The following is a 288,358-nucleotide window of genomic DNA, read 5'->3' on the forward strand; positions in this document are numbered from 1 at the left end:
ATAAATTTAGGATAAAATATAAAAGAATAGGTTGCACCAAATAAATAGGTACACAAACAATTTCAAGCCTTAAAGTGGTTCTAAAGGCATTAAGATAAAAAACCTTCTGTGTACAGCAGCCCTCCTAATACTTATCTGAGCCCCAACTTGATCTGGTGATGTTGCATGAGCAACTCAGCTGTCCAGAAAAAGGACACACAGAGCAGCGGCTCGGCTCAGGTGCCTCAACAGCAAGCTTCTTACTGTGGGGACACTCAGCAGAAGGGAGGGGCCAAGAGCGCTAGCGAGGCACCCAAGAAGAGAAGGATGTGGACTGCTCTGTGAAAAACCACTACACAGAGAAGGTAAGTATAACATGTTTGTTTTTTTTAAACAAAAAAACTAAGACTTTAGTATCACTTTATAATTGTGTTTACCCAAAAAATGGCTATGAACTTCGATACCCAATATTTTCCTCTCACTCATGTTACATGCATAACATTTTGTAACATGAGTAGCAAAATCAATGTTTTTGTACGTAACCACTACTGACATGACCATTTACATATGTGTGTGTGTGCATGGGGATAGGCTCAAAATTCTTGTTGGGAAATGTCAAATATATATTTTTTTCACTTAACTTTATTGCTATTAAACTGGGGACCAATAGCCCCCTATAAGACAGTATTTTTAAAGCAGAGATCCACCCAAAAGTGTAACTTCCGCTCATCTGCCCCTCCTCTGGTGCCACATTTGGCATCTTTCAGGGGGTAGGGGGGAATGGGTACCTGTTTTTGACAAGTAGACTTCTCTTCTTCCGGGAGACTGCGCCGTGGTGCCGTCCCTCGGAAGTTTGGCCCTCCTCCTCATTTCCCTGTCACCAGGCCAATTAGAAAAAGCAGTGTGCTTCACCCAAGCGCAGTAAGGAATGGACTGTAAATCTGAAAGGCTTCACTGCTGGTTTCCCTAAGAACGAATGGTGGCGGCAGCACCCAGCAGCTGATCCGAAAATCAGTTGAATTGCTGACATTATGGGCTCCCTGGACAGGCAAATGTCTATATATTTAAAGTCAGCAGCTACAGTATTTGTAGTTGCTGACTTTTAGTTTTTTTCCAGCTGAAACACCTCTTTAATGTGACATATTTTCTTTAATGAGACATTAGGAGTAGGGTTGAGCGAACAGTTTTAAATTAGAGGGGCAAAGGTTTAAAAGTAATATGAGGAAGTATTACTTTACTGAGAGAGTAGTGGATGCATGGAATAACCTTCCTGCAGAAGTGGTAGCTGCAAATACAGTGAAGGAGTTTAAAAATGCATGGGATAGGCATAAGGCTATCCTTCATATAAGATAGGGCCAGGGACTATTCATAGGATTCAGATATATTGGGCAGACTAGATGGGCCAAATGGTTCTTATCTGCCGACACATTCTATGTTTCTATGTTTCTATAACGTGCAGTCTAGAGATCTAGAAAGCTCACAATTAGGGTTGAGTGAACACGGACTGTATTATTCGTGTTCGTACCGAATAATTGGATTTTTGTTACCCGAACACGGACCCGAAAACTTTACTGTATGTTCGGGTAAAAATCCGTGTTCGGTCATTTTATTTCCGGGTTTTGCATGCATTGGCGCGCTTTTCATGGCGGGCTTTCAACAGATAATCAACAAGCATTTAACTGGTGTGCCTAAGCCATCCCAGCCATGCCTACAAATGTATTAGTAGCTGTGATTGGCCGTCTGAAGCATGTGACCAAGTCTTTAAAAGTTCGAGGCAGCGCCGCTGCGGCGTCATTCTTCTGTTTAGTTCAGGGAAAGAGCACACATCAACGTGCTGGCTGCTGATTAGGGACAGACAGGAAAAAAAAACATTTGTGTCCGGATAGAATTGTAGGCATTTTAGGGGGAGAGTCTGCTGATTTTTAGGGTCAGTTTTCTACGATCGATTTTGCTGTGTGGGAGGGGTTTGCAGTGACCGATCTACGATCTTATCAATCCTTTTAGGGAGAGAGTCTGCTGATTTTTAGGGTCAGTGTGTTCTACAAACTACAATCGATATTGCTGTGTGGGGTGGGGTTTGCAGTAACCGATCTACGATCTTATCAATCCTTTTAGGGAGAGAGTCTGCTGATTTTTAGGGTCAGTGTGTTCTACAAACTACAATCGATATTGCTGTGTGGGGTGGGGTTTGCAGTGACCGATCTACAATCTTATCAATCCTTTTAGGGAGAGAGTCTGCTGATTTTTAGGGTCAGTGTGTTCTACAAACTACAATCGATATTGCTGTGTGGGGTGGGGTTTGCAGTGACCGATCTACGATCTTATCAATCCTTTTAGGGAGAGAGTCTGCTGATTTTTAGGGTCAGTGTGTTCTACAAACTACAATCGATATTGCTGTGTGGGGTGGGGTTTGCAGTGACCGATCTACGATCTTATCAATCCTTTTAGGGAGAGAGTCTGCTGATTTTTAGGGTCAGTGTGTTCTACAAACTACAATCGATATTGCTGTGTGGGGTGGGATAGGAGATAGGCAGGTGTCAGTGGTCCACATCCATTTTGCTGTGTGTGGGGTGCAGTGAACACAATCTTTTTAGGGTGCAGTGAACACAAGCATTTTGGGGCGCAGTGAACACAATTTTTTTGGGGTGCAGTGAACACAATCTTTTTTGCCCACTGAGGAGGAGGGAGAAAAGTATTTTTCTATCAGGCACTGTGTGCAGCGTTTTTCCTTCAGCTGTGCTTTGCTGACTGATCATACACTGCTGTGTTCAGTTCACATGTGCTATTGAGTGGTTTCAAAAATCATACACTTTTTTTCTATTCCACTATTCAATATACAGCCTTGGGTTAAAAAAAATAAATTGTGGCCTGCAGCAGAGCTGAATGATATTTGGGGTTTTTGGGGTTCATCTCATACTTCTGAAGATTTGAGGGTGCTGCCTGTTCCAAACTCCTCCTACTCCTCATCCAGCCTTTTAGGGGTACAAACAATAGTAATTGGGGCCTAGTGTGCTTCTGTACGTGTGAGATACATACACTTTTTTTGATCATATTTTCTATTCCGCTATTCAATAAAAACCTTTGGGGATCAGATAAATTACGGGATAGTCTGTGTTGGTACGTGTGAGATCCACCTTTCCAAGTTTTTGGGGTTCATCTCATACTTCTGAAGATTTGAGGGTGCTGCCTGTTCCAAACTCCTCCTACTCCTCATCCTGCCTTTAGGGGTACAAACAATAGTAATTGGGGCCTAGTGTGCTTCTGTACGTGTGAGATACATACACTTTTTTTGATCATATTTCCTATTCCGCTATTCAATAAAAACCTTTGGGGATCAATTAAATTGAGGGATAGTCTGTGTTGGTACATGTGAGATTCACCTTTCCAAGTTTTTGGGGTTCATCTCATACTTCTGAAGATTTGAGGGTGCTGCCTGTTCCAAACTCCTCCTACTCCTCATCCTGCCTTTAGGGGTACAAACAATAGTAATTGGGGCCTAGTGTGCTTCTGTACGTGTGAGATACATACACTTTTTTTGATCATATTTCCTATTCCGCTATTCAATAAAAACCTTTGGGGATCAATTAAATTGCAGGATAGTCTGTGTTGGTACATGTGAGATCCACCTTTCCAAGTTTTTGGGGTTCATCTCATACTTCTGAAGATTTGAGGGTGCTGCCTGTTCCAAACTCCTCCTACTCCTCATCTGGCCTTTAGGGGTACAAACAATAGTAATTGGGGCCTAGTGTGCTTCTGTACGTGTGAGATACATACACTTTTTTTGATCATATTTCCTATTCCGCTATTCAATAAAAACATTTGGGGATCAATTAAATTGCGGGATAGTCTGTGTTGGTACGTGTGAAATCCACCTTTCCAAGTTTTTGGGGTTCATCTCATACTTCTGAAGATTTGAGGGTGCTGCCTGTTCCATACTCCTCCTACTCCTCATCCTGCCTTTAGGGGTACAAACAATAGTAATTGGGGCCTAGTGTGGTTCTGTATGTGTGAGATACATACACTTTTTTTGATCATATTTCCTATTCCGCTATTCAATAAAAACCTTTGGGGATCAATTAAATTGCGGGATAGTCTGTGTTGGTACGTGTGAGATTCACCTTTCCAAGTTTTTGGGGTTCATCTCATACTTCTGAAGATTTGAGGGTGCTGCCTGTTCCATACTCCTCCTACTCCTCATCCAGCCTTTTAGGGGTACAAACAATAGTAATTGGGGCCTAGTGTACTTCTGTACGTGTGAGATACATACACTTTTTTTGATCATATTTTCTATTCCGCTATTCAATAAAAACCTTTGGGGATCAGTTAAATTGCGGGATAGTCTGCGTTGGTACGTGTGAGATCCACCTTTTCAAGTTTTTGGGGTTCATCTCATACTTCCGAAGATTTGAGGGTGCTGCCTGTTCCAAACTCCTCCTACTCCTCATCCTGCCTTTAGGGGTACAAACAATAGTAATTGGGGCCTAGTGTGCTTCTGTACGTGTGAGATACATACACTTTTTTTGATCATATTTCCTATTCCGCTATTCAATAAAAACCTTTGGGGATCAATTAAATTGCGGGATAGTCTGTGTTGGTATGTGTGAGATCCACCTTTCCAAGTTTTTGGGGTTCATCTCATACTTCTGAAGATTTGAGGGTGCTGCCTGTTCCATACTCCTCCTACTCCTCATCCAGCCTTTTAGGGGTACAAACAATAGTAATTGGGGCCTAGTGTGCTTCTGTACGTGTGAGATACATACACTTTTTTGATCATATTTCCTATTCCTCTATTCAATAAAAACCTTTGGGGATCAGTTAAATTGCGGGATAGTCTGTGTTGGTACGTGTGAGATACACCTTTCCAATTTTTGGGGCGCATCTCATACTGCCGAGGATTTGAGGGTGCTTCAGTGTGCCTCCTGCCTGTTCCGAACTCCTCCTACTCCTCATCCTGCCTTTAGGGTACAAAAAATTGTAATCGGGGCCTAGATTGTGTTTGTACGTGTGAGATACACCGTTTTGTAAAATTTCTCCTATTCCGCTATTCAATATACACCCTGTTTGAGTGTAAAAAATTAAATTGCGGGATAGTCTGTACCGGTACATGTGAGATACACCCTTTTAAATTTGTTTGGCGCATCTCCTTCTACCGCGAGGATTGCAGGGCGCTTCAGTTTTTGCTCCTGTTCCCAACTCCTCCTACTCCTCTTCCTCATCCTGCCTTTAGGGTACAAAAAATTGTAATCGGGGCCTAGTCTGTGTTTGTACGTGTGAGATACACCGTATTATAACATTTTTCCTATTCCGCTATTCAATATACACCCTTTTGGAGTGTAAGAAAATTAAATTACGGCATAGTCTGTATCGGTACGTGTGAGATACACCTTTTAAATTTGTTTGGCGCATCTCCTTCCACCGCCAAGGATTGCAGGGCGCTTCAGTTTGCCTCCTGTTCCCAACTCCTCCTACTCCTCTTCCTCATCCTCCCTTTAGGGTACAAAAAATTTTAGTCGGGGGCCTAGTCTGTGTTTGTACGTGTGAGATACACCGTTTTTTTATCCTTTTTCCAATCCTGCTATTCAATACACACCCTTTTGGGGTAAAAAACATTAAATTGCGGCATAGTTTGCATATTTGACTGTCAGATACACCCGTGTGATACTGTTGTTGTTTTGTTCCGCTATTCAATAAACACCTTTCTAGGGCAAGATCATAAATTACAGAAATATGAGGAGACCGCCAAATAGGGGCCATGGCCTGGGTCGTGGTGCTGCTGGTAGAGCTCCTGTTGCAAGGAGAGGACATGGTCGATCTGTGCCAGCTACACGCACAAGTGAAACACCTTCCACAAGTGTGAGTAGGCGACAGAACCTGCAGCAGTATTTGGTAGGGCATAATGCGCCTCTAGACGTGATGAGGCCTGAAGAAGTACAGGCGATAGTAGATTGGGTTGCTGACAGTGCCTCCAGTTCCTTCACATTGTCTCCCACCCAGTCTACTGCAGAAAGGTCAGAGTTGGCACCTGCAGCCAATGTCCAACCGTCTTTCACCTCACCCCCTTGGAAATCAGGCAAGCAGTCTGAGCCCCAATCCATAGAGCAGTCTCTTGTTCTTTTTGAGGACTCTGTCAGCAGGGTTTCCCAGGGCCATCCACCTAGCCCTGCTCCAGAAGTGGAAGAGATTGAGTGCAGCGATGCCCAACCACTTATTTCTCAAGATGAGTACATGCAAGGACCATCGCAGCACGTCTCCGATGATGACGAAATGCAGGTGCCAACTGCTGCGGCGTTCAGCATTGTGGAGACCGACAAGGAGGGCAGGGGTGAAGACTGGGTGGAAGATGATGTGGAGGACGATGAGGTCCTCGACCCCACATGGAATGAACGTCATGCAGGTGACCTGAGTAGTTTGGAGGAAGAGGCGGTGGTCGCACAGAGCCACCAGCACAGCAGAAGAGGGAGCAGGGTGCAGAAGCGGAGCGGCCGTGCCCTAGACACTACGCCCGCTACTGCCCAATGCAGTCAGCTCAAAGGAGTTCTCTAGCGTGGAAGTTCTTTAGAAAATGTGCTGATGATAGGACACGAGTGGTTTGCACCCTGTGCAATCAGAGCCTGAAGCGAGGCATAAACCTTCTCAACCTGAGCACAACCTGCATGTAGACACCTTCAAAACCAAGAAACGTCTCTGGCTCATCCTGCTTCCTCTTCTGCTGCAGTCTCGGCCGCTCCAGCCACATCTGTAGTGATACCGGCACCTGCCACCCCGCAAACAGAGGATCTGTCAGCAAAACCACCACCTGGGTCACCAACCGTCTCCACAATGTCTCGTTGAAGCGTTCAGCTTTCCATCTCCCAAACACTTGAGAGGAAGAGGAAGTACCCCCCTACCCATCCGCGATCCCTGGCCCTGAATGCCAGCATTTCAAAATTCTTGGCCTTTGAAATGCTGTCATTCCGTCTGGTGGAGACGCACAGTTTTAAAAACCTTATGTCGGTGGCTGTCCCACAGTAAGTCTTGCCCAGCCGCCACTACTTTTCCAGGCAAGCCATCCCTTCCCTGCACAACCAAGTGGAGGAAAAATCAGGTGTGCACTGCGCAACGCCATCTGTGGCAAGGTCTACCTAACTACCGATACGTGGACCAGTAAGCGCGGTTAGGGGCGTTATATCTCCCTAACGGCACACTGGGTAAATGCAGTGGCGGATGAGCCTGAGGCAGATAGCAATTTGGCGCATGTCCTTCCACCACCGAGGATTGCAGGGCGCTTCAGTTTGCCTCCTGTTCCTAACTCCTCCTACTCCGCTTCCTCATCCTCTACCGCCTCCTCATCCGGACAGCGTAACACCTTCACCACCAACTTCAGCACGGCCAGGGGTAAATGACAGCAGGCAGTTTTACAACTTGCCTGTTTGGGGGACAAATCACACACCGCGCAGGAGTTGTGGAGGAGCATGGAACAGCAGACAAATGAGTGGTTGCTGCCAGCGAGCCTCAAGCCCGGCCTGGTGGTGTGCAATAACGGGCAAAATCTCATAGCAGCTCTGGGCCTAGCCGGTTTGACGCACATCCCTTGCCTGGCGCATGTGCTGAATTTGGTGGTGCAGAGGTTCCTTAAAAACTACCCCGATATGTCAGAGCTGCTGCAGAAAGTGCAGGCCGTCTGTGCGCACTTTCGGCGTTCTCACCCTGCTGCTGCTCGCCTGTCAGCACTGCAGCGTAACTTCGGCCTTCCCGCTCACCGCCTCATATGTGACGTGCCCACAAGGTGGAACTCCACCTTGCACATGCTGCAAAGGCTGTGCGAGCAGCAGCAGGCCATAGTGGAGTTTCAGCTGCAGCACGCACGCGTGAGTCGCTCTGCGGAACAGCACCACTTCACCACCAATAACTGGGCCTCCATGCGAGACCTGTGTGCCTTGTTGCGCTTTTTTGAGTACTCCACCAACATGGCCAGTGCCGATGACGCCGTTCTCAGCTTAACTATCCCACTTCTATGCCTCCTTGAAAAAACAATTCGGGCGATGATGGAAGAGGATGTGGCACAGGATGAGGAGGAGGAGGAGGAGGATGAAGAGGTAACATTTCCAAGGCTTTCAGGGCAGTCATTCGCAAGGGGCTCCGAGGGTGGGTTCCTGCACACACAAATGCCAGGGACACAATTGTCCAGCAGGGGCACAGTTCTGGAGGATGAGGAGGAGGAGCTGGAGGAGGAGATGGAACCATGTTCACAGCAGGGTGGCACCCAGGCCAGCTCATGGCCATCACTGGTGCATGGCTGGGGGGATACAGAGGACACGGACGATACACCTCCCACAGAGGACAGCCTTTCGTTGCCTCTGGGCAGCCTGGCACACATGAGCGATTACATGCTGCAGTGTCTCCACAATGACCGCCGAGTTGCCCACATTCTAACTTGTGCTGATTACTGGGTGGCCACGCTGGTAGACGCGATGCTGCTGGCATTCCCACCTGACAGCGGGGCCACAGTGGAAGCACAAGGCAGAGGAGGAGGAGGAGGAGGAGGAGGAGGAGGAAGAGGTCGCCAACGCAACCAGGGCACCGCCAGCACCTCAGAAGGCAGGGTTAGCATGGCCGAAATGTGGAAAAGCTTTGTCAGCACGCCACAACAAACAGCAGCACCAGCAGCTCATATGGAATGTCTTAGCAGGAGGCAGAATTTCATCAACATGGTGGAACAGTATGTGTGCACACGCCTAGACGTACTGAATGAGGGGTCTGCCCCCTTCAACTTCTGGGTCTCCAAGTTGGGCACATGGCCTGAGCTTGCCCTTTACGCCTTGGAGGTGCTGGCGTGCCCTGCAGCCAGTGTATTATCTGAACGGGTATTTAGCACGGCTGGGGGCGTTATCACAGACTAGTGCAGCCGCCTGTCCAGAGACAATGTGGACAAGCTCACGTTCATTAAAATGAACCAGGCATGGATCCCACGGGACTTTTCCGTACCTTGTGAAGAATAGCGATGGATACCGACCTTACCCAGCCATTGTTCCATTTTTGCTCTTTCTCACTCTTTTGGGGTGTACCCTCATTTAAAATTTGTGAAAAGAAGCAGTGTTGGCTACCTTGTCCTCCTCAGGGCCAGATTAATGTAGGGGCTATTGGAGCTGCAGCTCCAGGCCCCTACCTTTATATAGGCCCCGGGTTGGCCATATTCACTGTTACCAGTGCACAAAGCAAGGTCCTTATCTCAACCGACAGATGAATTAGAGCGGAGACTGCAAGCCAGGCCTTCTTGTCCATATCAGTGCCTGACCTCACAAATGTGCCTCTGGCAGAATGGTCAGACATTCCCATAGACACACTACTAAACCTTGTGGACAGCCTTCCCAGAAGAGTTGGGGCTTTTATAGCTGCAAAGGGTGGGCCAACACAATATTGAACCCTATGGACTAAGACTGGGATGCTAATAAAGTTCATGTGTGTGTAAAGGCAGGCGTCCAAATAATTTTGACAATATAGAGTATGACATATGACAGTAAAAGGCAGTTAAAGCTTATAGAGGTGACGATACTTAAAGGCAAAAAGTCTAAATACTACTGTTGAAAATGAAGATTAAACAATAGTCCTCATTGTATTAACCAGTTCTAGATCGGGAGGATTTGCCCCCTTAATGACCAGGCCATTTTTTGCGATTCGGCACTGTGTTACTTTAAAAGAAAATTGCGTGGTTGCGCGACGCTGTATCGAAATAAAATGTATGTCCTTTTTTCCCCACAAATTGAAAAAAATATATTTTGGTGGTATTTGATCACCCGTGCGATTTTTATTTTTTGCGCTATAAACAAAAAAAGAGCAACAATTCTGAAAAAAAAAAATATATTTTTCACATTCTGCAATATAACATTCCCCCCCCCCCCAAAAAAAAAAATGTCATCCTTTTAGGCCAATTTGTATTCTGCTACATTATTTTGGGTCAAAAAAATTGCAATAAGCGTATTATGATTGATTTGCACAAAAGTTATTGCGTCTACAAACTAGGGGACAGATTTATGCCATTTTTATTTATTTATTAATTTTTTACTAGTAATGGCGGCGATCTGCGATTTTTAGCGGGACTGTGACATTGCGGCGGACAAATCGGACCTCTGACATTTTTGACACTTTTGGGAGGACCAGTGACATTACTACAGTAATCAAAGCTAAAAATATGCAGGGAAGGGGTTAACCTAGTTGGTGACCAAGGGATTAAATGTAAGCCTAGGGGCATGCTTACTAACTGTGGGGGGATCAGTGCTAAAAATAGGCAGGGAAGGGTTAACCACTTTACCACCGGAGGATTTTGCTGTCTTACGTCCAGGCCACTTTTTGCGATTCGGCGCTGTGTGACTTCAACTGACAATTGCGCGGTCGTGCGACGCCGTACTCAAACTAAATTTATGTCCTTTTTTTCCCCACAAACAGAGCTTTCTTTTAGTGGTATTTTATCACCTGTGCGATTTTTAATTTTTGCGCTATAAACAAAAAAAGAGCATTTATTTTGAGAAAATAACAATATTTTTAACATTTTTTATATGAAATTCCCCCCAAAAAATGTAAAAATCTAAATTTTTTTAAATTTTTGGCCAATTTGTTTTCTGTTACCTATATTTGGTAAAAAAAAATCACAATAAGCGTATTTTGATTGGTTTGCGCAAAAGTTATTGCGTTTACTAACTAAGGGAAAGATTTCTGTCATTTTTGGTGTTTTTCTTTTTTAATGAGTAATGGCAGCGATCTGCGATTTTTTTTGCGGGACTGCGACATTGCGGCGGACAGATCGGACCCTTAACTGACATTTTTGGGGGTACCAGTGACATTTCTACAGTAATCAGTGCTATAAATATGCACTGTTACTGTAAAAATGACACTGGCAGGGAAGGGGTTAATTTTATTGGAGAGGGAGGGGTTAATGTATGCCTGGTGCTTACTAACGTGTGTGGGGGGGAGGTGACTGAGTGACACAGGGACAGATCGCATGTTCAGCTGTGCTGAACCCTGCAATCTGTCACTGTTTGTCACTTAGGAGATCCGCCCGCTCTGTTTACACAAGCGGGCGGATCTCCAAACTCGATTCCCCGACGATTGGGGAAGAGCAGCGGCGATCGCCGCCGCTCCTCCCCTGGCCCGACTCCCGCTGTGACTGAAAACAGCGGGAGCGCGCCTCAGGTGGCGTGCGAGCGCCGCCTACAAGAGGAGGAGTCCAGCGACGTAGACCTACTACCTACCGGGATCGAGCCACTTTGCCACAGTACAGTCCCAGTGACTGGTCGGCAAGTGGTTAATCTAGTTGGTGATCAAGGGATTAAATGTAAGCCTAGGGGCATGCTTACTAACTGTGGGGGGTTGGGCTTTTGAAATAATCACAGAGACCTGTGATCCTATATAGAAAGATCACAGGCGCTCTGTGATCATTTTAGAGAGAAGAACGGTCAGCTGTGTTTACAACAGCTGCCCGTCCTTTTCTCTCAGTGGAGAGTGATCGCCGATGGCCGAAGGAAATCAAGGCCGCCGGCCCCATGCATAGGCATCTCTGCTGCTGAGTGGGGTCAGGAGCGCACCGCCGGCGGGTAGCGTTTACCCCACTGCCCCAGGCACGTGACCGACGTACCCATACGTAGGTTCACGCAGGGGGGCTGCCTGCCGCAGTATATATGCGGCAGGCGGGCCTTAAGTGGTTAACCTACAACCCTTCTACAGTTTAGGAGCTATGGGATACAGGTCTGTAATTCATATATGCCAAACGTCTCTGTAAATAGTAACTTGCTTCTCTTTTCTTCTCCCCTTTCATTCACAAGAACTCTCTCTACTAACTGAAATATCAATCTGGTGGTACTTCCTTGGTGATATTGTATCAAGCACGTGAAGACATTTGAAGGATTTTAAATTTAGGAAACTGTGGGATTGATTTACTAAAGGCAGATGCATTGTTTACTTTACAATGGAAGTTGCACAGTGCAGGAGAGTTTTTCCCCAGACCTTTGTAAATGTGGCGAAATTTGACTTTGCAAAGATTAGCCATCATCATCATCATGTGCAAGGAAAAAAAAAACAGCATTTTTGCTTGAACATGATTGGATGATGGGTGTCAGCAGAGCTTCACCTCATTTACTAAGCTCTGGAGAAAAATCTCTTGTACTACACAATTTGCCTTGCAAAATGAACAACCTATTTGACTTTAGCAAATCATCTCCTATGGCAATAGGAGATGAGCTGTTTATTTTTGTATTTGTTTGTGCTTTACTGTTATTACTTGTTCCCTCTACCACCAATATATTATAAATTTGCTGAGAAGGGGAGAAAAATTAATTAAAGGTACCACATCCCAATATGAACATGAAAAAGAGACAAAAACATTGGGGCATAGGGCGGGATTTTTAAGGTACCATCAGTGACCAATAATTAATAGTATTCAAGAGTACAAAGAAGTATATTAGGAAATATAAATTTTATTAGATAATCTTTAAAAAAAAAAAAAAACATACACACAGAAAAACTGTAGATATAGGACTTGGCCTGTCCTATATCTACAGTTTTTCTGTGTGTATGTTTTTTTTTTTTTTTTTTTTTTAAGATTATGTAATAAAATGTATATTTCTTAATATACTTCTTTGTACTCTTGAATACTATTAATTATTGGTCACTGATGGTACCTTAAAAATCCCGCCCTATGCCCCAATGTTTTTGTCTGTTTTTCAATACCACCAATATATGCTATTATTTAATAACTTGTTAATCCTAGAGCAATTTGAATATGGAGGGATTTATTGTACAGTGGGGAACAGCTCTATTAGAGGCTGCATTTGAGATGTGGTATCTTTCTGTAGCAAACAAAAAAAAGTTGGAAACAAACATTTTTTTTTCTTTTTAATTATTATTACAAGACCTTTTAGCAGATGAAGTAAGGCGATGGTGGATCATGACAGGCTTGCAAAATTACTTAGCCAATCAAATGATCCCTGAGGGTCTGTATATTAGAAAATTCCCATAACTGAGTTTTCTGCAGAATTTGTAACAAAGTGGAATGAGATTCTTTCTAACTGATCAATAAAATTACTGGAATTTATTGTATCATGGGAACAGTAGAAATAAGATAAACTGAGGAAAAAGAGGCCACACATCTTTTGTCTAAGGAACTATCTTTTCCCACAGTATGTTACTTAGATGTATTCAGAACTATTTTGGATGTTGAAGTTTGTCTGAAATAAAACCCTACAAAATCACTTTGATACAGTATAGAACAGACTAATTATCTTTAAAGTATAGATGATAAGGATATCACGGAAGTTTCCTGTAGTGACTTTTTATTTCCAGATAAATAAGCATTAGTTATCCTATCGTCTTGTCTGGTGATATTATATCTAAAGTGTCTGATCCTGATTAGTGTTGAGCGAACACGGACTGTATTATTCGTGTTCGTACCGAATAATTGGATTTTTTTTACCCGAACACGGACACGGACACTTTACTGTATGTTCGGGTAAAAATCCGTGTTCGGTCGTTTTATTTCCGGGTTTTGCATGCTTTGGCGCTCTTTTCATGGCGGGCTTTCAACAGCCAATCAACAATCGTTTAACTGGTGTGCCTTAAGCCATCCCAGCCATGCCTGCAAATGTCTTAGTAGCTGTGATTGGCCGTCTGAAGCATGTGACCAAGTCTTTATAAGTTCGAGGCAGCCGCCGCAGCAGCGTCATTCTGCTGCTTAGCTAAGGGACAGAGCACACATCAATGTGCTGGCTGCTGATTAGGGAAAGATAGGCAGGAAAAAACCATTTGTGTCCGGATAGAATTGAGGGACAGGTCGGAGTGTTTAGGCAGGGCGAGTTGTAGGCATTTTAGGGATAGAGTCTGCTGAATTATAGGGTCAGTGTCTTCTACAAACTACAATCGATATTGCTGTGTGGGGGGTGGGGTGAATCTGCACTCAATCCTGATCTACGATCTCTTCTCAATCCTGTTAGGGACAGAGTCTGCTGAATTTTAGGGAAACTGTGTTCTACAAACTACAATCGATATTGCTGTGTGGTGTGGGATTGGAGATAGGCAGGTGTCAGTGATCCACATCCATTTTTCTGTGTGTGAGCTGCAGTGAACACAATCTTTTTGGGCTGCAGTGAACACAATCTTTTTGGGCTGCAGTGAACACAATCTTTTTGGGCTGCAGTGAACACAATCTTTTTGGGGTGCAGTGAACAAAATCTTTTTGGGGTGCAGTGAACACAATCCTTTTTGGTGTGCAGTGAACACAATCTTTGTGGGGTGCAGTGAACAAAATCCTTTGTGGGGTGCAGTGAACACAATCTTTTTGGGGTGCAGTGAACAAAATCCTTTTTGGGGTGCAGTGAACAACATCCTTTTTGGGGTGCAGTGAACACAATCTTTTTGGGGTGCAGTGAACAAAATCCTTTGTGGGGTGCAGTGAACACAATCTTTTTGGGGTGCAGTGAACACAATCTTTTTGGGGTGGAGTGAACAACATTCTTTTTGGGGTGCAGTGAACAAAATCCTTTTTGGGGTGCAGTGAACAAAATCCTTTTTGGGGTGCAGTGAACACAATCTTTTTGGGGTGCAGTGAACACAATCTTTGTGGGGTGCAGTGAACACAATCTTTTTGGGGTGGAGTGAACAACATCCTTTTTGGGGTGCAGTGAACAACATCCTTTTTGGGGTGCAGTGAACACAATCTTTTTGGGGTGCAGTGAACACAATCTTTGTGGGGTACAGTGAACAGAATCTTTGTGGGGTGCAGTGAACACAATCTTTGGGGGGTACAGTGAACACAATCTTTTTGGGGTGCAGTGAACACAATCTTTGTGGGGTGCAGTGAACACAATCTTTTTGGGGTGGAGTGAACAAAATCATTTTTGGGGTGCAGTGAACAACATCCTTTTTGGGGTGCAGTGATCAAAATCCTTTTTGGGGTGCAGTGAACACAATCTTTTTGGGGTGCAGTGAACAAAATCCTTTGTGGGGTGCAGTGAACAGAATCTTTGTGGGGTGCAGTGAACACAATCTTTGGGGGGGTACAGTGAACACAATCTTTTTGGGGTGCAGTGAACACAATCTTTGTGGGGTACAGTGAACAGAATCTTTGTGGGGTGCAGTGAACACAATCTTTGGGGGGTACAGTGAACACAATCTTTTTGGGGTGCAGTGAACACAATCTTTGGGGGGTACAGTGAACACAATCTTTTTGGGGTGCAGTGAACACAATCTTTGTGGGGTGCAGTGAACACAATCTTTGGGGGGGTACAGTGAACACAATCTTTTTGGGGTGCAGTGAACAACATCCTTTTAGGGTGCAGTGAACACAATCTTTGTGGGGTGCAGTGAACAACATCCTTTTAGGGTGCAGTGAACACAATCTTTGTGGGGTACAGTGAACAGAATCTTTGTGGGGTGCAGTGAACACAATCTTTGGGGGGTACAGTGAACACAATCTTTGTGAGGTGCAGTGAACACAATCTTTGTGGGGTGCAGTGAACACAATCATTGTGGGGTGCAGTGAACTCAATCTTTGTGGGGTACAGTGAACACAATCTCATACTTCTGAAGATTTGAGGGTGCTGCCTGTTCCATACTCCCCCTACTCCTCATCTAGCCTTTTAGGGGTACAAACAATAGTAATTGGGGCCTAGTGTGGTTGTGTACGTGTGATATACATACACTTTTTTTGGATCATATTTTCTATTCCGCTATTTAATCAAAAACCTTTGGGGATCAGTTAAATTGGGGGATAGTCTGTGTTGGTACGTGTGAGAGAGATCCACCTTTCCAAGTTGTTGGGGTTCATCTCATACTTCTGAAGGTTTGAGGGTGCTGCCTGTTCCATACTCCCCCTACTCCTCATCTAGCCTTTTAGGGGTACAAACAATAGTAATTGGGGCCCAGTGTGGTTGTGTACGTGTGATATACATACACTTTTTTTGGATCATATTTTCTATTCCGCTATTTAATCAAAAACCTTTGGGGATCAGTTAAATTGGGGGATAGTCTGTGTTGGTACGTGTGAGAGAGATCCACCTTTCCAAGTTGTTGGGGTTCATCTCATACTTCTGAAGGTTTGAGGGTGCTGCCTGTTCCATACTCCCCCTACTCCTAGCCTTTTAGGGGTACAAACAATAGTAATTGGGGCCTAGTGTGGTTGTGTACGTGTGATATACATACACTTTTTTTGGATCATATTTTCTATTCCGCTATTTAATCAAAAACCTTTGGGGATTAGTTAAATTGGGGGATAGTCTGTGTTGGTACGTGTGAGAGAGATCCACCTTTCCAAGTTGTTGGGGTTCATCTCATACTTCTGAAGGTTTGAGGGTGCTGCCTGTTCCATACCCCCCCTACTCCTCATCTAGCCTTTTAGGGGTACAAACAATAGTAATTGGGGCCTAGTGTGGTTGTGTACGTGTGATATACATACACTTTTTTTGGATCATATTTTCTATTCCGCTATTTAATCAAAAACCTTTGGGGATCAGTTAAATTGGGGGATAGTCTGTGTTGGTACGTGTGAGAGAGATCCACCTTTCCAAGTTGTTGGGGTTCATCTCATACTTCTGAAGGTTTGAGGGTGCTGCCTGTTCCATACTCCCCCTACTCCTCATCTAGCCTTTTAGGGGTACAAACAATAGTAATTGGGGCCCAGTGTGGTTGTGTACGTGTGATATACATACACTTTTTTTGGATCATATTTTCTATTCCGCTATTTAATCAAAAACCTTTGGGGATCAGTTAAATTGGGGGATAGTCTGTGTTGGTACGTGTGAGAGAGATCCACCTTTCCAAGTTGTTGGGGTTCATCTCATACTTCTGAAGGTTTGAGGGTGCTGCCTGTTCCATACTCCCCCTACTCCTCATCTAGCCTTTTAGGGGTACAAACAATAGTAATTGGGGCCCAGTGTGGTTGTGTACGTGTGATATACATACACTTTTTTTGGATCATATTTTCTATTCCGCTATTTAATCAAAAACCTTTGGGGATCAGTTAAATTGGGGGATAGTCTGTGTTGGTACGTGTGAGAGAGATCCACCTTTCCAAGTTGTTGGGGTTCATCTCATACTTCTGAAGGTTTGAGGGTGCTGCCTGTTCCATACCCCCCCTACTCCTCATCTAGCCTTTTAGGGGTACAAACAATAGTAATTGGGGCCTAGTGTGGTTGTGTACGTGTGATATACATACACTTTTTTTGGATCATATTTTCTATTCCGCTATTTAATCAAAAACCTTTGGGGATCAGTTAAATTGGGGGATAGTCTGTGTTGGTACGTGTGAGAGAGATCCACCTTTCCAAGTTGTTGGGGTTCATCTCATACTTCTGAAGGTTTGAGGGTGCTGCCTGTTCCATACCCCCCCTACTCCTCATCTAGCCTTTTAGGGGTACAAACAATAGTAATTGGGGCCTAGTGTGGTTGTGTACGTGTGATATACATACACTTTTTTTGGATCATATTTTCTATTCCGCTATTTAATCAAAAACCTTTGGGGATCAGTTAAATTGGGGGATAGTCTGTGTTGGTACGTGTGAGAGAGATCCACCTTTCCAAGTTGTTGGGGTTCATCTCATACTTCTGAAGGTTTGAGGGTGCTGCCTGTTCCATACTCCCCCTACTCCTCATCTAGCCTTTTAGGGGTACAAACAATAGTAATTGGGGCCCAGTGTGGTTGTGTACGTGTGATATACATACACTTTTTTTGGATCATATTTTCTATTCCGCTATTTAATCAAAAACCTTTGGGGATCAGTTAAATTGGGGGATAGTCTGTGTTGGTACGTGTGAGAGAGATCCACCTTTCCAAGTTGTTGGGGTTCATCTCATACTTCTGAAGGTTTGAGGGTGCTGCCTGTTCCATACCCCCCCTACTCCTCATCTAGCCTTTTAGGGGTACAAACAATAGTAATTGGGGCCTAGTGTGGTTGTGTACGTGTGATATACATACACTTTTTTTGGATCATATTTTCTATTCCGCTATTTAATCAAAAACCTTTGGGGATCAGTTAAATTGGGGGATAGTCTGTGTTGGTACGTGTGAGAGAGATCCACCTTTCCAAGTTGTTGGGGTTCATCTCATACTTCTGAAGGTTTGAGGGTGCTGCCTGTTCCATACTCCCCCTACTCCTCATCTAGCCTTTTAGGGGTACAAACAATAGTAATTGGGGCCTAGTGTGGTTGTGTACGTGTGATATACATACACTTTTTTTGGATCATATTTTCTATTCCGCTATTTAATCAAAAACCTTTGGGGATCAGTTAAATTGGGGGATAGTCTGTGTTGGTACGTGTGAGAGAGATCCACCTTTCCAAGTTTTTGGGGTTCATCTCATACTTCTGAAGATTTGAGGGTGCTGCCTGTTCCATACCCCCCCTACTCCTCATCTAGCCTTTTAGGGGTACAAACAATAGTAATTGGGGCCTAGTGTGGTTGTGTACGTGTGATATACATACACTTTTTTTGGATCATATTTTCTATTCCGCTATTTAATCAAAAACCTTTGGGGATCAGTTAAATTGGGGGATAGTCTGTGTTGGTACGTGTGAGAGAGATCCACCTTTCCAAGTTGTTGGGGTTCATCTCATACTTCTGAAGGTTTGAGGGTGCTGCCTGTTCCATACTCCCCCTACTCCTCATCTAGCCTTTTAGGGGTACAAACAATAGTAATTGGGGCCCAGTGTGGTTGTGTACGTGTGATATACATACACTTTTTTTGGATCATATTTTCTATTCCGCTATTTAATCAAAAACCTTTGGGGATCAGTTAAATTGGGGGATAGTCTGTGTTGGTACGTGTGAGAGAGATCCACCTTTCCAAGTTGTTGGGGTTCATCTCATACTTCTGAAGGTTTGAGGGTGCTGCCTGTTCCATACCCCCCCTACTCCTCATCTAGCCTTTTAGGGGTACAAACAATAGTAATTGGGGCCTAGTGTGGTTGTGTACGTGTGATATACATACACTTTTTTTGGATCATATTTTCTATTCCGCTATTTAATCAAAAACCTTTGGGGATCAGTTAAATTGGGGGATAGTCTGTGTTGGTACGTGTGAGAGAGATCCACCTTTCCAAGTTGTTGGGGTTCATCTCATACTTCTGAAGGTTTGAGGGTGCTGCCTGTTCCATACTCCCCCTACTCCTCATCTAGCCTTTTAGGGGTACAAACAATAGTAATTGGGGCCCAGTGTGGTTGTGTACGTGTGATATACATACACTTTTTTTGGATCATATTTTCTATTCCGCTATTTAATCAAAAACCTTTGGGGATCAGTTAAATTGGGGGATAGTCTGTGTTGGTACGTGTGAGAGAGATCCACCTTTCCAAGTTGTTGGGGTTCATCTCATACTTCTGAAGGTTTGAGGGTGCTGCCTGTTCCATACCCCCCCTACTCCTCATCTAGCCTTTTAGGGGTACAAACAATAGTAATTGGGGCCTAGTGTGGTTGTGTACGTGTGATATACATACACTTTTTTTGGATCATATTTTCTATTCCGCTATTTAATCAAAAACCTTTGGGGATCAGTTAAATTGGGGGATAGTCTGTGTTGGTACGTGTGAGAGAGATACACCTTTCCAAGTTGTTGGGGTTCATCTCATACTTCTGAAGGTTTGAGGGTGCTGCCTGTTCCATACCCCCCCTACTCCTCATCTAGCCTTTTAGGGGTACAAACAATAGTAATTGGGGCCTAGTGTGGTTGTGTACGTGTGATATACATACACTTTTTTTGGATCATATTTTCTATTCCGCTATTTAATCAAAAACCTTTGGGGATCAGTTAAATTGGGGGATAGTCTGTGTTGGTACGTGTGAGAGAGATCCACCTTTCCAAGTTTTTGGGGTTCATCTCATACTTCTGAAGATTTGAGGGTGCTGCCTGTTCCATACTCCTCCTCCTACTGCTCAACCATCCTTTTAGGGGTACAAACAATAGTAGTTGGGGCCTAGTGTGGTGGTGTACGTGCGAGATACATACACTTTCTTTTTGATCATATTTTCTATTCCGCTATTCAATTAAAACCTTTGGGGATCAATTCAATTGCGAGATAGTCTGTGTCGGTACGTGTGAGATCCACCTTTCCAAGTTGTTGGGGTTCATCTCATACTTCTGAAGATTTGAGGGTGCTGCCTGTTCCATACTCCTGCTCCTACTGCTCAACCATCCTTTTAGGGGTACAAACAATAGTAATTGGGGCCTAGTGTGGTTGTGTACGTGCGAGATACATACACTTTTTTTGATCATATTTCCTATTCCGCTATTCAATAAAAACCTTTGAGGATCAATTGAATTGCGGGATAGTCTGTGTCGGTACGTGTGAGATCCACCTTTCCAAGTTTTTGGGGTTCATCTCATACTTCTGAAGATTTGAGGGTGCTGTCTGTTCCATACTCCTCCTACTCCTCATCCATCCTTTTAGGGGTAGAAACAATAGTAATTGGGGCCTAGTGTGGTTTTGTACGTGCGAGATACATACACTTTTTTGGATCATATTTCCTATTCCGCTATTCAATAAAAACCTTTCTAGGGCAAGATCTTAAATTACAGAAATATGAGGAGACCGTCAAATAAGGGCCGTGGCCTGGGTCGTGGTGCTGCTGGTAGAGCTCCTGTTGCAAGGAGAGGACGTGGTCGATCTGTGCCAGCTACACGCACAAGTGAAACACCTTCCTCAAGTGTGAGTAGGCGACAGAACCTGCATCAGTATTTGGTAGGGCATCAAACGCCCCTAGAAGTGATGAGGCCAGAACAAGTTGAGGCGATAGTAGATTGGTTTGCTGCTGACAGTGCCTCCAGTTCCTTCACATTGTCTCCCACCCAGTCTACTGCAGAAAGGTCAGAGTTGGCACCTGCAGCCAATGTCCAACCGTCTTTCACCTCACCCCCTTGCAAATCAGGCCAGCAGTCTGAGCCCCAAGCCATACAGCAGTCTCTTATTCTTTTTGAGGACTCTGTCAGCAGGGTTTCCCAGGGCCATCCACCTAGCCCTGCCCCAGAAGTGGAAGAGATTGAGTGCAGCGATGCCCAACCACTTATTTCTCAAGATGAGTACATGCAAGGATCATCGCAGCACGTCTCCGATGATGACGAAACGCAGGTGCCAACTGCTGCGGCGTTCAGCATTGTGGAGACCGACAAGGAGGGCAGGGGTGAAGACTGGGTGGAAGATGATGTGGAGGACGATGAGGTCCTCGACCCCACATGGAATGAACGTCATGCAGGTGACCTGAGTAGTTTGGAGGAAGAGGCGGTGGTCGCACAGAGCCACCAGCACAGCAGAAGAGGGAGCAGGGTGCAGAAGCGGAGCGGCCGTGCCCTAGACACTACGCCCGCTACTGCCCAACGCAGCAAGGGAACGAGCGCACCAAAGTCAGCTCAAAGGAGTTCTCTAGCGTGGAAGTTCTTTAGAAAATGTGCTGATGACAGGACACGAGTGGTTTGCACCCTGTGCAATCAGAGCTTGAAGCGAGGCATAAACCTTCTCAACCTGAGCACAACCTGCATGATCAGGCATCTAAGTGCAAAGCACGAGCTGCAGTGGAGTACACACCTTCAAAACCAAGAAACGTCTCTGGCTCATCCTGCTTCCTCTTCTGCTGCAGTCTCGGCCGCTCCAGCCACATCTGTAGTGATACCGGCACCTGCCACCCCGCAAACAGACGATCTGTCAGCAACACCACCACCTGGGTCACCAACAACCATCTCCACAATGTCCCGTGGAAGCGTTCAGCTTTCCATCTCCCAAACACTTGAGAGGAAGAGGAAGTACCCCCCTACCCACCCGCGATCCCTGGCCCTGAATGCCAGCATTTCAAAATTATTGGCCTTTGAAATGCTGTCATTCCGTCTGGTGGAGACGCACAGTTTTAAAAACCTTATGTCGGTGGCTGTCCCACAGTACGTCGTGCCCAGCCGCCACTACTTTTCCAGGCAAGCCATCCCTTCCCTGCACAACCAAGTGGGGGAAAATATCAGGTGTGCACTGCGCAACGCCATCTGTGCCAAGGTCCACCTAACTACGGATACGTGGACCAGTAAGCACGGTCAGGGGCGTTATATCTCCCTAACGGCACACTGGGTAAATGCAGTGGCGGATGGGCCTGAGGCGGATAGCAATTTGGCGCATGTCCTTCCACCACCGAGGATTGCAGGGCGCTTCAGTTTGCCTCCTGTTCCTAACTCCTCCTACTCCGCTTCCTCATCCTCTACCGCCTCCTCATCCGGACAGCGTAACACCTTCACCACCAACTTCAGCACGGCCAGGGGTAAACGACAGCAGGCAGTTTTACAACTTGCCTGTTTGGGGGACAAACCACACACCGCGCAGGAGTTGTGGAGGAGCATGGAACAGCAGACAAATGAGTGGTTGCTGCCAGCGAGCCTCAAGCCCGGCCTGGTGGTGTGCGATAACGGGCGAAATCTCATAGCAGCTCTGGGCCTAGCCGGTTTGACGCACATCCCTTGCCTGGCGCATGTGCTGAATTTGGTGGTGCAGAGGTTCCTTAAAAACTACCCCGATATGTCAGAGCTGCTGCAGAAAGTGCGGGCCGTTTGTGCGCACTTTCGGCGTTCTCACCCTGCTGCTGCTCGCCTGGCAGCGCTGCAGCGTAACTTCGGCCTTCCCGCTCACCGCCTCATATGTGACGTGCCCACAAGGTGGAACTCCACCTTGCACATGCTGGAAAGACTGTGCGAGCAGCAGCAGGCCATAGTGGAGTTTCAGCTGCAGCACGCACGCGTGAGTCGCTCTGCGGAACAGCACCACTTCACCACCAATAACTGGGCCTCCATGCGAGACCTGTGTGCCTTGTTGCGCTGTTTTGAGTACTCCACCAACATGGCCAGTGGCAATGACGCCGTTCTCAGCTTAACTATCCCACTTCTATGCCTCCTTGAAAAAACAATTCAGGGGATGATGGAAGAGGATGTGGCACAGGATGAGGAGGAGGAGGAGGATGAAGAGGTAACATTTCCAAGGCTTTCAGGGCAGTCATTCGCAAGGGGCTCCGAGGGTGGGTTCCTGCACACGCAAACGCCAGGGACGCAATTGTCCAGCAGGGGCACAGTTCTGGAGGATGAGGAGGATGAGGAGGAGGAGGAGCTGGAGGAGGAGATGGAACCATGTTCACAGCAGGGTGGCACCCAGGCCAGCTCATGGCCATCACTGGTGCGTGGCTGGGGGGATACAGAGGACACGGACGATACACCTCCCACAGAGGACAGCCTTTCGTTGCCTCTGGGCAGCCTGGCACACATGAGCGATTACATGCTGCAGTGTCTCCACAACGACCGCCGAGTTGCCCACATTCTAACTTGTGCTGATTACTGGGTGGCCACGCTGCTGGATCCCCGTTACAAGGACAACGTACCGTCCTTAATTCACTCACTGGAGCGCGATCGCAAGATGCGCGAGTACAAGCGCACGCTGGTAGACGCCATGCTGCTGGCATTCCCATCTGACAGCGGGGCCACAGTGGAAGCACAAGGCAGAGGAGGAGGAGGAGGAGGTCGCCAACGCAACCAGGGCACCGCCAGCACCTCAGAAGGCAGGGTTAGCATGGCCGAAATGTGGAAAAGCTTTGTCAGCACGCCACAACAAACAGCAGCACCAGCAGCTCAGATGGAACGTCTTAGCAGGAGGCAGCATTTTACCAACATGGTGGAGCAGTATGTGTGCACACGCCTACATGTAGTGAATGACGGGTCTGCCCCCTTCAACTTCTGGGTCTCCAAATTGGGCACATGGCCTGAGCTTGCCCTTTACGCCTTGGAGGTGCTGGCGTGCCCTGCAGCCAGTGTATTATCTGAACGGGTATTTAGCACGGCTGGGGGCGTTATAACAGACAAGCGCAGCCGCCTGTCCAGAGACAATGTGGACAAGCTCACGTTCATTAAAATGAACCAGGCATGGATCCCACGGGACTTTTCCGTACCTTATGCAGAATAGCAATGGATACCGACCTTACCCACCCATTGTTCCATTTTTGCTCTTTCTCACTCTTTTGGGGTGTACCCTCATTTAAAATTTTTGAAAAGAAGCAGTGTTGGCTACCTCGTCCTCCTCCTCAGGGCCAGATTAATGTAGGGGCTATTGGAGCTGCAGCTCCAGGCCCCTACCTTTTATATAGGCCCCGGGTTGGCCATATTCACTGTTACCGCTCTTCTGTCACTTGTAAACACAGAAGTCTGGCTTCTATGCTCGCTTCCCCAGGCAGCACCCTCAGAACCTCCCCACACAGCGTGAAGGCCGGACAAGGAGGGACAGTTGGCGATGCATGGATGTGTTTATGGGCTTCAGAGACAGCATCCCATGTTGAATTAGGCATGCATGGCTGCACCCTTCCTCCTCTGGGTGCATGGCAAGGCACGGCCCTTAAGGCCCTTCAAAATCCTCAGCACCAAGCCCATGATGCTGTTAATCCGGCCCTGGTCCTCCTCCACCGCCGCTTCCACCTACACCGCCCATAGGTGTGCGCAGCCTATTGCATTAAGGTGTGCACCCCAAAGTTGAAATACACATGCATGTGTTTGCCAGCAGGGAGAGTAATGTATCGGGGCCATGTACCTGTAGGCAAGGAGAAATAGAGCAGAGCAGGTCCCAGGGAGATCTTTCCCATCTCCTCACTGGCAATGCTATGTGCCCTAGGTGATTAGGGTGTGCCCAGGCACACCCAGCACACCCTGTGCGCACGCCTATGTCACCGCCACATCCACCACCACCTCAACCTCCCTCCTACTCCATATGGGCCTCGTCCTTCAGAGATGAAGAAGAACATTGTTTTATTTTTCTGTTTTTTTTTGTTGTTTTAAGTTATTTCCCTATCCACATTTGTTTGCAGAGCACTTGCCATGCTCTTAATTACGTTTTGCTGCCATTTGCAGCACTCTAGCCCTTTCCTTTGGTGTTTTAGAGCCATTTTAGTGCCTTAAAGTTCGGGTCCCCATTGACTTCAATGGGGTTCGGTGTCCGGGAAAAGTTCGGTAAAAGTCCGGGACACGGACCCGGACTTTTTTTTAAAGTTCGGCCGAACCCGTCGAACACGGACATCTAGGTGTCCGCTCAACCCTAATCCTGATAGGTTTGATATTACTAATATCCCATTCATGCAAGAGTAGACACAACTGATAGATTTAACCACTTTAAGACCGGAAGGATTTGCCCCCTTAATGACCAGGCCCTATTTTGTGATTCGGCACTGCGTTAATTTAACGGACAATTGCGCGGTCGTGCGATGCCGTACCCAAACAAAATTTACGTCCCACAAATAGAGCTTTCTTTTAGGGGTATTTGATCACCTGAGCGATTTTTATTTTTTGCGCTATAAACGAAAAAAGAGCATCAATTTTGAAAAAAAAAACAATATTTTTTCACATTCTGCTATATGACATTCCCAAAAATAAAAATAAAAAATCAAAATTCTTTAACATTTGAGGCCAACTTGTTTTCTGCTACATATTTTTGGTAAAAAAAAATTGCAATAAGCATATTTTGATTGGTTTATCCCATCTACTAACTACGGGAAAGATTTATGTAATTTTTACTGTTCTTTTTTTTTTACTAGTAATGGCAGCGATCTGCGATTTTTTGCGGGAATGCGGCATTACGGCGGACAGATCGGACCCCTGACTGACATTTTTTTACACTTTTGGGGGGGACCAGTGACATTACTACAGTAATCAGTGCGAAAAATATGCACTGTTACTGTAATAATGGCACTGGCAGGGAAGGGGATAACAGTATAGGTGATCAAGGGGTTAAATGTGACCCTAGGGGAGTGATTCTAACTGTGGTGGGCGTGGTTTCTGAGATGACCATAGAGACATGTGATCCTATATAGCAGGATCCCATGGGCTCTATGATCATCCCAGGGAGAAGGATAGTCGGCTCTATTTACAACAGCCGACCGTCCTTCTCTCTCAGCGGGAAGCGATCGCGGGTGTCAGGCGGCTTCCCGCTGCTGAGTGGGGGCGGGAGCGTGCCGCCGGCAGCGCGCGCTCGCCCCTAGCTTCCCGCGCTCGACCGACGTAGATCTACTTCGGTTTGCGCAGGAGAGCCACCCTGCCGCAGTAAAAAGGCGGCGGGTGGTCGGAAAGTGGTTAAGTATTGAGTAGAAATGCATCCTGTATTTTCTAGTTATTTAGGTTCTTTTTTTTCTGTTGTCTACTTTTTTGTTTTTCATCTTTATTTTATTGCTCGTTATAACTTTGTTTACCTTGTACAGAAGTGAGTTTCTCACTTCTGATATAAAGTGTCTCCATGAGACATCAAGCAACTCAGAAAAGACACAGTCAGTATAACATGCGTAGCTCTTCTCACTAGCAGCAGTCACAAGGTGGTTTTCCTCAATGGCTATCAATGAGCTATTTTTCTTTATGCTGTATACAGACTGAAGGTCTATATCCAGATAAGTCACAACACATTTATATATTAGTGAAGTGGCACTGAATATGCCTGTCTTTGATAAAAGAATATAAACTAGCAGCTTAAAATATAGAGGATGGATTTGTTGAACCTCTTTAGGGATGGGCGAACTTATGCTCGGGCCGAACATTTGCCTATTCGGCCATTCGCTGAACACCTGAATTTGCAGGGTGTTCGCCCCGATTTACACCCTGCAATGCACTGGGTGCTTCAGGGTTGCAGGGCTGCCAAAGCTATGGCGCAACGTCCTCAACCACTTGCTGACTGCCCACCGCAGTTTTTACTGCGGCAGGCAGGCTCGGCTGCGCAAATCGATGTATATTTCCATATTTTTAGTACTGATTACTGTAGTAATGTTACTGGTCCCCTCAAAACTGTCAAAAATGTCAGTTTTGCCAAAAATATGTAGCAGAATACAAATTGGCCTAAAAGGATAAAAAAATTAGATTTTTATTTTTTATTTTTTTTTTGGGAATGTTATATAGCAGAATGTGAAAAATATACGTTTTTTTTTCAGAATTTCTGCTCTTTTTTTGTTTATAGCGTAAAAAATAAAAATCGCACAGGTGAAAAAATACCACCAAAAGAAAGCTCTATTTGCGGGAAAAAAAGGACATCAATTGTATTTCTGTCCAATCTGTAGTAGAGGGAAGCGCATGCAGACCTCGGGCAATATTGCTTTATTATAGGACAATTAAACAGTACAGTTAAAATGCACTCACATATTTATCCTTGTTGCAGAAGCATATCGGCATTAAAACAGCAGCTCCTCGCTCCTCCCGTCCCTCCAAGTACTAACACTCCGGATTCTTCTGTCATTAAGGGGGTAAATCCTTCCGGTCCAGAACTGGTTAATAACCAATGAGTCATCAGATGTCAATGGGTGACAGCTGAATAAAAAAAAAGTGTCAGTAAAAAAATAAAGAAAAAATGGCAAAATTAAAAAAAAAAAAAAAACGTGGAGTCCCCCCCATAATCTATACCAGACCCTTGTCCGAGCATGCACTGGATTATCTTACCCTAAACTGCTTGCTATGTATTCTAAAGCTTATGATCAAAATGTCTTACCTGCTCCCTTACCTGAGGCCTTTATTGTTTTGATACGAATTTGGTGAGTCCTATCGACCAATATCTTTGATCAACCTTGATATTAAAATTTTAATTAAAACTAAAAGTTTTGGTTAGATAGATAAATGTGGTAATTGCAAAGATCATACATCCGGTTAAGACAGGTTTTATACTGGGCCGGTCCATGGCTATAAATCTTTTATGCATCTTTACTAATTTACAGATCTCATCGGACCCTGCAGATACAAGAATTGTGGTGTCATTAGACACACATTAGAGGTTCAATTCTATTGAGTGGCCTTACTTGTGGTACTTAAGCGGATTGATTTTTAATTGGGTCAAGTTGTTATATACCCACCCAGTTCGCCGTGTCACCCGGCAGGGGTTGTTGGTTGTCACCCCTGCTGTTTGCCTGGCAATAGACCCATTGGCTGCATTGATGAGACAACATACATCTATCCATGGTTGTAGAATTGGTACTTTGGAGGAGAAAATGTCCTTATACGCGGACGATATGCTTTTATATCTAGCGGATGCTGATACATCCCTATCCACAGTCTTGGAGACAATTGCTCATTTTGGACAATTCTCCAGTTTTAAAGTCATAGTTCTATGCTCATATTTTATATGCTTATTGTATACAAAGTGTTCCATCATGTTAAGGGAGAGTATTTTAATCATCTTTAAAAGGGATATTGAATTGCCATCAAACGTTACCAAAAATGTCAGCGTTCTTATGTTATTTATTTGATTACCTTTCCATGTGGTCTCTAATATTTTGGGAAGAGCACACAGAAACATATAATTAGATGCCACAAGTATTCCATAAGAGACAGAAGGATGGAATTATCACTGGCAAGTGATCTTACTATTGCACAATTGCAGTTCATAGTAACTGAGTTTATTCCAAAGTTAATGAGAGGATAGAGAATTCATATTAAGCCTAGTACACATGATGAGAATGATTGTCCATTTTTTTTTTCTTGCATGCTAGACTCCGTATCGAAAATGAAGAGGTCACTAGTACAAAAATTCTCATACGACAGAATAAAAATTCAGAAGTGATGTAATGTATTGTATTGTACTTGTATTGTATTTTTTTAGACAAAAACTATACTGATTTAATCAAAATTGTACAATCTGGTATCGTACAAGGGAATTTTTCATGTTTGCCCCTTCTGATAATTTTGGAAAAAAGATGTGTACTAATGATCAGATTATTGCATGATCGATTTGAATGCATACTTTTTGTGTGATTTGTGGACCAACATTCCACAGGCCACAATCAACAACCTGATCAACTCTATGCGAAGGAGATGTGCTGCACTGCGTGAGGCAAATGGTGGTCACACCAGATACTGACTGGTTTTCAGACCCCCCAATACAGTATAAATGTACATTTTAGAGTGGCCTTTTATTGTGGCCTGCCTAAGGCACACCTGTGCAAAAATCATGCTCTCTAATCAGCATCTTGATATGCCTCACCTCTGAGGGGGATGGATTATCTCGGCAAAGGAGAAGTGCCCACTAACACAGATTTAGCCAGATTTGTGAACAATATTTGAGAGAAATAGGCCTGTTGTGTACATACAACACAACAGGCCTAGGTCTTAGGTCTTTGAGTTCAGCTCATGAATAGGGATGATCGAACGGTTCGGGTCCACCATCGGTTCGGCCCGAACATTGGGTGTTCGAGGTTCGGCCGAATTTAGAACTTTTTGCCCAAAAAGTTTGGAATTCGGCAACCAGAACCGACCAAAATGCAATGCTTCAGGAAATGGGCTTTAAAAGCCCGTGATTAGACCAGAACCATTAGCAAAAGCCAATTAAGGGGGCAGGAGAATGCTAGGAATGTGATTGGAGTGACTAGGGGGTCCCTAGACCAATCATTAGTGAATACGCCCCCCAGTATATAAGATCGCCCCCACCATATTCCTAGCATTGTCATACTGGACATGGAAGAGAGTGGAAGCAGTTCTGTTAATTTTACTTTAAAAGTGTCATTTAGCTATTTTTAGTGTGAGGAAAGGGATATCTAGTGTAGTTAGAGTGCTCCTTTACACTTAAGTTAGCTTCAAAAATTTAGTTTCTGTAGGGAAAGTGTTAAGTGTAAGGGGAACGTAGTGTAGTGTAGGGTTAACTGACAGTGACTGCTATGGAAGGGTGACAAAACCCTTCCATAGCAGGGTGACCGCTATAGAGAAATGATCATTTCTCTGAGATGCTTCGGGACAGGAATATGGCTTCTCACCAGTAGGGATGATCGAATTTTTGAAAAGTTAGGTTCGGCCAGAACATCCGAACTTCCCGAAAGTTCGGCCCGGATTTCAGAACCCCATTGAAATCAATGGGACCCGAACTTCGGTAATCAAAAAACACCATTTTTAAGCCCTAAAACCCAATAAATGCCCCTAAAAAGTCCCTAGGGTTCTGGGTCATGCCCCATTAACTATTAATCACACAAAAAAAGTTCTTAAAAATTGTCATTTTTGATAAAAAAGCCAATTATTGAAAAAAAAAGAGAGATTTTTTGATTTTGACTTTGGATTTGGTATCTGGGGGGTCTAAAAAGTGTACATGTGAAGTTTCAGCTCTGTAGCATGTCCAGAACCATGAAAAAAAAAGATAATTTTTCAGTAGAACAGGGATGTGGGACCCTCCTTTTACACCTATATGATCTTTTTTTTCTGGTTCTGGACATGCTACAGAGCTGAAACTTCACAGGTACACTATTTAGACCCCCCAAAATCACACAAAAAAAGTTCTTAAAAATTGTCATTTTTGATAAAAAAAAAGCTAATTATTGAAAAATTAAAAAAAAAAGAGAGATTTTTTGATTTTTACTTTGGATTTCGTATCTGGGGGGGTCTAAAAAGTGTACATGTGAAGTTTCAGCTCTGTAGCATGTCCAGAACCATAAAAAAAAAGATTGTTTGTATTAGAACACTTTCAGCTCAGGGGGTTGGCTTCTCTTCTCGGTTTTCACACCTTGCCGGTTTAATAGCACTCATTTTTTTGGGTTCTTTGCAGTCAGGAAAAACATCTGAACTTGTGTATAGTGGTACTGTGCACAAGTTCTGATGTTTTGCCTGCCTCCAAAAATCCCCAAAAAATGCCAGCAAAAACACACCTGGACATTTTTATTTTGACGCTAGTGTTTTTTTTGGCATTTTTTGGGGTTCTTTTGAGGCAGGCAAAACATCTGAACTTGTGTATAGTGGTGTATATACACACATACATATATTTATATACACACCTAGACATATATAGGTGTGATAGTAGCAGAAATATATGCTTGCGCTAATGAAATCATTTACAGTAATATATTTCTGCTACTATCACACCTATATATGGCTAGGTGTCTATATACATATAATTATGTGTGTATATATACCACTATACACAAGTTCAGATGTTTTGCCTGCCTCAAAAGAACTCCAAAAAATGCCAAAAAAACGTTAGCGTCAAAAAAAAAATGCCCAGGTGTGTTTTTGCTGGCATTTTTTGGGGGTTTTTGGAGGCAGGCAAAACATCTGAACTTTTGCACAGTACCACTATACACAAGTTCAGATGTTTTTCCTGACTGCAAAGAACCCCAAAAAATGCCTGCTATTAAACCGGCAAGGTGTGAAAACCGAGAAGAGAAGCCAACCCCCTGTGCTGAAAGTGTTCTAATACAAACAATCCTTTTTTTTATGGTTCTGGACATGCTACAGAGCTGAAACTTCACAGGTACACCTTTTAGACCCCCCAGTACATTATCCAGTGATAATTATTATCCAGCACACACGTGAATTTAGGCAATAGCAGACTCATCACAAAATTACCAAATTACCAACTATTTACCCAATCTATTCATATCATCATATACCAAAAGGAAATGTAAACATGCTACCAAGCAATATTCAAAAATCATAATTATTATAATCCTATTCACAAGAGTAAATAGAGATCATAATCTCTATTTACCCATTAGGGTATAAAGAATTTAGCTGTTTAATCCACCAAACCTCCCTCTGTCTCAGTCTTAAAATTGTGTATACTTCCCTCCTGTCTTTTTTTAATTCTTCCAAAATCATGAATTGTATTTCAGTGTCCTTATGATTATGCTGCATACAATGTTTAGGTACCAGTAACCCCGGCTGTTTACTCCTAATTGAATTGTTGTGACATTTTTTCATCATGCATAAGATTGTTAGGTATATGATCACGGTAGTCCAAATGAGAGACACGTTCATGTACGTCTCTCATTACCTCCTTTACAAAGGTTTCCACTGGTGCATATGTAGTGAGTGGTACCGTTTTAGATTTTTTTAAAAAACACATTTTTTTTACAATCAAGTGTGTCCCCAGGAATTTCTATACAAGTACTTAGTTTATGTTTAAAATGTACCTTCCATCTAATGCTCCTAAATAGTATGTACAGACCTTGATCAAGCATAAACTTATCCAAATAACTTTTTGGACAAAAAGATATTCCTTTATTAAGCACCCTTACTTCCTCCGGAGAGAGTGCTGTCATGGAGATATTATGTACTAAGTTCTCTGATATCAGTTTTGATTGCTCCGTGTATTGCGACGTGGCAGATACATAGCTGTGGATTCTTCTCTGGTGTTGTAAGATCTGGTCTGCATACGAGACCTGCCTTCCCACTGTGTTTGATCCAAAAAACCAGTGGGGGAAGAATCTGTGTCATTAGAGACCACCAGTGAAGAATCTGATGCACCCTCTCTTCTCATAGTGCCTGATGTAATCCTTCCACGTCATACATATAAAACGGGGCCATCTATAAACTTGATTCCTTTGATAATCTTCTCTATCTCAGTCAAACTCATTCTGTTTTTTCATCTGTACGATATTTAATCATTTTTGCATACAAACTTTCATTTAGCGTTGTAAATTCCTCAGAGGTTACTGTGGATTTTAACTAATTTTCCACTTTTAACAATTGTTCCGATACCACCTCCATTTCCTTCTGTATATGTGAGATCGTTAAAGTCACTAGATCGAATGAACATTTATTGAGAATCTGCATAAATGTAGCCTTATACTCTTCTTTATTACTAAATAAAGTGGGTGTCAATCTTACTCTTAATCCTCTGGGGATCCGCTGTACCCGATGGTATTCCGGCAAAGTTAGTCCATGTAATTCTAAAGATGTATGTCTCTTTTGCAGCTTTTCCCATGACCGGGTATTATGTACTGGAATGTTGCCAGTTAGAAAATCCCTGGATCCAACCACCTGAGACACAATTTGTGTGGCCTCCTCATTAGAGTTGAGCGAACACCTGGATGTCCGGGTTCGGCGGGTTCGTGACCTGGACTTAACCCGAACTTGATCCCGAACCCCATTGAAGTCAATGGTGACCCGAACTTTTGAGCACTAAAATGGCTCTAAAACAAACATGGAAAGGGCTAGAGGGCTGCAAATGGCAGCAACATCTTTTTAAGAGCATGGCAAGTGTTCTGCAAATAAATGTGGATAGGGAAATAACTTAAAGTAACATTTAATAATAAAATTAATAATCAATAATAAAAAAACGAAAAATAAAAAAGAATCATCTTCTTGATCTAGGAGGACGAGGCCCATATGGAGTAGGAGGTTGAGGTGGCGGTGGATGTGGCAGTGTAGGTGGAAGCAGCGGTGGAGGTGGATGAGGTAGCCAACACTGGTTTTTGTTTTTAATTTTATTTCTTTTTAAATTAGGGTACACCCCAAAAGAGTGAGAAATATCAAAAATACAACATTGGCTGGGTAAGGCCGGTGTTCCGTGAAAAAACCATACCCGTGAGAAAACCATACCCTCGTCACTTCCGGTTCCGCTACGGAGGGTATGGATTTCTCACGGTAGTTAAACTTGCGGCGGGTACATTAAAACACTTCGGGTGCAACATAAATCATGTCCTCTCCTATTGCTGTAACATCCCTCATCTCCGGTAATAAATGTAAAAGCGGATCACGGAGCCGCGATCGCCGTCACATTTACGTCTCATACACCCGCCGCCGCTTTTATATTTATTACCGGAGATGAGGGAAGTTACAGCGATACGAGAGGACATGATTTATGTTGCACCCGAAGTGTTTTAATGTTCCCGCCGCAAGTATAACATTTGAGACAGTGCCGGGATAATTTCATGCCCACTGAGCATGCGCACTTCTCAAATTCTTTCTTCTTCAATCACGTATCCGGTGCTCTGAGCATGCGCACTACTGCGCTGCTCAGCTGTTTCAGACCGGAAGTGACGAGGGTATGGTTTCTTCACGGGGTATGGTTTTTTAACGTTACACTGGTATACATGTCTATTCTGCACAAGGTACGGACAAGTCCTGTGGGATCCATGCCTGATTCATTTTAATGAACATGAGCTTGTCCACATTGGCTCTGGACAGGCAGCTGCACTTGTCTGTGATAACGCCCCCAGCCGTGCTAAATACACACGTTCAGATAATACACTGGCTGCAGGGCAGGCCAGCACCTCCAAGGCATAAAGGGCAAGCTCAGGCCATGTGCCCAATTTGGAGACCCAGAAGTTGAAGGGGGCAGACCCGTCATTCAGTACGTGTATAGTACGTAAGGAGCGGTAAGGAACTGTATATGGTATATGGTATATGGTAAAGAATGGTGATGGCGGCGGGGGGGGCTTTTTCCACCTTCTGGGTTGAGTTTGGCCTTGGAAAAGGTATGTGTCCCTGGTTGTGGGCCGGGCTCTCCCAAAACTGTCTAAGTTCTGAGGCCTTCTGGTAGGGACGGGGCTGCACTTGTCTTGCCAGGGACCGGGATTCTGAAAAGCCTGTGGTGTATTTGCCCCTGGAGTGGCAGTCCAGGGGTGCCATAATTCACGGTGGATGGCAACACTATGAGTATGGCACTAAGGACACTGCACTTCCTACACACGTTTTGCACACCTACCTCTAGTGCCGGGCCTTTTGGTCAGGAGTCAGGACCAGAGGAATTTTTTATTCCTGGCCGAAGGGCCTGCCATAGTATTGCAACGTGGCACTAACCTTGCACTTCTCCACTATCCCTTTCCCCACTTTTATGTGTTGTGTGTCTCACGTTTTGTGTTTTTTATTGTGGCGGTACACTTTATTTTGCACAGCGTGATTAGTATGGTGTAGGTCCTTGGGCCTGTCCCTGAAAGTCTTGGGAGGGGGTGTATATGGCCTTCTGGCATGGTTCGCCCTCTCTCATTGGGTCTCTCTTCGGGAGAGCCCTACCTAGTACTTGGGGTGGTCTGTTTCAGCAGACCTCTTAAAGAACGGGGCTGCCTGGTTTCAGCCAGGTTAGCCAGTGTAAGTATCCCAGACCCCATCAGGAGCCTTGCGTCCCGGGGGATCAGGGTCAGGGACCATGTGTACACCCTGTGCACTTTTTGTGTTTCACTTTTTTGGTGTGCACTTTTTTTATGCACCCACCGGGTGATAGTCTGAGTGTGTTCACACACCGCTGGCTTAAAAAAAAAACAGCTGGTGGTCCTGGTTGTTGTGGCGTGCCGACAAAGCTTTTCCACATTTCATACATGCTAACCCTGCCTTCTGAGGTGCTAGCTGTGCCCTGGCTGCGTTGGCGACCTCCTCCTCTGCCTTCGCCTTGTGCTTCCACTGTCAGGTGGGAATGCCACCAGCATCGCTTCTCGACCTTTTGGCTAAGATCAAGTATAGTATCTGTTGTTATCAGTTATCCAGTGGGGGCGCTGTGCTGTCATCCGGCCTGACCAAGGTTGGGTGGCGGCTATGCAAACCTGCTGGAGTGATGGGGGCTTAGAAGGAACCCACCCTCGGAGCCACTTGTAAATGACTGCCCTGAAAGCCTTGGAAATGATCACTGCTCCGGATGTGGAGACGGTAGAGGATGAGGATGAGGAAGCGGAGTAGGAGGAGTTAGCAACAGGAGGCAAACTGAAGCGTCCTGCAATCCTCGGTGGTGGAAGGAGATGCACCAAACTAATTTAAAGGGTGTATCTCACAGTAACATAATCAGCAAACACTGCAAAATTATTAATTTTCCCCTAAATGGGTGTTTATTGAATAGCAGAATAGAACAACAGTATCTAAAAGGGTGTATCTCACACGTACAGATACAGACTAAGCCGCAATTTAATATCTTACTTTCCCCTAAATGGGTGTTTATTGAATAGCAGAATAGAACAACAGTATCTAAAAGGGTGTATCTCACACGTACAGATACAGACTAAGCCGAAATGTAATATCTTTCTTTCCCCTAAATGGGTGTTTATTGAATAGCAGAATAGAACAACAGTATCTAAAAGGGTGTATCTCACACGTACAGATACAGATAAGCCGCAATTTATTATCTTTCTTTCCCCTAAATGGGTGTTTATTGAATAGCAGAATCAGAGATGTATAGTAACTAAGTAGAACTACTTCACTACTGTACTTAAGTACCGAAAGGCGGTATCTGTACTTTCCTAGAGTAGAATTTTTTTTCTCCTACTTCCACTTTTACTTCACTACATTTTTTCGATGATTTCAATACTTCTACTCCATTATTTTTTTTTGTGCTGCATAGTTACTCGTTACAATTATAAAAATTACCACTGCCAGAACAGTAGATGGCAGGTTTCATGAAGCTCAAAACATGTGTATTATCAGCGCATACGAAAATAAATGCTACTGTATGTATAAATAATAAGAAACAATATGATGTTCAAACTTTTGACTTCTTTCTTTAATAACTACATAGCACTGTACTTGTACTTTTACTTTCAGTACTTGAGTAGCAATTTTTTTTTCAAAACTACTGGTACTTTTACTTTCAGTACTTGAGTAGCAAAATTTTTTAAAAAACTACTTGCAATACTTAACCACTTCCATACCGAGTCATGTAAAATGACGTCGGCAAAGTGGTTGTCTAGATCCGGGCCGCCGTCATATGACGTCGGCCCGTTCTAGCTGCTACTGCGCGCCCCCGGCGGCATGCAGCGGCGCGATCAGGGATGAGGCTCGTCCCTCGGACATAGCCCATCCCTGATCAAGGTAAACAGCCAATAGAAATTGGCTGTTTACCACGTGATCGGCTGTGTCAATCACAGCCGATCACATGAGCGGCTCCAGCACGAGCCGCTCGTTCTCTCTGCAATGCGCGCCCCCGGGGGCGCGCAGAGCAGCGATCGGGGACGAGGCTCATCCCTCGGACAGAGTCAATCCCCGATCTAGGTAAAGAGCCAATGAAATTGTCTCTTTACCACGTGACCGGCTGTGTCCAGTCACAGCCGGTCACAAATGTCAACAGAGAACACGGTAACTAGCTGTCACAGTGTTCTCCTCCTCACACACTGATCCTGTGTGAGGAGGAGATTGTGGTAACAGCTAGTTACCAACTACAGTGCACCCTAAACACACTGATTGCCCCCCCCCCCCAATAAAGAGCACCTGTCACTAGCCCATCAAAGTACCCGAGTACCTGTCACTAGCCCATCAGGTACTCAGATGACAGGTACTTGGGTACTCTGATGGGCTGGTGACAGGTATTCGGGTACTCTGATGACAGGTACTCAGGTACTCTGATGACGGATACTCTGATGACAGGTACTCGGGTACTCTGATGACGGGTACTCGGGTACTCTGATGACGGGTACTCGGGTACTCTGATGACGGGTACTCGGGTACTCTGATGACGGGTACTCGGGTACTCTGATGATGGGTACTCGGGTACTCTTATGACAGGTACTCGGGTACTCTGATGACAGGTACTCAGGTACTCTGATGACGGGTACTCGGGTACTCTGATGACAGGTACTCGAGTACTCTGATGACGGGTACTCGGGTACTCTGACAGGTACTCGGGTACTCTGACAGGTACTCGGGTACTCTGATGACAGGTACTCGGGTACTCTGATGACAGGTACTCGGGTACTTTGAGTACCTGTCAACGGAGTACCCGTCATCAGAGTACCTGAGTACCTGTCACCTACCCATCAGAGTACCCGAGTACCTTCCACCTGCTCATCAGAGTACCTGACGCCTGAAGTACCCAAGTACTTGCCGCCTGCTCATCAGTACCCATCACTACTCATCAGTACTCATCAGTACCTATCACGTATCAGTACTGATCATCAGTACCCATCAGTACAGTATCACCTATCAGTCAGTGAGTACTACTCATCAGTACCTATCACCTGCCTGTCACCTGCCCATCAGAGTACCCGAGTACCTGTCACCTGCCTATCGGAGTACCCGAGTACCTGCCACCTGCTCATCAGTACCAGAGTACCTGTCACCTGCCCAACAAAGTACCCGAGTACCTGTCACCCTTCATACAGCCACCATGTCCAAGTCCAAAAAGGTTTATATACGTCCTCCATTTAAACCTAAATACCGGTGTTATGGCAGCAGATAGCTGCCATAACCCTGGTATTTTTTTAAACGGTGGACGGTTGGCTTTCCGATAAGGGTGGTCCCAGCGGCGGATTCGCCGTGGGATCACCCTTCCGGGATGGCGGAAGAGGCGCCCCCCCCCTCCCGACGCGTTCCGGTCCTTTTCCCCGCTTACCGGACCCGCCGGCAGCGGGGAAAACGATCCGGTCCCGAATCCTCACAGACAGGATGTCGAGTGAGGGCAAGCTTGCCCTCACTTGACTCTATGGTCTTGGAGGACCGGAGCTACGGAAAATGTTGTTGCCTAGCAACCGGTTTAAAGGTCCTTTTTTTTTTTTTTCATTTTATATTATAATTATTTTTTTTTTTTTTATCTTTTAGTGTACTTGTGAGATCTGAGGACTTTTTGACCCCAGATCTCACAAAAAAGAGGTCCTGTCGTGCCTATTTCTATTACGAGGAATATTTACATTTCTTTTAATAGAAATAAAAATGATCAATTTTTTTTTCTTAAACGGTGTAAAAATAAAAAATAATAAATAAAATAAATAGTAAAAAAAAAAAAAAATTAAAGCGCCCTGTCCCCGTTAGCTCGCGCGCAGAAGCGAATGCATACAGAAACCCCGCCCACATATGTAAACGGTGTTCAAACCACACATGTGAGGTATCGCCGCGATCGTTAGAGCAAGGGGAATAATTTTCGCCTATTTTTTTAAAATCCAGATTAAGCAGACACATATGCACTGAGCTTGCATTACTTGGCTGCTACACGCTGCACGCCTAACAGGTTGGATACTGTTGTTGTTCTATTCCGCTATTGAATAAAAAAAAACCCATTTGAATGAAAAACTAAAAAAAATGTATTTTTTCCCCTTAAATTGTTGATTTTAGAATAGCAGATTAGAACAGCAGTGTCTAAACACTGTATGCCCCAGTAAAATATGAAGGAAAAAAGTTTTTTTTTTTAAAATCCAGATTAAGCAGACACATATGCACTGAGCTTGCATTACATACACTCTGCACGCCACCCACCTAACAGACTGATAAAAGTTTTTTGTTTTTCTCCCTCCTCCTCACTGGGCTCAGGTCAGGGCAAAAAGATCGTGCACTGCACCCCCACACAATAAAATCGATGTACATTGCTGTCTGATTAAAGATTCTCCTATTCTTTTCCTGAAAGCAATCTCCAGCCTGCCCCTACAATAATCTCCTATCTCTCCCTCATATCCACAGCAGCAGGAACCTGACGCTACAGTAGTTAGAGCATAGTGACGTGCGGCGCTACATGACTCCAGCTTATAGAGATGCTGGGTCACATGCTGCACTGGCCAATCACAGCCATGCCATTAGTAGGCATGGCTGTGATGGCTTCTAAGGGCACACTAGTTAAACGCTTGTTGATTGGCTGCCCTGCAGCTGTTGAAACCGCACCATTAAAACCGTGCCAAAACATTAAAACAGCACCAAAACATGAAATAAAATTACAGAACAACGGACTGTATCCCGAATATACAGTAAAATGTTCGGGTCCTTGTCCGGGTGCCGAACACCCAAAATTCATTGTTTCCTCAACCCTATTCCTCATTAGAGAATGAAAACGAAGTTCCAGAATTTGATTCCATTGTAGAGAAGTGTAGAATCCCAAACTGAGTATTAATACAATTTCATGGTGGGAAAGCTCTGCTGTGTAGATCTCTTTGCACAAAGATTACATCTATTGTGGCACTCCCTTCTTACCAAGAAGTATACATCAAATAATAAAGAATGCAATCCAATTGTTGTTGCAAATATCCTTTACTTCTGATCTTCATGCATTAATAAGTAAACATAAATTTACAAGCAACTGCACAGTTTCGGACATGCATATGTCCTTCATCTAGCTGCATGTGTAGCACTAATCCTCAGTACAATCTTTTATCCCTATTCCCTCAGTGAGTCCAGCCTCACACTACACAGGTGTATCCCCTTAATCACAATTTTCTAATCAAATCCACTTTAACCCATTATTTTCCAACAACCTCAAAACGATCGTCAAATTTCCACATCTCCACATAATATCCCCCATAGCTAACTGCAAACATTCATTACTAATCTTCTATATCAAAATCACATCATTGTTTCATATTTATTTCATTAGACGTGTAGATTGGGCACCCCAAAAAACCAAGAGTACCCAGCCCACGTCAGCAATAGCAGACTCATCACAAAATTACCAAATTCACAACTATTTACCCAATCTATTCAAATTCTCATACTGTATATATATATATATATATATATATATATATATATATATATAATATTATATATAAACACACACACTATATTACAAAAAGTATTGGGACACCTGCCTTTACATGAACATGAACTTTAATGGCATCCCGGTCTTAGTCCGTAGGGTTCAATATCAATATTGAGTTGGCCCACCCTTTGCAGCTATAACTAGCTTCAATTCCTCTGGGAAGGCTGTCCACAAGGTGTAGGAGTGTGTCTATGGGAAACTCGCTCATCCACTAGTCCAAATCATTTTGTGGAGGGGGGATTATGGTGTGAGGCTGCTTTTCAGGGGTTGAGCTTTGCCCCTTAGTTCCAGTGAAGGGCTGAAGTCTGAAAAGAAGAAGCAGCACAAGGAGCTAATGAGTTCATGTACTGACAGGAAGCATGCTGATAAGAATAGAAAGCAGGGGGACAGAGAGATGAGCTCATTAATGAGCTTATTCTACTTTCACTGTCCTGACTTCAATCTGATAGAATACCTTTGGGATGAATTAGAGAGGAGACTGCGAGCCAGGCCTTCTCACATCAGTGCCTGACCTTACAAATGTGCTTCTGGAAGAATGTTTATACATTCCTATTGACACACTCCTAAACCTTGTGGACAGCCTTTCCATAAGAGTTGAAGCTGTAATAGCTGCAAAGGGTGGGCCCACTCAATATTGAACCCTATGGACTAAGATTGGGATGCCATTAAATTCCATGTGCAGGGATCGCATGCACGGAGGACTCCAAGATAGTTGCTTAGCCTTGGAGCTCCACACTGCTCCGTTCTTCTGATCTCCGCCACAGCGTTCAGAGCATTTGTTCCTGTCTTGCTTCACCAGCGATCGACCTGGGAACACCCAGGTAATAATCTGAGGTCCAGAGGCTCTGCTAGGAGGAACCTATCTAGTCATCTGGACCATATCCTGTTGCAGGCCAGTCTATCCAAGATGGCGGCCCCTACTACATGATACAGAGGAATCCATAGCTGACCAAGACGCCTCGAGCCCTACAATATCTCTCCTATAGTACATGTCACAGTGAGAAATCAGCCCCACGCTTCACCTTTCCCAGCATCTACTGAATCACTGATTGGGAGGACATGTGAAGACCTTAGCCTGGCACCCATGAGTGACTTTCTGGCCACCCCAGATGCATGTGAGATGGGGCCCACAATCCCCATATCACCCCTACTGATTTTCCTTCCATGATAGCCTCTTTTTCCACAATGCAGTCCAGAGGTCTGGCCCAAACAGCTGCAAAGATCACCTACTCCATCCATGCTGAGCTGCAGCATTTGGGATCACAGATGGAAGTCATCCGAAAAGAAGGCTGATAAATCTGTCGCCAGAATTAACCAAAACACTTCCAGAATACAGGATATCCAGGATCAGTTGGAAGCTGCATTGTCCAAAATAGATGACCTTGAAAACCTTTCAAGACGATACAACTTCAGAGTCAGAGGACTCCCTGAATCAGTGAAAGCAGTTAACCATGCAATGGTTCACCAGAGCTTCCCTCAATGTAACCTAGCTAATGCCACAAGACGTGGAGGAGCAGTTTTCTTTTCCAAATGTTTAAATTTATCCCATTTTATCCTATTACACCCCAAATAAAGGCCAAGCAGGATTTTTCGAAACACAAACACTGTAGCCCTATTTCAGGGCACCATAATTTTTGGAGGCTACTCCAATATAGCATTTGATCTCTCATTGGATAAATCAAGTAAGGATCCTGAAATCAGACAAAGCCTAAAAATAGTGAAGGTTCTTCACTCCCTTGGCATGATAGATATCTGGAGGGAATTAAACCCCCATGTCAGGGACTACACACACTTCTCGGCCCCACATCACACGTACGCTAGGATAGACCATATTTTTATTAGATCTTCCTCTATTCCCCTAGCAATAATGTCCAAAATTCGAGACACACCCCTAGACCACTCCATGCTGACACTTTCCCTCCGGCGCTCTTTACGGGACGAAGGCCCATTCAAAGGGCATCTCAATGAGGCCCTCCTGAGTGACCCTATACAATGTACAATCCTAGAAAAAGCCCTTAAGGAATATTTTACAGACAATGACAATAACAGCATTTAGCCAGCAACACTTTGGGCAGCCCACAAAGCAGTGCTGACAGGGAAACTCATTCAAAATTCTTCCCAACCGAAACATGAATGCAGAGCTGAAATCCAGAAACTGAATGAGGAATTTCTTGATCTGAGCAAATGTCATAAAGGTAACCCTACCCCTACCACCCTGGCTCAGCTAGAATTTGCCAAGGCAAAATTACATTTTGCTCTGACTACAGCAGCAGAAAAGCACATTAGATGGACTGGTGCTAAATTCTACTCACAGAAGGACAAAATAGGTTCTAAATTGGCAACCAAACTATGCCCTAGACCACGAACCTTATCTTTCCCCAAAATTTCATCAGGGGACTTAACCCAAAACCCTATCCGTATCATGGAAACCTTTCAGACTTTCTATTCTAATTTGTATGACTCGCAATCTTCTCTTGCCCCACATAAATAGGAGACTTTCCTTAGGGATCTCCCCCTACCCAAAATCACACAAACCCATTGGGAACTTCTCAATAAACCTTTCACACCAGAGGAGACATTGAAGGCCAATAAATCTCTTAGACCAGGCTCAGCGCCTGGGCCTGATAGTTTTTTGGTCGCCTATTATCCTATTATAAGAAATTTGGCTCCTCCTTGTCCCCCTATGTGGCTCGATTTTTTAACTCCCTTCGAGATGGAAACCCCCTGGACAGTGATTTAAACTTAGCATCTATCTCTGTTATTCCCAATCCTGGGAAAGATGTAAGTGATGTTAACGACCTCAAAAGGGTTTTATCCCTGGGAGGCAGGGCCCAGACCAAGTTAGAAGAGCCATAGATATCATTTCATTGCTACACTCTCATTGGGAAGGACGCTTTCTTTTATCCATTGACCTCCAGAAGGCCATTGATTTCTTCTCTTGGCCCTACCTTTTTGAAATATTAGGAAGATGGGGTTTCGGCTCTAAATTCTTGGGAATCATTCATTCTCTTTACTCTGATCAGAAAGCACAGGTCCATTTGATGGGTCATTATTCTAACTCTTTTGACATTAAAAAAAGGGACCAGACAGGGCTAATTTTCGCAATACCTATTGAAACCTTAGCAATGGCCATTAGATCGCACCCTGATATTAAGGGAGTCTATCAACTATGGTGTTCCAAAATTATGGATCAGAGGGGAGGCATCTCTACTATCTATTCTGCCCTGGCTGACAAGGCAGATAAACAATCCTATGCTCAGTCCTGGGAATCTGATTTGGATATACAGTGGGACCTAGGCGAGTGGTTCCAGTCACTCCAACGTTCCTACATAGGTATCATGAATGTTAAAATACTCACTAGATGGTATTATGTCCCCGTAAGATTAGCCAGGATTCACCCAGATGCTTCTCCCCTGTGCTTCAGAGGGTGTAATCTAGTTGGCTCCATGTTTTACACAAGGTGGTCTTGCCTTCGTATTAGAGGCTATTGGAACAAATATCTCCACCTAATAGCGAAATTTACTGAGGTTGTTGTTCCTCAGAATCCCACTATAGCCCTCTTGAACCACAGGGTAGATAAAACCCCTAAACATACTCAGACCTTAATCTTCTTTATGTTTTTGGGAGCTAAAATTAGGATAGTCGGAGCTTGGAAGAAGCCCTTGATCTCAATATCAGCAACAAAGCAGAAAGTCTCCTGAATCATGTCTCAGGAACAGCTTGTTGCTAAACTTCAGGATAGAGTGTGAAGATTTGAAGCAGTCTGGGAACCTTGGGCATTTTATGTTGGAGTACCCTTGTACCCGGGCATGGCATTCCCCAAAAAGGACCATCCCGGCAGACCTACTTCCCCTCCCCTTGCTCTTTGACTTTTCTTTCTCTAAAAGCCACTTGGCTTCTACCCCCTTTCATCACTCTCTTCACTCTTCATCTATTCTTTTTCCTCCAATTGTGAAATCCTTTTTCTGCTCCTCATGCTACCATATTGAGTGCTCAGAAGGCTGAACGCTTGTTTCCAAAGGGGACATGTTTTCCTCTCACTTTCTTATATTTTGATAGCCAAACACAAGTTTTTTTTTAGACATGAGAGTGGTTCTTTGAATTCTCTTTTCCCTCTATGTACGATAAAAGCGGCCCTGGCTTTGACATTAGCTAGACCGGTGGCTCTAGATGAGGGCCGGAGGGGGGGAAGCGTTCTGGGTCTCCAGACACCCTTGATGGGGTCTCCACATCCACAATTTGATCTCATAGAGGTGGCGTGCCTGACTCCCACCGGGTTGGAGGAACCCTGATTCTCCCTTCCCCTAGCCCCAGATCTCCTGGGCCTTCTACGACTTACATATAATTACACAAACCACTCTAAAGGGTTTTTATTATTTGTATTGCACTTGTTTATTTATATCTTTGGACCTTGCAGGCTAATTTATTATTTATCTGTATGCCCTTTTTATTACGATATTCAATAAACATATTGAAAAGAAAAAAAAAAAAGTCAATGTGCGGGTAAAGGCAGACATCCCAATACTTTTGGTAATATAGTATATAGTTCCTCAGAATGTGAGAATAAATACAGCCAAGAGAAATGATTAATGAATACTTATGATCATAGATTGAAAATGTATTTATAGCTTTAGAAGAAAGCACATGAATATAAACTGACTATAAATTATTACAAATATTAATTTGGCTTGTGGGTGTCAAACTCATTTAGTTTGTAGGCACAAATTAATAATTTACTGATTTTTATTAACCTATTTGAATATGTTATTTTACTATTTGTTTAGGGTGATGGAGTCTATATATTTGCAGTGTTTGAAGGAAGAGTGTTAAGTGCAACTACCTAAGATATGTTTGTGTTAATTCTTTCAAAGAAATGCCTTTTAATAACAAACGGATGCTTTAGTGTGATCAGATGCAGCCTGATAATTTCAAGAAAAACAGTTAAATCTAATATTGTTTGCAGTAATTCAAATACTGGCAAATAGAAGTGTAAATGGATACCAATTATTCTCTTTTTGTAAAGACAAAATAACAAAGTGTTGTTGTCTAAGTTAGAGGACAAAACAGGATTTGTAACCAGTGGCAAACCTATTGTATTCTACATCTGGGGACTCACTGGTCAGTAAAAATGCTTTCTTACAATGGTGGTCAGTAGAATATGGATTTACTCATGAAAGTGGTCAATGTATTGCCCTCCTATCAATAAGGTCAGTGTAATTTTCTATTTTCCTGAAGAATAGAAAGAGAAGGCCCATTTGTGTTGTCAATTGTCATTGGTGGTCAGTGTAAATGCCCCATTTCACTGGTGATTAGTCTACTCTATTTTGTATGTATTTTATCTGTGTATTTAACTGTTTGCCTAAAGAAGAGCTTGAACTGAACACAGTCCACACTGTCAATATTAAAAACTTTTATTGTCACAGCTTCTTTCACAATCCCTGATGCTTTGCATATAAAAACATTGCTGTAACCAAGTAGGTGAATCTTGATGTGACGAATCTGGATGTGACAAATTTGTTTAATGTGCAAACACTTGTTTAGCTTTTTTTGAAAATCCGTTTTCTATGCACCATAAAATGAACCCTATTATACTATCTATCTAATTATAACATGAGTCAGAAGACTATAATTTTAACCCTATTGCCATTTGATTATATATTATACATGATTGTATAGCACATAACTGAGTATTTACTATGTTCAGTAATACATTTTGCTATAATGACAGTTTATATAAACAAATTATAAAAGAATATTGGAAAATGTATATTCACAGAAGAGCAAAGATTCATTTTTTGCTTACATAATTCTCTTGTTGATGCACATGTCAATGCACTCAATATCCTTTAAAAGCCTCTTCATTATCTAGGCAGTAAAACCACAAACCCAGATGCCAACACATTTCAGCTGTTAAGTGTTCAAAGTAAAGGTATAATTTTAAAATAATACACTAATCAATTTACCAAACACTTGTAAATATAATCATTAACCACATCCCAGCTGCAGTGAAAATCACAAGTGCCAGGATGGATATACAACAACGGATAAAAAAACTAAAAATTCAGTACTTGATTCTATTTTTTAACAGTGTAACATAAACTCACATCTAGAAAGTAATGAGAAAGAGGAACAGCAGGCATCGTAAATAATATTCAATAAATGCTAAGATGTGACAATAACACACAACATATGATGAATACATTGCATGTTACTAACCAGTTTACTTAGCAAAGGTAAATAAGACTATAAATAAAATTAAGATCCAAAAGAGTTATAGAGATTAGGCAAAACAAAACCAGTTAAACTTCATTGAAAGGGTTCAGATCCTTCTTTAGTATAGCCTTTTCAAAATCCTAGTATTTAATATACTAGTATTTGACATGAAGTATTCAATATAAATAGGTATTCCTTCCTTAGAAAGAACCTCTTCAGCAAGTTACTTGATTGCTGTGCAAAATAAACTCTCTCTATTCTCTGAAAAAAAAAAAAAAAAGACATTAGAGGTGTATTTTGCGTTTTATATTGTTCTTTTGCTTCAGTGCTGTCATAAAGTTCTGCAGTGAAGTTTATGGAAATAATAGCCATTTAAAAATATCTATGTTTTTTGGTTTTAAAATAAAAAGTGCTCATTACAAAAAGCTAATAAAATGAAAAACTGTAAAGAAAACAAATAACAATGATTTATCTGCACACATGTACTTGGACAGAAATATTTACCTATCCTATGCATATGTAAGGCACCAATAAGGGTGGGCCTTAACACCCGTGTGCTGCATATACAGTATGTGCCCATCACGGCTAAGGTACTCATGCAAGGAGTAGTGTGTTTACTGCATGCTCCCAGTACAGTGACCGATCTCTCAAAGACAGCACCTGGTCTCTGTTTATGATTGGGAGCTGGCAGGATGGGTTGCTGATCATGTGACCACTGTGACAGCCAATAAAAGGGCAGTGTACATATTTGCCAGCACACCACAAATCTTAAAATATTATTATTATATAGGATTTATGTAGCACCGACAGTTTACGCAGCGCTTTACAACTTGAGGGTAGACAGTACAAATAAAATACACTTTAATACAGTAGGAATCAGAGGGCCCTGCTCATTAGAGCTTACAATCTAAGAGGGAGGGTCAAGCGATACAAGAGGTAATAACTGTGGTGGATGGGCTGATGGAGATCCCTGATGGAGGGGGATTTTCTGATGGAGAAAATAAAAGTACAGTTGTTAGGTGGATGCCAGATAGGTTTCTCTGAAGAGATGTGTTTTCAGGGATCGTCTGAAAGTAGACAAAGTAGGAGATAGTTGGACAGATGGGGGTAGAGCGATCCAGAGGAGGGGAGAAGCTTGGGAGAAGTCCTGGAGGCGAGCATGGGAAGTGGTTACAAGGGAGCTAGAGAGCAGGAGGTCCTGGGAGGAATGAAGAGAACAAATTGGTTGGTATTTTGAGACCAGATTAGTGATGTAGCTGGGCGCCAAGTTATGGATGGCTTTGTAAGTTATGGTTAGTAACTTGAATTTACTTTGTTGGTTGAGTGGCAGCCAATGGAGGGATTTGGCAAAGAGGGGTAGCAGACACAGAGCGGTTTGCAAGGTGGATGAGCCTGGCAGCAGCATTTGTGATGGACCGGACGGGGGATAGTCTTTATAAAAGTAAGCCAATGAGAAGGGAGTTGCAGTAATCGAGACAAGAAATGACCAGGGAGTGGATTAGAAGCTTTGTGGTATCATTGGTTAGGAAGGGACGTATCTTTGAGATGGTGCGGAGGTTGAGGCAGCAAGCTTTGGACAGTGACTGGATGTGGCCGAAAGGATAGTGCAGAGTCCAGGATTATACCTAGGACCTTGGCATGGGTGGACGGGTTGATAGTTGTGCCGTTGATGTTGACAGAGAAATCAGGGGAAGAGGACCGTGGGGGAGGAAACATCATGAGCTCAGTTTTGGATAGGTTGAGTTTTTTTTATCCAAAGGTTTTTATTGAAAAAAGATCATATTACAGTGTAAAAGTACAACATTTTGGAGCCACAAAGGACTCACATGGCTGATAAAGGGGTCCCGCATAGCTCCAAAAACCCTGAAGTGTTTTTTCTTCAATACAAATCTTTGGATGGTATTTGAGGATCCATGGTGTGCTAGTAAATATGTACACTGATCTGTGATGCTTCCAGTCCCCAGCTGATTGTTGCTGAAACACTCACTACTTCTAAGCTCTTTCCAGGAATGTGTGTGAAGGGAATTTAAAATTTGCCAATTTAGAATATTTGCTAATTACAGTAATCACATTATTGGGGAGTCTGTCCCACCTCCTAGCGTTAAGATGCAGTTAAGGGCTTCCGGGAAGGGGTGAGAAGAGTTTACGATCCAATAAAGAAATACATCCATCTACCCACTTAAAGAAAGTATACTTTAATTCAGGTGTAACTCCATCCAAAAGGTCGTATTCGTTTTTTAGAGTGGAAAAGCTTTAAAATGTCTCTTCTAAAACAAGTGCCATTAAACTCTGAATGAGGTCTCAAATCACGTCTGGGCAAACACTGCTTTCAAATTAAGTTAGTGCTATATTTTTCAAAATGGTTGTATTCTCAGAGATTGCTGAAAGGTCACACTTTGAGGAAAACCTTAACTTGTACATTGTAAACTGCTTTTACCCATATGTGTGCAAAAGTAACTTTGAAATTTGCTTTTATCATAATGGCTCCATTTTGCTTGATAGTAGGAATGATCATAATTTAGAGTTTTCATTTAGTTGAAATTCCCCTGAAGAGATTTTAGTAAACGCTTTGGGGTCAATGGGGAAGGCAAATATTAAGAGGTTTTCATATCATTTTAAGGGTGCAACGGGTTTTAAATGGCCCCTGGATTTTAAATAAACTTCTTTCAGCTATCCTGGACCATGTGCCATAAAATGGATTCCCATTAGTTTCATAATTGTCTGTTTTTTTTTTTCAACAGAAAAAAAACATACAGTGAAAGAAGCAAAGAAATAAAGCAACAGCCTACATGTCTCAATCACACTACACAACCTGATGCAATTGGCCATGCCCACTTGGGCTTAGTCATAGCTGCTTGGAACTTTCTTACTAGTTACACAGATATTGACAGATGCACTTATAGTTAGCTTAAGCAGGGTATACACAGAACGAAAATTGGCCGGTTTATCAGGAACTGGCCAACGTTTGGTCCGTGTGAACTTCTGTCTCTTTAACAGAAACTGATCTAATGACCAGCTTCAGCCGAATGCTCATGCTGGAAAACCAGCATTCGATCATTGATCATTCGATGACATGGCAGTGACCCAAGAAAATATCCAGTGAGCGGCAGTTGTGTGGGCGAAAATGCCTTGTTGATGTCAGAGGCCAGAGGAGAATAGGCAGACTGGTTTGAGATGATGGAAAGGCAACAATAACTCAAATACCGACTCATTACAACCAAGGTATACAGAATACAATCTCTGAACACATAACACATTGAACCTTGAAGTAGATGGGCTACAGCAGCAGGAGAACACACCTGGTGCCACTCCTCTCAGCTAAGAACATGAAACTTAGGCTACAATTTGCGCAGTCTCACCAAAATTGGACAGTAGAAGATTGGAAAAACGTTGCCTGGTCTGATTAGTCTCAATTTCAGCTGCGACATTCAGATGGTAGGGTCTTAATTTGGCGTAAACAACATGAAAGCATGGATCCATCCTGCCTTGTATCATTGGTTCAAGCTGGTGGTGGTGGTGTAATGGTGTGGAGATATTTTTTTGGCACAATTTGGGCTCCTTAGTACCAATTGAGAATTGCTTAAACTCCACAGCCTACATTGTTGCTGACCATGTCCATTTCTTTATGACTACAGTGTATCCATCTTCTGATGGCTACTTCCAGCAGTATAATGCACCATGTCACAAAATGTAAATCATCTTAAACTAGTTTCTTTAACATGACAATGAGTTCACTGTACTCCAATGGCCTCTACAGTCACCAGGTCTCAATCCAATAGAGCACCTTTGTGGTGGAATGGGAGATTGGCATCATGGATGTGCAGCCGATAAATCTGCAGCAACTGTGTGATGCTATCATGTCAATATGGACTAAAATTTCTAATGACTGTTTCCAACATCTTGTTGAATCTATGCCATGAAGAATTAAGGCAGCTCTGAAGGCAAAAGGGGGTTCAACCCATACTAGCAAGGTGTACCTAATAAAGTGGCCAGTGAGTGTATATTGTACATACATACCATTTCATACCAATAAAATGTAAACAATAACCCATGCAAATAATATACATGTATTTACAGTAATACAAATATTACAAAAAAAAAAAAAGAAAAAAGATGCAAAAATAACACAATATTTGCGTATAAAAAATAAAATTCCAAGGTGCATTATGGAGTAATGGATAGTACAGCTCTGAGAAAGAAACTATACTTTGATCTATATGTGTGTGAGTCTTGATTGTTCCGATTGACATGGAATAAACACATTTTATCTTGGGTGTACTGGATCTTCAATTATACTGAATTCAGGTTTGGTATTTCAATATCTATAAGCTGGTGAGATGTTGTTAGAACTTGGGATGGGTTTTGACCTGTTCAACGCTAGGTATACATAGACCAAAAATTGGCTGAGAACATTCGATTTAGCAGATACCAGCGGACTTTCGGCCCATGTGTACAGCTGCTCGCCAAACAGAAGGCGGCTTCTGACTAACAAGCATGCTGGAAAACCAGCATTCGATCAATGTTAAGCGGGGAGATTGCCACACTAACATCGGATGTGTTAGTAAGGCAATCTGTACATTTTTTATTTTTTCATTCAGCTTGCTGGGTTGAATGAAAAAACTTCCTGTGTGTAAACACAATTTGTTTTCTAAGAAAGAGCAGCCTCTGTTGAGCCTTCTTTAGTAGATAGGAGGTGTTGAGGGACCATGACAATTTCTCTATTTAATAAACTTGCTTGTCACAATGACAGATTAAAAATGTTGGTAACTAAATTTTGGGAAGCTATATTTTCAGCCTATACCCTTAATGTACAGCCTGACACTCCATCTGGTCCTACTGCCTTGCAGTGGATTTCACCTTAGGTGGCTGTAATAAGATTCTCTGTTCCTCCACAGGTTCTTTAATGAGGGTTTCATCAAAATAGTCAAACTATTGCTTAGAGCAGTGGTCCTCAACTCCAGTCCTCGGGGGCCACTAACATGCAAGGTTTGCAAGATAACTAAATTACATCACAGATGATCTCATTTGCTGCTCAGTGATTGCAGTATTCTAGTCTGCATCTCCCCAAGGTAATACTTAAAATCTGGCCTGTTAGTGGGCCCGAGGACCGGAGTTGAGGACTAGAGATGTCCCGAACTATTCGCCGGCGAACATCGCTTGTTCGCGTTCGCCTCAGCGGGCGAATATATGCAATTTCAGTCCGCCCCCTATACATCATCATTGAGCAAACTTTGACCCTGTACCTCACAGTCAGCAGACACATTCCAGCCAATCAGCATACCCTCCCTCCCAGACCCTCCCACCTCCTATAAAAAAGCAAGGACAGCATCCATCTAAGATTCATTCTGAAGCTGCAGAGTTAGTTAGACAGGGAGAGTGCTGCTGCTGCTGCTGAATTAATAGGGAAATCATTAGCTAGGCCAGTGTTCTGTGTCGACTCCTGCTGTAAGGACAGCGTCCTGACAGCACCCCAAAAAGCCCTTTTTAGGGCTGGTATATCAGTCTGCTTTTATTTATTTTTTCTATATATACAGACTGTACTGTGTGCAACCGAGATCTCCAGTCCCTCCTACAAGCCTCGACTACAGGCTCACTCCCGCATATGCCCAATTTTCCATCCATCCAGGTATCATTGGAAGCCTGAGGAGCAATTTTGAGCACAAAACCCCTCAGTTCAGACCGTCTTAAGATCCCCTTATCCCTTATGACATATGAACACCTTATTCCCTCTTTGAATGTGACCCACTGGTTAAACTTAGGATTTAGAGAGTTGTCTGAGATTCCAGATAACTTTTGGGAAAGTTCCTTCACAAAAAATCAAATCCACTACTTTCATACCAAATTCCCAACTAAATTTGTAATACTAGACCCATCAATATGGGAATATTTAAGCACTAAACAAAAGACAAAAGGTGGAATCTCTTGGTTTTATAACATATTTCAATACCTTGAATCGAAACAAAAAAACTCAACTTTTCTCAGTTTGGAGAAGGAATTGGGTGCATCTTTCTCTATAGAGAACTGGACATTAGCAGATAACCAAAACTTCACTGCCACTAGATGCATGGATCATTGGGATAACTACCTAAAGATTCTGCATAAGGGATACTTCACTTCATGTAAACTGTTGAAAATGTACGCAGATTTTTCACCCCTCTGTTGGCGTCACTGTTGGGATATCGGATAGCTTTTGGAATGCAGTATTTACACTAATATCACAACTCACAGGCATCCTGACTAAACCCTCACCAGGCTTAGCACTACTAAACCTTCATATTTCTAAATTCCCACCACAATTTTGCACTGTTGTATCTCATTTACTAATAGCTGCTCAGCTAGTGATTACAAAAAAATGGAAGACCAATTCGATATGATGCAAATTTTCTCTCCCTGCTTCTGGAAATCAAATTCGAACTGACCCATATCACCACTTATGAACTTTCTTGGATTGTCGGAAAGCAGCATTCAAAATACAAATCCTTCCTATACTTTTGTACTTTTTCCAGACAATCCCCATTCCTCTACCTAACTCCTTTTTTGTCACCCTCGACAAGGTGCTGCGACAATATATATGGAGAGGTAAAAAGACCAGAATCCCTTACAACACCTTAATAAAGCACAAGCATATGGGGGGAGTGGGACTCCCTGTATTGCGCACATACCATAAAGCAGTCATTTTGGACCAGCTAAAGGAATGGTTCATTCCTGACTCTGGAAAACTGGGGATCCAGATTGAAGGGGCAGACTTAGGTAAAAAAGATTTTCTGCCACTACTATGTGCTAGCACAACTAAATTCCCCATTCCAAATCTATATTTACCTTTGGTTCAAGAATCGGTGACATCCTGTAATTACATACTCCAGTTCACCAGCACTGCTAAGCCTATCAAAACCATGCCCATTCCATTGATGGCATACGAGTTCCTTACCCCTTCCTTACGATTCCAGTAATGGATACAAGAAGGTTACAACTCAATAGCTGATCTCCTACGGGACCCATGGGTGCCACAAACCTACCAATTACATCAACTTTTATCTTTCTATAAAGCTTACCCCGCTTCATCCATTAATTTGAATACTGATCTAAGGAATTATATGACCACTAAATATCATACGAAAGGGTGTATCTCGTGGTTTTATAATTTTCTTCAGTACCCAAAAACCTGAAGTAGCGACAAAACCCCTTTTCATTCTTAACTTGGAAAAGGACTTAGGTGAACAATTTCCATTATCATCCTTGTATAAAACTATACGGTGCAACTTCTCTCCCACACATTGGGACACGGTATTAAAAATAATACATAAGGGCTACTTTACCCCAACCAAGCTTTCAAAATTCTACCCTGGCACGTCTCTGCTTTGTTGGCGGAATTGTGGCCCAGTTGGCACTCTATATCACCTACTCTGGAAATGTAAATGTTTTACTAGCTTCTGGAGAGGGATATTCATCCTTATATACTCTACAACGGGGATCCTGACACAACCCTCCCCACACCTGGCAATACTAGCTCTAGGCATCGATAAATTCCCACCCCAATATAGGACCATAGTGTTTCCCTTATTGACTGTATCCCGCACAACGCTGACGGCAAAGTGGAAAACTAACTTAGCATCCAATGTATCAGAAGTAATTACCGAGTTAATATCCAATATCATTATGAAAGGGTAATTGCTTGCAACTTCCATTCCCTGAAAACATTTGATCCCAAAAGGGCAGCGTGGACCCCTCATAATTCATGTTTATAGTACAGCACCACTCTGTTACAAGTTATATTGGTATTAATGTATCATTTCTCGATCGCTTGACAATTGCCATGCAGCAGTTTGACTGAACTCCCCTTACCCCCATTACTTTTGTCCCTCTATTCTCTCTCTTTTTAGTTCTCCTTATTTTTTCTTTATTATAAGTTTTCCTTCTATGCACAAAGGTATTCCTAGGCATGTCTATGATTCAGATGTCCTGGGCAACAACTGTGATCTACTGTGTATGTTCATGCAGTTACATTTGTTTGCTTGTGTTGGTGGTCCTTCTGGGGGTCTGGAGTGCCGTGGTGGGGGGGGGGGGCGTGGCGGGGCTGGGGCATGGGGCGTGCCCCGACCTTGGGCACAGGATGATCCCAGTTGGGGTGTCCGGGAGCAGCGGCCTCACCCTGGTGTCCAGGGGCTCCTGGCTGCGGGCCGTGGCTACCTGGGGTGACGGCCAGGACAGTACTCTAAGCTGGTCCTCTAAATGTTATGTTGGAGGATACCTGTCTTATGTGATTTTACACATCAAGGAATACCAGTGTTGTTGTTATTATTAATGTCATTGCTGATTACAACCTACTATAGTGTTTTTTTCTTTCTGTAAATGAAAATTCAATAAAAACTATTGAAACATAAAAGACAAGGAGCTCTAGGAGTTATTGCATACTCCTTTATTTTCAAGGTGAAGGTGCCTGGTTTATTTACATATATAGATATAGAGTAACCCTATATGGATTATAGACACCTGCTGCCCTTTTTATTTTTATGGTAAAATACCAAAAAAATGCAACTTAGTATCAATATAAAAAATGGGCGCTGGCAATAATATGGGTTTATAGAATAGTTTTATATGGCTATAGTGGTATAGATGGAATTCCAGGGGATTATCTTCTGTATGGATAATCCTGGTACTTGTGTTAGTGTTATTTAACCAATTAAAGTGCAACCAGTGTATAAATATGAGTAAAAATAAAAATAAAATCTTTGTACCATTAACCACTTAAGCCCCGAAAGATTTTACCCCCTTCCTGACCAGGGGGTATTTTGCGATTCGGCACTGAATGACTTTAACGGACAATTGCGCGGTCGTGCGACGCTGTACCTAAACGAATTTGACGTCCTTTTTTTCCCACAAACAGAGCTTTCTTTTGGTGGTATTTGATCACCTGTGCGATTTTTTGATCACGCGCTATAAACAAAAAAAGAGCGTCAATTTTGCAAAAATAACAATATTTTTCACTTTTTTTTATATGAAATTCCCCAAAAAAAAAAAGTAAAAATCAAAATTTTTTAACATTTTCGGCCAATTTGTTTTATGCTACCTATGTTTGGTAAAAAAAATCACAAAAAGCGTATTTTGATTGGTTTGTGCAAAAGTTATTGCGTTTACTAACAAAGGGAAAGATTTTTGTCATTTTTGTTGTTTTTTTTTTAACGCGTAATGGCGGCGATTTGGATTTTTTTTGCGGTACTGCGACATTGCGGCGGACAGATCGTACCCTTGACTGACATTTTTGACACTTTTGGGGTTACCAGTGACATTTCTACAGTAATCAGTGCTATATATATGCACTGTTACTGTAAAAATACACTGGCAGTGAAGGGGTTAACCTTATTTGAGAGGGAGGGGCTGTGTGTGTCCCTAGGGGCGTGATTCTAACTGTGATTGGCTGTCTGTTGAGCTGTAGTTACACTGATCAACGGTCCTACATAGTAGAACCATATGATCGGTGTCTCTACACAGGGGAGAATGACAGGCAGCTTGTTTACACAAGCTGCCTGACTTTCTCCCTCTCCTGCGCCGATCGCAGAGTGAGCGGCGGACATCGGGTCCGCCGGTCACACGCGCGGGGGGGCCCGTGACAGTGCGGGAGCGGCAGCGCGCCGGCGGCGGCGCGCGCTCGCTCCCCAGAGCCTCACAGTCACTTTGCCTGTGAGGGGCTGACCGCCGCAGTAAATCTACTTGCGGCGGTCGGCAAGTGGTTAAATAAATATATTGGTAAAACACAAATATTTTGTCACAAACAATGTGCGTTTATGCGTGACTTTTTGTGAGAACAAATAATTAAATGAGTGACACTGGTGATATTGGTGTGAAAATTATAAAAAATATATAATAAAATATTATATCAACATAATATTAAACTTATTAATATTAAACAATAAAAATGTGTATCCACAAAATTATTGTGCAGCAAGTGAAGTAGTCCGTAAAAAATAAATGAGTTCTTCAAAGTGATTTTTGTGCTCCAATGTGCTCTTGATAAAATAAGCAATTTCTGCCTCTTACCAGATGGCTTAAGGTCACCAGTACCTAAATCGATTTTGATCCCTTTTTAGGATGGATCAGTCCTACACCGAACTCCTCCTCTCCACTCTCTGGATCTCACTAAGGTATATGTAGGAAAAATGGTAGGGAAGCCAAAATATAGTGTAATACTGATTTTTATTTTTAAAATAAATATAAAAGATAAGAAATGGCTGCTTACAAAGGATAGTGCCTTTCCTGGCACCGGGTGAAACCGCTGTGTGTGTATTAGAGGGTTTGTTTTCTGGTGCTCTGTAAAATGTTTAGAGTCTCCTCCACAGCCCTGGTAGCGTGGCAGTGGCGGCGTGCACTCCAAGCAGCAAGGAACTTACGTCGCTGGCTCTCTCTGTTTCCAGGTATTACGAGGGACCGCAATGCATTTTGCGTCTAATCTCGCATCATCAGGTAGCCTTATTAGCGATATAGGTCCTGGCGACCTTAAGCCATCTGGTAAGAGGCAGAAATTGCTTATTTTATCAAGAGCACATTGGAGCACAAAAATCACTTTGAAGAACTCATTTATTTTTACGGACTACTTCACTTGCTGCACAATAATTTTGTGGATACACATTTTTATTGTTTAATATTATGTTGCTATAATATTTTATTATATATTGTTTATAATTTTCACACCAATATCACCAGTGTCACTAATTTAATTATTTGTTCTCACAAAAAGTCACGCATAAACGCACATTGTTTGTGACAAAATATTTTGGAAATATTCATGTTTTACCAATATGTTTATTTAATGGTACAACAATTTTATTTTTATTTTTACTCATATTTATACACTGGTTTTACTTTAAATGGTTAAATAACACTAACACAAGTACCAGGATTATCCATACTGAAGATAATCACCTGGAATTCCATCAATACCACTATAGCCATATAAAACGATTCCATAAACCCATATTATTGCCAGCGCCCATTTTTTATATTGCATACTCCTACCTATTAAAATGCACATTCAGACGGTACATTACTATAGATCCAAGTCTACCTAGTTACTTGAATACAGGATCTGACTCTACATAGATCTTACCCTCCCGTTCCCTGTTCCCTTCCCTGTCTTCCTCTTTTTCTCTTTTTGGTTTTTGTTTGGTTAAACTGCATGTCGATGCCGTGTCGATGTTACATTTGTTCACATATTGATTGTTGATAACAAACAATGGAAACATATACATAGAACATAATTGTAGTGTCCCTCTGTATATTAGATGAAAATGTTAATTGGTTAACTTGCTTATCATCTTTTGTCAACAATGCAAAACTCACGTGATGACTTTTCATTTTATTACAAAGTATGTAACCGATCTTGTTCATTGATTACCTTGGATTAACTTCATAACAAAAATCATTGAAACATAAATATGCTCTATAACCCATGTAATAAGACTTTGTCCTTTGGACAAAAACATTTACAAGGTCCATTTTACCTTCCTTTCTCAGCACAGCTTAGGTACCAGCTTAGAACCAGGAGATAAAAAGAGCTGCAATAGTTTTAAATAACTTACTCTGCTATGGTCTGCTATGATCTGTTAATATTAAGCAGTGGGGGTAGCATAGTTTGTAACATTTGTAGCCAATTGGTTTGGACATTAGGGGCTCTTGGCGCAGTACAAAACAACAATTTAGAAAAGTGAAAAATATTTGAACTCTACGGCATGCTAAATATGGACAAAATCATGGCTGCAATAGGTGCTTGGTGGATGCTTAGAGAACAAAAAGGACGCATGCAGACACAGACAAAAAATGTTTGCTGTAGTTTTTTTTTGTTAAGTAATAGACTTGAGTTGAACTGTTTGATTTTCTGGACACACTGCTTAAAGTGATTGTAGCTATTTTAGTGCAACTGCAACAAAAACAACTCATACTAGTAAAGAGTAAAAGAACACCCCAAAAGCTTGTCTTAAAAATTTGACTGCAAATAAACAAGTATCATGGACAGTACATAGTTTTTTTCTGAACACATTAAAAACAGTTACCTACTTTTTATTTATTATAATTACATAGTGTTAAAATGCTATGTGATTTGCACTTCAGTAAGAAGTATTTGTCGGCACTAATTTCCAGATTTGAAATCAGTATGTACTACATATAACAGTTATTTTATTTAATTATTTTTAAATGGCTTTCCCCAGTGATGATATGCCTGGGGATTTTCTACTTGTGACTTGTAGGCAACTCATTCTTCCTTGACAATGTAGAAAGAGCTTACAAAATGCCTGAAGATCAAAAAAGCACTCGTGATAATAAGATAGATGAAAATAGCAGCAGTGATTAATTAGGAAAAGCACATTGGTACAGCAATTTTGCCAACCGCATAAGCTAATAATAATTTAGCACAAAATATTTGCATTTAGTCTTGGGGCTTCTACTTATTAAGTATTATAATGACAAAGATGAAAAAATGCTCTGCTGTGCATGACACAAGTAAACTTCTCTCTTGTATTTTATCATCTTGCATAAACAGTAATCAGAAAAATTTGGTAGAGCATCTATTACTAAAAAAGATCAAAATTTTATCTGTGTCGTTTGCCCTATTTGATTATAATGGGAATGGGGAGGTTGTTATTTATAAACTACGGTAGTTTTTTTTTTTAATGCAGGATCATATTACTTTCTTGCTAAGGAAACTTAAAAAAATTCCATATTAGTATTCATACATACATTTCCAGTCGGCAGGTGGTGTTCACATGTCTTCCAGGCCAAGTTTAGCTATTTACTGGAAAATAAAAAACATTCTGTTTACTTTCTTTGTTCAGATGGCTTCATAAAGGAATTCATGAATTGCAGGAACTGTTGAAATACAGTCTGATAAAGCACAGCTTCTGCTGTGCTCTTATCAATGTCCTGGGTACATCCTTTTTTGGCCCATTTACACCAGACAGAGCCAGTGCTTTAATTGAGCCATGATGATGTGGGGTTTCCAATTTTTCTGCACTGTTGTTTGCTGCAAAGTAGATGCCATCAGGAGCCCTACATACTGGCTCCTGATTGTCAAAAGTTGACTGTAAGCTGTCTCTGACAGCTTGGTCACAATTCCATCAGTGCTCTAGGACAAGATAACGATACATATGTGCAGTGGCGGACATTAAGCCTCACTCATCCTGGTGCCAAATACACCCTATTATCAAAAGTATCTGGATGCTTGCCTTTACACGCACATGAACTTTAATGTCATCCCAGTCTTAGCCTGTAGGGTTCAATATTGAGTTGGCTCACCCTTTGTAGCTATAACAGCTTCAACTCTATTGGGAAGTCTATCCAAAAGGTTTAGGAGTGTGTCTATGGGAATAAATCACAAAGCAAGAGTAAAGAACAGCCACAGAAATTTCACAGTGCAGTCCAATAAATCACCACCAGAGGGAGGGGGAGAGACAGCCTTTCCCCCTCTGACAGGTGCCGCTTGTCAGGAGCTGTCATCCATGAGCCATCGCTTCATTCTAGACAGGGTAAATGTTGGACTTGGAAATAATACTAAATGTCTAATACTGAGGTACTGATTTAAAAGCCTTATCAGTAGAGTTGAGCGAACACCTGGATGTTCGGGTTTGGCGGGTTCGACCAAACTTGAAAAAAAAGTCCAGGTTCGTGACTTAACCCGAACTTTGTCCCGATCCCGAACCCCATTGAAGTCAATGGAGACCCGAACTTTTGAGCACTAAAATGGCTCCAAAAACAAACATGGAAAGGGCTAGAGGGCTGCAAATGGCAGCAAAATCATCTTAAGAGCATGGCATGTGCTCTGCAAACAAATGTGGATAGGGAAATAACTTAAAATAACATAAAAAACAGAAAAGTAAAAAAGAATCATCTTGAATGATGTAGAAGGAGGACAAGGCCCATATGGAGTAGGAGGTTGAGGTGGCGGTGGATATGGCGGTGGATATGGCGGTGTAGGTGGAAGCGGCATCGGCAGAGGAGGAGGAGGACGAGGTAGCCAACACTGGTTTTGGTTTTTAATAAAACACATTTTTTAAATTTGAGTACACCCCAAAAGAGTAAGAAAGATCAAATCCAGCAAAGGCTGGGTAAGGCCGGTATACATGTCTATTCTGCACAAGGTACGGACAAGTCCTGTGGGTTCCATGCCTGGTTCATTTTAATGAACGTGAGCTTGTCCATATTGGCTCTGGACAGGCGGCTGCGCTTGTCTGTGATAACGCCCCCATGCTAAATACCCGTTCAGATAATACACTGGCTGTAGGGCAGGCCAGCACCTCCAAGGCGTAAAGGGCAAGCTCAGGCCATGTGCCCAACTTGGAGACCCAGAAGTTGAAGGGGGCAGACCCGTCATTCAGTACGTCTAGGCGTGTGCACACATACTGCTCCACCATGTTAGTGAAATGCTACCTCCTGCTAAGACGTTCCATATCAGCTGCTGGTGCTGCTGCTTGTTGTGGCGAGCTGACAAAGCTTTTACACATTTCGGCCATGCTAACCCTGCCTTCTGTTCTGAGGTGCTGGCGGTGCCCTGGCTGCACTGACGACCTCTTCCTTCTCCTCCCCTGCCTTGGCCTTGTGCTTCCACTGTGCCCCCGCTGTCAGGTGGGAATGCCACCAGCAGCGCGTCTTCCAGCATGCACTTGTACTCGCGCATCTTCTGATCACGCTCCAGTGAGGGATTTAAGGATGATATGTTGTCCTTGTAACGGGGATCCAGCAGGGTGGCCACCCAGTAATCAGCACAAGTTACTATGTGGGAAACTCGGCGGTCGTTGCAGAGACACTGCAGCATGTAATCGCTCATGTGTGCCAGGCTGCCCAGAGTCAACGAAAAGCTGTCCTCTGTGGGAGGTGTATCCTTTGTGTCCTCCGTATCCCCCCAGCCACGCACCCGTGATGGCTATGAGCTGGCCTGGGTGCCACCCTGCTGTGAACATGGTTCTATATCCTCCTCCATCTCCTCCTCCTCCTCATCCTCATCATCCTCCAGAACTGTGCGCCTGCTGGACAAATGTGTCCCTGGCGTTTGTGGGTGCAGGAACCCACCCTCGGAGCCACTTGCGAATGACTGCCCTGAAAGCCTTGGAAATGTTACCTCTTCATCTTCCTCCTCCTCCTCATCCTGTGCCACATCCTCTTCCATCATCGCCCAAAGTGTTTTTTCAAGAAGGCATAGAAGTGGGATAGTTAAGCTGAGAGCGGCGTCATCGGCACTGGCCATGTTGGTGGAGTACTCGAAACAGCGCAACAAGGCACACAGGTCTCGCATGGTGGCCCAGTTATTGGTGGTGAAGTGGTGCTGTTCCGCAGAGCGACTCACGTGTGCGTGCTGCAGCTGAAACTCCACTATGGCCTGCTGCTGCTAGCACAGTCTGGCCAGCATGTGCAAGGTGGAGTTCCACCTTGTGGGAACGTCACAAATGAGACGGTGAGCGTGAAGGCCGAAGTTACGCTGCAGGGCTGACAGGCGAGCAGCAGCAGGGTGAGAATGCCGAAAGTGCGCACAGATGGCCCACACTTTATGCAGCAGCTCTGACATATCGGGGTAATTTCTAAGAAACCTCTGCACCACCAAATTAAGCACATGCACCAGGCAAGGGATGTGTGTCAAACTGGCTAGGCCCAGAGCTGCTATGAGATTTTGCCCGTTATCGCACACCACCAGGCGGGGCTTGAGGCTCATTGGCAGCAGCCACTCATCGGTCTGCTGTTCAATGTCCCTCCACAACTCCTGGGCGGTGTGTGTTTTTTCACCCAAACAGGCAAGTTTTAAAACTGCCTGCTGTCGTTTACCCCTGGCTGTGCTGAAGTTGGTGGTGAAGGCGTTACGCTGACTGGAAGAGGAGGCGGTAGAGGATGAGGAAGCGGAGTAGGAGTAGTTAGGAACAGGAGGCAAACTGAAGCGCCCTGCAATCCTCGGTGGTGGAAGGACATGCGCCAAACTGCTATCCGCCTCAGGCCCAGCCGCCACTGCATTTAACCAGTGTGCTGTTAGGGAGATATAACGTCCCTGACCGTGCTTACTGGTCCACGTATCCGTAGTTAGGTGGACCTTGCCACAGATGGCGTTGCACAGTGCACACCTGATTTTGTCACCCACTTGGTTGTGCAGGGAAGGGATGGCTTTCCTGGAAAAGTAGTGGCGGCTGGGCATGACGTACTGTGGGACAGCCACCGCCATAAGGCTTTTAAAACTCTGCGTCTCCACCAGCCGGAATGACAGCTTTTCAAAGGCCAGGAATTTTGAAATGCTGTCATTCAGGGCCAGGGATCGCAGGTGGGTAGGGGGGTACTTCCTCTTCCGCTCCAGTGTTTGGAATATAGATGGCTGAACGCTTCTACGGGACATTGTGGAGATGGTTGTTGGAGACCCAGGTGGTGGCGTTGCTGGTGGATCCTCTGTTTGCGGGGTGGCAGGTGCCTTTGGCACTACAGAGGTGGATGAAGAGGCCGAGACTGCAGCAGCAGAACAGGAAGCAGGAGGAGCCAGAGACCTTTCTGTCACGGAACCATGAACCAGACGTACAACAACAGATAAGTGAAAATAAGAAGGCTTTATTGAAAATCAAGCTGTAAAGCAAAAGTCCAAACGGATGGCAAAACCGAAGCAGAGTCTTTGCGAAGCCAGAGGTCAGGAGCCAGGAGGGTAGTCGACGAAGCCGAGATCAGGAACCAGCGGGGTAGTCAGACGAAGCCAGGATCAGGAACCAGCAGGGTAATCAGACGAAGCCAGGATCAGGAACCAGAAGCAGCAGCAGTCTTAGAAGCATGTGAACACAGGAGGACCAAGCAAGGAACTGAAGCCACAGACCTCCTATATATATGAGCTAGGCATCCAGCTCCTCCCAGTGGGAAGGAGGAGCCGCAGAGTGGGAGGCTACAAGAAACCCAGAAACCAAGATGGCCGCCAGCACATGTCAAACGAAGGAGAACAGCAAGAAGGTAAGACCATGACAGTACCTCCCCCTTAAGGGCCCCTCCTCCGCGGAGTAAAGAACGGTTTCTGAGGGAAGCATGCGTGGAAGGCACGGAGCAAGGCAGGAGCATGGACATCTGCGGAGGGAACCCAGGAACGCTCCTCTGGACCATAACCACGCCAATGAACCAAAAACTGCACCCGACCGCGGACCAGGCGTGAGTCCAGGATATTGCTCACCTCATACTCCTCACGATTGCCCACTTGGACCGGACGAGGCCGAGGAACCGAGGAAGTGAAACGATTACACACCAGTGGCTTCAACAGGGAGACATGAAACACGTTGGAGATCCGCATGCCAGGAGGAAGCGCAAGGGCATAGGCTACCGGGTTTACCCTGCAAAGTACTCGGAAGGGACCAACAAAGCGAGGCGCCAGCTTGGGAGTGGGCACTCGAAGGTTGAGGTTGCGGGTGGACAACCATACACGGTCACCGGCCTGGTAGGAAGGAGCAGGCGCTCGTCTGCGATCAGCCTGGAGTCTCTGGCGCTGCGCAGAGACCTCAAGGGACTTCTGGGTCTGTACCCAAGAAGCACGTAGAACGGAAAGGTGATCCTCCACAGCCGGAATATCCTGGGGAGAGAATACCTCCGGTAACACGGCAGGCTGGAACCCATAATTGGCCATGAAGGGAGACGTCCCAGAGGAAGAGTTCACCGCCGTGTTCCTGGCAAACTCAGCCCAAGGCAGGAGGTCAACCCAATTGTCTTGGTGATCGGAGACATAGCAACGAAGGAATTGCTCCAAGGCCTGATTGGATCGTTCTGCGGCCCCATTGGACTGAGGGTGGTAGGCCGAGGAGAAGGAGAGATGAATCCCCAACTGAGAGCAAAAGGCGCGCCAGAACCTGGACACAAACTGACTCCCCCGATCCGACACAATCTCCTTGGGCAAACCGTGCAACCGGAAAACCTCCCTGGCAAAAATCGTGGCCAACTCCTGTGCAGAGGGTAACTTCTTGAGAGGAACACAGTGGCACATTTTGGAAAACCGATCCACAATCATGAGAATGACCGTATGGCCTCGGGATGCAGGGAGGTCCACAATGAAATCCATCCCCAGGTGTGACCATGGGCGCTCCCCGGTGGCTATGGGTTGCAGAAGGCCCAACGGAAGGTGCCGAGGGGACTTACTCTGGGCACAAACGGAGCATGCCGCTACATATGCGGCGATGTCGGAACGTAGGGAAGGCCACCAGAACAGACGTGAAACAGCCCAGGACAGCTGATTCTTTCCAGGATGCCCCGCGGTCTTGGAGTTATGGTAGGTTCGCAACAACCGAGTGCGCAACTCCTCAGGCACAAAACATCTGCCGTTGGGTCTCCCAGAGGGAGCACCAGATTGAGCCGCCAAAATCTGCTCACCCAGGGGAGAGGTCAGGCTGGTGCGAATGGCGGCCAGGATCTGATTCGGAGGTATGACCGAAGTCGGAATCGACTCCTCCCTGGACAGGTCGGAGTACTGCCGTGATAAGGCATCCGCCCTGATGTTCTTGGAACCGGGTAGGTAGGAGACCACGTAATTAAAATGTGACAAGAACAGAGCCCATCTGGCCTGACGTGGTGTCAATCTCTTGGCCTCAGAAAGGTAGGTCAGATTCTTGTGGTCCGTCAGGATGAGGACCGGAACCACCGAACCCTCGAGCAAGTGCCTCCATTCTTTAAGGGCCTGCACGATGGCCAATAACTCCCTGTCACCAATCTGATAGTTGCACTCCGCGGAAGACAGTTTCCGGGAATAAAACCCACAAGGAAGCAGAGGACCCTCTGGTGTTCTACGCTGAGACAGAAGGGCGCCTACTCCCGTCTCAGACGCGTCCACCTCGAGGACAAAGGGCAGCCCAGGGTTGGGATGCGACAGAATCGGAGCCGACACAAAGGCGGACTTTAGAGCCTCAAAAGCTCGGATGGCCTCGAGCGGCCAGACCTGGGAATTACTGCCCTTCCTGGTCAGATCCGTGAGAGGCTTGGCTAGCATGGAAAAGTCCCTGATGAACTTCCGATAATAATTGGCGAAGCCCAAAAAGCGCTGCAGGGAGCGAAGACCACTGGGCTGGGGCCACTGTAAGACAGCCGAAACCTTCTCAGGATCCATGGAGAACCCCTCAGCGGAAATGATGTAACCTAAGAAGGTTACCTGGGATCGGTGAAATTCGCATTTCTCAAGCTTACCGAACAGCTTGTTCTCTCGTAACCGTTGCAACACTCGTCTGACATCCAGAATGTGGGTCTCCATGGATTCAGAATATACCAAGATGTCATCCAAATAGACCACCACACACTGCTGCAACAGGTCACGGAAAACATCGTTGATGAATTCCTGAAAGACTGCGGGCGCATTGCACAACCCAAAGGGCATAACCAAGGATTCATAATGACCGGTCCTGGTGTTAAACGCGGTCTTCCACTCATCGCCCGCCTTGATCCTTACGAGGTTATATGCCGCCCTCAGGTCGAGTTTGGTAAAGACCGTGGCCCCTTTAAGGCGATCGAACAGCTCGGAAATCAAGGGTATCGGGTAAGCGTTCTTGATCGTGATGCGATTGAGACCCCTGTAATCGATGCAAGGCCTCAATCACCGAATTGGCGGCAGCGAACACACTATCAATGAACAAACCACCAGCGCCAGAGTCCACCAACGCCTGGGTCGTCACTGAGCCCCCGACCCAGGAGAGGACAACAGTGATCAGTGGTTTGTCAACACGGGAAACCGGGGACGAGGAGACTCCACCCAAGATCTGCCCCCGACAGGATCTCAGGTGCGAGCGTTTCCCGGACGGTTCGGACATGCCAACCGAAAATGCCCACCGAGACCACAGTACATGCATCGGCCCTCGCGTCTCCGGAGTACCCTCTCCCCCTCGGACAGGCGAGCAAAGCCCAGCTGCATGGGTTCATCCCCAGCCAAGTCATCCCCAGGAGGCGTGGGAGGAGAGGGAGGCACGGGTGGGACAGCAAAGGTAGGCGCCAATCTGTTAGGAGGCCTCCGCAGACTCTCCTTAAAGGAAGGTCTCTCCCTGAGTCTGGTGTCAATCAAAATCAGGAAAGAAATAAGAGACTCGAGCTCCACTGGTAGGTCCTTAGCTGCAACCTCATCCTTCAAGGCATCCGAGAGACCATGAGAGAAAGCAGCGACCAGAGCCTCATTATTCCAGCCCACCTCTGCTGCCAGGGTACGAAACTCAATGGCGTATTCAGCTACGGATCGTGAACCCTGTCTGATGGACATAAGGAGCTTCGCAGCAGAGGCAGCACGAGCCGGCACATCGAATACCCTCCGAAGAGAAGCAACAAAACCGGAAAACTCGGCAACCACCGGATTGTTGTTCTCCCATAAAGGGCTGGCCCAGGCCAAGGCCTTCTCTGAGAGCAGCGAAATTAAGAAGCCCACCTTTGATCTCTCAGTAGGAAAGGCATGTGGCAGCAACTCGAAATAAATGCCCACCTGGTTAAGGAAACCTCGGCACTGAGTTGGCTCTCCCCCAAAGCGCTGTGGAAGGGGGGCAGAACCGGTCATACCCCGAAACACCGCAGGCGCAACAACAGGTGTCGGGGTAGACTCTGAAGCGAAATGAGCCGTGCGTTCAAGCAGGATTTGCAACGCCACGGCGAACTGACCCAACGGGTGATCCTGCTGATCAAGTCTGGCAACCAGCGTGGGTAGCGAGGATGGCCCCTGTACCGTCAGAATTCATGGCTTGGTCCTAATGTCACGGAACCATGAACCAGACGTACAACAACAGATAAGTGAAAATAAGAAGGCTTTATTGAAAATCAAGCTGTAAAGCAAAAGTCCAAACGGATGGCAAAACCGAAGCAGAGTCTTTGCGAAGCCAGAGGTCAGGAGCCAGGAGGGTAGTCGACGAAGCCGAGATCAGGAACCAGCGGGGTAGTCAGACGAAGCCAGGATCAGGAACCAGCAGGGTAATCAGACGAAGCCAGGATCAGGAACCAGAAGCAGCAGCAGTCTTAGAAGCATGTGAACACAGGAGGACCAAGCAAGGAACTGAAGCCACAGACCTCCTATATATATGAGCTAGGCATCCAGCTCCTCCCAGTGGGAAGGAGGAGCCGCAGAGTGGGAGGCTACAAGAAACCCAGAAACCAAGATGGCCGCCAGCACATGTCAAACGAAGGAGAACAGCAAGAAGGTAAGACCATGACACTTTCTTGGTTTTTGAGGTGTGCACTCCACTGTAGCTCGTGCTTTGCACTTAGATGCCTGGTCATGCAGGTTGTGCTCAGGTTGAGAACGTTTATGCCTCGCTTCAGTCTCTGATTGCACAGCGTGCAAACCACTCGTGTCCTGTCATCATCACATTGTCTGAAGAACTTCCACGCTAGGGACCTCCTGTGAGCTGGCTTTGGTGTGCTTGGTTCCTTGCTGCGTTGGGCAGTAGAAGGCATAGTGTCTAGGGCACAGCCGCTCCGCTTTTGCACCCTGCTCCCTCTTCTGCTGTGCTGGTGGCTCTGTGTGACCACCGCCTCTTCCTCCAAACCACTCAGGTCACCTGCATGACGTTCATTCCATGTGGGGTCGAGGACCTCATCGTCCTCCACATCATCTTCTACCCAGTTTTCACCCCTGCCCTCCTTGTCGGTCTCCACAATTCGGAATTCCGCAGCATTTGGCACCTGTGTTTCGTCATCATCTGAGACGTGCTGCGATGGTCCTCCCATGTACTTATCTGGAGACATAAGTGGTTGGGCATCGGTGCACTTAATCTCTTCCACTTCTGGGGCAGGGCTAGGTGGATGGCCCTGGGAAACCATGGTAACAGAGTCATCAAAAAGAAGAAGAGACTGCTGCATGACTTGGGACTCAGACTGCTTGGCTGATTTGCATGGGGGTGAGGTAAAAGTTTGATGGACATCGGCTGCAGGTGCCAACTCTGACCTTTCAGCAGAAGACTGGGTGGGAGAGGATGTGAAGGAAGTGGAGGCACTGTCAGCAACCCAATCTACTATCACCTGTACTTGTTCTGGCCTCAACATTTGTAGAGGCACATTAGGCCCTGCCAAATACTGCTGCAGGTTCTGTCGCCTACTCGGAGCTGAGAAAGGTGTTTCACCTGTGCGTGTAGGTGACACAGATCGACCACGTCCTCTCCTTGCAACAGGACCTCCACCAGCAACACCACAACCCAGTCCACGTCCCTTATTTGACCTTCTCCTCAAATTTATAGAATTTTGGATCTTCCCCAAAATGGGTTTTTATTGCAATACGCAATACAACAGTATGCAATGGGTGTATGTCACTGTAACATATGCAGACAGGGCCACAATCAACTTTTTTGCCCCTAAGTGGGTTTTTTTATTGCAAAGCGCAATACAACAGTATGCAATGGGTGTATCTCACTGTAACATATGCAGACAGGGCCGAAATCAACTTTTTTTGCCCCTAAGTGTTTTTTTTTATTGCAAAGCGCAATACAACAGTATGCAATGGGTGTACCTCACTGTAACATATGCAGACAGGGCCGCAATCAACTTTTTTTGCCCCTAAGTGGGTTTTTTTTATTGCAAAGCGCAATACAACCGTATGCAATGGGTGTATGTCACTGTAACATATGCAGACAGGGCCGCAATCAACTTTTTTTGCCCCTAAGTGGGTTTTTTTTTTATTGCAAAGCGCAATTCAACAGTATGCAATGGGTGTATCTCACTGTAACATATGCAGACAGGGCCGCAATCAACTTTTTTTGCCCCTAAGTGGGTTTTTTTTATTGCAAAGCGCAATACAACCGTATGCAATGGGTGTATGTCACTGTAACATATGCAGACAGGGCCGCAATCAACTTTTTTTGCCCCTAAGTGGGTTTTTTTTTTATTGCAAAGCGCAATACAACAGTATGCAATGGGTGTATCTCACTGTAACATATGCAGACAGGGCCGCAATCAACTTTTTTTGCCCCTAAGTGGGTTTTTTGATTGCAAAACGCAATACAACAGTTTGCAATGGGTGTATGTCACTGTAACATATGCGGACAGGGCCACAATCAACTTTTTTTGCCTCTAAATGGGTTTTTTTTTATTGCAAAGTGCAATACAACAGTATGCAATGGGTGTATCTCACTGTAACATATGCAGACAATGCCGTTATCAACTTTTTTTGCCAACAAGTGGGTTTTTATTGCAAAGTGGAATAAAACAGTATGCAATGGGTGTATCGCACTGTAACGTATGAATGAAAATCTGATAAATAATTGTCCCCTTAATTGGTGCTTGTTGAATAGCAGATTTGAAATGCAGTGTCTGTTTAACCACTTAAGCCCCGGAGGATTTTCCTGCTAAAAGACCAGGGGATATTTTGCGATTCGGCACTGTGTGACTTTAACGGACAATTGCGCGGTCGTGCGATGTTGTACCTAAACGAATTTGGTGTCCTTTTTTTCCCACAAACAGAGCTTTCTTTTGGTGGTATTTGATCACCTGTGCGATATTTTGATCACGCGCTATAAACAAAAAAAGAGCGACAATTTTGCAAAAATAGCAATATTTTTCACATTTTTTTATATGAAATTCCCCCCAAAAAAATGTAAAAATCAAAATTTTTTAACATTTTCGGCCAATTTGTTTTATCCTACCTATGTTTGGTAAAAAAAATCGCAAAAAGCGTATTTTTATTGGTTTGCGCAAAAGTTATCGCGTTTACTAACAAAGGGAAAGATTTTTGTCATTTTTGTTGTTTTTTTTTTAACGCGTAATGGCGGCGATCTGCAATTTTTTTTGCGGTACTGTGACATTGTGGCGGACAGATCGGACCCTTGACTGACATTTTTGACACTTTTGGGGTTACCAGTGACATTTCTACAGTAATCAGTGCTATACATATGCACTGTTACTGTAAAAATACACTGGTAGTGAAGGGGTTAACTTTATTTGGGAGGGAGGGGCTGTGTGTGTCCCTAAGGGCGTGCTTTCTACTGTGATTGGCTGTGGCTTGAGCTGTAAGGACACTGATCAACGGATCTACATAGTAGATCCGTGTGATCAGTGTCTTTACAGCGAGGAGAATGACAGGTGGCTTGTTTACACAAGCTGCCTGACATTCTCCCTCTCCCCCGACGATCGCCGAGTGACCGGCGGACATCGGGTCCGCTGGTCACACGCGCGGGGGGGTCCGTGACCGCGCGGGAGCGGGAGCGCGCCTCCGCGGGCGCGCGCTCGCTCCCCAGACCCTCCCAGGCTAGTGACGTTAATTAACGTCACTCTGCCTGGCAGGGGCTGACCGCCGCAGTAAATCTACTTGCGGCGATCGGCAAGCGGTTAAACGCTGTATGTCAAAGTTAAATATGAAGGAAAAATGTTTTTTCTTTTTCAAATGCATATTAAGCAGACACATATGCACTCAGCTTGCAGTAAATGGCCGCTACACACCGCACGCCTAACAGGTTGGATACTGTTGTTGTTCTATTCCGCTACTGAAAAAAAAAAAAACATTTGAATGAAAAACCGAAAAATATTTTTTTTTCCATAAATACTGAAAAATAATTATTTTCCCCTTACATTGGTGCTTTTTGAAGAGCAGGTTAGAAAAGCAGTGTCTGTGTAACGACTGTATGTCAAAGTTAAATATGAAGGAAAAACGTTTTTTCTTTTTTAAATGCAGATTAAGCAGGCACATATGCACTGAACTTGCATTAAATGTGCAGCACCACATGCCGCCCACCTAACAGACTGATAAAAGTTTTTTTTTCTCCCTCCTCCTCCTCACTGGGCTCAGGGTATAAAGATCGTGCACTGCACCCCCACACTATACAATCAATGTAGATCGCTGTCTGATTAAAAAAGATTGTTCCTATCTATGCTTTCCCTCAAAGCAATCTCCAGCCTGACCCTACAGTAATCTCCTATCTCCCCCTCCGGGCAAAAATATTGTGCACTGCACCCCCACACAATCAAATCAATGTAGATCGCTGTATGATTATTGAAGATTGTTCCTATGCTTTCCCTCAAAGCAATCTCCAGCCTGACCCTACAGTAATCTCCTATCTCTCCCTCCGCAGAAATCTCAGGAACCTCTCCCTAGTATAGTTATAGCAGAATGACGTGTGGCGTTGTGTGACTCCAGCTTACTGTATATAGACTCTGGGTCACATGCTGCACTGGCCAATCACAGCCATGCCATTAGTAGGCATGGCTGTGATGGCTTCTAGGGCACACTAGTTAAACGCTTGCTGATTGGCTGCCTTGCACCTGTTGAAACCGTGCCATTAAAACCGCGCCAAAAAATCAAATAACGTTACCGAACAATGGACAGTACCTGAACATACAGTGAAATGTTCTGGCTCGGTTCCAGGTACCGAATACCCAAAAGTCCGGTACGAACCCGAACAATACAGTCCGGGTTCACTCAACACTACTTACAGTGCCTTGCGAAAGTATTCGGCCCCCTTGAACTTTGTGACCTTTTGCCACATTTCAGGTTTCAAACATAAAGATATAAAACTGTAATTTTTTGTGAAGAATCAACAACAAGTGGGACACAATCATGAAGTGGAACGGAATTTATTGGATATTTCAAACTTTGTTAACAAATAAAAAACTGAAAAATTGGGCGTGCAAAATTATTCGGCCCCTTTACTTTCAGTGCAGCAAACTCTATCCAGAAGTTCAGTGAGGATCTCTGAATGATCCAATGTTGACCTAAATGACTAATGATGATAAATAGAATCCACCTGTGTGTAATCAAGTCTCCGTATAAATGCACCTGCACTGGGATAGTCTCAGAGGTCCGTTTAAAGCGCAGAGAGCATCATGAAGAACAAGGAACACACCAGGCAGGTCCGAGATACTGTTGTGGAGAAGTTTAAAGCCGGATTTGGATACAAAAAGATTTCCCAAGCTTTAAACATCCCAAGGAGCACTGTGCAAGCAATAATATTGAAATGGAAGGAGTATCAGACCACTGCAAATCTATGAAGACCTGGCCATCCCTCTAAACTTTCAGCTCATAAAAGGAGAAGACTGATCAGAGATGCAGCCAAGAGGCCCATGATCACTCTGGATGAACTGCAGAGATCTACAGCTGAAGTGGGAGACTCTGTCCATAGGACAACAATCAGTCTTATACTGCACAAATCTAGCCTTTATGGAAGAGTGGCAAGAAGAAAGCCCTTTCTTAAAGATATCCATAAAAAGTGTTGTATAAAGTTTGCCACAAGCCACCTGGGAGACACACCAAACATGTGGAAGAAGGTGCTCTGGTCAGATGAAACCAAAATCGAACTTTTTGGTAACAATGCAAAACATTATGTTTGGCGTAAAAGCAACACAGCTCATCACCCTGAACACACCATCCCCACTGTCAAACATGGTGGTGGCAGCATCATGGTTTGGGCCTGCTTTTCTTCAGCAGGGACAGGGAAGATGGTTAAAATTGATGGGAATATGGATGGAGCCAAATACAGGACCATTCTGGAAGAAAACCTTATGGAGTCTGCAAAAGACCTGAGACTGGGATGGAGATTTGTCTTCCGACAATGGAATGGTTCACAAAAAAACATATCCAGGTGTTAGAATGGCCAAGTTAAAGTCCAGACCTGAATCCAATCGAGAATCTGTGGAAAGAACTGAAAACTGCTGTTCACAAACGCTTTCCATCCAACCTCACTGAGCTTGAGCTGTTTTGCAAGGAGGAATGGGCAAAAGTTTCAGTCTCTCGATGTGCAAAACTGATAGAGACATACCCCAAGCGACTTACAGCTGTAATCGCAGCAAAAGGTGGCGCTACAAAGTATTAACTTAAGGGGGCTGAATAATTTTGCACGCCCAATTTTTCAGTTTTTATTTGTTAAAAAAGTTTGAAATATCCAATAAATTTCGTTCCACTTGATGATTGTGTCCCACTTGTTGTTGATTCTTCACAAAAAATTACAGTTTTATATCTCTATGTTTGAAGCCTGAAATGTGGCAAAAGGTCGAAAAGTTCAATGGGGCCGAATACTTTCGCAAGGCACTGTACAAGATAAATTACTGGATTATTACATGTATGTATATTAATCCAGGAACCTTTACCTATTTGGTCAGTTTTAGAATGCTGAAGGAAAATCTTAACAGACTGCGTATTAGATACCACTGCTTTGAAAAGAAGGCCGCTATTACACTTTTTATTACAAGGTACCAGTTCAGAAATACAAAGGGTTGCAAAAAAACACATGGAAAAGGCTGCCTTGAACAGACAAGCCTCAAAAAGAGAAAACCATATACCCTTAGTTCCTATGCAAAGCTTTTCTAGTATCTGAGAAGTAATGGAATGTCTATTATATAATGAAAATTTAGCTTTTTCATAACCCTTCATGGCCTGTTGCACTGAAAAGAAACTACTAGAAGGGAAGCCATGTAATTTTAGGAGAAAGGAAACTTCACATATTATTTTGTTGATAAGTGACCATGAATACTTTCTTTCTAAAAATGAACTGAGAAATTAAAGCGCTACATTCTCATCAAAAGCTGACCGAGGTATATAATTTCCGTTAGGAAAAGCTATCCATGAAAACCAGCCATGTTGCAGGCGCCAAGGATTTCTTTATATTTTCATATTTTAAATTATTTCCCAAAGATGCTGTGGGCATACTGTACCAATTTTGTCTTCATCCTGTAGAAGTTTGAAAAAACGGGTCACCTGCAACCTAGAGAGAGCGTCTGCTACTATATTAACTTTCCCTGGAATGTATTTTGCCTTCAACCAAATATTTAAAGTTATACATTTAGATGCCACATAATGTAACAGTGTTGTCACTGGTGGAGATTTGGATGATAAACAATTAATTGAACACATAACTCCTTTATTATCCATATTAATAAGAAGGTGGTGGTTACTGAAATATTTACCCCAAATTTCTAGTGCTACTACAATCGGAAATAGCTCTAAGAAAATACTATTTTTTAACCAACCCTGATTTTCCCACCTTAATGGCCATTTTCAGCACAACAGTGATTTTTCCATATTGCATCAAAATCAACCTGCTGAATCAGTGAATAAGCACAATTCTTTATCTGAAATAAATCCATGCTACAATAATGTTCTGCCATTGAAGAGTGCTAAAAATTGTACCCATACTAACATATTTCCCCGCATATCATGAGACATGTGCACATGTGAATAAGGGTTCTTTAAACCAGCTATTGAAGGATAGAGTCTTCTTGAAAAAATTCTACCCACAGGGAGAACCCTGGTTGCAAAGGCTAATGAATGAAATAAATTCTGCATTTCTTTTAATAATACATTCTTTTTACGAATTAAACCTATTAACAAACCAGAATTTTTTTTCAATGTTTTTCTTTGGGTAGGCAAAATTCCAAAAAAGATGCATCTATTGTGATTCCTAAAAATTTTAAAGTGATAAGTAAAATCATTTTTGGGGTGGTGTAGCTTCTGCATGGCGCCGGCTGGTCATGTCTGATCCGAGCTCTGACTGAACTCCGGCGTACTTACCTCTAATAATGCCTGCTAAAAACTCTTGGATCCCACATTTTCCTCACCCCGCATCTACACTTACTCTTCAAACACAATTACATCCCATCGCTAACTAACATTAGGTCTGACCTCAGGAAATGGGCATCTTTGTCACATTTGTGGCTAGGAAAAAATAAACGTCATAAAGATGAACATCCTCCCAAGGATTCTGTTCATTTTTCAAATGTTACCATTGGGTTTGCCTATAGGCTTCTTCTCGATATTGCAGACCATGATATCACCATATATTTGGCGAGATAAACATCCCCAAATATCTAGATCGACCCTATTTCAATCTAAACAATCTGGAGGACTTGTACTTCGAGACATTAAGACATATTATCATGCTATTGTTTTAACTCATCTGATAGACAGGAAGTTTGCTAGGGAAACCAAATTATGGGTTCAACTTGAAACAAATGTGTGTGGTGCAGATCTGGCCACTGCTCCTTGGATACCATGATCAGCAAGGAATCTTTCGACATCAACCTCGCCCTTGGACATCTGGGATTCATTACATAGGAAATACTCCTGGTCCTATGACTTGCCATTGATGCCTCTGTTGAATCATAACTTTGTCTTACCTGGTTCTCTAGATAAAGGATTTAATGCTTGGTCCTCCGAACGCCCTCTGTTGTTACACCATGTTATTTATACTAAGTCTCCCAAATCTCTTCAATCCTTAATGAAATCCAAACCAATTTTGCTTATGGACAATTGGAGATACAACCAACTACTCCAATTTCTCCGCTCTCTACCTCAACCGTTAAGGGACTTAAGTGACTTGAATACAGTTGAACTTATATTTAACCACAAAAGCCCTCCACCCCATTGTGTATCACAGTTCTACAGGACTCTCATTGAACTGGAATGCCCTACCTACCCTGATTATCTGGATAAATGGTAATTGGAACTTCAAACCTACTTAACTGTTATAGAGAAGGATAATATTTTACTCCTCTCACAATCCTTGTCCATCTCCTCAAAAATGGCTGAAACTAACTACAAACCTTTAGCCAGATGGCATTACATCCCACTAAAACTGCACAGGATGTTCCCCTCTAATTCCCCATTGTGTTGGAGGAATTGTGGTGGCATCGCATCACATTCACATATATGGTGGGACTGCCCACTAATTCGACCCTGCTGGATTAAGGTCATCTGCCTTATACACAAGATCACAAAGCTCTCCATTCCGCTTAAATCTTGGTTGAGATTATTCCATTGTCCTCACGAACCAGTGCTGAACACATAGCAAATGCTCTCATGTGGTCGTCCCGAGACTCCTACGTTAAAGCAATGGCTTCATAAAATAAATGAAGTATGTCTTTTAGAAGAACTTACCCACATTGCTAAGGGCGATACTGAATCAAAAATTCAACTAGTTATAAAGCGATAATGGTGGAAACACATCAAGCAACAACTTAATGTATGCTAAGTAGAAGGATTTCTTCAGGGTCTTAACAGTTACTTCTATTTGGTTACTTGTGAATTAAGTTTCTATAGAGGCCTGCTCCACCGAAGTCCAGCTCCCCCCCCCTCCCCTCCACACTTATCCTGCTTTTCCTCACTTTCTTCTACCTTCTTTCTCCTCTTTTTTGACCTTCTGATATACTATTTTTCTTCTATCTTATTGCATTAAGGTTATAATATTATCCACGAAGCATTGGCCCAGACCCAGGATCCTGTTTTTTTTCAAACTTTCTTTTATATGTTCCTGTTGATACACTGATGGTCTGTGGGTAAACTGTATGTATGTATCTCCTTCTAGAATGTGGAAACTGTATAACTGTTTATGTACAGCTTTGTATTTCATTATTATTTTTGAATAAATGAATATTAAACAAAAAAAAAAAATGTTTATTCTTTTGCAAGTGAAATCCCAAATTTTTTACAAGTATCACAAAATAACTGCAACAAATGTAGGCAATCCACTGAACCAGAAGAGCCTAAAAAATCTTCTAAATAGTGTAATACGTATAGGGATTTTTTTTACCATTTTACAACCTGTTCCTTTAAACAAAGGTAACTCAAAACCTTCATTTAAACCATTATAAAGCATGAGTGCTGTCTGCTGATCTGGATCCCTGTGTAACCATGGCAGGATGTTTGACAGGATCAACAGTGATGGAGCTTTTAAGAAAGGATTCTTTATTCTGAGATTGCATAGAAGAAGACATTTTCCTAACCACTTGCTGACCAGCCGTGGCAGTAAAAGATTTAACCATGACCCAATATCTTTGCTTCCCCAAATCAGGTTTTTGTGCACAACCAATTTTTTTCTAAACAACTCGTCGTCAATAAACCAACCTAAACCAAAATTTTTGTACGCCTCCAATTATATCAGTATGGTGAAATCAACCAATGCTGCGCACTGGAAATTTTTCACAGATGCTACTTGAATAAATACATAAACCTAAGGCCATTTATTAAACAATCTAGCTACAGGTCTTATTCTATCATCCTCATGTTAATGATAATAAATCAATAAATTCTTCATTCCATATGTTTTCTTTAACTGTAGCTGATAAATGAAAACCTAATGGCGATGGAGTGCAAGGCATGCTTTCTTTCATACAAATTTTTGGCACATCATGCATATTAGCATTACTTCTATCTAGCTGAGAAGAATCTGAAACTGTAATAGTTGCCACTCTAGGAACAGCATTGGTTTGCTGCTCTGGCACTGCCCATACCTAGAAACATCCTGTATGTTATTATTAACAGCATTGACTGACAAACTCTGAATGGTTGATATAGAGCACACTAGTTGAGATATAGACGTGGACAGATTATTCAGAACTTCAGCATTAATTAACTCACCAGATATAGCTGAAGTGGCTAATGGCATCTCTCTGTAGCTGGGAAATTCTGTTCCCTTCTCTGCTGTTATTTGATTTTACCTTGCTGGGCTCTCCTATCTGCCTGTAAAAGCACTGCAGTTGCTGCTTGATATTGACCCTGACTCTAGCATTTGCGGTTGCATAGGGAACTGACTTCTTTTCTCCTCCTCTACCCTGCCTCTTTTTGGCCACGGCTTCGGCGACGTTGCTCTATGTCTGCCGCGCCTCCAGTGATTCCAGCCTCCCTGTTGCTCCTCTTCATCCGACCACTGGGGGACTGTATGGCCCCCGGGACTTTCCCCTCCTCTTCACCCGCCTTCCTGACGCCACTAACTCCTCCCACCAACTCTTGACCTCACCGACCTGGAACTTGAAAGATGCCCTCTGCGCTGGCCTCCTCTTCAAGTCCACCTCCTCTTCCTGGTCTGCCGCTGCTCATTTTGTCTGCCGAACCTTCAGCCTCTAGCTTCCAGCCCATTTAGTATGGCGAGGCAGTTTAGAATCCAGGCATCTCCTCCTTCTGCCTCCAACAACTGCCGGGGTAAAGTCTTCATGTCGCCTCAGGAGTTAGCAGCAAAAAAAAAGTATTATATATGTTTTGCGGAGCTCTGCCGCTGAAGACTTCCTGAGGTGACTTGCAGATAAGCCCTGTCAGCACCGCTCTTTAATAGGGCTTCCCAAGCCTTCTAGAATTTTCTATCCAATGTGACTATGGGTTTCCAGGCTTCCCACACAGCAGTCACATGGCACCCCATCGCCTCTGTGTGACCTTATTCTAAGGGGAGCCTTTTAACACCTTAGCTGCTGCAGTCCCATGAGAAAAGGGGCCAGGGGATCTTGAAGCCCCCTATTCCTTTTCTTTTACATTCTGACAGTTATACTGCATTTTGAGCCTTGTAGGCATTTGTATGTGCATTTTTCAAGTACCTACACTACTTGCATTAAAAAGATGTATTAATAATTACAGAGATGTATTTTTTGTGTTTTTATATGAGTTTAGCTTTCAGAGGCTATTTAGTAAAGCAAAACTGGAATGATTTTGGTCAGTTGTACTTCAACATTTTTAAGACAATACTTTAAAATTATATTTTATATTTTTATTTGTATATGTATAAAAACCAGCAGTGCTAAGTAGAACAGTAGGTTGGTTAAGATAAATGCAAACAGGCAGGTGGTAAGTTTGTAAGTTGGTAGTGTAGCACCCTACAGGTATGTGCTAGGTAAATGTATAGTGGGCCTGGTCTGCCTAACAGCAGGGCTGTTATTTATTTAGTCAGGGTGTCAGGGCTTCCAGATGTGCCTGCTGAGGGGATAAATATCCTCACTGGTTCCTGTGAGAGGCTTCTCATAGGGCAGTGTGGGAATCCCAATCAGGGGACACATCCAGGCTTGTAACTACCCCAGAAGGCAGATTATGCTGCAAAGGATTCTTGGAGTGGGTATGAGTTTGGCGGAAGTGCATGACGGGGTGTCTTTGGCTGGAGCAGAGTCTCAGGAGGGAGAGTGTAGCTGTCTCTCCTCCTGTCTGAGGAGGTGGATGTCTTGGGGTGTCGCCTGAGGATCCAGAGAGTGTTGAGCGGAGCTGAGGGGATCCGGTGTGCAGAGAGCCTGCGAGGCATGAGAGGGGCCCAGTCCCAGGAAAGCCTACACAGGTCGTGAGTACTGCGGATTGCCCCTCGGGGTCTGCCAGAGTCAGAGGGGACCACTCCGGAAGAGGTTCTGGGATCCAGTGCCAGCTAGCTGAAAGGGGGTACCTAGGTTGAGGACCCTGAAGTTGCAGAGGGGGGTACATAGTCAGTGAACCCCAAAGAATTCAAGTGAAAGGGGGCACCTGCAGTTGGGCTCTGAAGTGTACAGTGTGTGTCAGTAAACAGTTGCAGCTTTACAGAAACTTACAGTGTACTACCTCAAGCCAGTGCAAGGCGGGATCGGAGTATTCAGTGACTTTTCAGTGCAGCAGTGTCAGCAATTCTACAATTCACAGTCTTGGGTCTCTTGGACTTATAGTCGAGGATCTAGCACTTCTACCAAGCTACAGTGTGTTCTCAGTGTTAAGGAGCGTTGACTGGCGTCGGCTGGCATCGGCTGGCGTCAAGGAAGCGCCAACGGGCATTTTTCTAGGATTAAGTCCCAAGTGTAATTAGTTTAGCCTAAAGGAGTACCCCACTCATTCCCTTCTCCCATCCCCTTTTATACAATAAAAACCACAAAACCAAGATGCCGGAGTCATCCATGTCTCAGTTGTCACACCCAGGGCGGCAGCTCACATGGGCTGGAGAGGTAACCGGTAACAATGGCAGACCCACATCAGGCCACAGGCCTGGAAAACCTGCTACAGTAGTAATGATAGTACTAGTGGTGGAGCTATTTATTAACTAGTATAATTTGGATTGCTTCCTGGTTCCAGCAAACCTTAACCTTAAACTAAACCTTAACGTATAGTATAGTGCTTTCATCACCAAAATATCACAAAAAGTCCCCCTGATAATATTGTTTGATATCTATAACTAGAACCGGGTCTATTGCTCCTTTCTTTCTTTCTTTCTTTCTCTTTCTTTCTTTCTTTCTTTCTTTCTTTCTTTCTTTCTTTCTTTCTTTCTTTCTTTCTTTCTTTCTTTCTTTCTTTTTCTTTCTTTCTTTCTTTCTTTCTTTCTTTCTTTCTTTCTTTCTTTCTTTCTTTCTTTCTTTCTTTCTTTCTTTCTTTCTTTCTTTCTTTCTTTCTTTCTTTCTTTCTTTCTTTCTTTCTTTCCCATGTTTGGTAAGTGATATCACCAAGGATCCCCTCCAGCTTGTTTATAATTCCAAACAGAAGCCAACAGAGATTTCTAATTTAGATGCAGCAGTAATGCTGTTGCTAAAGGAGATATTTACTAAAACTGGAGTACTCAGAATCTGGTGCAGCTGTGCATGGTAGCCAATCAGCTTCTAACTTCAGCATGTTCAAAAAAGCTTTGACAAATAAATCTGAAAGCTGATTGGTTAACAGACACAGCTGCACCAGATCAATGACATAATTCTAGCTACATTAACCAGAGGTTTGGGTGGGCGAACTGGTCAATATGACTAACTTGTTCACACATTTGCCTCATTATGAACAGATTGGATTTGGTTTGGGCTTATGTTCAGCATGGGGTACAGCTGTCAGGAATATGTTATGTACAGCAAAAAAAGAGTGCAGTGGTCAGTCTATCATGAATGCATCTACTTTACCAACCGCTCAGTGCCTGCCATGCCTCTCCACCAATCCCTCCACTGGCTTCCCATTGCCAAGAAAATTAAATTCAAAATACTAACAACATACAAAGCCATTCACTACTCTGTCCTGAGCTGCATCACCAATCTTGTCTTAAAACATTACCCAAACCATCCTCTCCACTCTTCCCAAGACCTCATGCTCTCTAGCTCTCTTGTTTCTTCCTTCCATGCTTGACTCCAGGACTTATCCATTCTTTGGAACTCTCTACCTCAATCTGTCCAGCTGTCTCTTACTCTGGCTACCTTTAGGCGATCCCTGAAAACTCATCTCTTTAGGTAAGCCTATTCCACCTCCACCTAACAATGGAACCTTTAATTCTTCTATTAGCTTATGCCTCACAATTATTACCTTTAGTACCCCAATGTATTAGATTGCAAGCTCCTATGAGCAGGACCCTCCTAACCCTCTTGTATTGTACTGTATTGTAACTGTACTGTCTCCCTTTATATTGTAAAGTGCTGCACAAACTGTTGGCACTATATAAATCTAATACTTATAAATAAAAACATCTAAGGTTTACACATACCCAAAATCACATCTTTAAAACTGTTTCTATTTTATATAGCTATAAGCAAAGACAACAAATTTTCCTAAAGTAGCTCAAATTTTATCAGATGTACAATTAGACATTTATAATTATTTCCTAATAGGTGATTTAAATAGGTATTTGTTTCATGGCAGGGAATCTTGACAGGAAGAATGGGATGACAATGACAGATGAGATGCCAAGACACCAGGCGAGAATAACTGTATCTATAGAGGCGAGATCAAACTGTGGAAGAGAGCTTGGCATTTAAATACAGCTTGCATCTCTGTGTGTGCAGGATAAACAGTGATTCTGAAAATTCACTGAAGCAAGTAAAATCAGTAATGTTGGAATATACTAAATCGAGTTGAAATTTCTTTAATTTGCTTTTATATATATATATATATATATATATATATATATATATATATATATATATATATGTATATATATAGTATATACATACATATATACATATATATATTTATACAGTATCTCACAAACGTGAGTACACCCCTCACATTTTTGTAAATATTTTATTATATCTTTTCACGTGACAACACTGAAAAAATGACACTTTGCTACAATGTAAAGTAGTGAGTGTACAGCTTGTATAACAGTGTAAATTTGCTGTCCCCTCAAAATAACGCAACACAGCTATTAAAGTGGAGTTCCGGCAACATACAACTTTTTTAGACAAAAATACCCCCCTAATCCTTATCTATCCCTAATTACCCCAACACTAACCCCACATTACAGGTCATTACAGTAAACAAATAAAGATAAATACTTACCTTTAAAATTGATTGCAGAGCTCCGTTGTGGGCGTCTGAAGCCACTGTGTCCCCTGCTGTGTCCTTCTTCCTGGAACTGGCTACCCAGAATGCCAATCGCAATCTCGCGCATGCGCTGTAGATTGCATTCGGCATTCTGAATAGCGGCCGGCCATTCCCATTGCATCCTGGGATTGATGAAGCTCATCTCCCAGGACGCAATGCGAAGGAGGAAGTGACGTCAGCAGCCGTGTCCACAGAGGGAGGAAGGTAAGTATATTTGCATTAAAACAAGGTAAGTGAAGAGAAAAAAAATGGATTTAATCCAATTCTTTTTAAGGTGCTTTAAAGCAAGCGGACAAGCAAAGAATCATTTTTAGGGCGGAACTCCGCTTTAATGTCTAAACTGCTGGCAACAAAAGTGAGTACACCCTAAGCACAAATGTCCAAATTGGGCCAAAGTGTCAATATTTTGTGTGGCCACCATTATTTTCCAGCACTGACTTAACCCTCTTGGGCATGGAGTTCACCAGAGCTTCACAGGTTGCCACTGGAGTCCTCTTCTACTCCTCCATGATGACATCACTGAGCTGGTGGTTGTTAGGGACCTTGTGCTAGTCCACCTTCCATTTAAGGATGCCCCACAATAGGGTTTAGGTCTGCAGACATGTTTGGTCAGTCCATCCCCTTTACCCTCAGCCTCTTTAGCAAGGCAGTGGTCGTCTTGGAGGTGTGTTGGGGGTCGTTATCATGTGGGAATACTGCCCTGCGGCCCAGTCTCCGAAGGGAGGGGATCATGGTCTGCTTCAGTATGTCACAGTAGATGTTGGCATTCATGGTTCCCTCAATTGACTGTAGCTCCCCAGTGCCGGCAGCACTCATGCAGCCCCAGAACATGACACTCCCACCACCATGCTTGATTGTAGGCAAGACACACTTGTCTTTGTACTCACCTGGTTGCCGCCACACATGCTTGACACCATCTGAACCAAATACGTTTATTTTGGTCTCATCAGGCCACAGTACGTGGTTCCAGTAATCCATGTCCTTAGTCTGCTTGTCTTCAGCAAACTGTTTGCAGGCTTTCTTGTGCATCATCTTTAGAAGAGGCTTCCTTCTGGGATGACAGCCATGCAGACCATTTTGATGCAGTGTGCAGCGTATGGTCTGAGCACTGACAGGCTGACCCCCCACCCCTTCAACCTCTGCAGCAATGCTGGCAGCACTCATACATATATTTCTCAAAGACAACCTCTGGATATGACGCTGAACGCGTGCACTCAACCTCTTTGGTCAACCATGGAGAGGCCTGTTCTGAGTGGAACCTGTCCTGTTAAACCGCTGTATTATTATGTGCTGCAGCTCAGTTTCAGGGTCTTGGAAATCTTCTTATAGCCTAAGCCATCTTTATATAGAGCAACAATTCTTTTTATGAGATCATCAGAGAGTTTTTTGCCATGAGGTGCCATGTTGAACTTCCAGTGACCAGTATGAGAGAGTGAGAGGGATAACATCAAATTTAACACACCAGCTCCCCATTCACACTTGAGACCTTGTAACACTAATGAGTCACATGACACTGGGGAGAGAAAATAGCTAATGGGGCCCCAATTTGGACATTTTCATTTAGGGTTTACTCACTTTTGTTGTCAGCGGTTTAGACATTAACGGCAGTGTGTTGAGTTATTTTGAGGGGACAGAAAATTTACACTCGAAGGCCCCTTTCACACTTGGAGTTCATTGGCAGACTAAATTTTTCTCAGCAGGGGATCTATCCGCCGATCCCCCGCTGAGCAGGCAGATGGCAGCTCTGTCTCGGCGCTGTGTGCGGAGACAGAGATGTCAGGTCCCCGCGGTTTTCTATGGGGGAATCGGATGAGAACAGACAGCCTGTCCATTCTCATCCGATCCCATCCGATCTGCTGGACGGATGGGAAATAGGGTGTCCATCCATCCAGATTTGACGGACCGGATCGGATGTCAGTGGACATGTCTCCGCTGACATCTGATGCCCCATAGAGATGCATGGGGCATCCGTTCAGATCTGCTTGAAAGACTGACAGGCGGATCTGAACGTTCCGCAAGTGTGAAAGGGGTCTTATACAAGCTGTGCACTCATTACTTTACATTGTAGCAAAGAGTCATTTCTTCAGTGTTGTCACAAAAAAAGATATAATAAAATATTTACAAAAATGTGAGGGGTGTACTCACTTTTGTGAGATACTGTATATTTATTTATATATATATATATATATATATATATATATATATATATAGTGGGCAAATTTCTTTACTTTCCAAAAAATTGTTAGAAAAATTATAACTTCAAAAATTTTCCATGCCTCTTACTAAATACCTTGGGTCGTCTACTTTCCAAAAAGGGGTAGTTTTGGGAATATTTGTACTGACCTGTCATTTTCGGGCCTCAAGATATAAGATAGACATTCACTACATCAGGACCGTTCAATTTTGGTATATATATATATATATATATATATATATATACATATATATATATATATACCATAGTTTGTGTACTCTATAACGTTCATACAGGCTAAATAATATACACTTATTTGGGGTATTTTCAAGAAATGTAGCAGAATACAGTTTTGCCTAAATCTATGACGAGTGATTATTTATTTGCAAAGTTTTATAGCAGAAACTAGGACATTTTTTTTTTTTCAATGTTGGTATTTTTTTGCCTTTGTAACAAAAAATAAAAAACCCAGTGGTGAATAAATACCACCAAAAGAAAGCTCGATTTTTGTAAAAAACTGATAAAAATGTAATATGGGTACAATGTTGCATGTCCGTGCAATTGTCATTCAAAGTGCAACAGCACTGAAAGCCAAAATTGGCCTGGGCAGGAAGGGGATAAAAGTGCTCGGTATTGAAGTGGTTAAAGCATTTCCAAGTAAAAATCAGCCACAATTTTTAACTTGTGGGGGTACAGACTATAAACTTTTAAAAAGGTGTAAGAAATAAATTGGACTTTAATTATTAGAGAAGTCGCCACTGAATGATGATTATATTTTCACTTGAATACGTTTTCTCGCATTACAGATAAGTGATATCTGTAATGTGAATTGTTGCAACAACTGAGAAGCCTTAGAATGAAGAGGAAAGCACCTAGCACAACATATTTTTGGCAGTTGGAATATGGAACTTTTCTGTAATTCCTTCCCTATATTCTCATCTTCTCAAAATGATATAGAGTAGGCATTCGAAGAAATAAGCAAAGAGTTAAGACTCAAGAGAGACACGCACAGCTGAATTTTGTCAGGCTTCACCTAATTGTCTGTCTCTGAAATGAGCATACTAGCTGTCTTCTGTTCTCATCTCTTATATTCCTTCTTATATTGCCTGAAGGCTACCTAAAGAAAACAACTCAGTGAGACTGACTTTCCTTTACACATATGATGAAGCCTCTGCACTTTTCTGACATAGTAAGCATGGCATTCATAATCCTTTGGCTATTTTTCCTATTACTTGTGCTATTCAACCTTTTTGCCACTTTATGCTGACCATGTAAAAAAAAAAAAAAATATATATATATATATATATATATATACAGTCAGGTCCATAAATATTGGGACATCAACACAATTCTAATCTTTTTGGCTCTATACACCACCACAATGGATTTGAAATGAAACAAACAAGATGTGCTTTAACTGCAGACTTTCAGCTTTAATTTGAGGGTATTTACAAACAAATCAGGTGAACTGTGTAGGAATTACAACAGTTTGTATATGTGCCTCACACTTTTTAACCGGTTGCCGACCGCCGCACGACTATATACTGCGGCGGTCAGCCCCGGCCAGGCAGAGTGACGTATCGGTACGTCACTCGCCTGTCACTGACTTGCGAGCCTATCGCGGGCGGGCGCGCGCCCGCCGAGGCGCGCGCCCGCCGCGGCTCGTTCACAGGCAAGTCAGTGCGTGTGACCGGCGGACTCGATGTCCGCCGGCCACACTACGATCGCTCCTGTGAAGGGAGAAAGACAGAGCAGCTTGTGTAAACAAGCTGCCTGTCAGTTCTCCCTGTGTAAAAGTGAAGATCTGACCGTTCTACTATGTAGAACGGTTGATCTTTGCTTTTACACCAATAGCCATGTCCCTACACAGTAGAAAGCACGCCCCTAGGACACACTTAACCCCTCCCTGTCCAATAAAGTTAACCCCTTCCCTGCCAGTGTCATTTTTGCAGTAACAGTGCATATGTATAGCACTGATTACTGCAGTAATGTCACTGGTAACCCCAAAAGTGTCAAAAATGTCAGTCAAGGGTCCGATCTGTCCGCCGCAATGTCGCAGTACCGAAAAAAAATCGCAGATCGCCGCCATTATGCGTTAAAAAAAAAAACACCAAAAATGACAAAAATCTTTCTCTTTGTTAGTAAACGCGATAACTTTTGCGCAAACCAATCAAAATACGCTTTTTGCGATTTTTTTTACCAAACATAGGTAGCATAAAACAAATTGGCCGAAAAATGTTAAAAAATTTTGATTTTTACTTTTTTTTTTGGGGAATTTCATATAAAAAAATGTGAAAAATATTGTTATTTTTGCAAAATTTACGCTCTTTTTTTGTTTATAGCGCGTGATCAAAAAATCGCACAGGTGATCAAATACCACCAAAAGAAAGCTCTGTTTGTGGGAAAAAAAGGACGTCAAATTCGTTTAGGTACAGCGTCGCACGACCGCGCAATTGTCCGTTAAAGTCACGCAGTAAAAAATCGCAAAAAAAACCCTGGTCCTTTAGCAGCCAAATCCTCCGGGGCTTAAGTGGTTAAGGGACCACAAGTAATGGGACAGATTAACAATCATAAATCAAACTTTCACTATTTAATACTTGGTTGCAAATCCTTTGCAGTCAATTACCGCCTGAAGTCTGGAATGCATGGACATCACCAGACACTGGGTTTCATCCCTGGGGATGATCTGCCAGGCCTCTACTGCAACTGTCTTCAGTTCCTGCTTGTTCTTGGGGCATTTTCCTTCAGTTTTGTCTTCAGCAAGTGAAATGCATGCTCAATTGGATTCAGGTCAGGTGATTGACTTGGCCATTGCATAAAATTCCACTTCTTTCCCTTAAAAAAACTATTTGGTTGCTTTTGCAGTATGCTTCGGGTCATTGTCCATCTGCACTGTGAAGCGCCGTCCAATGAGTTCTGAAGCATTTGGCTGAATATGAGCAGATAATATTACCCGAAACACTTCAGAATTCATCCTGCTGCTTTTGTCAGCAGTCACATCATCAATAAATACAAGAGAACCAGTTCCATTGGCAGCCATACATGCCCATGCCATGACACTACCACCACCATGCTTCACTGATGAGGTGGTATGCTTTGGATCATGAACAGTTACTTTCCTTCTCCATACTCTTCTCTTCCCATCACAAGTTGATCTTGGTCTCATCTGTCCATAGGATGTTGTTCCAGAAACATGAAGGCTTTTTTAGATGTTGTTTGGCAAACTCTAATCTGGCCTTCCTGTTTTTGAGGCTCACCAATGGTTTACATCTTGTGGTGAACCCTCTGTATTCACTCTGGTGAAGTCTTCTCTTGATTGTTGACTTTGACACACATACACCTACCTCCTGGAGAGTGTTCTTGATCTGGCCAACTGTTGTGAAGGGTGTTTTCTTCACCAGGGAAAGAATTTTTCGGTCATCCACCAAAGCTGTTTTCCGTGGTCTTCAGGGTCTTTTGGTGCTACTGAGCTCACCGGTGCGTTCTTTCTTTTTAAGGATGTTCCAAACAGTTGATTTGGCCACACCTAATGTTTTTGCTATCTCTCTGATGGGTTTATTTTGTTTTTTTCAGCCTAATGATTGCTTGCTTCATTGATAGTGACATCTCTTTGGATCTCATATTGAGAGTTGACAGCAACAGATTCCAAATGCAAATAGCACACTTAAAATGAACTCTGGACCTTTTATCTACTCCTTGTAAATGGGATAATGAGGGAATAACACACCTGGCCATGGAACAGCTGAGCAGCCAATTGTCCCATTACTTTTGGTCCCTTCAAAAGTGAGTCACACATATACAAACTGTTGTAATTCCTACACCTTTCACCTGATTTGGATGTACATACCCTCAAATTAAAGCTGAACGTCTGCAGTTAAAGCACATCTTGTTTGTTTCATTTCAAATCCATTGTGGTGGTGTATAGAGCCAAAAAGATTAGAAATGTGTCGATGTCCCAATATTTATGGACCTGACTGTATATACAGTATATATATATATATATATATATACACATTCCCAAATTTTATTGAAATTTACGCAGAATAACGTCTCAGTGTAAATAAAGCTTATAACAAATAGACAACTGAACATAAAATATAAATCATGGAATTGTTTTCTTTAACAAAATGTAATCTAAATGTTTAACCCACCAAAGTAGCCACCTTTTGCAGATATAACAGCTGAAAACACTTGTGGCATTCTTTCTACAATCAAATTTTGTTCGGAAAGGTCTTCCAAAGACTGTTGTAGAAGTTCCCAGAAATGTGTTTTAGTTGTAGGTTGCTTTGCTTTCACCCTATTGACCACTTCATCCTAAACCAGCTCAATGGCATAAGTCTGGAGACTGTGCTGGCCATTGAGGCCTACCATCTTGTTCTTTTTGTCTAAGGTAGATCTGACACAGCCTGAAGGTATGTTTGAGCGACAAAAAAGAGCGACAATTCTGGAAAAAAAACAATATTTTTACTTACTGCTATATAACATTCCCAGTTTTTTTTTTTATCCCTTTAGCCTAATTTGTATTCTGTTACATATTTTTGGTAAAAAAAAATCACAATAAGCATATTTTGATTAGTTTGCGCAAAATTTATCACGTCTACAAACTAGGGGAAAGATTTATGTCATTCTTTTTTATTTATTTATTTTTTACTAGTAATGGTGGCGATCTGCAATTTTTAGCGGGACTGCAACATTACGACAGAAAGATCGGACCTCTAACTGACATTTTTGACACTTTTGGGGGGACCAGTGACATTACTACAGTAATCAGTGCTAAAAATATGCACTGTTACTGTAATAATGACACTGACAGGGAAGGGGTTAACCTAGGGGAGATCAAAGGGTTAAATGTGTGCCTAGGGGAGTGTTTACTAACTGTGGGAGGATGGACTTGCAAAATGATCACAGAGACCTGTGATCCTATATAGAAGGTTCGCAAGCAATCTGTGATCATTTCAGAGAGAACATCGGTCGGCTAAGTTTACAACAGCTGACCAGTGTTCTCTCTCAGTGGGGAGCGATCGCGAGTGCCCGGCGGCAATCGGTGCCACTGGTCCCGTGTATGGGCATCCCCGCTGCCTAGTGGGGACAGAAGTGTGCCACCGGTGGCACGCACCTCGCCCCCAGGGGCGCTCCCACGGATCGATGTACGGGTACAACGATTCACACAGCCGAGCCAGCCTGCCACAATATGTATGCGGCGGGCAGTCGGCAACTAGTTAAACATACAACAAATAAAAAAAGTAATATAGCATATGTAAAAAAGAGTACTGCGCTTATTGGTCTAGTATTTTGGATAAGTAGGAGCAGCTAGCACAACAGAAGACAATCTGTGGCCATAAAAATATATAAAAAAGTGCAGTGCTAAGAAATGTGTTTGATATATATGATATATAAACATATGATAATAAACATGATAATTAATGTGAACTAAAAATATAACAAAAGTGACAATGTATCAAAAAGTCCGTGATGAAAATGTGAGTCTTCAACAGTACATATCCAGGTAATAATTATTAGTAGCATAGGAAAAGCGTGAGTAGATCAGCCACCACCAACATCTAGGGGGCTTACCAAGAATAGTGGACTCAGTATGGCGTATGCCTAATGGGTCAATACAGGCAGTTGTGTATCCACACCAGGTATATACGGAAAGAAGGTTGATACTTATATGTAGCTTGACCTTCCACTGTACTAGAGATAGTATGAAATGTTCCAACATCAAAAGGTAAAGGCAATCCACAAATGACACATGGGTATATCTTCCCCAGTTAACTCAATTGATGAATATCCAGGGAGAAAACAAAAAGAGCCTCCATAAAGGCGATCCTGAGGCCCATTGTTGTGCCATTCATCCACTACCATCACCTCATGTGGCAACATGATAATGCACATAATGCAATCCATATTGCAAGGATCTGTACACAATTCCTGGAAGCTGAAAACATCCCAGTTCTTGCATGGCCAGCATACTCACTGGAAATGTCACCCATTGAGCATGTTTGGGATGCTCTGGATTGGTGTATATGACAGCGTGTTCCAGGTCCTGCAAATATCCAGCAATTTCACACAGCCATTGAAGAGGAATGGACCAACATTCCACAGGCCACAATAAACAACCTGATCAACTCATGCGAGGGAGATGTGTTGCACTGCGTGAGGCAAATGGTGGTCACACCAGATACTGACTGGATTTGGGACCCCCCAATACAGTAAAATTTCACATTTTAGAGTGGCCTTTTATTGTGGCCAGCCTAAGGCACACCTGTGCAATAATAATGTTGTCTAATCAGCATCTTGATATGCCACACCTGTGAGGTAGATGGATTATCTCAGCAAAGGAGAAGTGCTCACTAATACAGATTTAGCCAGATTTGTGAACAATATTTGAGAGAAATAGGCCTTTTGTGTATATAGAAAAGTCTTAGATCTTTGAGTTCAGCTCATGAAAAATGGGGGCAAAAACAAAAGCGTTGCGTTTATAATTTTGTTCAGTGTATATGTTTAACCACTATACCGCTGCTCACTGAGCCTCTACTGTGGCAAAGTGGCTCGATAACGTCTGACGACGTAGACCTACGTCGCCAGACATTCCCCTCTCTCAGCGGCGCGCGCGCGCCGCCGGAGGCTCCCTCCCGCTATATTCAGTCACAGCAGGAGTCGGGCCAGGGGAGGAGCGGCGGTAATCACCGCCGCTCTTCCTCGATCGCCGGGGAATCGAGTGTGGAGATCCGCCCGCTTGTGTAAACAAAGCGGGTGGATCTCCTAAGTGACAGGCAGGGTCAGATTGCAGGGTTCAGCATAGCTGAACCTGCAATCTGTCCCTGTGTCACTCAGTCACCTCCCCCCACACACGTCAGAAAGCACCAGGCATACATTAACCCCTTGATCACCAATAGAAATTAACCCCTTCCCTGCCAGTGTCATTTTTACAGTAAGAGTGCATATGTATAGCATTGATTTCTGTAGTAATGTCACTGATACCCCCAAAAGTGTCAAAAATGTCAGTCAAGGGTACGATCTGTCCGCCGCAATGTTTCAGTCCCGCAAAAATAATTGCAGATCGCCGCCATTACTCGTTAAAAAAAACCCACCAAAAATGACAGAAATCTTTCCCTTAGTTAGTAAACGCAATAACTTTTGCGCAAACCAATCAAAATACGCTTATTGCAATTTTTTTTTTTACCAAAAATATGTAGCAGAAAACAAATTGGCCTAAAATGATAAAAAAAATTAGATTTTTACATTTTTTTGGGGGGAAATATTTTTTCAAAATTGACGCTCTTTTTTGTTTATATCGCAAAAAGTAAAAATCTCACAGGTGATCAAATACCACCAAAAGAAAGCTCTGTTTGTGGTAAAAAAGGCCATACATTTTGTTTGGGCATGGCGTTGCATGACCGCGCAATTGTCAGTTAAAGTTGCACAGTGCCGAATCGCAAAAAATGGCCCAGACATAAGACAGCAAAATCCTCTGGTGGTAAAGTGGTTAAACTGTGTACTTAGCGAATTGCCTCGAATGTTGTGTTCCTAACAAAAAAACAAATAAATATGTGATGCAGATTAGTGTTCAAACCAAGAAATCTCCCTTGAAAAGTTATTTTCAGGAAAAATATCCAAAACTTACAACTATCTTGCATAATCAGGGAAAGTTTGCAATTATGGTCATGCACTTTGTTGTAAGCACAGTTGACTAGATATACCACATTTAAAATACAAAGTCAAGCATTCCTTATGTACTGTAGCTTTAATGTGAAAAAACATCCAATTGTTATACAACAAGAAGTATTCTTAAAGTTAACTTAGTGGTAACATGAAGCAAGCCATAAATATATACTGAAATATTAAAAAAAAAAAATCTCAAATGCTGCTTAAGCAGCTAGTGATTGCTGTGTTTGTATGCTAAAACAGTTGTCATGATTTGTAGCACTAGGGTTTCACCTTCAATTCTGTAAAAAAAAAAAAAAAAAAAGGAAGGAAGATTATATACAGTCAGATTTCTGGATAACAGGCTCAGCGAAATGTACCTCTTCCATAAATTCCAAATCTGTAATTGAATCACTTATCTGTTGGCTGCCTGGTTTGGTGTTCTTAAAAACGTGCTATTCTGTTGTTGTAGTTAAGCAATCATAGCTAATTTGTAACAAGTACATGTTTTGTATGTGTTTCTGATTTAACTTAATGTTTAACTTAAAGCATCAACGGCAATTAAAGTGCTTACCCTTATATTTAAATTCAGATAATAAGAAAGTACGTGTATACAATGAACTTTGTACTAAATACATGTAAGCAAGACATCACTACTTGCCATGGCTGTTATCAACACAGTCAAATTACATCTGTTGGAAGTAAAATATATATATATATCCTTTTTATGTGCTTACAGTTTTGTAAGTATGATAATCTTTTACCCACAGGGAAAATGCTGATACAAACATTGATATATGAAATAAATCTTTTCTTATATTTTCAAGTGTAACCATTTTTTTATCAGAGCTTCAGATCAGAGAATGAACACATAATCATGAAATAAACCAAGATGGACTTGGTGGAATTCAAAGGAGGTTAGTAAAACTGAAAAAAAAAATCAAAGTTGCATCTAAGAGTAGAAAAAAAAAAAAAGTAATATAGGGAAAATCTTGAAAGTGGAGCAAGTCACAATTATAAAGGGAGTCAACTAATCAGGGCATGTTTTAATATTACCTGATGAAAGATCATACCCAAGTAAGTGAAAATCATGTCTGAAGGCAATAAATTATTTCTTAGACAGGATTGTGGACATTGGAGAGGAGTCTGTAGTGATAGAGGACTCAATAATAAAAGGCAGGAAGCAGGAGGATCAAGAAAGTGCTTCCGAAGATTTTAAGCAGGAACATTGAAGGAAAAACACCCATATTGGTCTTAACTGAGATTTCTTGAAGCTATGGTTTATACAAACTTGTCAATAACGTGGCATGCTCTATTCTCCTCAGGTCAACTAAAGTAAGGTTTCTACCATTTTTACAGGTTTAGGTGGCAGTAATTATGTACAATATCCATGACACCAGGAAGTAGAGCCACCCCCCCAAATAAATCCTGATAGGCTAGCATTTTAAAAATCTAAGGATGCATCCTTGTCTTGCATTGGGGAAATCAAACAGCTAGGAACTGCTCACTTTAGTCTCTTGTATAATAAATTTGCTTTAAAAAAAAGTGTGGAGAGAGTGTTAGGGGCACAGGATATCCAAAATAGCAAAATACCCCGGGCCTTCAATTATCAACAGCAATTAGCTGGCCTCCTAGTTGTAATTGACCCTTAAAAGCAGAAGCAGCCAGCTAAATTTGCAATGACATTATATGTCTAAGAGATGCCATGGGTATTGAACAATGGGGTCTCCATTTAATGGCCATTGAGGATACTCCAGGATACTCTTCAGTATAACAGACTCCCTTGAAGATGCTATTTCAGAGTAGATATTTCTTGTTTAGAGAAGCTACCTTTCTGTTCTCATATCCCATCTCATATTTCTTGAACATTGGAACAGGCATCCCTATTTAAGGCCAGGCCCAAGAAGAGAGTTTCTCACTACGGCATTCTCACCAGGCAAAAGCCCAGGAAGGAAGAATAAGAACCCTCCCAGAAGGTTCTTCCAAATATTTTTTCCCCTCAACTCACATCACTTGAATAAAACCTACATTGATTGGCCAAGACAGATTAATATTCATAGCCCAATACATTGTTACTTTCCCCACTATCTACTGGAAAAATCTCAACAGCAGACATAAAAAAAATCAATGTCCTGATCTTAGGAGAAATATATCAGTCTGTACAGCCACAAATCAATGCTGTAAAAGCTGGTGACTGATAGATTTAGTCCCATGTTGATGGAAGATCAAAACAAAGGATGATGCAAACATATAAAATATATTTATCAATTGTTTATTGAATTCATCCTCTATGCTTGTGAATAATAGGGATGATCGAACGGTTCGGGTCGACCATCGGTTCGACCCGAACATTGACTTCGAAATTCGGCCGAATTCCGAACTTTTTGCTGAAAAAGTTCGGAATTTGGCAACCAGAACCGACCAAAATGCAATGGGACAGGAACTGGGCTTTAAAAGCCCATGATTGCACCAGAACCATCAGTAAAAGCCAATTGAGGGGGCAGGAGAATGCTAGGAATGTGATTGGAGTGACTAGGGGGTCCAGAGGCCAATCATTAGTGAATACGCCCCCCAGTATAAAAGATAGCCCCGCCAAATCTCTACCATTTTAATACAGGGCGGTGGAAGAGAGTGGAAGCAGTTCTGTTACTTCTGCTCTCAAAGTGTCATTTAGCAATTATTAGTGTGAGGAAAGGGATATCTAATGTAGTTAGGGTACTATTTTCCACTATAGTTAGATTTAATAATCTAGTTTCTGTAGGGAAAGTGTTAAGTGTAAGGGGACCATAGTGTAGTGTAGGGTTAACTGACTCTGACTGCTATGGCAGGGTGACAAAACCCTTCCATTTCAGGGTGACCGCTATAGAGAAAAGATTGTTTCTCTTAGAACACTTATAGAACCGGATAGTGGCTTTGCCCCTGTCACCCTGCTTTTTGTTGCAGGCATTTATAGGGCTTTTTTGAGGACATGTTTGGAGTCAGGCATGACATCTGAACTTCTGTATAGGGGTATATATACACACACACATGTATGTATATATACGCATACACATATATAGGTGTGAAAGTAGCAGAACACTATGTTTGCGCTAATGAAATAATTAACACCCATATGGCTTCTCTGCTATCATACCTATATGTGTGTATGTGTATAAATACATATAAGTGTGTGTGTATATATACCCCTATACAGAAGTTCAGATGTTTTGCCTGCCTCCAAAGACCCCCAAAAAAATGCCCAAAAAAAATGCCTGCTGCAAAAACACACCTGGGCGTTTTTGTAGCTGGCGTTTTTTTGGGCGTCTTTGGAGGCAGGCAAAACATCTCAACTTCCGTATAGGGGTATATACACACACACACACACACACACACACACACTTATATGTATTTATACACATACACATATATGGGTGTGATAGCAGAGAAGCCATATGGGTGTTAATTATTTCATTAGCGCAAGCATAGTGTTCTGCTACTTTCACACCTATATATGTGTATGTGTATATATACATACATGTGTGTGTGTGTGTGTGTGTATATATACCCCTACACAGAAGTTCTGATGTTATGCCTGCCTCCAAAGACCCCCAAAAAATGCCCAAAAAAATGGCTGCTACTAAACCGGCAAGGTGTGAAAATAGCGGAGCCATATGCCTGTTCTATATTAATTCTAATACAAACAAACTTTTTTTTCTGGTTCTGGACATGCTACAGAGCTGAAACTTCACAGATACACTTTTTAGACCCCAGACACTAAATCCAAAGAAATCTCATTTTTTTTTCAATAATTTTTTCAATAATTGGCTCTCTATCAAAAATGACAATTTTTAAGAACTTTTATTTGTGTGATTAATAGTCCCTGGGGCATGACCCAGAACCCTAGGCACTTTTTAGGGGCATTTATTGGGTTTTAGGGCTTCAAAATGGTGTTTTTTGATTACCGAAGATCGGGTCCCATTGATTTCAATGGGTTTCTGAAATCCAGGCTGAACTTTCGGGAAATTCGGGTGTTCTGGTCGAACCAACTTTTGAAAAATTCGATCATCCCTAGTGAACAAGTGACTCTACCCAGGTGGACCATCTACTTTCTCCTCTCTAGCACCACCTTGAACAATGGTATGTGGTTTCAGCCTTTCAGTTGACCTAGTGTGTGATATAGCAATATGTAACTGACATTTATACATACTAGTCTGTTTACACAGGTTCTTTTTTCTCTCTTTTAAGTCCTTTGTTTGACCAATAATCAATATATTTTATATTTTTGCATTATTCTTTGTTTTGGTCTTCCATCGATGTGGGACTACATTTATCAGCCACCAGCTTTTACAGCATTGATTTGTGGCTATACAGACTTACACAATTATCCAGTGTTTCTATTGACGAATTTTGTGGTTGTATCAATATGTTTGGGCACTTTTTTGGTGCTCATGTTTTACCTCTTAGCTATGAGTAATTTAAGTTTTGTTCCACCAGTTTATGAATTGAGTATTATTGAATAGCGTCTGGGTTGTTTATTTGTTACCTGTTAGGAGAAATATAGTGAGCACAGATAACATAAACAGAGCTCGGGATGGCTACAGCCTAGATGAAAACACACTATATTTAGTTAGGGACATTCTAGCTTAAGACAGGATCCCTGCATTTTATATACTGAATTCCAGATACTGGAGATGCTTTACTGTTTTACAGCTAGCACTACCCTAGATAAACCACTGGTGATAGAGGTTACATACTTCTACCTAAATAAAACCCTTGTAAAATCATTTGATTTTGCTTATTTTAGCAAGGAGAACTGAAGCATTAATGATGCTCTCCTCTCTTTCTTCCTTTAGGAGAAAGCCCTGAAAACATTACAACAGTGAGACAAGAGAGAAAGACAAAGAGAAGGCAAAGGGTTTTAGTGCATTTTTCTCCTCAGTTTTCACAAATAAAACAGGGGGATATAGTAGCCAAGGCTGTAATGTTAATACCACATCACAAAATGCGCCCTCATGGCTAACAGAAGCCAGTATCAGAAATACACTGGAAAAAACATAACATGAATAAGTCACCGGGACCAGATGGCTTACAACTGAGGGTCCTTAAGGAACTCAGTCAGGTGATAGCTAGAGCATTGTTCCTAATTTTTATGGACAGTTTACTGACTGGAATGCTTCCAGCTGATTGAAGAAAAGCAAATGTGGTACCAATATTAAAAAAAGGGCCGAGATATATCCCTGGAAACTACAGACCGGTTAGCCTAACATCAATAGTCTGCAAGCTTTTGGAGGGGATGATAAGGGACTATATATAATATTTAATAATGAAAACAGTATTATTAGTAGTAACCAGCATGGGTTCATGAAGGATCATTCTTTTTAGACCAATCTATTATCTTTCTATTAGAAAGTGAGCTGCCATCTAGATAAAGGAAGGCATGTGGATGTGGTGTATCTGGATTTTGCAAAGACATTTGATACAGTTCCCCACAAATGTTTACTTTACAAATTGAGATTTGTTGGCATGGACCATAGGGTGAGAACCTGGATTGAAAACTGGCTACAGAGGTGGGTCCAAAGGGTGGTGATAAATAGCAAGTACTCAGAATGGTTCGGGGTGGTAAGTGGGGTCCTCCAAGGATCTGTCCTGGGGCCATTTCTGTTTAATTTATTCATGAACGATGTAGAGGATGGGATAAATATTTAAATCGCAATATTTGATACAAAGTTAAGCAGGGCAATAATATCTATGCAGAGATGTGAAAATCTCACAAGAAGACCTAAGTAAAATAATGGGCTGGGCAACAACATGGCAAATGAGGTTTAATGTTGAAAAATGCAAAGTTATGCATTTGGGTGCTAAAAATACGGATGCAAGTTACTCGCTAGGGGCAGAACCTGGGAAATCTAGGATAAAAAAGAACCTGGGGGTCCTAGGAGATGACAGGGTCAGCAATAGCATGCAATGCCAAGATGCTGCAAGCAAATCAAACAGAATATTTGCATGCATTAAAAAGGGTATTCACTCCAAATATAAAATGATAATTCTCCCTCTCTACAAGAAACTGGTTTGGCCTCATCTTGAGTATGCCTTCCAGTTCTGGGCACCAGTCCTCAAGAAGGATGTGCTGGAACTGGAGAGAGCCCAGAGAAGAGCAACAATGCTAATAAAGGGACTAGAGGATCTTAGCTACGTGGAAAGACTGCAATCATTGAACTTATTTTCTCTGCAGAAGAGATGCTTGAGAGGGGATGTGATAGTGATGTACAAATACCGCACTTGTGACCTTAACATAGGGAAAAAACTTTTGAGTGAAATGGAGTTTAAAAAGACACGTGGCCATTCACTGAAATCGGAAGAGAAGCACTTTAAACTTAACCACTTGCCTACAGTGCACTTTCACCCCCTTCCTGCCCAGATCGATTTTCAGCTTTCAGCGCTCTCACACTTTGACTGAGAATTACTCAGTCATGCAACACTGTACCCATACAAAAATTGTGTCCTTTTTTTCACACAAATAGAGCTTTCTTTTGATGGTATTTGATCAATACTGGGTTTTTTATTTTTTGTGCTATAAATAAAAAAAGACTGAAAATATTGTGAAAAAACGCATTTTTCTTTGTTTCTGTCATAAAATTTTGCAAATTAGTAATTTTTCTTCACAAATTTTGGCCAAAATTTATACTGCTACTTATCTTTTGTAAAAATAACCCAAGTAAGTGTATATTATTTGGTCTTTGTGAAAGTTATAGAGTCCACAAGCTATGGTGCGAATCATTGAAAATTGATCACACTTGATCACACCTGATGTACTGAAGGCCTATCTCATTTCATGAGACACTAAAAAGTCAGGAAAGTACAAATACCCCCCAAATGACCCCTTTTTGGAAAGTAGACATTCCAAGGTATTTAATAAGGGGCATGGTGAGTTTTTTGAAGTTGTAATTTTTTCCCACAATGCTTTGCAAAATGAAGATTTTTTTTTTTTTTACAAATTGCCGTATTAACAGGTTATTTCTCTCACACAGCACATGTATACTTGCAACTACACCCCAAAACACATTCTACTACTCCTCCTGAGTATGGAGATACCACATGTGTGAGACTTTTTCACAGCCTGGCCACATACAGAGGCCTAACATCCAAGTAGCCCCGTCCGGCATTCTAGGAGCACAAATTACACATATAATTTCCTGACAACCTATCGCACTTTTGAAGGCCCTGGAGCACCAGGACAATGGAAACCCCCATAAAATTACCCCATTTTGGAAAGCAAACAGCCCAACGTATAATTTTTGAGGCATAATGAGTCTTTTGAATATGTCATTTTTTTCCACAAGTTTTTGGAAAATGTGGAAAGAAAATGAAAACACATTTTTTTTACACAAAGCTGTCAATTTATGCAATATTTCTAACACATAGCATGTACATAGCAAAAATTGCACCCCAAAATACATTCTGCTATTCCTCCTGAGTATGGCGATACCACATGTGTAACACTTTTTCACAGCCTGGCCACATACATAGGCCTAACATCCAAGTAGCGCTTTACACAAAGTTGTCCATTTATCCACTTTAAGACTGGGCCTATTTTTGACACTTGGTGTTTACAAGCTAAAATCATTTTTTTTTGCTAGAAAACTACTTAGAACCCCCAAACATTATATATTTTTTTTTAGCAGAGACCCTAGAGAATAAAATGGAGATCGTTGCAATATTTTTTATCACACCATATTTGCGCAGCAGTCTTCCAAATGCGATTTTTTTGAAAAAAAATTCACTTTTTTGAACTAAAACATAAGAAAACAGTAAATTTAGCACAATTTTTTTTCCATAATATGAAAGATAATGTTACGCCGAGTAATTAGATACCCAACATGTCATGCTTCAAAATTGTGCATGCTCACAGAATGGCGCCAAACATTGGTACTTAAAAATCCCCATAGGCAACATTTTAAAAATTTCTGCAGGTTACTAGCTTAGAGTTACAGAGGAGGTCTATGGCTCAAATTATTGCTCTCGCTCTAACGATTGCGACGATACCTCACATGTATGGTTTGAACACCGTTTACATATGTGGGCGGGACTTGCGTATGCGTTTGCTTCTGCGCGCGAGCTAACGGAGGCAGGGCGCTTTAATTTTTTTTTTTTTCCTATTTATTTTATTTATTATTTTTTTATTTTTACACAGTTTAAACAAAAAAAAATGTTTTGATTATTTTTATTCCTATTACAAGGAATGTAAACATCCCTTGTAATAAAAATAGATTGACTGATGGGGTGACAGGTGACGATGTTTGATGGGGTGACAGGTGACGGTGATTGATGGGGTGACAGGTGAGACGGGCGATGGTCACTGATGGGTGACAGGTGACGGGCGATGGTGCACGGCGGTACTGATGGCAGTCTCTGGTGACCGGTGAACTTTAGGCTATGTTCACATGTGAGCGCAGCCATCGCGGGCAGAATCACTGCGATTCTGCCCGTGATCCAGAAATCATTGCAAATGGCGGGACGCCTGTGCGTTGCCCGTGATTTGCAATAGCACCCCAAACGCTGTGCGATGTTGCAGCGATTTCCGCCTGCCGAATCGAGGTAACATCACGCAAACAACGCATGACGCCCCAAAGAAACTCTTGTACCTTTTTTGGGCGTCATGCGATGTTTGCGCGATGTTACCGCGATTCGGCAGGCGGAAATGGCGGCAACATCGCACAGCGTTTGGGGTGCTATTGCAAATCACGGGCAACGCACAGGCGTCCCGCAATTTGCAATGATTTCCGGATCGCGGGCAGAATCGCGGTGATTCTGCCTGCGATCGCTACTCTCACATGTGAACGTAGCCTTATGGGTGTCAATTTCTGGGCACTGATGAGGTGACTGTTGGGTGACAGGTGACATTGGGGGGGGCTGAGGACTGTGTGTGGGGGACCTTTATTTGTGTGCTTTTTACTTTTTACGGGGGTACAGAGCAGTAACTCAATGTTTCTAGTTCTTCTCCCCTCACACTGGAAGCTGTATGAGGAGAGAAGAGCTAGTAACACTGAGTTACTGCTCTTTGTTTACATTTTCTGATCGGCTGTGAATGGATTCACAGCCGATCACATAGTAAACAGTCACTGTCAGTGACTTTTTACTACCGCCGGTGACAGCTGTGTTCCTACGGAACACAGTGCCACCGACATGACCGCGCTGCGCGCTCCCGATCGCGCATGCGCGGTCATCTCCCGGGCGCCTCCATTGTGATCGGCTGTGTCATTGGAACACAGCCGATCACGTGGGAAACAGCCATGCCTATTGGCTGTTTCCCCCCTGCCGGTGACCGGCTGTGTCCCGGGGACACGCCGACACCGGCAGTGCACGGCGGCGCGCCCGCGATCGCGCGCCTGCCGTGCATTTACTGGGTCACGTCATATGACGTCCGCCCAGGATAATAGCCGCACCGTCCCGCCGTCATATGACGGCGGGCGGGCGGTAAGTGGTTAAACTGCGTAGAGGGTTCTTTACTGTCAGAGTGGTAAAGAGTGGTAAATTCTCTTCCACAAGCAGTGGTATCAGCAAGGAGCGTGGATATTTTCAATAAATTATTAGATGGGCACCTTAACGACTACAGCATACAGGGATATACAATTTACTATTGGCATTAACACAAGCACACTCACCCCACAGGTTGAACTGGATGGACCGATATCTTTTTTCAGCCTTTCCAACTATGTAACTACAGTATCTCGCAAAAGTGAGTACACCCCTCACATTTTGGTAAATATTTTATTATATCTTTTCATGTGACAACATTGAAGAAATTACACTTTGCTACAATGTAAAGTAGTGAGTGTACAGCTTATATAACAGTGTCAATTTTCTGTCCCTTTAAAATAACTCAACACCCAGCCATTAATGTCTAAACCATCACCAAAAAAAGTGAGTACACCATTAAGTGACATTGTCCAAATTGGGCCCAAAGTGTCAAAATTTTGTATTGCCACAATTATTTTCAAGCAATGCCTTAACCCTCTTTCGGCATGGAGTTCATCAGAGCTTCACAGGTTGCCATTGGAGTCCTCTTTCACTCCTCCATGATGACATCATCATAGAGACCTTGCGCTCCTCCACCTTCAGTTTGAGGATGCCCCACAGATGCTCAATAGGGTTTAGGTCTGGGGACATGCTTGGGCAGTCCATTACCTTTACCATTGGCAAGTCCATTTCTTTATCAAGGCAGTGGTCATCTTGGAGGTGTGTTTGGGGTTGTTATCATGTTGGAATACTGCCCTGCGGCCCAGTCTCCAAAGGGAGGAGATCATGCTCTGCTTCACTATGTCACAGTACATGTTGGCATTCATGGTTCCCTCAATGAACTGTAGCTCCCCAGTAATGGCAGCACTTATTCAGTCCCAGACCATGACACTCCCAACACCATGCTGGACTGTAGGCAAGAAACACTTGTCTTTGTACCCCTCACCTGATTGCCGCCACACAAGCTTGACACCATCTGAACCAAATACATTTATCTTGGTCTCATCAGACCACAGGACATGGCTCCATTAATCCATGTCCTTGGTCTGCTTGTCTTCAGCAAACTGTTTGTGTGCTTTCTTGTTCATCATTTTTACAAGCTGTTTCCTTCTGGGATGACAGCCATGCAGGCCAAATTAATGCAGTGTGCGGCATATGGTTTAAGCACTGACAGGCTGACCCCCCACCCCTTCAACCTCTGCAGCAATGCTGGCAGCACTCATACATCTATTTCCCAATTCCAACCTCTGGATATGAGGCTGAGCACACGCACTCAACTTCTTCGGTCGACCATGGCAAGGCCTGTTTGGAGTGAAACCTGTCCTGTTAAACTGCTTTTTGGCCTTGGCCAAGGTGCTGCAGCTCAGTTTCAGGGTATTGGCAATAATCTTATAGCCTAGGCCATCTTTATGTATAGCAACAATTATTTTTTTCAGATCCTCAGAGAGTTCTTTGCTATGATGTGCCATGTTGAACTTCCAGTGACCGGTATGAGAGAGTGAGAGAGCGATAACACCAAATTTAACACAGCTGCTCCCCATACACACCTGGGACCTTGTAACACTAACGAGTCACATGACATCGGGGAGAGAAAATGGCTAATTTGGCCCAATTTGGGCATTTTCACTTAGGGGTGTACTCACTTTTGTTGCCAGCAGTTTAGACATTAATGGCTGTGTGTTGAGTTATTTTGAGGGGACAGCAAATTTACACTGTTATACAAGCTGTACACTCACAACTTTACATTGTAGCAAAATGTAATTTCTTCAGTGTTGTCACATGAAAAGATATAATAAAATATTTACAAAAACTTGAGGGGTATACTCACTTTTGTGAGATACTGTATGTAACAAGGAATATATTTTAGTGACTCTTATAATAGTCATAATAGTCAATGTGTTTATATTTGTCAGGACTACTAAGGTACTGAGACAATTTTTGTGGCAGATATAACTCTTTAAACACTCTTAGACATAGGTGACAGTGATCATATTTGTCGGAGGGTAGAACTTCAGCATTTTCAGTGAGTTCTACAGAAGACGGAAGACAATTTTGTCAGGTAAGGCCTGTTAACAAGCTTTTACAATCTCTCTCTGATATATAGTAGCACTAAAACCTTCAGACACTACAGTGTGGCCTATATAGGCTGGGTTTTGATCATTATATATAGAGTAGAACAACATATTTCAAACACCACTACATTCAGGCCAAATGTTACAGGAAGTTTCTTCAAATTTTACGGTAGTTTACTGTTAATGTAGTTTTGTATGACCAACTTTGGTTTGTTTGGAAATGCTGTTAAATATTTTCTTGTTCACTTTAGTGTTCCTCTGTTTTGATGACTCATTTCAATAAATTGTCTAGAAATGTGTCAGTAGCTATATAGCATGTTCATAGCCCCCTCTCTCTGATTGACTAACTGATTGACTGACTTTGATTGACAGCTGCAGGAGCCAATGGCACAGTGTCCCAGCCAATCAGGAGGGAAAGGGACTCGTAGACATCGCTGGATAGAGAAGGACCTCAGGTAAGTATTAGGGGGTACTGAGGGGGCTGATAAATCCAGAATGTTTTTTATAGTAATGCAAAGAATGCATTGTGATAAAAAACTTCTGACTTTACAACTCCTTTAAGCCAGTATACCTCTAAAAAAACAAACAAAAAAAAAAACAGGTAAACATATTTCTTTCATATTAACCAATGTGTAGCTATTTGTTGGTAGACTGAATTTTGGGTTTAATATGAGCAAATAGAATGCAAACACACTTTGACGTTTGTGATAAAAATTGCAGCGCTAAATAAAAGTTAAAAATATAGTCCAAATAGTGCTTGAACACTAAAGTGCATAGCGACAGATGAAAAGAAAGTCCACTAAAGTAATATCCAGAGAAATATGATTGTTTTGATGAAGATCCACCTGGTGCACTTCCACTGTGATAATAAACAGGATGTAAGCTTACCAGATCTCTACACTCCATGTTATAGGAGTCTAGACAAGCATTAAAATAATGATCCAGCACTCAAAGTGAATCCCTCAGTGGTTAGACTGAAAAGGAGGGTAACATGGCTGGCCAAACAAACCCCAGGTTTTCCTCAGACATGACCAAAAGGAAGAAAAAGGGGGTGCACATTGTGTAAAACCGTAAAGCGCTCATTTTTATTGATGTCCCTGATGATGTCACATTTGGCGAAACATGTAGGACGTAGTCTATGTCTGAACTAACCACGCCAATTGAGATTGTATACAAGTCGTTTTTATCCTGGGAACTACCATTTTAACCGCTGACTATTCACTGGATTGCTGTAAGTGTTTAGTAACCTTTTTTCAAAATAGATGTGTTTTACGGTTTTACACTATGTGGACCCCCTTTTTCTTCCTTATTGGTCACGTTTGAGGAACACCAGGGGTTTGTTTGGCCAGCCATGTTATCTTCCTTTCCGGTCTAACCACTGAGACATTCACTGGATCATTATTTAAATGCTTGTCTAGACTCCTATGACCTCAGTATCTGAGGAAAGGGATTTAGGAGTAATTATTTCAGAAGACTTAAAGGTGGGAGGACAATGTAATAGAGCAGCACGAAATGCCAGCAGAATGCTTGGATGTATAGGGAGAGGTATAAGCAATAGAAAGAGAGAAGTGATTATGCCGCTGTACAGAACACTGGTGAGACCTCACTTGGAGTATTGTGCGCAGTACTGGAGGCCATATCTCCAGAAGGATATAGATACTCTAGAGAGAGTTCAGAGAAGAGCTACTAAACTAGTACATGGATTGCAGGAAAAAACTTACCAGGAAAGGTTAAAGGACCTTAACATGTATAGCTTGGAAGAAAGAAGAGACAGAGGGGATATGATAGAAACTTTTAAATACATAAAGGGAATCAACTCGGTAAAGGAGGAGAGCATATTTAAAAGAAGAAAAACTACCACAAGAGGACACAGTTTTAAATTAGAGGGGCAAAGGTTTAAAAGTAATATGAGGAAGTATTACTTTACTGAGAGAGTAGTGGATGCATGGAATAACCTTCCTGCAGAAGTGGTAGCTGCAAATACAGTGAAGGAGTTTAAGCATGCATGGGATAGGCATAAGGCTATCCTTCATATAAGATAGGGCCAGGGACTATTCATAGGATTCAGATATATTGGGCAGACTAGATGGGCCAAATGGTTCTTATCTGCCGACACATTCTATGTTTCTATGTTTCTATAACGTGCAGTCTAGAGATCTAGAAAGCTCACAATTAGGGTTGAGCGAACACGGACTGTATTATTCGTGTTCGTACCGAATAATTGGATTTTTGTTACCCGAACACGGACCCGAAAACTTTACTGTATGTTCGGGTAAAAATCCGTGTTCGGTCATTTTATTTCCGGGTTTTGCATGCATTGGCGCGCTTTTCATGGCGGGCTTTCAACAGCCAATCAACAAGCGTTTAACTGGTGTGCCTTAAGCCATCCCAGCCATGCCTACAAATGTATTAGTAGCTGTGATTGGCCATCTGAAGCATGTGACCAAGTCTTTATAAGTCCGAGGCAGCGCCGCTGCGTCATTCTGCTGTGTTAGTTCAGGGACAGAGTACACATCATACGTGCTGGCTGCTGATTAGGGACAGACAGGAAAAAAAAACATTTGTGTCCGGATAGAATTGAGGGACTGGTCGGAGTGTGTTAGGCAGGGCGAGTTGTAGGCATTTTAGGGCGAGGCTGCTGATTTTTAGGGTCAGTTTTCTACGATCGATATTGCTGTGTGGGAGGGGTTTTCAGTGACCGATCTTCGATCTTATCAATCCTTTTAGGGAGAGGCTGCTGGTGATTTTTAGGGTCAGTTCTCTACGATCGATTTTGCTGTGTGGGAGGGGTTTTCAGTGACCGATCTACGATCTTATCAATCCTTTTAGGGAGAGGCTGCTGCTGATTTTTAGGGTCAGTTTTCTACGATCGATTTTGCTGTGTGGGAGGGGTTTTCAGTGACCGATCTATGATCTTATCAATCCATTTAGGGAGAGGATGGAGATAGGCAGGTGTCAGTGGTCCACATCGATTTTGCTGTGTGTGGGGTTCAGTGAACACAATTTTTTTTGCCCACTGAGGAGGAGGGAGAAAAGTATTTTTCTATCAGTCACTGTGTGCAGCATTTTTCCTTCAGCTGTGCTGTGCTGACTGATCATACACTGCTGTGTTCAGTTCACATGTGCTATTATTGAGTGGTTTCAAAAATCATACACTTTTTTCTATTCCACTATTCAATATACAGCCTTGGGTTAAAAAAAATTAAATTGTGGCCTGCAGCAGAGCTGAATGATATTTGGGGTTTTTGGGGTTAATCTCATACTTCTGAAGATTTGAGGGTGCTGCCTGTTCCAAACTCCTCCTACTCCTCATCCAGCCTTTTAGGGGTACAAACAATAGTAATTGGGGCCTAGTGTGGTTTTGTACATGTGAGATACATACACTTTTTTTGATCATATTTTCTATTCCGCTATTCAATAAAAACCTTTGGGGAACAGTTAAATTGCGGGATAGTCTGTGTTGGTAGGTGTGAGATCCACCTTTCCAAGTTTTTGGGGTTCATCTCATACTTCTGAAGATTTGAGGGTGCTGCCTGTTCCAAACTCCTCCTACTCCTCATCCAGCCTTTTAGGGGTACAAACAATAGTAATTGGGGCCTAGTGTGGTTTTGTACGTGTGAGATACATACACTTTTTTTGATCATATTTTCTATTCCGCTATTCAATAAACACCTTTGGGGAACAGGTAAATTGCGGGATAGTCTGTGTTGGTAGGTGTGAGATCCACCTTTCCAAGTTTTTGGGGTTCATCTCATACTTCTGAAGATTTGAGGGTGCTGCCTGTTCCAAACTCCTCCTACTCCTCATCCAGCCTTTTAGGGGTACAAACAATAGTAATTGGGGCCTAGTGTGGTTTTGTACGTGTGAGATACATACACTTTTTTTTATCATATTTTCTATTCCGCTATTCAATAAAAACCTTTGGGGAACAGTTAAATTGCGGGATAGTCTGTGTTGGTAGGTGTGAGATCCACCTTTCCAACTTTTTGGGGTTCATCTCATACTTCTGAAGATTTGAGGGTGCTGCCTGTTCCAAACTCCTCCTACTCCTCATCCAGCCTTTTAGGGGTACAAACAATAGTAATTGGGGTCTAGTGTGGTTTTGTACGTGTGAGATACATACACTTTTTTTGATCATATTTTCTATTCCGCTATACAATAAAAACCTTTGGGGAACAGTTAAATTGCGGGATAGACTGTGTTGGTAGGTGTGAGATCCACCTTTCCAAGTTTTTAGGGTTCATCTCATACTTCTGAAGATTTGAGGGTGCTGCCTGTTCCAAACTCCTCCTACTCCTCATCCAGCCTTTTAGGGGTACAAACAATAGTAATTGGGGCCTAGTGTGGTTTTGTACATGTGAGATACATACACTTTTTTGATCATATTTTCTATTCCGCTATTCAATAAACACCTTTGGGGAACAGGTAAATTGCGGGATAGTCTGTGTTGGTAGGTGTGAGATCCACCTTTCCAATTTTTTGGGGTTCATCTCATACTTCTGAAGATTTGAGGGTGCTGCCTGTTCCAAACTCCTCCTACTCCTCATCCAGCCATTTAGGGGTACAAACAATAGTAATTGGGGCCTAGTGTGGTTTTGTACGTGTGAGATACATACACTTTTTTTATCATATTTTCTATTCCGCTATTCAATAAAAACCTTTGGGGAACAGTTAAATTGCGGGATAGTCTGTGTTGGTAGGTGTGAGATCCACCTTTCCAAGTTTTTGGGGTTCATCTCAAAATTCTGAAGATTTGAGGGTGCTGCCTGTTCCAAACTCCTCCTACTCCTCATCCAGCCTTTTAGGGGTACAAACAATTGTAATTGGGGTCTAGTGTGGTTTTGTACGTGTGAGATACATACACTTTTTTTGATCATATTTTCTATTCCGCTATACAATAAAAACCTTTGGGGAACAGTTAAATTGCGGGATAGTCTGTGTTGGTAGGTGTGAGATCCACCTTTCAAAGTTTTTGGGTTCATCTCATACTTCTGAAGATTTGAGGGTGCTGCCTGTTCCAAACTCCTCCTACTCCTCATCCAGCCTTTTAGGGGTACAAACAATAGTAATTGGGGCCTAGTGTGGTTTTGTACGTGTGAGATACATACACTTTTTTTGATCATATTTTCTATTCCGCTATTCAATAAAAACCTTTGGGGAACAGTTAAATTTTGGCATAGTCTGTGTTGGTAGGTGTGAGGTCCACCTTTCCAAGTTTTTGGGATTCATCTCATACTTCTGAAGATTTGAGGGTACTGCCTGTTCCAAACTCCTACTCCTCATCCAGCCTTTTAGGGGTACAAACAATAGTAATTGGGGCCTAGTGTGGTTTTGTATGTGTGAGATACATACACTTTTTTTGATCATATTTTCTATTCCGCTATTCAATAAAAACCTTTGGGGAACAGTTAAATTGCGGGATAGTCTGTGTTGGTAGGTGTGAGATCCACCTTTCCAAGTTTTTGGGGTTCATCTCATACTTCTGAAGATTTGAGGGTGCTGCCTGTTCCAAACTCCTCCTACTCCTCATCCAGCCTTTTAGGGGTACAAACAATAGTAATTGGGGCCTAGTGTGGTTTTGTACGTGTGAGATACATACACTTTTTTTGATCATATTTTCTATTCCGCTATTCAATAAAAACCTTTGGGGAACAGTTAAATTGCGGGATAGTCTGTGTTGGTAGGTGTGAGATCCACCTTTCCAAGTTTTTGGGGTTCATCTCATACTTCTGAAGATTTGAGGGTGCTGCCTGTTCCAAACTCCTCCTACTCCTCATCCAGCCTTTTAGGGGTACAAACAATAGTAATTGGGGCCTAGTGTGGTTTTGTACGTGTGAGATACATACACTTTTTTTGATCATATTTTCTATTCCGCTATTCAATAAAAACCTTTGGGGAACAGTTAAATTGCGGGATAGTCTGTGTTGGTAGGTGTGAGATCCACCTTTCCAAGTTTTTGGGGTTCATCTCATACTTCTGAAGGTTTGAGGGTGCTGCCTGTTCCAAACTCCTCCTACTCCTCATTAAGCCTTTTAAGGGTACAAACAATAGTAATTGGGGTCTAGTGTTGTTTTGTACGTTTGAGATACATACACTTTTTTTGATCATATTTTCTATTCCGCTATTCAATAAAAACCTTTGGGGAACAGTTAAATTGTGGGATAGTCTGTGTTGGTAGGTGTGAGATCCACCTTTCCAAGTTTTTGGGGTTCATCTCATACTTCTGAAGATTTGAGGGTGCTGCCTGTTCCCAACTCCTCCTACTCCTCATCCAGCCTTTTAGGGGTACAAACAATAGTAATTGAGGCCTAGTGTGGTTTTGTACGTGTGAGATACATACACTTTTTTTGATCATATTTTCTATTCCGCTATTCAATAAAAACCTTTGGGGAACAGTTAAATTGCGGGATAGTCTGTGTTGGTAGGTGTGAGATCCACCTTTCCAAGTTCTTGGGGTTCATCTCATACTTCTGAAGATTTGAGGGTGCTGCCTGTTCCAAACTCCTCATCCAGCCTTTTAGGGGTACAAACAATAGTAATTGGGGCCTAGTGTGGTTTTGTACGTGTGAGATACATACACTTTTTTTGATCATATTTTCTATTCCGCTATTCAATAAAAACCTTTGGGTATCAATTAAATTGCGGGATAGTCTGTGTTGGTAAGTGTGAGATCCACCTTTCCAAGTTTTTGGGGTTCATCTCATACTTCTGAAGATTTGAGGGTACTGCCTGTTCCAAACTCCTCCTACTCCTCATCCAGCCTTTTAGGGGTACAAACAATAGTAATTGGGGCCTAGTGTGGTTCTGTACGTGTGAGATACATACACTTTTTTTGATCGTATTTTCTATTCCGCTATTCAATAAAAACCTTTGGGTATCAATTAAATTGCGGGATAGTCTGTGTTGGTACGTGTGCGATACACCTTTCCAAGTTTTTGGGGTTCATCTCATACTTCTGAAGATTTGAGGGTGCTGCCTGTTCCAAACTCCTCCTACTCCTCATCCTGCCTTTAGGGGTACAAACAATAGTAATTGGGGCCTAGTGTGGTTCTGTACGTGTGAGATACATACACTTTTTTTGATCATATTTTCTATTACGCTATTCAATAAAAACCTTTGGGGAACAGTTAAATTGCGGGATAGTCTGTGTTGGTAGGTGTGAGATGCACCTTTCCAAGTTTTTGGGGTTCATCTCATACTTCTGAAGATTTGAGGGTGCTGCCTGTTCCAAACTCCTCCTACTCCTCATCCTGCCTTTAGGGGTACAAACAATAGTAATTGGGGCCTAGTGTGGTTCTGTACGTGTGAGATACATACACTTTTTTTGATCATATTTTCTATTCCGCTATTCAATAAAAACCTTTGGGTATCAATTAAATTGCGGGATAGTTTGTGTTGGTAAGTGTGAGATCCACCTTTCCAAGTTTTTGGGGTTCATCTCATACTTCTGAAGATTTGAGGGTGCTGCCTGTTCCAAACTCCTCTTACTCCTCATCCTGCCTTTAGGGGTACAAACAATAGTAATTGGGGCCTAGTGTGGTTCTGTACGTGTGAGATACATACACTTTTTTTGATCATATTTTCTATTCCGCTATTCAATAAAAACCTTTGGGTATCAATTAAATTGCGGGATAGTCTGTGTTGGTAAGTGTGAGATCCACCTTTCCAAGTTTTTGGGGTTCATCTCATACTTCTGAAGATTTGAGGGTGCTGCCTGTTCCAAACTCCTCCTACTCCTCATCCTGCCTTTAGGGGTACAAACAATAGTAATTGGGGCCTAGTGTGGTTCTGTACGTGTGAGATACATACACTTTTTTTGATCATATTTTCTATTCCGCTATTCAATAAAAACCTTTGGGGAACAGTTAAATTGTGGGATAGTCTGTGTTGGTAGGTGTGAGATCCACCTTTCCAAGTTTTTGGGGTTCATCTCATACTTCTGAAGATTTGAGGGTGCTGCCTGTTCCAAACTCCTCCTACTCCTCATCCTGCTTTTAGGGGTACAAACAATAGTAATTGGGGCCTAGTGTGGTTCTGTACGTGTGAGATACATACACTTTTTTTGATCATATTTTCTATTCCGCTATTCAATAAAAACCTTTGGGTATCAATTAAATTGCGGGATAGTTTGTGTTGGTAAGTGTGAGATCCACCTTTCCAAGTTTTTGGGGTTCATCTCATACTTCTGAAGATTTGAGGGTGCTGCCTGTTCCAAACTCCTCTTACTCCTCATCCTGCCTTTAGGGGTACAAACAATAGTAATTGGGGCCTAGTGTGGTTCTGTACGTGTGAGATACATACACTTTTTTTGATCATATTTTCTATTCCGCTATTCAATAAAAACCTTTGGGTATCAATTAAATTGCGGGATAGTCTGTGTTGGTAAGTGTGAGATCCACCTTTCCAAGTTTTTGGGGTTCATCTCATACTTCTGAAGATTTGAGGGTGCTGCCTGTTCCAAACTCCTCCTACTCCTCATCCTGCCTTTAGGGGTACAAACAATAGTAATTGGGGCCTAGTGTGGTTCTGTACGTGTGAGATACATACACTTTTTTTGATCATATTTTCTATTCCGCTATTCAATAAAAACCTTTGGGTATCAATTAAATTGCGGGATAGTCTGTGTTGGTAAGTGTGAGATCCACCTTTCCAAGTTTTTGGGGTTCATCTCATACTTCTGAAGATTTGAGGGTGCTGCCTGTTCCAAACTCCTCCTACTCCTCATCCTGCCTTTAGGGGTACAAACAATAGTAATTGGGGCCTAGTGTGGTTCTGTACGTGTGAGATACATACACTTTTTTTGATCATATTTTCTATTCCGCTATTCAATAAAAACCTTTGGGGAACAGTTAAATTGCGGGATAGTCTGTGTTGGTAGGTGTGAGATCTACCTTTCCAAGTTTTTGGGGTTCATCTCATACTTCTGAAGATTTGAGGGTGCTGCCTGTTCCAAACTCCTCCTACTCCTCATCCTGCCTTTAGGGGTACAAACAATAGTAATTGGGGCCTAGTGTGGTTCTGTACGTGTGAGATACATACACTTTTTTTGATCATATTTTCTATTCCGCTATTCAATAAAAACCTTTAGGTATCAATTAAATTGCGGGATAGTTTGTGTTGGTAAGTGTGAGATCCACCTTTCCAAGTTTTTGGGGTTCATCTCATACTTCTGAAGATTTGAGGGTGCTGCCTGTTCCAAACTCCTCTTACTCCTCATCCTGCCTTTAGGGGTACAAACAATAGTAATTGGGGCCTAGTGTGGTTCTGTACGTGTGAGATACATACACTTTTTTTGATCATATTTTCTATTCCGCTATTCAATAAAAACCTTTGGGTATCAATTAAATTGCGGGATAGTCTGTGTTGGTAAGTGTGAGATCCACCTTTCCAAGTTTTTGGGGTTCATCTCATACTTCTGAAGATTTGAGGGTGCTGCCTGTTCCAAACTCCTCCTACTCCTCATCCTGCCTTTAGGGGTACAAACAATAGTAATTGGGGCCTAGTGTGGTTCTGTACGTGTGAGATACATACACATTTTTTGATCATATTTTCTATTCCGCTATTCAATAAAAACCTTTGGGTATCAATTAAATTGCGGGATAGTCTGTGTTGGTAAGTGTGAGATCCACCTTTCCAAGTTTTTGGGGTTCATCTCATACTTCTGAAGATTTGAGGGTGCTGCCTGTTCCAAACTCCTCCTACTCCTCATCCAGCCTTTTAGGGGTACAAACAATAGTAATTGGGGCCTAGTGTGGTTTTGTACGTGTGAGATACATACACTTTTTTGATCATATTTTCTATTCCGCTATTCAATAAACACCTTTGGGGAACAGGTAAATTGCGGGATAGTCTGTGTTGGTAGGTGTGAGATCCACCTTTCCAATTTTTTGGGGTTCATCTCATACTTCTGAAGATTTGAGGGTGCTGCCTGTTCCAAACTCCTCCTACTCCTCATCCAGCCATTTAGGGGTACAAACAATAGTAATTGGGGCCTAGTGTGGTTTTGTACGTGTGATATACATACATTTTTTTTTCATATTTTCTATTCCGCTATTCAATAAAAACCTTTGGGGAACAGTTAAATTGCGGGATAGTCTGTGTTGGTAGGTGTGAGATCCACCTTTCCAAGTTTTTGGGGTTCATCTCATACTTCTGAAGATTTGAGGGTGCTGCCTGTTCCAAACTCCTCCTACTCCTCATCCAGCCTTTTAGGGGTACAAACAATTGTAATTGGGGTCTAGTGTGGTTTTGTACGTGTGAGATACATACACTTTTTTTGATCATATTTTCTATTCCGCTATACAATAAAAACCTTTGGGGAACAGTTAAATTGCGGGATAGTCTGTGTTGGTAGGTGTGAGATCCACCTTTCCAAGTTTTTGGGGTTCATCTCATACTTCTGAAGATTTGAGGGTGCTGCCTGTTCCAAACTCCTCCTACTCCTCATCCAGCCTTTTAGGGGTACAAACAATAGTAATTGGGGCCTAGTGTGGTTTTGTACGTGTGAGATACATACACTTTTTTTGATCATATTTTCTATTCCGCTATTCAATAAAAACCTTTGGGGAACAGTTAAATTGTGGCATAGTCTGTGTTGGTAGGTGTGAGGTCCACCTTTCCAAGTTTTTGGGATTCATCTCATACTTCTGAAGATTTGAGGGTACTGCCTGTTCCAAACTCCTATTCCTCATCCAGCCTTTTAGGGGTACAAACAATAGTAATTGGGGCCTAGTGTGGTTTTGTACGTGTGAGATACATACACTTTTTTTGATCATATTTTCTATTCCGCTATTCAATAAAAACCCTTGGGGAACAGTTAAATTGCGGGATAGTCTGTGTTGGTAGGTGTGAGATCCACCTTTCCAAGTTTTTGGGGTTCATCTCATACTTCTGAAGGTTTGAGGGTGCTGCCTGTTCCAAACTCCTCCTACTCCTCATCCAGCCTTTTAGGGGTACAAACAATAGTAATTGGGGCCTAGTGTGGTTTTGTACGTGTGAGATACATACACTTTTTTGATCATATTTTCTATTCCGCTATTCAATAAAAACCTTTGGGGAACAGTTACATTGCGGGATAGTCTGTGTTGGTAGGTGTGAGATCCACCTTTCCAAGTTTTTGGGGTTCATCTCATACTTCTGAAGATTTGAGGGTGCTGCCTGTTCCAAACTCCTCCTACTCCTCATTAAGCCTTTTAAGGGTACAAACAATAGTAATTGGGGTCTAGTGTTGTTTGGTACGTGTGAGATACATACACTTTTTTTGATCATATTTTCTATTCCGCTATTCAATAAAAACCTTTGGGGAACAGTTAAATTGTGGGATAGTCTGTGTTGGTAAGTGTGAGATGCACCTTTCCAAGTTTTTGGGGTTCATCTCATACTTCTGAAGATTTGAGGGTACTGCCTGTTCCAAACTCCTCCTACTCCTCATCCAGCCTTTTAGGGGTACAAACAATAGTAATTGGGGCCTAGTGTGGTTCTGTACGTGTGAGATACATACACTTTTTTTGATCGTATTTTCTATTCCGCTATTCAATAAAAACCTTTGGGTATCAATTAAATTGCGGGATAGTCTGTGTTGGTACGTGTGCGATACACCTTTCCAAGTTTTTGGGGTTCATCTCATACATCTGAAGATTTGAGGGTGCTGCCTGTTCCAAACTCCTCCTACTCCTCATCCTGCCTTTAGGGGTACAAACAATAGTAATTGGGGCCTAGTGTGGTTCTGTACGTGTGAGATACATACACTTTTTTTGATCATATTTTCTATTCCGCTATTCAATAAAAACCTTTGGGTATCAATTAAATTGCGGGATAGTCTGTGTTGGTACGTGTGCGATACACCTTTCCAAGTTTTTGGGGTTCATCTCATACTTCTGAAGATTTGAGGGTGCTGCCTGTTCCAAACTCCTCCTACTCCTCATCCTGCCTTTAGGGGTACAAACAATAGTAATTGGGGCCTAGTGTGGTTCTGTACGTGTGAGATACATACACTTTTTTTGATAATATTTTCTATTACGCTATTCAATAAAAACCTTTGGGGAACAGTTAAATTGCGGGATAGTCTGTGTTGGTAGGTGTGAGATCCACCTTTCCAAGTTTTTGGGGTTCATCTCATACTTCTGAAGATTTGAGGGTGCTGCCTGTTCCAAACTCCTCCTACTCCTCATCCTGCCTTTAGGGGTACAAACAATAGTAATTGGGGCCTAGTGTGGTTCTGTACGTGTGAGATACATACACTTTTTTTGATCATATTTTCTATTCCGCTATTCAATAAAAACCTTTGGGTATCAATTAAATTGCGGGATAGTTTGTGTTGGTAAGTGTGAGATCCACCTTTCCAAGTTTTTGGGGTTCATCTCATACTTCTGAAGATTTGAGGGTGCTGCCTGTTCCAAACTCCTCTTACTCCTCATCCTGCCTTTAGGGGTACAAACAATAGTAATTGGGGCCTAGTGTGGTTCTGTACGTGTGAGATACATACACTTTTTTTGATCATATTTTCTATTCCGCTATTCAATAAAAACCTTTGGGTATCAATTAAATTGCGGGATAGTCTGTGTTGGTAAGTGTGAGATCCACCTTTCCAAGTTTTTGGGGTTCATCTCATACTTCTAAAGATTTGAGGGTGCTGCCTGTTCCAAACTCCTCCTACTCCTCATCCTGCCTTTAGGGGTACAAACAATAGTAATTGGGGCCTAGTGTGGTTCTGTACGTGTGAGATACATACACTTTTTTTGATCATATTTTCTATTCCGCTATTCAATAAAAACCTTTGGGTATCAATTAAATTGCGGGATAGTCTGTGTTGGTAAGTGTGAGATCCACCTTTCCAAGTTTTTGGGGTTCATCTCATACTTCTGAAGATTTGAGGGTGCGTCCTGTTCCAAACTCCTCCTACTCCTCATCCTGCCTTTAGGGGTACAAACAATAGTAATTGGGGCCTAGTGTGGTTCTGTACGTGTGAGATACATACACTTTTTTTGATCATATTTTCTATTCCGCTATTCAATAAAAACCTTTGGGGAACAGTTAAATTGCGGGATAGTCTGTGTTGGTAGGTGTGAGATCCACCTTTCCAAGTTTTTGGGGTTCATCTCATACTTCTGAAGATTTGAGGGTGCTGCCTGTTCCAAACTCCTCCTACTCCTCATCCTGCTTTTAGGGGTACAAACAATAGTAATTGGGGCCTAGTGTGGTTCTGTACGTGTGAGATACATACACTTTTTTTGATCATATTTTCTATTCCGCTATTCAATAAAAACCTTTGGGTATCAATTAAATTGCGGGATAGTTTGTGTTGGTAAGTGTGAGATCCACCTTTCCAAGTTTTTGGGGTTCATCTCATACTTCTGAAGATTTGAGGGTGCTGCCTGTTCCAAACTCCTCTTACTCCTCATCCTGCCTTTAGGGGTACAAACAATAGTAATTGGGGCCTAGTGTGGTTCTGTACGTGTGAGATACATACACTTTTTTGATCATATTTTCTATTCCGCTATTCAATAAAAACCTTTGGGTATCAATTAAATTGCGGGATAGTCTGTGTTGGTAAGTGTGAGATCCACCTTTCCAAGTTTTTGGGGTTCATCTCATACTTCTGAAGATTTGAGGGTGCTGCCTGTTCCAAACTCCTCCTACTCCTCATCCTGCCTTTAGGGGTACAAACAATAGTAATTGGGGCCTAGTGTGGTTCTGTACGTGTGAGATACATACACTTTTTTTAATCATATTTTCTATTCCGCTATTCAATAAAAACCTTTGGGTATCAATTAAATTGCGGGATAGTCTGTGTTGGTAAGTGTGAGATCCACCTTTCCAAGTTTTTGGGGTTCATCTCATACTTCTGAAGATTTGAGGGTGCTGCCTGTTCCAAACTCCTCCTACTCCTCATCCTGCCTTTAGGGGTACAAACAATAGTAATTGGGGCCTAGTGTGGTTCTGTACGTGTGAGATACATACACTTTTTTTGATCATATTTTCTATTCCGCTATTTAATCAAAACCTTTGGGTATAAACAATTAAATTGCGGGATAGTCTGTGTCGGTACGTGTGAGATACACCTTTCCAATTTTTGGGGCGCATCTCATACTGCCGAGGATTTGAGGGTGCTTCAGTCTGCCTCCTGCCTGTTCCCAACTCCTCCTACTCCTCTTCCTCATCCTGCCTTTAGGGTACAAAAAATTGTAATCGGGGCCTAGTCTGTGTTCGTACGTGTGAGATACACCGTATTATAACATTTTTCCTATTCCGCTATTCAATATACACCCTTTTGGAGTGTAAGAAAATTAAATTACGGCATAGTCTGTATCGGTACGTGTGAGATACACCTTTTAAATTTGTTTGGCGCATCTCCTTCCACCGCCAAGGATTGCAGGGCGCTTCAGTTTGCCTCCTGTTCCCAACTCCTCCTACTCCTCTTCCTCATCCTCCCTTTAGGGTACAAAAAATTTTAATCGGGGCCTAGTCTGTGTTTGTACATGTGAGATACACCGTTTTTTTATCCTTTTTCCTATTCCGCTATTCAATATACACCCTTTTGGGGTAAAAAACATTAAATTGCGGCATAGTGTGCATATTTGACTGTCAGATACACCCGTGCGATACTGTTGTTGTTTTGTTCCGCTATTCAATAAACACCTTTCTAGGGCAAGATCATAAATTACAGAAATATGAGGAGACCGTCAAATAGGGGCCGTGGCCTGGGTCGTGGTGCTGCTGGTAGAGCTCCTGTTGCAAGGAGAGGAGGTGGTCGATCTGTGCCAGCTACACGCACAAGTGAAACACCTTCCTCAAGTGTGAGTAGGCGACAGAACCTGCAGCAGTATTTGGTAGGGCATAATGCGCCTCTAGACGTGATGAGGCCTGAAGAAGTACAGGCGATAGTAGATTGGGTTGCTGACAGTGCCTCCAGTTCCTTCACATTGTCTCCCACCCAGTCTACTGCAGAAAGGTCAGAGTTGGCACCTGCAGCCAATGTCCAACCGTCTTTCACCTCACCCCCTTGGAAATCAGGCAAGCAGTCTGAGCCCCAAGCCATACAGCAGTCTCTTCTTCTTTTTGAGGACTCTGTTAGCAGGGTTTCCCAGGGCCATCCACCTAGCCCTGCCCCAGAAGTGGAAGAGATTGAGTGCAGCGATGCCCAACCACTTATTTCTCAAGATGAGTACATGCAAGGACCATCGCAGCACGTCTCCGATGATGACGAAACGCAGGTGCCAACTGCTGCGGCGTTCAGCATTGTGGAGACCGACAAGGAGGGCAGGGGTGAAGACTGGGTGGAAGATGATGTGGAGGACGATGAGGTCCTCGACCCCACATGGAATGAACGTCATGCAGGTGACCTGAGTGGTTTGGAGGAAGAGGCGGTGGTCGCACAGAGCCACCAGCACAGCAGAAGAGGGAGCAGGGTGCAGAAGCGGAGTGGCCGTGCCCTAGACACTACGCCCGCTACTGCCCAACGCAGCAAGGGAACGAGCGCACCAAAGTCAGCTCAAAGGAGTTCTCTAGCGTGGAAGTTCTTTAGAAAATGTGCTGATGACAGGACACGAGTGGTTTGCACCCTGTGCAATCAGAGCCTGAAGCGAGGCATAAACCTTCTCAACCTGAGCACAACCTGCATGATCAGGCATCTAAGTGCAAAGCAAGAGCTGCAGTGGATTAGACACCTTCAAAACCAAGAAACGTCTCTGGCTCATCCTGCTTCCTCTTCTGCTGCAGTCTCGGCCACTCCAGCCACATCTGTAGTGATACCGGCACCTGCCACCCCGCAAACAGAGGAACTGTCAGCAACACCACCACCTGGGTCACCAACCATCTCCACAATGTCCCGTGGAAGCGTTCAGCTTTCCATCTCCCAAACACTTGAGAGAAAGAGGAAGTACCCCCCTACCCACCCGCGATCCCTGGCCCTGAATGCCAGCATTTCAAAATTATTGGCCTTTGAAATGCTGTCATTCCGTCTGGTGGAGACGCACAGTTTTAAAAACCTTATGTCGGTGGCTGTCCCACAGTACGTCGTGCCCAGCCGCCACTACTTTTCCAGGCAAGCCATCCCTTCCCTGCACAACCAAGTGGGGGAAAAAATCAGGTGTGCACTGCGCAATGCCATCTGTGGCAAGGTCCACCTAACTACCAATACGTGGACCAGTAAGCACGGTCAGGGGCGTTATATCTCCCTAACGGCACACTGGGTAAATGCAGTGGCGGATGGGCCTGAGGCGGATAGCAATTTGGCGCATGTCTTTCCACCACCGAGGATTGCAGGGCTCTTCAGTTTGCCTCCTGTTCCTAACTCCTCCTACTCCGCTTCCTCATCCTCTACCGCCTCCTCATCCGGACAGCGTAACACCTTCCCCACCAACTTCAGCACGACCAGGGGTAAACGACAGCAGGCAGTTTTACAACTTGCCTGTTTGGGGGAAAAACCACACACCGCACAGGAGTTGTGGAGGAGCATGGAACAGCAGACAAATGAGTGGTCGCTGCCAGCGAGCCTCAAGCCCGGCCTGGTGGTGTGCGATAACGGGCGAAATCTCATAGTAGCTCTGGGCCTAGCCGGTTTGACGCACATCCCTTGCCTGGCGCATGTGCTGAATTTGGTGGTGCAGAGGTTCCTTAAAAACGACCCCGATATGTCAGAGCTGCTGCAGAAAGTGCGGGCCGTCTGTGCGCACTTTCGGCGTTCCCACCCTGCTGCTGCTCGCCTGTCAGCGCTGCAGCGTAACTTCGGCCTTCCCGCTCACCGCCTCATATGTGACGTGCCCACAAGGTGGAACTCCACCTTGCACATGCTGCAAAGACTGTGCGAGCAGCAGCAGGCCATAGTGGAGTTTCAGCTGCAGCACGCACGCGTGAGTCGCTCTGCGGAACAGCACCACTTCACCACCAATAACTGGGCCTCCATGCGAGACCTGTGTGCCTTGTTGCACTGTTTTGAGTACTCCACCAACATGGCCAGTGCCGATGACGCCGTTGTCAGCTTAACTATCCCACTTCTATGCCTCCTTCAAAAAACAATTCGGGCGTTGATGGAAGAGGATGTGGCACAGGATGAGGAGGAGGAGGAGGAGGAGGAGGATGAAGAGGTAACATTTCCAAGGCTTTCAGGGCAGTCATTCACAAGGGGCTCCGAGGGTGGGTTCCTGCACACACAAAAGCCAGGGACACAATTGTCCAGCAGGGGCACAGTTCTGGAGGATGAGGAGGAGGAGACAGAGGAGGAGATGGAACCATGTTCACAGCAGGGTGGCACCCAGGCCAGCTCATGGCCATCACTGGTGCTTGGCTGGGGGGATACAGAGGACACGGACGATACACCTCCCACAGAGGACAGCCTTTCGTTGCCTCTGGGCAGCCTGGCACACATGAGCGATTTCATGCTGCAGTGTCTCCACAACGACCGCCGAGTTGCCCACATTCTAACTTGTGATGATTACTGGGTGGCCACGCTGCTGGATCACCGTTACAAGGACAATGTACCATCCTTAATTCACTCACTGGAGGGTGATCGAGTACAAGCGCACGCTGGTAGACGCGATGCTGCTGGCATTCCCACCTGACAGAGGGGCCACAGTGGAAGCACAAGGCAGAGGAGGAGGAGGAGGAGGAAGAGGTCGCCAACGCAACCAGGGCACCGCCAGCACCTCAGAAGGCAGGGTTAGCATGGCCGAAATGTGGAAAAGCTTTGTCAGCACCCCACAACAAACAGCAGCACCAGCAGCTCATATGGAACGTCTTAGCAGGAGGCAGCATTTCACCAACATGGTGGAGCAGTATGTGTGCACACGCCTAGACGTACTGAATGAGGGGTCTGCCCCCTTCAACTTCTGGGTCTCCAAGTTGGGCACATGGCCTGAGCTTGCCCTTTACGCCTTGGAGGTGCTGGCGTGCTCTGCAGCCAGTGTATTATCTGAACGGGTATTTAGCACGGCTGGGGGCGTTATCACAGACAAGCGCAGCCGCCTGTCCAGAGACAATGTGGACAAGCTCACGTTCATTAAAATGAACCAGGCATGGATCCCACGGGACTTTTCCATACCTTGTGCAGAATAGCGATGGATACCGACCTTACCCAGCCATTGTTCTATTTTTGCTCTTTCTCACTCTTTTGGGGTGTACCCTCATTTAAAATTTGTGAAAAGAAGCAGTGTTGACTACCTCGTCCTCCTCAGGGCCAGATTAACGTAGGGGCTATTGGAGCTGCAGCTCCAGGCCCCTACCTTTATATAGGCCCCGGGTTGGCCATATTCACTGTTACCGCTCTTCTGTCACTTGTAAACACAGAAGTCTGGCTTCTATGCTCGCTTCCCCAGGCAGCTCCCTCAGAACCTCCCCACACAGCACGAAAGGCCGGACAAGGAGGGACAGTTGCTGATGCATGGATGTGTTTATGGGCTTCAGAGACAGCATCCCATGTTGAATTAGGCATGCATGGCTTCACCCTTCCTCCTCTGGGTGCATGCCAAGGCACGGCCCTTAAGGCCCTTCAAAATCCTCAGCACCAAGCCCATGATGCTCTTAATCCAGCCCTGGTCCTCCTCCACCGCCGCTTCCACCTACACCGCCCATAGGTGTGCGCAGCCTATTGCATTAGGGTGTGCACCCCAAAGTTGAAATACACATGCATGTGTTTGCCTACCTGTACATGGCCCCGATACATTACTCTCCCTGCTGGCAAAGAGAAATAGAGCAGAGCAGGTCCGAGGGAGGTCTTTCCCATCTCCTCACTGGCAAACAGAGCGATAATGCTATGTGCCCTAGGTGATTAGGGTGTTCCCAGGCACATCCGGCACACCCTGTGCGCACGCCTATGAGATCGCCACATCCACCACCACCTCAACCTCCCTCCTACTCCATATGGGCCTCGTCCTTCAGAGATGAAGAACATTGTTTTATTTTTCTGTTTTTTTTTTGTTGTTTTAAGTTATTTCCCTATCCACATTTGTTTGAAGAGCACTTGCCATGCTCTTAACAATGTTTTGCTGCCATTTGCAGCACTCTAGCCCTTTCCATTGGTGTTTTAGAGCCACTTTAGTGCCTGAAAGTTCGGGTCCCCATTGACTTCAATGGGGTTCGGTGTCCGGGAAAAGTTCGGCAAAAGTCCGGGACACGGACCCGGACTTTTTTTTAAAGTTCGGCCGAACCCGCCGAACACGGACATCCAGGTGTCCACTCAACTCTACTCACAATCTGTTTATTATCATGGTGGAGGTGAACCAGGTAGATATTCATTTAGTGTTCAGGCACTATTTTGATTATTTTTTAATGATTAACTTTGAACTTTATTTATTTAGTGCTGCAATTGTTTCATGTATGTTTTTGCACATTTGGTTCTGTTGTGATATTGAAAGCAGCTTTATTTCACTTAGGTTATTATCACCTGCACAGTAATAATTTTTTTACTTTGATGTTCACTTTGTTCACTCATCATTATTTGTACTCAGGCATAGTGGGAATTTCTGGGAACCATTTATATTACCAACCCCTTGATTTATTTGATTTAGGGGAAAATAACATATCTAGTATAGGCTGGTTGGGACAATGTTATAGGAAACATAAAATCAAGGAATTTGAGCTGATGTCCTATTTTGTACTTTACCCCTGAGTCACCCTACTTGGCTGTATTTGTTTAATTACATTTCCAGTCCTGCCCTACTACCTTTCACCTTCTTTAACTTTCTCATTTTAACTTTATTTTTTTTCTCCAAAAATGTTACTTAGGCTGAAATGTACTGAAAATGTATTATGAATGGTAAAGATGTGGATCCTTCACCTCAGAATAGGCACCTGGATAAATACAGAGGCATATTCAAAAAGCAATGAATTTAACAATGACCAAATGCAGCTGAAGCTTCCTTATACATTTGTTGTAAATTGCAGGGAATTTATAACAACCTGTGAATGCTTGGTGAATGTCATATTCAATGCTTTATAAATATGTCCTGTGAAAGACCCAACCAAGACAGGGGCTTTTGATTGGGACTGCAAGGTAGCCTCTTGCCTACTGACTATGGGCCCTGGCTTTTGAGGGGGCTGCATGCTTGGGATGTGTGTGCCTGGGGGACCCTTGGAGTAGTCTTGCTCCAGATTCAGGTCCATGTCTCCCATGAAAAACACAGATTCTGGGAATCGAGGACCTGGATACAGATTAGGGCCTTTGGGCCCAAACCAGCAATGACTGCTTTAGGCTGTGAGCTTTAGAACAGATGTTAATATAATCAGCTCAAAACAACCTGATGTTGGAGTCTCCTGCTATAATCTGTTTACTAAAGTGTCTTTCTCAAATGATATAATTTCCCCATTGTGTACCTCCTAGGTGTGAATTCACACTGGTAATCGAGCCACCTATTGTTTCTGTCTGTCTGCTAATCCTTTAGAGAATTGGACAGCCTTGGGTCTTCTTACTGTGGAACTGGTGCTGAAGGGTCTGGGTGGGCACTAAGTTACCTAGGCTTGTCTAGGTGACTAGTTAGCTTACGGTTTAATTAAATTACTGTTTAAATTGGCTGTTCTTTAGCTATGGTAATTATCTTACTGTTTGCATAATGTGATCAAGCTCATATCTGATTTTGTGTGGTACATATCTTATATATATATGTGAGTTTACAATAAAGTGAGCTCCAGTTTGCACCTAAGCTAGTGTCGTCTAGTATCTTGGGTGCAATATTCAGCTATAATACCTGGTTCCTGGTTCCAGACTCGAGGAAGTTGTATTTTGACAGAGGCACCCAAGCTGGGTGCTGGATGGTTTACCAAATGCCCTAATATGTTAAAATAAAAATAACCACAGCTTAAAAGAAATACAGTATATCACTTATGCCATATTTAACGAAACCTACTGACCTCATGTTTGGTATGCCATGTTGAAATTTATATAGATTTTTGTTCACTGTTAACAGTGTGCATTTCTCAGTGTGGTGCAATTCAATCGAATGATTTGTACCTTGTAAAACAATAAATGTCCAGTTACAGCATTATTCTGTCCACTTTTTTTGTAATACTCTCTTCTGTTTGCTACATTGTTACACTAAAGGTTGTCGCTATAATGTGGATGCAGTAGGATTTTTGCTATGTTTCCATTTCAGAGATCTGATCTTTGCACAGTATTATGTAAGCACTAAATTCAGTCAACGTAGCATATGTATTGTTATAATGAAATCACTTCTGGGTTTACAGGCCATATCTAAAATTAGTAGGAAGTCTACTAGCAGCACACAACAATAATTCCATCCTTAAACATTCTAATGATTTTTCCATATCTGGGCTGTCAGGAGAACAGATGGTTGAGTAATCATCCTTGTGTGTGAACATGCAGCAATGTTATTTCATAAATCTACTATAAATATGGTGCTCTGAGGAATAATGTTTCTCTTGCAGAAGAGAAATCTTAGAAAAAAAAAAAAAAAACAGAATGAGCTGTAAACTGAAATTGGTATCATATAATGCAGGGTTTATAAAGCAATGATATCATTCAATTATGTGCACTATGACATAGACTGGTGTACCAAAATGCGTTAACCCATAGCGGCATATTAGAACTAATTTATCTTTAATTGTTCTTATTGCTCAGAGCTGATAATCAAACAATCTTATATTGCACACTGCAGTTGCACATTCTGTTATATGGCACAATGTGGCATATCAATTATTTGCTCTGGAATGTAAATAGTTAAACAATTGTAATTTGCTTTCTAGCATGAATACTTTGCACAATAAGAAAGTATAACCCAACAGGTTATTGTGTGGTTGGCAAAAAACAACTAAAATATTTCTCTACTAAGCCAGCACAGAAGAGTCCCCTTAGAACAAAAGGTTTATCACAGATTTTCACCAGTGCACAAACAAGGTCCATAAAGACATGGATGAGCGAGTTTGGGGTGGAGGAACTTGACAGAGTCCTGACCTCAATTCGATAGAACACCTTTGGGATGAATTAGAGCAGAGGCGAGCCAGGCCTTCTCGTCCACATCAGTGCCTGACCTCACAAATGCGCTTCTGAAAGAATGATCAAACATTCCCATAGACACACTCCTAAACCTTGTGGACAGCCTTCCCAGAAGAGTTGAAGCTGTTATAACAGCAAAGGGTGGGCCAACTCAATATTGAACCCTACGGATGAAGACTGGGAGGCCATTAAAGTTTTTAATATGTATGTAAAGGCAGGCATTCCAATACTTTTGGCAATATAGTATATATAAGGGAATAGAGTAGTGAATAAACCTATGATGTTACTAGTGAAAAGTCTCTATTTTAAACAAATATTGGACTTTAAAATTCAATTATGAAAAAAAAAAGCATGGCTATTTTACAAAATAAATTCTAAGGTAATTGATGCTGTTTGGAGAACTTTCATGGAAAAGCTATCTCCAAATAAATGAGACCATCAAATAAGCTCAGTTACCACTGCTACCTACCATATCTAATATTTTTTTTCTAATATATTTTAACATTTTTATTTTTCTAATATATTTTCAAACTATTATTTTGGATTTACTCCATCCTTAAGGACATAGATTGTGCTCAAAGTCAACCTTTTTTTACACAGGATAATGACCTATAAAATGTGCCTTTCTGGTACTGCCCCCCTGTAAATCTACATAGGATATATCTACAAATGTCCTTAGTTTGCTGTAGATGCAACAGTGGTACACCTGACATATGTTTTACAAAGCAGGACTGGATCAGTACAGCACTCCAAAAAGGCACATCTACAACACCTTAAAAATTGCACCTAGCACTGGAGGTCAGCAACAATACTCTGAAAGAATGGATAGATGACATACTGTAGATGCTCCTGAAATGCTCAACTGGTTATAACTATGGAAATAAGATTTTTATTTTTGCCCTCACTGTGCCGGATTCATCTGGCCAGCCGCACAGGTTCAGCCTCTCCTGTGACGAAGCTCCCTCCGTTCGAGTGTAAACCGCCTATACAAGAGAGGCCTCCCCCAGGTCCAAGTACTAGGGTGCAGGATACTAGTCTTTGGATGCAGGTAAAACAGTTCTGCCTTGTTGTCTAGATTTGGGACTAATCCGTTAGGCTAGTCACCTAGCCCCAGAACAAAGAGTTGGTGACAGGGCCTGAGAAGAGCTATAGAAGAGATTGAAAGAGCTATAATCATCTTTCTTTAATCACCTAAATCCAAGTCAGCTCCTCGCTAGGAGCAGCAGAATTCCTTTCACTCAAATTTGCCCAGTAGGTGTTATTACAGGAATTATCACAAATTTGGGCAGAGGGGGCTCAGGTTCGGTGGGGCCTGTACAGTAAGGAAGTCATTGGAATTTTCTTTGCACTCCTACAACTCCTCTAATTCCCGCTATGCTTCTTTAAAGCTTTAAGCAAATGTTACCAAATCTTGTTCCAACAGTGAGCCATTGTTCTTAGTCGAAAAGCAGATTTAGGCAGGAAATGGAATGAAGAATCAAAATCAAAAACTTCATATGGAGTTATTGAGAACAATCACTCAAACCATCCCATAAAGCAGGTGTAGTTTTTCTCTAGATCTAGCTGATGTGTACATACAATTTTCAGTATGCCAATGCTTCTGAGAGATTTACTTCGGGTCCATTCAACAACCTTTGGCCTTTCCACATACTCAAGACATTTTTCCAGAACATTGCTTCCAGTGGTGGCCATCTTGCAGAAGCAAGGGAAGCATGTTTTATAGCTGGACAACAGCCTGCAGGTGGCTCCACATGCTCCAGGTCCTGGCGAATTCTGATTTAGACTCAGATCAAATTTGGACAGATCATCAGCTGGGGAAGGCCAACTCATCTCATTATATGATAATGACATTTTGGACACTCAGGAGAATACTGTAGAGTTGCCCTCACAGAAGGGACAGTATTAGGTTCTCGCTTGGGCCAAGTCCTAGCTCTATCCCATCTGTTCATATCCCATGGTCTCAAATGATCGAGAAGTAGTTTGCAGTAATCCATGCAGTCAGTGGGATTTACTGGAAGATTGAGAACATTATAATTTGACCTTCTAAGGTAATAAAAGATCCGCTTCCTACTCCAGAAAAGATGACACCACATATGAGACAAGTCCGGTTGGTGGTGGCTTAAGATTAGGGTTGAGCGAACACAAACTGTATTGTTCGGGATCGTACCGGACTTTTGGGTATTCAGTACCCGGACCCGAACATTTCACTGTATGTTCGGGATACAGTCTGTTGTTCGGTAATGTTATTTCATGTTTTGGCGCGGTTTTAATGCCGCGGTTTCAACAGCTGCAAGGCAGCCAGTCAGCAAGCGTTTAACTAGTGTGCCCTTAGAAGCCATCAAAGCCATGCCTACTAATGGCATGGCTGTGATTGGCCAGTGCAGCATGTGACCCAGCCTCTATATAAGCTGAAGTCACATAGCGCCACGCGTCATTTTGCTCTAACTATACTAGGGACAGGTTCCTGCTGCTGCTGAGGTAGAGATAGAAGATTATTGTAGGGGCAGGCTGGAGATTGCTTTCAGGGAAAGAATAGGAAGAATCTTCTTTAATAAGACAGCGATCTACATTGATTTTATTGTGTGGGGGTGCATTGCATGATCTTTTTGCCCTGTCCTGAGCCCAGTGAGGAGGAGGGAGAAAAAAAAAACTTTTATCAGTCTGTTAGGTGGGCGGCGTGCGGCATGCAGCGACCATGTAATGCAAGCTCAGTGCATATGTGTCTGCTTAATCTGGATTTTAAAAAGAAAAAAACGTTTTTCCTTCATATTTTACAGTGACATACAGTGTTTAGACACTGATTTTCTAATCTGCTCTTCAAAAAGCACCAATGTAAGGCAAAAATAATTATTTTTCAGTTTTTAGGGAAAAAAAAAGTATTTTTCAGTTTTTCGTTCAAATGTTTTTTTTTTTTATTCAATAGCGGAATAGAACAACAACAGTATCCAACCTGTTAGGCGTGCGGCGTGTAGTGGCCATGTAATGCAAGCTCAGTGTATATGTGTCTGCTTAATCTGGATTTAAAAAAGAAAAAAAAAATTTCCTCCATATTTTACAGTGACATGCAGTGTTTAGACACTGCTTTTCTAATCTGCTCTTCAAAAAGCACCAATGTAAGGCAAAAATTATTATTTTTCAATTTTTAGGGAAAAAAATTGTTTTTCAGTTTTCCATTCAAATGGGTTTTTTTATTCAAGAGCGGAATAGAACAACAACAGTATCCAACCTGTTAGGCGTGTGGCGTGTAGTGGCCATGTAATGCAAGCTCAGTGCATATGTGTCTGCTTAATCTGGATTTAAAAAAAATAAATGTTTTCCTTCATATTTTACTGTGACTTACAGTATAAGACACTGCAGTTCTAATCTGCTATTCAAAAAGCACCAATTAAAGGGAAAAATAAAAAATTTTCATTCATACGTTACAGTGAGATACACCCATTGCATACTGTTGTTGTATTCCGCTTTGCAATAAAAACCCGTTTAGGGGGAAAAAATTAAATTGCAGCCTAGTCTGTATATGTTACAGTGAGATACACCCATTGGATACTGCTGTTGTATTCCGCTTATCAATAAAAACCCATTTAGGGGAAAAAAAATAATTGCGGGCTGGTCTGCATATGTTACAGTGAGATACACCCATTGGATACTGTTGTTGTATTCCGCTTATCAATAAAAACCCATTTAGGGGAAAATAAATAAATTGCGGCCTAGACTGCATATGTTACAGTGAGATACACCCATTGGATACTGTTGTATTCCGCTTATCAATAAAAACCCATTTAGGGGAAAAAAAATAAATTGCGGCCTAGTCTGCATATGTTACAGTGAGATACACCCATTGGATACTGTTGTTGTATTCCGCTTTGCAAAAAAAACCCATTTAGGGGAAAAAAATAAAATTGCACCCTAGTCTGCATATGTCACAGTGAGATACACCCATTGGATACTGTTGTTTTATTCCGCTTATCAATAAAAACCCATTTAGGGGAAAAAAATGTAATTGCGGGCCTGTCTGCATATGTTACAGTGAGATACACCCATTGGATACTGTTGTTGTATTCCGCTTATCAATAAAAACCCATTTAGGGGAAAAAAAAAAATTGTGGCCTAGTCTGCATATGTTACAGTGAGATACACCCATTGGATACTGTTGTATTCCGCTTATCAACAAAAACCCATTTAGGGGGAAAAAAATAAATTGCGGCCTAGTCTGCACATGTTACAGTGAGATACACCCATAGGATACTGTTGTTATATTCCGCTTATCAATAAAAACCCATTTAGGGGAAAAAAATAAATTGCGGTCTAGTCTGCATATGTTACAGTGAGATACACCCATTGGATACTGTTGCTGTATTCCGCTTATCAATGAAAACCCATTTAGGGGGAAAAAATAAATTGCGGCCTAGTCTGCATATGTTACAGTGAGATACACCCATTGGATACATGGTGAACACCACAAAGGAACGGACCACCCCAAGGAAATCCAGGTAACCGAGAAGAGGGTGTCGGGGGGAAGAAAGATCAAAAAGAAAACGAGAGCATTAGGGTGTGGTACTTTTAATTTAAGTAATGTCGTTTTTTCATCCAATGAGCTGAAAGTTTTGGAGCTTGGCCTTAAATTTGCACCTGACAAAAGTGTGAACAAGTTTCACACCTTTATTGATATTGAAAAATATATCAGGAAATTGAAAATTAAAAATTTTTTTATGGAAAAACCATCTACTGGGACTAGTTCAGACAGAACATATGAAGACAGTGGTCTGAGGAACCACTCAACTTTCAACCCCCCCGTATCATCCAACCATTTCTTGGAGGTGTTCAAGAATATGGTTGAGGATGATATCCGGAAACTCAAACCCAAGTATCAATTTTCACAGAGAGATTTTGATAAGGGTATGGAAGAGCAGGAAAAGAGGAAAGATATTGTAATACGACCAGCTGATAAAGGGGGAGATCATTATTCTAAACAAAATAGACAGATTAGTGGGAGATACTGTCACATATAAAAAGCTCAAACATAATCCAACCTCAAGGTTAAAATTAAAATTGGAAAAATTAGTAAAGAAGGCTAAGGAAAACAGAGTTTTGTCTAAAAAAGAAGCCGCTACCTAGTACCAGACGCTCCACGTCTCCCAACAATTTACCAGCTACCTAAAATTCATAAGAATAAGACCAGTCCCCCTGGTAGGCCAATCATTAGTGGGATTGGGTCTATTTTTTCTAGAATAGGGGAATAAGTGGATTATTTCTTACAGCCTTTGGTACCCACCTATCCATCACACTTAAGAGATAGCAAACATCTTATCAATATATTAGAGGATCTCTATGTAGAGGATGAGACGTTCATGGTTACCATAGACGTAGAATCTCTGTACACTAGCCTAAAGTAACAAGATGTACTTTCTACCACTACCTCTGCTTTGAATACAAAAAGGAATATTAAAAGTGCCCAAAAGAAATTTATTTGCGAGGCATTAGACCTAGCAATGGGTAATAACTACTTTTGGCACCAAGGAACATGCTACAATCAAATTAAAGGGGTAGCCATGGGCGCGAAATATGCGCCTAGTGTGGCAGATATCTTATTGGGAGAGTGGGAAAAGGAGGCCATATTTTCTAGGCCAGACCCCTCTCTCAAATTATACAAAAGGTATATAGATGACCTCCTGGTTCTCTGGTGTGGATCGAAAGACTCACTAAGAGAATTTATCAAGAGGATCAACCAAAATACATTTGGTTTAGTTTTTACTGCCACATGGAATAAACAGCAAGTACATTTTTTGGATTTGACCCTAGAAAAATGTGACAATATGATTTATACAAAAACCTTTTTCAAAGAGACTGATAAAAACAGTTTCATTCCGACAAAAAGTTGCCATCATCCCCAATGGTTAGGAGCAATCCCCAAAGGGCAATTTATACGCATTCGTCAGAATTGTAGGAAGGATGAAGATTATGACCTACAGTCTAATCTATTAATTGATAGGTTCGTTGAAAACGGTTACAATTGGCATGAGATCCAAAAAACAAGAGACAACGTAAAAAAGATCCCAAGGAAAGATCTGTTAGTTGATAAGAATAAGACTAATGACAACAAAGGTGATATGGCATTTCTTACCAATTTTAATCATGACTATAAGAAAGTTGAGGCTATTTTGCGTAAACATTGGCCCATTTTGAAAAAAGACAAAACTTTAAATTCTATTCTCCCTGATAGACCTAATTTCATTTATAGGAAGGCCCCTAATTTAAGACATAACTTGGCCCCTAATGTCCCAGACCCTCCTAAAAATATGGTTACTTTTTTAGACCAGAAAGGTTTTTATCCTTGTAAAAAAATTTAAGAAAATAACATCTTTTAAATCTAATAGTACAGGCCTCTCCTATATTATTAAGAAATGTATATCCTGTCATTCCACTCACATCACTTATCTTTTGTCCTGTCCATGTGGTCTCCAGTATACTGGGAGAACCACACGTAAACTAAGTACCAGGATCAATGAGTATATTAACAATATTAAAAAGGGATACCCCAAACATAGCTTATCCAACCATTTTCGATTATGTCATAATAAAGATCCTAGGGGTTTACTCGTGTGTGGCATTGATAAAGTGGAATCTCATTGGAGAGGGGGTAATTTAACCCAGAAAATATCCATGAATGAAACGGAGTGGATTTACCGGTTACAAACCTTGCATCCCTTAGGGTTAAATATCGACATAGATTTAAATTGTTTTATATCTAACTATTAATTTGTATCTTTTATTATAATATAATATAATAATAATATAATTAAATCATAATTTAATTTATGATTATTTTTATGCATTGAGGTTCATTTTTTAAGGCCTTGTATTCAATTAAAATTAAAAAATTTAAAATTAAAATCTTCACCATTAATCAACAGTCACCTTAGGGTGATATAAATATACCTCTTTAGAGACAATCATCCCCACACTTTGATTCTTCCCGTTTATTAAATTACTATACATTATAATACATTTAGAGGTTTTTATTCTAATAGGGATCTACCATTATTGTCTATTTATATGGGATTATATATATATATATATATATATATATATATATATATATATACAGTATATATTTAAGTTTATTTTAACTATATTGTCAATACTGTAATATTGATTAGTTTTGACATTTTTATGTAATATTTTATTTTTATCTAATATTTATGGTATGATGTCCAATCCTCAATTTAAACCTATCCTTGCCCCGTTTTTTTTGCTATTTATTCATCCACCAGGATTGAGCGCTATATTCATTATTTGCCAGGAGTTTTTTTACTTCCTATTACTATCATATTGGCAATATTGGTCCCCATTGCTCTCACTTCCAGATGGGAGGGTGTTTACACGTAACGGAGGTGGATTGGTCATTCAGTTGAGGTCGGGTAGCTTAAATAATCGATCACATGACCCTGATGACGTCAGTTATGCGCTGATGAAACGCATCGGGACGTAGGATCATAATCGCGCTACCTTGCCACTTCCGGCTCCCGGTGGAATGCAGGTGGAATGCGGAAGCGGAGTTCCAACCCGGAGACCGCGGCTGTATTTATGTTCACGCTATATGCAAGCCCTGTACCATGTAAGTGCACCTGATTGTTTTCAATAAATTTCATTCCAATACGTACTTCACTATGTGAGTCCCCCTTGTTTCTTCCTGGTTGTGGTATATGAGAATCCATCCCCAGCGATAAGGAGTTATACAAGTGGATATTCTGAAGTGTATTGGAGGTGCCGTTGTATCCTGGTTATCGGCTGAAATTGCCATTGGTGTCCTGTCTCTGCTTGAATTGACCCCCTGTAATTTAAGGGGTCCATTCCATCTGTTAAGCCTTGAGTGCACACCGGGTGATCCTGTTATTTTGGTGGAGGTGTTGAAGTTAATTAAGTGCTGAAGTTATCATCACCAATCATCTATTCAGTTATATTCATATTGGACATTTTTTGTACTTTATTCATTAGGATCCATTGTGGACTGTCAATTGGTTGCAATATATTTATTATTTATTATTTATCCAACCTACATTTGCACTTGTATTTTCTGTATGTACTGCCAAGTGATTGCACAGTCATATATTATTGTTTGCATTTGCACCTTGACAATTGCACTTTATAATTTATTCACATATGCACTTTATCACAAGTTTTGTGGTTTTCACAAGTGTAATTTGGTTGAGCGCAACCTTTATTTAGTAATATTTACCTACTTTCATTGTTGTTGTATTCCGCTTATCAATAAATAAGTCAATAAGTCAATCAATAAGTCAATCAATAAGTCTGGCCAGCTAGTGCAAGGTGGAGTTCCACCTTGTGGGCACGTCACATATGAGGCGGTGAGCGGGAAGGCCGAAGTTATGCTGCAGCGCTGACAGGCGAGCAGCAGCAGGGTGAGAACGCCGAAAGTGCGCACAGGTGGCCTGCACTTTCTGGAGCAGCTCTGACATATCGGGGTAATTTTAAGGAGCCTCTGTACCACCAAATTCAGCACATGCGCCAGGCAAGGGATGTGCGTCAAACCGGCTAGGCCCAGAGCTGCTACGAGATTTCGCCTATTATCGCACATCACCAGGCAGGGCTTGAGGCTCACTGGCACCAACCACTCATTGGTCTGCTGTTCCATGCTCCTCCACAACTCCTGCGTGGTGTGGGGCTTTTCCCCCAAACAGGCAAGTTTTAAAACTGCCTGCTGTCGTTTACCCCTGGCTATGCTGAAGTTGGTGATGAAGGTGTTACGCTGACCGGATGAGGAAGCGGTAGAGGATGAGGAAACGGAGTAGGAGGAGTTACGAACAGAAGGCAAACTGAAGAGCCCTGCAATCCTCGGTGGTGGAAGGACATGCGCCAAACTGCTATCCGCCTCAGGCCCAGCCGACACTGCATTTACCCAGTATGCTGTTAGGGACATATAACTTCCCTGACCGTGCTTACTGGTCCACGTATCTGTAGTTAGGTGGACCTTGCCACAGATGGCGTTGCACAGTGCACACCTGATTTTGTCACCCAATTGGTTGTGCAGGGAAGGGATGGCTTGCCTGGAAAAGTAGTGGAGGCTGGGCATGACGTACTGTGGGACAGCCACCGCCATAAGACTTTTAAAACTCTGCGTCTCCACCAAACGGAATGACAGCATTTCAAAGGCCAGGAATTTTGAAATGCTGGCATTCAGGACCAGGGATCGCGGGAGGGTGGGGGGGTACTTCCTCTTCCGCTCCAGTGTTTGGGAGATAGAAAGCTGAACGCTTCCATGGGACATTGTGGAGATGGTTGTTGGTGACCCAGGTGGTGGTGTTGCTGGCAGATCCTCTGTTTGCGGGGGGCAGGTGCAACTGTCACTACATAGGTGGATGAAGAGGCCGAGACTGCAGCAGAAGAGGAAGCAAGAGGAGCCAGAGACCTTTCTTGGTTTTTGAGGTGTCTACTCCACTGCAGCTCGTACTTTGCACTTAGATGCCTGGTCATGCAGGTTGTACTCAAGTTGAGAAGGTTTATGCCTCGCTTCAGTCTCTGATTGCACAGCGTGCAAACCACTCGTGTCCTGTCATCATCACATTGTCTGAAGAACTGCCATGCTAGGGAACTCCTTAGAGCTGGCTTTGGTGTGCTCGGTCTCTTGCTGCGTTTAGCAGTAGCAGGCGTAGTGTCTAGGGCACGGCCGCTCTGATTTTGCACCCTGCTCCCTCTTCTGCTGTGCTGGTGGCTCTGTGCAACCACCGCCTCTTCCTCCAAACTACTGCATGACGTTTGGAATGCATGACGTTCATTCCATGTGGGTTTGAGGACCTCATCGTTCTCCACATCGTCTTCCACCCAGTCTTCACCCCTGCCCTCCTTGTCGGTCTCAACAATTCGGAATTGTGCAGCAGTTGGCACCTGTGTTTCGTCATCATCCGAGATGTGCTGCGATCGTCCTCCCATGTACTCATCTTGAGACATGAGTGGTTGGGCATCGATGCACTCAATCTCTTCCACTTCTGTGGCAGGGCTAGGTGGATGGCCCTGGGAAACCATGCTAACAGAGTCATCAAAAAGAAGAAGAGATTGCTGCATGACTTGGGGCTCCGACTGTATGGCTGATTTGCAAGGGGGTGAGGTGAAAGATTGATGGACATCGGCTGCAGGCGCCAACTCTGACCTTTCAGCAGAAGACTGGGTGGGAGACAATGTGAAGGAACTGGAGGCACTGTCAGCAACCCAATCTACTATCGCCTGTACTTGTTCTGACCTCAACATTTGTAGAAGCGCATTACGCCCTGCCAAATACTGCTGCAGGTTCTGTCGCCTACTCGCAGCTGAGAACGGTGTTTCACTTGTGCGTGTAGCTGGCACAGATCGACCACGTCCTCTCCTTGCAACAGGAGCTCCACCAGCAGCACCACGACCCAGCACTAACATGGTTGAGCAGTATGTGTGCACACGCCTAGATGTACTGAATGACGGGTCTGCCCCCTTCAACTTCTGGGTCTCCAAGTTGGGCACAGAGCCTATGTGGACAAGCTCACGTTCATTAAATTGAACCAGGCATGGATCCCACAGGACTTGTCCGTACCTTGTGCAGAATAGACATGTATACCGGCCTTACCCAGCCATGGTTGTATTTGATCTTTCTTACTCTTTTGGGGTGTACCCTAATTTAAAAAAAAATAAATTAAAAACCAAAACCAGTGTTGGCTTCCTCGTCCTCCTCCTTCACCGCCACCGCCGCTTCCACCTACACCGCCATATCCACCGCCACCTCAACCTCTTACTCCATATGGGCCTCGTCCTCCTCCTACATCATTCAAGATTATTATTTTTTATTTTTGTGTATTTTATGTTATTTTAAGTTATTACCCTATCCAATTTGTTAGCAGAGCACTTGCCATGCTCTTAAGAAGATTTTTCTGGCATTTGCAGCCCTCTAGCCCTTTCCATGTTTTTTTCAGAGCCATTTTAGTGCTCAAAAGTACGGGTCACCATTGACTTCAATGGGGTTCGGGATCGGGGTAAAGTTCGGGTTAATATTAAATTGGGAGATGCGCTACCAGAACGCAGTATAGCTGGGCGCCAAATTGGTAGGGAGAGTGCCACATCCTAATTATTGAGATAGAAGTTGTTGGGGAGGCATGGACTTTATAGGCACTAGTAACTTTAAAAAATAAAATTTTTATTGATTGACATATCCTTTGGCAACATACTCCACCTCCTCGTTATGTGTTATCTTTATTATTTCTTACTCTACTGGTTCTCTCTTTTTTGAATCATTACTTGGACACACCCAGAAATAAATGTACCGGTAGCTCCAGAGGAAGCTGTTTTCCAAGCAAAACATGTAGAGCAATCTGGCCACCTTTCAGTATTTGAAACCCTGTGGAAGCCAGGGCCCCTGTTACAAACTTCCGGTATACTAGAACATGGGAAACCTTGCAGAAATTAAGGATGAAATCCTCTGCTCCTGACTGTAAACGTAATTGACGGTGTTTGGAGAACTTTCATAAAAAGCTATCTCCAAATAAATGAGACAATCAAATAGGCTCAATTACCACTGCTACCTAATATATCTAATATTTTTTTTTCTAATTTATTTAAAACATTTTATTTTTCTAATATATTTTTAATCTCCCCCCCCCCCTCCTCCTCAGCTCTGTCTTAAGGGAATCTCCCCTTGGATTTTACAATTTGAAATGACTAGGTACACATGCTTGCACACAACCGCAAAATTTCAGAATGGTGCATGCAACAGGGTAATCATTTCTTAGGGACCCAGGTGGGTGAAGATATTTTTCCTATGACCTAACAATACACATAGATCATACTTTTCAGGTACACTCTCTGATATATATACATAGCTGTGCATATATCTCAGCATTCGCCTTAAAAGTCAAAAATGATACCCATAATGTTTGCAAAATGTGTGAAAGTTCAGTTTCTATTTGTTGTTATTATCTAACATTTGATACTACAAAATTAAAGAAAATCGCATTCGACCAGAAGAATTAAAGGATATTCAACCAATAGAAAAACTAGGCTAGCAACATTGGAACAGAAGAGGAAATAATGTGAGGAAGTGAAGTCCTCTGCACTGTAAACTAAGGGGTTGAATAATAAAGAGTTTATAAAGCCATGTGCACTTTGAAAGTGTATGTGCATTCGTTCTGTGCAAATGGGGCAAAACTATGAAGTGAATAAAGTGAATAGACTATTTCCTGTGCTGTTTTAATGTAAACCATTGATTTAAAATTAAAGTACCACATTTGACCACTAGATAGAGTAGATAGTATTATTATAATATATATTTAGAGCATTCCTATGCTCCCAACCAGCAGCTTCAGAGAGTGAACTGTTCACAGAACTGATACAATGCTGCAGGTACAGAACTCCATTGTCGAAAGATAGTTCAAACTAGAATGCACTATAGGTAAGCCGTGTTCCTTTGCAGCTTCCTGCACCGCATTCCAATCCCACTGCCCTTGCGATCTGCTGCGGGGGTCAGTGCAAAGTTATCAACACCCCAAATGCAGGTCGCAAACGTAGTGCTTTGCCCACCCTGGCCTGCACCAGATCACATGGTACAAAGTTACCATCCAATGCAGTTGTGCAGTTGTGTTGCAAAAAGTAGTGCATTCACCATTATTGGTGCAGTGCATTGCGTTTTCAACCTATTTAACCACTTAAGGACTGGAAGGCTTTACCCCCTTATTACCAGGCCATTTTTTGCGATACGGCACTGCATTATTTTAACTGATAATTGCGCGGTCGTGCAACGCTTTATCAAAATAAAATTGTCCTTTTTTTCCCCACAAATAGAGCTTTCTTTTGGTGGTATTTGATTATCTCTTCGGTTTTTATTTTTTGCACTATAAACAAAAACAGAGGGACAGTTCTGAAAAAAAAAACATTATTTTTTACTTTCTGCTATAAAACAGTCCCAAAAAATAAATTAAAAAAATTATTTTTTTTCATCAATTTAGGCCAATATGTATTCTGCCACATATTTTTGGTAAACAAAATCCCAGTAAGTGTACATTGATTGGTTTGCGCAAAAGTTATCATGTCTACAAACTAGGGGATAGAGTTATGTCATTTTTATTTATTTACATTTTTTTTTACTAGTAATGGCAGCGATCAGCAATTTTTAGCACGACTGCAACATAGGGGAGGACAGATCAAACACCTAACTGACACTTTTGAGGGGACCAGTGACACTAATTCAGTAAATAGTGCTAAAAATCTGCACTGTTACTGTACCAATGGCACTGGCAGGGAAGGGGTTAACACCAGGGGCGATCAAAGGGTGTGCTCCTAGGTAGTGCTTTCTAGCTGTATGGGGGGTTGTACTCGCTGGATGAACACAGAGACCTGTGTTCCTAAATAAGAGGGACACAGGATCCCTGTGTTTATCTCCGACAGGACAGTGATCTGCCTTGTTAACATAGGCAGACCGCCATTCTGTCTCCATGGGGAGCGATCACGCGTGGTCGGCGGACATCGCATCCACTGGACCCGCTGATTTGCTCCCTCTCTAGCCAATCAGTGCATGTTCGCGCATCCGACAGCACGTGCGCCCCCACTTTCTGGAATGACATACAGGTACGTTGTTTATCATAATAGAGTCAACCTGCCGCCGTAAAACTATAACGGCTGGTCGAAAAGTGGTTAAAATGAATGGGACTGAAATCGCACTGCGGAGAACTACATGTGAATTGAACAGGAACTGCACAGCTTTCCTGTGCAATTTGCATGCAGTGACTAGTGTGAATGGACCCTTAGATGACTGAAATCCTTCACATATGAGCAAAAGATCACTTACAGCAGAGTTTACCCCCCCCCCCCCATATTTTTTTTAAACTGCTGCTTACCCAGAGATGAGAACAACTCATTTTATACACTCACCCAGCCAGCGTTGTCCAGTTGAGATCCTATTCTCTTCTGGCACAGTTAGCCATGCACCACAATGTTTTCCTGTCATCGATAGGCTTTCAGCTAATCTAGGTTCAGCTCCTCCTTTCTTCAATGAAATGCTATGCCTTCTAGGATATGCACTGTACATGTAACACAATTCCCAGCCATTTTGCTGGATGTGGGTCCCCCTGGGTTACCGCTAACAACAACAGCACATTTAAGCATGTTTCTCCAAGTGTGAGCACTGAGACAATTACCGGTCCAGTATCTTTGGGTTTTTGATTTATTTAGGAACTTGGATGGGAGAAGGGATGAGTGGGATACTCCTTTCACTCAACTATGCACAATTTGGCGGAGACACTTAAGAAGTACTGTTTGACGCTGGCTGAATGGCTGCCAACGCTGACTTGATGCTGGTTAATGCTGGCCAGGTGCCGGTTAACGCTGAACTATTCTTGTAACTGAGCTTCAACTAAAGAAAACTCTCTTATATGCCTTAGGTACTTATTCCTGAGGTAGCTAGTTATATACTTTTGCTGCACTGATGAACGCTTCAGGGCCCACACTGGTGCCTCCTTTCACTTCCTTATCTTCAGGGCTTAACACTTGGCAACCCCTTTCTATGCCACAACTACCGGTTAGCTTGCTCCTGGATCCCTTTGACCTTCTGGAGTGGCCCCCTCTCCTAGGAAGACCCTTGGGCAGATTTTGAGTACTCACAACACTGTTTTTCCTGGAAACTCCTGCCCAGCAGCTCCACTCGGTCAGCAACACTCTGGATCCCTTTCCACAGCCCAGCTCAACCTCTGGTCCTTCAGGCCAACTGCTCAGGACAGATTCACTCACTCTGACAGAAGGAGAGACAGCCGTCAGCCTGCTCCTGGGACTCTGCTTCCCACCAAAGATTCTCTGTCACATGCTCCCGCCAGGTTTATACCCAATCCCAGGGTGAATGGCGGCGAACTCCACCCACTGGGATAGCTATAAACCCTGGTGCGCTATTGGCCAGGCTTCCTCCACTGTCCAACAAGAGCCCTCATTGGATACAGTGGGGAGAATCAACAGACTACACCTGGAAACACATGACAGCCTAACTAACTGATCAGGCCCCCCCCTGATAAGCAGACAGGGCCACACATATACTTTTCCTAGCACCTACCTAGGAGGTTGCTACATACATATGGGAAGATATGTGCAAAAGGATCACAGTACACATCATTCGCATTGACAAATCACATAGGTAGGCCGAACATTTTTTAAATTGCCACTCGTGTAGAGGATCTGAGGGGGGAGGACAGGGGGTCACCGTTTTTTAACCTGAAGATCCACTTTCAGGTACACAATGCAATTTTGTCTCTACAGTATTATTTCCTCTTCTGGTTGAATGTTTTAGCCTATAGTGTTGGGATATTTTCTTTATTGGTCGAACTTCTTTAATTCTTTTGGTTTATTTACATAAGGCTATCTTTTTCTCAGGGCTGAGTGATAGGGATTGTTACATTTGTCCCATTAAAGTCAATAGAAACTGTCATTCACACATAAACGTTACAGAAATTACTTACTAAATTTTGCATAAATGCTAAAACCTTTTTTATAAATTGACCCCATGGTGTCATGATTACATTTATTTCAGTTTTATTTCAGTTTTTCTTTACTTGGAAATGATTGGAGACCTCTGTATATGAACTTTGATATACTGTTTTAATGCTTTGTATTCCACTGTAAGATTCTATGATACAACTGTAATGATGGGGAAACTGATGGAGTACCAACATGTATCAAATTGTAAATTGTAAATTTTGCTGAAATGGGGTAATTTAAAAAAAAAAGGTAATTGAAAGGTTGGAGTGAAATGACAGTAGTAAGTAATTAGTGGGCCCTGTTAAAATCTACCATCCTGGATGCAACTAGATTATAAGTCAGGCAAATTAGTAAGACTAAATGGAATAGTAAAGGAGAAAAAAAATCAGCATATAGAAAATTCAAGGAAACAGGAGGTGTACCTGATAGAGAAGTGTAAAAAAATTAAAAAAAGAAGGTAAAAAAAATTATCAGTAGTGCCAAAGCACATACAGCAGGGGAAACGGATGAATCTAATAAAGTGATTCTAAAATCTTGCTTTTTTTTGTTTAATGTAATGGTTTTGCACAGAGTAGCCTCAATCCTCCTCTTCTCGGGTCCCTCTCCAATGCTCCTGGCCCATCCCTCCTGCCGAGTTGCTTGCTATGGGGGGCACCAGACCTGAGCCACTGCTCTGTGTGTCTGTTCAGACACAGAGCTGTGGCTCAGCCCTGCCCCCTCCCTCGCCTCATTGGCTCACTGACTTTGATTGACAGCAGCAGGAGCCAATCAGGAAGGAGGGTCCCAGACAGCCAAGTCTATGCAACATCGCTGGATCAAGATGGGGCTCAGGTAAGTATTAGGGGGCTGAGGGGGGCTTTCTGAAAACAGAGGGTTGTTTATCTCCATGCATTAAGATAAAAAAAAAAAAAAACTTCTGCCTTTCAAACCACTTTCCAAAAGCAGACAAAACTTTTTTTTAGGTACATCAGTTATAGAAGGAAAAAATACGTTGGGATCACTTAAATAAAATCTAGGTACAACACTTATGTTGATGGAGACCTGGATGTAGCAAACAACCATTTAAACATTTACTTCTGTTCAGTCTTTTCACAAACAAATTGTACTAACAATTGCAAGTTGAGAGATCATATTGGTATTAATGACGGTTCATTTTCTGAGTTTCTGGAGACAGAGATAGCACAGGAATTGGCTCAGTTAAAGAATAATAAAGCAATGGGCCCTGATGGTATTCATCCCAGGGTTCCAAGAGAGCTTTGAGGCAAAGTTGTTGAACATTTAATAGGAGAAGTGCCCTATGACTGGCTGACAGCTAATATTGTACCTATCCACAAGAATGGTAGCAAGAAAAAAACTGGGAGTTACAGGCCAGTGAGTTTAATATCAGTTAGTTAATGGAATCACTACTGAAAAGAAGGATCATTGATCACTTAAAAACACTCAACTTGCTGGAACCAAAGCAGCATGGCTTCATTGAGGGCAGATCATGTCAGACTAATTTGATTTATTTTCTGATTATATCACTACTTTTTTGGACCAGGGTGGTGCTGTAGCCTATCTTAAAATGATACTAAAGGTACTTTTTTTCCCCTAATAACAAACATATTATACTTACCGGCTCTGTGCAATAGTTATGCACATAGCACCTTTGATTCACCTTTTCTGGAGTCCCCCATCAGAGCACTTGTGCACACTCAGCCCTGCAACCCCCCCCCCCCCCCAATTCCCTCCTCACTGGCTGCGATTGACAGCGGTGGGAGCCAATAGCTCCTGCCGCTGTGTCTGAACCAATGTGAAGGGAGTGCCCAGCAGCTCAAAACCCCCAAAACATGTATAAATAAAAAAAATAAAAAAACTTGACACAAGGGACCGCTTGGTCTTTTTCTGCTCCTTTGTTTCTATGCTTCTTTTGGGTGAAAAATTGGTTTGGCTTCTATTGTGTTATTGTAAAACTTTGAAAATAAAGAATGTTATAAAGATAAGTTGAAAACTAAAAAACTTCAGCTCTACAGGAATTTAAAATTTCCAGGTCATGTTATTTAGACTTTTATGTTTCTCTGAGATTTCAGAAAAGCATACTGTCTATACATCCATCCAGCTCAGTATCAATAAGCTGATTCTGAATATCTACAATATATGGTGCAGCTAAACTGTTACTATTTGACTTTGATCCTTTTTGTGAGTTCATGCCAAACACCACTAAGAGATGCCAATGAGATTTATTTACCGCTTTATCATTTCTTTCTTTTCAAAAGTTTTACATCAGTTTTACAGAAATTTTACAGAAATGTGTTATTGTCAGAAACACAGACCTTTTAACAAAAATGGACTTATCCAATCAGAACAGTATTTTTTAAATAATATTTACAGTACATATTTATGTAGTGGTACATACCCTCATGAAATTCAAGTGCCAATTTATCTTGTTGCCATAATGACTTGAAAAAGTCAAGTCTGTGACCTACAAGCATTTTATCATCAGTTCCCATGAGAAATAAAGACATGTCAAACAGACTGGCAGACAGGAACTCATTTTTTATACAAATTGGTTGATTTATTAGTCTTCATTTATGTTTGAAAGAATGCAGCAAGTAAGAAAAAAATTACTTTTGTAAAAAAAAATGTACATGATATGCCACCATTAGAAATATTGAATGTATTGTGCAGGTAGGCACTAAACCATGTAATAAACCTATGGTATACTTAGTTTTAAAACATTGCTTCTTAACACAATAGATAGAGTTATAATTCTTCATCTCCACAGGATAGTGCTAATAGAAGAAAATGTCTTTCTTTTAGCCCATTTCAATAGAAAGCACAGGTAGCAATTACTAAATGTGAACAATGCACAGTAACTCATAAGCCATCCAGTCAGTATTGTTTGCAGCTGCTCTCATTTCATTGTCAGTGACAGCTTCAATTTTCATGAAATTTGAATAGTATAATGCAACAACATTTTTTTGCTAAGTCCTGTGTGATATTGTTTTTGTGTGTAGAAAAAATTACAGTAAAAATAACTGTAATTTCCTTAAGTTAAAATTTAGAAGTCTAAGAGTTAGCATAACAAAGTTCTGCTTTCTAATTTATCTGCACTGTCAAAATGTATTTTCAGTTGTTGACAGCTAAGAAAATGCCTGCTGCTAGAGCAACAGCTGACAGTCCAACTTACAAAATGGTCACAACACCATATATATATATATATATATATATATATATATATATATATATATATATATATATATATATATATATATGTGTGTGTGTGTGTATATATATGTATATGTGTGTAAATATATATATATATATATATATATATATATACCGTATTTATCGGCGTATAACACACACTTTTTCCTCCTAAAAATGGAGGGCAAAACACCAGTGCATGTTATACGCCGATATAGTAAAAAAAAAAAAAAAAGCCGAGCAGCGCTGAGAGGAAGAGGAGGGGGGCGGGTCCGGGCGGAGCAGAAGGAAGGATGAGCGGCTGCTGTCATAGAAAGTCCCGCCTCCTATGATAGACAGCACAGTGGCCCAATGCCGGGACATGGGACGCGTGCCGTCTATCATAGGCGCCCGGACGTCAGGTGACAGCGGCGGCTCGTATTCGCTGTTTTGGAGGTTGTTTCATTGTTGCCCATCTAGTGCACCTGTTGTTATTTTCATTAACACAAAACAGCTGAAACTAATTAACAACCCCCTCTGCTACTTAACTGACAGGATCCATATCCCAGGAGTATACTTGACTTGATGCCATACCCTTGACTAAAAAGTATTCCTTACATTTTTTGAGCAAGTATATATATACATATGAAGGAAAAAAAGGAAGGTGTATGGCGCTGCCAAAATGTGCTGATGGTTCCGTATGTCCAACAAAGATGCTAAATGTATATACGATATCAATCACCACTATAAATAATAAATTAATAAAGTGTCAGGTGCATCATGTGCGTGTCACAAATAGATATGTGCAATAATATAGGGGATCCAACTCTGTGAAGAATAAATATTTGTGCTAAAACCGTGAAGAAAAAATGTATACAAAATAAGTGTAAATTGGTATATATATAAAATTGATAAGAAGAGATAAATAAAGTGTATGAAATGTAAAAAATAAATGAATATATAAAAACAGTTGGATCCACTTAAATAAGCTGTGAATATCTACAACCTTATAATTATACAGTACAAAGCATCAGGTATGGCATAAATAAAGTGGACGATGGATGTATAAATATTATGGCAGCAATAGTCCAAGTATAAATAAGTCCGTAATGACTAAGAAACCTAAAAAGGAGGATAGTCCCACAATGGTAAAAAACTTTTCCTAAAATAAGGGGCAAAAGTGACTTGAGTGCAGGTGCTCTAATGATGAATATTTGGAGGTGCTCAGGTATTTGGTGACCATTCAGTGCTCCCCGCACCCCTTGGACCGCACTCACCAGAGCTATGTACCCCTGCAGGGGTATCAGGCCTTGGATCTATAATCCTGGGTCTCCTCCACTGGCCGTCAAAGTGATTAGGTGATCCAAATATCTGCCCGAATCTTGCAAACCAGGCTCCTTGGTATTAGGGTCCAGAGGTGTACCGATATATGGGGGAAGAAGGCTCACATAGAGTAGTACCGCTTTTAAAATGCTTTATTAGAAATTAAAAAATAGGTACTCACAAACGAAAAGAGGGTATTAGCATGAAAGAACAGCAATAATAGCGCACTTCCAGGACGCCGTGCGTTCCACAGGGCGGATGTGTGTTCCACTTGGGCGGATGTGGCGCAATGACGCTCTACGTACGTTTCGTCGTGATGACGTCTTCAGGAGTCCCAAGTGGAACGCCAGTGGAGGAGACCCAGGATTATAGATCCAAGGCCTGATACCCCTGCAGGGGTACATAGCTCTGGTGAGTGCGGTCCAAGGGGTGCGGGGAGCACTGAATGGTCACCAAATACCTGAGCACCTCCAAATATTCATCATTAGAGCACCTGCACTCAAGTCACTTTTGCCCCTTATTTTAGGAAAAGTTTTTTTACCATTGTGGGACTATCCTCCTTTTTAGGTTTCTTAGTCATTACGGACTTATTTATACTTGGACTATTGCTGCCATAATATTTATACATCCATCGTCCACTTTATTTATGCCATACCTGATGCTTTGTACTGTATAATTATAAGGTTGTAGATATTCACAGCTTATTTAAGTGGATCCAACTGTTTTTATATATTCATTTATTTTTTACATTTCATAAACTTTATTTATCTCTTCTTATCAATTTTATATATATACCAATTTACACTTATTTTGTATACATTTTTTCTTCACGGTTTTAGCACAAATATTTATTCTTCACAGAGTTGGATCCCCTATATTATTGCACATATCTATTTGTGACACCACATGATGCACCTGACACTTTATTAATTTATTATTTATAGTGGTGATTGATATCGTATATACATTTAGCATCTTTGTTGGACATACGGAACCATCAGCACATTTTGGCAGCGCCATACACCTTCCTTTTTTTCCTTCAATCTCACTATATTTTTAGGGAATATAGTATAAAGGTAGGCTGCAGCCAATATCAAATATTAGAAATCTAAAATTATCCTAAGCGCGGATTTTCTACATTTCATATATATACATATACATTATCTCACAAAAGTGAGTACACCCCTCACATTTTTGTAAATATTTTATTATATCTTTTCATGTGACAACACTGAAGAAATTACACTTGGCTACAATGTAAAGTAGTGAGTTTACAGCTTGTATAACAGTGTAAATTTGCTGTCCCCTCAAAATAACTCAACCATTAAGCCATTAATGTCTAAACCATTGGAAACAAAAGTGAGTACACCCCTAAGTGGAAATGTCCAAATTGGGCCCGAAGTGTCAATATTTTGTGTGACCACCATTATTTTTCAGCACTGCCTTTACCCTCTTGGTATGGAGTTCACCAGAGCTTCACAGGTTGCCACTGGAGTCTTCTTCCACTTCTACATGATGACATCATGGGGCTGGTGGATGCCCCACAGATGCTTAATAGGGTTTAGGTCTGGAGACATGCTTGGCCAGTCCATCACCTTTACCCCCAGCTTCTTTAGCAAGACAGTGGCCGTCATGGAGGTGTGTTTGGGGTCGTTATCATGTTGGAATACTGCCCTGCGGTCCAGTTTCTGAAAGGAGGGGATCATGCTCTGCTTCAGTATGTCACAGTACATGTTGGCATTCATGGTTTTCTCAATGAACTGTAGCTCCCCAGTGCCGGAAGCATTCATGCGGCCCCAGACCAAGACCATGACACTCCCACCACCATGCTTGACTGTAAATAAAAACAAAAAGCAGATCGCCTCTAAGTGTTATCAGTTTAATTAAAAGGGTAAGGCAGGTACAGGAAAACTGCTCAAAGGAAAACAGCTGGCCCTGAGTGTAATCTATTTCAGCCATCAACTACACCAGACTAATGACTATACATGAACTGCATACCCCTTGATCCTATATAGGTATGTGTGATGCGCCAACTCTTATCCTGCTTAACCATGCTTGACTGTAGGCAAGACACACTTGTCTTTGTACTACTCACCTGGCTGCCGCTACACACGCTTGACACCATCTGAACCAAATAAGTTTATCTTGGTATCATCAGACCACAGGACATGTCCATAGTCTGCTTGTCTTCAGCAAACTGTTTGCGGGCTTTCTTATGCATCATCTTTAGAAGAGGCTTCCCTCTGGGATAACAGCTGTGCAGACCAATTTGATGCAGTATGCTGCGTATGGTCAGAGCACTGACAGACTGACCCCCCACCCCTTCAACCTCTGCAGAAACCTGCTGGCAGCACCCATACGTCTATTTCCCAATGACAACTGACATCAGTAATTTATTCACTGCAGCTGAGCAGTGGATTATGGGGCACTGGTGACGTCCGATCCCTATAAAAGAGCTTTTAAACTCAGACAGAAGTTAGTTAGGCAGAGAGAGTCTTAGGTTAATCAGCTAGCTCGGTGGCGTAGCTGGTAGAATAACGGGCTTGCAAGTTTAGAGGCTACAGGTTTGATTCTCCCCTGGCCAGCGGATGATTAATAGTCACTTACATTTAAGCCTTTAAAATGAGGACTTGTGATTGTTCATGATCGTATGTTCTCTAGAACATTTCCCCTGTTCGAGATGTTCTGGTGTGAACCGAACAGGGGGGTGTTCGGCTCATCACTACTCACTACATTACATTGTAGCAAAGAGTCATTTCTTCAGTATTGTCACATGAAAAGATATATATAAAATATTTAAAAAAAATGCGAGGGGTGTACTCACTTTTGTGAGATACTATATTTATATATATGTATATATATATATATATATATATATAGTACTGGGGAAAGGCTCAATCATTGACAGTGATAAACTATGAACTAAACAGATAAACCCATAAACAGCACAAGCAGGTTTGTCTTGTATGTTAATTCAGCATGACACAAAACAAACACAGTTTTATTGCAGGAGGGCTTTGTACAGCAATTTGATAGTATAAAACAATCAAAACACTTGCTTATCCTAGCCACTAACTAAATTCAGGTCATTTCATAACTAACAAAGTGCCTCCTAATGGACACCCCAAAACAAACAGGTAGGACATATACATATTTTGTGTTCTGTCTGCAATCAGCCTTTTAACACAGCAGCAGGCTCCTACATCCGAGACAGCAAATGAGAGAGAGCCCTGGGCATTAGTCAGCCATGGACAGCTGAGATTAATAATAAAGTCTGTCCACCAGGTAAGATGTGGACCTGGGAAAAGAGGCTTAACCACTTAAGCCCCGGAAGATTTTATCCCCTTCCTGACCAGGTCATATTTTGCGATTCGGCACTGCGTGACTTTAACGGACAATTGCGCGGTCATGCGACACTGTACCCAAATGAAATTGACGTCCTTTTTTTCCCACAAACAGATCTTTCTTTTGGTGTTATTTGATCACCTGTGCGATTTTTTTGATCATGCGCTATAAACAAAAAAAGAGCAACAATTTTGCAAAAATAACAATATTTTTCACATTTTTCTATATGAAATCCCCCCCCCCCAAAAAAAAATGTAAAAATCAAAATTTTTTAACATTTTTGGCCAATTTGTTTTCTGCTACATATGTTTGGTAAAAGAAAATTGCAAAAAGCGAATTTTGATTGGTTTGCGCAAAAGTTATTGCGTTTACTAACTAAGGGAAAGATTTTTGTCATTTTTATTGTTTTTTTTTAATGAGTAATGACGGCGATCTGTGATTTTTTTGCGGGACTGCGATATTGCGGCAGACAGATCGGACCCTTCACTGACATTTTTGACACTTTTGAGGGTACCAGTGACATTACTACAGTAATCAGTGCTATACATATGCACTGTTACTGTAAAAATGACACTGGGAGGGAAGGGGTTAACTTTATTGGAGAGGGAGGGGTTAAGTGTGTCCCTAGGGGCATGCTTCTAACTGTGATTGGATGTGGCTGTGTGTGTAACAGCAGAGATCAGCGGTCCTACATAGCAGGACCGTATGATTTGTGCTGTTACACAGGGGAGAAAGACAGGCGGCTTTGTTTACATTAGCCGCCTGCCTTTCTCCCGCTGTATCCGGCGATCGCGAGTGACCAGCAGACATCGGGTCCGCCGGTCACATGCGAGGGCTGCTTAGGGAACGAGCGGGGGCGGGAGCGTGCCTCTGGCGGGGCGCACTCACCCCCTGTTGGCTCACAGGCTAGTGACGTCACTTTGCCTGTGAGGGGCTGACCGCCGCCGTATATAGTCGGGCGGCGGTCGGCAAGTGGTTAATCCCACCCAAAGCTCAACTAAACCTATGGGCTCCAGGACCCAAAACAGAAATTGACTGATAACTTTAACTGAATTAAAGTATAACTAAAGTTTTGGATGGAGTGAAGAGGGGTTCAAACACCTGTCAGCTTTTATTGCTGTCTGTGCCGTCATTAGGGGGATTCACCCTCTCTATTTGTTCTGTTTACTATTACAATTAAAAGTGAAAGTAAAAGAAAATCCCATTTTGGGTTGTCCCCAGAAAAGTAATAGCGTGGAAATCATCCAATGGGGACACTAGTTCTGGATGTCTCCTAATTTGCAGGGATTTCCTCCCACTTCCTGTTTGACTATGGGACAGGAGACAGTAAAGCAAAATCTCTGCAATGGGACACAGATGGCAAACAAAAAAAATCTGACAGGGGTTATAACCCTGCTTTACTCTATCAAAAATGAAAAAAAAAAAAAACTTGCTTGATTTGCATTGCTTGTTGTGCAAACAGATGATACAATTTCAGTTACTTTGCATGCTGCTTTGACACATCTTGAGCACTTAAACAGATAGATGAGGACCTGGTCGCCTCACAGGTCGCCTCCCATAGAGAAGCTGCGGACCCGTTCTAATAGGAGCGACACAAGTCGCTCCGACCTAGAAAAAGGGTCCGGAGCTTCTTTGGGGCGACCCGGAGGCGACCGCCATAGACTTCAATGTTATGAAGTCCGTGGCGGCCGCTCCAAGGTAGCGGAGCGCTGCTCGCACCACGACCTCGGAGGTCGCGGTGCGAAGTAGCGTCGCTGCAGTGTGAACCGGCGCTTACATAGTTAGTCAGGCTAAAAAAAGACACAAGTCCATCTAGTTTAACCAATAAAAGGGAAAAAAACAAATCATACAATCCCATACACTTAATCCTATATCCATAGTTGATCCAGAGGAAGGCAAAACCCCCCAACAAAGCATGATCCAATTTGTTCCAGCAGGGGAAAAAATTCCTTCCTTCCTGATCCCCCGAGAGGCAATCAGATGTTGGCCTGGATCAACTTTACCTATAAATGTTAGTATCCAGTGATGTTATGTACATTTAGGAAAGAATCCAGGCCTTTTTTAAAGCAAGCTACTGAGGTAGCCAGAACCAGCTCTCGAGGGAGTCTTTTTCACATTTTCACAGCTCTTACTGTGAAGAAACCTTTCTGTATTTGGAGATGAAATATCTTTTCCTCCAAGCATAAAGAATGCCTCCTTGTCCTTTGGGAGGACCTTAAAATGAATAACTCATCATCAAGTTCACTATATGGACTACCTATGTATTATACATGTTGATCATATCCCCCCTTAATCTCCTCCACTCAAGAGATAATAAATCCAGTTCCTCTAATCTATCCTCATAGATGAGCTCCTCCATGCCTCTTATCAGTGTGGTTGCTCTTCTCTGCACTTTATCCAGTTCTCTGATATCCTTTTTGTGAACTGGTGCCCAAAATTGAACTGCATATTTCAGTTGTGTTAGGAAGTATGTATGTGTGTTTGTGTTGAGAATTTGTTTTTAATATTGCAGTTGCAAAGTGTAAGGAATATCTTGATTAATGTCATTGTATGTATACAATGACAATAAAGTATTAGCTTATCTTATTTTTAAAATTGTTAGCATAAACAACTGGGTAAAAGCCACATCAGATTTACAACTCTGTACAATTACCTGCAAAGTTCTGGAACTGAACAAACACTCTATTCCAAGACAATTTAAAGAAATGTTGATCAAAAAAGACACTTTGAGCATATATTTGAGATAAAATTATATATTTAAGAAAACCTGTGTTTAACTTAAAGTTGCTGAAGACTTGCAATTCTATACAGGTTCACATACATGTAAGAGCATTATAGAAGCCAGTGACTCATAACTGAATATGTATTTTGCATAAAGGCCGACTTTTGTTGGATCGGCTGCCATACACAAGGTCTGTCGCCCAGTTTGTATTGAGATGGCCAATGCTGCCTGATAGTCGGCCTGTTTGTACGGCCATTAAGCCTCATATACCAATTCTTTCTATAATTCTTTCTGTTTTTGAGGAAGCACTAGATATTTCACTCTTTTTTAACTTTCACAGCTCCCTGTTTTTTGCATCCAGTGGTACCCTATGCAATTAAATTAAGCTTATTAAAACATTCAAAAACTTAGTAGAGCTTAGTTAATTCATAAATATGCAGGTTTAGTATATCCAGGAAATCAGAAACATGGTCCAGCACATTTTCCTAATTTATAATTATTTATAACCAAATAGAAGTCTAGCATAATAAATACAGTTTATGTTATTACTGACCTGCTCAAATAAAAGAAAGTCTAAACCTGCATTCCTACATGCTTTGAGCTAAGAAATATTCCATGAGGATCAAATACAAAAAATAAAATATAACTCCCCAAAGGAAAATGTGACTAAACCATCTCATTCAAATGCAAGGCAGATGATAAAGAAAGACAAAATAAAATGCTCATTCAAAACAGTCATCTCCATTCAAGCAGATCATGTGGCTGTCTCTAGACAGCAGATTGTCAGAAGCTCTCATTCTCTGTGCTTGCTATATGTGATCTCCAGTGAATTAGCTGCATAAAGAAATCTAAGGCATTACATATTCTGTGTCTGGGCATAGAGAACATAATATTGTTGATTTATTTACATCATTTTGTTTTTCATTTACAGTGATAATAATGATTATCTCAGAAAAAATCAAAACTAACACCATGTAAAATAGATTGCAAAAAAAATATACAGTACATAGCAATCTACAGAACATCACAGATATACACTGCAGTTTTATTTCCTGGATTAACAATAATAACAATATTAATAATAATAACCATAATAATACAAATACAAATAATAATTTATTGTCAGAAAATGATAAAATCCTTTAATACTTGTTCAGTAAACCTGTCACATGTTCGGACAATCTAAACTGAGCATATAAAGAACAAAATGTATAATTAGAGGTTACATTCAGTAAAAGTGCAGGAGTAAATGATCAAAAGATTCTAAGATATAGGCAGCTTTAGTTATATGTAAATCTTGCCTTCATTTGTAGAAGTCTATTTTGGCCCCACCACTTTCTACTTCACAAGCCTCCTTTAGGTAATTTAAAGTAGCCCTGTCAACACAGGGTCAACATGAAGCTAAAGCCTCCCTGTAAAATAAAATGCTGTATAACTACCTCTCTGGTGGCCTGTGTCTTACAAAACCTCTGTGTGGAGGGCCACCGCTCCTCCACCAAATATTGTGGTTTCTCCTGCTCACTCATACATCTTATAGTGACATAGAAATAAAGCTGGCTATAGACAGTTTTTTTTCCTCTCAGCCAATGGGCTGACCAACCCCCCCCCCCCCAAAAAAAAACCCAAAAGAGGTGAATGAAGGAGTCCCCCCAACCAAATAGACCAATATTAATTACATAATGTTGCTGCTTACACTTTCATGTGTTTTCCTACACCCTCAAAAATGTCCCCAATTACACCACCATGAGCCCTTCTGGGATTTGTTTGAGAGCTGTGTTTCATCTCCTGCCCCTGATGCGATTTCAGCCATACAGTTTGTATAGATAAAATTGCATTGCACAGACATCGCATGCAATTTGCACAGTAATAAGGTGCAAATTACACGTGATGTCTGTCATCACACAAGTGTGAACCCAGCCTAAGAGTGGAATTCTGAGGGCTTTCTCTGCCTGAAGCAGAATAAAATGACTGTATTTGAACAGTTTGCAAACAGTATTTAAACTCAGACAAACCTCAAGAAAGACTGTCTATTGATCCTGTATATAGAAGTGTAATTACACACAATAGTGTTAAGGTAAACTGAGTTAACTTTCTGAACAGCATTAGTAGCTCAGTGTTATCCTATGCTATTACGTACCGTATTTATCGGCGTATAACACGCACTTTTTCCTCCTAAAAATGGAGGAAAAAGCAGCAGTGCATGTTATACACCTATATTAAAAAAAAAAGGGCCAGGAAGCATCGCTGAGAGCAGAAGGGCAGGGCCGGGCCGAGGAGAAGGAGGGACGAGCTGTCATAAGCAGTGGCGTAGTGTGGGGGGTGCTGGGGGGGGGGCAGCCGCACCGGGCGCAAAATCTGGGGGGTACAATAAGGAAAGGAAAGCTGCGCACAAAAAAAGTGAAGCTAAAGGCTGCTGGTACAAAGTATATCAAACCCAGAAAAATGTAAAGATGGTACAGCGCCACTAAATAAGTAACTAACTAATATGAAGGTGAACCAAAGTCCATAAGTCCATAGGAGGGAAATTTCAGATGCTGGGAATATGACCGTAAATCCCACCTCAATCTTGCAAGTAGAGTTTCAGGCAGAGATCACATAAACAATAAGGATGTAACCTTACCGGACAGTTGGACCCCCTGTTACGGAAGGTCAAACAGGCATGCGATATCCACCACCAGGGACAAAACTGCAACAGAATTCCTCTCCTATCGACCACAGACACTCCGGGTAACCATGGACCATGGATCCGGCGAACCTCACTGAACCCCAGGTACACACAGGGGATGACCTCCAATGAGACAAATGGGGGCACACATAGTGAAGTACATTCAAGTCTTTTATTGAATTAAAAGGTAAAAAACTCACAATTTAGCTGCTTGACACAGGCATGTTAAAAGTCATTGGCCGCGGCTCGAATAGCGTGACTGCACGGGGGCTTAGCGTTACTGACGCGTTTCGTCCTGCAAAAGGCGTTTTTCTGGGGGGGGGGCGCATCCCGCGGCTGCGCCAGTGTCACTTTAACAGTAATAAAAAAAAAATGTCCCGGCCAGCCTGACGTGCTCCTGAGGCTCCTTAGATTTAAAAATGGCGCCGCCTGGCGCCAACATGTCACCGCTCATGCGCTGCTGCCGCTTGGGAAAGGCCGTACACGTTCGGCTATTCCCGGTTTGTGTAATTGTCAGTATAACAATTAGGTAGGTCAGTGTAGTGGTCTGTGTAGTGGTGAGGTAGGTCAGTGTAGGTGTCAGTATAGTAATCAGGTAGGTAAGTGTAGGAATCGGGTAGGTCTCTGTAGTGGTCAGATAGGTCTCTGTAGGTGTCAGTATAGTGATCAGGTAGGTTAGTGCAGGAAACAGGTTGGTCTGTGTAGTGGTCAGTGTAATTGTCAGGTAGGTTTGTGTAGTGGTCAGGAAGGTCAGTGAAGTGGTCAGGTAGGTCAGTGTAGGTGTCAGTATAGAAATTAGGTAGGTCATTGTAGTGATTGGGTTGGTTAGTGCAGGAATAAGGTAGGTCAGTGTAGGAATAAGATTGGTCAGGTAGGTTTGTGTAGTGGTCAGGTAGGTCTTGTAGTGGTCAGGTAGGTCTGTGTAGGTGTCAGTATAGTAATCAGGTAGGTCAGTGTAGGAATAAGGTAGGTCTGTGTAGTGGTCAGCTAGGTCAGTGTAGGTGTCAGTGTAGGTGTCAGTGTAGTGGTCTAGTAGATTTGTGTAGGGGGGCACAAATTACTTACCTTGCCCCGGGCGCTGACAACCCACGCTACGCCACTGGTCATAAGAGCAGAAGGGGGCGGGCCGAGGAGAAGGGAGAACGAGCGAGCGCAGTCATCGGAAGTCCCGCCTATGACAGACGTCACATATCTGGGCAGAGGAGGCGGGACTTCCAATGACTGCGCTCGCTCGTTCTCCCTTCTCCTCGGCCCGGCCCGCCCCTTCTCCTCTCGGCGCTGCTTCCCGCAATTTTTTAAAACAGATTCGGACAGTTCCAATGGAGCATACGAGGCTGCATATTTGGACACTGCGCTTGCGAGGCTTCATATTTGGACACTGCGCTTGCGAGGCTGTATATATTGACTCTGCTGATGGGCTGCATATATGGACACTGCTGATGAGGCTGCATATATGGACACTGCTGATGAGGCTGCATATATGGACAGACACTGCTGTTGAGGCTGCACATATGGACACTGCTGGTGAGGCTGCATATATGGACACTGCTGGTGAGGCTGCATATATGGACACTGCTGATGGGCTGCATATATGGACAATGCTGATGAGGCTGCATATATGGACACTGCTGATGAGGCTGCATATATGGACAGACACTGCTGTTGAGGCTGCATATATGGTCACTGCTGATGAGGATGCATTGCTGGACACTGCTGATGAGGCTGCATTCATGGGCACTGGTGAGATGTCATTTGATTTAAAAAAAAAATGTTCTGAGTTCAAAGCTGTTTATTTAAAATTTAAGCTTTTTTTCTGAAATTTCTCTCCAAATATTGAGGTGCGTGTTATACGCCGGCGCGTGTTATACGCCGATAAATACGGTAGTTAGATTTTTTTTTTCCCTGTAGAAAAGTGAACAATGAAACTGTCTGTGTATTGTATTGTATATTGTATATTGTAAATTGTTATTCGGCACTACTAATTTTACTTCTTAATAAAAATACACAAATAAGAGGTGTGTTCACTGTAAATGTGTACAGTTGTCCTGTCCTTATGATATGTTTCAATATTACAGTAAAACCTTGGTTTACGAGTAATGCGGTTTACGAGCATTTTGAAAGATAAGCAACGTTTTTTTTTTTTTAATTGTTGCCTTGGTTTGCGAGCGCTGTCTTGATATACGAGCAATATCCGAGCAGTAGTTTTAATGCAAAAAAAGGAATGACACTCACAATGTTAAGTGTTTGTTAACCCACACTGCTATGTTGCTATAATCCTCTTTGTTTCCCAATGCTGGCTGCTCCTGTGACTGTGTTTTATAAAAAAAATGCTGGCTTTACCTGATTTCAGAGTGCTGATTGGCCGTCACGTGACCCGCTGCCTCTTTCCTCTCCCTATCTGACAGCTGCAGGGCGGAGCTGAGATTCCCCCACTGATGCCATTCAGGAGGGGAGGAGGAGAGAGCCGGCCGGTCATGTGACAGCAGAGTGGCGCTCTGAAATCAGGTAAAGCCAGCGTTTTTTTTTTAAACCACAGGTACAGGAGCAGCCAGCATTCGGAAACAAAAAGGATTATATAAGATAATAAAAGGTTTTTCAGCATTAGAAGGGGAGGGGCGGGCACCTGACACAGGCCAAATTACACAGTACAGTTTATACTATATTTTGTATTGCAGTAATCATTTTTATAAGATGGTTGTGGAACGAATCATAAGAGTTTCCCTTATTTCTTATGGGGAAATTTGCTTTGATATAAGAGCGCTTTGGATTACAAGCATGCTTACAGAACTAATTATGCTCGCAAACCAAGGTATTACTGTATAGTGACCTTCGCATGTCTTGGTGTCACAGGCAAGTATACATTTTTGTTACATTACCATTGTAGTAACATATCTAATTAAATATTAACAACAGTGTGTTATAGATAAATCCAGCCATACAGCATATGTGAGAGTTGTTTAATTAGCAACTGAGCTGTCAGCACATGATCTCCTGGGATCAGCTTGTTACCTGTGTGGTTAGGCTTTGAAATAGTATCACTATTTAGCACAATATGAACCCCAGGTTTGTCTCTGATGGTGTTGGTTCTAAGACTCTTTTTTATGCTGGCTATCATCTTGCTGCTTTCTCAGGCTAATTTCCTTGTCTTTATATTGTCTGGCTTTTTCTAATCACCCTATAAATCTTTTTTTTTTTTTTAAAGGAATTTGCACTTTGTAATGAATGCTCAATGGCTGGAATCTGACATTCACATTTGCCTTGAATGCAACGACTATAGGGCTCAACAACCTTGTGCATTACCAATATAACCATTTTTATTGAATAGTAAAAAGTAATTTACTTACAAACTCTTAGAAAGCATGGGCATGTAAAATGACCACCTTGAAAGTCCAAAGTGCTCAGCCAGTGTTATGGGAAGCCCTTGTAGTATTCAAAGGCTAATGCATGTCGAGGGTCAAGCTCTCTTCCTCTCTTTTCCTCTCTTTTTTACTATTCAATAACAATGGTTATGTTGGTAATGCACTAGGTCAGTGCGCCCTTTCTATTGTTGTTTTCAGTGCTTGCAAGGATGCCCACGAGTCTTGTGAGGGCAACAATACCTGTAGTATCACAGTCAGGTGAGCAGAAAAGAGAGAGAGACATTTATACCCACACCTAAGCACCACTACTGAGCGTAGGAGAGAAATGCAGTGTTCACATTTGCCTTGCCTTGTCATCAGAAGATTGTTCAGCATATTCAAATTCTAGGCTCAGCTCTCTTCTCTCCAAATACCTTCTTGTCCAGCTGCTATAGAGACTGTCAAAGTTTAATCTGAATAGGTCTACTTTTTACTCAGATAATCCACTTTGCAATTGAAGACTGTGCAGTATTATATTAGCAACACACATAAACAGGGCTGTGCTGGGAGTGGATGCTGTCTAAAGTAGCCATTTTTTGCCTCCCACCACTTCACCCCCTAGGATCAGCCTCATCAAGCAAAGTTCTTTGTCCAATCACTGCACTTGTCACACATGCAGGTGCAGCAGCCAGAAGTTCTGTGTTTAGTGACACTAAACCTGCCGATTGGGGAGGGAGGGGTTGGGAATTTTAGAAAAATAACAGGTAGCTGGTGGTATTGGCAGGGTATTTTACTACACCAAACCACCATCTGCTCACATATCATTGCAGGGTCATGACCCTGATGACGTCAGTTACGCGCTGACGAAACGCGTCGGGACGTTTGGACTGTAATCAAGCTACCTCGTCACTTCCGTGTCCCGGTGGAGCACAGGTGGAACGCGGAAGTGGCGTTCTCACCCGGATACCGCAGTTTTTGTATTCCTTATGCTTGAAACAAGGTTTCTAAATGTAAGTGCATCTGATTTTAAATAAATTTCCTTCCTACTACATACTTCAGTATGAGAGTCCTTTTTCCTGGTCACGGTATTTGAGAGAATCATCACCGGCGATAAGGAGACATATAGGTGGATATCTGGAGGTGTATGGGAGATGCCAATTGGAATACCTGAATATCTATTGTTTGTGATTCCCTGCCTGAATTGACCCCCTATAATCAAGGGGGTCTGCTCCATCTGGTAAGCCTCTAGTGCACACCGGATGATCCTGTTTTTTCTGGTGTTGGAGACTAATAACAAGAGCTGATTTATTTCCTTGCTTATTTATTTCCTTACAACAATCTATATTGGACTTTATCCGAAGGACTGTCACCTATTTAAACACTAATATATATTGTGACTTTCACACTAATTTATTATTTGCAATCAATGTGAATTGTTTGTATAGTCACATTTATTTATTTGCATATTTATTTGAGATTGCATTTTTGCACATATACAGTGCCTTGCGAAAGTATTTGGCCCCCTTGAACTTTGTGACCTTTTGCCACATTTCAGGCTTCAAACATAAAGATATAAAACTGTAATTTTTTGTGAAGAATCAACAACAAGTGGGACACAATCATGAAGTGGAACTAAATTTATTGGATATTTCAAACTTTTTTAACAAATAAAAACTGAAAAATTGGGCGTGCAAAATTATTCAGCCCCCTTAAGTTAATACTTTGTAACGCCACCTTTTGCTGCGATTACAGCTGTAAGTCGCTTGGGGTATGTCTCTATCAGTTTTGCACATCGAGAGACTGAAATTTTTGCCCATTCCTCCTTGCAAAACAGCTCGAGCTCAGTGAGGTTGGATGGAGAGCGTTTGTGAACAGTTTTCAGTTCTTTCCACAGATTCTCGATTGGATTCAGGTCTGGACTTTGACTTGGCCATTCTAACACCTGGATATGTTTATTTGTGAACCATTCCATTGTAGATTTTGCTTAATGTTTTCTATCATTGTCTTGTTGGAAGACAAATCTCCGTCCCAGTCTCAGGTCTTTTGCAGACTCCATCAGGTTTTCTTCCAGAATGGTCCTGTATTTGGCTCCATCCATCTTCCCATCAATTTTAACCATCTTCCCTGTCCCTGCTGAAGAAAAGCAGGCCCAAACATGATGCTGCCCCCACCATGTTTGACAGTAGGGATGGTGTGTTCAGGGTGATGAGCTGTGTTGCTTTTACGCCAAACATAACGTTTTGCATTGTTGCCAAAAAGTTTGATTTTGGTTTCATCTGACCAGAGCACCTTCTTCCACATGTTTGGTGTGTCTCCCAGGTGGCTTGTGGCAAACTTTATACGACACTTTTTATGGATATCTTTAAGAAATGGCTTTCTTCTTGCCACTCTTCCATAAAGGCCAGATTTGTGCAGTATACGACTGATTGTTGTCCTATGGACAGAGTCTCCCACCTCAGCTGTAGATCTCTGCAGTTCATCCAGAGTGATCATGGGCCTCTTGGCTGCATCTCTGATTAGTCTTCTCCTTGTATGAGCTGAAAGTTTAGAGGGACGGCCAGGTCTTTGTAGATTTGCAGTGGTGTTATACTCCTTCATTTCAATATTATCGCTTGCACAGTGCTCCTTGGGATGTTTAAAGCTTGGGAAATCTTTTTGTATCCAAATCCAGCTTTAAACTTCTCCACAACAGTATCTCGGACCTGCCTGGTGTGTTCCTTGTTCTTCATGATGCTCTCTGCGCTTTAAACGGACCTCTGAGACTATCAAAGTGCAGGTGCATTTATACAGAGACTTGATTACACACAGGTGGATTCTATTTATCATCATTAGTCATTTAGGTCAACATTGGGTCATTCAGAGATCCTCACTGAACTTCTGGAGAGAGTTTGCTGCACTGAAAGTAAAGGGGCTGAATAATTTTGCACGCCCAATTTTTCAGTTTTTTATTTGTTAACAAAGTTTGAAAGGTCCAATAAATTTCGTTCCACTTCATGATTGTGTCCCACTTGTTGTTGATTCTTCACAAAACATTACAGTTTTATATCTTTATGTTTGAAGCCTGAAATGTGGCAAAAGTTCAATAAGTTCAAGGGGGCCGAATACTTTCGCAAGGCACTGCTGTATTTTTACATTTGTATTTGAAGAATATATTCACATACGCACTTTAAATTTATAACTATATTTACCTGATTCATTTGAGTGTATTTTGGTTAAAACCCTTTAACTTTTTAGCTGGAGTGCACATGATATTGTGAATTTAAATAAGGATTAAAAGTGACTGCTTACAGTCCAATTTAAAGATGTTCAACACTATTTCATTTAATGCATATTTGAGCTCAATTGAAGTTGTTATTGTATATTTGTTTCAAGTACTTATTTAAGACGGTCAGACATTGTGATTTGTATGGGCTAATGCAGCCCTGATACATTTACTGCTACACACAGAAAGTGCATGTGTCGCTGTTTAACTCTGCATCTATACATGTCTTAAGCCAGCCATAGATACAGAGATTAGCTGCTAGCAATTATCGCATGTAAATTCCAACAGGCTGGTTGCTCCCAAATTGATCGATCGATTAATTTGGGTACATTTTGACTTCCCATACATGGTTCAAATCTTGGCTGGTCCCTGCTGAACTGGCCGAGATTCGAACTTTCTATGGCCAGGTTTATTTGGATTGGAGAATAAATGCCGTGCATTTCTATAGAGAACTGGCTTACCAGAATGACCAGAATAATGTGCAATAAGAAAATCAATTCTTTCAACCCACTTTCTGTCAGACCTGTAGGAAAGAGCCAAAGGGAAGTCCTACAAAATTCCTCCTTTGCTCTGTGCTACAGGTCTGACAGGAGGTGGGTAGGGACAGAAGTCAGCATCTGCAATAAACATAGTGACATATTAAAGAAAAAAACTGTGGGGGGGAATCCAGTGCTCAGGCTATTGCCAGGGATGTTAGTTTTTCAGGGTCAGACCCTTCAAAATGGGGGTTGTCCCTACGAGGGATCGACCGATATCAGTTTTTCGTTGCCGATACCGATATTTTGGCCATTGCATATTGGTATCGGCCAATATTTTGAACATTTATAGTTTTGCAAAATAAACACAATTGTCTACACAAATCTGTTACTGAACATGTTAATGTTTGTTTATTAACATTTTTAACATTAAGTCCCGGTTCACATTTGTGCGAATATGCAGCGTGATCCTGCATCACATCCGCACCCCTGGCAGTTCACACTGCCATATGTGATACGCAGGGGGTGTCAATTAAAAGTTAACGACACCCCCAGTTGCGATCGCATATGGCAGTGCGATCTGCAAGTTCGCACAGAATTGGATCGCACTAGTATGAACCACTATACAATCCGATTCTGCTGCGGATAAAAAAAAGGGTGCAGTGCGAATTCAGCCATACAAAGTATATGGCTGAAATTTGCACTGCACATGAGATTGCATGTAATTTAGGAGTAGGGATGATCGAACGGTTCGGGTCGACCATCGGTTCGGCCAGAACATTGGGTGTTCGAGGTTCGGCCGAATTTAGAATTTTTTGCCCAAAAAGTTCGGAATTCGGCAACCAGAACCGCCCAAAATGCAATGCTTCAGGAAATGGGCTTTAAAAGCCGTGATTGGACCAGAACCATTAGCAAAAGCCAATTGAGGGGGCAGGAGAATGCTAGGAATGTGATTGGAGTGACTAGGGGGTCAATCATTAGTGAATACGCCCCCCCAGTATATAAGATCGCCCCCGCCATATTCCTAGCATTGTTATACTGGACATGGAAGAGAGTGGAAGCAGTTCTGTTAATTTTACTTTAAAAGTGTCATTTAGCATTTATTAGTGTGAGGAAAGGGATATCTAGTGTAGTTAGAGTGCTCCTTTACACTTAAGTTAGCTTCAAAAATTTAGTTTCTGTAGGGAAAGTGTTAAGTGTAAAGGGACCGTAGTGTAGTGTAGGGTTAACTGACAGTGACTGCTATGGAAGGGTGACAAAACCCTTCCATAGCAGGGTAACCACTATAGAGAAATGATCATTTCTCTGAGTTGCTTCGGAACTGGAATATGGCTTCTCACCAGCCAAGCATTTTTCATGCTGCAGGGGTTGCCACTGCCAGTGCTTTTATGAGGACATGTTTGATGTCAGACATGACATCTGAACATGTGTATAGGGGGTATATATACACATATATGTCTGTATATATACCCCTAGACATATATAGGTGTGATAGTAGCAGAAATATATGCTTGCGCTAATGAAATAATTTACAGTAATATATTTCTGCTACTATCACACCTATATATGGCTAGGTGTCTATATACATATAATTATGTGTGTATATATATATACCACTATACACAAGTTCAGATGTTTTGCCTGCCTCAAAAGAACCCCAAAAAATGCCAAAAAAACGCTAGCGTAAAAAAAAAAATGCCTAGGTGTGTTTTTGCTGGCATTTTTTGGGGGTTTTTGGAGGCAGGCAAAACATCAGAACTTGTGTATAGTGGTGTATATACACACATACATATATTTATATACACACCTAGACATATATAGGTGTGATAGTAGCAGAAATATATGCTTGCGCTAATGAAATCATTTACAGTAATATATTTCTGCTACTATCACACCTATATATGGCTAGGTGTCTATATACATATAATTATGTGTGTATATATACCACTATACACAAGTTCAGATGTTTTTCCTGACTGCAAAGAACCCAAAAAAATGCCTGCTTTGAAACCGGCAAGGTGTGAAAACCGAGGAGAGAAGCTAACCCCCTGAGCTGAAAGTTTTCTAATACAAACAATCCTTTTTTTATGGTTCTGGACATGCTACAGAGCTGAAACTTCACAGGTACACCTTTTAGACCCCCCAGACATAAAATCACAGAAAACAAGTTCTTAAAAATTGTCATTTTTGATAAAAAAGCCAATTATTGAAAAAAAAGAGAGATTTTTTGATTTTGACTTTGGATTTCAGATCTGGGGGGTCTAAAAAGTGTACATGTGAAGTTTCAGCTCTGTAGCATGTCCAGAACCATAAAAAAAAGATTGTTTGTATTAGAAAACTTTCAGCACAGGAGTATGGCTTCGCTGCTGTAACACCTTGCCGGTTTAATAGAAGGCATTTTTTTGGGTTCTTTGCAGTCAGGAAAAACATCTGAACTTGTGTATAGTGGTACTGTGCACAAGTTCTGATATTTTGCCTGCCTCCAAAAACCCCCAAAAAATGCCAGCAAAAACACTCCTGGGCATTTTTTTTTGACGCTAGCGTTTTTTTTGGCATTTTTTGGGGTTCTTTTGAGGCAGGCAAAACATCTGAACTTGTGTATAGTGGTGTATATACACACATACATATATTTATATACACACCTAGCCATATATAGGTGTGATAGTAGCAGAAATATATTACTGTAAATTATTTCATTAGCGCAAGCATATATTTCTGCTACTATTCACACCCATATATGTCTAGGTGTGTATATAAATATATGTATGTGTGTATATACACCACTATACACAAGTTCAGATGTTTTGCCTGCCTCCAAAAACTCCCAAAAAATGCCAGCAAAAACACACCTGGGCATTTTTTTTTTACGCTAGCGTTTTTTTTGGCATTTTTTGGGGTTCTTTTGAGGCAGGCAAAACATCTGAACTTGTGTATAGTGGTATATATACACACATAATTATATGTATATAGACACCTAGCCATATATAGGTGTGATAGTAGCAGAAATATATTACTGTAAATTATTTCATTAGCGCAAGCATATATTTCTGCTACTATCACACCTATATATGTCTAGGTGTGTATATAAATATATGTATGTGTGTATATACACCACTATACACAAGTTCAGATGTTTTGCCTGCCTCAAAAGAACCCCAAAAAATGCCAAAAAAAACGCTAGCGTCAAAAAAAAAATGCCCAGGTGTGTTTTTGCTGGCATTTTATGGGGGTTTTTGGAGGCAGGCAAAACATCAGAACTTGTGCACAGTACCACTATACACAAGTTCAGATGTTTTTCCTGACTGCAAAGAACCCAAAAAAATGCCTGCTATTAAATCGGCAAGGTGTTACAGCAGCGAAGCCAACCTCCTGTGCTGAAAGTTTTCTAATACAAACAATATTTTTTTTTATGGTTCTGGACATGCTACGGAGCTGAAACTTCACATGTACACTTTTTAGACCCCCCAGATACTAAATCCAAAGTCAAAATCAAAAAATCTCTCTTTTTTTTTTCAATAATTGGCTTTTTTATCAAAAATGACAATTTTTAAGAACTTGTTTTCTGTGTGATTAATAGTTAATGGGGCATGACCCAGAACCCTAGGCACTTTTTAGGGGCATTTATTGGGTTTTAGGGCTTAAAAATTGTGTTTTTTGATTACCGAAGTTTGGGTCCCATTGTTTTCAATGGGGTTCTGAAATCCGGGCCGAACTTTCGGGAAGTTCGGATGTTCTGGCCGAACCGAACTTTTCAAAAGTTCGATCATCCCTATTTAGGAGCAGTGTGCTCCGAATCACATGCGATCTCCGTGATCGCACTAATGTGAATCGGAGCTAAGGACTTCTTCACACCTTAACTGCATGAAAACTGATAGGAAAACCGCACTTGCATCAGTCAAACATCAGTTTCACATCATCTGATTGTGAATGATGCATAAACTGCTGCAGTAGTGCACTCACTCACTGCAATAATTTTAAATCACTACTGCAGTGCACTCAGTGCAAAACTGCTAGAAAAAAAGCTAGACAAAAAGCTAGACAGTGGATTGGAGTCAGTGGACCACCGCTGCAGTAGTGCACTCACTGAAATGATTTTAAATCACTAGTGCAGTCAGTGCAAATTAAACTGTTAGAAAAAAAAAAGCTAGACAACAACAAACAGCTAGACAATGGATTGGAGGAGTCAGTGGACTACTGCTGCAGTAGTGCACTCACTGCAATGATTTTAAATCACTAACTGCAGTCAGTGCAAAACTGCTAGAAAAAAAGCTAGACAGTGGGGAGTCAGTGGACTACTGCTGCAGTAGTACTCACTCACTGCAATAGTTTTAAATCACTACTGCACTACTGCAGTGACTGCATTGCAGTAGTGATTTAAAATTATCGCAGCAGTGAGTGGCACACTACTTCAGCAGTAGTCCACTGACTCCAATCCACTGTCTAGCTTTTTTTCTAGCAGTTTTGCACTGACTGCAGCGCAACTGCTAGAAAAAAAAGCTAGACAGTGGAATGGATTGGAGTGGAGTGGACACTAATACTATACTAGTTGGGGGGAGTACCGCGCTTTAAAGTGCTTATTATAACATAGATTAAATCATATAAATATGTAAAAAAGTGCCTCAGTGCTATTCAATATAATATTCACAAATGTGTATCTCCATATATAAAGTAAATGCAATCTTCCTTCAATTAATAAATAGGTGGTGAAACATTAATTATTAAAATTCATAATACAAACACAATATACAGTGACATAAAATTAGTGTATAATTATTCCCTGGAAGAAGCTGCGTGGGTACGCAGCGTAACGCGTAGGATAGCCAAACCGGAAGTGACGTATCGGCGAAGGAATGTGCGTTATGCTTTGAACAAGACTGAGTATATTGTGAGTGTTACTCTTATTTATTGAATAAAATACACGGAACGTACTTCACTATGTTTGGCCCGATTTGATTTTTTGGAGACACAAAGGACCGTATATATCCCCTGGAGTATAGATGTGTGCATAAGGGAGAAAAACCGAGGAGTTATAATGGTATCTATATGCCAATAAGGAGGAAGGAGGAGCACATTGAGGCATACTACTTAAGGCTCTGTTTATAAAGCATTGAGGTGAGCGCTTAGGACACCAAGTGGGCACTGCACGAAAGAGCACCTGCATGCCATATTTGGATAAGAAGATCTGGTTGATCACTACATATTTATATTTATTTAAAGGACACTTCAGCACTTTATTTTTTGAAACCACCTAATTAAGAGCACTTTATTGAATTTTAAAAGGTCACGGACTATATATTTATACACTATTTTATGTCACTGTATATTGTGTTTGTATTATGAATTTTAATAATTAATGTTTCACCACCTATTTATTAATTGAAGGAAGATTGCATTTACTTTATATATGGAGATACACATTTGTGAATATTATATTGAATAGCACTGAGGCACTTTTTTACATATTTATATGATTTAATCTATGTTATAATAAGCACTTTAAAGCGCGGTACTCCCCCCAACTAGATTTATCTGAATTGTGTAGGTTACCAATTTTAGTACCTGCGGCATTAAAGGTGATAGACTTTAAACTTTAATAGAGAGACAGCGCGAGAATTTCACCAACCTTTGTATACTAATACTATACTACTACACTTTCAAGTAGAACAATATTATAGTGCAGAAAAAATAACATTTCAGCATGTTCACCAGTTACCTTTGGTGGGTGGCTGGCTGGCTGGCACCCTTTTTTGGCTGGCTGGCTGGCACATGGGTGGCTGGCTGGCTGGCACATGGGTGGCTGACTGGCTGGCACCCTGAGGTGGGTGGCTGGCTGGCTGGAACCCTTTGGTGGGTGGCTGGCTGGTTTGCTGGCACCCTGTGGTGGGTGACTGGCTGGCACCCTGTGGTGGGTGGCTGGCTGGCTGGCACCCTGTGGTGGATGGCTGGCTGACTGGCACCCTGTGTGGTGGGTGGCTGGCTGGCACCCTGTGTGGTGGGTGGCTGGCTGGTAAAGGCCCAGGGCCTTTGGCTGGCTAGCTGGTACAGGCAGGGCCTGTGGCTGGCTGGCTGGCTGATACAGGCTTGTGGGTGTGTGGGTGGCTGGCTGGTGTACATATAGCGGCTGTGTTAAACACACTGTGTGCACTGTACACTGCACTGTCACTCACTCTCCTGAGACTCCTCGACTCCAGATGAGGCTGAGGGAGGCAGCCTAAGAAGGCAGAAGCTGTCCCAGTGCACGGAGGCGCGTTGCGCAACATACGCAATGACGTCACGACAAAATCGGTAACCTCCGGGGCCGATTCTGATATATCTGGGAAAGGCACTCTTTTCATGCATGTTAATGCATACATTTTTTTAAACATATAAAACAAATATAGACTTGATTCATGCATTTTTGGTACTTTGTGAAAGAACCCGTTCAAATGATACAAAAAGAAACATGCAGATTGGACTAGAAAAGCAATTGTTTCTAAATTGTGTATGCATTAAAGGCACTGTATTGTAAGAGAGGCCTAAAAGAACTGATACATTTTCAAAATACCATGTATGTTGCCCAGAACTAAACTTTTGTCAGACATGCCACATGCTGAATCAGGCCATGGTGCCAGATATAAACTGATATATAACAAATAATTAGTAGGAAGCTAGACACTATTACCCTAATGTCATTATATTAGCAGCTTCTGCGTGGAGTGGCAGCTGCCATTCACATTATGTGGTAAATGACATTGATTTTGACTTTTAGATGTTGACTGCACTCTGTAGACTGTGAATTGAAATATAGTACATTGCCACAGACTAAAGTATAACTCAATGGCATTGAAACACAGGGGGTCAGGGAAGTATAGAAAATGTCTTAACCAAAATTCACAATATCTAAAGTATCTTATGTCCTAAATGTGAAACATGAGTATTATTCATAACCTTTTTAAATAACCCAAGATAAATGGTGTAAAATATTTGTCAAAAGTAGTCAAATAATTCTGGTCCTTTAAGGTGAACCCATCTTATTAAAAAAAAGTATTTAAAAAAATATACAAAATGTATTTTCATGTTTTTTTTATTAGGTAACAACACCAACTAAATATTTGCTATTTATATCTTGCAGCCAGAAGACAACACGATGCAAGAAGAGCAGCATCTTGCTGCAGGATTATTTTACAGCTGCTACAGTGAATAAAACCTAAAGGCAGGAAGACGAGTTTACATACATTGCAGATGGGCACACTTAGGATTGACCTCCTCCTCTCAGTGCACTGCTTCCTCTATCTTCCTGTTCAATATAATAGATGCAATGAACTCTTTGTGAGTGCTGTCTTTTTTATATATTTTTTTTAATTGCAAATAAAAAAGTATTCAGACAGAACTCAATTGTATTATAAACTTCAAAATTTCAGTGCTTAGTGCCTCAGAGCACTGAGGAAGAGGTCATAGCCCTTGAAACGCATAAGCTGCGCCCTTGTGGTGGACATGCTTTTGGTGGTGGATTGACATTGTCATGCTTTTATACCATTTTCCTTTGTGAATATATTGGAATATGTAAAACGAATATTCCCGTGAGCTAATATGTAAATAACAATATACTATGCCGCTTGCACTGGTCACTTCTCTTTATGGTAAGCGCTAAAAACTGAAAATAAATATAGAAAGTGCTGCACAAATAAATAAAAGAGAATAGACAACTATGTGAATCCCTGGTAAAATACTCATGTGCTATACTATAACCAGTGAAAAAACATCCAATTAATCCAATGATGAAATATATATGATGCACAAAATAATTAATACATTCAGAAAAACATCAATAATCTGAAATTAAATCTATATAGATCCGTAATAAAGTGCTTGTGTAATACAATAATACCAATAAATAGTGCCAATAAATAATAAAAAGCATCCACATTTTGTTAACAAATCCGTAATTATATGGGTATATTTATCAGTCCCAATCCCCAGTGCTCAATTAATAAATAAGTAGACAATCCGAAGCCTAAATAATGCAGAGCGGTTTGTCTGATGCTTCACCTCCACTCTTGTGACCCCAATACCAGCATAGATTTCCAATGGGAGAAAAGTGGACAATTTCTTCCAGGGTGTGGGTTCCCAATCTGGGATGATGAGCTCAGCAGTTCACATACATAGGAAAAAAACTACAAACCATGGTGCAAATAAAGTTTTTATAAAATCTATTTTTTAAAATAGTTTAAAAGCACTCACATGCTACTAGTGCTACACGCATTGTGATATTGCGGCGGAAAATCTGACACTAACTTACACTTTTGACACTTTTGTGGGAACCAGTGACAAAAATACAATTATGAGTGCAAAAAATATGCACTGTCACTGTACAAATGACACTAGCTGAGAAGGCGTTAACATCAGGGGTGATTAAAAGGTTAACTGTATGTCTAGCCTGTGTTTTATTACAGTGTGGGAGGTGCTTTTACTAGGGGAAGACATGGATCTATGTCCCTGCTTTACAGAGATAAATGATCGATTCTTTCCTCCTGTAAGAACAGCAATCTGCGTTGTTTACACAGGCAGACTGCAGTTCTACTTCTCTGCAGGATGATTGGCAGGGCCATTGGACATTGAGTCCTCCATACCCCCTGATAGGCTCCTGCTAAGTGTAATCACAGTGGGAGCGAGCCACCAGCAGCGCGCATTCATGCCTCCTACCTTGAACTGCGGGATCACATGTAAATACGTGATCCTGCGCAAAGCAGCCGCCCTGTAGCAGTTTTAGGAAGAGGGTGATTTCCTCTGTAGTCCAAAAATAATTCCTTCCCAGGATGACAATGTGTTCCTTCTTATGTACAGCGCCACAAGTGAGCATTGTCACCCTAGGAAAGGTAATGGATAACAGGCAGGAGCACCAGGTAAAAAAAGAAAAAAAAAACATCTGAAAAAACCTAATGCATCAGCACATCCAAGAATTGGTAAACTGCTATAAATTGCATTTTGCCCTTGTGTTTAGATACACTCTTAAGCAAAGCAAAAAGGGAGAACTACAAGGTCAAAAAAAGAGGGACACAATTAAAACATTGAGGCATCCAGTAAAGTTCTCAAGACCTAAAATCAGGGAATCGCACATAGGTAATCCAACAGGTTTATAATACAAAAATATAATAGAATTATAAATAAAATTGCACATCAATCACCCAAGTGACACAAAAGAGAAAGTGCTATGATAAACTATTGCTTTAAGTGCGTATAAAATGTCCTGATGCAGATAAGAGTAAAAAACCACTTAAAAAGCAAAAATACTCTTTGGAAACATTTAACCTATTGTGTAACATGGAGAACACTCAACCTCATTCAGTCTCACTCAATATGTATATACACAGAAAGGATGATTTTTCTATACATTATACAAAAACCATGTTATTGTGGCCTTTTTCTTTGCATTATATTTTTGCGTTTTGCGTTATAAACCTGGTGTAGTTCCATATACTCGATTTATTAAAAGTCCTCCTTAGATAGACCTCCTTCAGCTATGGTTCCCATCTGTGTATCGACTACTATCAAACAACTTGACTGCATTTGCTTTTGGCTTTAATCTCACAATATTCAAAAAACATTATCTTGAATGTAATTGTAAAATGTAAAAAAAAATTTAAAAAACTACTAATAAATATCAGATAGCCTTTAGTTTGTCTTGAAAACATAATACAAATGTATTATTACCTTAGCAACAGGATTTTGGGCTGATTGGTTTGTGCGGGCTGTGCATGGTGTTAACATTTGACCCCTTCACTGCCCAATTACATAAACCCAGCTGTGACCACAATCTACAAACAAGTGATTAACTGTACAGTTAAACCTTACATACCAACAAAAAAATGTTTTAGGATTACAGTAAGTCAGAATCCAATGCAACCACATGTAGACATTGTTAGTAAAACATTGTTTGTTTTCTTTTGACTGGTTTGAGTTTATCCTTTAGTTATACTTTAATATCTGTAAATAATTTATAGGCACTATTTATAAAGAAACTGTTAGTTTTTATGCTTTGGAATTTATTTGTTTACATCTTTATTGGAATGTTACTGCCAATTTTTTTCTGGTGCTGGACCAAAGCAGTGATCAGTTTTTTTTACTCATTTTAAAAATGGTGTTTAACTGGCTGAGGGCAAATAATGTTCCTTTCACACTGTAGAGTCCGTCGGTGGACTGCGTTTTTCTCAGCGGGGGATCGATCCTCACAGGCGGATGGCAGCTCTGTCTCCGAGCTGTGTGCGGAGACAGAGCTGTCTGGTCCCGGCTGTCCTCTATGGGGGAATCGGATGAGAACGGACTGCCTGTCCGTTCTCATTCAAACCGATCCGCTGGACGGATTGAAAATAGGGTTTCCATCCGTCCAGATTTGACGGATCGGATCTGATCGGATGTCAGTGGACATGTCTCCGCTGACATCTGATGCCCCATAGAGATGCATGAGGCATCCGTTCAGATCTGCTAGTGTGAAAGGGGCCTAAGTCTCGATTGTTCAAGTTGTTCAATTTTGATTGGGACTTTGGAGTGTGACTTTGATGTGAATTTCATGGGGACTTTCATGCCGCTTTAAACTCTCTTGTACTCGTCACAAGAAAGTTGTGTCAAAGTAGTGCAGGAACCTTTTCAAAGTCATTGCGTTGCAAAGATTAGAATGGGTGCTATTAAAATCAAAGGGCTGTGACTTGTCATGCGACCTCATGTATCCAAAGTCACATATCAAGTCGCACTATTGTGAACAGAGCCTGAAAAAAACAAAACTCATATACAAAACTAGGCAAGATAGGATAGGTGTTACAAGTAATTATGTTCACCAATAATTGTGTGTTGAAAATATAATTTACACCATTAGGTGACTTTCACATGGGGTGGAATCCGCCTGCTCAGCGGAAGTTCTCTCCACTGTACCTTGCTGAGCAGACGGATGCAGATGCAGAGCGGACATGGACACAGCCCGCTGTTCTCTATGGGGCGGTCAGATGGAAACGGACTGCCTGTTCATTTCCATCCAATTGTCCTCCAATCCAATCTGCCGGACGGTGAATATATCCCCATCCATCTGTTTTTAGCGGACCTGATCGATTCAAACACATGTCTGCTGACATCCAAGGCCCCATAGAGAACAGTGGTAGCCTGATCGGGTCCACCTGAAAAAAGAAAGGCAGACCCTATCGGTCCGCTGGTGTAAAAGGGGCCATATTAGGCCAAGGAGTATCCTTCATAGTGCCAATATGTGCTAAATCAAGTAAAATAATCTAAATAATTATTATTATTATTATCCAGGATTTATATAGTGCCAACAGTTTGGGCAGCGCTTTACAATATGAGGGAAGACAATACAGTTACAATTCAATACAGGAGGAATTGGAGGGCCCTGCTCATTAGAGCTTACAATCTAGAAGATACAGTGCCTTGCAAAAGTATTCGGCCCCCTTGAACTTTGCAACCTTTTGCCACATTTCAGGCTTTAAACATAAAGATATAAAACTGTAATTTTTTGTGAAGTATCAACAACAAGTGGGACACAATCATGAAGTGGAACTAAATTTATTGGATATTTCAAACTTTTTTAACAAATAAAAAACTGAAAAATTGGGCGTGCAAAATTATTCAGCCCCCTTAAGTTAATACTTTGTAGCGCCACCTTTTGTTGCGATTACAGCTGTAAGTCACTTGGGGTATGTCTCTATCATTTTTGCACATCGAGAGACTGAAATTTTTGCCCATTCCTCCTTGCAAAACAGCTCGAGCTCAGTGAGGTTGGATGGAGAGCGTCTGTGAACAGCAGTTTTCAGTTCTTTTCACAGATTCTCGATTGGATTCAGGTCTGGACTCTAACTTGGCCATTCTAAAACCTGGATATGTTTATTTGTGAACCATTCAATTGTAGATTTTGCTTTATGTTTTGGATCATTGTCTTGTTGGAAGACATATCTCCGTCCCAGTCTCAGGTCTTTTGCAGACTCCATCAGGTTTTCTTCCAGAATGGTCCTGTATTTGGCTCCATCCATCTTCCCATCAATTTTATCCATCTTCCCTGTCCCTGCTGAAGAAAAGCAGGCCCAAACCATGATGCTGCCACCACCATGTTTGACAGTGGGGATGGTGTGTTCAGGGTGATGAGCTGTGTTGCTTTTACGCCAAACGTAATGTTTTGCATTGTTGCCAGAAAGTTCGATTTTGGTTTCATCTGACCAGAGCACCTTCTTCCACATGTTTGGTGTGTCTCCCAGGTGGCTTGTGGCAAATTTTAAACAACACTTTTTATGGATATCTTTAAGAAATGGCTTTATTCTTGCCTCTGTTCCATAAAGGCCAGATTTGTGCAGTATACGACTGATTGTTGTCCTATGGACAGAGTCTCCCACCTCAGCTGTAGATCTCTGCAATTCATCTAGAGTGATCATGGGCCTCTTGGCTGCATCTCTGATCAGTCTTCTCCTTGTATGAGCTGAAAGTTTAGAGGGACGGCCAGGTCTTCGTAGATTTGCAGTGGTCTGATACTCCTTCCATTTCAATAGTATCGCTTGCACAGTGCTCTTTGGGATGTTTAAAGCTTGGAAAAATCTTTTTGTATCCAAATCTGGCTTTAAACTTCTCCACAACAGTATCTCAGACCTGCCTGGTGTGCTCCTTGTTCTTCATGATGCTCTCTGCGCTTTAAACATACCTCTGAGACTATCACAGTGCAGGTGCATTTATACGGAGACTTGATTACACACAGATGGATTCTATTTATTATCATTAGTCATTTAGGTCAATATTGGATCATTCAGAGATCCTCACTGATCCTCTGGAGAGAGTTTGCTGCACTGAAAGTAAAGGGGCTAAATAATTTTTCAGTTTTTTATTTGGTAACAAAGTTTGAAATATCCAATACATTTTGTTCCACTTCATGATTGTGTCCCACTTGTTGTTGATTCTTCACACAAAAATTACAGTTTTATATCTTTATGTTTGAAGCCTGAAATGTAGCAAAAGTTTGCAAAGTTCAAGGGGGCCGAATACTTTCGCAAGGCACTGTATGCATTTAGATGTGTGTGTGTGCTTGTATGTGTTTGTATGTGTAAGTGTGTGCATATGTGCATTTATATATATATGTGTGCACGTATGTGTGTGTGTATGTATTTGTGTGTATATAAGTCTGTGCATATGTGGATTTATATATATGTGTGCATGGATGTGTGTGTGTGTGTGTGTATATAAGTGTGTTTCATATGTGCATTTAGATGTGTGTGTGTGTGTGTGTGTGTTTGTATGTGTTTGTATATAAGTGTGTGCATATGTGCATTTATATATATGTGTGCATGTATGTGTGTGTGTGTGTATTTGTGTGTATATAAGTGTGTGCATATGTGTATTTATATATTTGTGTGCATGGATGTGTGTGTGTGTGTGTGTATTTGTGTGTATATGAGTGTGTTTAATATGTGCATTTAGATGTGTGTGCGTGCTTGTATGTGTTTGTATATAAGTGTGTTCATATGTGCATTTAAATATATGTGTGCATGTGTGTGTGTGTGTGTGTATTTGTGCGTATATAAGTGTGTGCATATGTGCATTTAGATATATGTGTGTGTATGTATTTGTGTGTATATACGTATGTGCATATGTATTTAGATATATGTGTGTGTGTGTGTATGTATGTGTGTGTATACATGAGTGTGTATGTATGCACATTACCTTTAATCCTGACCCCCTATATGTGTACAATCAAAACTTTTTTATTTTATTTTACGGTTTGTTCATAGTACCAGCAAGAAAATGTTGTTCCTCTAAAAAGCAATCCATGCTCAGATCACTTTTCAGAGGCATTTGACGTGCGGTAAAGAGGCAATATGTTGCCTCCTCACCGCCTGTTTTAACCCCCTATATGCATCATCACTATGCTACAACTGCGTGCAATGCATAGAGTTGCAAGGTGGTTGTAGTGCACCTGGGGGTATACTTTCATCCGCAGCCACAGCATGTATACACTCCCGGCTGCTTCCTTTCAGCTGCAGGGGAAACAGTTGGGGGTGGTAAAAACACAGCTAAAGCATGTGGTTTTACCACCCCTCAACCTCACATGTAAACAAGCCCTTGGTTCACATCTGTGCAGCTGTGTGCTGCGTATAGGGCAGCAAATTTATTTCAGTGGGCTGCACCACTGAAACTCAGGGAAAAAATTCCCTTTTTTATTATTTTTTTTTTATTGCGCTGCTCTAAAAATGCACCTATGTGTTTGGCTGTGTATTTGTTCACTTTTTCATTAATTCTGAAAAAGTTAACTTATGCTTTGACAAGTAACAAACAGGATAAAATATACAGTGAAAAAAGACATTATGTAAAAATGTGGAAAATAACATCTATTTATTTTTTTTTATTTTTTTTTTTAAAGCATTATTTTTTTACGCTAGGAGAAAGTAAGAAGATTTTATTATGTGCTATTTTATATTTGCTAGTTTCATACTGAGTATTGATTATCTAGCGCCACATTTCTTATAGGGCCACAATGATTATTAAAGTACAGTACAGTATGTCTATTTTGCTAATTAATCATGTAACATTGCATAGTTATTTAAGACCTCATTTTTTTTATATAAAATGTTATAGCTAGGGCAATTTTTCTCAAAGAGTAGACAGCGAACGTGCAATTATTTTTAAAACAGGATCTGCTTATAAAAGGGACTTGGTCATTAAGGCTAGTTTTAACTCCAGCACTTGTCAATTTTATTCCTTTCTTTGTGTGGCCTAGTCTGTCCCTTGATCAGAGTCTGCCCTTTTTCCACTCTGTTTCCACATTGAACATGTTCTTCCTGCCATGCATAGCACTCTCTAGTCACTCTGGATCCCATGGGGAACAAGCTTCAAGACACAGAAACACCACCTTAGAATGCCTTTTGGTGTGCAGAGACTAGATATTGAAAGGGCAGTTAACCTTGTATTTTCTGATAGAGGAAGAATATATGTCTTGATATTTCAGTTTAATGGATATATTTTCAACAGCTACAAATAGCAGCATTTCTGTTTGTTATTTCTTATTACATTTATACCTTTGGTGAAGTAAGTATCATTTGCATTTGATTCATTGTAATTTGTACTTTATGTAATTAAATTGTCACATTTTATACAATATGTTATTTTTCTACTGCTAAGATCTTAATCTTATCAGCAGTAATTTGACAGTTTCACAGCAGCCATGCACAAGCCAAGCATTTATAAGATAAAATAAAGATGTGAGAATATATAATTGTGATTTCGGAGTGAGAATGCAAACTCTCTGAGGCAGCCCATAGATGAGCCTTTTTTTTTTTTTATTATTATTATTATTATTATTAACCAGCGGTTAGAACAAAAAAAAAAAAAGCTTGATTCCACCATCCACACACTTGATGTGGATGGAGGAATCATTCCCACTAAGCTACTGTATTCTGACAGTGGGGAGATTTCCTGGCCATCAGAATACACTGATCAGTGCTGCTGGCTTTAGCCGATGAAACTGATCGATTGGGGAAAAAACCTGACAGGGTTGTGTTCGATCATTAGATTGACTTTTGTACAACCAGCCTGCCCATACATGGATTGAAATGTGGCCATTCCCTGCTGAACTGGGCAAGTTTCAACCCAAGCCTTAACCACTATACGAGATGTACTGCAGCAGGCAGCCGCTCCTGGGCAAATCGCGGTAGATGTACGGCGCTCACTCTCGGGAGTCGATGCCTGTGTCAGGCGGCTCCAATTGCCCCCTGACACCCACGATCGCTCCCCGCTGAGAGAGAAGGATGGTCAGATGTTTTAAACACAGCCGACCGTCCTTCTCCCTGGGATGATCATAGAGATCATGTGATCCTGCTATATAGGATCACATGTCTCTATGGTCTTTTCAGAAGCCACGACCCCCCACAGTTGGAATCACTCCCCTAGGCTCACATTTAACCCCTTTATCACCCACAGGGTTAACCCCTTCCCTGCCAATGGCATTATTACAGTAACAGTGCATATTTTTAGCACTGATTACTGTAGTAATGTCACTGGTACTCCCAAAAGTGTCAAAAATGTCAGTTAGGGGTCCGAACTGTCCGCAAAAAATCGCAGATCACCGCCATTACTAGTAAAAATATAAAAAAACAATAAAAATGATATAAATCTTTCCCGTAGTTAGTAGACGCGATAACTTTTGCGCAAACCAATCAAAATACGCCTATTGCAATTTTTTTTTACCAAAATATGTAGCAGAAAACAAATTGGCCTAAAATGTTGAAACATTTTGATTTTTAGTTTTTTTGGGAATGTTATGTAGCAGAGTGTGAAAAATAATGTTTTTTTTTTTTTCAAAATTGTCTCTCTTTTTTTGTTTATAGCGCAAAAAATAAAAATTGCACAGGTGATCAAATACAACCAAAAGAAAGCTCTATTTGTGGGAAAAAAGAAACGTAAATTTAGTTTGAGTACAGTTTCGCAGGACCGCGCAATTGTTTGTTAAATTAACGCAGTGCCGAATCACAAAATAGGGCCTGGTCAGGAAGGGGTCAAATCCTTCCGATCTTAAAGTGGTTAAATAAATCTGTTTAGAAGAATAGTTTTTGGGCTATTTGGGCTATTGGGCCTAAATTGTTTGCACCCAACAATTTCAAATTTGGTTTACTTAATTGCATTTTAATACTCATATAATTTACCTGTATACAACACAGTAATTTCTGGCCATGCATTTCTAGTGAATGCCATTGAATTTCTAGTGAAAATTGCCCAGTATATAAACAATTTTACATTCTTATGTTTTATTGATTTATGAATGGTGCTTTTTTTGTCCATGTAAAAATGGTGTTTATTGACTTGTAAGTTTTCCTCTTAGGGACAACATTTCAAGATAGCTATCTTGAATTCATACAGTAGGTAATAATAAGGTTTTACGTTGTTCTCACTTCTAATAGTTCAGTGCCAGGTCTTTTGCAATGGCTGCTTGTCGAGGCTCTACCTATAAAACAATAAGATGCTGTCCTTTCCTTGCTATCATTGTCTATCCCTGGGGAAGTCTTGACATTGGCAGCTTTTGCACAGAGGATTAACTGTTCTTCACACATAAATCCAATAATAAGTTATCACATTCTCTTTATTTTATCTTTTATCCCACTGAGCTGTACACAGCTCTGGCAGATTTTTTTAGAGCATATATCCATAACGTGGCTCATAAAAACAAGTCTCTTGGGAAAAAGTTTTCTCTTCTACTGTATTCCAGACATTTACTTGCCAAGTTCTGTTGTAGGAGTTAACAAATCTTAAAATATGCATCTGTTCAGTTATAGACAACTGTTAGAAGATTCAGCACCATATTGAGCTTTTTGGAACACCTTATTTTCTTATTCTAAAGTATAATAAAGTTAAGTAAAAGCGGGCATGGTATTTTAAATATTTTAAAATTAGGGCTAATCTCCAAGTTTTGGACCGACTTTCAGCTACGGTGCAGACCAAGTTATAGCTGTTCTAAAGTTTTGCCAATGGCTGCAGTGGAAAGTAAAACATTTAGCAGTGGTGTTACCACTGCTGCAAAATGTGACAGCTTTTTCCTCAAGGATTCTGGTTGTAAGACAGATTGCAGTTTCTAGTGATTCAACAATTAGCAATGTATCCCAGTCCAGCCCATTTATGTGTCAGCCAAAAATTCTCAGTTAACAAGTGAATGTAAATAAAGGAATGTCAATAGTATAAAAAAGGTCTGGTATGGATGTTATGGGAGACCCCACAAAAAGATGAATAGGGTTCTCGCAAATTCTATAATGACCCCCTCCTGAACCATACCATGCCACGTGTGATTGACATGGGGAGGGTAGCTTGTGAGAGACCCCACTGGTAAAGTATCATGTCTCCATGTTAATAACCCTTGGTTGTTTGGGGTATGCAGGAGGGGCCTGTTGAAAACTGGAAGCCTCTTCAAAAATAAGGAGATCCCCAAATTCCAGCCCGCATTATATGAATGAGTAAGGGTCCATAGCCCTACTCATAAATAAACACATAACAAAAAAACATAAAAAATGTCTCACAATTAGAGTTGAGCGGACACCTGGATGTCCATGTTCGGCCAAACTTGAAAAAAAAAGTCCGGGTCCGTGTCCCGGACTTTTTCCGAACTTTACCGGGACACCGAACTCCATTGGAGTCAATGGGGACCCGAACTTTCAGGCACTAAAATGGCTCTAAAACACCAAAGGAAAGGGCTAGAGTGCTGCAAATGGCAGCAAAATGTAGTTAAGAGCATGGCAAGTGCTCTTAAAAAAATTCCCCTTTAAAATAATTTTTTAATAGCAGATTAGAACAGCAATCTGCAGTGAAATATAGCTGAACGCTGCACACAACAGACTGATAAAAATTGATTTTTTTTTCTCCCTCCTCCTCCTCCTCCTCAGTGGGCTCAAGTGAGGGAAAAAAGATTGTTCACTGCACCACCCCCTACACTAATCTCCAGCCTGGCCCTAATATGCTCAATAAGATCGTTCACTGCACCATCCCCCACACAGCAAAATCGATGTAGAAGACTGACCCTGCCTAATCTCCAGCCTCGCCCTAAAATGCTCTAATAACTTTCCCTGCCTGCACTCCGACCTGTCCCTGCATTCTTTTCGGACACAATTTTTCACAGAATCACTGTCTGTCCCTAATCAGCAGCCAGCACGTATGATGTGTGCTCTGTCCCTAAACTACAGCAGAATGACGCGGCGCGCTGGGGCTCTCGAACTTATAAAGACATGGTCACATGCTTCAGATGGCCAATCACAGCTACTAATACATTAGTAGGCATGGCTGTGATGGCGCACACCAGTTAAACGCTTGTTGATTGGCTGTTGAAAGCCCGCCATTAAAAGCGCGCCATTACATACAAAACAGGAAATAAAATGACCAAACACGGATTTTAAACCCGAACATACAGTAAAGTTTTTGGGTCCGTGTTCGGGTAACAAAAACCCAATTATTCGGTACGAACACGAATAATACAGTCCGTGTTCGTTCAACACTACTCACAATGTAAAACCATCATTACCACTTCATTACCAAATACATTTGCCCCCTTCCTGCCCAGGCCAATTTTCAGCTTTCAGCACTGTCATACTTTGAATGACAATTGCACAGTCATGCTACACTGTACCCATATGAAATTTTTATCATTTTTTTTACACAAATAGAGCTTTCTTTTGGTGGTATTTAATCACCGCTTTATTATTTCTTGCAAAATAAATGAAAAAGACAATTTAAAAAAAAAAATTGTTTTTCTTTGTTTCTGTTATAAAATATTGCAAATAAATAATCTTCCTTCATAAATTTATATATATATACATATATATATATATATATATATATGAAAATCAATCAGTCCCGATGTGCTGACTGCCTAAGTGCCTATTTCATTTCTTGAGGGCTGAAAATGCCAGAACAGAACAAATATCCCCTAAATGACCCCTTTATGGAAAGTAGACAGTCACAGGTATTTAGTAGGAGGCATGGCAAGTTTTTTTAAACTAATATTTTTTGTCACAATTTTTTTGAAAATTAGAAAATTAAAAAAAGTTTTTTTCACAATTTGTTACATATAGTCACCAGTGCATACAGCATCATGCAACTGGCATGGCAGTCATCAGTGACACTGACAGTATGAGTGTAAAGTTTTTAATATCTTTTATTATTTATTACATTTTTTCCTTTTTTTTTTAACCACTTTAGGCCGGAGGAGTTTCCTGCTTAATGACCAGACCACTTTTTTCAACTTGGCACTGTGTGAATTGAACTGACAATTGTGCGGTCATGCAATGCTGTACCCAAACTAAGTTTATGTCCTTTTTTTCCCAGAAACAGAGCTTTCTTTTGGTGGTATTTGATCACCTCTGTGCTTTTTATTTTTTGCGATATTAATAAAAAAAGAGCGAAAATTTTGCCAAAAATTGACATTTTCTACTTTCACAGTTAAAAAATATCCAATTGTAACGCTCCTGCGTTTTTGTAGTAGGCTGGATTTGCAGCTGCAGAATCTCCACTCAGTAGTCATGTAGAGATGTGTTGAATAACCAGATCCAACTCTCCAGACTCATCACTGTGGGCTTGTCAGCTTCAGCATACAGATATACACACTCAATAAGATGTTCCTGGAGTGATAGGATGTATATAACAGTATGAAGATGATGTGCTGAAGGGACAGGTGTGAACAGTGACAGAGATGGCAAGCACTTGATAGAAATGTTCAGGAGAGTATTAGATGGTATTAGGTAGAATGCAGATAGGTTAGTAATCGAGTATGGTAACAGGTGGTAAGGACAGCAGATGACAATTACAGGATAGACTAACCCAGTGCAAGGATAGATGGTAGTAGACTGCAGAGGTAGATAGTGTAAGTAAGGTTATGGAGGATTCCCCTGTGGGGTACTTATCACTAGTAAGGTTAGTAGTAGCAGGGTCCAGTAGTAAGGGAGTGATCCAGTAGCGAGATACAGGGATCGGTAGCGAGGTTCCGGTCTGTTTCCAAGTAAAAGGGAATAGCTGGAGGTTTCCGGTAGCAAGGTAAGCTTGTAAGCATGTGGACACACGGCAGGTTGAACGAACGATGTGAGAGAGAACGCCGGCGGTTGAAATAGCCGCTCTGCGGCGCTCGGCGATGACGTCATCCGTCTTAAAGATGTATGCGTACCACCTAACCAGAAAGGTGGGACGCATATTTGAAAGAAAAGTGGAAAATAAGGGTACCAGAGGTACCAGAATCTTACACCAATATATTAAATTTTTGTCACGTATTTAGGCCAAAATGTATTTAGCTACATGTTTTTGACAAAAATTTCTCAATGAGCATATTTTTATTGGTTTGCGCAAAAGTTATAGCGTCTACAAACTATGGTGTAAATACTTTGGTGTAAATGGCAGGGCAGTACAAAAACCCCCCAAATTGCCACTTTTTGGAAAATAGACATCCTAAGGAATGTAGTGAGAGGCATGTGGAGCTCATTGAATATTTAATTTTTTTGTCACAGGTGTTTGCAAAATGACTAAAAAAAAAAAAATTATTTTTTTTACAAAAATATTTTATTGAAATGATATATTGCTCTCGCATGCCATGGGCATATGTGTAATTACACCCAAAAATATATTCTGCTGCTTCTCTTGAGTACAGGGATACCACATGTGAGACTTTTTGGGAGCCTAGCTGTGTACGGGACCCCGAAAACCAATCACCACCATCAGAATTTCAAAGGGCGTACATTTCTCATTGCACTTTCTCACTGCCTATCACGGTTTCGGAGGCCCTGAAATGTCAAGATAGCACAAAACCCCCCAAATGACCCCATTTTGGAAAGTAGACACCCCAAGCTATTTGCTGAGAGGCATGGTGGGTCCATGGAATATTTTATATTTTGCCACAAGTTTTGGGAAAATTAAATTTTTTTTTAACACAAAGTTGTCACTAAAACATTAATAGCTCACACATGACATGGGTATAGGTGGCATGACACCCCAAAATACATTCTGCTGCTTCTCCTGAGTACAGGGATACCACATGTGTGAGACTTTTTGGGAACCTAGCTGTGTACCACCACTTTCAGATTTTCTACTGGCGTAAATTGTGCATTTCACCTCCGCACTACCTGTCACAGTTTCGGAGGCCCTAAAATTTCAAGATAGCACAAAACCCCCCAAATGACCCCATTTTGCAAAGGTATTTGCTGAGAGGCATAGTGAGTCCATGGAATATTTTATATTTTGCCACAAGTTCCAGGAAAATTATTATTATAATTTTTTTTTTGTTTTTTTACACAAAGTTGTCACTAAATTATATATTTTTCACACATGCCATGGGTATATCTGAAATGACACCCCAAAATACATTCTGCTGCTTCTCCTGAGTATGGGGATACCCCATATGTGAGACTTTTTTGCAGTCTAACCACGTACGGGACCCCGAAAACCAATAGCCACCTTCAGGCTTTCCAAGTGCGTAAATTGTTGATTTCACTCCTTACTACCTATCACAGTTTTGAAGGCCATTAAATGACAAGATAGCACAAAATCCCCCCCCCCCCCAAATGACCCCATTTTGCAAAGTAGACACTCCGAGCTATTTGCTGAGAGGCATGTTGAGTGTTTTGCAGATCTCACTTTTTGTCACAAAGTTTTGGAAATTGAAAAAAGAGAAAAAAAATGCATTTTACTTTTTTTTCTTCATTTTCCAAAACAAATGAGAGCTGCAAAATACTTGCCATGCCTCTCAGCAAATAGCTTGGAGTGTCTACTTTGCAAAATGGGGTCATTTGGGGGAGGGGGGTTGTGCTATAGGTAGTAAGGAGTGAAATCAACAATTTACGCCCTTAGAAAGCCTGAAGGTGGCGATTGGTTTTCGGGGTCCTGTACGCGGCTAGACTGCCAAAAAGTCTCACACATGGGGTATCCCTGTACTCGGGAGAAGCAGCAGAATGTATTTTGGGGTGTCATTTCACATATGCCCATGGCATGTGTGAGCAATATATCATTTAGTGACAACTTTGTGTACAAAAAACAAAAAATAATAATTTTCCCGAAACTTGTGGCAAAATATAAAATATTCCATGGACTCACCATGCCTCTCAGCAAATAGCTTGGAGTGTCTACTTTGCAAAATGGGGTGCATTTGGGGGGGTTGTGCTATCTTGAAATTTCAGGGCCTCTGAAACTGTGACAGGTAGTGCGGAGGTAAAAGAAGAAATTTATGCCATTAGAAAACCTGAAGGTGGGGATTGGTTTTCGGGGTCCCATACACAGCTAGGCTCCCAAAAAGTCTCACACATGTGGTATCCCTGTACTCAGGAGAAGCAGCAGAATGTATTTTGGGGTGTCATTTCACATATGCCCATGGCATGTGTGATCAATATATCATTTAGTGACAACTTTGTGTAAAAAAAAAACAAAAAAACAAAAAACAAATTGTAATTTTTCTGAAACTTAGGGCAAAATATAAAATACTCCATGGACTCAATATGCCTCTCAGCAAATAGCTTTGGGTGTCTACTTTCCAAAAAGGGGTCATTTGGGGGGTGTTTGAACTGTCCTGGCATTTTATGCTCAATCTTAGCCACACATCACCCACTCTTCTAACCACTTGAAGACCAAACCTTTTCTGTGACTTTTTGTTTACATGAAAAAATATTTTTTTTACAAGAAAAATTACTTTTAATCCCCAAACATTATATATTTTTTAAAGCAGAGGCCCTACAGAACAAAATGGTGGATGTTACAATTTTTTTTGTCACACGATATTTGCGCACAGATTTTCCGAACGCAATTTTTGCGGAAAAAAACACTTTTTTATGTTTAATGCAAAAATACACTATATAATTCCTAATTGTTTGCTAAAATGTAAAAGATGATCTTATGCCGAGTACATAGACACCAAACATGACATGCTTTAAAAATTGCGCACGTCCGTGCAGTGGCAACAAACTACGTACGGTTTTAAAAGCCTTTAAAAGTCTTTACAGGTTACCACTTTGGACTTACAGAGAAGGTCTACTGCAAGAATTACTGCACTCGACCTGGCGTTTGCGGCGATACCTCACATGCATGGTGCAATTGTGGTTTACATATGACACTAGACAAATGCTTGCGTTTTTTTTTTTTTTTTTTTGCTTTTTTATGTTATTTTGACACCTTTTCTTTCATTTTTTTAAAATCATTTTTATTGTTATCACAGTGAATTTAAATATCTCCTATGATAGTAATCTGTAGTGACAGGTACTATTTTTTTTAAAAAATTGGGGTCTTTAAGACTCTAGATCTCTCCTCTGACCTTAACGCATCTGACCACACCAAAATTGGTGTGATAAAATGCTTTCCCAATTTCCCAATGGCGCTGTTTATTTCTGGCGAAACAGAAGTCATGAAATGCTCATAGCTTCCGTTATCTTAGGCCATAGAGATGATTGGAGCCATTCTCATCTCCAATCAGCTCTATGGTAAGATAACTGAACCACCGGCTGCACTCTCGGGTTAACCGGTGGGACAGTAGAGCCAGAGAAAAACCACGGAAGGCGGCGGGGGGGGGGGTTGTCCCCTCCCACTGCATGTAAAAGCAGTCTAGTGGCCAATTGTCCACTAGGATTGCTTTTACATGTAAGCCAACTGCTGGCTGTAAAAAATGATACCAAGGTGATGCCTAAATCTGCAGGCATCATCCTGGTATAACCACTCAAAGTCCAGCAACGTACCAGTACATTGCTGGTCCTTGTTTGGCATATAGTGTAGGTTTTTTTTTCATGCAGCCTGTGGGCTGAACGAAAAAAAGAGAACCTAACAGAAATAACCACAGGAATTTTGTGTAGTATAAACATCATTAACCGCCCAACAACCAAACCCACTTATTTAATGGTGGGTATACATGACAATATTCCACGTATACCTAAAGGTATTTTAACTGCAGTGGTGAAATCAACCTTCCACAGCTGCTGCCATCAGAGGTATCCATATGATAATGCTGAGCGCAAACGCTGTTTGTGTCAGAATATATAAAATCAGTGTGGCAGCCGACTGGTACCTGCAAGAGAAACAGGTTAACAAAAGAATGAAAAACAAAGTACAGTAAAAGTACAGTAGGAAGAGAAGAACATAAAAATAACTTAGACAACAACTATTTTTGGCTTTTTTATTTTATGTTTTTTTTGTAATTTTTATTTTATGTTTTTATGTATTTTTCTTTACACTTTTTTTTTCTTCAACGTTAAAGTTCCAGGTTCCAGGTTAGGGTCACTCAAAATGACGATAGCCATCGAACATCTTTTGAGACCCTGTATAAATGTGCCCTAAACTGTGCCGTGCTGTACCCTACGCTAATAATCCACTAGTGTGTGGTAGCGACGGAAACAGAGACCGTGGCAAAGACCAGGTCGTCAGGACAGTCGGGACAATAATTACGGGTGTCACGCCTAAATCCGCACTTGCTGCAGACACGGCATCTTTTTTGGGGGTATCTTTGGGTAGGGGTACTCTGGAGGAATTCTGGAAAATGCCTCTCATGCACCTGGCTCACTGTATCTGGTTGGGAAGTTGGGCAGGAGCACCAGCTGGATACAGAAGGGCTCTGATTATCTCTGAAAGAAGGATAATGTTCTGGCAGACGCTTTGTATAAGACAAAAGCGTTATAAATAGCCAGTTGAAATAGGTATACAGACACTTTTTTGTACCAGCATCTGGCCTTACGGGCAATTAAGTATGGTCCCATCATCTGGTCGTTGAAGTCCACCCCTCCCATTTTACGATTATAGTTGTGGACACAGAGGGGCTTCTCAACAACAACACCAGTGACCATAGTAATTTCGACTGCCGTGTCTGGGTGAATGGAGGACAGAACGAAAACGTTCCATTTGTCCCTCCACTTCACTGCAAGCAATTCATCACACCTCAAGCAGGCTCTCTCCCCGAACTCAGTGGGGCATTTACTAGCCATTGGGGGAAACCCCAGCAATTAGATTGCACGGTGCCACAAGCGCCTATTTGTAATTGAAAGAGGTGTCTAAAAAGTGGCACGCTTTAATAAAAATTGTCCACCTACAAGTGGTACCCCTCTCCGAATAAGGGTGACACCAAGTCCCAAACTACCTTACCGCTGCTCCCTATGTTGTCTGGGCAGTCTGGGGGCTCCACAGAACTATCTTTTCCCTCGTAGACACGGAAACTAACTGTATAGCCTGTGGCCCTCTCACACAGCTTATACAGCTTGACCCCGTATCTGGCACGCTTGCTGGGGAGATACTGTTTCATAGCAAGGCGGCCAGTACACTTTATCAGGGACTCGTCAATGCAGACATCTTGTTCGGGGGTAAACAAAGCTGCAAACCGCTGACTGAAGTGGTCTACGAGGGGCCATATTTTGTGGAGCTGATCATATTCAGGGTCTCCCCGAGGATGAAAGAGTTCATTGTCGTTGAAATGCATGAACCAAAATATTTGTTCATATCGATACCTGGTCATAGCAGCAGAGAACACGCGCATTTGATGAATTGGGTCAGTGGACCAATATAACCACAATTCATTCTTTTTTGTAATTCCCATGTTGAAGGATAGGCCCAGAAAGATTTTAAAATCGGGAACAGTTATAGGATTCCAGGCGAATGGTCTGGGGTGAATTTGGGTTTGCGGCGATGAATTGACATGCATATAAATTTGATTGATCCACAATAGATCTGTAAAGATCTTCAGTGAAAAACAGCTCAAAAAAATTATGGGGATTAAAACCAGCTGTTTCCACTCGAATTCCAGGTTGGGCAGTGAATGGGGGAAATACTGGCGCTGTAGAATCTGTGGGCTGCCAATTAGGATATGCCAAAGCTTCAGGGAGAACACTATGGGCTTTACGGGCCTGTCTTTGAAAAAGCGGTGGCTGCGGGCCACTACTCGTGCTAGCCACCGCACCAGCTTCAACTGCACTTATGGGACTCGCTACGTCACCAAGTCTTACTGCAGAGCTGGTTGTACTAGGTCCAGGGTGTACTAGGCCACTCGTGCTTCCCAGATCACGAGAAGTGTGAGCGGCACTAGTACTGGCACTCTGCTGCATGTGAGAAACATCCGGTTCTTGCATCTCAGCAACTCCAGAATGGGGTCGGGTACACCTGATCTTAGCAGGGACCCATCCGTCGTCAGAGCTATCTGTCAGGGAGCCGCTGCTGTCCTACAGGTTCATATACTGACCCTGATTCTGCCAGTGAGGCTTCCCCATCTGACATGGTCAGAATACTGTAGGCCTCTGCACTACTGTACCACCGTTTGGACATTTTATCAACTAAATTTACCGGTACAGTAGTGTGACTAGCAGGTAAAAAAGCACCTGGTTGTCAAGGACTATTTGGTCGCTACAAAAAAAAAAACTGCTATTGCTAGCAGAGATCAGGCCTGACTTGTGTTTTTTGGAAGTAAAAGTAATCTATTGATTACTGCACTTGCCTGGGTAGGGTGGGCTGGGAGGAGGGGCTAAACGCAAGTGCTGGCAGGAATCAGTGCTGATTGTGCAAACACCGGGTTTTGGGAACACTAAACTATGGGGACGCTAGTATAGTTCTGATCAGATCAAATATTGATCTGTTCAAACACTATACTAGTAATGGAGGTGTGTGTGTGTATGTGTGTGTGTATGTGCGTTAGTGTACTTGACTCTAACTGACGCTAAATAACGGTGGTGTGGTGGGACCCTGACGCTAACTAGCCTAAGTAGCATCACCCGTGGCACTAATACAGTGATTGGTAATCACTGTATATAGTGAACACTGTGACAGGGCAGTGAAGGGGTTAACTGGGGAGATCAAGGGGTTAAACCTTTATAGGGGATAGATGGCGGGTGGCCTAAACCTATTTGGGCCTAGTGCAAACGCAAACTGGGGTCACAAGTGACACTAATACAGTGATCAGTAGTTAGCTGATATACTGTATATATTAGTGCACTGTGTGATATGGAGTGAAGGGGTTAACTGGGGGAGATCAAGGGGTTAAAAGTTTATTAGTGGATAGATGGCTGGTGGCCTAAACCTATTTGGGCCAGCGCAAGCGCAAACTGGAGTCACAAGTGACACTAATACAGTGATTAGTAGTTATCTGAAATACTGTATATATTAGTGCACTGTGTGATAGGGAGTGAAGGGGTTAACTGGGGGGAGATCAAGGGGTTAAAAGTTTATTAGGGGATAGATGGCGGGTGCCCTAACCCTATTTGGGCCTAGCGCAAGTGCAAATAAGGGTCACAAGTGACACTAAATACAGTGATCAGTATTTACCTATATACTGTATTTAGTGCACAGTGTGATAGGGAGGGAAAATTACATCACTTCCGCTGCCTGTGTTTACATTACACAGGCAGGGGACATGATGCCATTGGCTAGAACCGATAACCAGATCCAGACCAAAAATCATTGGTCTACATCTGGTGACTGATCGGTTCTCAGCCGAATCAGACTAGGATCGGCTCGCAGGGCGTGCGGAAGTGCGCCCTGCGAGCCCTTGATTACACCCGACGTAGGTCTACATCGCTGGACGTAGGAGAGCCACTTTGCCGCAGTACTCTCCATGTGAGCGGTCTGCAACTGGTTAATATACAGTGTCAAGAGCAATACAGTGTTACCATAGTAAAATTGTACTACTCTGGGGAGGTGATCAGTATTTTTTTTATTCTAAACACTATGATTGCTTTTTGCTGAATTAAATTTTACTCATTCAGTATTTACTATTGTGATTAGCTGTGATTGGTCACCCCTAGTCTCATGGTACAAATGGGCTGTGATTTCCCCCGTCTGTACCAGCTGATGACTGTGACCAATCACAGAGTTCATCACAATAGTACACAATGAAAGACATGTAACAAAGCCTTTCTTTGTGTACAACTGTCATGTGATCTGCTGTGATTGGCCACAGTGATCACATGATACTGACAGAATAAGAGGGAATTAGCCACTAAGTGCCTGAGGAAAGAGCATGCATGCTCCGAATGTGTGCCATGCCCCCCTGACGTCATTCCTAACTTCACACTTAAGCGGTCACTGAAGGGGTAGTGTGTAAGCTGCCTACCCAGCCGGGGATCGCAGGGATCCGCTGACACAGCCATGGCTTCCTGTCGGCTTGCCTCTAGACCTTCAGCAGGACTGTCTCCATGGACTGTCCTTTTCAACAAAAAGACTAAACGTTTTGGATATTATAGCCCTCCAAGCTATTACTCATCCCCCGGTCTCTCATCCTCTAAGCCCCGTGCGCCACTTTGTTTCATTTGTTTTTACATGATATCAGCAGTGGTCCAGCAGCGGTCAGATCACAGTGATCTGTCAGTGACAGAGGGCGTGGGAGCGTGGGGAGCCAGTGAGGCGCGATTCTGAGGGGACTTCATATGACATCCTCCTAGAACAACAGTGCTCCTACCCGGTCATCATTTTACAATAGTCATGTCATCCAGGGATACAGATCCTAGGAATGATGCTAGCTGAACAAAGTGGCAACTGGCCAACATTTCCAATCATGTTGCTCACTTGCCTTGAATGATAGCTCCTAAGCCCAGCCATTGAATGTAAATAAAGAGGCTGGATCTACAGATAACATCATTGACCTAATATAGGCATGACCTTATTTTTTGAACCATGATGCACTTCATTACCTTTGAACTATGGCCAGTAGGCTTAGAAGGTCCAATAAGAGGGCTTTTGGATAAGTAAATTTCTAGGCTTAGGGCAAGATATGTCAAATAGATATGAACTGAACTATACTGCCCTGAGCTCAGTTCGAGCAGGGTTCAATGAACTTCAAAGAAGTCCAGATGCTGAATCCAAACCCCATTGAAATACATTTGAGCCAAATCTATTATATTAAAAATTTCAATTTTCTGGGCTAATAAGCAATGAGGTGTCACAAAATAGCATGAGGAGGGATGGGCACTGCTTTGGGGAACATGTAGTATTGCAAAAAGATGTAATAAAAAAATAATTTTGGCCAAGAGAATTTATTTTTTAAATGCTAACAGTGAAACACTAAATAATGTGCCTGTGGCATGTCCTTATCCTGCCTGTGAAGCAGTGCATCTGTGCATTGTACAGAAAGAGTTGCAGCAGCACTGACATTTACAAAGGGAAAAAAGAGTATCTTATAGATATTGAGGGGCCCAAACCACACACAAACCTGTGTGCTTTTTTTTTTTTTTTTAAGAAGCTGCCTATTTAAACTGTATCATTTTTTCTTTGTAAATGTCTTTTTTTGCTATAGCACATCCTACAGCAAGAATGAAAAAAATAAATAAATAAATAATAATAATATGTAGAGTCCCCCCCCCCCCCCAAATTACATACAACTCTGGAGTCCGGTATGGATTTTAACAGGGTACCTCACCTGCTGACTCACCAAAAAAAAAAAAACTCAAAGACCCTGCGCACACGACCTATCCTGGTGGTGCACATAGCTGAATGACAGCAACCTGTACTGCCATCAGCTATATAACTGGAAGAGGTGGGTGTAATGGTGACATTATTGACTAGCTATGGCCAACAGTTTTACATTATTTAGAGCCTATTTCTTTCCTCTGGACTGGGAAAGGTGAGAAAAATGCAGGAGTCCTTTCCCTGTGGAAAACAAGCATGCATCGGCCTTTAAGTTTTCTAGGTCTTACTGTCCAGTGAGTGTGCACCCAGATCACTTGGTGACTTGGTGGCGGTTGGTGTCCAGCATACACCTAAAGACTTTTGTGCATGGATCTTTTTCTCATGTCTTAAAGAGCAAATTCACAGCATTTTGGATATGAGTTTAGTAATATTATGGACGATATGGCCTCTTTTTTTTGTTTACAAAATATTTTATTGGAAAGTCATACAGGAATAACAAAAAGATCAATACAACAGTATAGAGATCAATTTAGTAACAGTACAATATACAAAAGCAAATTTGCATATATTATACAGAGAACAAAGGACATTAGGTAGTCATGTAGGTGAATAAAGACATGTCAAGTATGTTAGATTATCTCCGTTCACAGTGTTAACCATCAAAGTGGTGAAAAATAAAATATGGAAGTAGCTAACAGTTAAATTTATCCCATACATCCCATTTAGTGTGGAAAACTGACATACTTCCCTGAATTGAATGCAGCACCTTTTCTGACATTTTGATGTTTTCCATTCTGGAGACTACCTGTTTCCAGGAAATCAGATCGGACCTCCAGTTGGAAGCCACCATCCATTGAACAGAAGACAAAAGGGTGTAGAATAATTTGGTTTTTTGGGATGGGACTCCCCTGATGTTGGTATACAGAATGCACATGCTTGGCGTGAGGGAAATAACAGAATCGGCTATGATTGATAACAGTCGACTCACATTTTTCCAGATAGGCTGGAGATGGTTACACCCCCAAAATATGTGCATAAGAGTGCCCTCCTCGGTACATCCTCTAAAACACCTAGAAGAGACTGAATCATAATATGAATGAAGCAGAGAAGGAGTAAGATACCACCTGGTAATCAGTTTGATTGGTGAGTCTCTGCTTGTAGATGATCTGGTACCTGCTCTCATATTTTTTATCATACATCTCCAGTCCAAAATGGAGAAGGAGGTATTCAATTCTTCCTCCCATCTAAGCATGTACTTGTGCTTCTCCGGTAGAGAAGAATTATTGATATGGTTATACAACAGGGAGATTAGGCCCTTACCTCTAGGGAATGAGCAACATATGCTTCCAAAAGGGGTGAAGGGAGGGAGTAAAGTTAAGGAATGGTTTGAGTTGAAGAAATCTCTAATGACCTCATAGTGGGCACGTTCGGATTCTGGTAATTTATGTTTCGCTAGGATTTGGTCAAAAGAATAGAATACATTTCCCGTAGAAAGAGCCTTTAGGGAGACTAGATCTTTCCGAATCCATGGTCCAAAAAGATCCCTGTCTATGGGGAAAGACAGTGAGTCAACCTCTGACATAAAGGTTGCCATTGGGGAAATATGTGAGAGCATGGAGCATGTATCTTTATATTTATGCCATAATTGAAGGAGGAGGTTATGCACGAGTTTATTAGATTGAAGGTGTTTTTTTAAGTATATTATGTGTTGACCAGAGGCAAGCTGGCAAAGAATATGGCGCAATAGAGGACCTCTCAAATGAAAGCCAGGGTATATCATTCCCATCATAGTGCCAATGTGCAATCTGTATATACTTTGTTGCCAGGTAGTAGGACCACAAGTCAGGAAGACCCAACCCCCCCAGTTCTTGTGTTGCATGCGAAACCTGTTTACCAAGCCTAGGTTTTCTTCCGTTCCACACAAACCTAGACAACTCCCTCTGGAATCTCAAAATGTGCGATTTAGGTACCAACACCGGGAGTGCTCTAAAAAAAAAAAGGATTTTCGGAAGGATCACCATCTTCACCGCCGCCACTCTGCCCAGTAGCGAGATATGGTGAGAGGACCAAAATTGAAGCAGAGCTCCTAGTTTCTTAAACATAGGGGGAATATTAGTAATGTATAGGGATTCAAAGTGGGGGGTAATTAATACGCCCAAGTATTTAAAGGATCCAGAACACCACGAGAAAGAAAAACTCTCTCTAATGGATGTCTGCATCCAGGGAGGCATGTGCAGTGGCATTAGAGAGCATTTAGAGATGTTGACACCCAAACCAGAGAATTCTTGATATTCAGCTAATTCAATTAGAACATGTGTTAGAGAGATGTGTGGGTCTGACAGATATAAAAGAACATCATCCGCATACAAACTAAGTTTATACTCATTATTTTCTTTATTATAACCTTTAATCTTTTGATTCCTTCTAATTGCGCATGCCAAGGGCTCAATGGCAAGAGCAAATAACAGGGGGGAGAGGGGGCACCCCTGCCGTGTGTCCCTGTTAATAGAAAAAAAGTCAGAATTACATCCCGGGATGCGGACTCTTGTTTGGGGAGAATCATACAAAGCCTTGAAACCGTGAACAAAATTTTTTCCCAATCCATATTTTGGCATGAGGTTTTCCATATATTCCCAGCTGACATTATCAAAGGCTTTGTGAATATCCAAACTGACCATGCAGGTCAGTGATTTTTTTCGGTTCGCATCTTGTATAATGTTGGCCGTGAGCCTTATATTATCTGTCAGTTGCCTTCCCGGTATGAAACCAGTTTGGTCTGGTGCAATCAATTTAGTTATGTGTTCTGCCAGCCGGTTGGCCAGGAGTCTACCAAACAGTTTGAGATCATTATTCATGACCGATATGGGTCGGAAGTTCTGTGGCAGTGTATGATCCTTTTCTGGTTTTGGGATAAGGGACATGTTCGCTAGAAGCATCTCATTTGGAAAGCTACCACCCTGAAGGACATCATTAAAAAGTTTAGTTAGTCTGGGGATGAGAGATTGGGCAAAGGTTTTATAATAAGTGGCTGAAAAGCCATCTGGGCCTGGGGCAGTTGAGGATTTAAGGGATTTGATGATATGTGATATCTCCTCCTCTGAACAAGGGGCGTCAATATTTTCCCTGTCTGTCTGAGAGAGGGCTGGGAGATGTAGTTTGTTGATCCAGGGATCAAATTTATTTGCTGGGAATGATGAAGGATTGGATAAAAGGTCTTTGTAAAATTTGGTGAAGACATCAAGTACCTGTTTGGGATGAGAAACTACTTTGCCGTCTGATCTCCTTAGTTTGTAAACATGAGTAGACCTAACTTTCTGGGCTAGTTTTCTGGCGAACATGGATGAGGGAGAATTGCTATGTAAAATGAATCTGGCCTTGGACCATCTAAGAGATTTCTCTGTGTCATTGGTTAGAATCATATTTAAAGCTTGTCGTTTGGAGTCAATTTGATCTCTTAGAGCCTGGGAAGGGGATTGATTGAATTGCAAGTACAAGCGGTCTAGGTCCTTTGTCAGTTGCGTAATGTCTGCTAATCTAGCTTTGTTACGGGCAGAAGCCAGGGCGATGATTCTACCTCTAATAACCGCCTTATGGGCGGTCCAAATAGTGGATATCGGAGTCTCACCATTCTCATTAAGAGAAAAGTAGTCTTCCAAGGAGGAGGATATCTGGGTAATGAAGGTGGGGTCATTCAGCAATGAGTCATTTAATCTCCAATTATAAGTAGAGTCCATAAGGCCAATACACTTTGATTCGAAGGAGACTATTTGGTGGTTAGACCATGGGCATGGGTGGATTCGGGCATCAGAAGAGCTTGCCAGAATAACTGGAGTGCAGAAAATGTAATCAAGCCTTGCTGAGCTGTCATGAGGGTGCGAGTAAAAAGTGTAAGATTTGATTCCAACATTGTGCGCCCTCCATGCATCCACTAACTGTAGGTCGCTCAGCGAGCGTGTCAGAAATTTAGGGAATGTTTTAGAGGATGGTAAAATTTTACTCCTGTCCAATGACGGGTGTGCCACTAAATTAAAATCCCCTCCAACTATCATGTGAGGAGATTCAAATTTCGCTAGGGTATCTAAAAATGACTTAAAAAAAGCCGAAGGGGAGTTATTTGGAGCATAAATTGAGGCTATGGTGACCTTTTTCCCATTCAAATTACCCCTCAGGATAAGGAATCTACTCTCTGGGTCGCAAAATGAGGAGGTGATGTCAAACATTATGTTGTTGCGAATAAAGATGGCAACCCCCCTAGTTTTGTTGCTATAAGTAGAGCATCTGAACTGTTGATATGTTTTATGAAAATATTTTGGGCTATTGGTTTCAGCAAAGTGTGTCCCCTGCAGGAGAATGATATCCGCTCCCAACCGTTTGTAGTGTCTGAAGGCCTTGTGTCTCTTATTAGGGGACTTAAATCCCTGTACATTATGCAATATCACTTTAAGACCCATAATGAACACCTGAGAAATCGCCTAGTGCTTGATATTGGTTGGCATGTTGTGACAAGAAAAACCAGAACTGAAGTCTATTAACAGCTGGAGATTCATTTGACTGCAACAATATACCTGTACTTGGTGGAAGGTTTAAAGCACTGTCACCCCGCCCAGAAGAACCCTCAAACAAAGAGGGCCACACTGAGCTGAGCAACACCACATGAGTAAACACATTGACCAAATCATTAGACTTTCCTTTTTTAGTGCAAAACAGCTTAAGCAGCATAAAAATGTAAAAAACTTGTGAAAAAACAAAAGACACACATTTAAGAAATGAAATTGGGGGATGGGTAAGAAAAAAAATACCCATCCATAAAATCTAGTAACCATGGACTGTTACGTCCAATTTCTGCCAATGGGGATCCACAGCCAGACCGTCCAGTCGCACAGAACTCACTGCGCATGCGGATGAGGTCGGGTGGGGGTCAACACAGGCAGATTTGTGGGGACAAACCAGCGAAAGGGGAGAGAGAGAGTTATAATAAGGGCATAACATATATCATACCATACAACCAAGAGAACCATTGCCCACATCATCTTGCACACCAGTCAAAAATATTAATATAGGGCATGTCTTCCTCAAAAAATATTTCGATCATTCCAAAAACTGGAAACATGTAGTGCCAAATTGTTCCAACAGATTTAGATCAAACAGATGGATCCCTGAAAGGGTTGTGACTCCGGTGACTGTCTCTTCTGGAGGCAGGGGTAGACCAAATAGGTGAGGACCTGGGAGTAATGTGCTGGTGTGACACAGGCTCAGCCGTGATGTGGCCCAATTTAATGAGAAGCTCTTTTCCCTCTGCAAGATTAAAGACCATATAGGTCGTGCCATTGTGTGGGACTGATAATTTAAAGGGAAACCCCCATCTATAGCGGATCCTGGCGGCCTGCAGGACAGAAGTGACCTCTTTCATTCTGCGTCTTTTATCCAAGGTGGCTTGGGAAATGTCCGGGTATATCTGGATCCTTGTGCCCTCGTAGATAATATTAGGGGTATTCCTAGAGGCTCGGAGGATATCTTCCTTAATGAGAAAGTCCTTAAGGCACAGGACAACGTCCCTCGGTGGCTTATCTGGGGGGGGGGGGGGGGTTTGGGCGCAAAGCTCTGTGGATCCTATCACATGTAAATGCTGAGGCTGGTCTGTCTGGTAGAAGGTCCCCAGACAGTTTGAGCACTGCAGGAATTAAATCTGCTATGGTTTCAGGGAGACCTCTGAGGCGCAGATTATTTCTGCAATTTCGGTTATCTAGATCTTGACGATATGGCCTCTTAATGTGAGATGCATATGATGATATTTAAGTGGTCTTTATTATGGTGCCACAATTTATATTGGATTCCATTAACCTGCCTGTAAAGAGTTGCACAATGTATAAAACCTACTAGAGCAAAACTGACATTTACAAAAAAGAAAATGCTGTTTAACGGCTTCCATACCGAATTCCGGCATTCCTCTCCTACAGGTAAAAATCAGCATTTGTTGCTAGAAAATTATTCAGAACCCCAACACATTATTTATATATATATATTATTTTTAGCAGAGACCCCAGGTAATAAAATGGTGGTCATTGCAATTTTTTATGTCACATGCTATTTGCACTATTATTTACACTTGTAAATGCGCTGTCCCTATTATATTTACTAATTTCCAACTATATTGTTGTTTCCACAAGCAGCTCATACACATTGTTATTTATTGACGTAATTAATTTTATCACATGAGCACTCATCATAAATTGATCATATTTTTATCCTTTGTGCATCTGCTTAAAGCGGAGTTCCAGCCATTCACTCACCTGTCCAACGGTCCAGCAATGCGGCCGCCCGAAGCCTCGATCCTCTCCCTCGGCGCCGGCATCACTGCTGTGGGCACCCGGCTGTGATAGTTTACGGCTTCACAGCCGGGTACCCACTGCACATGCGCGAGTCGCGCTGCGCGTCTTGATTGGCCGGCAATCTTCTGGGACCTCTGACGTGTCCCAGAAGATTGCAGGGAGGGAGGGGGAGCGGCGCTCTGAGCGGAAGTGGGAGCGGGTACCTGTCAAAACTAGGTACCCGCTCCCCCCCAAAAAAAATGACAGGCCAAATGTGGCATGTCAGGGGGTCAGGACTCCCTAAAGCGGAAGTTCCACCTTTGGGTGGAACTCCGCTTTAAGTGTTTATACACTTATTTTTATATTACATGCTATTTGCACAGCAATTTTTTCAAACGCAATTTTTTGGGGAAAAAAAACACTTTCATAAATTTAAAAAAAACCCAGTAAAGTTAGCCACATTTTTGTGTATAATGTAAAAGATGATGTTAGGCCAAGTGAATAAATACCTAACATGTCATGCTTTAACCGCTTCCATACAGAGCAGTTAGACCCCATTCCTGCCCAGACCAATTTTCAGCTTTCAGCACTCTCACACTTTGAATGACAATTGCTCAGTCATGCTACACTGTAACCAAACAAAATTTTTATCATTTTTTTCACACAAATTGATCACAACTGGGGTTTTTTTTTTTCGTGATATAAGCAAAAAAAGAGCAAAAATTTTTCAAAAAAAACACTTTTTTTTAGTTTCTATTATAAAATTTTGCAAAAAATGTATTTTTCTTCATACATTTGGGCCAAAATTTATACTGCTACATATCGCTGGTAAAATTAACCCAAATTAGTGTATATTATTTAGTCTGTGTGAAAGTTATTGAGTCTAGAAGCTATGGTACCAATTACTGAAAATTGATGGCCTATCTCCATTCTTGAGGCCCTGAAATGTCAGGACAGTACAAATACCCCCCAAATGACCCCTTTTTGTAAAGTAGACAGTCCAAGGTATTTAGTAAGAGGCATGGTGAGTTTTTTAAGTTATAATTTTTTCCCACAATTCTTGGGAAAATGAAGAAAAAATGTTTTTTCTTTTTTTTCCCAAAACGTTGTCAATTTATAAGCTATTTCTAACACATAGCATGTACACAGAAAAAATGACACCCCAAAATTCATTCTGCTTCTCCTTCTGAGTATGGTGATACCACATGTGTGAGACTTTTACACAGCCTGGCCACAAAAAGAGACTCCACATCCAAGTAGCACCATAAGGCGTTTTAGGAGCATAAATACACATAAAACTTTCTTACTACCTATTACACTTTTCAAGGCCCTAGAGCACCAATACAATGGAAAAGTCCACAAAATGACCCCATTTTGGAAAGCAAACACTCCAACGTATATTCTATGAGGCATTATGGGTCTTTGAACATGTCATTTTTTTTCCACAAGTTTTTGGAAAATGTGGGGAAAAAATAAAAACTTTTTTTTTTTTTTTTTACACAAAGTTGTCAATTTATAGGATATTCCTAACACATAGCATGTACATAGCAAAAATGACACCCCAAAATACATTCTGCCACTCCTCCTGAGTATGGCAATACCACATGTGTGAGACTTTTTCACAGCCTAGCCATATAGAGGGGCCCAACATCCAAGGAGCATCATCATGCATCCTAGCCACTTGCCTAGGCCTATTTTTGACATTTGGTGTTTACAAGCTAAAATCAGTTGTTTTTGCTAGAAAACTACTTAGAACCCCTAAACATTATATATTTTTTTTAGCAGAGACCCTAGAGAATAAAATGGAGATTATTGCAATATTTTTTATCACACCGTATTTGCGCAGCGGTCTTCCAAACGCAATTTTTTGGGAAAAAATTCACTTTTTTGAATTAAAAAATAAGAAACCAGTAAAGTTAGCCCAATTGTTTTCCATAATGTGAAAGATAATGTTACGCCGAGTAAATAGATACCCAACATGTCATGCTTCAAAATTGCGCACGCTCACAGAATGGTGACAAACTTTGGTACTTAAAAATCCCCATAGGCGACACTTTAAAAATTTCTACAGGTTGCTATCTTAGAGTTACAGAAGAGGTCTAGGGCTCAAATTATTGCTCTTGCTCTAACAATCGCAACGATACCTCACATGTGTAGTTTGAACACTGTTTACATATGTGGGCGGGGTTTCCGTATGCGTTCGCTTCTGTGCGCAAGCTCACGGGGACAGGGTTTAATTTTTTAATTTTTTTTTACTATTTATTTTATTTATTATTTTTTATTTTTACACTGTTTTTTAAAAAAAAAAATTGATCATTTTTATTTCTATTACAAGAAATGTAAACATTACTTGTAATAGAAAAAGGCACGACAGGACCTCTTTTTTGTGAGATCTGGGGTCAAAAAGTCCTCAGATCTCACAAGTACACTAAAAGATAGAAAAAAAAAATAAAAAAAAAAAATTAAATAAAATGAAAAAAAAAGGACCTTTAAACTGGTTGCTAGGCAACGACGTTTGCCGTAGCTCCGGTCCTCCAAGACCATAGAGTCGAGTGAGGGCAAGCTTGCCCTCACTCGACATCCTGTCTGTGAGGATCCGGGACCGGATCATTTTCCCCGCTGCCGGCGGGTCCGGTAAGCGGGGAAAAGGACCAGAATGTGGCGGGAGGGGGGGGGACACCTCTTCCGCCACCCTGGAAGGGTGATCCCGCGGCGAATCCGCCGCTGGGACCACCCTTATCGGAAAGCCAACCATCCACCGTTTAAAAAAATACCAGGGTTATGGCAGCTATCTGCTGCCATAACACCGGTATTTAGGTTTAAACGGAGGACGTATATAAACCTTTTTGGACTTAGACATGGTGGCTGTATGAAGGGTGACAGGTACTCGGGTACTTTGCTGGGCAGGTGACAGGTACTCTGGTACTGATGAGCAAGTGGCAGGTACTCGAGTACTCCGATAGGCAGGTGACAGGTACTCGGGTACTCTTATGGGCAGGTGACAGGCAGGTGATAGGTACTGATGAGTAGTACTGATACTGATAGGTGATACTGTACTGATGGGTACGGATGATCAGTACTGATACTGATAAGTGATAGGTATTGATGGGTACTGATGAGTACTGATGAGTAGTGATGGGTACTGATGAGCAGGTGGCAAGTACTCGGGTACTTCAGGTGTCAGGTACTCTGATGAGCAGGTGGAAGGTACTTGGGTACTCTGATGGGTAGGTGACAGGTACTCGGGGTACTCTGATGGGTAGGTGACAGGTACTCGGGTACTCTGATGGGTAGGTGACAGGTACTCGGGTACTCTGATGATGGGTACTCGGGTACTCCGGTGACGGGTACTCAAAGTACCAGAGTACCTTTCATCAGAGTACCCAAGTACCTGTCATCAGAGTACCCGAGTACCTGTCATCAGAGTACCCCGAGTACCTGTCATCAGAGTACCCGAGTACCTGTCATCAGAGTACCCGAGTACCCGTCATCAGAGTACCCGAGTACCCGTCATCAGAGTACCCGAGTACCTGTCATCAGAGTACCCGAGCACCTGTCATCAGAGTACCCGAGTACCTATCATCAGAGTACCCGAGTACCTGTCATCAGAGTACCCGAGTACCTGTCATCAGAGTACCTGAGTACCTGTCATCAGGGTACCCGAGTACCCATCATCAGAGTACCCGAGTACCTGTCACCAGCCCATCAGAGTACCTGTCATCAGCTCATCAGAGTACCCGAGTACCTGTCATCAGAGTACCTGATGGGCTGGTGACAGGTACTCGGGTACTTTGATGGGCTAGTGACAGGTGCTTTTTATTGGGGGGGGCAATCAGTGTGGTTGGGGTGCACTGTACTTGGTAACTAGCTGTTACCACAATCTCCTCCTCACACAGGATCAGTGTGTGAGGAGGAGAACACGGTGACAGCTAGTTACCGTGTTCTCTGATGACATTTGTGACCGGCTGTGATTGGACACAGCCGGTAACGTGGTAAAGAGCCAATTTCATTGGCTCTTTACCTAGATCGGGGATGGGCTCTGTCCGAGGGATGAGCCTCGTCCCCGGGGGGCGCGCATTAAGGAAGGAACGAGGGGCTCACGCTGGAGCCGCTCATGTGATCGGCTGTGATTGACACAGGCGATCACGTGGTAAACAGACAATTTCATTGGCTGTTTACCTTGATCGGGGTTGGGCTCAGCCCGAGGGACGAGCCTCACCCCCGATCGCCGCGCTGCGCGCGCAGTAGCGGGGAGATCCGGGCGCCGTCATATGACGTCCGCCCGGATCGAGAAAGGATTTCTGCCGACGTCATTTGACAATGTAGCGGTATGGAAGGGGTTAAAATTGTGCACACTTATGGAATGGCACCAAACTTCGGTACTTAAAAATCTCCATAGGCTACACTTTAAATTTATTTACAGGTTACCAGTTTAGAGTTACAGAGGAAGTCTTGTGCTAGAATTATTGCTCTCGCTCCAACGTTCGGGGTGATACCTCACATGTGTGATTTGAACTTACATATGCGGACGTGACCTATATATGCGTTCACTTCTGCATGTGAGCATGAGGGGACAGGAGCAGTTTAATTTTTTTTTTGTTTATTTTATTACATTTATTTTTATTTTTACACTTTCTCTCATTTTTTTAATCACTTTTATTCATATTATAAGCAATGTAAACATCCCTTGTAGTAGGAATAGGGCATGACAGGTCCTCTATATGGGGAGATCTGGGGTCTCCACATCTCTATTCTAGGCTAGAAAGCCTAAGATAAAAAAAAAAAAAAAAAAAAAAAAAAAAACGTTCTCAGGCTTTCCAGCTGAACACATAACGTTGCATACCGGCATCGGAGAGTCATACAGATGACTAGAGACCATCTGATCGTCGGTCAGCTCTATGGTAAACTTCCACCACCTACGGATTGACGGATTCCTTTTCCGGCTCGTCTGTGCGATTGGTGAGCCAGAAAAAGAATCCGTCGATCCGTCTGTGGTGGTAGAAGCACCTGACGGTGGTGGGAGGGGTGGACATCTCCTCCCCCGCCTGTAAAAACAAACAAGCGGCTGAACTGCCATGATAATTGTTTTTACTGCGTAGGGAATCGCCAGCTGAAAAAATACCTGAATGATCCCTGCAGCTGCACCCATCATTCAGATATCTCCACTGAAAGCCCGAACATCATATGACGTTCAGCGGTATGGAAGTGGTTAACCCTCCTAGCGGTATTCCCGAGCGTGACTAAATTTTAGAGCCAAAAACGGTAACCCCGAGCCACACTCGGGGTACCGCTAGGAAGATCGCTGGATCCTGGTAGAGGTTTTACTTACCTTGTCACCTGGATCCAGCGATGTATCTCGGCGGTGAGCGGCGGAGGAGCTTCCTCCCGATCATCTGTGAGCCCCGCCTTCCGTCTCCTGCAACGTGACGTCCACAGGGGGGTGGAACCGGCAGCAAATTCAAAAAAATATATGCACAAACACACTGATACACTGCAATCCTATTGGATTACATTGCCAAAATAAAATAAATTGACCTTTGATTGCCCCCCAGTGCTTTCTCCATTGCACTTCCTGCATTTTTCCTGTACCTTGTGTCTGGACACTGCAGAGCGACCATGTCGCAAACCTCAAAAGCGGTATATGACCTGCTGGGCGAGAGCGACAGCGATACTGAATCGCTTGCAGAGTGGAGTGACAGCGATTTGTGGGGAAGTTCGTCATCTGACGCAGAAAGTGATTTCAGTGATGATGCTGTGACTGTGCCGAGCGATGTGCGGACTTGGTGCGTGATCGACTGCGGTACGGAGCACGTAGCGCCCCCAAGGTTCCCGTTTACCGGAGCACCTGGTATCAAAGTGGATGTTGAGGAGGACAACCCCTTGGAATACCTGCAACTTTTTTTGACCGATGAGGTTATCGAAAAAATTGTTGTGGAGACCAATCCTTACCAGGAGCAACAAGCCGCAGCGCATCAGCGGTTTTCAAGGAGCAGGATGTGGGAACCCGTGACCAGAGCGGACATCTGGAAATTTCTGAGCCTAATTATTCTCCAGGGAGTGGTGGGGAAACCCCTGCAGAAGTGGTATTGGACCACCAACAAATTATTGGCCACTCCTTTTTTTGGCACAGTTATGTCGGAGTACAAATTTTCGCTCATTATGAAGTATTTGAACTTTACCAATAATGACAAATTTGATGAGACTTCTCATCCAGCTCCGAAGCTCAAAAAGATCTGGCACATTTACCAACTAATTTTGAAAAATTTCCAGGAGTCCTATGTCCCAGAAAGAGACATTTGTATAAACAAAAGTCTAATGGCCTATAAAGGGAGACTCAGCTGGATACAATATATTGCGTCCAAGTGAGCACGCTTTGGAATAAAATCATTTATGCTGTGTGAATCCAGCTCTGGATATATTAGGAATTCGGTCCTATACACCGGGAGAGGAACCAAGTTCAACGAAAGGTTCAGCAGCTATGGAATGGCAACCGGTTCAGTTCTGACGCTGATTGAGCCTCTGCTGAATCAGGGGTACTGTGTCACCACAGAAAATTTCTATACATCCCCAGAACTGTTTGAGTTCCTCCTACAACACAAGACAGATGCGTATGGGACCGTCAGAGCTAACCGGCGTGACATGCCCCCCAGCTTTGCCAACAAAAAGCTGAAGCCCGGAGAATTAGTTGCCTGGCAGAAAGGAAAAATGTTGGCACTGAGATGGCGTGACAAAAAAGATGTCTGCCTGATGAGTACCATCCACAACACCGCTACTGTCATGGTACATACAGAAGGGGGAAAAGATGTTCTGAAACTGCAACTGGTTCTGGATTATAACAACACCATGGGAGTTGTGGACAGAGCTGACCAGGCCATGACTTTCTATCCGGCAATGCGGAAACAACAGAAAAAATATTATAAAAAAATATTCAGGCACCTCCTGGAACAATGTTTGCGGAATGCATTCATTCTCCTAAAAAAGAAGAGTGACAGGCCTGTGGTTCATGCAGACTTTGTGTGGAAAATTGCAGAGCTCATATTTCTCAGCCACCAAACACCAACAGTAAGTAGATCCGGACGCCGTGCTGCTGGTGTTGTGAACCCCGAACGCCTGACCGGTTGTCATTTTATGGACCACATTCCACCGACGGAGAAGAAGTCTGCACCCACAAGGATGTGTGTGGTTTGCTGTTCCAAGCGCGATGACAACGGACGGAAAATCAGAAAAGAAACGCGGTACTACTGTCCAGACTGTGACGTTGGACTTTGCGCTGTACCCTGTTTCAAAATTTTCCACACCTGGGACATTTATTGAAGCAATATGACCACTAATATTGCATCCTTTTTGGGGAAAAAAAAAAATATTGCATCCTTGTTTGACCAAAAAAAAAAAATGTCAGTGTTTTGATTACGTTATTTACTATAATTTATTGAATAAAAAGTGTTATTTTTTGGAAAAAAAAGTGTTATTATTATATTATTATTTTATAGTTATTTATTATATTATAATTTAGGATTTTGTATTTCAAACTTTATCATACCTGGGATGTTATAAAGTAGAACACACAGTAAAAAGAAATCATATATAAATAGTTGGTTTGGGCTGCTCATTCTTAACCTCCCCCCGTCCGCGCTACAGCCTATATACGGCTGCAGCGCGGACTCGAATTTTCGGGAGGCCGTTTTTAAACGGCCTCCCAGTGACACGCCCCCAGCGCGCTCCCGCGAGCGCGCTGCGGGGAAAATCTGTGTCGGGCGTGTCCCTTGGACACGGCCGATCACAGATCGTGGTGAATGGCCAATCACAGCGGCCATTCACCACGTGATCTGGCCGTCCAATGAGCGATGATCTCATATGTAAACATATGAGATCATCTCTCATCGCCGGCGCTCCTTCCTCACACGGAGCCTGCAGTGTGAGGAAGGAGGGGGAGCCGACAGCCGCTGGGGACACAGCAATGTAATCAGGGCACTGATCACCAGTGCCCTGATTACTGCAAGGTAAAAACACACACACAGTGCCCCCCCCATCAGTGCCCACAGTGCCCGCCATCAGTGCCCCCCATCAATGCCCACAATCAGTGCCCATAGTGCTGCTAGTCAGTGCCCATCAGTGCCTGCTCATCTAGGCACTGATGAGCACTGACTGGCAGCACTATGGGCACTGAGTGTGGGCACTGATGGTGCTGCCCATCAGTGCCGCTCATCAGTGCCACCCGTCAGTGTCCAGTGCCATCCGCCAGTGCCCATCAGTGCCGCCTATCAGTGCCCATCAGTGCCGCCTCTCAGTGCCCAGCAGTGCCACCTGTCAGTGCCCAGCAGTGCCACCTCTCAGTGCCCAGCAGTGCCGCCTCTCAGTGCCCAGCAGTGCCGCCTCTCAGTGCCCAGCAGTGCCGCCTATCAGTGCCCAGCAGTGCCACCTATCAGTGCTCATCAGTGCCGCCTCTCAGTGCTGCCTCTCAGTGCCGCCTCTCAGTGCTCATCAGTGCGGCATATTAGTACCTCCTCATCAGTGCCCATAAGTGCCACCTCATCAGTGCCCATAAGTGCCACCTCATCAGTGCCCATCAGTGCAGCCTATCAGTGCCCATCAGTGCCGCCTCATCAGCGCACATCAGTGAAGGAGAAAAATTTATTTTCAAAATTTACTCGCAGAAAATAAGAAAAACTTTTTTTTTTTTTCAAAATTTTTTGTCTTTATTTTTTTTTTTTGTAAAAAATAAAAAACCCAGAGATGATTACATACCACCAAAAGAAAGCTCTATTTGTGTGAAAAAAATGATAAAAATTTCATATGGGTACAGTGTAGCATGACCGCGCAATTGTCATTCAAAGTGTGACAGCGCTGAAAGCTGAAAATTGGCCTGGATGGGAAGGGTGTTTAAGTGCACAGAAGGCAAGTGGTTAAGAATTACATGCAAAATAATGGTACCGCTTTCAGCACCTAAAATCCGAAAGAATCATACCGCCAGGGAGGTTAAATTGCAGGTAAATTACAGATCTCAGCTTCATCATTCTGTTTGTATACTAATAGGCCGAGATTTCCTTGACTTCTACAGTATACTAGATTTATATCCCAGATGAAGGTCTAGTATAGATGTGAAAGGAGTTCAAAGGTCCGAAGGTTTTTTATCTAAATGCATGCTGTTCAAACACTCAGTTGTTTAAGTCAAAACACTCCAGCTGATGGTTTTGTGGCTATGGTTTATTTTAAATGACATAGGTTGTTCTTATTATAGTAACCCATAAACTAAATAAATTCTGAAATTTCACAGCAGTCTTGGATAACCCCCCTTATGTATAACACACACATCTATTATTTCAGTTGCTTTGTGAGTACATGTCATGGAATCAGTCAACTCTTGCTTAACTACAAATTTCGGTGTCCACCCAGAGGAGAATGACTAGCTTTTTTTTGTTTTCAGCTTGTTTGAGTCTCTGCTAGCATGTGGGTTAAACCTTATCCCTTCTTTAAGGAAAAGAAAGGGAATCAAAGTGCAGAACATGTGCTACTATCAGCATGGGGTTATAATTGCTGTAGTTCCCAACACCAGCATCAAAAAAAATATGGCCACCTTTTCATCATGAGGCAATTTTTACCCATCTATGGCCAACCTTACATGGCACTCTATAACATTTGCATATTACAAGTTTGCCCGCTGAGCAACACGGATCCGCCTACGGGGGAGGACCGTGTGAAAGAGCCCTTAGGCCCCTTTCACACAGCCGGACCGGTCAAATCCGCCTGTCAGTTTTTCAGGCGGATCTGAATGGATGCCCCGTGCATCTCTATGGGGTATCGGATGTCATGTCCGCTGGCATCCGATCCGGTCCGTCAAATCTGGACAGATGGAAACCCTATTTTCCATCCGTCCAGAGGATGGGATTGGATGAAAACGGACAGGCGGTCTGTTCCCATCCGATGCCCCCATAGAGAACAGCGGGGACCAGACAACTTTGTCTCTGCACACAGTGCCGAGACAGAGCTGCCATCCGCCTGCTTAGCGGGGGATCGGAGGATCGATCCCCCGCTGAGAAAAGCAGAGTCCGCAGATGGACTCCCATGTGTGAAAGGGGCCTTAATCTTAAAGGCTGCTTTTAAATAATAAGCACTACAGCAAACCATTATACTTTCACTGTATATGGTTATCTATTAGGAATTGATTCATACAGATTTGTATCATGAGTTCCTTAGCTTTAGTTAAAAAAAATAATTGGGGGTTATGTACACTATGTAGACTAAGCAGTGGTGCTAATTTAAAATCATTATATCCATATTGAACTTAGCAAGCCCTGGCCACAAACAACTATGTCAGGGAGTATATTTTTATGTGTTTTTACTCTCTGTGAATCCTCCAAGCATTCAAAGATAACAAATATATGTATAAAATGCAAATGAATAAATCATGACCGTGAGATTCATATGATAAAATTCCTAGTACACCTGACATTGTATCCAAAAGGGCTTGGCTATGTTAGATAAGGCTTAGTAAACTGACATCATGTCCATTTCATATTTTAATATCTGCATCAGCCTTGTTGCTATTGTTTTGTCAAAACTGAGTCATGCAATCAAGGAAGTAAATTGAAAGTGAAAAGTCAACGAGACTGGTTGAAGATTGTACATTGGTGTGACAAAGATAAAGATTCAGTGACCGAGTTTCTGAAGGCTTTGAAGCTGCTAAGAGAGCAGTTTTACACTAAAGCCCCAAAGCAAGTACTGTAAAATTCCATTTGAATTTTCTAGCTGGAAGCCCAAACACTGCCACATGCTGATACTGATAAATCCAAAGAGGCACAACCTTTGCAAAGCATTTTTATCAAGAGTAAAAGGATGCTGCCTCAGCAGCCCAAAAGCAAAAAAAAAAAAAAATATTTCATGTTGCATTATGCTTTCTCTTATACACACAATATGGTAATTTAATACCTTTTCCATATATTTGGTGTTCATCAAGGAAACACTTCACTCAAAATGCCAAAATGCATTGTCATTCACATAGACATTAAAGTATAGTACCAACAGCATAAACTAAAAAAAAAAATGTATGTATTATGAAAATATAGCTGCCCAAATATACAATGCAATATACAAAATGCCTTTTTACCACATTACATTTATTAATCATTGCACTTTTTTTTATATAGCACCAATGGGTTGTGTTGCAATTTAGCAGGTAAGTAACTATTCAAATATGTGATATAAGGTATACATGTAGCAAACAGACATGTGAGTATAAAAGGTATTACTTTATATTCACACTAAAGATTTTATAGTATTATAGATCTATTGTCATTTAAAATGACTTATTGACCTGAACCCATATAGAAATGCTTTAAGTTGGAAATATTACAAAAGTGTGTCTTGCTAGGACTGATGGAAAACTTTGTTTTGCTTTTGTCTAGTGATAATGCTTTACTGTGTTACTTTCTGACCTAGAAATATCTGTATGTGCTATATAGTAATTAAAGTCATTGTATAATATGTTATATTGATATCTCAAAATACTCTCACACTCACCCACTGTAAATCAAAAGGCTGCAGGAGCTAAAGTGTTAAACCACTTTCCAAAAATGCACAAATAAAATTTTACCGCACTTAACAAATCTGTGTATACATGCAAAACATATGTAGAATAGATACGAGGTGGTATCAAAAAGTTTAGAGGCTAGTTCTGTTAACAAAAAAGTATTTTATATTTATATTTATTTTAAGTATTTTATTTATCTACGTTTACACACTAGTGCCTTCAAAATAGTCCCCTTGCACAGCAATACAGCGCTACCAGCATTCCTGCCACTTCTGGAATGTGTCCTGGAAGTCTTCTTTTCTAAGCTTGTCCAGCACTTTCTGCGGTTCGGGCTGGATCTCTGCAATTGAGTGAAGTGAGATCATGTTGTTTCTGGCATGAAACCCACGTGTGAGGAGAGCTTGGTGAGAGGGTGCATTGCCATTTTGGAGCAACCAGTTTTTTTTTTTTTTTTTTTTTTTACGTTTGGTCTTTTTTCTAATTTGCTGTCCATGATGAAATGCAAATGTGGTAACACCCTGGTCATAATAGCACCAGTTGCACAGCTCCTGATGTACACAGGACAATGACTTTTGGCACACTGACTTATGAAGGTCAGTGCTCCCTGTGACTGTGTGTGCAGCCTTGTGCTGCCATCTGTTGGCGTGTTACTAAACAAGTCTCAAAACATTTTTAAACCACCTCGCAAAATAAATTAATATTTTCAGAAATCTCAACAAGTGAAAAGCTACTCAAACCATTTGCAATGTTTAGCCCCTTAATGCCAACAGTACGCATATATGCAGCACCACTGGATTGGGCTTTTTTCCGGGGGCCCACATATATGTATCTGTCAGTGAGGCGTGCTCCCAGCACAAAGATTGGGGTCTCACTGGGAGCCTCGGGTCTTGTACTAATGATCAAGGCCCGGAACTCCCGATTCCAGGTCGCCTGATCACTGTGATAGCACTTGATTGGTGATCACAGTGATCAATTACTAAAGCCCGCTCCTGTGTTTTTTTTCTCTCTGAATGGAGGAGAGGCATACATTGGGGTGATTTACTAAAGCTGAAGAGTGCAAAATATGGTGCAGCTGTTCATAGAAACCAATGAGCTTCCAGGTCTTCAAGGTCAAAGCCTAATTGAACAAGCTGAAGTTAGAGACTGATTGAACTGGATGGACCTGTGCCTTTTTTTAACCAGACTAACTATGTAACTATAATGTTTATCAATAGCATTCAATATATATTTACAGTGTGAACGCAGCTTAAATATTACAGACAGTAGGGATAGTCTATTGTAAGCATTTCAAGATTCATCTGCCCACTTTGTGTACATTCGGTTGGAGCTGAAGAAGTCAATTTGCAAATAAATGTATTGAGTTTCTCTGCACTCTGGACCCCTGATAAAGCTGATCAATGGCGAAATATGTAGTATGGAGCATGGAGATTTTTCAGTGAAACAGTGGGGAGAGCGTAGTCCAGCAGTGACAGCAGGAGATCTAGGATTCAATGCCTCAGTATTAGAAAGTGTGGGGAGCGGCTTTCCTTCACTTGACTTCACTTTGATGAGCCAGTTTTTATGTCTAAAATGTGAGTGGGTTTTTAATAAAGATACAATAGCTAGAGGAAGCACTATCTCCTTTTCTCTTTTGAGTATACCATCTGGGTTTATATCTTCTTGTATTATCACTTCATTAGTGGAAGAGAGTGTGTGGCCAATTACAGCTTTTCCCAGCTGTTTTAATGGGAACCTGCCATTTATACCTTTACCAATTTTAGGGTCCAACTTCTGAGGTGAGGGTGTGTCCATGAGGGATGGTGATGTTGTCATGGAACGTTTTTTCCCCTTTAATTGGGAGCATTACAGGAGTGCTAAATGGCTTTATGAACTTTGAAAGTGCACTTTGTTCATTTAATTGATTTCACATGTTTAAACATTGTACATGGTTTGAGTACCTTTTCACTTGTTGAGACTTCTGATAATATTATTGTATTTTAATAAATTATTGATTTGTTAAGCGTCGTATAATTTCATTTGTCCATTATACGTTATAACTCATGAATGTGCACATTAGGGCAGATCCAGAAGAGACATCTCTAATATGCTATTTAAACATTTCTGTATTACTGTGTAGAGATCATGTCCTATTTTTTTTTTCTTGAACCAAACAAACGTTTATTGAGTTAAGCACCGCATGTAAACATACAATAAAAAGTATTGTCAGACAGTTGCACAAGTACAATATCATATAGCCAAATACTTCAAACGTCACACTGGGCAAAGAGTAGGAGAAAAAAAGATGTAGAAAAAAAAAAAATTACAGCGAGGTACATGTCTTGTTGTATTCAGAACAGGACTACGTGCCCCAGCTAAGACATAATAGAGGCCACGGGCGCGGGCCCAGCAAACATCTGCTGCGTCAGGACAGAGGCATGGGGTACCCACCCGCCCCTAAGTCTCACAAGTGTCAGAGGCCTCCAGCCACCTATCCCAGATTTTGTTGTACTTCTTGGGGCAACCCCTATTAGCATACATGACTTTCTTGAAGGGGAGAGTGGCACCCACAGCTGCCTTCCAAGCGAAAGGGTAGGGGACGTAGGCCACATCCATTGCAGGGCTATCAATTTTCTAGCAGTGAACAAGGTCTCCCGGAGAAATTGAACCGTGTGTTTGTCTGCGTCAACCTCAGGAAATATCCCAAGGAGACAGTTTGGGGTCCAAGGTAGTCGGGCATCCCATGCGGTCGTGCAGGAATCGGACGACCTGCGTCCAAAATCCCTGCACAGGACCAAATCATGTGGCCGAAGGTGCCTGGGGAGTGAGAACACCTAGGGCATGCCGAGGAGCGGGAGGAGTCAAAGCGAGCCAGCCTCACAGGAGTGAGATACGATCTGTGGACAATATAAATTTGAGTGAGCCGATCCGACAATTTGGTAGAGACCAGAGTACAGGCCTCCAAGGCCTCATCCCACTCCTCGTCCTCCAGCTCCCCAACATCCCCCACCCAGGACCCCCTCACCCCATATGCCAGTGCAGTCACCTGTTTAGTGCCCAACATTTCATACAGTAAGGAGATGGGTTTGCGATGTTCCTGGCCCTTAATCACATCAAGTATGTCAACCGACGGTAAAACAGGGACCATGCAGGCGAACTGTCCTCTCAGGGCATGGGACAACTGCAAATAGTAAAAATGCATGGAGGCCGGGAGTTGGAATTCCTCCTGGAGCAGGCGAAAGGACTTAATAGACCCAGCGGAAACAACATGAGATAACAAGTATATATCCTTACGGATCCATATCCCAGGGTCAGGGATACGAAGGAGCTCTGGCAGTTGACGGTTGAACCACAGGGGGGTCATGGAATGCAAATTCGCATCCCCGGTTCTAGATAGTGCCAGGTCCCAGACCCGCCTGTGATGGAACAAAAGACTGCCCCTAGGAACCCGCAGACACAGACCCAGCAACTCCTCTAAGCAGATCACAGAACGGGTGAGGGAGCCCCGACTCCACTCCCCTGCAGACCAACGCCATATACCTGCCCGAATCCTGTTTGTCCAGATGAAAGAAATGTGATAATTGGGCAGCCAGGTAATATCTCGCCAGCTCCGGAACCGCCATACCTCCCAACTTGGTGGGTTTTTGAGTGTGCTTGCAGGACAGCTTGTGCCTGGAGGAGCCCCAGATAAATGACCGCAACAAGCTCTCCAAGGTCATAAAGTATTTATACAGAATATAAACTGGAGAGTGCCATAGCAGGTATAGGATTTTGGGAAGCAGGATCATCTTCACCAGGCCCACCCTGCCCATCACGCCCAATGGTAAGCGAGCCCAAACTTGCGTCTTGTCCTTGACCAAGTCAAAGAGAGGTTCAATATTTAAGGGGATAAAGTCAGTAAGGGAACTAGTCACCCGGACCCCGAGATGTTTAAATTCCGACACTCGCGACAAGGGGAGCGACGCTTGGTCAGCCTCTGGGGGGAAACTGTCTAGAGGAAGGATGAGAGATTTGTCCCAATTGACCGTTAGACCAGAAAATCTCCCGAACCGTTGTATGACCCCCAGGGCACACCGCAACGAGGGCCCCGAATCCGCCAGGTATAGGAGCATGTCGTCTGCGTACAATCCAACGCGCTCCTCTAGGTCACCACAACGGAGGCCATAAATGCCAGGGTCCGCCCGGAGAGCCATCGCAAGAGGTTCGACCGCCAGGGCATACAACAGTGGGGAGATGGGGCATCCCTGAAGCTTACCTCGAGAGAGAGGAAAGGACCTAGAAGTCCAACCATTGACTACCACCCGGGCCCGGGGTTGACTGTATAAGACAGTGAGCCACTTAATGAACCTTGGGCCAAACCCGAATCTGCGTAGACACTGCCACAGGTACGACCACTCAACAGAGTCGAAGGCCTTGGCAGCATCCAAGGTCACGACCACCCTGGTACCGACACAGTCATGGGGGGCCTGCATGTTCATAAACAAGCGCCTGGTGTTGAAGGCCGTATTCTTGGCCGGCATAAATCCCGTCTGATCGGGGTGTACAAGAGAAAGGATCACCGTATTGAGTCTGGGGGCAAGCACTTTAGCCAAGATTTTAACATCACACTGTAACAGTGAGATGGGCCTGTAGGATTCCGGAAATCGGGGATCCTTACCAGGCTTGGGAAGTAAAATGATCAACGCCTCACACATCGAGGCAGGGAGAGAGCCCGACTCAAATGCCGCCTCAAACACCGCGAGCAGACGGGAGGCCAATGACTCCGAATATTGCGAGTAAAACTCGACGGGAAGGCCAATAGATCCAGGCGCTTTAGCTCTAGCAAAACAGGAAATGGCAGAAGCTATTTCCTCCCGAGAAATAGGAGCCTCGAGCGCCATGACCTGTTCAAGGGTCAGTGTGGGAAACTCCAGGGCATCCAGCAGACCGGCTAGATCCAAAGGATCATAATCCACCTTGGAGGAATAGACCTCGCTAAAGTACAAAGCAAACAACTCCGCCACAGACGCGGGGTCCGAGGAGTCGCCCAGCACCAAAGGATGGAGTGTGATCACCACAGGTGGTCTAGCGTCCATATGTGCCAAATAGGCCAGCAATTTGCCTGATCGCTCCCCATGCTCAAATATACGCTGCTTACTAAAAAACAGTTTGTGATTGGCACGTTCCTGGAACATATGGTCTAGGGCCCTAGACCTCAGTTTAAGTTGGGAAAGCGCGTAAGGCGTCGGAGAGCTGGCATACTCAGCCTCCAGATCAGCCAATTGTTGTTCAGCAGTATATAGGTCGGTCCGCGACGCCCTCCGATGTCGAGCTATGCGCGACGACAAAAGTAAACGTGCATGGCCCTTGAAGGCCTCCCATACAGTCAGCATGGAAGCAGTGTCAGAGTTGGAGCTGAAAAAAAAGTCCCATTCCTTCGTCAAAGAGTCAATGTCCGGAACAGACTTGAGCCAAAAAGGGTTTAAGCGCCAATGTCGCTGAGGGGGGGCAGTAAATGGGGACATAGTAACCATGTATGGGGCGTGATCCGAGAGCAGTCTCGGGCCAAAACGGGCACCTAAAAGCCTGGGCAGGAGGGCCTGGGAGATCCATATACCATCAATCCTAGACATGGTGGAGTGGGATGTGTAGAAGCATGAGTAGGCCCGTGCAGTGGGATTCAGACACCTCCACGAGTCAAGGAGGTGACAGCTAGCGAGCATTCTATGGAAGCGGGTGGGTCTATCCGGGTAAGGCGGGGAGCCTGGTGCGCCCACCCTATCCAGGAATGGATTGGAGACCGTGTTAAAGTCCCCCATCCATACTGCGGGAACTGAGGGGTATCTCGCCAGAAACGCCATACCTTCAGTCAGGAGGGTGGCACTAAAAGGGGGAGGAAAGTACCATGCTAGTAAGAGTATGTCATGCCCCCCTATGGCTCCAGCAACAAACACATATCTACCCAGGGGGTCCGTCACCACCTCCCTCACCACGAAAGCCACAGACCGAGAGACCAGCAACGACACACCCCTCGAATGAGAGGAGTGCGACGCATGGAAAGACCAACCGACCCACGGTCTGTGGAGGGCCCCAAGCAGGGTGCCCTCAGCATGCGTCTCGACCAGCGCAATTACATCCGCCCTCTGTTCCTTCAGATAAGACAGGATAACGGTTCGCTTGACCGTGTCTCGGATGCCTCGCACGTTCCACGTAATAAAGGTCAGCCCCGCCATATCATCAAGGAGGAGAGAGCATTTTGCGGCACAGGATGGCGATGGAGCACCGGGACAGGCTCAGACCGCACCCGCCGCCCATGGCCCGGAACCCAGAAGCCTAACCAAACAGTGTGAAAAGATAGGGCAGTGCAAACACATGGCTGTATACAATACACATAGCAAAACTCAATAAACATAAACCCCCACCCCCCACCCAGCCCAACACACACCCCAACTTGTGTGAGCATCAATCCCAAAACCAAACAGTCCACAGGCAGCAGTGTCCAGCAGCCCCGGGCAGTTCCACCAAAGGGCGAAGCCCCCCAGAACAAACTAGAGCACTGCACGCCCATGAGGGCGAACAATCTCCGAAGAGGGGTCCCATTTCTGGGACATAACAGTGAGCATAAGTCATGGTATCGAAGGTTCATACAACCCATGGGGGCATAGAGGCCTCCCGGCTAGAAGGCAAAAATAAGGCAGGGTCCGTATCGGCAAAGCAGATATAAGACAAAAAGACAAAAGTTTTGAGGGGGGGGGGAATTGTCCGACCAGGGGGAGCCAAGAGGCTGGGAAACATAACCGGGCACCCCTAGGAGGAGTACAGTCCATAGATACTGGATTAGCAGGGGACGGTAGGAGCGCCAGCACGAGCTTCCAAGGCATGAGGGACAGGTGAGGAGGGGGGGCGGGGGGGAACACCACAAGGATAGTTCAGGCTAAAGTACGTATAGTTATGCGATGGACACAGGGGCAGGGAAGGAGCAGCAGACTCAACACTCACGACAGACGGTCCAGCCAGGCTGCGTCAGGGTCCTCAAAAAAATGCACTCTATCTTCTCCGACCACTCGTAGCCTGGCAGGGTACAGCATTGCATACTTGAGGTTGCGGGTCCTAAGGCGTCGCTTGACTTCCCCAAACTGGCTGCGCTGTTTCTGGACCTCCGCTGAGAAGTCTGGGAACGCCATGACGTGATGATTATCCAGCGGGATGTTCCCACACTCTCTGGAAAGCCGGAGAACCGCATCCCGGTCCCGAAAGTTCATAAATCGGGCAATAAAGACCCGGGGTGGGGCGCCTGGAGGTGGCTTCTTCACTGGCATGAGATGTGCCTTTTCCACAACAAAGGCCTGTGAGAACGCCTCCCTGCCGTACGATTTGACCAGGAGGTCCTCCAAGAACGTAGCAGGGGATGTCCCCTCCGCCGCCTCCGGCAATCCAACAAAGCGAATGTTATTACGCCTGGCTCTGTTCTCCAGGTCGTCCTGTTTGTGTAGCAAATACAGAATGTCCCTGGCAGCCTGTTCTTGTAAGATTCCGGTACCTCCGGTACCCTTAATCACCACTTTCCTCTGTAATGCGTCCCACCTTTCTCTTCAGGTGGTACGCATATACCTTTAAGAACGATGATGTCACTGCTGAGCGCCGCAGAGCGGCTATTTCAACCGCCGGCGGTCTCACTCACATTGTTCGTTCAACCTGCCTTGATATCCACATGCTTTCAAGCCTGTCTCCCGATCGGAACCTCCAGCTATTCCCTTTACCTGGAGCAGACCGGAACCTCGCTACTGATCCCTGTAACTCGCTACTGGACCATTCCTCATCTACTGGACCTCTCTAAACTACTAACATTACAAGTGATAAGTACCCCGCAGGGGAACCCTCCATAACCTTATTGCACTATCTACCTATGCACATTAAGGACTGTTACTACCTATCCATACTATCCTATCATCTGCACTGTTACATAGATTGCTAGCTCTTGAGCCTACTACCATCTATCATCTGCACTGCTGCATAGATTGCTAGCTCTCCTGTCTACTACTATCTATCCTTGCACTGGGTTACTCTATCCTGTATTTGTCATCTGCTGTCCTCACCACCTATTAGCATACTCGATACTAACCTATCTGCATTCCTAAATACCATCTTGAACTCTCCTATACAAACCTATCAAGTGATTACTATCCTTGTCACTGTTCACACCTGTCCCTTCAGCACATCACCTTCATACTATCATATACATCCTATCACTCCAGGAACATCTCATTGAGTGTGTATATATCTGTATGTTGAAGCTGACAGGCCCACGGTGATGAGTCCTGGAGAGTTGGATCTGGTATTCAACACATCTCTACATGACTACTGAGTGGAGATTTTGCAGCTGCAAATCCAGCCTATACTAAAAACGCAGGAGCGTTACAGATTGAACGAACCTTAAAAATTCAGCAGAATTACCCACTCAAGTGACACAATTAACACAACAAGTAGGCCCCATGCACACGGGACGTTTTTAACGCCGCTGTAAGCAGCGTCAGGCGTTTTCTTTTTGCAGCCTAAAAACGCCCCTCCATGTTATTCTATGGCCTCATGCACACTCAGACGTTTTTGAGCTGTAAGTGGCTTAGACGTTTTTAGGCTGCAACAAGAACCCACCACCTGCGCGTTCTGAGGACCAGCGTTACAGCGTTAAAAACGCCTGACGCTGCTAAAAGCTGAATAACTTTGCTATAACGTTGCTTAACGTGCGTTAAGCCACGTTATACGTTTTTTTTTCTTCCATTCAAAATCAATGGTTCCCTATGGGATCCTATTGATTTGAATGGAGGTCGCACCGCAACACCGCAAGTCGGATCCGACTTGCGGGGTGACTTGCGCTGTGGGAATCTTGAGGGGGAACGCCACGCCAAAATGGGAAAAAAACGGCGTGGGGTCCCCCCCAGGGTTCCAAACCAGGCCCTTCGGGTCTGTTATGGAATTTGAGGGTAGCCCCATGCCGAAAAAACGGCATGGGGTCCCCCCCAAAATCCATACCAGACCCTTAACCGAGCATGCAGCCCGGCAGGCCAGGAAAGGGGAGGGGACGAGCGAGCGGCCCCACCCCCCCTGGACCACACCAGGCCACATGCCCTCAACATGGGGGGGTGTTGGTGCTTTGGGGCAGGGGGAGCTCTGCACCCCCCACCTCAAAGCACCTTGCCCCCATGTTGATGAGGACAAGGGCCTCATCCCCACAACCCTGGCCGGTGGTTGTGGGGGTCTGCGGGCAGGGGGCTCATCGGAATCTGGAAGCCCCCTTTAACAAGGGGGCACCCCAGATCCCGGACCCCCTCCCTATGTGAATGGGTATGGGGTACACTGTACCCCTACCCATTCACCCCATAAAAGGCAGTGTATGGAAATAACGACAAGAGACGTTTTGGAAAGTTTATTAAAAATCTTCATCCGACTCTTCTTGTCTTCTCCTCTCCGGGGTCTTCTCTGGGGTCTTCTGCTCTTTTGCTGTCCGCCCTTCTTGTCTTCTCCTCTCCGGGGTCTTCTGCTCTTTTGCTGTCCGCCCTTCTTGTCTTCTCCTCTCCGGGGTCTTCTGCTCTTTTGCTGTCCCCCTCTTCCTGTGTTCTTCTCTCCGGGGTCTTCTGCTGTCCCCTCTTCTGCTGTCCTCTCTTCTTTTCTTCTCCTCTCCGGTCTTCTGCTCTTTTGCTGTCGGCTGTCGGCTGTCTTCTTCCTCCGGTCCTCCTCCGACGACGTCTCCGCTGATTATGCCTATCTCCGGTCTCTTCAGCTTATTATATAGCCATTAGGGGCGTGGCCCCGATGACGTCATCTGGAGGCCCCGCCCCCTCATGTCACATATGACGTCATCTGTGACATGAGGGGGCGGGGTCTCCAGATGACGTCATCGGGGCCACGCCCCTAATGGCTATATAATAAGCTGAAGAGACCGGAGATAGGCATAATCAGCGGAGACGTCGTCGGAGGAGGACCGGAGGAAGAAGACAGCCGACAGCCGACAGCAAAAGAGCAGAAGAGCAGAAGACCGGAGAGGAGAAGAAAAGAAGAGAAGACAGCAGAAGAGGGGACAGCAGAAGACCCCGGAGAGAAGAACACAAGAAGAGGGGGACAGCAAAAGAGCAGAAGACCCCGGAGAGGAGAAGACAAGAAGGGCGGACAGCAAAAGAGCAGAAGACCCCAGAGAAGACCCCGGAGAGGAGAAGACAAGAAGAGTCGGATGAAGATTTTTAATAAACTTTCCAAAACGTCTCTTGTCGTTATTTCCATACACTGCCTTTTATGGGGTGAATGGGTAGGGGTACAGTGTACCCCATACCCATTCACATAGGGAGGGGGTCCGGGATCTGGGGTGCCCCCTTGTTAAAGGGGGCTTCCAGATTCCGATGAGCCCCCTGCCCGCAGACCCCCACAACCACCGGCCAGGGTTGTGGGGATGAGGCCCTTGTCCTCATCAACATGGGGGCAAGGTGCTTTGAGGTGGGGGGTGCAGAGCTCCCCCTGCCCCAAAGCACCAACACCCCCCCATGTTGAGGGCATGTGGCCTGGTGTGGTCCAGGGGGGGTGGGGCCGCTCGCTCGTCCCCTCCCCTTTCCTGGCCTGCCGGGCTGCATGCTCGGTTAAGGGTCTGGTATGGATTTTGGGGGGGACCCCATGCCGTTTTTTCGGCATGGGGCTACCCTCAAATTCCATAACAGACCCGAAGGGCCTGGTTTGGAACCCTGGGGGGGACCCCACGCCGTTTTTTTCCCATTTTGGCGTGGCGTTCCCCCTCAAGATTCCCACAGCGCAAGTCACCCCGCAAGTCGGATCCGACTTGCGGTGTTGCGGTGCGACCTCCATTCAAATCAATAGGATCCCATAGGGAACCATTGATTTTGAATGGAAGAAAAAAAAACGCTGCTAAAAGCAACGTGGCAAAACGTGCAATAACGCCAATGGAAAAAGCTACTGAAAGCACGTTTTTACAGCTGCTTTTTCCGGCGTCAGAACTAACTTTGACGTACGTTTTTTCTAACGCCCCGTGTGCATGGGGCCTTAAAAGCGTTAATACTTGCTCTGACTGACGTACAAGAAAAGAATTAGACTCTGACACAGCAGGTAACCCAGCTCTCACGGCTTACTGCTGTTCAGCCTCCTGAACCTAAAATAAACCCTCCTCTAGTGTTTACAGGTGATCGGAAAAAATTTTGTGAATTCAAAAACGCATGTCAATTGCTTTTTTTGTTAAAACCTCGTACATACCCCACTGATCAAATAAAAGTCTGTACTGTTATTTCATACTTGACGGGTGATCCACGGGCCTGGGCAGACTCTCTCTTTGAGAATAATGATCAGATTCTCAACACCTATTCTTTATTCCTAGCGGAACTCGCTAGTTTATACGATGACCCCAATAGGCAGAGTACTGCTGATATTCAGTTGAGGGCCTTAAAACAAGGAAGGAGACCTGTAGAAGACTTTGTATCTGAGTTCAAAAGATGGACCCTTGATTCAGGATGGAATGACACATCTTTGTGAACTCAATTCAGACTCGGGTTATCGGAAGCTGTTAAAGACGAGCTCGCCCGATCAGATTTACCTGGCACCTTGGAGGCCTTGATACAACTTAGTATCAACATCGATAGACGACTGCGAGAAAGAAGGGCTGAAAAGATGGGAATGCCATTGTCTATTCCTTCTCAGATTTCGGCCGTTGACCCTACTCCCATGGATGTAGGAACCATACGCCCACCTTTAACGACTACTGAACGAGCTAGAAGAACATTCAGAAATCTCTGCATGTACTGCGCATCCTCAGGTCATTTGATAAGCACCTGTCCCCTTGTCCGCAAAAAGGAGGGTGAGTGTTCACATGTCTTGCTGGGAGGATTAACGACTTCCTTTTCTAACCCCTATCTTTTTGTTCATTTAATATTACAGTGGGACCAAACTAGGATCACCACTAAGGCTATGGTCGACACTGGATCTTGTGGAAACTATATTGATACACGCTTTGTTACCTTAAATAAAATACCTATTATTTCAAAATCTAAGCCTGTTCCTGTTAGTTTCATTAATGGTATTCCACTGTCTTCTGGTCCAATCACCAACCAGACACAGGCACTCCTTGCCACTACCAACGAATCACATGTGGAGACCATCACCTTTGACATACTATCCTCACCCCATTTTCCTATTATTTTGGGACTTCCCTGGTTACACACACACCAACCAATCATAGATTGGAAAAAACGGACTTTGGTTTTCCCTTCTCACTATTGTGAGAATACGTGTAACCTCCCATCTTATGGGAAGATTCTGTCTGTGGTGTCAGATGAAATTGCACCACTATGCTATCAGGATCTGTCCGAAGTGTTCCTTGAGAAAAATGCTCAAGTGTTGCCTCCACATAGGGATTACGATTGCACTATCGATCTACTCCCTAACAGCGGATTGCCTTTCGGTCATGTTTGTCCCCTTTCACAGGATAAACTTTCTCGTCTCGGGGAATGCTTGGATGGGAATTTGACGAAAGGGTTCGTTAGACCCTCTACTTCTTCCACTGCTGCAGGACTTTCCTTTGTCCGCAATAAAGATTCCAGTCTCAGGCCTATTAGCGATTATAGGCAATTAAACACGCCTGCAGACAAAAATAAAAAAGCGGATGCGCTATCACGATTAACCGAAGATAACTGCGCCGAAATCCCTTCCATTCCCATAATACCCTATGAACGCATTATTGGTGTTGTCCGTTCCTTGAAGGAAGAGATTTTGCACAGTATAAGAATGGATTCACCTCCACCACAACTAAGTACTGATGCAGAAGGCTTCCTCTATTACAATGACAAACTCTACATACCCCCTACTATGCGCACCAAGATCTTGGAGTTATCGCATGATGTGCCCATGGCAGGACATATGGGTATAACGAAAACCTTTAATTTGCTCACCAGGCAGTTTTGGTGGCCTGATATGAAGACGTCTGTACAAAAATTTATTTCTTCATGTGACATCTGTGCAAGGTCCAAAATTGACACTTCAAAACCATCTGGACTACTTTGTAGTCTACCAATACCCCAGGTTCCATGGGAAGTTGTGTCCTTAGATTTCATAGTAGAACTACCACCCTCTAAAGGATTTAATACCATCCTAGTGTCAGTGGACCACTTGACAAAGATGGCACATTTCATTGCTATCCGTAGACTACCTTCATCTAAACAAACAGCAGAACTACTGATGAAACATGTGTTTAAGTTGCATGGAATTCCAAAAACTCTTTTGTCCGACCGTGGTTCACAATTTATCTCTAAATTTTGGCAAGCACTTTGTCAAATTTTACGCATTGAGCGAAAGCTCACTTCTCCCTACCATCCTCAGACCAACGGACAGACTGAAAGAGTCAACCAGTGCATTGAGCAATATCTACGTTGCTACACATCATACTTGCAGGATGATTGGGTGGATCTCCTTCCTCTAGCAGAATTTGCTTACAACAACGCAACCCACAGTACCACAAAGCAAAGTCCGTTCTACTTGAACTATGGGTTTCATCCCACTCTTCTTCCACCACGCATCCTGCCATCGAGTAACCCAGTAGCCTCGGATTACCTTACCCAAATAAAAGACTCTTTGGGCTTACTCAATACCACTATATCACGCGCTCACAGTCAACAAAAAAAGTACTACGACCTTCGTGGAAGACCTTCTCCTCAGTATGCTATTGGGGACCTTGTTTGGCTATCGACAAAGAACTTAAGATTAAAAATCCCTAGCAAGAAGCTTGGACCTTTATTTTTGGGACCCTTCCCAATTAAAAAACTTATCGGAAAAGCTGCAGTACAGCTCACCCTACCAGCAGATCTCAAGATCCATCCCATCTTCCATGTGTCGCTACTGAAGCCGCATGTTCCTAACCAAGGAATAAGGCCTACCATCTTGCCTCCACCTCCAATACAAGTTGAAGGCGGAGAAGAGTATGAGATCAAGGAAATTTTGGATTCTCGCATCCATAGAGGAAGACTCCAGTATCTCATAAGATGGAAGAACTATGGACCCCAAGACGACACCTGGTTAGATACCTTTGATATTCATGCGCCTAGACTTATACGGAACTTTCACTCGAAACACCCAGAGAAACCTGTCCTATAGGCCTTCCGGAGCCGGCCTTAAGGGGGGGGGGGTACTGTAAGATTCTGGTACCTCCGGTACCCTTAATCACCACTTTCCTCTGTAATGCATCCCACCTTTCTCTTCAGGTGGTACGCATATACCTTTAAGAATGATGATGTCACTGCTGAGCGCCGCAGAGCGGCTATTTCAACCGCCGGCGGTCTCACTCACATTGTTCATTCAACCTGCCTTGATATCCACATGCTTTCAAGCCTGTCTCCCGATCGGAAACTTCTAGCTATTCCCTTTACCTGGAGCAGACCGGAACCTCGCTACTGATCCCTGTAACTCGCTACCGGACCATTCCTCATCTACTGGACCTCTCTAAACTACTAACATTACAAGTGATAAGTACCCCGCAGGGGAACCCTCCATAACCTTATTGCACTATCTACCTATGCACATTAAGGACTGTTACTACCTATCCATACTATCCTATCATCTGCACTGTTACATAGATTGCTAGCTCTTGAGCCTACTACCATCTATCATCTGCACTGCTGCATAGATTGCTAGCTCTCCTGTCTACTACTATCTATCCTTGCACTGGGTTACTCTATCCTGTATTTGTCATCTGCTGTCCTCACCACCTATTAGCATACTCGATACTAACCTATCTGCATTCCTAAATACCATCTTGAACTCTCCTATACAAACCTATCAAGTGATTACTATCCTTGTCACTGTTCACACCTGTCTCTTCAGCACATCACCTTCATACTATCATATACATCCTATCACTCCAGGAACATCTCATTGAGTGTGTATATATCTGTATGTTGAAGCTGACAGGCCCACAGTGATGAGTCCTGGAGAGTTGGATCTGGTATTCAACACATCTCTACATGACTACTGAGTGGAGATTTTGCAGTTGCAAATCCAGCCTATACTAAAAACGCAGGAGCGTTACAGTTCTGCAGCATTCTGTATGGGGGGTAAATCATCCTCCACCCTGGATATCCGTCCCTCCGCCTCAGACATCCTGCCCCGCAGTTTCTGAAAGTCCTGTCTAAGCAAGGAGATGTCTACCTTGATCTCTTCTATTTTGGTGGTCAGGGACGCCTTGCAGTCCGTGATGGCGGCCAGGATGACCGCTTGGTCCGCAGCCTGCATAGCTGCAGCGGGAGCAGGCTGGGACGGTCCACCATTTTGGGCCACCCCGCTCCCCTCTTGGCGCTGGAACTTCTCCAGCTTAGCCGCCGCCTCGGATTGCCGTTTTGACGGAGACATGTCCAGGGCTGGATGGCGGTGTCGATCGGTGTCCGGGGGTGGAGGTAACGCTCGAGTTTGGAGCCGCAGGATTACTTAATCGGAGATCCGCCGGGAGAGCCTCGCTAGAACCCGTCCGCTCACATGGGTCTTCAGGCCACGCCACGATCATGCCCTATTTATTTATTTTTTTTACTTCAGAATTTTGTTGTGTAGATACATGTTTTGGTGGCTGGAGCTTTGCATATAAAAAATACTTATTCCTAAGGAATTCTTTAGGGAAAAAAGATATATATTACAGCCAGGCATATGCATTGTATTGGTTCAAAACATACTATACAGTTATGTGAAATAAAGAAATTATTTAAGTGCAGTGAATGTTTACTTTGGAAAGCATATGCACAATTTTCAAAGTGAATGATATTAAATAAACTGAACCGGTGTTCACTTTAAATACTCAATCATTTGTGAGGAAAATTAAAAATCATTATTTTTCTGACTTAACTGATCTACATGTTTTGTTTTTTTTTTTAAAGAAAACATGTGTTTCTCTTACTCCTGAACATTATGAATGTTTGCTGTTGTGCTAATAGACCTTCAAAAATAAATTTTCCTCTTAAAAAATAATTCTATTCTATTACTGATGCCGATGTGCTACCGCAACTCTTTTTATGCATAGTCTATAAAAGGAGCCACTCAATCTACTCCTTGACGATGGTTCATTGCTTTTATTATCCTCAAATCCAGTAATATAGAACTATATATAAATATTATGTTTTTTTTAATCTGTTAACAAATTTGCTGTTGGTTTTCTTGATGCTCCATAAATGCTCTCATGCCAAACAGCTCAGACTCGCTTACAAAAAAAACAGTTTACTATGAATTGAAACTTACTTTTGTTGCAATTGGGTTGATTTATTAAAAAAAAAGTTGAGGTTAGACACCTAGCTAACTGAATGTTCACTTAGCTGTGTAAATAGGATGAATTTGTGTGTGCTTTAATCAGCTGATCAAGTGCTAGCAAAAATAAAGTTTTTTTTTAATTAAAAACTTCTTCTGAAAGGGCTTTTTTCAAAGAGAACAGATATTTATGGTTGGGAATTAGCGCCACAGGAAAACATTAGGAGGATGGAGTCAGAAAAATAACATTTCCTTTAAAATTGATATTTTGAGAGAAAATAATGTATTTTAACAGTAAATCAATATGTTTGTTAAAAGGAAAGCTGACATTAGGGATGATAAAAAAATATGTTTTTTTTCTCTTCATGATAGTTTTAGTTATGCTTTAGGAAAACAGAAAAAAACATAAATATAGGCAATAGTAATATATGTTTTTTTTTTTTTTTTTAAATATTACATAGGAAACATTTCTTTATTTTTAAAGAGAACTTTGCAGATTCCAAAAAATTGCATAGATCCCTTCTTGTGAGTTACTGCATTTGCCTGATAGCATTAAAGAAATATTTACCTGGATGAACATGAAGGCTGTCATTGCTGACCTCTCTTTTTGCAAAGGATAGTTTTTTGACTACTGTACTGACCATCTTTGGGTCACTATAAAAAAAAAAAAAAAAAAAGTATTCCGAAAAGGACCTCTTAACTTACTTTGATTTTCTTGATCTTGTTCCAGTTTAGTGACTAATAATAATAATAATAATTAAAGCCAGTGGGTTAAAATTAGTCAGAACGAGTGTTTTCAACATTTCAGGTCAGCAAAGGTAGCCTGCCAGTCCTGCATATGTTATATCTCAGGAAAAGTTAACTTTATATCACTGCTTCTCAAACTTACCTTGATGAGAGTTCTGACATCAGTTCTATCTACTGATAAGAAAAATTGCTCACCATGTCAGAGAAATGGAGGAGAACATAAGGATTATTTTCCCTAGACATTCAAATTTTTCTTCCAAAACAGAGAAATAGAGTGGATATTTTTTGAGTGGGGTCACTGGATGCTATCTGTGTAAATTACCTTAATGCTAATGTTTTGCAATGTCTATGCAAGAAGTTATTTTTTGTATTTTTGGGTTTAGGTAAAAAGTAAGAATAACTGTATGGTGCTATACCTCAAATCTTTCCCTCAGAAAACCCAATGATATTACACTAATTTTTTAATTATGAATTCTCTATCTTTCTATGAAAACTATCACAAAACTTTTAAAATGGTGACTACTTGTCTCATGGACAAATTCTGTTTATACTCATGTTTTTTTTTTTTTTTGAAAACCAACTGTGGTGGCCTAAGCCCTACTTTTCTTCTTTCAGAATAAAGTAAATTCAGCAATTACAATATTTTTCATAACCCATCACTTTTTAAGATGATTTAACTGAAGATTCTAATAATTTGCAAGGAACTTCTTATCTTATGTTGTGGGTCTCTGCTTTGCAAGTTATTTTTTTATCTAGCATAAAGATAGAGCATTGTCCCATGCTCATTAACCCATAGAGCATTGTTTCCGAACTTTCAGGTTTGCATACCATCAGTGATAGTTCCCGAAAAACTGAACAAGGTGAACGAAGGAGGAGAGGATTGGAATTGTGATCTTCTAATATTTTTAGACCACAGAAAACAATGTTAGAAGAAAAAAAGTGATTAAATTTAAAGTCATACCTCTGATTGAAATAAACAGTGGGGAAATCCACCTGAGGCAGAAAAAAAGAACAATAAAAAATGTATTCTTGAAAACTGTTCTTGGAAATGTATTCTTGAAATAAATATTTGTATGCATTTGAAATTTATATTTGTTTTGGAATGGGTAAGAACCTCTGTTTTTTTGCCATTTGTCCTAGATGAAATTTCCCCAGCAAGAGTCAGGAAAGGAAGTGATGCAAAATCACTCCTATGCGGACACACACAAAGAGAGAACATAATGTTTGAGGGGGGTCAATAAACCCTAATTATGCTATTTCCACAAATATACATCTTGCCAATGTGCCCATTTGGTGACACTTCTGTTCATGGATATGCAGTTATGTTTAACCGCTAAAGGACCGCCCACCACAGAAATACTGCAGCAGGCTGGCCCTCCTGCGTGAACCGCCTTAGGTATACGTCAGTCACACGCCTGCAGATAGGGCAGTGGGGACTCTGGTGCACGGGGCAGGTGGCTCCGATTGCCGCCTGACACCCGTGATCATTCCCCGCTGAGAGAGAACGGTCAGCTGTTGTAAACACAGCTGACCGTTCTTCTCTCTGGAATGATCACAGAGCTCCTGTGATCCTGCTATATAGAATCACAGGTCTCTGTGATCATTTCACAAGCCCAACCCCCATACAGTTAGAATCACTCCCCTAGGTACACATATAACCCTTTGATCGCCCCTGGGTAACCCCTTCCCTGCCAATGGCATTATTACAGTAACAGTGCATATTTTTAGCACTGATTATTGTAGTAATGTCACTGGTCCCCCCAAAAGTGTCAAAAATGTAAATTAGGAGTCCGATCTGTCCGCAGCAATGTCGCAGTCCCGCTAAAAATTGCAGATCTCCGCCATTACTAGTAAAAAAAACAATAAAAATTACATAAATCTTTCCCGTAGTAAGTAGACGCGATAACTTTTGCACAAACCAATCAAAGTACGCTTATTGTGATTTTTTTTTTACCAAAAATATGTAGCAGAAAACAAATTGGCCTAAAATGTTAAAAAAATGTGGATTTTTTTTTTTTTTTTTGGTAAGGTTATATAGCAGAATGTGAAAAATATTGTTTCCTGACAGACTCCATGGCAGCATACGTTCGGGTAGCCCCACCTCCTCTCCTACCCTATAGGACCCCACTCCCATAAATCTTTGCTCCCTTTCAGCATCCGTGTTCCTTTTTTGTCCTCCTCAAGCATAATGATGCGTTCCTACAAAGCAGTCCTATGTATATACTGGAAGCAAGGATTGGATCAGCATGGAGCCTCAGCTAAGCCCTTTGCTCTTAGCAGGGTATGGAGGGGGCAATCGAAGAGACCCTGGGCGGGAGCTCGGTGGTCTGGCCGAGAGAGCCCAGCTGCTGCGGGTGGCCTACCATTGCCCGAAGGATAGCCTGGTGTTGCGTCTCCGTGGACCCGTCCCTGCTCCAGGAGGCAGGGTGGTAAGCCCTGTTATGGGACACTTTACTTCCTTGTTTTAGTGTTGATTTTACTTTCCATAAGCTAACTTGTGCCTCTTTCCCCTGTGTTATCGTCACATTTTGTTTATGAGGCTCTTTTAATATAGTCAGGGTTGCCTGTGTGTCTTTTTATGTGTGTGTTTAAGCCTTTTTTTCCGGTATTTACCTCTTCCAGCCCCCCTCCCCCCCAGTCTATAGGCAGTTTATAACTAATCCTGGGTTTCTCTCTGTGCTTGATTCAGCCAGCAGGAACTTATTTCTGTGCCTTAAGTATGGATTCATCTCCTCCCCCTAGTGGCCAGCCCGCTCATACCAGGTATGTGCAGGGCTGGAAAGGGGGGAAGGGAGGGTTTTTTTCTGTCTGTTTATGGCCATTGCTTTTCTATGTTTTTGCATGTCTGTCTCCAGCTCTTTCAGGTCCAATCCACAGCATAATGCACGCAGAGAAGATCGGCGTTCCAAATCGCAACACCGGCACTCCTCATCCAGGTCCAGACGCAGATCCCCCCATAGTCCGGGGCGCGAGGGCCAGTCTTCTTCCGCTAAACATCATGGCCGCTCAGAGCGTCCTCATGGAAGAAAATGCTGGGGATGTGGTATATTGGTTCCGGACGGTACGTCCCTCTGCAACCGTTGTTATGCCCAAGCAACGGGCGAACGGGGGAAATTCAGACCAGCACATTGAAGATGTAGTGCGCAAGGTCCTCAAGGACTCTTTGGCAGAGCTTAATCGTCCAAGTACATCTGCAGGGCCGTCTCGGTCGACAGAGAGAGACATTCTGGAACAAGATCCGTTTGAGCCTTCTCAACCCAGCCACCCTTCCATCCTTCCTTCAGATTCGGATTCGGATACGGATGATTCCTGTCCGGGATTTGAATTCAAATCCCCCAAATTACCCACTTGGTAAGAGCCGTAAGAGATGCTCTCGATTGGGAGGATCCGGCAGTCTCCCCCCCAAAGCAGAAGAAATTCTTCAAACAATTATGTAAGGAACGTTTGAATTTTCCGTTCCTAGGGGAATTAGGAGATATCATCTCTGAGGAATAGGGTAAGGTTGAGAGGAAAAACTCCATGATTACGAAAATGGCAAAACTATACCCCTTCAAGCAGGAGGAAGTCAAACACTTGGAGTCTCCACCCCTAGTGGACGCCGCAGTGATGCGGCTTGTAAAACATGTTGCTTTACCCATGGAAGACATGGTGTCCTTCAAGGAGCCTCTAGAGAGGAGAATTGATGCCGACCTCAAGAGGGTGTATCTCACAACAGGTATGGCCTGTAAACCAGCTCTAGCCCTGGCTACAGTTTCAAAAGCCATGGAGGTCTGGATTAATGGCCTTGATGAAACCATCAAAGGAGTTTCAGAAGAAGGAGCAAAGAGCTCTCCAATCCAAGAGCTAAGGATGGCTGCGAGGTTCTTGGGGGAGGCTTCCATAGACATCATCCGCCTCTTGGCCCGGGTAATGTTATCCTCCGTCACCGCTAAACGCGCCCTTTGGCTTCGGCCTTGGGTGGCCGATGCCGCGTCAAAACAGGCATGGTGCCAGATTCCCTTTGAAGGCTCTTCCCTCTTTGGGAATAAATTGGACACGGCCATAACTCGGGCCACGGGTGGTAGATCTGGTTTCCTTCCCCAGGACAGACGCACTGGTGCCCAGAAGCGGGCCCCTCCGAGGAAGCAGAACACAAGCCGCGCCAGGGAGGCGCGCAGTTATAGACCAGGCAAGACATTTGGGAGAGGATGGAAGTCCAGGCAGTCCGCCTTCCAGAAGGGCTCCAAGGGCACTTCGTCTGGAGACTGGGAGACCACAAAATTCTTTTGAGAGTGGGCCCGCCCAGGCATCCCCAGTAGGAACTCGTTTGCTCCGCTTTCGGGATGTGTGGGCGGCCTCAATTCAAGATCCCTGGGTCCTCAACACAGTGTCTCAAGGACACTCTTGGGTTTTCAACAGCGCCCCCAGGGCCAGGTTTGTCGCCATGTCTCTTCCCTCCTCAGCAGAAAAAAAGCAGATCCTTCTCTCTTACCTAGACTCGCTGGTGGTTCAGGAGGCCGTAATTCCAGTTCCAGAATTAGAAAGAGGTCAGGGAGTCTACTAACCCCTCTTCCTAGTTCAAAAGAAAAACGGCACCTGGAGGCCCGTGATAGATCTTACGTACCTCAACAAGTCTATCCGCAGAGAAAAGTTCAAAATGTAGTCTCTGGTCACGATTCAGTATTCAGTCCAACCAGGAGACTGGCTAGCGTCTATAGACCTGAAGGACGCTTACTTTCATGTTCCAGTAGTGAAAGAATTCCAACGGTTTCTCCGCTTTGCCATCGGGAAAGCTCATATGCAATTCACCTGTCTCCCCTTCGGGCTTTCAACATCGCCTCGCACGTTTTCCAAAACCTTATTGGCAGTAGTGGCCCTTTTATCAGGATCAGAGGCATCAGGTTACACCACTATCTAGACGACCTACTTCTCCTGTCTCAAGACAGGTCTAAACTTCTTCTGCATCTAGAGCAGGTGATCTCAATTCTCCAAGATTTCGGGTGGATCTTGAACTTCGAGAAGAGTCACCTGGTCCCCACACAATCGCTTGTGTTCCTAGGAGCGCTGTTCGATACGGTGAAATGTACCATCTCCCTGCCCGAGGAAAAGATCCCGGTGGTCCGAGACAGAGTGGCATTCACCATGGCTTCATCTCATCTCACTGCTCGGCAGTGCCTAAGGATAGTAGGTACCCTGGTAGCCACAGCTCCCATGGTAAAATGGGCCTTGTGGAAGTTGAGGCCCTTCCAGAGGGGGTTTCTCCAGCAGTGGACTTAAGAGAGCATGTCTCAACAAATCCATCTGACCTCATCCATGAAGAGGTGTCTTCCTTGGTGGCTTCTACGGGAGAATCTCGTCAACTGCCATTCCATAGCTCCAGTTACGTGGATCACAGTAACCTCGGATGCCAGCAGTACAGGTTGGGGAGCCCACTGCCAGTCAAAAGTGGCACAAAGCAGATGGGTCTTTCCCGCCCGCGGAGTAGTCTCCAATGTGTTGGAACTGCGGGCTGCCTTCAAAGCTCTGCAAGCTTTCCGCCATCTGATCCAAGGATCCTCGGTAATGCTCAGGTTGGACAATACAACAGCGGTGGCGTATGTGAAGAGGCAGGGAGGGACCCGCAGCCTATCACTACTTCAAGAAACAGAGCCGATTATGTCCTGGACTCAGAGGCACCTGGCCAATCTTTCGGCACCCTATGTCCCAGGGACACTGAATGTGGAAGCAGATTTCCTTTCCAGATACAAACTCGACAACAACAATTGGTCTCTCCATCAAGAGGCGTTCGAATGGGTTCTATCTCTGGGGTTCCGTCCGGAGGTAGACCTCTTTGCGGCCCCCCGCAACAAGGAGCTCCAGAGGTACTATGCGAGGTTTCAGGATCCTCGGGCGTTCGGAGTAGATGCTCTGATGGATATTTGGAACTTCCAAAGATCCTATGCTTTCCCGCCAGTACCAATAATTCTCCAGTTCCTACGGAGACTGAGGATGGAGGCGGTAGAAGTTCTGGCAGTGATTCCTTATTGGCCCAACAGACCTTGGTTCCCACTGTTGTCTCTCCTCAGTTACCAGGATCCAATTCCTCTGCCTCTCAGACCGGATCTGTTGTCGCAAGGCCCTACACTGCATCCATGCCCTGCACGTCTGCATCTCAAGGCTTGGTTCTTGAGAGGGGGAGGTTGGAGGCCCTAGGATGCTCAATTGAAGTGATTCCTACACTTATGAATGCCAGAAGGAGTAGCACCAACAGGGTCTATGAGAGAATTTGGGCGAAATTCGTTAATCTTCAAACTCCTAGGTCCGGTTCAGTAGACACACCTATGGTCCAGGACGTATTGGGGTTATTACAATCTGGCCTAGATCTATCCCTGTCAGTCAGCTCACTCCGAGTACAAGTTTCGGCCATCTCGGCATTCACGGGAGTACCGTGGGCTAAGCATCAGCTGGTTCTGCAGTTTTTTTAAAGGTGCGGTTAGGCTCAGGCCTCAGAGAAGACCAAGATTCCCCAAATAGGATCTTCCTCTAGTGTTGGATTTCTTCTCATCACTTGACGTGGCTTCTCTCTCAGTCAAAGAGCTCACTCTGAAGACAATGTTCCTAGTGGCTATTACCTCTGCTAAGAGGGTCTCTGAGATCCAAAACCTAGGGTCAAAAGAGCCTTTCTTAACCTTCTTCTTGGATAGAGTGGTCCTGATTCCTATGTTGGGGTCAAATCCCTAAGTGACCTCCGTATTTCACGAGAATACAGACATAATCCTTCCCACCTTCAAGACCGGTGAGAATTCTGAAGTTCATCCTCTGGATGTCGGTGACACCCTGAAACAATATCTGGCGGCCACTTCTTCCTTCCGCCAGTCGGATTTCCTTTTTGTCCTTCTTCAAGGGAAAAAGAGAGGTATGCGTGCCTCTTCTAGAGCGGTGGCTGCATGGATTGTCCAGGCTATCCAGTGGGCCTACAGAGCAAAGGGCTTGGCTCTTCTGGAGGCGGTAACGGCACATTCGAATCGTAGCATCTCTACGTCTTGGGCAGTCTCTAGGCATGTCGCTCCTGATGTGATCTGCAGGGCAGCATCTTGGTCATCTATCAACACTTTTCTTTCTGATTATTGTGTTGAACCGGCTGCCTTATCTTCTGTTAATTTTGGTGTTCAAGTGCTGTCAGTAGATGGCAATAATTAAAAGTTTTGTTCAGCATCTTCCCACCCAGGAGTGTATAGCGAGTTATTTCCCGAACGTATGCTGCCATGGAGTCTGTCAGGAAAACGGAAAATTGATATCAATACTTACCGTAATTTTCCTTTCCTGATGGACTCCATGGCAGCAGGAGTCCCCTCCCAATTCCTGAGTAGGCTAGTTACAGAACACGGATGCTGAAAGGGAGCAAAGATTTATGGGAGTGGGGTCCTATAGGGTAGGAGAGGAGGCGGGGCTACCCGAACGTATGCTGCCATGGAGTCCATCAGGAAAGGAAAATTACGGTAAGTATTGATATCAATTTTCCGTTTTTTTTTTTCAGAATTGTCGCTCTGTTTTTTTTTATAGCGCAAAAAATAAAAATCGCAGAGGTGATCAAATACCACCAAAAGAAAGCTCTATTTGTAGGGAAAAAGGACATCAATTTTATTTGGGTACAGCATCGAACGACCGGGCAATTGTCTGTAAAAGTAATGTAGTGCCGAATCGCAAAAAAATGGCCTGGTCATTAAGGGGGCAAATCCTTCCGGTCCAGAAGTAGTTAAGAATGGGTCAAAGAATCAAATAGTTTCTTTACATCTGTATGCATCCATTTATCTCTACAGATATATATTGACCATGTATTTTTAAAGGTAGTTACTTTTTTTAGCCTAACATAGCCAACAATGCTTATTTGCTTTGGGTAAAAAGTCAGAAAGGTTTCTGTCAGGTTTTTTGTTATCTATAAGCCAGCTTAAACACTGCCCCTGATGAACAATCTCTTCAATGCGGACAGAGACAAAAACAAAAAACTTCTTTTTCTTTTAACTACTTCAATACAAGGTACTTTCACCCCCTTCCTGCCCAGGCCAGATTTCAGCTTTCAGTACTTCCACAATTTGAATGACAATTGCACGGTCATGCAATGCTGTACCCAAATGAAAATTGTATCATTTTTTTTTTCACACAAATAAAGCTTTCTTTTGGCGGTATTTAATCACAGCTGGGTTTTTTATTTTTTACAAAAAAAAAAAAAAAAGAAAATAGACAGAAAATTTTGAAAAAAAAAAAAAGTTTTTCTTAGTTTCTGTCAGTAAACTTTGTAAATAAGTAATTTTTTTCCTTAACTGATGTGCACTGATGAGGCGGCACTGATGGGCACTAATGGGCTGCACTGATGGGCACTGATGAGGTGGCACTTATGGGCACTGAAGGGCAATGATTAGGTGGCACTGATGAGATGGCACTAATATATCTCAATGATGGGCACTGATAGGTGGCACTGATATGCAGCACTGATAAGCACTGATAGGCAGCACTGATGGGCACTGATAGGTGGCATTGATAAGTGGCACTGATGGACACTGATAGGCAGCACTGATGGGCACTGATGGGCAGCACTGGTGGGCACTGATGGGCAGCACTGGTGGGCACTGATAAGTGGCACTGGTGGGCACAGATGAGCAGGCACTGTCAGGCACTGATTGGCATCACTAATGGGCACTGATTGGGGGTCAATGATTGGGGTCACTGATGTGCCATGTTTGCTGTCATTGATGTGCATTTATTTTACTGTATTGTAATCAGGGCACTGATCATCAGTGCCCTGATTACTTGTCTTGTACTCCCCTTCGAGGAGGAGCCGCACATACAGTATGCAGTTGTTCTTGCAAGTGCTATAATATGGCTGCAGTTATTTTAAGCCTACTTTATGTTTGATATCTATCACTAAAAAACTAAAGTTGGCCATATACTGATCAGCCAATTCAACGGGGATCAGCCAATTCAACGGGGATCAGCCAAATTTCAGTTAGAATATGGCTGCCCCAGCTTGACAAAAGTTGATTGCTTGTTCAATTTCTGTTTAAGGAACATGTTAGAAAATGTTTCTTGATCAGTGACCGTAGTGGATTGGCAGGTGCCGCTTTCAGAACACAATGTCCTCAGCAGGGGGCGATTTCTCCATCCACCTTGTTTGGCCCACTGGCTGAACAAAAAAAAAAATCTAACCATGTATGGCCTGCTTAACATACAGTACATTTATTGCACCTAGTCACTAAAAATGTCAAGCAGATGAATGGGCTGATGTTTCCAGCAAAAGCTGAACTTTTTATGCCAGTGGCAAAAAAGCAAGCAGGTACTGTTACTGAAGGTCAATTAGACAGGTAAAGGAACGAAATAAGAGTTACCTCTAACATCCTATAAACCACTATAAACATTCAAGTAAAATGTTTAGTTCTGTAATATTTAAGGACACTTGTGCTTAAAGTAGGAGTAAACTCCCCTGGATGATTTTTACTTATAGGTAAGCCTATAGTAAGGTTTACCTATAGGTACAGTAAATATCGTCTAGACATGCGCTGTTTAGGAATTATTTACTGGTGATGTCACCAGCACATGCACTCTAAAGGAATGGCATGCGATGCATACTAGCACATTATGACATTGCCTTGCAAGTTAAAAAAAAAAAACAGCCAGCAGTTTACTACTGCTTTAATTTAGTCTAAGAGCTTTACAAAATTGTCATTTTTGTTCACTTTCGGCGGCACATGGGAAAATATGAATGTGGGACTGGCCAGGCCATGAAGAAGAGGACAATTTTCACAGCAGGTATAGAAACAATTGATGTGCCAAGCTGGCATTTAAATACTGGGAATTGGGGGGTTTTGGGACATGTTTGCCTCCAGCTCCAGCAAAAAACTGGCATGGGAAGGGTGTTACTTCAGAAGGTGCGGTGGGTGTAATTTTTTTCTGCTGCATGTCCTTCCTGTGGGACTGGCCAGGCCATGAAGAAGAGGACAATTTTCACAGCAGGTATAGAAACAATTGATGTGCCAAGCTGGCATTTAAATACTGGGAATTGGGGGGTTTTGGGACATGTTTGCCTCCAGCTCCAGCAAAAAACTGGCATGGGAAGGGTGTTACTTCAGAAGGTGCGGTGGGTGTAAATTTTTTCTGCTGCATGTCCTTCCTGTGGGACTGGCCAGGCCATGAAGAAGAGGACAATTTTCACAGCAGGTATAGAAACAATTGATGTGCCAAGCTGGCATTTAAATACTGGGAATTGGGGGGTTTTGGGACATGTTTGCCTCCAGCTCCAGCAAAAAACTCACATGGGAAGGGTGTTACTTCAGAAGGTGCGGTGGGTGTAAATTTTTTCTGCTGCATGTCCTTCCTCTCTTTTCCCTGGAAAAAGTCTCACAGGAAAAGACCAACAAGGGTTGAAAAAAGTCTACCACCCAATGTGTTGCCACACAAATTCCAATTAGATCCCCCTTTTCAGTGTCTAATAATGTACTCAGTTTGCATTGTTGTAGCTGCTCATGTTTGCTTGACTTGAAGATAAGAAAACACAAATTATGAATGTATTTATCTTGTGTGAATTCTGTCTGTTTAAACACTTTATTTCTTTTCATTTGATTGTTGTATTGAACCCCCGCAAATGTTCGCGAACGGGCGAACCGGGCGAACCACCATAGACTTCAATAGGCAGGCGAATTTTAAAACCCACAGGGACTCTCTCTGGCCACAATAGTGATGGAAAAGTTGTTTCAAGGGGACTAACACCTGGACTGTGGCATGCCGGAGGGGGATCCATGGCAAAACTCCCATGGAAAATTACGTAGTTGACGCAGAGTGGGGTTTTAATCCATAAAGGGCATAAATCACCTAACATTCCTAAATTGTTTGGAATAACGTGCTTTAAAATATCCAGTGTGTGTATACGATCAGGTATGATGTTGTATTGATCAGGTAGTGTAAGGGTTACGCCCACTTCACAGTGACAGACCAAACTCTGACAGACCAAACTCCCCGTTTAACGCACCGCAAACAACCGCAAACAGTCCATTTGCAGTGGGTACAGTACAGTCTGTGGACCTGACACTCACTGGCAGGCAACTTTAAATTTGCAAGGTGCTGTGCCATCGTATAAATCAGTGGTGGGCACTGCAGTGGGCACAGTACACTCTGTGGACCTGACACTCACTGGCAGCTGGCAGGCAACTGCAATTATGACAGAGGGAAAAAAAATTATTTTCTAAACTGCAAGGTACTGTGCCACCCGATTTGAGTGTGGTGTGCACACAGTACAGTCTGTGGTGGGTCTGTGGCCTCTCACACACGGCGGGCAGGCAACTGCACAATAGATATATATATATATATCAAAAAAAAATTGACTGAAATACCAGCCCTAAAAAGGGCTTTTTGGGGTGCTGTCAGGATGCTGTCCTTACAGCAGGAGTGGACCGAGAACACTATCTAACAACTGTCCCTATTAACAGCAGCAGCAGCACTCTCCCTGCTCTCACTAACACACTGCTTCAGAATGATCTAAGATGGATGCTGCCCTTGCTTTTTTATAGGAAGTGGGAGGGTGTGGGAGGGAGGGTATGCTGATTGGCTGGAATGTGTCTGCTGACTGTGAGGTACAGGGTCAAAGTTTGCCTCAATGATGAAGTATAGGGGGCGGACCGAACATCGCATATGTTCACCTGCAGCGGCGGACGCGAACAAGCGATGTTCGCCGGGAACTGTTCGCCGGTGAATCGTTTGGGACATCTCTAGTGCCCAGCGGCTCCCACGAACCAACATACCTATACATTAGTAATGAGCCAAACATCCCCCTGTTCGGTTCGCACCAGAACATCTCGAACAGGGGAAATGTTCTAGCGAACATGCCAACTCCATTAAGGTCTATGGGACACGAACATGAAAAAATCAAAAGTCCTAATTTTAAAGGCTTAAATGCAAGTTATTGGCCCAAAAAAGTGTATGGGGACCTGGGTACTGCCCTGGGGGACATGAATCAAATCAAACATTTTTTTTTTAAAACAATCGTTTTTACAGGAGCAGTGATTTTAATCATGTTTAAATTGAAACAATAAAAATTCCTTTAAATATCGTGCCTGGGGGGGCCCCTTAATGTGCCTGTAAAGTGGAACATTTGTGCGATGTATGTAGCCCGCTGCAAGAATACTGACATTTCTAAAGGAAAAAATGTCATTTAAACTTGCTTGCGGCTGTAATGTTTTGTCTGCTCCTGGCAATACAGATAAAAAAATGAAAAAAAAAATCCCCCTAAAATCCACACCAGACCCTTATCTGAGCATACAGCCTGGCTGGCCAGGATGGGGGTGGGGGCGAGCGAGCCACATGCCCTCAACATGGGGGGGGGTGCTTTGGGGCAGGGGGGCTCTGCATTATCATGGACTCTGAAAGGTAGCTTTCTTTTCCTCAGCTGCTTTGCTTCTTCACTTTCCCGGGTTTTATACACTATTATCGGGTCTATGGATATATCCCTCCTTGGTAATCTTGGTTCATACCTTCTATTCACTACCAGCACACTCTCTATCTTTAGTCCAATAATATTTTTCTGCATACCCTCTTATTCTACTACTATGTTCAATTCACATTCCTTGCAATAGAGTTTTCTGTCTTGGGATGTGGCTTTCTGCATGGCTACACTATATATATCATATAAAGTACGTAATTTTATACACACCACACCCTTGTTGGAGCCATACTTGCAACTTCTTCTTTCTCTTTACTTGATTCTTGTTCCAGTTGCTTGGCTCACAGGTTATATACCGCTGGGTCACAGGTGTTATACTCCAAAATATTTATGTCACATCCTCATACCCCGACTTAGGGGTTTTGAGTTGATTTCCTGGTGTTCCCCATTTTACCCCCCTTCCCTTGGTAAGGCTATATATATCATACCAGCATCAATCACTCATTCTTACTATTTTTACACATATTATTTGAATGCAGTATCCGCTGTAGATTGCTATTGATACATGCCACTTGTCATCTATTATACTGGGGCACACCTGTTTCCTCCTTTGATGTCCTCTCATGGTTCCCTGCTGGCTACAGACTGGGCTTCCACAGCTCCCGGCTAGACGTTTTTCCTTGTTGGACTTTTGCCCATATATTATATACTTACCTCATCGCCAAGCTGTAAGTACATTGGGTAGATCTGGCTCAAGTTGGGATGATATATCCCTCTCTTACTTATGTTTCTATACTTTTTACCATGTCTATTATATTGTTGTCTGTAAGGGGGATTTTTTCTCTTTTTACAGTGACATACAGTGACCTGAAGAAGTGGAATCTACTCCAGGAAACGCGTAGAGCTTGCCATAATGCATTCCTTAATGCACTTACAGCAGCTGCATTTAATAGTAATGGAAATGGTTTATTTGGGCCAGCTTGGCCCAAACAAACTACAATATCTAGAGCTCAACTTTAAGTGATGGTTCAATGTTTACACTAAAGAGATTGAACCAGTGGAACTTCCACAACTTTTTTTTTAAAGCCAGGGTCCTCTTTTCCATATAATTAGGAAAAGAGGACCCTGGCTTTCCTTTTTTATTATCTCTACCTATTACCATAAGGTTTTTTATTTGCCCATTTTAGCCATTGCTTCATCTGTTCAGGCCTTATAAGCTCTTTACGATCTTACATCTATGTTGTTTTAATAATACTACTGTACCTATCACCATATGTATGCACCAATGCCATTTGTGGATATCTGTGTGGATGATGATAGTTTCAAAAAACTATTAGATGGGCACCTTAGAGACCACAACATACAGGGGTATACAATGTACGGTTAAAAGCAAACACACACACACATCATAGGTTGAACTGGATGGACTGATGTCTTTTTTCAACCTCACTAACTATGTAACTATGTAACTATTACAATTATCATTAAATTGTTTTTTTCTCTCTGCTATCATGTTGTAGACCCATCCATATACTCACTATAGTCATGTTGTACAACCCAACCGTCATGCACTTCATATAAAGTCCCACTTGTTCCCTCTCCTTTCCTGTATTCCCTTAGTGTTAGGGCTGCTAGGCCTTCGGCCTTTTGTATTATATTATCATGCTGTGGATTCATCCACACTATATCTGTTTTACCATATGTTACACATTATGCCGATTGTCCTATGTACTTTTTAACTTATATTCCCCTCCCCCATTCTTTACTAAGGGAGTAAAACCTTCCGGAGCTGAAGTGGTTAATAAATACAGAACTAAGGTAGTTTGTGTCTTTTATATCTATCTGTATGTTAGCTGTAACCTAACCTCATTATAGGAATAACCATAAGAACGCAGTAAGTTAAAGTGGCAATCCTAGTAGAATATTTAAAAAAAAAAAAAATAGTATGTTTTATCTGTGGTTTATCGCTTTCTGATGTGCAATAACAATGAACCAAAAATATGCCAGTTAATCTGCAGAGGTGCAAAAACAAAAGTTATGAAAAAATATATTTCACTCAACTCACTAATGTGACAGCTAGATGTAATGGAATTTAATTGTGGTATTTAGTAGCAAGGGAACCAATATATCCTAATATATGCTACTTTCCTCCATTTAACTAATGAGATTTTTGTAAAGTGGGTCCCTCAGGGCAGCCATGACTGTGTTTCCTTCCCCTGCAGCTCACTCAGTCTGTTCTAATACAAATGACTTTGTTACAGAGCTATCAGCAGTTTCAACAGGGTCAAGACAAAAGAAACATCACAGCTTGTGAACTGTGAAGTCTCTGGGCTGCAGGCAACAGATATTAGAGCAGCATCAGCTCAGGATGTCATTTCATCTCACTGACTGATTGCCAAGATTCCTCAAAATGTGTGAATTTAGGGAGCGAAGATATCTGCCAATCCATGCGCAGAGGTATTAACCATAAATATCACAGGCAAACTAAATATTTAAACATGTTACACTGCATAATATATCATTTGCTTTTTTATCTACTACCTCTGTAGTGCACATAAATTTTATATTAAGGAAAAAGAGAACATTGAGCTTGAAATGTATTGTGTAATAACAAAGAAAATGCTGCCCTAAATCAAAGGAAATTACACTTAAAAATTCAGCATTTTCAACACTTTGTTTATTAGCTTCCAATTCATTTTTGTAATAGTGAAATATAGTTTAATTTATAATAATTTAATAATTAAGAATTTATTATAGCAAGCTGACAAGAGCTGAATGATGACACTGGAACTGGAAAGAGCTGTATGCTGTATGATAAAATCACGATCCAACCACCATTTCAATTTATATTTTAGTATTTCTTGATAAAGCCTAACTCCATGTTTTGCGTTACTTCAAATAGCTTTATTGGTCCAAACAAATCATTCCCTTTACTAATTGCTGCGGAGACTGTATATAGCATCAGTTACATACAGCATGCAGTGCTGTGTTTCAGCAGTGGTACAAGGATTTCCCATCTTCTACCAGAACAAGTTAAGCTCGGCTCAGCCATTCACAGGAAGCCTTATATTTTCCGAATGAATACAAGACTTCCTCTGATTGGCTAGGATGGAGATCATAAAGTCATCAGCCCACATCTCCATCTTAGCCAGTCAGAGGAAGCCTTATATTCATTGATCCCTATAATGTTGCTAAAAAATAATGCTGCATACCGTTGTAGCTGATGATACATACAGTTTATACAGCACTTACAGCAGCTGCATTGAATAGTAATGGAAATGGTTCATTTGGGCCAGCTTGGCCCAAACAAACTAGAATATCTACAGCTCGACTTTAAGTGATGGTTCAATGTTTACACTAAAGAGATTGAACCAGTGGAACTTCCACAACATTTTTTTAAAGCCATAGTCCTCTTTTCCATATAATTAGGAAATCAGTATCTTAGGGGCTATTTTTTTATGTACCGCAGAAAGAAGTTTATTTATATACCACAAATATATATATATATATATATATATATATATATATATTTGTTTTTAATGTAGCTTGTTTAAAATAATATTAAACAAGACTAATAGGTTCAGCTGTGCTCCACTCATTTACAAATAATAGCTATAGCAAATACAAAGAACAAAAAAATAAACAGAACCCCATCCTGCATCAGGAGGACTTTACTGGCATAGATGTGAGCCTATATCAAACATATAGAGGTATCAAAAAGTATATTTATTTAAAACATATTAAAAATGTATCACAAACATCTGTTTAGCATCGATACATCATAAAAATGTGAAAACAAAAAACATGATAGAGATATGACTCCAAAAGACCAATTCTGACACCTTCCTCAATAGGGATAGTACCAATTGGGAACCTCAACTGGGGGTGTCTGTAAATGGAGGTCACCTCCGTAGGTCCACGCATTTTGCTGGATTGCGTAGCTTCTTCAGAACCAATAAAAGGATATATATTTATTGTAAATATTGAATGCAGGTTTGGGCAAGGGAAGTTGCATGAAAGCCACTTCCGGTGTCACCATGCCTAATTTGCATACTCGTTTTTAATTTATGCACTTTAAACATAAATATTGACTATTCACCTTTCGCATCTAATGATTTACCTCAGATGAGACATTAGATGGATATATGTACGATAATTAATGTATAAACCCACTTTCGATCGCTGATTGTAACCATTGAATGCAGTTTTGGGCAAGGAAAGTTGCATGAAAGCCACTTCCTGTGTAACACGCCTAATTTGCATACTCGTTTTTAATTTATGCATATTAAACATAAATATTGACCATTTATCTTTCACATCTAATGATCTACCCCAGATGAGACATTAGATGGATATATGCACGATAATTAATGTATAAACCCATTTTAGATCGCTGGTTTTTCTTTGCAGACATCGGAAGTGTCTATCTAGCAGGGTATATGAGGGACAGAAGTGACGGTGCAGGCATCCTCCTGTTTCAGTAGAAGCTCTTTTGAAAGGAAACGCGTCATAGAGGAGGCGCCGCACCGTCACACATCTAGTCCTAGGTCCGCGCTACAGGCGGCCACGGTCATCTACAAGTTTTATGTAAACCACTCATTGATACCATCATAACTGTAAGTGCATGTCTATTTATACTATTAAAGTGTTTAGAGGTAATGCACTATTGTCCGCTTATTCATTTCTCCCTGGGTACACTCTGAGGGATTGTCTCCAAGCATATATGTTTAGGTTGGATTGCATTGTGAATCACATGGATCTGTTTCTACCTTAATGAAGAGAGAGGAGTTTCTTCCATTGGACAAATACATGCATTCTCATGTTGGTTTTCTGGTAAGAGGCTTATATTGATTTTGGGTGTCCACGCGTGGCAAGTGGGTTCTTTCACATCGCACAAGAGGGATTTTATGAGTTGATTTTACACTTTCATCATTTCCGTCTGGTGAGAGCAGAATTTGTATGGTGGAGGGAATATGTATCACTTAACATGAATTTGCACCGTTGGATTTGGAAGTCTACATTTTATTTTGTTGATACACCAGTGATTTATGGACTTTTTTATGTGTATACATTTTTTCCACTTCACTTTTTTTCCTATACATTTGTGTATGGGTATTTATTTTGTCACATTTATTAGTGCACCAGACCACTTTTTCATCAATACAAGGAGGAACTTACATTAAAAACACTGATAAGACATACTGGGTCATCATCATATGCCTCCTGGGCAAACACAGGGACTTTAGGATAATCCATCTATTGAGGTCTCGTTGTTTAGGTGTCAATAGAAGCTGTCTGCTTATAATGTGAAGTTTAAGCCCAATCAGAACTGTATTTCTATTAGATAACTGGAAAAATGCTGTCTCATCCACAGGTGTAAAATTGTCACCTTATACTAGTAGATAACTGTAGCAGAAAGTAGGATTATACAACATGAATATGTAACAGCTTGTTGTATAGGGCCGCCAGCAGTAGTGATCACCACCACGTCTTATGTCTCTAGCCTCCCAAAGAGACGAGACCAAGACAAGAGGCAGAACAAATACTGGTATGTAATGTTAGTAATACCAAAAAAATACAAAGCTACCAAACACCCTACTAGCATGCAATGAATGCAATCAAAGTTTTGCACACCAAATGGCAGGTAAACACCATCCAAGGACATGTATTAGAAATTGCTCTGCTAGAGTTGTTCAACCAAATTACAAATATGATATAACCATATTCACCAGTGCACAATATTGTAATGTCACCAAAAAAACATATTTTGCTATGTAAGCATGTTAATGTTGAGGCATTATCATGGAGTCACTTCACAACTATTACTAAGCAACCCTCAGACAAATTGCATTTGTCTAAAAAGTGTTACTTAATTACTTGACCTCCAGAAGGTTTTATACACTTCATGACCAGTCCATTCTTTCTTGCTATTCACCACTGTGCTACTTTAGCTGGCAATTGTGCTGCCATGCATCACTGTATGAAAATGAAATGTATAAACACACAGATAGAGCTTTCTTTGGGTAGTGTTGGCTCACTGCTGGTTTTTATTTTTTTTCTATTAACCAGCCCCCCACCCCCCCCCCCCCCGATACTTTCTAAAATCAAATTTCTTCATAAATGTAGGCCAAAATCTATTTTGCTACATATCTTTGGTAAAAAAAAAATCTAAGTGAAAGCTCTAGCATCTACAAACAATTGTTTATACAGTATATTTGATAATTGATCAGTCCTAATGTACTGATGGCCCTTAAAATGTTAGGACAGTACACATACCCCATTAATTACCCCTTTTTGTAAAGTAGACCTTCATGAGGTATTTAGTAACAGGCATAGCGAGTTTTTAGAAGTTGTAATTTTTTGTCATACTTTTTTAGAAAATGAAGAAATTAAATAAAATGTGTTTTTCTTTATACAAATTATTTTTACATACTATCCCCAGTGCAGTACAGCGCATTATATGACTGGTGTGGCAGTGATCAGGGATACTGACTGGTGACAGTATGTATAAAAAATGAAATACATTTTTATTCAATTTTTAAATGTTTTCAATTTTTTTAACATTGTTTTTTCAAGTGTGACACTGTACTAGTCTGGGGGGCTGATCAGGGATTTTTTACACTTACACTTTGATTGCTGTTACAGTGATGATCACTATAACAGCAATGTTTTGAACTGTCATAAATGAGTTACATTCAAAACAGCTGTGACTTACTATTGTGTACTGTCATTGGCCCACAGCTATCACATAGTGCAGGGTGCGGTGTTTGGGCCAGATACTATGTGATGGCTGTGGGCAAATCACAACATCCCTATAGGAATCACAGCTGTTATGAATGAAATTTATTCATAACAGCTTTGTTAAAATTGTGATCATGTGATAGCACAGCTGAAAACGGACAGGTATAGGGAATTGCAATCACGGGATGGAATGGGCTGGATGACATACAGTAAATGTGGGTGGGCAGGAAGCAGTTAAATTGAAACTAAATAGAAAAATTAAAAAAAAAAAATTGCTGCACATGTTCAAGATGGCCAAAATTCCCAAGTCCAGAAATTAACCAGACAAAGATGTTGGCACCAGCAAAGGAATGAGGGGAGGCGAGGTTACTTCCCCCCCTAGGCGAATAATACTTAATACAAAAAAACAATACAAAAAGTCCCAGCAGAGGTAGACAGCAACAAATACAAGTTCATTTATCTAACAGTTTGTGAAAAAAGTGGAGGTTTTAGTTATATGTAAAGGCCACACTACTATGTTTTAAAACAATACATGAAAAGTTATTATCCCAAAAAAACACCTTTTTGTTTTTAGTGATGCCTACTTTAATGTTGTTGTGAATATATTACAATAAAATTTTATTATATTATTATATTATTTATAATATTGGAATATATATATAATACTATTCATCATTCATTTTATTTTTGATTTGTTTTTCATGGTATGGTTTAGGAGGGGGAGTTTATACTAGCTGATCTATTTCATAGCCTTCCAGGCTGCATGCACGGTGGTAGTGCTAGTGTTAGATCACAGTAGTGGTACCACTGCTAATTGAAAGATGCCTGGTTTGTTTGTTTCTTTTGGTAAACAAAGCGGCCAGGGATTGTAGGTGATGGTTTTGATTGAATATGGTTCAGTGATGTCACAAAACATTCTCTATTTATTTGTTTACATTCAGAAGCTGGCTAGGCATCTGCCATCTGTGATGGACGTAATAGCAGTTCAATGTGTGGCGGATCATCATGTCTGTGGGTCTGCATCCTCATGTGGTGAAACATCATGCTTGGTGTGGATCTACTGGATGACATAACTGAGGGTGGATTTACATCAAATAACATTTTTTTCTTAATTTACTTTTTTTTAGAGAATGAGGAGATACTTTATGGGTGCTAAGGGGACCCTTTTATTTGAAAGGGGGATTCCAAATTCCTTTACTGTACCTCCACCCAACAGAACTCCATATCCTCTTTGTGGATTGCATGTGGAGAGGGGGCCCTTGTCTTTATCAACATACAGACTAGATGCCTTGCAAGAAGGGGAGGATTCCCCCTCCCCTCCTGCAAGGCACCCTGTCCTCTTAAAAAGGCGCCGTGTCTTCTTAAAAATGTATGGTTCAAGACCCATGTCCAGGCATAAAGACTGAGTGGCTGCAATCAGGGGTCGTTAAATGTCAAGCCCCCTCCCCCCCTTTCTGAAATATAAACAGCCATAGACTCTTAACATTGGCAGGGTACCTTGAAAAAAAGGAGAATGTGTGTTTTTGTGCGTGAAGAGGGGGGGGGGGTGCCATTCACATGCTCTGCAAACCAAGGTAAGGGATTCTACATAAAGCAGGTTTTCAATGTATCAACGTAACAGGAGATTCTGCACAGAGCATTCGTTAAATAGGGAAATGTACTCATCCCCAGCATAAGGGTAGGATTTACACTGACCCTCCTTTATATTAGGTCATTCGTCATCAGCAGTGATGACATTAGGGGGTTCTTGTAGTTGCTGAATGGGTGGGGACCTCATAAGGGGAGATTTGTGGTGGCATAATATGAGGTGACCTGATATTAGGTGGGAGGTAGAGGGGGGTTATGGTGGCTTAAACTGAAAACCTTGTTATCTCGTTGATTATTTACGCTCACAAAAATAGCCCATTTACTATTCTAGTATTTTTACACTATATAATAGTGCCTGAGTATTATTTTCAGTGCTCATTGGTCGTGCTTGCCGAAATGGAAAAATTACAATTATTATTGCTTAGTGGGGGACCCTGCACAGGGACCCCTTATTGACTTTATCTGAAACTGCATTGTGTTTTATTCATATAGGGAATTTGGGGGCCTGGCACTGACATTTCTTACTTTCTAAGCCTCTTTGCTCGGCTTATGCCAAAATAAAGGGCAAAACATAGCTTAAAAATGTCAAACAGTTTTGCTTCCACAGCAGCTTCAATAAATGTTATTTTTGCAACTAACACATTTTTTGTGGAGCTTGAATTATGTGTCTTGTAACAAGCAATATAATATTATATTGAAGCAAACTAAAAGGTTAGCAGAGCTAATGGAACTTCCCTTCCCTTGTCTATCATCCCATCCCACTTACCTAATTAACCTGCTACATTTTCTGTAATATATTAATATGTTGCTTGTCACAGGACCCCAATAAGCTATTTAATTGCTGTAAAAAACACCCAGCAGCACAATTTGTTCATGTATTTAAATCTAGGCTTCTAGCAATCTATTTCAGCAAGTCATTGGTCTCTAGTAGTGTTGAGCGAACACGGACTGTATTATTCGTGTTCGTACCGAATAATTGGATTTTTTGTACCCGAACACGGACACGGACACTTTACTGTATGTTCGGGTAAAAATCCGTGTTCGGTCGTTTTATTTCCGGGTTTTGCATGCTTTGGCGCTCTTTTCATGGCGGGCTTTCAACAGCCAATCAACAATCGTTTAACTGGTGTGCCTTAAGCCATCCCAGCCATGCCTGCAAATGTCTCAGTAGCTGTGATTGGCCGTCTGAAGCATGTGACCAAGTCTTTATAAGTTCGAGGCAGCCGCAGCGGCGTCATTATGCTGCTTAGATTCAGGGACAGAGCACACATCAACGTGCTGGCTGCTGATTAGGGAAAGATAGGCAGGAAAAAACCATTTGTGTCCGGATAGAATTGAGGGACAGGTCGGAGTGTTTAGGCAGGGCGAGTTGTAGGCATTTTAGGGATAGAGTCTGCTGAATTATAGGGTCAGTGTCTTCTACAAACTACAATCGATATTGCTGTGTGGGGGGTGGGGTCTGCACTCAATCCTGATCTACGATCTCTTCTCAATCCTGTTAGGGACAGAGTCTGCTGAATTTTAGGGAAACTGTGTTCTACAAACTACAATCGATATTGCTGTGTGGTGTGGGATTGGAGATAGGCAGGTGTCAGTGATCCACATCCATTTTTCTGTGTGTGAGCTGCAGTGAACACAATCTTTTTGGGCTGCAGTGAACACAATCTTTTTGGGCTGCAGTGAACACAATCTTTTTGGGCTGCAGTGAACACAATCTTTTTGGGCTGCAGTGAACACAATCTTTTTGGGCTGCAGTGAACACAATCTTTTTGGGGTGCAGTGAACAAAATCTTTTTGGGGTGCAGTGAACACAATCCTTTTTGGTGTGCAGTGAACACAATCTTTGTGGGGTGCAGTGAACAAAATCCTTTGTGGGGTGCAGTGAACACAATCTTTTTGGGGTGCAGTGAACAAAATCCTTTTTGGGGTGCAGTGAACAACATCCTTTTTGGGGTGCAGTGAACACAATCTTTTTGGGGTGCAGTGAACAAAATCCTTTGTGGGGTGCAGTGAACACAATCTTTTTGGGGTGCAGTGAACACAATCTTTTTGGGGTGGAGTGAACAACATCCTTTTTGGGGTGGAGTGAACAAAATCCTTTTTGGGGTGCAGTGAACAAAATCATTTTTGGGGTGCAGTGAACACAATCTTTTTGGGGTGCAGTGAACACAATCTTTGTGGGGTGCAGTGAACACAATCTTTTTGGGGTGGAGTGAACAACATCCTTTTTGGGGTGCAGTGAACAACATCCTTTTTGGGGTGCAGTGAACACAATCTTTTTGGGGTGCAGTGAACACAATCTTTGTGGGGTACAGTGAACAGAATCTTTGTGGGGTGCAGTGAACACAATCTTTGGGGGGTACAGTGAACACAATCTTTGTGAGGTGCAGTGAACACAATCTTTGTGGGGTGCAGTGAACACAATCATTGTGGGGTGCAGTGAACTCAATCTTTGTGGGGTACAGTGAACACAATCTCATACTTCTGAAGGTTTGAGGGTGCTGCCTGTTCCATACTCCCCCTACTCCTCATCTAGCCTTTTAGGGGTACAAACAATAGTAATTGGGGCCTAGTGTGGTTGTGTACGTGTGATATACATACACTTTTTTGGGATCATATTTTCTATTCCGCTATTTAATCAAAAACCTTTGGGGATCAGTTAAATTGGGGGATAGTCTGTGTTGGTACGTGTGAGAGAGATCCACCTTTCCAAGTTGTTGGGGTTCATCTCATACTTCTGAAGGTTTGAGGGTGCTGCCTGTTCCATACTCCCCCCTACTCCTAGCCTTTTAGGGGTACAAACAATAGTAATTGGGGCCTAGTGTGGTTGTGTACGTGTGATATACATACACTTTTTTGGGATCATATTTTCTATTCCGCTATTTAATCAAAAACCTTTGGGGATCAGTTAAATTGGGGGATAGTCTGTGTTGGTACGTGTGAGAGAGATCCACCTTTCCAAGTTGTTGGGGTTCATCTCATACTTCTGAAGGTTTGAGGGTGCTGCCTGTTCCATACTCCCCCTACTCCTAGCCTTTTAGGGGTACAAACAATAGTAATTGGGGCCTAGTGTGGTTGTGTACGTGTGATATACATACACTTTTTTGGGATCATATTTTCTATTCCGCTATTTAATCAAAAACCTTTGGGGATCAGTTAAATTGGGGGATAGTCTGTGTTGGTACGTGTGAGAGAGATCCACCTTTCCAAGTTGTTGGGGTTCATCTCATACTTCTGAAGGTTTGAGGGTGCTGCCTGTTCCATACTCCCCCTACTCCTAGCCTTTTAGGGGTACAAACAATAGTAATTGGGGCCTAGTGTGGTTGTGTACGTGTGATATACATACACTTTTTTGGGATCATATTTTCTATTCCGCTATTTAATCAAAAACCTTTGGGGATCAGTTAAATTGGGGGATAGTCTGTGTTGGTACGTGTGAGAGAGATCCACCTTTCCAAGTTGTTGGGGTTCATCTCATACTTCTGAAGGTTTGAGGGTGCTGCCTGTTCCATACTCCCCCTACTCCTAGCCTTTTAGGGGTACAAACAATAGTAATTGGGGCCTAGTGTGGTTGTGTACGTGTGATATACATACACTTTTTTGGGATCATATTTTCTATTCCGCTATTTAATCAAAAACCTTTGGGGATCAGTTAAATTGGGGGATAGTCTGTGTTGGTACGTGTGAGAGAGATCCACCTTTCCAAGTTGTTGGGGTTCATCTCATACTTCTGAAGGTTTGAGGGTGCTGCCTGTTCCATACTCCCCCTACTCCTAGCCTTTTAGGGGTACAAACAATAGTAATTGGGGCCTAGTGTGGTTGTGTACGTGTGATATACATACACTTTTTTGGGATCATATTTTCTATTCCGCTATTTAATCAAAAACCTTTGGGGATCAGTTAAATTGGGGGATAGTCTGTGTTGGTACGTGTGAGAGAGATCCACCTTTCCAAGTTGTTGGGGTTCATCTCATACTTCTGAAGGTTTGAGGGTGCTGCCTGTTCCATATTCCCCCTACTCCTAGCCTTTTAGGGGTACAAACAATAGTAATTGGGGCCTAGTGTGGTTGTGTACGTGTGATATACATACACTTTTTTGGGATCATATTTTCTATTCCGCTATTTAATCAAAAACCTTTGGGGATCAGTTAAATTGGGGGATAGTCTGTGTTGGTACGTGTGAGAGAGATCCACCTTTCCAAGTTGTTGGGGTTCATCTCATACTTCTGAAGGTTTGAGGGTGCTGCCTGTTCCATACTCCCCCTACTCCTAGCCTTTTAGGGGTACAAACAATAGTAATTGGGGCCTAGTGTGGTTGTGTACGTGTGATATACATACACTTTTTTGGGATCATATTTTCTATTCCGCTATTTAATCAAAAACCTTTGGGGATCAGTTAAATTGGGGGATAGTCTGTGTTGGTACGTGTGAGAGAGATCCACCTTTCCAAGTTGTTGGGGTTCATCTCATACTTCTGAAGGTTTGAGGGTGCTGCCTGTTCCATACTCCCCCTACTCCTAGCCTTTTAGGGGTACAAACAATAGTAATTGGGGCCTAGTGTGGTTGTGTACGTGTGATATACATACACTTTTTTTGGATCATATTTTCTATTCCGCTATTTAATCAAAAACCTTTGGGGATCAGTTAAATTGGGGGATAGTCTGTGTCGGTACGTGTGAGAGAGATCCACCTTTCCAAGTTGTTGGGGTTCATCTCATACTTCTGAAGGTTTGAGGGTGCTGCCTGTTCCATACTCCCCCTACTCCTCATCTAGCCTTTTAGGGGTACAAACAATAGTAATTGGGGCCTAGTGTGGTTGTGTACGTGCGAGATACATACACTTTTTTTGATCATATTTCCTATTCCGCTATTCAATAAAAACCTTTGAGGATCAATTGAATTGCGGGATAGTCTGTGTCGGTACGTGTGAGAGAGATCCACCTTTCCAAGTTGTTGGGGTTCATCTCATACTTCTGAAGGTTTGAGGGTGCTGCCTGTTCCATACTCCCCCTACTCCTCATCTAGCCTTTTAGGGGTACAAACAATAGTAATTGGGGCCTAGTGTGGTTGTGTACGTGTGATATACATACACTTTTTTTGGATCATATTTTCTATTCCGCTATTTAATCAAAAACCTTTGGGGATCAGTTAAATTGGGGGATAGTCTGTGTTGGTACGTGTGAGAGAGATCCACCTTTCCAAGTTGTTGGGGTTCATCTCATACTTCTGAAGGTTTGAGGGTGCTGCCTGTTCCATACTCCCCCTACTCCTCATCTAGCCTTTTAGGGGTACAAACAATAGTAATTGGGGCCTAGTGTGGTTGTGTACGTGTGATATACATACACTTTTTTTGGATCATATTTTCTATTCCGCTATTTAATCAAAAACCTTTGGGGATCAGTTAAATTGGGGGATAGTCTGTGTTGGTACGTGTGAGAGAGATCCACCTTTCCAAGTTGTTGGGGTTCATCTCATACTTCTGAAGGTTTGAGGGTGCTGCCTGTTCCATACTCCCCCTACTCCTCATCTAGCCTTTTAGGGGTACAAACAATAGTAATTGGGGCCCAGTGTGGTTGTGTACGTGTGATATACATACACTTTTTTGGGATCATATTTTCTATTCCGCTATTTAATCAAAAACCTTTGGGGATCAGTTAAATTGGGGGATAGTCTGTGTCGGTACGTGTGAGAGAGATCCACCTTTCCAAGTTGTTGGGGTTCATCTCATACTTCTGAAGGTTTGAGGGTGCTGCCTGTTCCATACCCCCCCTACTCCTCATCTAGCCTTTTAGGGGTACAAACAATAGTAATTGGGGCCTAGTGTGGTTGTGTACGTGCGAGATACATACCCTTTTTTTGATCATATTTCCTATTCCGCTATTCAATAAAAACCTTTGAGGATCAATTGAATTGCGGGATAGTCTGTGTCGGTACGTGTGAGAGAGATCCACCTTTCCAAGTTGTTGGGGTTCATCTCATACTTCTGAAGGTTTGAGGGTGCTGCCTGTTCCATACTCCCCCTACTCCTCATCTAGCCTTTTAGGGGTACAAACAATAGTAATTGGGGCCTAGTGTGGTTGTGTACGTGTGATATACATACACTTTTTTTGGATCATATTTTCTATTCCGCTATTTAATCAAAAACCTTTGGGGATCAGTTAAATTGGGGGATAGTCTGTGTCGGTACGTGTGAGAGAGATCCACCTTTCCAAGTTGTTGGGGTTCATCTCATACTTCTGAAGGTTTGAGGGTGCTGCCTGTTCCATACTCCCCCTACTCCTCATCTAGCCTTTTAGGGGTACAAACAATAGTAATTGGGGCCCAGTGTGGTTGTGTACGTGTGATATACATACACTTTTTTGGGATCATATTTTCTATTCCGCTATTTAATCAAAAACCTTTGGGGATCAGTTAAATTGGGGGATAGTCTGTGTCGGTACGTGTGAGAGAGATCCACCTTTCCAAGTTGTTGGGGTTCATCTCATACTTCTGAAGGTTTGAGGGTGCTGCCTGTTCCATACCCCCCCTACTCCTCATCTAGCCTTTTAGGGGTACAAACAATAGTAATTGGGGCCTAGTGTGGTTGTGTACGTGTGATATACATACACTTTTTTTGGATCATATTTTCTATTCCGCTATTTAATCAAAAACCTTTGGGGATCAGTTAAATTGGGGGATAGTCTGTGTCGGTACGTGTGAGAGAGATCCACCTTTCCAAGTTGTTGGGGTTCATCTCATACTTCTGAAGGTTTGAGGGTGCTGCCTGTTCCATACCCCCCCTACTCCTCATCTAGCCTTTTAGGGGTACAAACAATAGTAATTGGGGCCTAGTGTGGTTGTGTACGTGCGAGATACATACACTTTTTTTGATCATATTTCCTATTCCGCTATTCAATAAAAACCTTTGAGGATCAATTGAATTGCGGGATAGTCTGTGTCGGTACGTGTGAGAGAGATCCACCTTTCCAAGTTGTTGGGGTTCATCTCATACTTCTGAAGGTTTGAGGGTGCTGCCTGTTCCATACTCCCCCTACTCCTCATCTAGCCTTTTAGGGGTACAAACAATAGTAATTGGGGCCCAGTGTGGTTGTGTACGTGTGATATACATACACTTTTTTTGGATCATATTTTCTATTCCGCTATTTAATTTAACTGGGCCTCCATGCGAGACCTGTGTGCCTTGTTGCGCTGTTTTGAGTACTCCACCAACATGGCCAGTGGCAATGACGCCGTTCTCAGCTTAACTATCCCACTTCTATGCCTCCTTGAAAAAACAATTCGGGCGATGATGGAAGAGGATGTGGCACAGGATGAGGAGGAGGAGGAGGAGGATGAAGAGGTAACATTTCCAAGGCTTTCAGGGCAGTCATTCGCAAGGGGCTCCGAGGGTGGGTTCCTGCACACGCAAACGCCAGGGACGCAATTGTCCAGCAGGGGCACAGTTCTGGAGGATGAGGAGGATGAGGAGGAGGAGGAGCTGGAGGAGGAGATGGAACCATGTTCACAGCAGGGTGGCACCCAGGCCAGCTCATGGCCATCACTGGTGCGTGGCTGGGGGGATACAGAGGACACGGACGATACACCTCCCACAGAGGACAGCCTTTCGTTGCCTCTGGGCAGCCTGGCACACATGAGCGATTACATGCTGCAGTGTCTCCACAACGACCGCCGAGTTGCCCACATTCTAACTTGTGCTGATTACTGGGTGGCCACGCTGCTGGATCCCCGTTACAAGGACAACGTACTGTCCTTAATTCACTCACTGGAGCGCGATCGCAAGATGCGCGAGTACAAGCGCACGCTGGTAGACGCCATGCTGCTGGCATTCCCATCTGACAGCGGGGCCACAGTGGAAGCACAAGGCAGAGGAGGAGGAGGAGGAGGTCGCCAACGCAACCAGGGCACCGCCAGCACCTCAGAAGGCAGGGTTAGCATGGCCGAAATGTGGAAAAGCTTTGTCAGCACGCCACAACAAACAGCAGCACCAGCAGCTCAGATGGAACGTCTTAGCAGGAGGCAGCATTTTACCAACATGGTGGAGCAGTATGTGTGCACACGCCTACATGTAGTGAATGACGGGTCTGCCCCCTTCAACTTCTGGGTCTCCAAATTGGGCACATGGCTTGAGCTTGCCCTTTACGCCTTGGAGGTGCTGGCGTGCCCTGCAGCCAGTGTATTATCTGAACGGGTATTTAGCACGGCTGGGGGCGTTATAACAGACAAGCGCAGCCGCCTGTCCAGAGACAATGTGGACAAGCTCACGTTCATTAAAATGAACCAGGCATGGATCCCACGGGACTTTTCCGTACCTTATGCAGAATAGCAATGGATACCGACCTTACCCACCCATTGTTCCATTTTTGCTCTTTCTCACTCTTTTGGGGTGTACCCTCATTTAAAATTTTTGAAAAGAAGCAGTGTTGGCTACCTCGTCCTCCTCCTCAGGGCCAGATTAATGTAGGGGCTATTGGAGCTGCAGCTCCAGGCCCCTACCTTTTATATAGGCCCCGGGTTGGCCATATTCACTGTTACCGCTCTTCTGTCACTTGTAAACACAGAAGTCTGGCTTCTATGCTCGCTTCCCCAGGCAGCACCCTCAGAACCTCCCCACACAGCGTGAAGGCCGGACAAGGAGGGACAGTTGGCGATGCATGGATGTGTTTATGGGCTTCAGAGACAGCATCCCATGTTGAATTAGGCATGCATGGCTGCACCCTTCCTCCTCTGGGTGCATGGCAAGGCACGGCCCTTAAGGCCCTTCAAAATCCTCAGCACCAAGCCCATGATGCTGTTAATCCGGCCCTGGTCCTCCTCCACCGCCGCTTCCACCTACACCGCCCATAGGTGTGCGCAGCCTATTGCATTAAGGTGTGCACCCCAAAGTTGAAATACACATGCATGTGTTTGCCAGCAGGGAGAGTAATGTATCGGGGCCATGTACCTGTAGGCAAGGAGAAATAGAGCAGAGCAGGTCCCAGGGAGATCTTTCCCATCTCCTCACTGGCAATGCTATGTGCCCTAGGTGATTAGGGTGTGCCCAGGCACACCCAGCACACCCTGTGCGCACGCCTATGTCACCGCTAGGCTTGTGACGGTATCAGATTTTCATGCTGCGATTAATTGATTAAGGTTTTGCCACGGTATACGGTATTATCACGGTATTCTATTATTAAATTTAAATTATTAAATTTCCACCTCACTTCAATTTCATTGCTGAATTTAGGGGCTTTGGTTCACTTATGCACATTATTATATAGTCAGTCAGTACAGACTCTGTGAACCAGGCCTAAAATAGGTCATCAAGCAGTGTCTGGCCTAACTGGTGATAACTGGTTCTGGCGCTCGGCTCCGATCCGATGGCCTGGTCATTAAGAGGGCAAATCCTTGTGGTCAAGAAGTGGTTAAACCTGAAGGAGGTGTTGTTTATAAATTACTTTACTATTGCTTTAGGCCTGGTTCACATGTATGCGGGTTGGTGGTTCACATTTGCACAGGCATAGCAGCCCATTGATTTGAATGGGCTGCTATGCCCTCATTTTCCGCAGAAAAAAGGTGCATGCAGCATTTTTTTAAAATTCAGTGGCCTTGAAATCCATCCTGCTTTTGCACCATGCGACTAACCTGCAGTTCCTGCTCTGGCAAGCTTTCTGCATTTTTTGTATACGTGGGCACGGCATTTAAAAATAAACAGTTTGCGTGTGCAGCAACGGCAGGTAAGTCGCATGGTGCAAAAGAAGGATGGATTTCATGGCCACTGCATTTTTTTAAATTCTGCATGCACCTTTTTTCAGCTGAAAACGCAGGCATAGCAGCTCAAGCCCATTCACATCAATGGGCTGCTATGCCTGTGCAAATGTGGGCCCCCAACCCGCATACATGTGAACCAGGCCTAAAGCAATAGTAAAGTCATTAATTGGTTAAACCTGCAGGAGGACCGGTGTTTTTATCTATTAATGACTTTACTATTGCTTTAGGCCTGGTTCACATGTATGCGGGTTGGGGGCCCACATTTGCACAGGCATAGCAGCCCATTGATGTGAATGGGCTTGAGCTGCTATGCCTGCGTTTTCAGCTGAAAAAAGGTGCATGCAGAATTTAAAAAAATGCAGTGGCCATGAAATCCATCCTTCTTTTGCACCATGCGACTTACCTGCCGTTGCTGCACACGCAAACTGTTTATTTTTAAATGCCGTGCCCACGTATACAAAAAATGCAGAAAGCTTGCCAGAGCAGGAACTGCAGGTTAGTCGCATGGTGCAAAAGCAGGATGGATTTCAAGGCCACTGAATTTAAAAAAAATGCTGCATGCACCTTTTTTCTGCGGAAAATGAGGGCATAGCAGCCCGTTCAAATCAATGGGCTGCTATGCCTGTGCAAATGTGGGCCGCCAACCCGCATACATGTGAACCGCCAACCCGCATACATGTGAACCACCAACCCGCATACATGTGAACCAGGCCTAAAGCAATAGTAAAGTCATTAATAGATAAAAACACCGGTCCTCCTGCAGGTTTAACCACTTCTGGATCGCAAGGATTTGCCCCTTTAAAGACCAGGCCATCGGATCAGAGCGCCAGGACCAGTCATCACCAGGTAGGCCAGACACTGCTTGATGGCTATATAATAATGTAATGTGGGCTGCTAGGCGTGTGTGTGTGTATATATATATTTATTAGAGCTGCACGATTCTGGCCAAAATGAGAATCACGATTTTTTAGCTTGGAATAAAGATCACGATTCTCTCACGATTCTCTGTGTAACAAAAAAAAAAAAAATTGGGATAACTTTACTGTTACGTTTTTTTTTTTTTTTTTTATTCATTAAAGTCTAATCATTGCGTTTGAAAGACTGCTGCGCAAATACAGTGTGACATAAAATATTACAACAATCGCCATTTTATTCTGTAGGGTCTCTGCTAAAAAAATATATAAAATGTTTGGGGGTTCTAAGTACTTTTCTAGCAAAAAAAAAACTGATTTTAACTTGCAAGCAGCAAGTGTCAGAAAAAGATCCAGTCTTTAAGAGGTTAAACTTCCTTTCTCCCTGGCAGAAGGAAGGAAAAGATACAAATGTAATCATTTTTGTTTATAGTTAGGAGACTTAATGCTGAAAGGTGTTAGCTGAGTGAGTGAATGAGTCATCCAGCTCACTGAAATGTATCAATTCACAAGTCAGGCAGACTTGACAGAGAAACTCGGTATTTTAAAAATGCCACAATAACAATACCGTGGCTATGCAATACCGCGATATATCGAATTACCGAAAACCGGCATATGTCTAGTCACCGCCACATCCACCACCACCTCAACCTCCCTCCTACTCCATATGGGCCTCGTCCTTCAGAGATGAAGAAGAACATTGTTTTATTTTTCTGTTTTTTTTTGTTGTTTTAAGTTATTTCCCTATCCACATTTGTTTGCAGAGCACTTGCCATGCTCTTAATTACGTTTTGCTGCCATTTGCAGCACTCTAGCCCTTTCCTTTGGTGTTTTAGAGCCATTTTAGTGCCTTAAAGTTCGGGTCCCCATTGACTTCAATGGGGTTCGGTGTCCGGGAAAAGTTCGGTAAAAGTCCGGGACACGGACCCGGACTTTTTTTTAAAGTTCGGCCGAACCCGTCGAACACGGACATCTAGGTGTTCGCTCAACCCTAGTCTCTAGTCATTTTCAGCACATTGGCGGCTTCCAGTAGTCTCTTATAACATTTCAGCTGCCACTAGTAGTCTCCTGTAACATACTGATGGCCTGGTGGGAGGATTTGAAGACACAACACATCTGCCAGTCTCCCCTCGTTTACACATGAAGTGCAGCCATTGTCATTGCTGTGTGGTGGAGATAGGACCCTAAAAACCTCACCATGCCTTGGGTATGGCTTCCTGCTGGAGTGGTGCCACAGTACTACTACACTAACAAGGCTGGGCCTTCTGATTAATTTTCTGTATAATTTGTAAAGTAATATCTGTTGCTTTGGGAATAGATCTTGTGAATGGCTGCAGCAGTGACCTGATAAAATGGGCCTCTAAGAAATCCTCTGCACATTACTACTTCCTCCTGCCTACAATACTACCAAAGGAGCCCTGGTGTGATTCTAAACAGTAAAAAGCACCCCTCTTACAGGCCTACAGCAGACATGGCTACAGCATGCCTCTGCAGAGACCCATGGGTATAACAGACCCTGCAATCGTTATGCTTCTGAAGTTGTTGATACATGTTTTATATTTTCTACAATATATTATATAGAGACTGTTTAAAGACTGGTATTATGTCAACTTAATCATTGAGTGTAACCACTCTTAGTTGTCAGCATACATCTTACTCATAAATTTAAAAAGAACTAGTATCCAGTGGGTACTCCTCTCTCAACCTCTATTGAAGTGCACTGCCATCTGACCAACTCCTGCTATTACATTTACAAGAGAGGCCAGAAACCCAGAGGCAGTGACAAATCACAAAAATGATGAAGAAATATTTGTCTTTGGCTAAGAAGACTCCCATTGAAACCCCAACAGGGAACTCAAACAAGTTACTGTATGCAAACCCCTGCTTCTACCCATTAAATAAGCCCATCACTGTGTTTAGAAGCATCAGATGATAACAACTCAGATATACTCAAACATTACCATGATGATATTCCCTCAGTCATATTAGTCCATTTAGAAAAAAACACTTAAAAAAAGATTATGGCAATAAGAGATCACCTTTAGACATGTGGTTCTTTGTATTGAATACCCAGAACAAATACAAACTGCCCACTTCACTTGAAAATCACCTTGAATAAAAGAGATCATCTGCTGAGGAACCAGTCCCTGAAATTGGAAGATCAACACAATCCTGCAGTCTACAATACACATGTTGTCTACAAATATGCAACCTCCACAAAGAAACCAATGAACAAAATTTTCAACCCACACTTCAAGGTATCTTCAGCAAAATACTTGAGGGACCCCTAGACACTCCTATATACGTGTGAATATATAGAGCACACCAAGCTCTCTACACAAGCAGGCTCTTATTTAATGCCCTGCGACATGTAATCTTTCGGTTACACTGCTAGGATGAAAAGAAGCAGGTTGTGCAAAACCTTAGAGGAGTGCTTCATACTGATTTTGATGAAACCGCACTCTACTTTTATGCAGATTTCACAAGAGAGATTGTGCAAAAATTATGTGTTTGAAAACCACTTTTAGAAATTCTGAAAAATGAAAGCATAAGATATCCACTTGCCGACCACCTAACTGTAACTGTACATCATTACTTTGACATTAAATACCGGGGTTATAGCAGCAGCTAGCTGCCATAACCCCCGCAATCCTTATTTCTCAGTGAGGCGGCTGACTTTCAGATAAAATTCCCATCAGCGGTGCCCCCCCGCCCCCTTGCCACTTTCTGGTCATCTCTGAGCTTACCTGAGCCATCATTAAGCCCGGAGCCAGTCTGATCCCTCTGATGCTTGGACAGAAAGCAGAGCGAGGGCAAGATAGCCCCCACTTGGCTCTATGCCCTTGGAGGATTGGAGCGACTTTTAATGTCACTTCCGCCCCTCGGGCTTAAAGTGTTTTTTTTTTCCAAAAGTCCAAATGAAACTTTTTTAAATGGTAAATTAGAGATCTGGGGTCTTTTTGACCCCCAGATCTCTCAATAAAGAGAATCTGTCATGTTTATTTCTATTACAAGGGATGTTTACATTCATTGTAATAGGAATAAAAGTGATTAAAAAAAAGAAAAGAAAAGTAAAATAAATAGAAAAAAAAATTGAAAGTGCCCCATCCCTCCGAGTTCAGGCACAGAAGCCAATGCATATGTAAATATATGTAAACAATGTTCAAACCACACATGATTTTTAGATCAAGAGAAAAAATTCTAGTACAAGACCTTCTCTGTAACTCTAAACAGGTAACCTGTAAAAAAATGTAATGAGTCGCCTATGAAGATTTTTAAGTACTTTAGTTTGCCGCCTTTCCACGAGCGTATGCAGTTTTAAAGCATTACATTTTAGGTGTCTATTTACTTGACATAGTATCATCTTTCACATAATGCAAAAAAATTGGGCTAACTTTACTGTTTTTTTTTTAATTCTTTAAAGTGTGTTTTTTCCCAAAAAATAGTGTTTGAAAGACCGCTGCCCAAATACAGTGTGACATAAAATATTGCAACAACTTCCATTTTATTCTCTACGTTCAATGCTAAAAAAATATATAATTTTTGGGGTTCTTAGTAATTTTCTACCAAAAAATACAGATTTTTACTTATAAACAATATAGTTGGGGATTCACACATACCCTAATTTCCTCGAAAGAAAACAAGATTTAAATCTTTCAAGATATGTCATCTTTTTGTGAGACATTCCCAATCCCCACTCTTGCACTTCCAGACTTGCTAGACCCAGTTGCATCTCTCAAAATACTGGAGATCACTCATTGACAAGAACTTCCCCAAAGAAAAAGGACAATGCAGATGTAGCAAAGTTTTCTAGGCCTGTAGCCTGATGTGGGTCTGCCATTGTTACTGGTTACCTCTCCAGCCCATGTGAGCTGTGACCCTGGGTGTGAGAACTGAGACATTGACAACTCCGGCATCTTTGTTTTGTTGTTTTATTGGATTTAAGGGGATTGGAGAAGGGAATGAGTGGGATACTCCTTTAGGCCCAACTAATTACACTTGGGACTTAATCCTAGAAAAATGCCCGTTGGCGCTTCCTTGATGCCAGCCTACGCTCCTTAACACTGAGAACACACTGTAGCTTGCTAGAAGCGCTAGATCCTCGACTATAAGTCCAGAAGACCCAAGACTGTGAATTGTAGAATTACTGACACTGCTGCACTGCAAAGTCACTAAATACTCCCCTCCCGCCTTGCACTGGCTTGAGGTAGTACACTGTAGGTTTCTGTGAAGCTGCAACTGTTAACTGACTACACTTCAGGTCCCAACTGCAGGTGTCCCCTTTAACTTGAATTCTTCAGGGTTCACTGACTATGTACCCCCCTCTGTAACTTCAGGGTCCTCAACCTAGGTACCCCCTTTCAGCTAGATGGCACTGGATCCCAGAACCTCTTCCGGAGTGGTCCCCTCTGACTCTGGCAGACCCCCAGGGGCAATCCGCAGTACTCATGACCTGTGTAGGCTTTCCTGGGACTGGACTCCTCTCATGCTCCACAGGCTCTCTTCACACCGGATCCCCTCAGCTCAGCTCAACACTCTCTGGATCCTCAGGCGACACCCCAAGACATCCACCTCCTCAGACAGGAGGAGAGACAGCCGCACTCTCCCTCCTGGAACTCTGCTCCCTCCAAAGACACCCTGTCAAGCACTTCCCCCAAACTTATACCCACTCCCAGAATCCTTTGCAGCTTAATCTGCCTTCTGGGGTAGTTACAAGCTTGGATGTGTCCCCTGATTGGGCTTCCCACACTGCCCTATGAGAAGCCTCTCACAGGAGCCAGTGAGGATACTTCTCCCCTCAGCAGGCACATCTGGAAGCCCTGACACCCTGACTAAATAAATCACAGCCCAGCTGTTAGGCAGACAAGGCCCACTATACATTTACCTAGCACCTACCTGTAGGGTGCTACACAGATAATGAATGTCCAGCAGCACTACATCTTAATGTACTTACAGTATTTTCTAGCTTTTTACCATCTGAACGGTGGTTATTATCTGAATAACCAATGCTGTTCTACATTTTAAATTGTACCTTCTTCCAAGCAAAATGATCATCACACCTTTTCCCTCCAGCAGAGTAGATGTTGAATGATATCTCACAACCAGCATGATCTGTGAGTATAAAAACACACCTGTTCTTAGCTCACTTTCAGAGGCTGTCCTCTTATACCAATCCTTCTACTGGCCCATACACTACTGTTAAAGTTTTTTATGACTATCACTATTAGGGTTGAGCGAACCTGGACTGTATTGTTCGGGATCGTACCAGACTTTTGGGCATTCGGTACCCGGACACGGACCCGAACATTTCACTGTATGTTTGGGATACAGTCCATTGTACGGTAATGTTATTTCATGTTTTGGCGCGGTTTTAATGGCGCGGTTTCAACAGCTGCAAGGCAGCCAATCAGCAAGCGTTTAACTAGTGTGCCCTTAGAAGCCATCACAGCCATGCCTACTAATGGCATGGCTGTGATTGGCCAGTGCAGCATGTGACCCAGCCTCTATATAAGCTGGAGTCACATAGCGCCGCGCGTCACTCTGCTATAACTATACTAGGGACATGTTCCTGATGCTGCTGAGGGAGAGATAGGAGATTATTGTAGGGGCGGGCTGGAGATTTCTTTCAGGGAAAGAATAGGAAGAATCTTCTTTAATCGGACAGCGATCTACATTGATTTTATTGTGTGGGGGTTTAGTGCACGATCTTTTTGCCCTGACCTGAGCCCAGTGAGGAGGAGGGAGAAAAAAAACAACTTTTATCAGTCTGTTAAGTGGGCGGCATGTGGTGTATAGCTGCCATGTAATGCAAGCTCAGTGCATATGTGTCTGCTTAATCTGCATTTAAAAAAGAAAAAAACTTTTTTCCTTCATATTTAACTTTGACATACATTGTCTAGACACTGCTTTTTCTAAACTGCTCTTCAAAAAGCACCAATGTAAGGGGAAAATAATTATTTTTCAGTATTTAGGAAAAAAAAATGTTTTTCAGTTTTTCATTCAAATGGGTTTTTTTATTCAATAGTGGAATAGAACAACAACCGTATCCAACCTGTTATGCGTGCGGTGTGTAGCGACCATTTCATGCAAGCTGAGTGCATATGTGTCTGCTTAATCTGCATATAAAAAAGAAAAAAACTTTTTTCCTTCATATTTTACTTTGACATACATTGTTTAGACAGACACTGCTTTTCTAACCTGCTCTTCACAAAGCACCAATGTAAGGGGAAAAAAATTATTTTTCAGTATTTCATTCAAATGGGTTTTTTTTTTATTCAATAGTGGAATAGAACAACAACAGTATCCAACCTGTTAGGCGTGCGGTGTGTAATGCAAGCTCAGTGCATATATGTCTGCTTAATCTGCATTTAAAAAAGAAAAAAACTTTTTTCCTTCATATTTTACTTTGACATACATTGTCTAGACACTGCTTTTTCTAATCTGCTCTTCAAAAAGCACCAATTTAAGGGGAAAATAATTATTTTTCAGTATTTAGGGAAAAAAATATTTTTCAGTTTTTCATTCAAATGGGTTTTTTTTATTCAATAGCGGAATAGAACAACAACAGTATCCAACCTGTTAGGCGTGCGGTGTGTAGCGGCCATTTCATGCAAGCTGAGTGCATATGTGTCTGCTTAATTTGCATTTAAAAAAGAAAAAAACTTTTTTCCTTCATATTTTACTTTAACATACATATGTTACTGTGAGATACACCCTTTTTATACTGTTGTTCTATTCGCTATTTAATAAACACGTATTTAGGGAAAAAATATTAAATTGCGGCCTAGTCTGTATCTGTACGTGTGAAATACACCCTTTAGATACTGTTGTTCTATTCTGCTATTCAATAAACACCCATTTAGGGAAAAAAATTAATTGTGGCCTAGTCTGCATATGTTACAGCGCAAAAAGGCACAAAGGTCTTGCATGGAAGCCCAGTTATTGGTGGTGAAGTGGTGCTGTTCCGCAGAGCGACTCATGCGTGCGTGCTGCAGCTGAAACTCCAATATGGCCTGCTGCTGCTCGCACAGTCTGGCCAGCATGTGCATGGTGGAGTTCCACCTTGTGGGCACGTCAAATATGAGGCGGTGAGCGGGAAGGCCGAAGCCAGGCGAGCAGCAGCAGGGTGAGAATGCTGAAAGTGCGCACAGACGGCCCACACTTTCTGCAGCAGCTCTGACATATCGGGGTAATTTCTAAGGAACCTCTGCACCACCAAATTCAGCACATGCGCCAAGCAAGGGATGTGTGTCAAACCGGCTAGGCCCAGAGCTGCTATGAGATTTTGCCCATTTTCGCACACCACCAGGCCGGGCTTGAGGATCACTGGCAGCAACCACTCATCGGTCTGCTGTTGAATGCCCCTCCACAACTCCTGCGCGATGTGTGGTTTTTTCCCCAAACAGGCAAGTTTTAAAACTGCCTGCTGTCGTTTACCTGGTGGTGAAGGTGTGATGCTGACCAGATGAGGAGGCGGTAGAGGATGAGGAAGTGAAGTAGGAGGAGTTAGGAACAGGAGGCAAACTGAAGCGCGCTGCAATCCTCGGTGGTGGAAGGACATGCGCCACACTGCCATCCGCCTCAGGCCCAGCCGCCACTGCATTTACCCAGTGTGCTGTTAGGGAGATATAACGTCCCTGATCGTGCTTACTGGTCCACGTTTCCGTAGTTAGGTGGACCTTGCCACAGATGGCGTTGGGCAGTGCACACCTGATTTTGTCACCCACTTGCTTGTGCAGGGAAGGGATGGATTGCCTGGAAAAGTAGTGGCGGCTGGGCACAACGTACTGTGGGACAGCCACCGCCATAAGGCTTTAAAAACTCTGTGTCTCCACCAGACAGAATGACAGCATTTCAAAGGCCAGGAATTTTGAAATGCTGGCATTCAGGGCCAGGGATCGCGGGTGGGTGGGGGGGGGGTACTTTCTCTTACTCTACTTTTCCTTTGACTGGGAAAGAGTCCTATTAGCTTCCTAAGGTACTCTCTTCCTGAGGTAGCTGACTTTATTAGTAGGCTGCACTGCTAAGAATCTTCAGGGCCCTTCCTGCCGCCCCCTTTACCATCTGATCTTCAGGGTTTAACAACTTGCCACCCCCTTTACTGTAACACTCTGGGTTAGCTGACTTCTGGATCCCATTGACCCTCTGGAGTGGTCCCCTCTGTTAGGCAGACCCCCGGGCAGATGCTTGAGTACTCACGATACTGTTTTTCCAGAAGTATTCTGCCCAGCAGCTCCACTTGATCAGCACACTGGATCCTTCTGCAGCACAGCTCAACCCCTGGTCCCTAGGCCGACTGCCTGGACCACCTTCCTCAGCAACAGGAGGAGAGAAAGCCATCACCCTCCTCCTAGGACCTGGCTTCCTGCCCAAAGACACCCTGTCACATGCTCCCCTCCTATTTATGTCCAATCCCAAGATGCATTGCAGGAATGCCCTCCCACTGGAACTGACATAAAACACACTGTGCCACTGGCTAGGTTTTCTCCACTGCCCAGTGAGCTCCCTCATTGGCTACAGTGGGGACACTCCCTCAGACCAAGTGAATCACACTTGGAAACATGTGACAGGCTAAACTAACAGATCAAACCCTCCTGATAAGCAGAACACGGTCATAGATATGTTTTTTCAGAGTGCAAGCAGTCGGTGACATTACCAGCACATGCATTTTGAAGGTTCGGCATACAGTAGTGGACCTTCAGAGCCTGTGCCTTCAATGACAGCTCCCGCGCGCAGGTGCAGAAGTGACGTTATCGCACCCCTGCCACTCATGTAGCCTGGAAGCCTCAAACTCAGAAGGAAAACCAGGGAAGATGTCAGCCCTCTCAGCGGTGACAGTATGTTCTAAGGTACATTTCTCATAATTTACTAGTATGATATTGCCTTGCAGGATATTTTTTTTTTCACCAACTGTGGCTTACTACCACTTTAAAGTGTATTTCCAATTTTGCAGCCACATTGGGATAACACCTACTTTTGTACTTATATCCTCATTCACACTGCATAACTTAAAGGAAAAAAAATACAGCTTACCTTTTTTAGATGCTCTTATATGAACCCTCCAATAAGGAAAAAACCCTACATAGCTCTCTTTATTTATGATGGTGCTGGGCATTAACTGAAATTAGATTTGAACACCAACTGTCCTAATAATGGTTTAAAAGTTATGCTTCTTGCATTGTATGTTAACGAGGACAGATTTAGAACAAACTCACTCTGACATTGTTTAAAAATCTTGCAGTAAGCCAAGACACCTTCTCCTGAGAAACAGGAGGCATGCTGTGAGAACTCAAACACATATAAACATAGTAGTGGGGTTTTGCAAATTTTGGGTTTTCACAAATTGGACTGAAAAAGTGCAAATATACACATTAAGCTGGCCACTCTCTATGACTAATTGTCAAATTTTTATGTTAATCCATTGGTGTTAGTGCTTTCTCAATCAGGCTTGGAATTAGTATACGGTTTAGACTGCAATACTGACATGACGAGATTATCATGGCAGCCAAGCAATTAGCATTTTAGGAAGGAGAGTTTAGCAGGTACAGACTGCATTTTTTGCACTCATTTTTTTTTTTTTAAGTATTCAAACCAATGGTATAAACACAGTGGCAGGATAGAGTTATTAATTGAAGCTTGTAAATTCTAAAGGGTTGATTTACTAAAGGCAAATATACTGTGCACTTTGCAAAGCGCAGCTGCACTCTGTAAGGGCAGTTGCTCCAGAACTTAGTAAATGAGCAGAAGCTCTGCTGACTTCCATCATCCAATCATGTGCAAGCAGAAATGCTTTTTTTTTTTTTCCTTACACGTGATTGAGTGTTTTGCAAAGTCAAGCTTTTCCTCATTTACTAAGCTCTGGAGCAATTGCCCTTGCAGAGTGAAACTGCACTTTGCAAAGTGCACAGTATATATGCCTTTAGTAAATTAACCCCTGTGTGTTTTTGTAAAATGTGTCATTTTGTGCAGTTTTCCACTGTTGTTAATCACATATAGTAGTTCTATTGCATGGTTTAATGTATTTTCTTTTGCTTTTTGGCTGGTGTAATTTTCAGCCTAATGTTGATCTTGTATATTCTTTCTTTTGTTAGTTATGAATGCTCCTTTTTCCCATTTTTAGATTTTTTTTTTTTATTTAAGGCTTCTTTTTTAGCGTGAGCAGTCTGTGCAATCAAGCCAAAAATCCTTTTTATATGACATTTCAAGTGTACAGTAAAAATAGATAAAAAGCCTGGTTGCCAAAGCTAAGGAGTAATACACTGAAGCCCCTGGAGGTATTCATAGCCTTGCTGAGAATACTTTCCTTTACTTGTTCATTGAAACTTTCCACGTCTCAGTAGCTTTTAAACCATGAACATTTTGGACTATGTTGTAATATAAACCTCAGAATCTGATTTTTTTTCCTATCAGGTATAAATTCATACTACAGTTAAGGAAAACAAACTGGGTAGCGTGCCATTAATGAATATAGAAAGTTATTATATTAGTACCAGAAGTCACATTTAAGCAGTCATTATTAATGCACTAACGTGTAAATGCCCTTTTTATTTCAACCTGCATCAAGCTAGGAGTTTCTTAAAATAACAAAATATAGGTTTATTTTGCCATGGCAACCCTGCATTCTGTGCACTGTTTGTACATACAACTTGCTCCGAAATGCCATTTCCTGCTCATATGATTCATTCATTACTTTTTTCAGCACTTTTCCTATTACAACCTGGGGATTGGTCATGTGATTACAACATTCAGACCCTGCCACTTAGCACTCAGTGCGAAGTGACTGTAGCTCAAGTGAGTAAAATCTGTTTGTGAAAAAAGAGCAGCTAGAAAGTGCAATGTTGTTTGCTAAAATGATAGCTATGTATAAAAACAGAAGTGTAGCTACACTTTAAGGGTTTTGATTTATTTTATTAGTAAAGATATCTTTAAATGCCACAGTCAAACTATTACATATTCATTGCAGGCCAACAATTTGATGATCAATGAAGCAAAAAAGGCATATCCTACTTTATCTTGATGTTATTACAAGCTTTGTAATAATTGTACCAAGAATAATTGATATTCATTACAGCAATTACAAATCTATACTTCTAACACGGGGCCTGAGGCAAATTAGCGGACTCCAGCTTCCATGCGTAGATATTCATGTCATGCACTGCTTTTTACAAGTTTTCATTCTAGTTTTTAAATAAAAAAAATCTAGGCTGCCAAATAAAATGGTCAAAATAACAAGTTGTGTAATGCAGCATTCAGTATTTTTTCTTTTATTTGGCCTGACTCTTAAATGGTATCTGCGAATGCTAAGGTAATTAGAACAGTTCAATTAGAAAAAGGTACTTATGTTCCTGCTATATGCTGCATCGCTGCTAGATGTAAAATGCTCATGTTCACAGTTCAGTTGCCCGTCATTTTTATCTTCAGCCACAACATACATAAGATATGCGAGGCTTCTAAACACACACATCAGAGGTTACTTAAATAGAAAGTATCCAAGGTCTATCTGACCATTACAGGGTTGTCAGAGATGCCAGAATGGTTGCCTTTTGCCTCCTGGGTGAACTTTAAAATGACCCTGCCATATACATAAAAATGGGATCTTTTTGCATTATCTCTTTTATGTGGTTAAAGTTTACATACCCAAAACACCTTTGAAAAATAAAGAGGGGGGGGGGGGTTACTAAAACCAGAGAGCAAAATCTGGTACAGCTCTGCATAGAAACCAATCAGGTTCCAAGTTCTTTTGTCAAAGCTTAATTGAACAAGCTGAAGTTAGAAGCCGATTGACTACCATGCACAGCTGCACCAGATGTTGCACTCTCCAGTTTTAGTACATCAACCCCATAGAATAAAATATTTTCTATGAATTTTTTGTTCTAAGAATGTTTTGTGCTATTAATAAACATGGCTTACTTTTATATTTCAATACATGCCATTTACATACCTTTCTATTTTCTCTATTTATGCAATTACACATCTGATATGGTACCCTAATATAACAACCCATCATCCAACACTATTATTACCCCAGAACTATTAATAAGTAATCTAGACTTGGTTATCTTCTTGCACATAATTGCTTCTGCTTTGATGGCACTTTCTATCTCTAGAGATGCTTGGTTTTCACCCTCTCTCGCCAATCAATGCATGAGTTGGTGGGAGAGGGTACGCATCTTTGGGGATACTATCCTGTTTCATTGGGCCATTAGATTCTACCGTCACTACATAGATGATCTGCTGTTCATTTGCTCGAGCTCTGTAGGGACTTTGGAAATTTTTTTACAATACTTGAACACAAATGATTTAAACCTGCGATTCAAGAGACATTTGGACAGCAGATCGGTCCCTTTCCTAATGTTGTTTTATCCAATAGAGAGACATTGTGTCCAATCTCTATGAAACCTTTCTTTTCACAGATTCTGGGCACCTGAGCCATGTCACTCGTGTGATACCAGTAGGGCAATTTTTGAGGTTGCGCAGGATCTACAGCATGGAAGGAGATTTTCAACTGGAAAAAGATGAGATGTATAGCAGATTTTATGCTCGAAGATATAAACCTAACGTCCTTTGTAGGGTTATAAATATTACAGAGGTTACACCCAGGGAAAAACTGTTAAAAAAAATGTAAGTCTAATCTGCCTGACATACCCATCTTTTCCAATTCCTATAGTATGGAATTCAGTAAGATCAGGAGGATATTAGAAAATCCATATACCAATATACTATTTTTATATAAAGATGAATGCTATGCTAAAATTTTGTCTAAAGGCGGGCTCCTTCATTAGCTAATTCCCTATCTCCTAGTGATTAAAGTTCCTTTTGCTCGCAGCAGAACATGGATGGATTTTACAGGGACATTTAAATGTGAAGCAACAAATTGTCCATGTTGCCCCCAAATAATACAATCTGACCAGTTTAGATCTACTGCGAATCACAGGATCTTTAAATTTAAATCTTTCATTAATTGCAACACCAGAAATTGAATGTGCGATCCAATATGTGGGTCGCACGACTAGGAGACTTTGAGATAGATTGCACGATCATGTCTATGACATCGGCAAGGAACATGGCCCCAATGTATCTAGACATTTTAATGGGGCTCATGGGGGTAACACCTTCCTATTGCAGATTCAGGGTATAGATAAAGTCATTACCCCTAGGAGGGGTGGAGATACATTTATAATCCTATGCAAACAAGAGTTGTTCTGGGTATTTTCTCTAAATACCAGAATTCCAGTGGGCTTGAATTTTTAGTAGGATTTGACCCACTTTCTGAGTAATTCTCTTGTTTTGATTTTAGGTGAACTATTTAGTATAGTTGGTAATATTAATAGGATAGCTTTGATAGCTTTTTCATATCCACCAGTGTGTTTATGTTCCTTTAATCAGGAACATATGCTAAATCTTTGTTTTGATTTGTTTTGCTTCTTTGTTTTTGTTTTTTTTTGTTCTTTTAGATGTTTATGGAAATATTTAGATGTATCTTTTTCTTTTACAGATACAATTTTTATTTGAAAGGTGTATCTCCTGTTGATAGATACGAGATCAATTGATACGTCTCCTAAAATGGGAACAAGGATCGGAATGAGCAAGCTTGACCACTCAATCAGTCAATTAATTACACCTGTATGTTTGATATATATATATATACAGTGGGTACGGAAAGTATTCAGACCCCCTTAAATTTTTCACTCTTTGTTATATTGCAGCCATTTGCTAAAATCATTTAGGTTCATTCTTCTTCCTCATGAATGTACACATAGCACCCCATACTGACAGAAAAACACAGAATTGTTGCAGATTGTTTAAAAAAGAAAAACTGAAATATCACATGGTCCTAAGTATTCAGACCCTTTGCTCAGTATTTAGTAGAAGCCCCCTTTTGATCTAATACAGCCAGGAGACTTTTTGGGAAAGATGCAACAAGTCTTTCACACCTGGATTTGGGGATCCTCTGCCATTCCTCCTTGCAGATCCTCTCCAGTTCTGTCAGGTTGGATGGTAAACGTTGGTGGACAGCCATTTTTAGGTCTCTCCAGAGATGCTCAATTGGGTTTAAGTCAGGGCTCTGGCTGGGCCATTCAAGAACAGTCACGGAGTTGTTGTGAAGCCACTCCTTCGTTATTTTAGCTGTGTGCTTAGGGTCATTGTCTTGTTGGAAGGTAAACCTTCGGCCCAGTCTGAGGTCCAGAGCACTCTGGAGAAGGTTTTTGTCCAGGATATCCCTGTACTTGGCCGCATTCATCTTTCCCTCGATTGCAACCAGTCGCCCTGTCCCTGCAGCTGAAAAACACCCCCACAGCATGATGCTGCCACCACCATGCTTCACTGTTGGGACTGTATTGGAGAGGTGATGAGCAGTGCCTGGTTTTCTCCACACATACCGCTTAGAATTAAGGCCAAAAAGTTCTATTTTGGTCTCATCAGACCAGAGAATCTTATTTCTCACCATCTTGGAGTCCTTCAGGTGTTTTTTAGCAAACTCCATGCGGGCTTTCATGTGTCTTACACTGAGGAGAGGCTTCCGTCGGGCCACTCTGCCATAAAGCCCCGACTGGTGGAGGGCTGCAGTGATGGTTGACTTTCTACAACTTTCTCCCATCTCCTGACTGCATCTCTGGAGCTCAGCCACAGTGATCTTTGGGTTCTTCTTTACCTCTCTCACCAAGGCTCTTCTCCCCCAATAGCTCAGTTTGGCCGGACGGCCAGCTCTAGGAAGGGTTCTGGTCGTCCCAAACCTCTTCCATTTGAGGATTATGGAGGCCACTGTGCTCTTAGGAACCTTAAGTGCAGCAGAAATCTTTTTGTAACCTTGGCCAGATCTGTGCCTTGCCACAATTCTGTCTCTGAGCTCTTCAGGCAGTTCCTTTGATCTCATGATTCTCATTTGTTCTGACATGCATTGTGATCTGGAAGGTCTTATATAGACAGGTGTGTGGCTTTCCTAATCAAGTCCAATCAGTATAATCAAACACAGCTGGACTCAAATGAAGGTGTAGAACCATCTCAAGGATGATCAGAAGAAATGGAAAGCACCTGAGTTAAATATATGAGTGTCACAGCAAAGGGTCTGAATACTTAGGACCATGTGATATTTCAGTTTTTCTTTTTTAATAAATCTGCAACAATGTCAACAATTCTGTGTTTTTCTGTCAGTATGGGGTGCTATGTGTACATTCATGAGGAAGAAGAATGAACTTAAATGATTTTAGCAAATGGCTGCAATATAACAAAGAGTGAAAAATTTAAGGGGGTCTGAATACTTTCCGTACCCACTGTATATATGTGTATTGTGGCTATGTCTTGCATGGTTTTGACAAATCACGCCAGTCATGTAAAACGCGTCACCTTACTACCCCTGCCTGTACACCATTGTGTGTGTTTTTTGCTTTTATTTGGTCTTCTGAATAAACTCAATTGCATCATCTATGGGAATGCAGCCATCCTTTGTTTTATCTACATAAACTAGACTAAAGTTATGGGAAAAGGGTTTGTTGTATGGGCGCTTCCGTGGAATACAGCAGGCTTTAGGTGAGACACTGCAGTTCGGCCACACTGGAGAGGAGAAGCTGCTCTGAAAGTGATAAAGATAAAAAGACAAGGCGCCTCTAAGTGCAGTAGGCTCTGAGTATTTATTAGGTTAAAAGCATAAAAGCACTCACATTTGGGAAGTATGACATGGGCATAGCAAAGATCTGTCTGGAGTCTTCCTATCCGCTGTGCTGAGTGGTTGCAATGGGGACATCCGGTGATCCGCTTCCTGTAGATGCGTCCTTTCGTCTGTGTCTCAGCCTGGTCGGCATGAGATTTCCTGAAGGCAGGGTGTGGACGCAGCGGCTGGTGTCCAATAGAGCGGGTGGTGGGCGGTTACATGTTTCGGAGCTCAGCTCCTTCGTCAGACCTCTCCGAGCTGAGCTCCGAAACATGTAACCACCCACCACCCTCTCTATTGGACACCAGCCGCTGCGTCCACACCCTGCCTTCAGGAAATCTCATGCCGACCAGGCTGAGACACAGACGAAAGGACGCATCTACAGGAAGCGGATCACCGGATGTCCCCATTGCAACCACTCAGCACAGCGGATAGGAAGACTCCAGACAGATCTTTGCTATGCCCATGTCATACTTCCCAAATGTGAGTGCTTTTATGCTTTTAACCTAATAAATACTCAGAGCCTACTGCACTTAGAGGCGCCTTGTCTTTTTATTTTTAGACTAAAGTTATGGCATGGGCAGGTAAGGTTACAAAGAGTGTATAAAAACCCAAGATCAAGCGTCAACAAACATCATTAGTTAGGACAATAACAAGTACCGAATGATATGTAACTCATGACTAGTAAACAAGTGATGTTCAATTGGGGGGAACACAAAAGCGAACAGCAAAAAGAAAAAAAAAAGCCCCAGGGATAGGGCGACTTGTGCATGGTAAGCAGCGCTCAAGTACCAATAAGTGTCAGAACTGAAGGTATTAGTACTCCCCATGGAAAAATGATACCTCAGAACCCCTCGGCCGGATCACGGTCAAAAGGTGGACCCTGCGAGTTAAATTAGGGGGGTCCCCAGGCACATGATCGGGCACCCCTAGAGGGAGCACACTGTGCCCAAGACCCCCGAGCATGCCCCCGAGGAGGTTGAAAGAGGACCAACCTAGGGACACAATGATCGGGGAGGGGGGGGATATGTCGATAAGTAAGCCGGGGAGGGCTGGTACAAAGAGGGGCAGATGGTTAACTGGCGGTTCCTAATAGCATGGTACTACAATACTACAGGAGGTGAGGGAGAGGTATAAGGGTAGGATGCTGGGGTAGGGACGACGAGACAGAGACACAACAATGGGAAATGAGGAAAAAGAAAAGAGAGAGAGAAAGGAGGGGAAGGGGAAAGAAAGAGAAGAGAAAAAAAAAGGGAAGAGATGGGGGGGGGTGAACAGGGTGTGGGGGGGGGAGGAGAAGAACAGTGAAAGCCCATCACATCCGAGACAAAGAGGAGATGACGAAGCAGGTTAGTCTGAAGCTCCCGCTCTTTTGGATTGTTTTTAGTACTCTCAATATGAGAGAAAGTCTCTATTTTATGAATTTATGTCTTATTCACTTGCTGACCACCCCACGTATATATACTGTGGGGCGGCGGCTCCTACAGGCAAAATCACGTATGTGTAAATTGTCGCAAGTTCACAGTTTGCGGCGCACTTAGGGGTTGATTTACTTCAGGGAAATAGACTGTGGACTTTGAAATTGCTCCAGAGCTTAGTAAATGAGGGAGAGCTCTGCTGACTTCCATCGTCCAATCATGTGCAAAAATGCTGTTTTTCTTATGTTCCTTGCATGTGATTGGCTATTCTTTGCAAAGTGAAGCTTCTACTCATTTACTAAGATCTGGAGAGCCTGCACTTGCAAAGAGTGCAACTGCACTTTGCAAAGTGCATTGTCAATTTGCCTTTAGTGTCTGATTTGTCTGCCACAATGTCGCAGTCCTGCAGTCCCGCTGATCGCAGCCATTACTCGTAAAAAATAAAAAAATAAATAAAAATTATATAAAAATATCTAATAGTTTGTAGATACTGTAACTTTTGCACAAACGTAATCAACATATGCTTATTCAGATTTTTTTTTACCAAAAATATGTAGCAGAAAACATATTGGTCTAAACTGATGAATACATTTTATTTTTTTTACATTTTTTTATTGGGTGTGTTTTATAGCAGAAATAAAAAATATTGTTTTTTTTTTTCAAAATTGTCGGCCTTTTATTGTTTATAGCGCAAAAAATAAAAACCACAAAGGTTATCAAATACTACCAAAAGCAAGCTCTATTTGTGGGGAAAAGGGACATAAATTTTATTGGGGTACAGCGTCGCTCGACAGTGCGATTGTCAGTTAAAGTAACGCAGTGTTGTATCACGAAAAATGGCCTTTTCATGAAGGGAGCTGGAGTAGCTATTAAATAGAATACGATTCATTAGCATACATATAAATATTATATATATATATATATATATATATATATATATATATATATATATATATATATATACACACACACACACACAATATCTCACAAAAGTGAGTAAGCCCCTCACATTTTTGTAAATATTTTATTATATCTTTTCATGTGACAACACTGAAGAAATGACACTTTGCTGTCCCCTCAAAATAACTCAACACACAGCCATTAATGTCTAAACATGATGGCAACAAAAGTAAGTACACCCCTAAGTTAAAATGTCCAAATTGGGCCCAATTAGGTATTTTCCCTCCCAGGTGTCATGTAAATCGTTACTGTTACAAGGTCTCAGGTGTGAATGGGGAGCAGGTGTGTTAAATTTGGTGTTATCACTCTCACTCTCTCATACTGGTCACTGGAAGTTCAACATGGTGCCTCATGGCAAAGAAGTCTCTTTGGATCTGAAAAAAAGAATTGCTGCTCTACAGAAAGATGGACCAGGCTATAAGAAGATTGCCAAGACCCTTAAACTGAGCTTCAGCACAGTGGCCAAGACCATACAGTGGTTTACCAGGACAGGTTCCACTCAGAACAGGCCTCGCCATGGTCAACCAAAGAAGTTGAGTGCACATGCTAAGTGTCATATCCAGAGTTTGTCTTTGGGAAATAGACGTATGAGTGCTGGCAGCATTGCTGCAGAGGTTGAAAGGATGGGGGGTCAGTCAGTCTATCAGTGCTCAGACCATACGCCACACACTGTATCAAATTGTTCTGCATGGCTGTCATCCCAGAAGGAAGCCTCTTCTAAAGATAATGCACAAGAAAGCCTGCAAACTGTTTGGTTCAGATGGTGTCAAGCGTGTGTGGCGCCAACCAGGTGAGGAATACAAAGACAAGTGTATCTTGCCTACAGTCAAGCATGGTGGTGGGAGTGTCATGGTCTGGGGCTGCATGAGTGCTTCCGGCACTGAGGAGCTACAGTTCATTGAGGGAACCACTGATGCCAACATGTACTGTGACATACTGAAGCAGAGCATGATTCCCTTACTTCAGGGACTGGGCTTAGGCAGTATTCCAACAAAAGGACCCCAACCACACCTCCAAGACGACCACTGCCTTCTCTAATCCTGCCTGAGGGTAAAGGTGATAGACTGGCCAAGCATGTCTCCAGACCTAAACCCTATTTAGTATCTGGGGAGCTTTTTTAAATGGAATGTGGAGGAGCTCAAGGTCTGTAACATTCACCAGCTCTGTGATGTCATCATGGAGGAGTGGAAAAGGACACCAGTGGCAACCTGTGAAGCTCTGGTGAACTCCATGCCCAGAGGATAAAGCAGTGCTGGAAAATAATAGTGGCCACACAAAATAATGACACTTTGGGCCCAATTTGGACATTTTCATTTAAGGGTGTACTCACTTTTGTTTGCTAGTGGTTTAGATGTTAATGGCTGTGTGTTGAGTTATTTTGAGAGGACAGCAAATTTACACTGTTATACAAGCTGTACACTCACTACTTTACATTGTAACAAAGTGTCATTTCTTTAGTGTTGTCACATGAAAAGATATAGTAAAAGATTTACAACTAGAAAACGTACAATTTCCGGGGGAAATTGTGTGAAGTGTTCTTGCCTCCACCGGTAGTCTCCAGCTGGTGTGGGTGGAGTAACTATGTGTGTGTGTGGAAGTGGCAGCAGTTTGTGTACTGTGTGTGTGTGTGTGTTAGTTTTGTGTGTGTGTGTGGTGTGTGTGTGTGTGGTGTGTGTGTGGTGAGTGTGGGTGTGGTGTGTGTATGTGTGTGTGTGTGTGTGTGTAAGTGTGGTGTGTGTGTGTGGTGTGTGTGTGTGTGTGTGTGCGGGTGGGGGGGGTGTAAGTGTGGTGTGTGTGTGTGTGTATGGAGGGGGGGGGTGTGGTGTGTGTGTGTGTGTGGTGTGTGTGTAGGAGTGGCAGCGGTTATGAAATTTTGGCAGTTGGAAACAAACGGTCTAGCTTTGAACATTCTGGAACATTCTACCATTCATTCTTATGGTGCAACTTACCAAAGTTGGAGGTGCCCATCTTCATATAAATCTCACAGCTTAGAGACTTATACCGTAGGAATCCAAAGACTCCGGCCGACATTTTGTTGTATAGTATGTCTATGAAACATTAAAACATTCTATGGGGAGGCGCAGACAGGGGAAAGGCGCAGACACCATGTCTCATTCTTGAGTGTCTCGGTCACGAGTGTTGCACAGTTTCACCACCGCAGTTTAACTACAGCAGGATAACTAAAGCTGCATGAAGATATAACAAGAACTCTTTGGAAAGACTGCAAGCAAACCAGCACTCAACATTTAATTTAATCTATTTGAAGTCAGATTCCCACTTTCTATCCATAAACATGCTCCTTCTACTCTTCTTTCTCATATCGGTGTCTATCTTCAAAATATCCTTACACTACCCCTCTTCTCCACCCCACAGCATACACATAGCACCCTCACTCCTACCCTCTCCCTACCACTGTACCCATCACCTCCTTCAGTTGCTGAGCCCACATGCTAACCTAAACACCAGGGCAATTAGACATGTGCGCTCATACACATCCCACTCCCATCTTGCCTTTCTCACCCTTCTTCTTCTAGCCTCAGGGGACATTTCCTCAAATCCTGGCCCTCCATTTTCTTACTGCAAACCACACATTCAACACCCCTCCTCCTCTGACAACAGCCGCAATTTACTCAGTTTAATTTCTGTCCCCCTGCTTCCTAAAAACAGCCCCTCAATCTCGTGTGCCCTTTGGAATGCTCGCTCCATCTGTAACAAGCTCACATCTGTGCGTGACCTTTTTACCTCTCATAACTTTAACATCCTCGCAATAACTGAAATCTGGCTTCAAAATTTGGACTTCTCCTGCTGCCCGCAATTTATCGGCCCCCTGGACCAGCATCACGCTTTTTTAAAGACTTTGCTGCCTGGCTACCCTACTTTCTCTCCTCTGAAATACCCACTATCATTCTTGGTGACTTCAACATCCCTGTCAATGTTAACAGCCCAGCTACAACTCAACTTCTCAACTTAACCTCCTCTTTTGACCTAACCCAATGGACACACACTTCCACTCACTCCAATGGTAATACCCTTGACCTTATATTCTCCCATCTCTGCTCTGCTAACAACCTCACCAACACCCCTTTTCCACTCTCTGATCACAACCTCATCAGTTTCACTGTATCCTTGCCTCAAATCACCCATCCCCCAAAGCAGCAAACAATTACTTGTAGGAACCTTAGTCACTTTAACCCTCTCTCCTCTATTCTGCTACTGACCACCTACATGACATAATCTCTCCCCTGTCCTGTCCTGACCTGGCCACCTCTGTTTACAACAGCTCACTCTCATCATCACTTGATGCACTTGCTCCTCTAAATACACGCAGAATCAAGCCCCGACCATTGCAACCCTGGCAAACTGACAAGAGTAGAAATCTCAAGAGACACTGCCATGCTCTTGAATGACTGTGGCGTAAAACCAAATGCCTGCAGGACTTCACCCTATATAAATCTTCCCTCCAAACATACAATTCATGCCTCCATGATGCCAAACAAGCCTACTTTGTCTCTCTTATTACTACCCTGTCATCCAGTCCCAGTCGGCTCTTCTCAACTTTTAACTCTCTGCTTCATCCCCAACCCCCTCTACTCACTAACTCAATCACTGCCCAAGAGATTGCCAATCACTTCAAAGACAAGGTTGATGCAATACGTGAGGACGCCGCCACTGTGTGCACATTTTCCCCACTCAACATACCTTGCTTAACAGTACAGTCAACACTCTCATCCTTTGAACTGGCTACCACTGAAGAGGTTAAAAACATTTTCTTAGATGCCCCTCTAACCACCTGTTCCCTGGATCCTGTTCGCTCACAACTACTACAGACACCCTCTTACTCTATCCTATGCTCCCTTACTCACATCTTCAATCTCTCCCTCTCTAGTGGCACCTTCCCCTCCCCTCTAAAACATGCACAGATCACTCCCATACTTAAAAAGCCCTCACTGGACCCCACCAACCTGAACAACTTAAGACCCATCTCACTGCTCCCATTCACGTCTAAACTTCTAGAACGCTTAGTCTACAACCGTCTCAGCTCCTACTTCAGAGAAAATAACCTTCTTGATCCCTTACAGTCTTGCTTTCGCTCACAGCACTCCACAGAAACTGCCTTACTAAAACTCACCAATGATCTACTAACTGCCAAAACCAATGGCCACTACTCCATACTGTTATTACTTGACCTCTCTGCGGCCTTGGACACTGTTGACCACCCGCTTCTTCTTAATAAACTCTGTTCCCTTGGCCTCCAAGATTCTGCTCTATCTTGGTTCTCCTCCTACCTATCACAGCGCTTCGTCAGTGTTACCCACAACTCTACCCTTCTCCTCCCCATTGCCCCTTTCTGTGGGGGTTCCCCAAGGCTCTGTTCTTGGACCCCTCCTCTTCTCTATCTACACCGCCTCCCTCGGCCACTTGATAACCACCCACGGTTTCCAATACCATCTCTACGCCGATGACTCTCAAATCTATCTGTCTACTCCTCACCTCACTCCTTCAGTCTCCTCTCGCATTGCTAACTTACTTACTGACATATCAACATGGATGTCGCACCACTTCCTCAAACTAAATCTCTAAAACTGAGCTGGTAATTCCCAACCCCCCTCCACCCGTGCCCCCCTCCATGACTTTTCCATCAAAACTGGTTATGCAACCATCAATCCCTCCCCTCATGCCAGGGTACTAGGTGTAATCCTAGACTCTGACCTGTCCTTTCAGCCCCAAATCCAATCATTGTCAAAAACTTGTAGACTTCACCTCCGCAACATCTCTAAAATTTGCCCCTTTTTAACAACTGAAACCACCAAGCTACTCATTCACTCCCTTGTTATTTCTCGCCTCAACTACTGCAACTCCCTTCTCATAGGCCTATCACTTCATAGGCTATCCCCTCTTCAGTCTATCATGAATGCTGCTGCCAGGCTCATCCACCTTACCAACCGCTCAGTGTCTGCCTCCCCTCTCTGCCAATCCCTACACTGGCTCCCAATTGCCCAGCGAATTAAATTCAAAATACTAACCATAACATACAAAGCCAGTCACAACTCTGCCCCGAGCTACATCACCAATCTTGTCTCCAAATATCACCCAAACCGTCCTCTCCACTCCTTTCAAGACCTCCTACTCTCAAGCTCCCTTGTCTCCTCCTCCCATGCTCGTCTCCAGGGCCTCTCCCATCCTCTGGAATGCTCTACCTCAACCTGTACGGCTATCTCCTACTCTAGCTGCTTTCAGGAGATCCCTGAAAACTCATCTCTTCAGGGAAGCCTATCACACCGCCAACTAATCTTCCATCAGCTCATTTACTACTGTTACAGCCTCATGTAACACCTGCACCACCCCATTAGATTGTAAGCTCTTCTGAGCAGGGCCCTCTTAATCCTCTTGTATTTTATTGTATTGTAACTGTATTGTCTCCCTCTAACACTGTAAAGCGCTGCGTAAACTGCTGGCGATATAGAAATCCTGAATAATAATAATAATAATAATAACTGAAGGCACAGTCACAGGTTAGAAAACGGCCTTGAAATTTGAGATGGTTTGAGTGCAGTTTCAATGAATGTCAATGGATGGCGTGAGTTGGAAACAAATGGTCATAATGTGAAAACTTTTAGGGCTATGGCTTAGATGTGGACATGTTAAGTGGCAGCAGGGATAGGTGAATGTTTTGATGTAACATTTGTGTAGGTGGCCTTAAAAATGAGGGAGTGACAGCAGTTTAGAAATTGTGGCAAGATCTCTTCGCTCCTCCTCTAACAATTTTCAGGCCCCACTCTAGTTTTGAACATTCTGCCATTCATTCCTATGGGACCAATTTTGCCAAATTTCACCACAAAAATGAAGATATTTCACCAACCATTTGGCAAAACTTTCCAAAAAATAATAGCAACGCGATCGGGAATGATCCGCTTGTTTTGGCATATTACTCTACTTGTCTATGTAGTGTAAAAACTGTTGGAGGAGTTAGGGTGCCAAATTTTCCCATAGGCTTTCACTATAATAAGAATAATATATATGTGAAAGAATAGTAAGAGCACTTGCCATAGGCAAGAACACTTAAAAATGGCGACTCACTTTTGTGAGATACTGTATATATATATATATATATATATATATATATATATATATATATATATATATATATATCTCCATGTTAATTAGCTTGTATCCTCTATTGACATGCTTTAGGCTAGTCCCACAATTGTTGTGATAGGTAGGAGATCCTGATGCAAACCCAGTGACACCTCTCACACACAAATCCTTCTTACCAGATCTCCTGTGACCCCCTGTTAGAGTGGTCAATGAACGCCTGTTTGTTTACCGACTCACCAGCCACAGTGGCAAGAAAAGGTCAATGTCAGATAAACCCAGGAGGTACTTCCATGCGCCTAGATTAATTCCAGGAAAATTGTAACATTATAAATAAAAGATTGCCAACATTGCATGATACCGTATAAACTAGAAATGTATTATATATAATATAAAACAATTGTAGGTGAACTCACATTTTTAGCATAAAATAAAGGCAATGACTGGCATATCAAACACTAAAATCCTCATTATCCTTAAGTTAAAATGGTGGACTCACGACCGCGAATGCGCGTGCGTACATCCCGCCCTACCAGTTGTGTCACATATGACATAATCAGGGGCACCCACGCACACCTCATCACGCACTATATATTGGTATATCAACAGGGAGGGATCATTTGACCAGAGGTTCAACATCATTTGACCAAAGGTTCAACATCAATTGAGCCAGTGTAATTTGAGTAAGGAAGACGATTGCCTCGTCACTGCCATCTTGTGGGAATATAAATAACACACATCAACATAATGTACATAAAATCTCCAAGGTAGCCAAGGTCCCACACAATGCTGAATGGCATGCAGTGTGCTGCATGGGGCTGCTGTGGCTGGGCTGACGCGTTCCAGGGGCTTTTTTGGCTCTGAGGAAGGGGGCTCGCCCCTGTAACACGTTAGCCCAGCCACAGCAGCCCCATGCGGCACACTGCATGCCATTAAGCATCGTGTGGGACCTTGGCTACCTTGGAAATTTTATGTACATTATGTTGATGTGTGTACATTCACACCTGCTTTGTGAGTATGATGTATACCTTTTAATATTTTAATAAATGTTTTTAGTGATAATGCACTAGGTCGGTGCGCCCCTTTTCTTTTTGTTGTCTTTTACCCACCACAGGGTGCCAGACAGCCAGCCACCCACAGACAGGGTGCCAGGCAGCCAGCCACCCATGGGCCCTGTACCAGTTAGCCACAGGCACCTTACCAGCCAGCCGCCCACAGGCCCTGTACCAGCCAGCCATCCACAGCCCCTGTGCCACCCCCACCCACCCACCACAGGGTGCCAGCCAGCCATCCACCACAGGGTGCCAGCCATCCACCACAGGGTGCCAGCCAGCCATCCACCACAGGGTGCCAGCCAGCCACCCATCACAGGGTGCCAGCCAGCCAGTCACCCACAACAGGGTGCCAGCCAGCCACCCACTCACCACAGGGTGCCAGCCAGCCAACCATTAATCATTAACCAAAATTACCATGTTCAGTACCAGATTTGTGTCAAAAATTTTCTTTATTTTTCAAAACTTTAAATGTACAAAATATCGGCCCATATCGGCCGATACTGATACGTTGTGACCAAAATATCGGTATCAGTATTAGCCCTAAAAAAAAAACATATCGGTCTATCCCTAGTACCTGACCGTGTTAGAATCACTTGGTAATTGTGCCCTATCCCTGTCCCCAACCTCCTGAATAATTCAGTCCAGAGTCTCCTCTTTGCATCCCCTTTCCAAGAATCTTGATCTCAAAATGGTTGATTCTTTCAAAAAAAATCCTCCCTCCGGGTACAATTCCTCCTAAGCCTGAGATATTAACCCTTTGGGACTGCTGCTAACCATGTGGGATGATGGCAAGAGTCTGTTTTGTTTTTTTTAATTAAGTGGACGTTATTATGGTCCCCTCAGTAATAGAGATCTGCAGATCCAAAAAAGTAATACTATTAGCACTGCTATCATGGCTTGAAGCTATCCCCCTATCATTAGTATTCAAGTAATGTAAAAACAACTCTAATGTATTGCAATCACCATCCCAAATGAATAGGATGTCATCAATAAAGAGTCTCCAGAATATTAATTCTGGTCGCCTACATTCGAAGATTAAATCCTCCTCCCATTTTGCCATAAAGAGGTTGGCTATGCTGATTTAGCCCTCATTGAAATCCCTTTAGTTTGCAGAAAGTATGAACCCTGACCCCAGAAGTAATTATAAGTCATGGCAAAATGGAGGAGTTCCAGGACGAAATTTCTTTGAATAATTGGATTGAATATTCCCTAACCAGAGTGTGTTTAACAGCCTCTAAACCCAATGTGTGTCAAATGGACTCATAGAGTGATGAAACATCAGGCTTTCCCAGTAGAACGGCTGATATACTGGTTTCCACTGTCCTCAGGCAGGTTGATAACATGCTTAGTATCTCTAAGGAAAGAAGGGTCCCCATCACTAGTGGTTGAAGATAGAAATCAATATATTTTTCAATCCGAGCGGTAATGGGATTTATACCACTGATGATGGAGCGTCCCAAAGGAGACACCAAACATTTATGGATCTTAGGCAAACTATACATCACTGGCAGCCGAGGGGCCAAAGGAACTAAAAAGTGTCTTTTTTATTTATAATACCATAGTCTACCAATGCTTAATACATTAAAGCAGTTTTCCCCATCCGTTATCTGCCTGCAGGAAACTAAGTTAACATTGTCTACTTTTAACTACCAAATATGAGCACAATTTAGCACACAGTACCATTTTACTTATACTACATATTCTAGAGGTGTTTCTATATTAATTGAAAACAATGTTAATTTTTCCTGCAGGCAGGTACAAAAGGATATTAGAGGTAGAGGTGTACCGAACTGTTCGCCGGCGGACAGTTCCCGGCGAACTTAGCATGTTCGCGTTCGCCGCTGCGGGCGAACATATGCGATGTTCGGTCCGCCCCCCATAATACATCATTGAGGCAAACTTTGACCCTGAACTTTACAGTCAGCAGGCACATTTCCAGCCAATCAGCATACCTCCCTCCCACACCCTCCCACCTCCTATAAATAAGCAAGGGCAGCATCCATCTTAGATCATTCTATAGCAGTGTGTGTTAGTGAGAGCAGGGAGAGCTGCTGCTGCTGCTGCTGCTGCTGTTAAGCTAGGGACAGTTAGTCAGTGTTCCTGGTCTTGCAGTGTTCTTGGTCCACTACTGCTGTAAGGACAGCACCCCAAAAAGCCCTTCTAATTTTTTATATATATATATATATCTATTGTACACTGCAGTTGCCTGCCTGCTGTGTGTGAGAGGCCACAGACCTACCACAGACTGTACTGTGTGCACACCACACTCATTTCGGGTGGCACAGGCACAGTACCTTGCATTTTAAAAAATTTTTTTCCTCTATCATAATTGCAGTGAGTGCTGTGTCAGGTCCACAGAGTGCACTGCCCACCACTGATATATATACGGTGACATCTTGTTGCAAATTGAAAAAAAAAAAAAAATTTATTATTGCAGTTGCCTGGGCTGCCAGTGACTGTCAGGTCCAGAGAGTGTACTGTGTCCACTGCAGTACCACTGTGTGCCCACCCACCACTGATATATAAGGTGGCACAGCAGCTTGCAAAGTAAAAAAATATATATTTTTTTTATAATTGCAGTTGCCTGGGTGCCAGTGACTGTCAGGTCCACAGAGAGTGTACTGTGCCACTGCCCACCCACCACTGATATATAAGGTGGCACAGCAGCTTGCAAAGTAAAAAAATATATATTTTTTTTATAATTGCAGTTGCCTGGGTGCCAGTGACTGTCAGGTCCACAGAGAGTGTACTGTGCCACTGCCCACCCACCACTGATATATAAGGTGGCACAGCAGCTTGCAAAGTAAAAAAATATATATTTTCTTTTTATAATTGCAGTTGCCTGGGTGCCAGTGACTGTCAGGTCCACAGAGAGTGTACTGTGCCACTGCCCACCCACCACTGATATATAAGGTGGCACAGCAGCTTGCAAAGTAAAAAAATATATATTCTGTTTATAATTGCAGTTGCCTGGGTGCCAGTGACTGTCAGGTCCACAGAGAGTGTACTGTGCCACTGCCCACCCACCACTGATATATAAGGTGGCACAGCAGCTTGCAAAGTAAAAAAATATATATTTTGTTTATAATTGCAGTTGCCTGGGTGCCAGTGACTGTCAGGTCCACAGAGAGTGTACTGTGCCACTGCCCACCCACCACTGATATATAAGGTTGCACAGCAGCTTGCCAAGTAAAAAAATATATATTCTGTTTATAATTGCAGTTGCCTGGGTGCCAGTGACTGTCAGGTCCACAGAGAGTGTACTGTGCCACTGCCCACCCACCACTGATATATATAAGGTGGCACAGCAGCTTGCCAAGTAAAAAAATATATATTCTGTTTATAATTGCAGTTGCCTGGGTGCCAGTGACTGTCAGGTCCACAGAGAGTGTACTGTGCCACTGCCCACCCACCACTGATATATAAGGTAGCACAGCAGCTTGCCAAGTAAAAAAATATATATTCTGTTTATAATTGCAGTTGCCTGGGTGCCAGTGACTTTCAGGTCCACAGAGAGTGTACTGTGCCACTGCCCACCCACCACTGATATATAAGGTGGCACAGCAGCTTGCAAAGTAAAAGAAAATATATATTTTTTTTAATTGCAGTTGCCTGGGTGCCAGTGACTGTCAGGTCCACAGAGTGTACTGTACCCACTGCCCAACACTCCTATAGTGTGGCACAGCACCTTGCACTCATAGTACAACACATTAAAAAAAAAATGACAGGCAGAGGCAGGCCACCCCGCAAGGACCGTCGTGGTCATGGTGCTGTGATTTCCTTAGGCCCTAGAATAATGCCCAGTGTTCAGAGGCCACCACAGACCCTGAACTCAAAAAATTCTGAGGACATAGTTGACTGGCTTACACAGGACACCCAATCGTCTACAGCTTCCGCTCGGAACCTTAATGCACCATCCTCCTCCAGCTCAGCTTCGGGCACCTCTCAATTTACCACTCGCCAGCCCGCCGGCACCACCACCAACACTAGCACCACAGCCGCTTCACTTGATCCGTCAGAGGAGTTATTTTCACATCAGTTGGAAGAAATAAGTGATGCGCAACTATTAGTGCCAGAGGATGTAGATAACGGGGATATGTCTCAGTCAGGCAGCATTATACACATGGACGTACATTGTGATGATGATGATGATGTTGTACCTGCTGCTGCTGCCTTTGCTGAGTTGTCAAGTGAAGCGGCTGATGATGACGATGTGTCTGTGGATGTCACCTGGGTGCCTGCTCGAAGAGCAGAAGAAGAGGGGGAAAGTTCAGATGGGGAGACAGAGAGGAGGAGGAGACGAGTTGGAATCAGGGGGAGGAGGTCATCGCAAGGAGCTAGTGGCGCAGTCAGACAGCATGTAGATTCGGCACCCGGGGTCAGCCAGACAGCACGCCAATCAACGCAAGCTGTTGCCACCACCAGAATGCCGTCCTTGCAAAGCTCAGCAGTGTGGCATTTTTTTTGTGTGTCTGCCTCTGATATCAGCGATGCCATTTGTAACCTGTGCCAAAAGAAACTGAGTCGTGGGAAGTCCTGTCCAACACCCACCTAGGTACAACTGCTTTGCGAAGGCACATGATCTCACATCACAAACGCCTATGGGATCAACACATGAGTAAAAGCAGCACACAAACTGAAAGCCACCATCCTCCTCCTGGTCCAGCATCTTCAGCCACGTCAACCACTGCTGTCCTCCATGCCCCCTATCAACAACCCGCCTCTCCGCCTCTCACCTTCAGCAGTTCCTGCTCGTCACCTGCCCACAGTCAGGTGTCTGTCAAGGAAATGTTTGAGCGTAAGAAGCCAATCTCACAGAGTCACCCCCTTGCCCGGTGTCTGACAGCTGGCTTGTCGGAACTCTTAGCCCGCCAGCTTTTACCATACAAGCTGGTGGAGTCTGAGGCCTTCAAAAAATTTGTCGCTATTGGGACACCGCAGTGGAAGGTACCCGGCCAAAATTATTTTTCACAAAAGGCAATCCCCAACCTGTACTCTATTGTGGAAAATGAAATCATGTCACGTCTGGCACACAGTGTTGGGGCAAGGGTCCATCTGACCACTGATAGCTGGTCTGCAAAGCACGGTCAGGGCAGGTATATCACTTATACTGCGCGTTGGGTAAACCTGCTGGCGGCTGCCAAGCATGGAATGCGTGGCTCTGCTGCAGAGGAGTTGGTGACACCGCCACGACTTGCAGGCAGGCCTGCTGCCACCTCCTCTACTCCTCCTACTCCATCCTCTTTGCTAACCTCCTCGGCTGAGTCCTCTTCTGCTGTTGCGTCTTGCTCCACACCAACTGCACCCCCCCAGCTCCCCAGGGGCTATTCCACATGCTGGATACGACAGTGTCACGCTGTCTTGGGGTTGACTTGCCTGAAAGCAGAGAGTCACACCGGACCAGCACTACTGTCCGCCCTGAACGCACAGGTGGATCAGTGGCTGACCCCGCACCAACTGGAGATCGGCAAAGTGGTGTGTGACAACGGAAGCAATTTGTTGGCGGCATTGAATTTGGGCAAGTTGACACATGTGCCGTGCATGGCACATGTGTTGAATCTGATTGTGCAACGCTTTGTGCAGAAGTACCCAGGCTTACAGGATGTCCTCAAGCAGGCCAGGAAGGTGTGTGGCCATTTCAGGCGTTCCTACACGGCCATGGCGCACTTTGCAGATATTCAGCGGCGAAACAACATGCCAGTGAGGCGCTTGATTTGCGACAGCCCGACACGTTGGAATTCAACACTGCTAATGTTCGACCGCCTGCTCCAACAAGAAAAAGCGGTCAACGAGTATTTGTATGACCGGGGTGCTAGGACAGCCTCTGCGG

This window comes from Pelophylax lessonae, assembly GCF_965119305.1.
Source record: "Pelophylax lessonae genome assembly, chromosome: 4".
Classification (NCBI taxonomy): domain Eukaryota; kingdom Metazoa; phylum Chordata; class Amphibia; order Anura; family Ranidae; genus Pelophylax; species Pelophylax lessonae.